Raw genomic sequence first — 288,358 nt, 5'->3', positions numbered from 1 at the left:
GCTTATAAACTTTGGTTTGGATATGGGCATATGACCCAATTCTAGCTAACAAAGGGAAAGTTTTAATAGGGACTTCAGAGGGAAAAGCCTCCTCCTTCTCTGAGAAAAATAATAGAACCACTCTCTTTTCTCAGTGTGGAAAAGACGCACGTAACCCTGCAAATTTTATACAGCTATCCTACAGCTATATAAAGGAGTCAGGCTTTAGAAGGAAGCCAACAGTACAGAAGGTAGTGCCAAGACATGAGAAGAAATTGAGGAGTTAATAGCATGATTAAACTGCTGAATCTAACCAACTCTGAGGCCCACATTACCACTGGGCTTTGTCATTTCATAACCGATTATTGTTCAAGACAGTCTGGATTGGCCTAATTATTTACAACCAAATTCACTGTTTCTGACTCGATGGACTTTAATTTGTGAATTTCCTCTAGGGTGTGATTGTTTTTCTCTTCCCCATTTTCATCCATCTCCATGACTCTAGTAACCATTTATATGTTGACAATCAAAATTATATCTCTAGACCAGACCTCTCTTCTAAAGTCTAGACAGATATACTCAACTGCTGACTAAATATCTCCCCCTGGGTAGCTCACAGGTAACTTAAACTCATCAAGTCCAAAACTAAACTGATCTCTGACCCCACAACTCCCCCACCCCACCCCTGCAGGCACTCATATATAGCCTGTGTCTCCTACAGGGTTCCCTGGCTTAATAAGTGCTCAAAGCCTGACACTTCAGAGTTATCTCTACCTGACTCCTCATACTCAATCAATGATCACTTCCCTCCAATTCTTCCTTCTAAGTGACTCTAATCCATCAATTCCCCTCTATGTTTACTGCCCCTACCTTAGTCCAAACCTCCAACATCTTCGCCTGAAATATGCAATAATCTCTTCTAAGTGATCTCCCTGCCTCTACACATTACCCACTTTGCAGGAGCTTTGAAAAATGGAAATTTGATCATGATGTTCACTGCATACGCTTTTAGAGAGTCCAAAATCGTTATAGTGAATATCATCACTCACATTAATTCTGCCCCCTCAAATAATAACAATAGCTTTCTATTTCATCTATTTTGTTCGTTTCTCAAACTCCTAAGTTCTTTGCAATATTTCATTTACTCTTCCCAATAACACCACAAAGAAGCTACTACATTGTCATTCATTTGCAAGAGGGGAAACTGAGGTATAGAGGGGAGACCAAGTAGCTCTCCCTAGGTTACCCAGTTGGAAATAGGAAAGTTAGGGTTTTGGGGCGCCTGGGTGGCTCAGTCGGTTGGGCGTCTGACTTCAGCTCAGGTCACGATCTCACGGTCCGTGAGTTCGAGCCTCGCGTCGGGCTCTGGGCTGATAGCTCAGAGCCTGGAGACTGCTTCCGATTCTGTGTCTCCCTCTCTCTGCCCCTCCCCCATTCATGCTCTGTCTCTCTCTGTCTCAAAAATAAATAAACGTTAAAAAAAAAAAAAAAAAGGAAAGTTAGGGTTTTAGCCCAGGTTTGCTCAGTTCCAGATACTGAGTTCTCAATTGACAGATCATATGACTACAAGTCCTATCTATGATTTGATCCCTCCTCACCTTTCTAGCTCCATCTCAGGAAACTCTTTCCAAGGCAAATAATCCAGCCATACCAGTCTTCTTCCTGTTCCTCAAATATGTGACCCTTCCTTACCAGTTCCTTCTGTCTGAAGCATTCTGTTTCTCCCTGCTTCTTTGAGACAGGTCAGATATCAGAACTTGCTGATGCAGTATCTCAAAGATATCATCAAAAACTCAGGTTTTTATGCCCTTTGCTGTATAGTCCACAGCCTCTATTTCATCCATCTGGGCCATGAAACAGCACATGCAGCACTTGGCCATGCTGTGGGAAAGGCCAGCTTGGTTGACTTATTGGATTTCCTAGGTCTGATTTTCCTTACAGTGATTTGGGCCATTTGTCCTTGAGACGTTTTGGCACTTTGTGGCCAATGAATACAATCTGAATTGCAAGAGTGTATGTTCCAAACAGTGGAACACTGGAGGCTGAAGCTGACAAAGGCTTGTGTATACATGACAGCCAGTTCAATGTTTTTGGCAGCAGCTGGAATTTGCAGATAGCCTCCATGGTCATCCCAAGTAGCTAGAATTGTTAACAACACACCCTTCTTAATGGAAATTGACCCAAAGACTCGATAGACACATACCTCAGGCTCTCAAAATTAGAGATATCTGTGATTTCCCATGACGTTCTGGATCAGACTCTCAATGACCATTCAAACTCAGCATGAAGCATTTTGTTGAAGAATCAGAGAAAGAAGACCTAAATATCAGTGTTAAGGAACAGAAAACGGATACACTTCCCATCCAAAAAACAGAAGCATATACCATTAGCATACATGGTTGAGAAAGGAACAGGTAGTTGAATTAAAATTTAGAATACACAGGATGTATGAAGAATGTAGCAATTCTTATCATTTTTGTGTTAGTTTTTTTAAAAAATGATATTTGAAATGAAAAGGATATTCGGAGTCAAATCATGTATATTATAGGTATTATCTAAAATATTCTACTAGGTAGTTATTTTTCATGAAACACTGATGTATTTTAAAATAACTTCAATGAGGAAATGTCACAGATAAATGTATATTATACATTTTTATAAACTCTCATAGTTATAAGATGGCTGCCAGTGACATATGGCAACATCCTTCCTCTTGCACATCTGGCTGAAAGGAGAGTAAATGCTTTTCGTTTTGTTTTGTTTTTAGTTTTGAAGTTTATTTTATTTGTTTTGAGAAAGAGAGCACACAGGATGGCAGAGATAGGGGGAGAGAGTAAATCCCAAGCAAGCTCTGCACTGTGAGCGCAGACCCCGACCTGGGGCTCAAACCCACGAACTGTGAGATCGTGACCTGAGCCAAAATCAAGAATCAGATGCTCAACCAACTGAGCCACCCAAGCGCCCAAGAAAGTAAATGTTTTTCCCCAACGATGGAACAACATTTCTGCCCCTCAATCTAACTGGGTCAATTTAGTCATGGGCTTTCTGCTGCTAAACAAATAATTGTCACCAGAGGTATGCCATATGTGACAGGGGATATGGGATAACTAATGTGGCTTAGACCAAATAGTATCTATCCTGGAAGCAGAGGCCAACTCCCCAAACTCTACTGTGGTGACACATGGCCAATGGGTGGAATAAAGGGTGCATTTGTTGGTCCCGTAATGTTCTCAACATCACCCCTTGCCATGCTAAGTCCTGTTAATATTTCAAGTCTATGTTTAAAATAACCCAATGAATTCATTCAGTAAACATTTTTTGGATGCCAGACAGTAAGCTAGTACTAGGTTTAAAACAGTAGGCAGCTCCCCAAGGGCCACAGCTGGGGAGCGGTATGGGAGCCAGAGGGTTGAACTTTTAGGGTGCAGCTTGCTCATGAGGTATTGGAGTTGGCATCTCACCCCTACACTTCTTCAGTCCAAGAGGTAGTCTGGGATCTGGCATTAGGCCCAGACTTTTGCGCAGGCACTTCTGCCTTGTTACTTACCACCTCTGCACCTGCTGTCTTGAGATTCAGCCCAGCCCCAGGCATTTCCACCTGCTCCCAAGCCCCCACCATCTCCCTGTGATGCCTGAACTTTGTGTACTGTGTCTCAGATCCAATATATGAATTGCGAGCAGGGTTCATGTATTTTAAACACAGATGTTTGCAGAATAAAGACTATTTCAAACCAGAAAAAATAAATAAAACAGTAAGCAGAATAGACAGGCTCCCTGCTCTATGAAGTTTATAGGTTAGTGGGAGAGACAGAGATAACAGAAGAAGAACACATGGAACAAACACGTAATGACAATGTATGTTGGGTGCTCTGAGAACAGGTTACTGTGACAGCAGGGGTCACAGTTAAGGTTTGGTGTTAGAAATGGCCATCCTGAAGAAATGCAGTTCAGCTCAGACCTGAAAGATGAATAGAAAAAAGGCAGGCAATGGGAGAAAGAAACAGCAAGTACAAAGAAGCAGAAGAAACAGCCCAAGGTTACTGACAAACTAGCCGGTCTCATCATGTGCCGCTCCATTTTTCCTTTCCAAACGATGTGAACATCTCAAACATCTGTGGAGATTTGTAATGTAATGTAAAACTTTTAAACCTAGATATTGTCAGAGTAAAGGCATCGCCTCCAGCAGGTGAAAGGGAGAAGCATGGAGGGAAGGTGCAGGACAGGAAAGGTAGCTGATGTCCATGAGGAGAAGGCTAGAAATACTTCCTACATTGATGGGACTAGAAATAAAAGTATAAATATGTTATTTAAATATCTTTAAGGGAGCAGGGCACCTGGGTGACTCAGTCGGTTGAGTGTCCGACTTCAGCCAGCTCATGATCTCACAGTTTGTGAGTTCGAGCCCCCCGTCGGGCCCTGTGCTGACAGCTCAGAGCCTGGAGCCTGCTTCGGATCCTGTGTCTCCCTCTCTCTCTGCCCCTACCCTGCTCACTCTCTGTCTCTCTGTCTCAAAAATAAATAAACATTAAAACAACTTTTTTTTTAATCTTTAAAGGAAAACTTGAGTTTTAAGAGACTAGGCACAGGCTTTGGCTTGCTGTCCCTTCCAAGTTCCAGTGAAGTAAAAACAGAAGTGCTAAGCTGAAAGGAACCACAAGATAGCAGGGAACAAAAGAGGGAGAGAAAGGCCTTGTCCCAGCACTTCAGGCTACTTGATACCATGGTTAACAATATAGAAAAAATTTTTAGTTGTTCCTAACAGAATGTCTTATAAGCTCTACTAACAGAAGTTTCTCTGGGCACCTGGGTGGCTCAGTCAGTTAAGCATCTGACTCTAGATTGTGGCTCAGTTCATGATCTCAAAGTTTGTGAGTTGGAGCCCCACATCAGGCTCTGCACTGACAGTGTGAAGCCTGTTTGGGTTTCTCTCTTTCTCTCTCTCTCTCTCTCTAACCCCTCCCCTTCTCTCTCTCTCTCTCTCTCTCTGTCTCTCTCTCTCAAAGCAAATAATTAAACATTTTAAAAAACAAACAAACAAACAAAAGAAAAAAACCCAGAAGTTTCTCTGCTTTCTGTCACATAAAAGTAATGAACAGAGCATTCTTTTCTTTTCAATTATTCCTTTTTCAATTTTTTAATTAAATTTTAAGGCTTTTTTTAAAGTTTTATTTATTTATTTTGCAAGAGAGAATGTGTGAGTAGGGGAGGGGGAGAGAGAGAGAGAGAGAGAGAGAGAGAGAGAGAGAGAGAGAGAATCCCAAGCAGGCTCCACACTGTCAGCACAGAGCCCCATGCAGGGCTCAAACTCACCAACTGTGAGATCATGACCCTGAGCTGAAACCAAGAGTCGGATGCTTAACCGACTGAGCCACCCAGGTGCCTCAATTATTCCTTGTTTTTAAGCAGTAAATGCCTAGACCCAAAGCCAGACAAGAAAGACCTCCCCGTGTGCTCCTTCCGATAGTTGGTGTTGCACCATCATGATAGTGTGTCACTGGTCTCTGAAGCAGAAGAAACCTGAGATGTTTCCTTTAAGACTTCAGAAGCATTTGAATATTTTATTAGCTTCATTTGAAATTTGAATATCTAAAATTATATGCTATAGTCTACAGTGTGCTGCAAAAAAAGTATGTTTAAAAAGAATATAATTTTAAGTAATAGTGGTAGAAATTCACTGAACTAGTGGAATCATCATTTAAAGACTAGTGTGGTTTTGGAGGAAACATGAGAAATTCTTCAAGCAGGGAATTGAGTTTGCCCCTCACCCACTTGGCAACAAAATTTAGGAAGTGAGGTGAACCACACATTTGGCAATAGCTATGAGAATTATCAAGTCCTTGGTGAAGAAATTTAGAAGTACCATCCGTGGAAAACCTGAGAAAAGCAAGGCCTTCCAGAAGGAAAGTTCCATGCCCTAAAGCTCTATGTTTTCCTGGGATAGTCTCAGTTTCAAGTCTCTGCCTTTCTCCATTTAAAGTGAGCAGGGTGCAGTTGCATTCAGAATTGTCAACAAACAGAGCCAAAGAGTATTAGATTTCTTTTTTTTTTAATTTTTTTAATGTTTATTTATTTTTGTAAGAGACAGAGCTTGAGCAGGGCAGGGGCAGAGAGAGAGGGAGAAATAACCTGAAGCCGGCTCCAGGCTCTGAGCTGTTAGCACAGAGCCTGATGCAGGGCTCAAACCCACAAACTGTGAAATCATGACCTAAGCCAAAGCTGGACCCCCAACCAGCTGAACCACCCAGGCAACCCAAAGAGTATTAGATTTCTAACTTAATGGTGGAAATGGGCAAAGTCTATTTTAAACAATTAACATTACCAGATATTTCACACATCAAAATATTCAGATGGCAATCCAGCAGGACAGGTCTAAGATTCACATACATGGAAATTACCCAAGTCAAGACTTGGAAAAAACTCAGATTTAGGCTCTGACAACCTGAGATCCACCCCCCCCCCCCCCCGCTGGAAATTTTCTAGCTTCCAACATAGCCATAAAGATAATGCATACCACACAGGGTTGATTTGAAGATCATTTGAGATAATGTGAACATTTCGTAAACCATGGAGCACAGTGCCAAGTATCCTCCTCTATCTCCATTTACCTGTTTCTGGATGATATCCTTTCCACCACCTCTAGGTTTTTGTTCTGTGAAGAATTCCTGACACACACGGAGAAGAGAACCATGTGAGGATGGAGGCAGAGATGGGAGTGATGTGTCCATGAGCCAAAGATTGCTGGCCACCACCAGAAGCTGGGAGAGAGACATGGAACGGATTTTATTTCAGAGCTTTCCTCCTGGAAATCCTTCTGGAATCCTAAGAGTCTCCTTAGGGGAGTCTCCTTAGGAGAAACCAGCACTGTGGATGCCATGATTTCAGGCTTCTGGCCTCCGAAACCATTAAAGAGCAAATTCAGTTGGTTCAAGCCACTGGATTTGTGGTTGCTTATCACAGCATCCCTAGAAAACGAATACAGCCTTTCATCTGAAAGCTGAACCTTCAAATCCCTGAACACTCAGCAACCCCAGCCCTCAGAAAATGCCCAAATAGGAAGTTTTTGCACGTGAACACCCTATTCATAAAATGATGCATTTTACTCACAAAATGGCACAACTTATTCCATCACTGATTGGATGATGTGATATGGTCACAAAGTGAAATATTTATACAGCAATGAAAATGAATGAACTACAGCTACATGAAACCACATGGAATAATCTTAGAAATCCCATGAGAGAAAAAGTCCATCCCAGAAGACTACCTACGGTACAATTTATTTTTATAGAACGAATACTAACAAGGTTAAACAAAATATTAAACGTACACATATCTGTGATTAAGCAGTTTCTTAAAAACTTAAATATGTGTGTACCATATGATCAGCAATTTCACTTTTAGGCAGTTATCCCAGAGAAATTAAAAGTTAGGTTCACACTAAACCTGTACCCAAAGGTTCATGGCAGCTTTATTCATAATACGCAAAACCCAGAAACAAACCAAATGTCTCCAACAGGTGACTAGTTCAACAAGCTGTGGCACATTTCTACCATGGAATACTACTTAGCAATTAAAAAAAAAACAAACAACTTGGATGGATCTCAGAGAATTATGTTGTGTGAAAAAAAGTCAGTCTCAAAAATTTTGCATATGGTATGATTCCATTAATTAGCATTCTCAAAATGTCAAAAACTGGAGGCAGAGAACAGGTTACTCATTACCCATGGTCAGAAGGAAGTAGAGGAAGAAAGGTAAAACTAGCTATGAAAGGCTGGCAGGAGAATCTTTGTGATGTTATTATTCCATTTCTTGACGGTGCTGGTAGCCACACAAATCTATACATGTGATGCAATTGCATAGAACTAAATATATATACAAATCCATGCATGTAAAACTAGTGAAATCTGAATAAAGTTGATGGATTGTATTAATGTTAAAAAAAAAAAAGTGAATTCTCTTTCTCCCCTGTAACTTCAGACTCTCTTCATTCGTTGATTCAGTGACTCATTGAACAAATATTTGCTGAGTGTACTGTGTATGAGCCACTATGACATCAAACTGATTCATCGAAGTTGTGAAATGTGCTACAATAGAAAAATGTCCAGTTCCTTCTGAATGTGAAACGGGGAGACCTCACCTTGTCATTTGGGACAGTGAAGGCTTTCCTGAGGAAGCATTGCTTAAGTTAAAACCTAATAGATGAGTAAGCAAAAGTTAGGTAAATAGCTAGGATTCTTGGCATTGTCTCAGGCAGAGAGAATGTATGCGTTCACCCAAGTGTTGTCTTGAGCTGGGAAGAAGCGTGGATTAATGGTTTAATTAATGGATTAATGAGCTGAAAGATGTTCAACAAGACTGGAGCAAAGAGACTGGGAGAGACAGATACAAGATGCCGATGAGTTATTCAGGAAGGGCAGACAGAGAGAGGAGAGGGAGAGAATCCTAAGCAGGCTCCTTGCTGTCAGCGTGGAGCCCTATGCAGGGCTTGAACCCGTGAACTGCAAGACTATGACCTGAGCCAAAGTTGGAAGCTTAACTCACTGAGCCACGCAGGCACCCCTTGTGATGAAATTCTGAGACTACAGCAGGATTTTTTCTGCCTAAAGGCTGTTGCATGTGGTGTTCCCACTACCTGTGTCATTACCTCGAATGTGAATTCATGAAACAGGGACCTTGTCTGTCTTGTTCTCCAAATGATCACTCATGCCTCCCACAGTGCCTAGGACAATGGGGACTCAAAAAGTACTTGTCAAGTGAATGTTGAATGAATGGTAGAAACAGAGTAGAAAGTACTAAGGCTTACCTCGACAGCAGAGGCTGTAGTTGGGAAGATATAATTACTGATGTCCAGTTTATTGCCTGAGCATATCTCTTCCTTTGTTTCCTACTGCTGGTGTTTTTCACCCCTATATATTATCAGTCAACAGTTTGTTCCCATTTCCAGCTTCCTCTAAATGTCTTCAACTGAACTCCTACAATGATGTCAGGCTGACACTTATCTCTCAAAATTTTACCTCCTCCCATATTCCTTCTTTCTTATGGCTTCCCCTTTAATGACTCACCAAAATCAGAAACCTGATATTTATCTTTGCTAGTTGCCTTTATTCACCCTTAAATCAATTCTCTTATAAACTTCTTTTTATTTTCCCTTTTCATGTATTTTTTAAAGTTCACTTATTTATTTTGAGACAGAGAGAGACACACAGAGAGAGAGAGAGAGAGAGAGAGAGAGAGAGAGTGAGCAGAGGAGGGGCAGAGAAAGAAAGAGAGAGAGAATCCCAAGCAGGCTCCACACTGCCAGCACAGAGCCTGATACACAAACCCACGAACCATGAGATCATGACTTGAGCCAAAACCAAGAGTTGGATGCTCAACCAACTGAGCCACCCAGGTGCCCCTTATTTTCCCTTTTTAAATAGATTTCAAATCCATTCTCTCCTCCCCAGCCTTATGACTGATCCCTGCCCACCCATCTTGCTCCATTTCCTACTCTCCTCTCCTCCCCTGGTACATTGTTCTCCAGTAATATTGAATGCCTACTCTTTTAAACGTCCTTATATTTATGTTCATTCTGTTTCCTCTACTTGGAATGCCCTTCCCACCATCCCCTTTTAACCTGAAATTCCCAGGAGAACAAGGCAACCTTCAAACACTAAATGGGCACTCTCTTAGAAAGAATGATGAAGGGAGTTGAAATGGGGGTGGGGGTGGGAATAAGGTTCCTATTGTGCCTGAAGTCTTTAGGAAAAAGTTTCAAATTTTTTAAATACGTGAAGCCCAAGTGCCTGTGCATTCCGCCCATAGGAGACTCCTAAAAGCAAGAGGGAAGAACTGTGAAAATACTAAGTACTATCCCCCCCAAAAAACTAGCAGATGAAATTAGAATGACTAGAATAGCAAGAAAAGCTGGCAACGACTAAGTTCCTGTGGAGCCCACATTAACTTTTGTCATAGGGATCAGAGGTACCCATGACAGGAGCCCTTAGGTCCTTAGGTCTGAAAGGTGTTACAGCCCCTCACCGTCACCAAGTCTCAGTAGCTAACCTGCTAAGCTCAACTCAAATCTGAAGTCAATAAATGAACTAGTTCTCAGCATCATTATGACAAAAATCAAAAAGCACGTTGTCTCGATGCCTAATCTTTTACAGCACAATCACTCAATAATTCTGAAATCATCTGTGCAAAGGATATGATTTATGATATCTATATAGTTGGAAAACATTTCAAAGAGGCAAACAACTTACTGTGGACTGTAAATCATTTTCTCCATGAGGTGGAAGGAAGAGACTGTCCCTAGACCAACTGCAATGTGTTGCGGGATGGGGTGGGGGCGGGGAGCATCCCCACACCACCACCAAGCAATGCTCTGGACACCAGCTGGGTGTTCTGCAATTCAACTCAATTCTGACACTATTTACCTTGGGATAGCATCGGGTTCCACAGATTAAGGGCTCAGCTTACAGGACTGCCCCCACCCCTCCACATCAGAGGCCAGTCACAAGTCAGGTTATGGGCTGTCCTTCTGGCCAACCAGCTATAATGAGATTCCCATGATCCCCCTTCTTCCCTGGGTTCGATTAATTTGTTAGAGTGGCTCACAGAACTCAGGAAATATTTTACTCACTGAATTAATGCTTTATTACAAAAGGATACAACTCAGGAACGGCTAAATAGAAGAGATGCATAGGGTGAGGTGTGAGGGAAGGGTGCGAATGTTCCACAGTCTCCCAGGGCAACGCTCTTCCAGCGCTTCCCTGTGTTCACCAACCTGGGAGCTCTCCAAACACTGTCCTTTTCGGTTTTTATGGAAGCTTCATTATATAGCCATGACTGAGTAAATCATTGGCCATTGGTGATTGATTCAGACTTTAGCCTCTCTCCCTTCCCTAGTGTCTGTAGGTGGGACTGGAAGTTCAAACCTCCTAATTACTTGGTTGGTTACCCAGACAGCCAGCCTCCATCCTTACAAGCTTCCCAAAAGTCATTTAATTAACATAACAAAAATGACTTTATGGTTCTCTTCACTTAGGAAATTCCAAGGGTTTGGGGAGCTCTGTGCTAGCAAGAGGACAAAGGTCAAATATATATTTCTTATTATAAATCACAGTATCACAGAGACCATCCATTTTTTTTAAAGAAGGACATGCTGTTAACAGGGGAAATCAGACCATTGTAGATCACATTAAAGAATGAGGCCAAGGATCTACCAGTGACATAGATGTCACCTCTTCTGTGAACCTTTTCACTACCTTCTACTTCAAGATAGAATTAAGCCTCCTGTGACCCTCTTCTGCATCTCATAAATTCTTATATTATTGTACATATATCACCCTATTATTCATTCATATATCGTCTCCCCTACTGGATTGGAAGCAATTTAAGGACAGAGACATTTTGCATGCATTTGTACTCCGTGTCCGCTCAGGCTTGACCTTATAGCTGCCTGATGAGCTAATTATACATAACTAGAGAAAGACTCTGTGTCCTCCCAGAAATTGTTCCTGGCACAGGAATACTGTAAGCAAAAGTAAAGAATATGCATGTATTATACTGACTAGAACTCTGATACCTAGGTAAAAGCAATTTCCAAAACAATGCCAAGTTTCCTGACAGAAGTTTAAATCAAATGTTCTTTGCTTTGAGACTCCATCTGAACCTCTTGCTTCCTTTGTCTAACTCTTGGTGATTGCTTAATGCTTTCCAGCTGTTTTTACTTCCAAGATTTTAAGTTTTTCTTTCACTGACCAAAAGGCACTGAGAAATTTATAAAGAAATAGTATTTTTTCTATTTTTTTAAAGTTCGTTTATTTATTTTGAGGGAGATAGATGGCATGAGTGGGGGAAGGGCAGAGAGAGAATCCCAAACAGGCTCCATGCTGCGAGCACAGAGGCTGATGTGGGGCTTAAACTCACAAACCATGAGATCATGATCTGCTCTGAAACCAAGAGTCAGATGCTCAACCGACTGAACCACCCAGGCACCCCAAGAAATAGTATTTTGAATAGAATTATTTCTTATGGGGCGCCTGGGGGGCTCAGTCGGTTAAGCGGCCGACTTCAGCTCAGGTCGCGATCTCACGGTCTGTGAGTTCGAGCCCCGCGTCAGGCTCTGGACTGATGGCCCAGAGCGTGGAGCCTGCTTCCGATTCTGTGTCTCCCTCTCTCTCTGCCCCTCCCCCGTTCATGCTCTGTCTCTCTCTGTCTCAAAAATAAATAAACGTTAAAAAAAATTAAAAAAAAAAAGAATTATTTTATATTACCTCCCAATTTTGTACCCCTATCACAATCCACCCCAAACAAAATCTGGCCTCTCTCCATTTATAGCTATGTGTGTATTCTATCACCTTAGATTCCAGTGTAATCCAGAATTCCTCTTATATAACAGCTTGGCACATCCATCCATCCCAAGGCTTGGATGTAGTTTCTACTCTGCTTTCCTTTTATACATGCTAACATCACTGCTCAATCTATGAACTTGAATGGTCTATGAAAATGACACCAAAAGGTGCAGTCCCTCCATTTTTTATTAAGTTTTTTTATTTTAATTCAAGTATAGTTAATATTCAGTATTATATTCATTTCAGGTCTACAACATAGTGATTCAACAATTCTAATGTTTATTTGTTTATTTTTGAGAGAGAGAGAGAGTGCATGAGCAGGGGAGGGACAGAAAGAGAGGGAGAGAGAGAACCCCAAGCAGGCTCCGAGCTGTCAGCACAGAACCTGACACAGAAGCTTGAATCCACGAACTGTGAGATCATGACCTGATTCGAAATCAAGAGTCAGATGCTTAACCAACTGAGCCACCCAGGTGCCCCATGGTTCAACAGTTTTGTTACTCACTGTTCATTATGATAAGTGCACTCTTAATCCCCTTCACCTATTTGACCCATTCCCCCTCCCCCCACCTTCCCTCTGGTAATCATCAGTTCTCTATAGTTAAGAGTCTGTTTTTTGGGTTGTCTCCTGCTATCTCTCTGTTTTTTCTTTTGTCCATTTGTTTCTTAAATTCCACATTTGAGTGAAATCATATAGTATTTGTCTTTCTCTGACTGGCTTATTTCACTTAGCATAATACTCTATAGATCCATTCCAGTTGTTGCAAATGGAAACATTTCATTCTCTTTATGGCTGAATAATATTCCTGTGTGTGTGTATGTGTGTGTGTGTATGTGTGTGTACCAATTCTTCTTTATCCATTTATCTGTTGATGGACACTTGGACTATTTCCATAATCTGAGTATTGTAAATAATGCTGCTATAAACGTAAGAGTTCATGTATCCCTTTGAATTAGTGATTTTGTATTTGTATCGTTTCTCAGCCTTTTGGCTAAGATCAAGTGTAGTGATATTGTATTTGTTTGGTAAATACCCAGAAGTGTGATTGGATCATAGGTAGCTGTATTTTTAACTTTTTAAGGAACCTCCATACTGTATTCCACAGTGGCTATATCTGTTTATATTCTCATTAACAGTGCACGAAAGTTCCTTTTTCTGTACATCCTCACCAACACTTATTGTTTCTTGTGTTTTTTTTTTTATTTTTAGCCATTCTGATAGGTATGAGGTGATAACCTCACTATGGTTCTGATTTGCATTTTCCTGATGATGAGTGTTGTTGAGCATCTTCCCATTGTAGGTTGTCTTTTTATTTTGTAGCTTGTTTCCTTTGCTGTGCAGAAGCTTTTTATTTTGATGTAGTCCCAATAGTTTATTTTTGCTTGTGTCTCCCTTATCTCAGGAGACATATCTAGAAAGGTGTTGCTATGGCCACCGTCAGAGGAATTACTGCCTGTTCTCTTTTCTAGCATTTTTATTGTTTCAGGTCTTAAAGTTAGGTCTTTAATCCATTTTGAGTTTGTTTTTGTGCATAGCATAAGAAAGTGGTCCAGTTTCGTTCTTGTGTGTGTGATGTAACAAAGCTGTCCAATTTTTCCAACACCATTTGTTGAAGAGACTGTCTTTTTTCCCATTGCATATTCTTGCCTCCTTTGTCAAAGATTAATTAACCATATTAATTGTGGGTTTATGTATGGGCTCCCTATTCTGTTCCATTGATCTATGTCTCTATTTTTATGTCAGTACCACACTGAAATTTTTTTATTACTACAGCTTTGTAATATAAATTGAAGCCTGGAATTGTGATACCTCTAGTTTTGTTTTTCTTTTTCAAGATGGTTTGGTTATTTGGGGTCTTTCGTGGCTCCATATAAATTTTAGGATTGTTTGTTCTAGTTCTGTGAAAAATGCTGTTGGTATTTTGATAGGGATTTCATTAAATGTGTAGATTTCTTTGGGTGGTATAAACATTTTAACAGTATTTGTTCTTCTAATCCATTATCACTATTAGCATAGATGTCTTTCCATTTCTTGTGTCATCCTCAATTTCTTTTGACTATGTTTTATATTTTTATAATATAAGTCTTTACCTCCTTGGTTAAGTTTATTTCTGGATATTTTTATTATTTTTGATGCAATTATAAATGGTATTCTTTTCTTAATTTTTCTTTCTACTGCTTCATTATTGGTATATAGAAATTTAACAGATTTCTGTATGTTGATTTTGTATCCTATGACTTTACTGAAATCATTTATCAGGTATAGCAGTTTTTTGGTGGAGTCTTTAGAGTTTTCTACAGATTATATCATGTCATCTGCAAAAAGTGAAAGATTTACTCCTTCCAGACCAATTTGGGTCCCTTTTATTTTTTTTTCTTGTCTGATTGCTATGGCTAGTACTTGCAGTACTATGTTGAATAAAAGTGGTGAGAGTGAAGATCCTAGTCTTCTTCCTGAGCTTATAGGAAATGCTGTCAGTTTTTCCACATTGACTATGATGTTAGCTGTGGGTTTTTTATATGTGGCCTTTGTTATGTTGAGGTATGTTCCCTCTAAACCTACTTTGGGGAAGGTTTTTATCATGAATGGATGTTGTTCTTTGTCAACTGTTTTTTCTGCATCTATTGAAATGATCATATGGTTTTTATCCTTTCTCTTATTGATGTGACATATCACACTGATTCATTTACAAATATTGAACTACCCCTGTATCCCAGGAATAAACCCTACTTGATCATAGTGAATAATTTTTTAATGTGTTGCTGGATTTGGTTTGCTAGTATTTTTTTGAGAATTTTTGCATCTATGTTCATCAGAGATAAAGGCCTGTGGTTCTTTTTGTGTGTGTTGTCTTTGTCTGGTTTTGGTATCAGGGTAATGCTAGCCTCATAGAATGAATTTGGAAGTTTTCCTTCTTCTTCTATTTTTTGGAGTAGTTTGAAAACAGTAGGTATTAACTTTTCTTTAAATGTTTGGTAGAATTTGCCTGTAAAGCTGTCTGGTCCTGGAGTTTTGTTTGTTGGGAGTTTTTGAAATTACATATTCAATTTCATTGCTAGTAATTGGTCTGTTCAAATTTTCTATTTCTTCCTGCTTCAGTTTTGGTAGGCTATATGTTCCTAGGAATTCATCCATTTCTTCTACATTGTCCAATTTGTTGGCATATAGTTTTTCATAATATTCTCTTACAATTTCTTTGTGTCAGGTGTTATTTCTCCTCTTTCATTTGTGATTTTGTTTAAGTCCTCTCTTCCCCCCCCACCTCATTCTCTGTCTCTCTCATGAGTTTAGCTAGAGATATATCGATTTTGTTGATCTTTTCAAAGAACCAGCTCCTGGTTCATTGATCTGCACTATTGTTTTTTAGTTTCTATTCTGTTTATTTATGCTCTAATCTTCATTATTTCCTTCCTTCAGCTGGTGTTGGGTGTTGTTTGTTCTTTTTCTAGCTCCTTTAAGTGTAAGGTTAGGTTGTTTATTTCAGATTTTTCTTGCTTCTGAAACTATTGCTGTAAACTTCCCTTTTAGAACCTTTTGCAGTCCATACATTTTTACATGGAAAAGCTTCTTGAAGAAATGGCCTAAGAATAACTCTGTTCATATCCCAATTGCCCAATAGAAAGCATTTCTTTTCCATGATAATATTTCTAGCTATCCTGATAAAATCGTGTTCTTTTTCTGTATTCTTTGCCTGAGATGTTTAGCCAGATATCCCTGCCTATAGAAAAAAAGCAGAGGACTAGAAGTCATGAGTCTAAGTTTCCAGACCCAGCTTGGAACTAGCTCTGTGATCTTGGTCAAGTCACCTACTTCCTTCTGTTGTCATTGTTTTGTTTTTGTTTTTTTTTTTAATTTTTTTAACATTTATTCATTTTTGAGAGGCAGAGTACAAGCGGGGGAGAGGCAGAGAGAGAGGGAGACACAGAATCCGAAGCAGGCTCCAGGCTGTCAGCACAGAGCCTGATGCAGGGCTCGAAGCCACAAACCATGAGATCATGACCTGAGACGAAGTTGGACACTCAACCAACTGAGCCACCCAGGTGCCCCTCTGTTGTCATTGTTGATTTCACCAGACAAGCACTTGGGCTATTAAAAAAAAAAAAGTAAAATGTACAAAACTTGTGGTAAAGGTGCTTTTAGTGTCAAGAGCTGTGAAGGGTCAGGGCACCTGGCTGGCTCAATGGTTAAGCATCCGACTCTTGATTTTGGCTCAGATCATGATTTCATGTTTCATGAAATTGAGCCTTGCATCAGGCTCCATGCTGGCAGTGCAGGGCCTGCTTGGTATTCTCTCTCTCCCTCTCTTTTTGCCCCTATCCCCCTCTCAAAATAAATAAATAAAGTTTAAAAATATATTTTTTAAGAGAATTGTGAAGTGTTGAGAGACATTACCATACTTGAAATCCAATGAGTTAGCCTGCCACAATTTCATGAATACTGGCAAAAAGACGCACACAAACGCACACACACACACACACATACACACACACGAGACTTCTGGATCAGACACAAAGGACTTTATTATTATGACCTAGCAAGCAGCTTGAGCATCAGCATATTTCTATCACTTGTTCTTGCCCCCAAGTTGCATGGGTAAGACACAGATGGACCCAAAAGGAAGCCTGCACACAGTTGGTTGCATTTCAGGACAGGAACTCTGAATATAGCGTACATGAATCTTTTATAATGAGCAATAAACATGCCTGACTTTGCTCCAGAATAGACACTCTATTTCCTAAAGCTGTTTGCTATATAAATATCCTTGTAAATATAGTACAGAACAAAAAGCAATCAATGCCTTCCTCCTAAGCCATGCAGAAATGGAAGAGACCCATGCAGAATTGTCCTCTAGAATTTGGCAACATTTGCATGAAGGAAGAATTATGCTTATCTATCATTTTATTGGGAAAACTATTTCAGAAGACATACTTAGTTATGATCTTTCATTAGATTTCAAATTTAATGCAAATGATAGCATGCCTTTTCTATAAGCATATAGTAAAGCTTCCCTTTCTAGGAGCCCTATTCTCTCAAACACCAAATATTAGTATTATATCTATTTAATGGGATTTCATGTTGAGATATTAGCATCTACCATTACCTGAGGCTCTAATATGGACCAGACACTGTGCTAGGTAGGTGCTTGACCTGTATTATCTCATTTCATCTTCAAAAAATACTGCAAGATATTTTACTTGAGTATTACTTTAATATTTAGAAACTGAGGCTAAGTAAGTAATCAAAATCTAGGTACTTCTGCTTCCTCAAGCCATGTTTTTCCACAAACCTGTGGTGGCTTGGTAGCCAACCATTACCACATGGCAGTTGAAGTGGTCCAATGCCTGAAGCACTGTCACTGACAATAAAAGTTTCAGTAAGTGCTGCCTGAGCATCAGTCCTTCTCACTAAGCCAGTTCTTCAGTTCTTAGTGTGTACGAGAAATATCTGGGGGAGCATGTGAAGTGGCAGTCTCTTGGGCTTCAACCCAAGATTCTCTGATTCAACTGATCTTTTTTGTGATCCAATAATCTCTATTTTAAAAGCACCTTTTTTTTGATGTTCATTTATTTTCAGAGAGAAAACGTGAGCAGGGGAGGAGCAGAGAGAGAGAGAGAGGGAGAGAATCCCAAGCAGGCCCTGCACCATCAAAGCAGAGCCCAATGTGTGACTCAATCTCACCGAACTATGAGGTCATAACCTGAGCCAAAATCAAGAGTTGGATGCTTAACCTGAGCCACCCAGCGCCCCCCCCCCCAATAATCTCTATTTTAAACAAACTCCTCAAAATGTTTTAACGCAGGTGGCCCTTGAACTTCATCTTAGAAACACTGTGACCCCAAGCTATAAAGAGAATGATATAAGACAAGGTTGCCACTCTAGAACGGATGACAGATTTCTTTTATGAATATGAGAGTGCTGATGAGTTTGGAGAGTCACTAAGAAGCTAATCAGAAAGGAAAACACAAATCAATCAATTAATTAATTAGAAACACATTATTATCAACTAGATACAGGATTTGGCTATAAAAAAATACAGGTAAAGATAATGTGCAAAATATGTAAATACAGAAGTGATCAGACTAGTTATTTCATGATCTAAATTAAGGATTCTAGATCCTGGGGCACCTGGGTGGCTCAGTTGGTAAAGTGTCCAACTCTTGGTTTCAGCTCAGGTCATGATCTCACAGTTTGTGGGTCCAAGCCTCACATCAAGCTCTGTGGTGACAGTGCAGAGTCTGCTTGGGATTCTCTCTCTCTCTCTCTCTCTCTGTCTCTCTCTCTCCTCCCTCAAAATAAATAAACAAATAAACTTTTTAAAAAAATGGATTATAGATCCTGAGTCTGTTCATAAGGAAAATTTATTTCTCACTTCCCAAAGGTTTTATGAGAAATAGTGAAGATTGCCAAACAGAAATATGGTGAAATTTGCAGCCTCTCTGAGACTCAGCAAAATGGAAAAAGTAAAATCAGCTTCTTAGAGTTGTTATAAAGAGTAAAATTATTTTTCCAATGCCTAGCATAATGTCTCTACTAAAGTTTCATATAGTTTTCGAGTTTGTCTCTAATACAGCTGAATAAAATCAGTGATATTTAATGATTTTGTGTATTTTATAAATATAATAGATCTAATTCTAGAGAAATGAGACATGTATTATATTTTAAATGAAGGGTATAGATAAGAAGAAAAAGTAAAGGTTGCAATGTATTTTAGGTTGGTATTTAAAGGTTACTTGTTCTGTGTCTGAAAGTTGCAATATATAGTCTATTTGCATTTGCTTTTTCATTTTTGCTGTTCAAATCCAGTCTTCAATACAGTGAGCTGAACGATTCCTTTCATGCCCTCTACTGGATATTTGAAGTTAAACGTCAATAACACAGCCGAGTAACCAAAATAATAATACACATGATCTTCAAAACCTTCTTTTATGGCTTTTGAATTTATTTATTTTAATTTTTTAAGTTCATTTTTTGGGGGGAGAGAGAGAGAGAGCGAGCAAGCACAAGCAGGGGAGGGGCAGAGCAAAGGAGAGATGGAATCCCAAGCAGGCTCTGCCCCATCAGCACGGATGCCCGATGCAGGGCTCAAACCCACAAACCTTGAGATCATGACCTCAGCTGAGATCAAGAGTCAGCTATGGCCCCCAGGCACTCTACAGCTTTTGAATTTAAAATTCAGCTCTGGTGGTTCACTGGTGTAAGAATTCCTTTTTCTGTGCCTGAGATGTAAATTTCAGAGTCAGCCCTTCCTATTGTGTGGAAATTATTGGGGAAGGGAGTGAGTAGATGTGGTTTGTATCACTGCCACCTTTGAGGAGTCTCTAAAGGGTACTGTGCTGCCGTGATATTTAAGAAGGCTCTATTTAATTACATCCTGGTTTAGTAGTAATATCTCCCAGCCCATGAAACTTGTATTAGAAGGGCAGCGTGGCAAAGCCAGCCTATTACTAAAGAACTTCTCCCTACCAGCTGTTCGTCGCACACATAAAATCTATCAGGAGGAAGGTAAAGGAGTACTTTACTCAGTCATCTGGCTGCCTTTGGCCATTCCTACAGAGTATGCCTGGGGTGTGTCTGGGAAGGTTTCCTTCCCACCCCAGTTCAGCTCATCCACCCTTTCCCAGGGCTGATTTTAACTCAGCAGAGCCACACCAGTTATTAAATATTGAAATGTTTTTATAGTGGTCGGTCTGCACCCACTGCCCTTGTCTGCTGCATGCTTCTCACCACATTTTGACCTCTGGGACCTTCTCCGGGACTCCCTGGACTTCCCCACAATCAAGCAATTAAAAGGTTACGGGCTGGTCTACTTGCTTCACGAAATTGCCTGACCAGTCCACCCAGCCCCTTAGACCCCTCTGGCCCTGTGAAGGTTATATGGATACAGTGCCGTCTGAAATTAACCATGACCTTCAAACTTCACTCCCATCGTGTCCCTGCATAGCTGCAATTCAGCAATGCCAAAGAAGAAAGGAGAGCCTCCAGTTCCCAGCTATGTTTTTCTCTCTGCATAGCAGTAATAGGTAAGATTTAGAAAGCGCTTCTGTGTCAGACACATATGCATTCTTTCAACCACTCTTTACCACAGCCTTACTTTACAGTTGAGTAAACCAGAAACAGCCAGTAACTTGCATGAGAGCCCACAGCTAGTGCATGGGAAAGCTAGAATTTGAAGCAGATCTGACCAATACCAAAACCAGGTGTCAGGTGAAATTCACCAATGTTGCAAACCCAAGACAGTCCAAAGAATATGCAGCAGGCTCTGAAGAAACTTCCAGCAAAGGAATTCCACAAATAATTTTACACGGAGGCAGGATCACTAGGATGATTATAGAGTCACCCAGCCAGGGGTAGGGAGCATCACCCTGGGAGATGGACAGTCTCCTGCATTTTGTCACCAGATGGTCTCGGCTAGTCTCAGCAGCACCCTCTGCTCCCAAGAGGGCAAGGGAACTGAATTTCAGAATACCTGTGATGCAGTTCCCATAGAAGCAAAATGGAAAGAGGTCCCAGACTTCTGTTTTAATGTCGAATATTAAAGAAACTTAAAAAACAAAGTACAGTCATAGCTCTAATATAACAAACAGGTAACAAACCTTCCATTTAACTCATTAACTAAATGAGGAAATTAGTAAAATGAGGACCTCAAATAACTCAACAGGAAACCCAGTTAAATGGACATAACACATTGCTTGGTGGTCAAGAGAATAAGGCTTTATTAACAAGTAGTTCAGAGGAGAAGCCAAAAAGCAGAGACATTGATAAATCAGGAACACTGAAATGAATTTGCAAATGGAAACAAAACTCGTGCTTCTGGGGAGGGAAGTGGGAAGAAAGTCAACCCTCCACTGGACAGAATTTATCTGTATGTCTCTTGACATATTTGCATTGCTCTCTGTTATCTACAAGCTGCCTTTCTCCCTCCAGAATTACAAGATAGCCTAGTCAAAGACAAAGGTGCATATTACTGTAGGCGGATAATTCCCCAGTCATTATAACATTCCCTTGAAAAGATACTGATCTTGTTTGCTATTTCAGTGTCTTCAGTGTTTCCTTACATGGATCAAGTGGAAGAAAAAGGAATCGGATTGGTCCGTGAGCACTGTTTGGCCTGGGGAATAGGTAAGAAAAATCAGGAAAATTCACAATCTACTCTTCAGCACCAGTCCCTCAGAGTATTTCAGAAATGGGTTATAAAAGCAAAGACATTTTCACATGCATTCATTCATGCAATCAATTCTTATTGACACATACTATATGCCCCAGCTCTAGGAAAACCACAAGTCCACATGAGTTTCCAGAAAACTACTCAGCAACTGTAAATGGAAACATTTAACTGCAAGTAAGATGAGCTACAAGTCTGAAAACACACTGCGGAAAATCCTGTTTACCTGTTCACCTCTTAGGCAGGCTGTCTGGCCAGCTTGCTCATCCATTTTTTTCCACGACTGATACAACTTGTCTGTGAATTTTTACCATACTCTTCCTGCATCCACTCTTTCATCCCCAACCCTAATTCCAGAACATTCTTGGTCATGGTAAATGTCTATTAGAATATCTCCAGTAAAGTAGTAGTTCTTAAAGCTAATATCCTAGTGGGCTTGGGGTAAGATTTTAATATCAAATCATAGCCCTCTCCAAAAAGAGAACAAGTAAAGGGAATTAGAGGCCTTTATCTTTAGCCATCTTAACTAAGATATTATTTAGATTTGATTTAAAGGCTGCAAAACTTCAAATCAGATCTGTATTGATCAACACACCAGGTATGGATGGGCAGGAGTGCCATTGAAGGGCTGGAAGAAAGGTGACATGTATCTACCAGAAGGTGGCAGTGTTGCTTCTCCAAATACCTCACAGATTAGACAGGCTCTTGAATCTAAGGCTAGAAACAAGGTTAGGCTATTTCTGGACTTTCCGCACTTGGTTCACGTGTATGCTTTACAGAAAGGAATGTGAATTAGCTGTACTTTAAAGTTCACCATCGTAGTAATCCTCAAAATACACAAAGAAGTAAAATATAATAAGAATTTTTTAAAGCACGATTATGAGTCTCAGTAGACATGTATTGAACCTTTGTGGAAGTTTCCTTGCTGGGAGTTCTATGTGGAAGACATAGAGAAGCCAAGGGCCTTAATTCTTAACAACTTTGGAATATACTTGGGAAGCAGAACTGTATCATAAAATCATCAGAATTTCTCTTAGAATTCTGGTCCCGATCTAGATGCTCCTAGATCTTTCCTCCTCTGAGACACGACACTGGTTGCTTCCTGTCTAATCCGTAGGGTCTTTCTCCATCCTTAGCCTATCATGGCCATATTTGCTTTATCACTTCATCTGTTTGGCTTGAAATATCTCCGCACTCTATGTTTGGGACTGGAAGGCAAAGAAAAGAAGTCTTGGAGCAGCCCCACTCCAGTGGAAATAAAGGACATTTTGCAGCGTGTCTTCCCAGACAGCCAAAGAGCTCTGAACCCCAAGATTCTGGATGATTCCTGACTTGAGCCTCACAATCCTCCCAAAGCCAGCATGATATTTCCCGCAAAAACCCCAGCAGCCTGACCGCCTCATCAAAAGTTTAGTAGCCGAGAACTTAAAAAGAAAAAGAAAAAAAAGGCTACTATTGCTTATGCTCCCAACATCCACCATTTTACAAACTGCATTTCAGAATATTTGCTAACATGTTCTGACAAAGAATAATAATTAATCAGAAGCTCCCCAGCTTGCGTGAACAACAACAACAATAATAGTCATTAAGAGCCTGTTCTGGGTCTTTCTCTCATGCTAAGGCTCGAGTTTGGTCGTGATGAAAAGAAAGTCACTGTAAGAACATTACGTCTACGTTACTCAGCTCTCACTCAGGAAGCTTATTAATCTCAGTGAGTAGATCTGGCACAACTTTGCAGAACTCTAGAAGTCACATAGCTGGAGTAGAGGGAGCGATTCTGTGTGTGTTATTTCACCACATTTACAGGCCATAGAAATAATGTAGCCAATCGACATGCCCTCGCTGACATCTAGTGCTCTGATTTCTCTCCACCAGCTCTGATTTGAGATGGTTTGACTAGTTAAAGCTCATTGCACAATGGCTGGTGCTACAGAGCCGGAAATGCCAGGTCAGCAACCAAACCACTAAAGTCATAAGCGCCTGCCGCATAAATGCCCATTTTTCATCTTTAGCGGGCCTCAAAGTTAAATAGCGAAGACAGACAATGCAAAGAAAAATATGACTGCGGTAAAACACGGCAACTACACGATGGCTAAAATTAAGTCTTCATATCAATCATGCATTTTTAATGTGAACATTTATGGAAATCTCTCTTAATGTTTAGGCAGTATTTTTCTTCATTGGTTATTTATGATGCTGTGAGCTGCAAGCACAAGCTAAATGGGAAAGCCAGAGAATGGGATTTGCTTAACAGTCGACAACCTTGTCCTACTGTAAATAAAAAAGAGAAAGCCCATCATCTCTTCAAGCGCATCTTCATAAATAAACTTAAAAAGAAAAGCCGTCAGAGTCCATCACATCTCTTTTCCTTCCTAACCTGGAAGTCCCTATTCCATAATGCCTGATTGGTTTCTTTTCTCTACTAGGGGCTCTCCACCATGCGATTTAGTTCACTGTTATTATTTGGCATGTGAATATCAGGGAAAACATTTTTTAATACAATTGAAGAGCTAATAATTGAATGCCTTCAGCCAAGTGAAAATAGCTCAGGGGGGGAGGGAGGGTAGTGCTGGAGTTTAACATAAAATCAGTTCTGAGGGTAGAAAAAAAGGAAGGGGCTTGAGAACCCCAGGAGTGAAACTGGCCCCCTCGTTTGTTCGGTTCTTCAGTGTTGATGTTGACCTCTCTTTGAATGTAGTCTTTAGTTTGGAATGTGAGTGTGAGATTCCCTGGGAGAATATTAAAGGTCTGCAGTGGACATTGCCCTGGGACTGAGCTTCGGCAAACAAATTCTCCCCTGTAAAAATGAGTAACCGAGCCCACGTGCTGAGGCTCAAGGCTGGACCGTTGTTTATTTATTTGCACATCCCCCAAATGAAGATATATGTCCTAAACAGCCATCTGTCCTAAACAGCTATTCTGCCACCTTTGGAGAAACTGAGACTTGATGCTGGCTCCAAGTCTTGAGAAAATGCATTAATGCCCACTTCATACTCAGAATAATCCCTAGAAATACCATAAACAGACTTAAGGTGCCTGGAGTAAACAGGAAAGCTGGAACCCACCAGAGGGAACTTGTGAGGCAGCTGACTTGTGTTTCAGGAGGTGATCCCGTGAGTCACTCGTGACCATTCCCATGTCTACAAGAGCCTTTCCAAGTTCTGTTTTTACAAAGCCAGGAGATTTTGCCCCCCAGGGGAAATAGAATACAGCAAACAAGATATAATAACTGCACTAAGGAGTTCCACCAGCCCGTTACCTGACAGGCGTGATGGCTTTCCTCTAACCAGACTGTCATGATTCCAAATCTTAAGAGCAGATCTGCTGATAAAGGTGAACTTCACTTAGCCCAAACCTGACAGACTGCGGGCCATGCTGATGTCTACCTTTTGTTGAGCTCATTTCTAAAATAGCACCTTCCCGCCGGGGCACCACCTGAGGTGATGCGTATTGCCAGAAGAGAGCAAGATAAGAGGGGGCAAAGCAAGTTAATGGAAACTACACGCACTGTCAGCCTCTCGGAAATGGCTCCAAATGGGAGCATTAGCTGGGCTGGCCCAACAGGCAGGCTGATTATCAACACAGAAGACGTTTGGATCAAGCAGATCTCCTTGCTGTGTAAACAGAGGGTAAAGACTTCGATTTCTAGAAGGATTTCCATTTCCATTTCTAGAAGTATTCTATAGATTCACACCTAGACTTGGTGCTAACCATCTGTGGGTCAACACATGTGACACCAAGAAGTGTTTTTAAAAATAAAATCGCAATTATTTCTCATTCTGAGTTGTGTTACATGAACGTGTTCACTTTGTGAAAAATTATCGAGCTCTCCACTGAAAGTTGTGTATGCTTCCCTATACTTCAAGAAAAAGTTTACTTTTTTTTTTTGTTTTAAGGCAGAGGATTGCTCTAGATATGGGGCCAGCAAATCATGGTCTGTGGATCAAATTCTGCCACCTACTTTTTTTTTATGACTGTGGGATACGAATGGTTTATATAGTTTTAAATGGTTGAAAAAGAACAACAAGAAAACATCGTGTGGCATGTGAAAATTATAGGAATCTCATAAGCTCATAAGTAAAGTTTTATTGAAACAGCCACATCCCTTCCTATCGCATATTATTTATGGTTCCTTTTATGCTGTAACAACAGAGGTTAGATAGTTGTGAAAGAAAAGTATGAGCTGCAAAACCCAAAATACTTATATTTATATTATTTCTATATTGTAGTATATTATTTATATTACATATAAATATTTGTATTTATATCTGGTCCAGACAGTGTTTGCTGAAGAGGGTCAGCAGATTTAAGGAGACCAAGAATATGAGACAACCAAATACATGATTTTTGACTGGACCTAGATCAGAAAAAAAAAAAAATACTATAAAGGACATTTTGGAAACAATTTGGGAAATATGAGTAAATTCAGTGTATAATTGCACAGTGTTTTTATAACCATGTTAATTTCCAGTGTGATGGTGGTACTGGGGTTATGTGGGAGAATGTCCTTGATCTTAGGAGATACTGCAACTTGCAAATGGATGGGAGAGATGTATACACAGAGCAAACAAATGTATCACAAATGTGACAAATGTTAACAATCAGTAAATCTAGGTTAGGGGTTTATCCTACTATTCTTTAAACACTTCTTTTTTTTTTTTTTAATGTTTATTGTTGAGAGAGAGACAGAGACAGAATGTGAGTGGGGGAAGGGCCGACAACAAGGGAGACACAGAATCTGAAGCAGGCTCCAGGCTCTGAGCCGTCAGAACAGAGCCTGACGCGGGGCTCGAACTCACAAACTGTGAGATCATGACCTGAACCCAAGCCAGACGCTCAACCGAGTGAGCCACCCAGGTGCCCCTAAACACTTCTATAGATTTAAGAGTTTTCAAAGCAGAAAGTTGGCGAAAATGAAAAATACAAACCTAAAAACTATAACAACTTAAAAAGAAGTCACCAGGCAGGATATAAATGATCGATCGGTAGTCCACGCTGAGGGTCAACCAGTTAACACGAGTGGCTTGAGGTTTACGCATAAACCTCTTCAGCAGTTATACTTCATCTATCAGCCCATGGCTCTCATCCTTGTGGCTTTTCTGAATTCTCCTTTCTGTTTTTGCTGAGCTAATTCCAGACTGCCAGGGGTTTACCAAAGATTTACTTGTTATTCGATCTCCACATTCAATGCAAAAAGGATAGTGTTTATGCTGCCTTTCGAGAAACTAAAAAAATTACCTCCCACGTAAATGTAGTTTCTAGTTTTTTCTGGCGGGACGTAGAAATCATCGTTAACTGTCACTTTGCCTTTTAAGAATTATTTAATTCCTTGAGGATTTATTATCTCTTTAATCAGAGCAAACTCAACACACCAGTAATGATCAGTAATGTACCAGTAATTATACACCATTTTCAACCTATATTTCATCTGAGTATTTTTATGGGAGTTTCTTTTCTAAATTATGCTTTTGTCTGTGGGCAGTAATTTTGAGGTTTAGGAACCAGCTGAGGTATAGATTATCTTGAAAGGTTGCATATGGATCTGCAAGGGCTTAGAAATTCCATCCAAAAGCCCTTGCGGGCAGGGGTCATGAAGGATTTGTGGCTCTGGAATGTAATGTCACTCTCGTGACATTATGTCATAGTCACTCTTCAGTACCAGTCCCTCGGCTCCCATGTTAACTTGTAATATAAAATTTCTCACAATTAATTTTGTCTCCGTTTGCCAAGCAGAGACTAGGCAGGTTGTAGCTTCTCAAGGAAACCAAATGTGTTTCAGCATTTGTTTTATTAATGGAGTCCATGGTCTCTTCAAAGCAAAAACGTACATCAGAAATTATTCTTTACCTACTGGCTGAGATTTAAAACAACTCTCCAACTGTCACAGAAAGGAACTCGGCTTAATTCAATGTAAGATGCATGAACCGGTTTCTAAAAATAAAGTTGGAAGTGCTTTAGTTGCTATAACCTTCATTCCAGGAAAGTGAGTTATAGGAGCGTCTTATATTGTTTTATGGGACTTGAAGATTAAAATGATTTTTGGTAGACATCATGTCGGCTTCCTATTTGAATCAGTCCAGAATGAAGCTGAATAGAATTATAGGGAAAAAGTGAATGACTATTACTGGCAGTGAAAGAACCAGGCATTGCCAATGACTTCTTAAGCGCATATACACACACTTTACACTCCCTTCAAATCTTTTATTGGCCATATCCACAGAGACTGAAGGGTCTATACCAGTGGCACCTCTCAGGGCTGATGTCTGATAGCTCAAGCTGCTTTATGGCACGATCCACTGCAAAGTTTGGAAGAAGATAATAGGAGTTAGCTCCTGGTGACCCCATTTCTCTAATTCCCGTTCAAGGGCAGCAACGGGTAACTTTATCTTCCACCTCCAAGGAGATGAAGCTCTGATGGAAATGAAATGTTTAGTGAGCCCTGTAAACGGCTTTCGCAAAGTAAAGTGCAACAGTTAAACCATCAGATGCATGTAATGAGTATAGTATTTTATATCTTTCCTTCTTGATAACTTATGTTTATTCTCCTTCTATCATTTATGCTGAATCTTTTTTTTTTTTTGAGAGACAGAGTGAGACAAAGTGAGAGCGGGGGAGGGGCAGAGAGAGAGGGAGACACAGGATCAGAAGCAGGCTCCAGGCTCTGAGCTGTCAGCACAGAGCCCAACGCGGGGCTCGAACCCACAGACCGTGAGATCATGACCTGAGCCAAAGTCGGACACTCAACGGACTGAGCCACCCAGGCGCCCCTCATTTATGCTGAATCTTAAAGCTGAGGCATATTGCCCCAGGGAAGAAAGGACACCAAAAATGCCAAGAAGAATGAAAGAATCAGATAGTAGTCTCAAAACCCTCTATTGAATTCCAAAACAGGTTTTTAAACCTCTGGCGGAGGCATGTTTGGGAGGGAAAAAAGAAAAGGTTTCTTGAGCTCTGGAAAGGAAAGAACATCAGGTGCTCAGGACATAGTATTTAGATGATAAAGCACAGTATCTGATTACGAGAGTAGTTTTCCTCAAGCACAGAGGGAAAGAGGGAACACTTCAGGGACAGAGCTGCAGAGACGGGAGGGTGGAAAGACTGAAAGGGAGTGAAGGACGTGTGTCTCTGTAGAAGGGCCCTCGAGCTGCCACCTCTGGGTCCAAATCCCCAGAGGGTGTTGACGGCAAGCCCCAGAAAGATGTGGGAAGACAAAGCTGGAGGGGACTGGTGCCCAGCACGCTGTCTGAGATGCTGGGAGGAAATGGCCTTCCAGCGAGCCCCAGGCCAACACCGAGTAGCCACAGTAAGACGGGAAAGATGGAGCAGGTGCAGAGAGAAAGGAAGTGAGATGGATCCACTGCGCACAGATGCTACCGTGAGTCTCCTACACCTGCAGCACCTGAAGGAAGCCCTGTGTGATCAAGGCCTTGACCACAGTGCCGGGTTACAGAGGAGGGAGAAGGCCTCCCCCAGTACAGGCTGCAGGCTGGGCAGCCAGCGCCAGAGAAGTGATGGGAAAAGCTGAGTTTCACAAGCTCAGCAGCCAGCAGCCAGAGTTGAATCAGAAAGAGTCAATAGGGGAGAAAGCTGAACCCAGCAGAGCAATTGCCCTGAGGCGAGCCTGTTGTGTGAATAGGCTTTGAGTTACTGTCAACACTGGATGCCAGCAGAGAAGCGATTGTAGCCCAAAGGTTTCTCTTTCAATGCCAAGAGTAAACACAAATCCCCCCACAGCCTCTGACCCCTCCTGGGGAGATGGGAAGGAGAACTGGGAAGAGGCGAAGTGAGGAAATGTGTATGTACCTCTAAAGAGACTGACTTTAAACTGGAAATGGCGATTCCCAACCAGGGCAATTCTGCCCCTCCAGGGACATTTGAAAATGTCTGGAGAAATTTTCTGGTTGGTACAATGGGGGTGGAGAAGTGACTGCTGCCATCTATCTAGTCAGCAGAGGCCAGGGATGCTGCTCAACATGGTACAAGGCACGGGACAGGCTTCCCAACAAAGAGTTCTCCTGCCCAAAATGCGAATAGTGTTGAGGTTGAGAAACCCCAAGTCAAAGTGATTGAGTTACCACCATCAGCAGAAATAAAAATATGAGAAATGTTGTTATATTTTTGCACACCCAAGTTCCTATAACTAAACACACGCCCACTATCATACAGACATGGAGATTAGAAGAAAATGGGGAGCGGAACTTCAAATGGTGAAGTGTAGTTCTGAGAACTGTCAGCATTTAAAGGTTAGGTGGGAAACCAGTAAGGAAGACTTGGGAGAGAGAGTACAAAAGGAACAAAGAGAGCGTACAGACTCATCAAGGCCAAGGGAAAAGAATGGCTCCGGGACGGAATGGCCAAATGTGTAAAATACTCTGAGAAGTCAAGATATTTAGTAAAAAGTATATTGGTTGAATTCCAACTCCTGACTCTGAGGGCAGGTGGAAAAGGATGAGATCCAGGGAACAAGGGAAAGGATTAGCCCTGGATAGAAGTTCCTCCTTCACTCAAAAGGGGGGAAGAGAAGGGTGCAGGTACAAGTAAGTTTTTTTTTTTTTTTAGTTTATTTATTTTGAGAGAGAGAGAAAATGTGTGGGAGCACGCGTGAGCATGAGTGGGGGAGGGGCAAAGAGAGAGGGAGACAGAATCCCAAGCAGGCTCCATGCTGTCAGTGCAGAACCTGACTCGGGGCTCAAACTCACAAACTGTGAGATCATGACCTGAGCTGAAATCAAGTCAGATGGACACTTAACCGACTGAGCCACCCAGGCGCCCCTATACAACAAAGTTTGTAAATTTCTTTGTGAATAGATTGTGCACTTCGCATATCAGAGGCACAATCAATCATCTACTGAAACTGCAAGGGGACGTGGAAAAGAGAAGACCACGGTTGTGGGCGATTTGAACCAGCAATTATGGAGAGTTGGTGAGTCACTCAAGTAAAAAAACGTGGTAGGGTGCATGAGCTGCGTTGAGTGCCCACTTGAGGCTGGTGATCATGAAACCGTAGTGATAACACTCAGTGTATTATGTGATAATTTCCTAGCTCTTCTTAACTTCCTGGTGCAATCACAGAGGAGAGACAGAGCTAGATGTGCCAGCATTGGGTTTTGGTAGGAGCAGTCGTTCTTAACCAGGGTTTGTCTCATTACAAGTTTTTGGACGCCCTCACACACGTGAGTAGACTACCTCCTGGGCTCCATAAACCTGATGGTTACTCTGGACATTTCTGTTTAGAGTAAGTTCTCCAGTGATGTGCAACTTCCGGTGAAGAACCACTCATCCATCTGGGTGCAAACAAAGACAGACTGGCAAGGGAGTTCACAGGGAGGATTAGAATGATGCGCAGTAAAATCTAAACTAGGTTGGGAAGAGAAGTAGAGACAGTCTCACAGAGAGGGATAATAGATCATTAAAGATGGAATAGAGATCTATGAAGATAGGAAGTCTTCATAAAGTCAAATACCGTGTCCCATAGAGAGAGAGTTGTGATAGCAAGTTTTAGATTAAGCAGATTCAGAGTTTGTTTTCATTCTCACAATAAATTTTAATCAAGGAGAAAAAAATAACCTGCAATTTCCCATAAAGCTGTATTTTCTTATAAAATCCCAGGAATGCTTGTCATTTCTTTGATACTAATTAAACACTGAAGTTTCCAAAGACCAGTTTTGTCATATGATGCTGCCCGCAGGGGCTACAAGCATTTCCCCTACTAGTCACACACATCTTCCCATGGTGGATGAAAGACAAAGAGACACACACACCATAAGCACTGAAAAAGGAAACCCATGATGAAAAGGGCCGTCCCCACACTGACAACTGGAGCTGTGTGGCCCTTCAATCATCCCACATAAGCCACAGTGTCTTGTTGTCCAAACCGTGAAAAAGTAACACTAAGGGAGAGGAAACTATGTGACTTTCTTATACAATTTGTCCTTCACTATTTCCCTATAAATTCACTTGCATAATCCTTTTAGAGTAAATAAAATGATTATTAAAAAGAACATTATTTAAGGATGGAGGCAGAAAGATTTGAATATCCAGGGCCCTAGGAAATGAATTTAGGAGAATTTTTATCTGTGGTCAGTAAATTATTTGGACAGATCATCTCTTTAAGACCAGTGAATCTTTAAAGTTGTCTGGTTCTAATTCAAGAATATTGGCGATGATCACTGACATTCTTATCCCTTCACAATCCTTCAGCCCAACTCTGCCAATGAGGGATTGTGGGGTAGGTCCAATGTCTAACTCAGCTCCAGTAGGGAGAGAACAGAGCTCTGTACCAGCCTGCATGGCTGAGCAAAGTCCATGAAGAGCAGAGGACACCCTCTGAAAATTGGCCTACTGGCCAGGTCCTGCTCTGACTTTGCTTGACTTCCCTTATTGGATTCTCCAACACTAAAGGGGTGGTTCCTTCTTGTGCCATTCTTTCAAGGACAAGTTGCTATACTAAAATTTAGTGGCACCTCAGAGTTTGGGGTTTTGTTTTTTGTGTTCCCAGGATTGGGTCCAAATTCACTGGAGTGGTAGAAATACTGCTGGAGGGCAGAGGGCTGGATCAGATGATCTCTGAAGACCCCTTCTAGTTGTGCTGTTTTGTGATTCTAATTTAAGTTCATTGAAAGGTTATGCCAGAACTGTGGATGCCTCACAATATCTTATAAATAAAAATTAGAAAAGAGGTGTCACTGGTCTTCATTGAGAAATCTCTCTCCAAAAATGGAAAAAAAGGAATCACTGAAGATATACACGTGTAGACACCAATTTCTAGACAGTAAAGAAGAGGCCAAAGTAATGCATGGCTGCAATATGCAGAGTGGCACCCAGAGATTTGAGAATTATGTTCAGGTGATGATCTATGGCTCTGGAGAGTCCAGGCCTGGGATGCCAGAATGATTTATGACTGCAGAGCTGTGTATAAGAAATTTATCTGGAAGTGGAGTAAAGAATGATGAGCTAGTATCTCAAGTGTAACCCTCTGAGAAATAGCTCAGTCCTTTTAAAGGTTATAACCAAATATATGAGCATTTCTAATCTTGATCAACCTTCTGGAAGTGAAAACATATTGAATGCAACCAGAATTATTGCAGATTTCAATTAATTTCATTCGTTAGGAAATCATCTTTTATTTCTGGAACTCATTTAGTTAGGTAGTGCCTAAACCAAAGCAAAGTACAGATGCCTAGAGATGCCAAAGCCTAGAGATATTGCCCGGGGTCACTTAGATAATAAAAAACTCCTGAGTCAAACTATGCCAGACTCCTGAATCTGGACTCTTACCCATTATGCAATATTAATGTTTTACTAAAGAATTCCATTCAGTCAAATGCTTCTATTGATCAGAGAATCAATGGAAGTTTTAGAATATAATCAGCTTTGTTTTTTAGAAAGCTCACCCTTGGAGTGGAGTGGGAGATGACCTATGTGGGGAAGAGACTGGTGGCGGGGAAACAGTTTAATGTGCTATTGCAGTAGTCCAAGCAAGACAGGAGAAGACCTCCGCTTACATAGTAGCAATGGAGATGGAGACAAGGAATCAAACTTAAATTTTGGTTTTATGATAGAATTAGTGTATGCAAAGCAGGATAATGAGAGTTGAGGGAGAAGGAATTATCGAGGATGACTCTGTCCTCTAGCTTGGAGCTTGAGTGATGACATTAATGGAAGTGGGGAAATAGGGAGACAAAAAGGCCAAGAACAAGTTGATGAGGAGACAGCAGGATAATGAATCCAGTTTGGGCGCCTGAGGTTATTCAACTAGGTAAGCAGAGCTGAAGACCGTCATAGGTAGGAGTCACGACCATATGCATAGAGGTCGAAGTCAAGGGAACGGGTGAAACCACCCAGAGACAGTGTAGAGAAAGGAGAAAAAGTTCACAAACTGGAACCCATGAAACACCAGTATTTACAGTATGGGCGAAAAAAGAGGAACCAGCAGAGGACATCAGAAGCAGAGCACTGAGCGGTAGGAGAACTGTGGAAAGGGTTCCAAGAAGGAAATGACGCAAGGAAGCCAAGCAGGAGAGTTCCAAATATAAATCTTTGGACTTATGGGGCACCTGGCTGGCTCAGTCAGCAGAGTCTGAGACTCTTATCTTGAGGTTGTGAGTTTGAGCCCCACGTTGGGCATACAGATTATTTAAAAATAAAACCTTTATGGGTGCTTGGATGGCTCAGTTGGTTGAGCGTCCGACTCTTGATCTCAGCTCAGGTCTCGATCGCAGGATGGCGAGTCCAAACCCCACATGGTGCTCCGCGCTGGGCGTGGAGCCAACTTCAAAAAATAATAAAATAAAAAATTTTAAAATAAATAAATAAACCTTTGGATTTAGCCCTTAAAAAGCTATTTAGCACCACACAAATCGAGCAGTGGAAGTCAATGTCATCAAAGCCTGTGTGGAATTAGGAATAAACTACTTTCCTGATAGAAGAAGGTTTGGGGAGTCTTACTCTGGCTTTAAAAAAGTATAAGCCAGACATTTGGTATTCCTATAAATTGGAAAGCATGTGTTTAACTAGATTCAGAACACCAGCATCACTTGACCTAATTTTCTATTTAAATTCCAAGTCATAATAAGAGTGTTTCAAGATAGTGAATGCTTAACATCCCATAGTGACTTTTATGTAAGGAACAGGAGCGTGTTGTATAAAGGATAGATGCCCACAGACTTTACTGAATTCAGTACTCCCATTTATTTCAAGACTAGTATTATTCAAGACTAGACCTGAATCGACAGAGCACATATTTTCATTTGCCTAAATGGCTAAAACGAAACTATCATGAGCCCAGCAACAGCGTCAATGATCCACTGAGCCCACCAGTTTTGAAATCAAAGCTATTTGTGATACATTTTTAATTTGTGGACTCTCATCTCAATTTCTGTACCTTAAGGAAAACCTTTTAATTTTTATATTGTACTATTTGAATTGAGAGAATTCAAAGTAACCACCCTGTCTATATTAAATGTTACCTTATATATTAAATACCTGGATAGGCTTTTTAGAACTTAACATTTGACAAATTCATTGGAGAATACACTTTTACTTTACCATATTACTTTGTAAGCAAGTTCTATGCAAGTTATACTCGTATTATTTTCATTCAAGTATTAAAGTAATTTAATAACATCTTACTATTTGATACGCTTCTTGAAGAAGCTGAGAGGACTTGTAAGGTGTTTGTGTCACTTTGAACTAATCTCCACTTGCAATGGGCTGCCTACCCCAACCCAGTGTTTTATGTGAAGGACATAAATTACTCTGTTTTACGGTTGAGACACTGGGTCTCTGAGAAAGTGAAAAAAAAAACTTGAATTATGGGCAAGTCAACGATTAAATCAAACAAAGAATGGACAGATTTCTGTGCTTCCCGGCCTGTTCTTTCCCTCTTTGTTACACCGTAAGTAGGCTGCCTTTAGACCCAGAACCTGCCCTACCAATGTGATGGAATTAATTGCATTATTTGGATTTAAAAAAAAAAGAAAAAAACTCCTTGTCATTTTCATGTGTGTAACTGGTAAGATAACAATCTTACAGTATCTTGAACTAGCAGTATCTGTTACCTTGATATAAAAAAAATGCCAATGATTAATATGTAACAGGTCAACACTAACATGTTAACAAAGTTAACGTTGACGTCGCCTGGGAAAGAATGGCTCCATGAAGTTCGTGGAGCTGTAAGTATCCCATCGTCACAGAAAATGGGAGGGGGCCCTTTGAAGTTTGAAAGTCATTTAGTCTGGAGGCCTCAGAGGAGAACACTTCAACAACAGCAGCTGAGACAAAAGGAAAAACAACAACAACAACTTTTCATTCAGGATCTAATTCTGCAAAGACTGAGTCCTGACTGATTAGAGGGCATGTGACAGCCGAACAAGCTTGAATAATGAAACAGAGTGTGTTTTAGGTTTGGAACTAGGGAACTGGAGCCTCGAACTTTCTTTAAGGTCTTGCCAATGACTTGCAGCCTGACTTTACCTTAATTATTTATGCCCCTTCTTTCCCTCCAGTGTTTAGTCTCTTTGTCTATAAGAACAGGGGAGGGGGATCATTTGTAGCATGTTTTGTATGACACACTGGAGTAACAAACTATGATAAAAAAAATTCTGCTCAGTCCTGGCTGGAGACTGGTAGATATGCTAAACCACCCAGAGCTGACTTAGAGCATGGGTGAATTCCTAAGAAGCCATTATTTTCTTTCCTTCATTTACATTTCAATTTGAAAAATATTGGTAAGTACAGAAAAACAAAAAGAATTGAAATTCACGTGAATCCAGAAATCATCACTGTTGACATTGGGTGTATTTCAGTTGTGTGTGTGTGTGTGCTTATCGCACACTCTTAAGACACACACCATTAAAGATGTTTTCAGTAAATGACAATCATACTACATATGGTGCTTTGTAGCCTGTAATGTTCACTGAATAGATAATATCTACATTTTAAAAAATAATTTTTAAAGATTTTTCATGGGTCCCATTTTATTCTATCAAATGCACCTAACATTATTTATTTAGTCAATCCCGTATTTTGAGATATTTAGGTTATTTTCAACTTTTTGTCATCAAAAAACATGCTGTATTAAATATCTTTGAACGTGAATCCATGTAGCCAAGTTGATTATATGATTAAGATAAATTTTGGGTATTGAAATCACTGACTAAGAGGATATTAACATTCTGGGCTCTTGATATATATATATATATATATATATATATATATATATATATATTTCCTAATGGCTTTCCAGGAAGGTTATACCAAATTGTGCTTACTTCAGTATTGTATGGGAGTGTACATTTCCCCGAATTTTCTTTTTGCTTTAATATTTAATAGCTTTTAAAAAGAGTGTTTTGCTTGTTTCAGTTTCTTTGATTATTAATGAGCAGTCTTATTGAAGTAGGATAAATATCTGTGCATTTTTAACTGAACCCCTTATTTTTCAAATTAGAAGACACAATCTACCATCTCATCACAAGAATGGCTGGCAGAGCAAACTTGTAGCTTACAGTTAAGAAGGTCTTAAGGGCTGAAATCCCCAGAGGATACTCAGATATCTGCCAGCGATCTAGAACAGGAAAAATTGCGCAAATATATGGTGCCCTTGTTCTCCTTCCTGTCCCTCCGCCTTAACTGGCAGACGTCATTAAATGATCTGGCACCATTTTCTCAAAGAGCATAGATATACTCTCAGCAGTCTCCTCAACACCAGCTACTGTCATTCTGAGGTATTATCCCTCTTAGCTGGTACTTGAAATGAAACCAGTCTGACCTAGAGTTTAGCCTTCAGTTCTGTGGGAAAACATGAAGGCAGGAAACCTACAATGTTACCTGGCTGCAGCCTCTCCCTCTGTCCCAGTCTCCTTCCAAATATGTCAGCTACACACGAATGTTCCTGTTGTATATACACCATTAATGTACACACTGCACCTGTGGGAGTTCTTGCCCCTTTCCATGTCCTCCTTAGTTTCTAGAACAGTACTCTATGAAGTTATTCAATAAATAGCTGTTGGCTATCTGACGATATGATTGTCAGGATTCTTGCTAGATTTCTTCCTGCTCAGTATAAATTCCTCCTCCAAAGTTTGCCTTCACTGTCCGACATCCAGTTATGTTTATTCTCCCTTACTATTCCTTTCATTTTGATGTCCATTTTTATTTACTTTTTAAAGCGTATTTATTTATTTTGAGAGGGAGAGTGCACACAAGCGGGGAAGGGGCAGAGAGAGAGGGAGAGAGAATCCCAAGCAGGCTCCACACGGCCAGCATGGACCCCAACACAGGCCTCGGACCCACAAACTGCGAGACCTGACCTGAGTTGAAAGCAAGAGTCAGGCGCTGTACCCACTGAGCCACCCAGGTGCCCCTAATGTCCCTTTTTAATGCAACTGTTACCATTCCCTACTAAAGAGACACCATTTCATGGGATCCCGAATAGCCATGTCCCAGAAGAGGATAAGCCCAGAAGAGGATGACTGCTGTGTGGCATCTTTAGAGATCAATAAAATCATTTTTATGTAGACCAGCCATCTTGGAGAAATGGCGCCCTTTCATTTTGCTGCAGAAGAAAGAAGCAGCTGGTGAAGAGTCAATAACGTGAGCTGCACGTTCGATGAGAAGCAGGACCGAGCCGGAGGAATTGATGCTGAATGACTAGTCAGCCTTTCTCAGAAAGGAGCTTAGCCTGGTCCCCAGTTTCTGCATCTCCCCTCTTCCAACAGCTTGGGCCACCCACAACCAATCCTGACCTTAGGCAGGAAGGCTGTTAAGATGTTCTAGTCCCATTTGAGATTCTGCGCATCTGGCTCTGACCTGGGCGCAAGAATTGATCATGGGACTTCCCATACATTCAATCAGTCATTCAGTTCTTCAACATTTTTGAGTATCTATGATGTTCCAGGCACACAGTGAGCAAGATAGGCATGATTCCTGCCAAAGACAATATAAGGAATAGTTTTGGGGAGCTTTCGATACCCCACAATCTCCATTAGCCTTCCTCACCCCAAATAAATCCCCACCCCAAATAAATTTCTAGCCCGTCTTATAACCAGATTTTCTACTCAAATCCACTCTTATGGAAATTCTGGAGCTACTATTTGTCTGATCCCTGCCTTCAAAGAACTTAACATTTTGTGGGTCAAACACCAACAAGTAAGCCGTCAGTGACAACCCAGTACAACAGGTGCTCTGATGTAGGCACTAGCTATGCTGTGGATACTCAGAAAGGACACTGAACCAAGGTTCATGGAAATGGCATTCAAGATAAGACCTAAAGCGTGACACGACTTAGGTAGCAAGAGAGGTAGGGGAAGGAGTCCTCATCAGAGGATTCGGTATCTACAAAGGCTAGAAGGAAATAGGATTTAGTCTGAGAACTCTGAGTTTGGGAAGGTAGAACATGAGTAGGTGAAGGGTAAGAGAAACAAGGTAAATCACAAGATATGAGGTTGGGGAAATGGGCAGGGCTAGGTGGAACAGGGCTATAGGTTGTGGGGTTTGGATTCTATCCTAAAAGAAATGGGAAGCCATCCTGTCTTTGGGTTTTTTTTTTTTTAAATGTTCATTTATTTATTTATTTATTTTGAGAGCGAGAGCACGCATGAAGGAGAGGCAGAGAGAGAGAGATAGAATCCCAAGCAGGCTCTTCACTGTCATCGCAGAGCCTGACAAGGGGCTCAAACTCACAACCGTAAGATTACGGCCTGAGCCGAAATCAGTAGTCGGACGCTAAACCAACGGAGCCACCCAGGGACCCCGGGAAGCCAATGTGTTTTTTTTTTTTTTTTTTCAACGTGTATTTATTTTTGGGACAGAGAGAGACAGAGGATGAACGGGGGAGGGGCAGAGAGAGAGGGAGACACAGAATCGGAAACAGGCTCCAGGCTCTGAGCAGTCAGCACAGAGCCCGACGCGGGGCTCGAACTCACGGACCGCGAGATCGTGACCTGGCTGAAGTCGGACGCTTAACCGACTGCGCCACCCAGGCGCCCCAGCCAATGTGTTTTAAGCAAGCAAACGAACTGATCGGTTTGTGTTTAGAAAGAGTCCTCTAGCCACAGGGTGGAGAATGAAGGAGAAAAAAACAAAGCTGTAGAGGAGGGTTTCGCCCAGGCTGCAGATGATCATGTGGCTGGAACCAGGGCAGTGGCAATAGAGATGGGAAGAAGTATGAGGCTTGTGTTAGTTTTCCAGGGGCTATCACAGAGTACCATACACTGGTTGGCTTAAAACAACAGAAATGTATTACCTCACAGTTATGGGGGCTAGCAGTTTGAAACCAAGGTGTTGGCAGGGCCATGCTTCCCCTGACGCCTCAAGCAGAGAACCTTCCTTGACTCTTACAGCTTCTGGCATTTGCCAACAATTCCTAGCCCGTAGATCCACTGCCCCAGTAACATAGCCACGCTTCCCCTGTCTCCATATCATCTTCCCTCCGTATGAGGCTGTCTCTGTGTTCAAATTTCCCCTTTATAAAAACACCAGTTGCATTGGATTAAAGCCCACCCTAATGACCTCATTTAACTTGATTACATCTATAACGACTTTATTTCCAAAAAAGGTCACACTCCAAAGTAGTGGGAATTAAGACTTCAACATATCTTTTCTAAGGGATAGAGTTTAACCCATAACAGGGATTCTTTTTTTACTCTAAGTCCCATGTTCCACCTGATGCCCAGGGTCAGACAGGTGCCTGGTTCCCCGGGCTTTGTCCACTGTCCTCCAGAACAGCAGTGGCTTGTTCTTAATAGTCCTCATTCCAAAGGCCAGAGACTTGTCTCAGCCAGGGAAACGGGGTCTTTGGGACTTTCCTCCTGCTACTGCTTGCCAGTTCAGCTCTCAGAATATTCTCTGTATCTGAATTCTTCAGCGGAGGCTCTGTCCATCTTCCACCACATCCCATTCCCAGGAGGCAACATTCCTGTTGCCAATTGCCATCCCTGACTATCATCTGTTACCTATTTTGCAATCCACTAGATTAGTGTTTCTCAGAGTGTGGTCCACAGACTACCTGCAGCAGAATCACTCAGGAGTACTGTTAAAAATGTCATTTATTTTGACCCACCCAACCCCATTGAATCAGAACCTCTAGGTGTGGGGTCCACGACTCCATGTTTCTAACTAGCTATCCTTGTGGTTTTTTTTTTTTTCCAACGTTTATTTATTTTTGGGACAGAGAGAGACAGAGCATGAACGGGGGAGGGGCAGAGAGAGAAGGAGACACAGAATCGGAAACAGGCTCCAGGCTCCGAGCCATCAGCCCAGAGCCTGACGCAGGGCTCGAACTCACGGACCGCGAGATCGTGACCTGGCTGAAGTCGAACGCTTAACCGACTGCGCCACCCAGGCGCCCCGCTCTCCTTGTGGTTTTTATGAGCACTCAAGTTTCAGGGTCACTACTCCTGTAGGCTCTGCCTCTCAGAGATGGCACTATATCTGAACGCAGATGTTCTTTCCAGTCAGATCCATACTGTCATGGTTAAATCAACCCTTCCGAGCCTCCAGTTTAAGTCTCACACAGAGAGGAAAGAGTAGTACTGAAATAAACCATCCCTCAGGAAGAAAAGACCCAAGTATCGGGATTTCACTGGGCCTTTTGGTAAAGATGTAGAATTCCATACAACTCATGAAAATGAGAATAAAACTATTTATTGAAGGACTCTTTAAGAATATCCCCCGAAATTAAAAACCTGAAACAGTATCCCCAATAGAATCACCTAAAGATTAAACATGGTATAGGGGCACCTGGGTGGCTCGGTTGAGCGTCCACCTTTGGCTCAGGTCATGATCTCACAGTTGTGACTTTGAGCCCTGCATTGGGCTTATTGCTGTCAGCACGGAGCCTGCTTTGGATCCTCTGGCTGTCCCTGGCTTGCGTGCTCTCTCTCTCTCTCTCTCTCCAAAATGCATAAACAGACAAAACATTAAACATGGTATATGTATTTATATGTATAAAATGTATATACGTATATATTTTCTGTATATGTATAAAACTGATAGCAGAGATAGATAATCCAGAGCCCTGACTGCTTCTCTCAAGCCCACTCATTCCCCACCCTACTCCAAAAAAAAAAAAAAACAAAAACAAAAAACAAAAAACAAAAAACATGTCATAGCCTGAAAGTTTTCTATCACCTGATATTTAGTTTCAAAGAGCAAGTCTGCCTTATTCTTGCTGTTTTTTAAATTTTAGGCTTCTGGAATTTGGCTGCAATATAAGGGAGTTATAGGATAGATGTCAGTATGCAAAAAATACTAATTTTTAGAGTTTGGTTCACAAATGATTTCTTACAATTTTCCTTGAGGGATAAAGGTTCAACTCTGTTTAAGCACCAGAAGAGAGCAGGCATGGGGCCCAGTGCAGAAACAGCAATCCTGCGGGTACTGAGTAAATATTTGATGATGCTGACCCTATTCTTGCCCAAGGCTAAGAGACTGTCACCAACAGAGGGATAGATGATCATCCCTCAAGCGGTTTGGTCTTCTTTGTACATAAAACTCGTATCAGACTTTTACTTATTAATGACATTTTGTGTTGTAATGATGGTGGGATTTTCTAAGCACAGATGCCTACCAGTTATCTCCGTCTATAGAATAGAGTTGAGAAACTCCAAAACGATGCGTGGGTCGGCAGGATGACTGATCTCACCTTTAAAGTAAAGGAAGAACTAAAGTAGTTCTTTAAATAGGTCGAGTCTAAATAAACTGACTTGAACTTCAGTGATACTTCCTGGATATATCAGCCAAGTTGGGATGTTATTCGCTTCATTTGCTCATTTTATAAAGATGAACCCACTACAATTACACTAACTTTAAAGGAAAGGATGTTCCCATTTATTTTTTTTTAATTCAACAAACTTGCATTTCTAATATCAACAACCAGCGTGTATGTAACCAACATCTGATATGTCTTATTAATCTGTTTTTAACCCTGCTTTCATAATCCAAAAGGTGAACTCCTGATTTTTTTTTTTCTGTGTTTTCACATGTGTGTTCTTTAAATAGTTGATGCTAGGGTGAAGGAGTTTTATAGTAACAGGCAAACCAGAGATTGTTGAACCTCTGACTCCACCAGAGACCTGGAAAATTTTACTGGAGTAAGAGGGAGCTTGTCTTTGCTGCGTTCTTGTCTCCTTTTTGACCTGGGACCTGCTATCTTCACAGCACTCTCTTCTGAGTCTCCCCAAGTTGTCTTCTGTTGTGCACAGCCTCTTTTAAAATATCATGTAGGTTTTACTCTCCATCACTCTCCCCAAGTACCCTGTAAAGTGAAAAATATAAAATGCCAGGGCACCTGGGTGGCTCAGTTGGTTAAGTGTCCGACTCTTGATTTTGGCTCAGGTCATGATCTCACAGTTTGTGAGTTCAAGCTCTACTTGCGATTTTCTCTCTCCTTCTCTCTGCCCCTTCCTGCTCTCTCATGCTCTTTCTCTCTCTCTAAAACAAATAAATAAAAACTTTAAAATATTACATTCTCACTTTCCCCATTCTATTTCAAAGTATTTTCCTTAGTTAGGAATTAAGAAAACTTTGCTGATTAATTAAAGTGGCTCATATTGGGTCACCTGGGTGGCTCAGTCTGTTAAGCATCTGACTCTTGGTTTCGGTTCAGGTCATGACCTGAGTGGTTCATGAGTTCGAGCCCCACATCAGGCTCTGCACTGATAGTGTGGAGCCTGCTTGGGATTCTCTCCCTCCCTCTCTCTGCTCCTCCCACATGCACATGTTCTCTCTCTCTCTCTCTCTCTCAAAATAAAGAAACTTTAAAAAAATTTAAAAAATAAAGTGGCTCATATTAATGTTATATTATAAAACAGGAATATGTTAGATTGAATGTAGAAAGAAAGACAATGAAATGGAATTCTCAGGAGCCCTCAGCATGGCTGGCTTCTTCATAGCCTTCCTTCTCCATGACAGAGAAACAGGGGGAACAATTGGGCAGCCCATCTTTGAAAGGATCCCTCCTCATCTTCCTATAATAGTGCATCCATTCCAATTCACTCTTCCCTGGTTAGGCTCAGCCTTTCACATATAAATATGACTATGCTTTGATGATCTTATATGGAAAGCTCAGAGAGAGTTACTTTTTCCCCCACTACCATAAAGCGTTCCTTCCGAAACCCAGAAAGAAGGTATGAAGAAAACTTTGGTTTTCCTTCATTTTGTCTTCTCTTGACACAGAGTCATTTTTCTGGTTTTAAGTACTGTTAGGCAATTTGGGAATTTCAAACTATGTAAATAAACACTCTCTTCTCTAAGTTTCAGTTATACATAAATTAAACTACTTCCTTAAAAGACTTTTTGGAAAGCAGTGGCCAGCTTGGAAACGTGTGTCAGTTTTTCATTGAACTCAATTCAGAAACAGCTCTGTAGCATGTTGTTAGTACTCATTTTTAAGGAGCAGCTCTAAAAGAATTCACTGGGACAAACATTAGGTTGAGTTTTAAAAGGCCAAGATGAGGGGGCTTTTAGTAGTTGCAGATTTTATGTTTAAAAATTGTGAACTAGTGTCCTTTACACTCCTTATTTCTTTTCTAATGAGGCACTTTGAGTTAAGTTCTATTTTTAAATGTATCTGAGCCTATTGAGAAGAAATTTAAACAAGGGCCTAGGATGGGGCACCTGGCTGGCTCAGTCCATCAAGTGTCCGACTTTACGGTTAAGCGTCCGACTTCAGCCAGGTCACGATCTCACGGTCCGTGAGTTCGAGCCCCGCGTCAGGCTCTGGGCTGATGGCTCAGAGCCTGGAGCCTGTTTCCGATTCTGTGTCTCCCTCTCTCTCTGCCCCTCCCCCGTTCATGCTCTGTCTCTCTCTGTCCCAAAAATAAATAAACGTTGGAAAAAAAAAAAGTGTCCGACTTTGGCTCAGGCCATGATCTTGCCATTTGTGAGTTCGAGCCCTGCGACCTGCGTCAGCTCCTCTGTCCCCTTCTCTCTCTGCCCCAACCCCGCAAGCACACGCATGCATGCGCACGCTCTCTCAAAAATAAACATTAAAAAAAAAAAAAGTCTTAAACAAAGACCAGGATATTGGTTCCAGTCAAACTTTAACCTCCAAGACCAAAATCCACCCAAGCTGGCTGAGTTTAGCATTAGAACAAACTCAGCTTAGGGACAGTGCCATAACACAGGACAGCAACTGCACAAATCACGTTTCGCCAAGCAGCATTTTGAGTGCAAGTCTAAAGTACGGCAGGAAGGAAAGTTTATGGCATTTCCCCCCTCCATTTTGAGATTTAGCAACCGTGCTTCACAATAGAAGGAAAAATATGACTGTCATTGAATAGCAGAATGCATGTTTACAGAAGAAATTGTGGGTTTCATCATGCAAACAACGAATTCAGCATATAAGCATCTCAAGCTGATAAAAAGGTAGATCAAGGGGAATCCACAACTAAAGCACTCAGGAGGGGAGAGAGCCTGATGTAATACCGCATACAAGTAACATTTGAAGGCATGCTCACTAGTGACACTCTTCCTGTTGTTATGCAATACTAGAAGTCTGCAGAAAAACCTTTATTTATTTCTTAGTTTTTAAAATTTCTTTTCAATGTTTATTTATTTTGGAGAGAGAGAGACACATGGAGCCCAAGCAGCAGAGGGCAGAGAGAGAGGGAGACACAGAATCCGAAGCAGGTTCCAGGCTCTGAGCTGTCCACACAGAGCCTGACGCAGGGATCGAACTCACAAACTATGACATCATAACCTGAGCCAAAGTTGGATGCTTAACTGACAGAGCAACCCAGGTGCCCCTGCCGAAGAACCTTTATACAGGTAGTGGTGATGGTTAGAATATAGATCAAGATACTATAACCCAACACTACAGTGGCTTAAGTAAGATCGTTTTATTTCTCTCACATGTTATCGGCCAGAGATAGTTGGCCATTCCAGGGCAAGTGGGGGGCTCTGTTTCAAGGTCACACAGGGAGCCAGGTTGCTTTGATTTTGCTGCCCTGCTTCCTGTTAAGATGTTGCTCTCATCTTCATGATTGACAGTGGCTCACTAGTACCAGACCATATGCCAACTATGAAGAGCAAGAAATGACAAAGTGGAGGGCAACCAACCTCTTTTTCAAAGACATGCCCCAGAAATGACATACATCATGTATCCCCGCCGCTGGATACAAAGGTGTGTGGGAAAATCTAAAACTCAATGGCTCTTCTTGCTCAAAGGGGAATGGATATTGGTGTTCAATTCAATTCAATTCAATTCAGTTGGCTTCTGAATGTGTGTGTGTGTGTGTGTGTGTGTGTGTGTGTATACACACTCTCATACACAAGCGTTTGTAAGAATAATTAGGGGCTTACATAGAAGGCAGTATTACCTAATGATTAAAATAGATCCGTGGTAGATTTTAAGGCCAGGAAGACCTGAGCTTGAATGTTGGCTCTATCCTTGACTAGATGTATAGCTCTTCTAAACATTAATTTTCTTACCTGTAAAACAGAGATAATTCTTACCTCATAGAAAGGTTATAAGGGGCAAATTAAATACTGTGTATTGTCGGATAATAAAGAATTTTTCTGTTCTTTGTCCTGGATTTCTGGCTGGGAGTTTCTAAAACCCTTGGAATTTCCCAAATGTCTTTGTTATTCATGAGCCTTTTGGGTCGCCCCCGAATTCGTGCTATCGAGACAGAGATGGTTCAGGATAGGGGCTGTTACCAAAAAGACCAAACGTGTGATTAGAGGGTTGGGGCTGTAGAGCATGGGATATCAGCCAAATCTCCTGGCTTTTTTGGAGACTCCACAAGGAGACTCTGCATTTGGGATCCTCTCATTCCTCATCCATGTCTCTTCACTTGACTGGTCCTGATTTATGTCCTTTGCAGTAAAACTTTAATAATTAAGTATAGTGTTTTCCTGAGTTCTGTGCATTGTTCTAGTGAATTATCAAACCTGCGGGCATTGTGGGAACGCCCAAATTTGTAGCGAGTCCGTCAGAAGCACAGGCCTAGACACCCCCCAAGGTGTGGCTGACCTCTGAAGTGAGGGCAGTCTTGTGGGGAACTGAGCCCTTAACTTGCAGGGTCTGGGCTAACTTTGGGTGGTTAGTGCCAGAATTGACTTCCAGTACACCAGTTGGGGTCAGAATGGGTATAAAATGCTTAGACCGTACCTGGAACATGTTAGAGCTTAATAAAGGCTAAGTACTTTTATTGCTTTCAATTATTGTCGTTAAGGTTGTCCCTACTCGACTGAGTTACTGGAATCCTAGCGATGTTGCAATGATATTTAACTATTATTCTGCAGTCCTCATCAGAGTTTCATGAGTGTTTTCCTCGACATGTGGCTGTCTCCAAGCCTCTTTCTCTGAATAGAAAGCTGAAATGAGGGACTTGGATCCTCATCAAGTTCGTGAAGAAAACCGAGTACATCACCAGCCCTTCTCTCAGACGACCACCATCAACAGCACCCAGTTGAAAGGCTCCCACACGAATGCCACTTACAAAGTACACAGGCTTCTGTGCCTTTCAGAATTTGGAGTCACCTGAAGGAGGTATAATTCTAGTCAAACTAGAGGTGACCTCATGTCTATATTCTGAGGGCAGCCACCATATGGAAGGGGAATCCCAACTCACAGCCCCCTGAATGGCTGAGGCCTGTGCTCAAAGCAGAATTACCAAAATTGGACGATGTGGGGAATGTGTTTTAAACACATAACGGTGGTAGAAAAAAAACATGGGATCTGCAGTTTGGTAGAAATGTGTTCAAATGTAGTCTTTGCAACTAGCCAACTATATGACTGGGGATAAATGTTTTAATCTCCCTGAGTCTCAGTTTCTCCCCTACATACAATGGAATAACAATGAGTCACTTACGAGGTGGTTGGGAAGAAACAGCGAGATGATGCACGTATTTACCACAGCACCCAGCTCGTAAGAAGACACTGGATGTATGTGACTCCCTCTCCCCTTTGCTTCATGGGGCATGGTGAGAGGGAAATCCTTCCATTTGCTTACTATTTAAAAAGCCCAGTGCGGACAGCTTTCTAGGATTGGGTTACCAGTTATTCTTTTCCTGAAAGGCAAGTCTTAGGTTACAGTTTTATTGTAAACATCTCCAAAACACTGCAGGCAGAAAGATCAAGGAGATTTGCAGTTCCTAGAAGGTTGCATGAAGGTTTGTATTTCAGGGTTGATCTGCTGGTGGATGGGATTCTGTTGTCAGGAGTTTTCTTTCTCCGTGTGGCTTCTCAGCAGATCATCTGACCTTCACAGTTTATTCCCCACAATTTGTACCTTTGTACGGGTAGTGTTTTTGATAACGTTGGCATTTAGAGAACATTCCTGTTCAGAATCCATGTATGGGATGGAACTGAACTCTTCCAGTAATGAAGAATCTTTTTATTTAGCCGGGGCTTTCAACTCTTCATCTCTCCTATCTCCCCGATGTGAAAATCCTGCCTGCCTTTATTGCCAAAACAGAAATGACTGCGAAGTTCGAGGTCACTTTCAACAGATAACTATTTATGTGGTGCCCTAGGGAGGGGGGATATGGATCCTTCAGAAGGAATGTGCTTTTATGGCACACAGGGTCTGTAAGTTGCTAGGCTTAAAAACATCATTAGACTGATACTAATCAATGAATAATTAAGTCTTTGTAATTAAGGATGTGTGCAAACATTAATTGCAAAAATAGTCACCCTGGTATTTCTCAGTGTTTCTACCTCATAAACTAATAATTCATTAAAAAGTAGTTAATAGTTATAGAATTCTGTATTAGCCATTAAAAGTGAAGTTGTACAAGTATATTTATTAACATATTTGTACATTAGCAATCTACATGTGCAAAATAATAAAATTAGGTACTATACAATCCCCATTTTGGTAAAAAACAAAATTGCGTATTGAAAATTAAAAACCGAATTAAAAACTACATTATCTGTAGACGAATACTACAAGGAAACTGTCTAAAAGGACATGCACTAAAATGCAAATGACAGAATGAGAGCTGAATTTCATATTCTTTTTTCTGGAATATAGTTTCAATCTTTTTATAGCGAACACACATCACTGACATACTTTTTTTTTTCTTAAGATTTTATTTTCGAACTAATCTCTACACCCAACATGGGGCTCAAACCTACAACCTGACATCAAGAGTCACGGCCCACCAACTGGGCCAGCCAGGAGCCCCAGAAGCTGGCATACCTTCTTAAAGCTATTGTTAAAATAATTATTTTCTGATCACCAGACTGGGCTCTGGGAGGTGTAAGGCAAGCGTAATAAGGTTTCACAGTGAAAAAAGAGTTTATGTGTAACTAAAGGGCAGTGTAACTAAAGAGCCAGCCTCAGCTGAGCACTAGGATGCTTGTGTCCATCACAGACTCGCCTCTGCACGAGACAACCTTGGGCAAGCCACTTCCGTTCTCTGTACATCACTTTTTCCACATGGAAAAAAGCACAATGACTTTCCACACCTTGATGTGATATCACAAGATTGGTTGCGGACCTCATGCTTGCACTGGGGTCGCAGGAAAACCCCGCACACTGTCAGCACCCTGGATTTCCATTCGTGATGTGAGCAATGAGTTTGTTGGAGTATTTATTTAGTATTTCTATTTATTTTTGCTATTATTAGATTATGTTCTGGAAACTTTTCCGTGCATCATGGAGAGAGGCTTCTCTGTGGGGAATCTTGAATTGGTAATCATTTCCATCAGGAGCAGTGAATCTTTGGCTTTTGCTTCTCTGTTAAGTTCGAGGTGCTCTTTTATAAGTCTCTGTACTGTTTGGTTTTGCAGGGCAGGCTTTACTAAAGTGAAATTTCACCAACAGCATGGCCTCTGACAATAGAACTGGGTAATTCAAGGGAAAGGAAGTTAAGAGTTTTTAGTGGCTGTTTAGACAATATGCAGGCCATGAAAGAGAAAATAGATCACAAAACACAGAAATACCATCAAGGCATACAAGTTGGTCTCCAGCTTTTATGAAGTCTTTATAATGTCTGTGTGAGACCCTATGGTTCAGAGGCTGGAGTTTTTGCAATGGCTAATGATATGGAAAAATGTTAATCTAATTATTTAAAAAGAGAGAGCAGGGGGATTGCTACCAATTGTTCCTTCAAATTAAACTTAGGGGCATGTTGAAACCGACTGGGTGGCTCGTCGGTTGAGTGGCTGACACTTGATTTTGATTTTGACTCGTGATCCCAGGGTCATGGGATCAAGCTTTGAGTCGGGCTCTGTGCTGAGCATGGAGTCTGCTTGGGATTCTCTCTCTCTCTCTCTCTCTCTCTCTGTCTTTCCCTCTGCCCCTCTCCCCCACTCACATACTCTCTCTAAAATTAAAAAAAAAATTAAATATTAAACTTAATAAGATAAATCTGACCTTGGGCATTTAAATCAGAATAAATAACAATGTTGGTAAGTCTTTTTTTTTTTTTTTTAACGTTTATTTACTTGAGAGACAGAGCATGAACGGGGGAGGGTCAGAGAGAGAGGGAGACACAGAATCGGAAGCAGGCTCCAGGCTCTGAGCCATCAGCCCAGAGCCCGACTCGGGGCTCGAACTTGCGGGGCTGGAACTCACGGACCGCAAGATCGTGACCTGAGCTGAAGTCGGACGCCCAACCGACTGAGCCACCCAGGCGCCCCCATGGTTGGTAAGTCTTAAAATAGGTTAAGATTGTCTTCCTGAATAGCTCTGTAACATGCACACTTCTACCTTTGGCAGAAAACTGGAATATTGAAATTCTAAGGTCACAGACGATCAATGTCAGGTGGCTGATCATGATTCATTTTTAATTCCAATCTAACCATTAGTTAAAGTAGGTGTCTTTGACTTAACATTCAGTGCAAGAAAAGCTCAAAAAGAAAATGTGACACACACACCCCCTAAAAAACCACCGCATGGTTCCACTATCACCTTTATATCTGCTGTTCATGGTAGCTATAGTAACTAGCATTTAAGATGCAAACACACAAAATCAAAGTCCTAGGCTGATGCAATAATTCTCAAATGGCTTTGTTCCACATCTAAGATTTCCCTGCCTGCTCTTGCATCATATTTCATGTCCAAATCCTCAAGTGACTAACTTACTGCTTTGGGATGGGCAGGCGAAGGGGGAAAGGGTGGACGGGAGTCAGGATGCATGAGGCCCACCTGCCCTTTCAGAGAAAAAAAAAATGTAGATGCCCAGGGCAGTTAGAGAGACTCAGCCCCCTCCCTGTTCTGCTGGGAAAGAAAGAGGCTGGGCTGTGACAGCTGTTGCATTGTTGGGAGCAGTGCTTGTCCAGCCCCCTCCAGGAGCGTGGATGGGGTCAGCCCTGCCTTGTCCAGCCACAAACTTACCTTGCTTGGTAAGACCTTGCTTGGGGGCAGGGGCTGGAAGGTGGGGTGGGGGCGGGGCTTCCAATTTTAGCCCGAAAAAGGACAGATGATTTTCCAAGGGTTGAATTCAAAGCAAAGAGAGAGCAGAGTGGGAGAGGGAAGTTAAGCTATAAGTAATAATCTAAGCTTTTCTGAAACACAAATGGGGCCAGTGGTTTTTAGTGGGATTTAAATGAACATTTTGGTTTATTTCATCTATTTTTGTAGCAGATACGGGCAACATGTTTAAACAGAAAAGTGGTGAATAGTCACCCTTCCATTCAGGTGTTTATATTTTCAGCATAAAGGCATCGCTGACAAATTGTATCCAAGACTGGCCTACTATGCTAAAAACACACTTTCCTGGTATTCCTGTAATTAAGAAAAATTAGGGCACTTCCCAAACAGGGGGAATTGCAGACCTCAAAATACCCCTCTTGGAAGACTATATATGACATTACATTACAGGGACATTAGCCTCGGTTGGAATAGTTTTACACACATAAACCCTTAACTGAATGATAAACTAGTAATTCCCAAGCATTTCCTTAAAGGGAGCTTAATATTTTGGTTGGCAAATGTGCCTGGGGAAGTATTACATTAATAATACTTGCTTTTTACACAGTTCCTTTCTTTACGTAGTCAGCATGCTTTATGGTGGATCGGATTCACAAATTGAAAAGAGAATGAACACACTTGAGCTTTTATGACTTACTCTGTCAAAAGAATGCTCTCAAAAAGCACAAAAGTAAAGCCCTGTCTCATGCCTGAGGGAAAGGCTAAACGATTAATGGCTTAAGAAACATAGATAAAATTGCAACAGATATAAGGTAATAATCCATTAATCAGATATGGAAAGATACATAATATTACTTTGTTAATGAAGATTATAACTGTAATCCAGCCTTGGACCAACCCAAATCAGGTTGGACCTAAATCCAAGGCCTGGGGATAAAAAATAGAAACCTATAACACAAATGTTCCATTTCCTCAGGCCCCTAGACTCAATCACATCTGTTGGGTGGGTTCTCTGACACTGCTAAGTGGAGAGATGACTTGGGGAAAAGAGTTCTAGAACTTTCCTGTATGCCTGAAGTGCCACATATGACATTTATGTCTGAAAAGCTCATTTATTCATTTAGTTCCATGGTCAGTGCCCATGTAAAGGGTGGGCAAGGGGAGGGAACTAGGAGTCCCATTCCCATTATCTTATCTGCCTTTTCAGGGCTAAGCCTAAAAGAAAAAGCAGCATTAGTGAAAGAGGTACAGCTGTTGGAAATGCTTTTTTATTTCGGTCAATTGGAAGACAAGTACAATGTGATTTCTTAATGCAAAGGGACAGATGCCATTTAATGCAGCCATTACCAAAAGAAGGGTATGTCTTACTGATTGCCGTAGCTAAGAGCCATGCTGATAAATACAAAATCGGCATTAACAAGGCATTATGCCCTGAGCAGTCCAGATATTCACTACAGGAGACACAGGCAACTAAATCTGGGTTTCAGTTACAAGTGACTTAGTAAGGCTGCTTACCCGGCTCTTTTGAAACCTCAGTCCAAAAACACAGCAACCTTCTAAATAAAAGTATAGTGAAGAAAGTAGTCCAGTATCATTCTTTTGCATGTTGCTGTCCAGTTTTCCCAACACCATTTCTTGAAGAGACTGTCTTTTTCCCATTGGATATTCTTTCCTGCTTTGTCGAAGATTAATTGATCATATAGTTGTAGGTTCATTTCTGGGTTTTCTCTTCTGTTCTTTTGATCTATGTGTCTGTATTTTTGTGCTGGTACCATACTGTTTTGATCACTACAGCTTTGTAATATAATTGGGCATCCAGAATTGTGATACTTCCAGCTTTGCTTTTCTTTTGCAAGGTTGTTTTGTCTATTCAGGGTCTTTTGTGGTTCCATACAAATTTTAGGATTGTTTGTTCTAGTTCTGTGAAAAATGGTGGTGGTATTTTAATAGGGGTTGCATTAAATGAGAGGATTGCTTTGGGTGGTATAGACATTTTAACAATATTTATTCTTCCAATCCATGAGCATGGAATATCATTCCATTTCTTTGTGTCATCTTCAATTTCTTTTAGCAATGTTTTATAGTTTTCAGAGTACAGGTCTTTCACCTATTTGGTTTGGTTTATTCCTAGGTATCTTGTTGGGTTTGGTACAATTGTAAATGGGATTGCTTTCCTCATTTCTCTTCCTGCCGCTTTATTATTGGTGGATAGAAATGCAATAAATTTTTTATTTTGAATCCTACAACTTTACTGAATTTATGTATCAGTTCTAACAATTTTTTGGTAGAGCCTTTCGGGTTTTCAATATAAAGTACCACATCATCTGCAAATAATGAAAGTTTGACTTCTTCCTCGCCAATTTGAATGCCTTTATTTCTTTCTGTTGTCTTTTTGTTGCTGTGGCTAAAACTTTCAGTTTACTACACCCTACACACAAAAAAAATAAATTTAAAATGGATTGAAGACCTAAATGTAAGACACGAAACCATAAAAATCCTAGAGGAGAATACAGGTAGTAACTTCTTTGACATCAGTCATAGCAACGTCTTTCTAGATATGTCTCCTGAGGCAAGGGAAACAAAAGCAAAAATAAACTATTGGGACTTCATCAAAATAAAAAGCTTCTGCACAGCAAAGGAAACAGTCATCAAAACTAAACAGCAACCGGGGTGCCTGGGTGGCTTGGTCGGTTAAGCGTCGGACTTCGGCTCAGGTCATGATCTCACGGTCCGTGAGTTCAAGCCCCGTGTCGGGCTCTGTGCTGACAGCTCAGAGCCTGGAGCCTGTTTCAGATTCTGTGTCTCCCTCTCTCTCTGCCCCTCCCCTGTTCATGCTCTGTCTCTCTCTGTCTCAAAAATAAATAAACGTTAAAAAAAAAAATTAAAAAAAAAAACTAAACAGCAACCTATGGAATGGGAGAAGATATTTGTAAATGACATATCTGATAAAGGGTTAGTATTCAAACTACATAAAGAAACTATAAAACTCAAAAACAAATAATATAATTAAAAACCAGCAGAAGACATGAATAGACATTTTTTCAAAGAGGACTTCCAGATGGCCAATAGACACATGAAAAAAAGCTCAACATCACTGATCATCAGGGAAATACAAATCAAAACCACAATGAGATATCACTTCACACCTTTCAGAATGGCTAAAGTCAACAACACAAGAAACAACAGGTGTTGGCAAGGATGTGGAGAAAGGGGAACCCTCTTTCACTGTTGGTGGGAATGCAACCTGGTGCAGCCACTCTGGAAAAGAGTTTCCTCAAAAAAGTTAAAATTAGGGGCACCTGGGTGGCTCAGTCAGTTAAGCATCTGACTTCAGCTCAGGTCATGATCTCATGGTTTGTGGGTTTGAGCCCTGTGTCGGGCTCTGTGCTGACAGCCAGAGTCTGGAGCCTGCTTCAGATTGTGTCTGTCTGTCTCTCTCTCTCTCAAAAATAATAAATAAACATTAAAAAAAGTTAAAATTAGAACTACCCTACAATCCAGCAATTGCACTACTAGATATTTACTGAAAGAATACAAAAATACTAATTTGAAGGGATGCATATATCCTGATGTTTATAGCAGCACTATCCACAATAGCCAAATTGTGGAAACAGCCCAAGTGTCCATTGCCTGATGAATGGATGAAGAAGATGTGGCATATATATATATATATACACACACACACACATATGTACACGATGGATTATTACTCAACCATAAAAAAGAATGAAATCGTGTCGTTTGCAACAATGTGGATGGAGCTAAGCAAAATAAGTCAGTCAGAGAAAGACAAATACCATATGATTTCACTCATACGTGGAATTTAAGAACCAAAACAAATGAGCAAAGAGGACAAAAAGGGAGAGGCAAGCCAAGACAAAGACTGTTAACTGTAGAGAACAAACTGATAGTTATCAGAGGGGAGATGGGTGGTGGAATGGGATTAAGGAGTGCACTTGTTGTGATGAGCACTGGTGTGATATGAAAGTGCTGAATCACTCAATCCTACACCTGAAACTAATACAACATTGTGTTAACTAACTGGAATTTAAATGAAAACTGTTTTGAAAAAGATCGTATAAATGCATCAAGGTCAGGTTTGAGAGAATCAAGTGCGCTGGGGAAGGGTTCATTCCATCAGGGTACCAAGAGTCCCATCAAAGCCAATACCCTACCTGTCTCGATCCCCCAGAGACACCCCAGACCGTAGGCTTAGAGGTGCCAGAGAGACTTGATTCCAAATCATACATGTGTGATCGAGGGCAAATCACCCAATCTCTCTGAATCTCAACTTCTCGTTGATTTACGGACAAGTAATAACTTAAAGTACACAAAGAGCTTACTTAGCACGGTGCCAGGAACATGTGAGGCTTTCCCTATCCCTCTTCAACTTCTCTCCCCTGCCATTGCTTTCTCTGCTTTAGACCCGCAGGGCTATTCGAAGGCTATTCTTCTGCTTATAGATACATTCACTTGCTCAGCATTTTGTCAGTTGTCGGTCTTCAGATTTTTCCACAATTGAGAAGCAACCATGAGAAAAAGCAGAATGGCATATATTCTTTATGAGGATAAAAGACGTAATGCAAATAAAGTACGTGTGGGAGGTGGGCTTTCCTATATTCATTCTTTTTTTTTTTTTAATTTTTTCAACGTTTATTTATTTTTGGGACAGAGAGAGACAGAGCATGAGCGGGGGAGGGGCAGAGAAGAGAGGGAGACACAGAATCGGAAGCAGGCTCCAGGCTTTGAGCTGTCAGCACAGAGCCCGACGCGGGGCTGGAACTCGCGGACCGCGAGATCGTGACCTGAGCTGAAGTCGGACGCTTAACCGACTGCGCCACCCAGGTGCCCCAGAAGAGGTTTACTTCTTTTTTTTTTAATTTTTTTTTCAACGTTTTTATTTATTTTTGGGACAGAGAGAGACAGAGCATGAACGGGGGAGGGGCAGAGAGAGAGGGAGACACAGAATCGGAAACAGGCTCCAGGCTCCGAGCCATCAGCCCAGAGCCCGACGCGGGGCTCGAACTCACGGACCTCGAGATCGTGACCTGGCTGAAGTCGGACGCTTAACCGACTGCGCCACCCAGGCGCCCCTCCTATATTCATTCTTTCTACATGTACTTGCTGTATGTGACTGTGCCAAGAATGGAGCCAGACTTGTCCCCAGCCTCTGTGGGGTGGAACAGGGGGATGGGACAGTGTTGAGGCAGCATGGGACACCTCGACTCAAGCACTGCCTCTTTTTTAGAGGCAGTAGTTGAGGGGCGCCTGGGTGGCTCAGTCGGTTAAGCGGCTGACTTCGGCTCAGGTCATGATCTCGCGGTCCGTGAGTTCGAGCCCCGCGTCGGGCTCTGTGCTGACAGCTCGGAGCCTGGAGGCTGCTTTGGATTCTGTGTCTCCCTCTCTCTCTGACCCTCCCCCGTTCATGCTCTGTCTCTCTCTGTCTCAAAAAATAAATAAACGTTAAAAAAAAAAATTTAGAGGCAGTGCTTGAGTTGAATCTTGTAGGCGAGAGTGGGGAGCGTGGGTTAGAACGCGGGGAGTGGAGAGGGAAGAAGTACCGGGTAAACACAACACACGTAGAGCTTCCAAGACACTTTTTAGTCTCCTACTCTCAAACATGAGCAGCCGGAGATTGCCACCCTCTGAGGAAACCTCCTCACATAAAACAACTAAAACTAAAAAAGTAAAAAAACAAAAACAAAACAACAACAAAAACCCCCACTACTTTGAGGGAGAAGAAATAACGTAAGAAGAACTCTTCCAAAGAAATCGTTATTAATAACTTCGTTGAAATTAGGGAAAATATCCTACCCATGAAACAACAGAATTCTGTAAACAATTAAAGAACAAACAAATAAAAAACTCTCAAATAAAATTCTTCAAAGCAAGATCAAGGTAGATGAGATGTAGAATAAAAACTAAGCAAATGAGAGAATCTGACTTTTAAGGTGGACAAAGATGAAGGCTGTTACCACATTATAGATTTTTTTTTCTTCATAAAAGGCTACACACTAGAATTATTTCGAATACCCCAAGGAGCTGACTGTGAGAGAGTAGAAGATACCCCAAGGATAAGGGGCTGCTGAGAAGTAAAATATTTAATTTCTATTTCTCAGTCTAGAGAGGGAAATTGTCTCCCATCCTGTGAGTTCTTGGTCACAAAACCATGTGGTAAAAGGTGGTGAGACTTTGTGCCTCATCTGTTAAAGAATAGTTTTTACAGGAGCACCTGGGTGGCTCAGTCGGTTGAGCAGCCGACTTCCGCTCAGGTCATGATCTCACAGTCCATGAGTTCGAGCCCCACGTCAGTCTCTGTGCTGACAGCTCAGAGCCTGGATTCTGCTTTACATTCTCTGTCTTCCTCTCTCTCTGTCCCTCCCCTGATCATGCTCTGTCTCTCTCTGTCTCAGAAATAAATAAAAACATTTAAAAGATTTTTTAAAAAGAATAATTTTTACACAACGATAAAATAATGCTCTCATATAAATATAAAATAAACACATGTGAAAGGTTTTTTTCTCACTAATAATGAGGGAACCAGCAAGATATTATAATGGGTTGAGAAGAAAACTCAAAGTAATACACATTTGTAGTGATAAAAGGAAAGCAGAGATAAATTTGAAGGAAGAAACTCGAAAATGAATTTTATTTGCCTTAGTTTTTAACACCTGAGTCTGAAAAGAAGCTACGAAGTGTGTTAAAAATGTCAGTAATATTTGCTCAGTTCTGAGCCTTTTTTATTTGTTTTTTTGTTTGTTTGCTGATTAATGCCTTTGCCTACAACATGAAAGGTTATTCTTTACTTTAAGAGTAATCTGCCTAGGTAGTAAAAATCCCGTGCCTTAGGAAAATGTTCGGTGCTCCATGTTCATTTTATTATATCCTTTATTACTTAAGTGCACCCCCAAAGAATCCTCACTTATGATAGAGCTATGGTTCCTTTTTTTAAGTTATTTATTTATTTTGAGAGAGAGAGAAATAGGTGGGGAGGAGCAGAGAGGGATGGAGAGAGAGAGAATCCTAAGCAGGCTCTACATTGTCAGTGCAGAACTCGATTTGGGGCTCAATCCCACAAACCATCAGATTATGAACTGGGCCAAAATCAAGAGCCGGACGCTCAACCAAAGGAGCCCCCCAGGCGCCCCTCTGTGTTTATTTTAAAATGTTTTATTCCCGCTTTGATTAAACAGGTAACCAAGTGCCGTACCACGTGCACCCATAAGCTCATCTTTACTGAATATCCAAATCTTCTCTGATAACTTTTTGGATTTTCGCCTTCTCGGAACATGGGCTGACCCATGACAAAATTGTTAATTAGGTGAATTCTTCTTCAGCTCCTTCTTATTACATTCTAATTTCTTTTTTTTTCTGGTTCCACACAGTTCCTTTCAAGGACCCAACACCAGGAAGTACACTTCCGGTAGCCCAAGGTATTCCTTTTGTCAAGCAAAACCAACGGTGAAGGTTTTCCCGTCCCCAACTCCTCCATCAAAACCCACGTGCCCTGTGTTTCCATCCCTATAATTCCTGTTATCGCTTCATCTGATGAACTATATTCCATGGTAAGGAGTTATCATTTGCACAGCAGAAGAAAACATTAAGATATATTTAAATAGTGGGGTACATATTGAGTACTGTTGTATGTTGGGCATTATGCTCTACCTACATCAACAGACATGGTCAATTCCTAGACTTGAGAAGCTTATGTTCTATGAAATTAAGTCAATGTGGGACGTGTTACAGTAAAGTTGTATATAAAAAGTCCCAGAAGCCCTCACCTTTATGTTCAAGTAAATTTTTTAAATGTTTATTTACTTTTGAGAGGGAGAGGGAGGGAGAGAGAGCATGAGTCGGGAAGGAGCATAGAGAGAGGGAGACGCAGAATCCGAAGCAGGCCCCAGGCTCTGAGCTGTCAGCACAGAGCCCGATGCAGGGCCTGAACTCACGAACCTCAAGATCATGACCTGAGCCGAAGTCAGGCCCTTAACCGACTGAGCCAACCAGGCGCCCCAATATTCAAATGATTTTTAAGAAGGGTGCCAAGATTATTGAATGGGAGAAAGAATAGTCTTTTCAACAAATGGTACTGGGACCACTGAATATTCACATGTTAAAAAAAAAAGTTGGGGGGCGCCTGGGTGGCGCAGTCGGTTAAGCGTCCGACTTCAGCCAGGTCACCATCTCGCGGTCCGTGAGTTCGAGCCCCGCGTCGGGCTCTGGGCTGATGGCTCAGAGCCTGGAGCCTGTTTCCGATTCTGTGTCTCCCTCTCTGTCTGCCCCTCCCCCGTTCATGCTCTGTCTCTCTCTGTCCTAAAAATAAAAATAAACGTTGAAAAAAAAATTAAAAAAAAAAAAAAAAAAGTTGGGTCTCTCTCACACACCACATGCAGAAATTAACTGAAAATGCATCAAAGATCTAAATGCAAGAGGAAAGTATAAAACTCAGGAAAAAAACATCAGAATAAGCCTTCATTACCTGGGTGAAGTGATGGTTTCCTAGATTCCCCCAGCAAAAGCAACCAAAGAAAAAATAAGTAAGTCGAATTTCATCAAAATTATTAAAAACTTCTGTGCTTCAAAGAACACTATCAAGAAAGTGAAAAGACGGCACACAGAATGATAGCAAATATTTGCAAATCAAATATATGGCAAGAGACTTGTACCCAGACTGTATAAAGGACTCCTGAATAGATATTTTTCCTAAGAAGACATAACAATGATGAATAGGCATATAGAGAGATTTCAGCTTGCTTTTTAAAAATGTTTATGTATTTATTTTGAGAGAGAGAGAGAGCGCACATGCAAGAGAGCATGAGTGGAGGGGCAGAGAGAGAGGGAGAGAGAGAATCCCAAGCAGCTTCTGTGCTGGCAGCACAGAACCTGACACGGGGTTTGATCTCACAAACCATGAGATTGTGACCTGAGCTGAAATCAACAGTAGGATGCTTAACTGATTGAGCTGCCCAGGCGCCCCAAGATTTCAACTTCCTTAATCATTAGAGAAATGCAAATCAAAATCACAAGGAGATACCTCATCACATAAGTTAGGACGGTATCATTAAAAGGACAGACTATAGCAACTGGCGAGAAGGATGTAGAAAAATTGGAACCTTTGTACACTGCTGGTGGGAATGCAAAATGGTACAGGCGCTTTGAAAAAACACCTTGGTAGCTCCTCAATCTGTTAAACATAGTGTTACCCAGACATTCCACTCCCAGGTATATACCCAAGAGAACTGAAAACATGACCACATGAAAACCTGTACATGAACGTTCCTGCCAGCATCGTTCATAACAGCCAAAAAGTGGACACAACCCACATGTCTATCAACTGATAAGTGGACTAACAAAATGGAGCATATCCCTGTGGTGGAATATTGTTTGTCCCTAAGAAGGAATGACATACTGTTGCATGCTGCAACGTGAATAAACCTTAAAAAGATTGCACTAGGGGCGCCTGGGTGGCTCAGTCGGTTGGGCGTCCGACTTCGGCTCAGGTCATGATCTCGCGGTCCATGGGTTCGAGCCCTGCGTTGGGCTCTGTGCTGACAGCTCAGAGCCTGGAGCCTGTTTCAGATTCTGTGTCTCCCTCTTTCTCTGACCTTCCCCTGTTCATGCTCTCTCTCTGTCTCAAAAATAAATAAATGTTAAAAAAAAAAAAAAAGATTGCACTAAGTGGAAGAACTCAGTCACCAAAGGATAGTGTATGATTCCGTTAATGTGAAATATCCAAAGTGGGCAAAACCATACAGAAAAAAAGTAGATGAGTGGCTGCTGAGGGGCCAAGAAGAGTGAGGGAATGACCACTAATGGATACAGGGTTCCTTTGAGGGGTGCTGAAATGTGTGGCAATCATTGTGGTGATGGTTGCAAAACTCAAAATGTTCTAGAATATTTAGAACTGTATGCTTTAAAGGAGGGAATTTTCTAGTTTGTGAAATATATCTCAATAGATGTGTGTATGAAAAAAAGTCTCAGAAACCTGAAGTTTGAAGAGAAGGAGAAGGCTTTATGAAGAAAATGACATTTGACCTATGGATGAAAGGCTGAGGAGTAGTTTTCTGCATAAAATTAAAGGTCTTTTCGGCCAAAGGGAAAAGCAAGGGATGGTGAACTACAGCTGACCCTTGAACAACGCTGGTTTGAAGTGCGTGGGTCCACTTATGCCCAGATTTTCCATGAAGGACAGTAAAGAATCATAAATGTAATTTCTTTTCCTTATGATTTTCTTAATAATATTTTCTTCTGTCTACCTTGCTTTATTGTAAGAATGCAGTATAGAATACATATAATTAATCGACTGTTGTCAGAAAGGTTTCAGTAAGTTATTAGCAGTTAAGTTTTCAGGGAGTCAAAAGTTATACGTGGATTTTTTTATGTTTATTTGAGAGACAGAGACAGAATGTGAGCAGGGGAGAGGCAGAGAGACAGGGAGACACAGAATCTGAAGCAGGCTCCAGGCTCCGAGCTGTCAGCACAGAGACCAACGCGGGGCTCGAACCCATGAACTGCAAAAACATGACCTGAGCTGAAGTCAGATGCTTAACCAACTGAGCCACCCAGGCACCTCTACACATGGATTTTTGACCGCTCAGGATCAGCACCCCTACCCCCAGCTGCATTGGTCAAAGGTCAACTGTATTTGGGAAATATGTGACCAAGTCTTGCCTAGGAAAAGGTTAGTGGGAAATAAGAATGGAAAGGAGGGCCTGGATCAGCCAATTTCAGCAGGAAAGAGAGGGAGTGATCAAAAAGGAGTAAAGAGAATGTGATAAAGAGATGGATGATGGAGGTATGGACAGAGTTAAAAGAACCCGAAAAGGATCATGAAGCTTTCTCAGACCAACAACAGTAGGGAGTTGTCACAGTCCCTAAGCCTAAGGGTCCAATGGTGGGGAAAATGACCAGAACTTAGAGCTATAGCTATAGGAAAGAACCAAGTCAATTTGGATGTTAGGTAGAGGAAGGTAGCCACTGCCAAACCTTGGAGGAAAGAAGCCCAAAGGTGGGGCAAGGGATGGGATACAGTGATTGCTGTCTTTCCCACCTTCCAGTCTCCCGACACCTGACCCGGAAGGCAAAGCACAGAACCTGTTGATACAGTCCCTACAGGGCTGCCTCCTGGGGTGGAGAGCTGGGCCAAGTGTGAAGAGTGAGTCTGGAGAGGAAGCAGCTCAGGGCCAGATCATAAAAGATTTGTGTGCCTTGCCAAGCAGTCTGGACTTTGTCCTGCAGACAGGAGGAAACTATAAAAAGGATTTAAGTAGGGAAGTGACTGCGATGTGATAGTTTGGACAGGGAGCACTTAAAACCGGTTCTCAAAGTGTGGTCCCCAGACCAGCAGCATCCACATCACGTGGGAACTTGTCAGAAATGCAAATTCTTGGGTCCCCTCACTAAATTACAGGAGGGAGATCCAGCAACCCATATTTTAACAAGCACCATCACGGAGAATATAATCAGATAATCATCCATAAGTATGTGTTTAGTTAATAAACATTGAAAGGACGCTTACCCTCACTACCCATCTGAGAAACTCGATGGAAAACAATAAGCTATATTTCATCCACGACACTGTCAAAGCTAAACATTTTTTTCCAGTGGCAAGCAATTGTCAAGGTTCTGAAAATACAGATATGTATTGTTGGTAGGAAGCTATCTAGATATATCCTTTTTGGACGACAAATCTGACACTCTTTAAAAAAACCCTATGCTTACCCTGACCCAATGACTCTATTTCTTTGGTGTCTAACCTAGAGAAAAAGATACACATCCACAAAGAGAGATACAGAAGTACATGCATGTCCCTTTATTATTTGTAATAGACCAAAACAAAAAACAAAACAAAACAAAAAAACCAAAATCAAAACCAAAACCAAAAACAAAAAAAACCCAGAGGAGGAATAGCCTAAATTTCCATGCATAAGGAACAGGTAAATAAGAGATAGTAAAGTTATAATATGAAGGATTTCTTTTTGGATTGGGTTCCTTTTTTTTCATTTTTTTTAATGCTTATTTATTTTTGAGACAGAGAGACAGAGTGCAAGTGAGGGAGAGGCAGAGGGAGAGGGAGACAAAGAATACAAAGCAGGCTCCAGGCTCCGAGCTATCAACACAGAGCCTGACATGAGGCTCCAACTCACAGACTGTGAGATCATGACCTGAGCTGAAGTCAGACACTTAATGGACTGAGCCACCCAGGTGTCCCTGGATTTCTACAGAACTACATAGGAAGAGATTATCAAAAACATCTCTGAATGAAAAAAAACATTCAGAATGATATACGCAGAACAATACTGTTTGTGTAAAAAAAACATAAGACTTTACTAAATGTTTTTGATAAATATATGTTATGTATAAAAATGGATTACAATAGGCATCAAACTCATCATAGTTATTTCCTCTGCAGAGAAAGGAGAGGACCAAATTAGAAGACAGTAGCCAAGGGGAGCTTTTATTTTACTTGGAACAGTCTCATCTCTTTTTTTTTTTTAAAGAAGAATATTTGTATACTTTAAAAATATTTATATACATGGAAAGGCTGAAAAATAATGTGTTGAAACATTAATAGTAATTCATTTTGGATAGTGGGAAATGGGTATTAGTTTCTGCTCTCTATGTTTTTCTTCATTAAAAATTCAAGCTCTTCCCCCAAAGAGATGTATATAAGAAATCTTTACACTTTGTTGAAGAAGAGGAAGGAGGAGAAGGAGGATGAGAAGAAAGAAGAAAGAAGGAAGGAAGGAAGGAAGGAAGGAAAGGAGGAAGGAAGGAGAGGAAAAAGGAAAGAAAAGAAAAATGGAAAAGCTACATAGTATGTGAGTCTGGCTGCTAGTTGAGGGAGGAGGGATGAATAGGAGGAACACAGAGGATTTTTAGGGCGGTGAAACTACTCTGCATGATATTATCGTAGTGAATACATATCAAGTGTGAGTACTAGTGTAAATTTGGGGCTTTGGGTGATAATGATGTGTCAGTGTAGGTTCATCAATTGTTACAAATGTACGGCTCTGGTGAGGGATGTGGATGGTGAGGGAGGCTCTGCATGTGTGGGGCAGAGGGGTATATGGGATATCTCTGTACCTTCCTCTCAGTTTTACTGTGAACCTAAAACTGCCCTAAAAAAAAATAAAGTCTATTAAAAACAAAAACCCAGCTTAAAAGTTCCAATATAGAAGGTTGATAAAATTATGGTATACTGTAGCAGACAGTATCATTAAAAACAATAATAATATGAAGACATTTTTAAGCTTACAAAATTATAAGGTTAAAGTTTAAAAAAAAAAAACAAAAACAGGTGCACAGGTGCCTGGGTGGCTCAGTTGATTGAGTGTTGACTCTTGATTTTGGCTCAGGTCATGATCCCAGGGTCGTGGGATCGAGCCCCATGTCAGGCTCCATGCTGAGTGTAAATTCTTAAGATTCTCTCTCCCTCTGCCCCTCTCCCAGGCTTGTGCTCTCTCTCTAAAATATAATAATCGTATATAAAAATAATTTAAAAGGCAAGTGCAACAGAATTTATGTTACAAACCCATTTTGTGAAAACAAAGTGAATGTTTCTGAAGGGTGGATCTCTGAAGAAGTTTCTTTTAGCTTGTTTGTATTTTCTCACTTAATCTGAAGAGAGCCTTATTAATTAAAAAATAAAGTTGACAGAAGAAAAAGAATCTAGCAAGGATAGAGAAGATAGATAAGTCAGTGGCACACCTAGTATTGCCCTAGGTGATACTTGATTTTTATTGGCTTCTATACATCTTTTGTTATTTTTTTTTTACGTTTATTTATTTTTGAGACAGAGAGAGACAGAGCATGAATGGGGGAGGGTCAGAGAGAGAGGGAGACACAGAATCCGAAACAGGCTCCAGGCTCTGAGCACAGAGCCCGATGCCGGGCTCGAACTCACGGACTGCGAGATCATGACCTGAGCCGAAGTCGGACGCCCAACCGACTGAGCCACCCAGGCACCCCTTTCTTTTGTTATTTTTTTAAAAAACACAACTTAGCAGCTCCTTTTCCCAAAAAGACACTGAGAATTTCACGCTGCCAAGGGAAACTTTCTGGTGGGCAAATAGGGTTCAAAACATAATTTCAAATGACAATGCGTGATTTATTACGGTAGCCCCTAATGTGGGACAGCTGAGGACACAGCAATGTGTTCTGTGTATAGGAACCTGTGTTCTAGTACCTTCCGTCATTTCTACACTGTAGAGAGCCAAGCCACCTGACTCAGAATTACCTGGAGAGCTTATTGAAAGGAAGCTCTGTACAAGGCCTGATGCTTGGGGCAAAAGTCTCTGTCGCCAGCAGAAGCAAACCCCGTGGAAGATGTCCTCTGCACTCCAAAATTCACAAAACTTTGCCAGAGACTAATCACCGAATCACTGGGATTTTTCAGAAACTTGGATTCGTCATCAAAGTGCCGGTCCTAACAGTTGCGGTGAGGATAACACACAGTAGTGTCTTTGAGCTTTTGCTTTGAAGAGTCCAAATACTGGGGAGGTAGAAGCTATTGTTATCAGTTTCCACTCCCGTGGAGGCGGAGCCTTGGCATTTTAGGGACGACCAGAGACAGAAGGAGATACCTCCAGAATGAATTATCTTTAGGTAGTCCCAGATAGGAAAGATAGTATGGGTCAGGGATTCCTCTCGATACAAAGCACAGAGGAACCATGCAGGAAGCTGGGGCCAGGCCTATCTCATAGGCGATGGTGTGCATGGACATATATCAAACTTCCTAGAATGTAGAGAATTCTTCTGATGCATCACAAAGAAAGTCTGCTTTTGACAAAGGGCCCTCTTCAGTCCCTAAGTACCTCAGGATGATAACAAGCTTTGCTAAATATTCCTGAGAAAACTTGAAAAATGATTTGCCCTATCCCTTTCCTGCCTCCAACCAATTTCTGGCTATAGGATATAGAGCTAGAACAAGAGAGTAAGATGTCTCCTTCTGGGTAAATATGAATTTTAGCACCCATAGAGCACCCTCTGGAGTGGAATGTTCTAGACCGACACTGTTCCCTAGGTAACCGCTGGCCATGTGTGACTACTGAGCACTTGCAGTATGGCTTGTATGAAATGAGATGTGGTGTAAGTGTAAAATGCAGATTTTGAAGACAGTGTAAAGAAAGAATGTAAACCACTTAAGATATTTAGGATATATTTGGTTAAATAAAATATATTATTACAATTGATTTCACCTGTTTCTTTGTACTTTAAAAAAATTTTTTTTAACGTTTATTTATTTTTGAGACAGAGAGAGACAGAGCATGAACGGGGAGGGTCAGAGAGAGGGAGACACAGAATCCGAAACAGGCTCCAGGCTCTGAGCCATCAGCACAGAGCCCGACGCGGGGCTTGAACTCACGAACCGCGAGATCATGACCTGAGCCGAAGTCGGACGCTCAACCGACTGAGCCACCCAGGCGCCCCTCTTTGTACTTTTTTTTTAATGTGGCTACTAGAACATTTTCAAGTATCTGTGTGTCTCGTATTTCCGTCAGACAGCAGTGCTCTAGGACAAAAAAAGTAAGCAGTTGCTGCCTAGCAAAAAAATGTAAGTGGCAAGTGGGTACTCTCTTGCCTTTCAGCCTAGCCCAAACAGAAGCGTGGCTTCCATTGCAAAAGTGTCTCTCTCTGATCTTCTCTCAAATTGCCGAGATTTCTCTCCTTTCCTTTGGTGAAGTTCCTTGTGGTGAAATGAGAGATGTACTCTTTCACTTTTTTTAATCTCTCAGTTCCTCAAGGTCAGGGGCCACGTGGCCTTCTGTGTTTTGCATGGCTCTGCACCCACTATGAATGCAAGATAAAGGATTTGACCCACAATGATCACCATCTGTGCGGGCTCCCTTCTATTATTTATACCTGATGGATGTTCATCAACGTTCGTGGTTGTTCATTAGTGTTCAGGTTTATAGATGAACAACTATAGCTAATTGATGAGACTTTATTGCTAATGAGTAAAGGCTGATTGAGAGATGACTGAGTTCTAGTTAACTCTGAATAGCTCAAAAGGCAATTCAAGCACCAGCAGACACCTGATTTGTGCAAGGCGTAGGTGAGTAAGTATAGGTTTAAATAGGGAAAAAAAAGAGGCAGTGAGATTAGAATCATACACAGAATACACACTCAGTAACCACAGCAGGAAGACCTTGGTCTGAGAAGGGAAGAGCTGGGTAGAAGGACTTTTAGACTTGAGTTTAGATTCTAGAGCTGATTGAGACATGTCCCCTAAACTGGGCAAAGCTAGAATCTGTTGCAGCTCTTTGTGTGTTTAATTACACATTGACCTCTTCTTACAAAGTGATAAATAGCTTGTGCACGTGTGCATACATCTACTCCAGTGTACGTGTGTGCACATGCACACACATGTGCTCACACACTTGGTCTCCCGCCATCCCCCTTCTGTGGCTAAAAGCTCCACAGTTCCCACAAAACCCCCTCATGGGAACTGTGGAGCTTTTCAAGTATGAATCTGAAAAATTTAGAGGATTGTAATGTTTAATCTTAAGACAGTTGTTATTCTGGGGCTGCTTGTACCAGTGGGCCATTACCAAAACAAGGATTAGCTAAAATCCGACTCTGGCCAGTTCAGGAAAATCTATGGGTCAAAGGGTGGGGTTTGTGAAAATCACAAACACATTTTAAAGGATTAAGCAACTCGCCTGCAGTGTTTTTGTGGGACCTGCCCCATTCCCTCCTATTCTAATACTCTCTCCCCAACTCTTGCTCTATCTTGGTTTTCATAGTTTGTTTGTTTTTAAATGTCACAACATAGTGTCAATTAGAGATAACCCATGTTGGCAAGATTCATTTCTAGAAATTAAGAAATGACTCTTGAAAACCAAGGGCTATCAGCCATTCTTACATTGTGTAAACCTGTTCAATGACACCTCAGACCAGCTGTGTTGGGAAAATAGATGGAGGGGCTCTGATGGAGGGGAGAAGAGGGCAAGCAATTAGTGGAACTTGGAGCACTTTTGGAATTCCGATAGAACTTCGAAGGTACCATGGTGGAGAACAGAGTGCCACGAGGCAGTGGAAGCCTGGAGGGAAGGGACACAAGCTACTGAGAGAGCCAGGTGCTAGGTGAGGTGAAGAAGTGGATGAGGACACATTTCACCCGGTTCAGATTTTCCTAGGGTCATCATCCATTGGCTCAGGGTAAGGAAAAGGAATGGTCTTTCTTCTCTTCTACCCTCTTTACTGTTGCAAAGGCTGTCCCCTTTCCTCACCATTCAGACTTCAAGCCTATAAGATTAATGCTATGACTAACTCTATTCTGTAATGTGTTTGCTTTTTTGGTCTAGCTTGGGAACCTAAGCACCATTTAAAACATTATTATTATTTTTTTTTTTTAAGAAAAAACACGTGGGGCACCTGAGTGGCTCAGTTGATTGACTTCAGCTCAAGGCATGAGCTCACAGTGTGTGGGTTCAAGCCCTGTGTCGGGCTTTATGCTGACAGCACAGAGCCTGCTTCAGATTCTCTGTCTCCCTCTGTCTCTGCCCCTGTCCCCTCCCCCGTTCTCTCTGTGTCTCTCAAAAATAAATAAACATCAAAAATCTTTAATAATAATAAAGAAAAAAACATGTATTCTCTATTGCAAGCAGGTGAAATGAGCACAAAATGGACTTTTGGAACAAAATAATTTTTAAAATATAAGCTATCCATATACAGTAAAACCTTAGTTTGTGAGTGTAATTTGTCCCAGAAACATGCTTGCAATCCAAAGCACGTGTATATCAAAACGAATTTCCCCATAAGAAATAATGGAAACTTAGATGATTCATTTCACAACCCAAAACAATATTCATTAAAAATGATTACAATACCGTAATATAATGCAAAATAATAAAGAAAATGCAAAATGTAAAGAAAAATAAACAAATTAACCTGCACTTACCCTTGAAAACCTTTGTGGCTGGTGTGAGGGAGACCAGAGAGAGGGGGGTTATTGTGTAGAATGACTTTCACTATCACTACTGGACTATCTATTGGCTCAATGGAATCTTTTTCTGCATGGGGGCACAGATGTTGACCACAGTCCAATATTAATAAACTCTTGTCATACTGTATTTAATGTAACTAACAATAAGGCAGCAGAGGAAAGGGTCTATATCTGCAGGCAGGCTGACCTAGAATGAAGCAAAGCATTCCTAAGCCTACTCTTGGGTGGAAAAAGCAAAGGACTGTCCATAGGTGCTTTGAAGTGACAAAAAATACACTAGTGCCGGTCGTGGGCTCCTTCCAACGTTCTGAAAATCACTGATTTCTGCCAAACACCATGGCCTGAGACGGAGCATTCAAGCATGGGAGATGATCACCCACAATCCCACAGCAAGAGAGAGAAAGAGAGAGAGAGAGAGAGAGAGGAATGATTGACTCAGTTGTGAGCAGGTGACATTCAGTGTCAGGTACTACTCATATGACAACATATTGCTTATTTATCAAGTTAAAATTTATTAGAAATGTTTGCTTGTCTTGCAGAACAGTTGCAGAACAAGTTACAATCCAAGATTTTACTGTATATAGTTTGGATAATAGCCTCTAATGAAGTTGTCTTTATACTCTTGAGATGACTAATCTACGATCCCTTAATAAAAAATGGTCTTTAATGAAAAAAATTGATTCCATAAAAACCTCACTACATCATCTTTTTAAGGTTATTTTACCATTATTCTGCGGACTCGTGAAGATAGTTTTAAGAACAGCATGTGGGGCCCTGTTCTAAGCTGCTGTGTAATCATGCACTAGTGCAGTTTTTCCAGAATTCTCTCTGGAAAATGATACCTACAACCCCACGCTGACTTCCTCTCTTCCTGGTTCAAAACCATTCCCCGCTGCTAAACCTATCACCATGTTTCTCTTTCCTGCTTGAGGGAAAAGTGCTCAGCTTCCTGCAACCAGTGCAGAATTGGTCTCTTCTGGGCTCAGGATCTGATGCCACACTTCTGCCCAAGCTGAGTAAAATGACGTATGCACTTCATTTCTGGAGCTCAGTAGCAGAATGAAGCCACAGGAGAAATATACAGAGCATTGCATAGCATTTTGAGGACCATTGTTCTCTTTTATTACAAATGCAGGGGGTGGAGTGTGCAGGTAAATGGCTGACAACTGGATCTGCGGGGGAAGCTCTAATTGGTAGCATTTGCAGATTTCCATGATGGAACTATTCCCACCATGACTGATTTCTAGCTACCAATGTGCTGTCGCTGACTGGATTGACTGGGAAGGGATGTGCAGCAGTATACCATGACTTAGTGTTTCCACCATTCAGATTCAGGTGGAATCTCAAGATCATAGATAACTGTAAAATGTAGTAACAATTAACATGCAATGAGTTTTGAGGGTTTATCACCTTTGTTTTTAATATAATTTAAGTGTAAGTTTGTATGATTAAGTTTTTAATATTAACTGTGTTTAACAACTGACTCACAAAACCCCTGAAATCTAACAATGGGTTTTTATGAGGCAGTTCCATAGGGCTTTGGCATCCCACTGATGTGCATCTGCCTTGAGCAGGGGACTCTTTAAGTCCCTTTTTTAAGTAGGGGATATGTATCAGTGAAAAGGCTTCCTGAGATGATGGCTGTAGGGATCTGCCCCTAAAATTTTAGGAATACAGTCAAACATATTTAAAATCATATATTCCTCTGAGAGACATCTGGGTTTTCTTTGTAGGTTCCCATCCTAGCGTTGACCTTACTCAAAGCTACTCAACTTGCAAATTCTAGCAGGCTCATAGCCAGAGGTGGTATAGCTTCCCGCACAGTTAACTTCCATGCGTAAGTCAAGAGGGGGACGACCCTGTTATTCAGAATCACTGTTACACGTGAGTGAAAAGTAATGGGGTTATATTTTACTTGCTTTAACTATGTTTAGATTTAAATGAGTATAATTTCCTAAAACAATAACATAAATCGCAGAGAAGAAAACCTGTCACTCGCAGGAAAGCAAAGCCAGAATAAAGCATTTCAATATCTCCTTTTCTACTTTAGCTGGGTGGCTAGTCTTCTGACAACCCAAAATATTATTTTAGGAGTTTGAGACACAGGGAGAGGGCACAGACAACCCGAGAGAAAAGGTTACAATCACAGTTTGGTGAAGAGAAAACACTCTCACAAAGATAATATGCCATGACATATTGTATTGAAGTGTGGCTTTTCATGAGAAATTCCACATCACAAGGTTCTCATGTAATACAGGACTAAAGTCGCCCCTAATCTCCAAATCCAGTGCCTAAGTGCTAGCATAACCTGCTGTGAAACAAGGCTCTTACATAAATCCTCCATGCTGTAATATTTCAGCTACAAAGGAGATTGTATCTGCCAGGATAATTCCCAATGAGGAAAGTTACAGAAAAAGTAAATAAAATTCTCTCTCTCCATAGAACACCCAGCCCATCTTTTACATGTAGATAAGGTCTTGCCACATGTAGACTGACCATTTTTGGGTTAAAGGGCCCACGCGGAGATTTGATGTTTAAAGAGAAAAAGAAAATGAAAATTACGTGACATACTCGGTAGGGGATATTTTGAAAGCTAACTTGGGATGGTTTATCTAAAATGCAGGGCCAGGGAATTTTTACCAATGGAAGGTCGGTAGAGTCTTCACATGAGAATTCCTGATCAAGAGTGACAGGACTGTGTACCTGGAGGCAAGACTTCAGCCTTTGAAACCAGAAACAGTCAGCCTTAAGACTGCCATGTTAAGCCAGAAGTACTTGGCTTTTTCTGTTTGTTATTCTTCATAAGTTTCAGGTTGCTATCTTCAGTTGTTAGTTCCTATCTTTAATTCCTAATCAGATGTTCAACTGCTTTAAATTTATGTGACTATAACATGCTGGTGTTGAGATCAACAAAGTCAGTTTTCTCTTGTTTGGGTTCACCTTGTGTTCTGGGTTGAATTTTGTCCCACCCCCTACTTCCACCTTACCCCCACCCCACCCCCAAATTCTTATGCTGAAATCCTAACCTCCAGTACCATAGTGTGCGACCTTACTTGGAAATAGGGTTTTTAAATGGACAATCAAACTACAGAGAGGTCATTAATGTGGGCCCTAATCCAGTGTGACTGGTGTCTTTATAAAAAGGGGCAATTTGGACACAGAGACAGCCACGCATGGAGGGAAGACTGTGGGAAGACACATAAGGAATGAAGGGCCATCTACAAGCCAAAGAGAAAGGTCTGGAGCAGATCTTTCCTCATAGCCCTTGGAAGAAACCAACCCTACCCACACTTTGATTTTGGATTTCTAGCTTCCAGAACCGTGACACTATAAATTTTTGTTCTTCAAGCCACCCGGTCTGTGGTACTTTGTTATGCTTCCCTAGCAAATGAATACACCTAGCATATCCTAGAGGGCCAGATAACTACGGAAAACAGAAGGTGCTTCCTTTTCCCTTGGACATTCTTTCTTATCTGATAGTTCCTGCAACCATCCCATTGGCATTATTAGAGTTCGTTTCTACCAGTTTAAATTCCTCTCAGGATATGCTTCAATTCTCTTAGGGAATACCAGACCTATGTGAGCTCATAAGAAACAGCAACTGTAACATCTACAAACAATAAAAACAAGTATGTGGGACATTTGGCAATAGGTATCAAAAGCATTAAAAGCCTTTCTGTCCTCCTGTGCTGTATTTCTGCTTCTAAATACATACTCATGTATGGGCACCAACATTGAACTAGGAAGTACCAAGGAGTTTTTTTTTTTTTATTGTTTTAAATTCTGAACTTCATAATGAAACAGGTGAAGGGGTTTTTTTCTTTTAATGTTTATTTATTTTTGAGAGAGAGAGAGCAGGGGAGGGGCAGAGAGAGGGAGACAGAGGATCTAAAGAGGGCTCTGGTGACAGTGGAGAGCAGGATGTGGGGCTTGAACCCACGAACCATGAGATCATGACCTGATCTGAAGTTAGACGCTTAAGCAACTGACTCACCCAGCCACCTTATTTTTAATACCAAAAAATTAAAAGTGACTTATTGTACAATCAAAAAATAGTTATCTTGACATAATAAAATACTGGTAGCCATTAAAATGTAGATGGAACACAACTTAGTTACATAGAAAATTCCCAAGATATATTTTTAACTAGTTAGTTATAAAATAAAGTGATCCCAGGTTTGAAAGAGAAGGAGGGCAGGGGAAGAAATGTTAATGCTTTTCTCTGGTTTGCAGACTTATGGATGATTTTATTGCCTTAAGTAGTAGCATTTTCCAAATTCTCTACAAAGAACAGGAATTCCTGTTATAATTATGCAAAAGAAACAAAACAACAACAACAAAACTTTGGGTATAAGAATTTATAAGATAATTCTTATGGGCATGATCTTGAGATGATTTGGCTTACTTTTAAATTTATATAACTATTTTATTTTCACATAATGTACAAACATAAAAGCATGCAAATCATAAATGAACAGCATGAAGAATTATTGAAGTGAAATACCCATGTAACTAGTGCCCAGATAAAAAATTTGAGCAACAGTACCACCCTAGAGACCTCCTTCGTCCCCTAAAGGTAACTACTCTTCTAACACCATTATTAGTTTTCCCTGTTTTTTAGTTTTATGTAAATGAAACCACACTATATATTCTTTTACTCAAAGTTATTTTTGTGGAGACTGATCCATATTTTTACAAGTAGACATGACTCATTCATTTTCATTGTTGGATAACAGGGGTTGCCAAACTATGGCTCACAGGTCAGCTGCTGATTTTGTAAATAAAGTTTTATTGGAACACAGCCATGCTCACTTCTTTACCTCTTGGCTGCTTTCATGCTACAATGGCAGAGTTGAGTAGTTATAACAGATCATATGGCCCACATGGCCTTACTACATAGCCCATTACAGAAAAAGTTTGCCAACTCCTGCTATATAGCATTAATTATGTGCCGATGCCACAATCTATTTATCCATTCTACTTTGCATAAACACCCGTGTTGTTTCTAGTCTGGGGCTATGATGGGGCTGCCGGATACAGTAAGTAAAAATACAGAATTCTCAGTTAAATTTGAATTTGAGACAAACCAACAATATTTTTAGTATAGCCCAAATATGGCATGGCCACCCTGGGCTATAGGAATAGCATAGCTATTCACATTCGAATATGTGTCTTTTGGTGAACACATACACTCAGTTCTGTTGGGTATGTTCCTGGGAGTGAATTGCTAAGCTGTGAGGTATGTGTATGTTCACATTTAACAGATACGAATAAAGACTTTTCCAAAGTAGTTATACAAATTGATAGTCTCACTGGCAGTGTATGATTTAGTTGGCAATCATTAATATAGTTAGTCCTTTTAATTTTAACCAGGCTGATGGGTGTGGAGTGGTATCCCACTGTGGTCTTTATTTGCGTTTCTCTGATGACCAGTTAGTGTCAGCCCTTTTCACACGCTTATTGACCATCTGGTTACGGGATTTGTATATGTGTATGTGTACTGCCTATTTAAAATTTTTGGTCTTTTTTTTTTTTTTTTTGATTGTTGGGCTAGCTGTCTTTCTCATGGCAACTAATGATTTCTGGCATGATCTGGCTTAAAACGGTGAACTGGAGCAATCAGATTTTTTTGTGTGTGCCTCTTTTTTCTCTTTCATTTTCTCTCTCTCTCTGGAATTTGACCTGGAAAAGATGTTAAAAAAAAAGATGGGCTTCAGCAGGACAGAATTTGAAAATTCACAAGGTGACAGAGCAGCACTGCCCAACAGAACTTTCTGAAATGACTTTCTCAAATCTCTGTATCTGAGATACTCAATATGGTAGCCGCTAGCCTCATGTGGCCTCATTGTTTGAAATATGGCAATTGTTACTGAGGAAGTGAACGTTGCATATTATTTCATTTTAATTAATTTAAGTTTAAATAGCCACATGGGGCCTGCGGCTACAGAATTGAACAATACAATTCTCATGGATTAGCCAAGCATAAGCCAGTTATGAATAAGCTAGTATAGGGATCCTAGTTAAGATAGTCAAAGAGATTCTTTTCTTCTTTTCTGTCCTTTCTTTTCTTTCTTAAGTTTTTAGTTAAAAAAAATTTTTTTAATGTTTATTTATTTTTGAGAGACAGAGAGACAGAGTGTGAGCAGGGGAGGGGCAGAAAGAGAGAGGGAGACACAGGATCTGAAGCAGGCTCCAGGCTCTGAGCTGTCAGCACAGAGCCCAACGCGGGGCTCAAACTTACTAACCATGAGATCATGACCTGAGCCCAAGTCGGATGATTAGTCAACTGAGCCACCCAGGAGCCCCTAAAGTTTTCATTTTTCTAAGTAATCTTTACACCCAACATGGGGCTTGAACTCACAACCCTGAGATCAAGAGTCACACGGTCTTCTGACTGGGCCAGCCAGGTGTCTACAAAGGAAAGTATCTGTTTCTGAATTCTCAGGAGCTGTTCTGAAAAGTTGAGTGGCTGGAGCTGTTTTCATGTCCCCTCTTAACTGTGGCCTGATCTTACTATAACTGTTCTTAGATTTTGGTAAGATTGCATCTCCCTTATACTGCCCCGATGCTGGTTTTTCAGCTTTTCTGAGTTCTCAGTTAAACACGATGAAATGAATCTTTTCCAAGTGACTTTGCTGTGACTAAATTGATTAGTTGGCTCCGAATATTATAACGTCCTCTCCCTAGGGAAGAACCAAATTTTATCGTTAAGACCCTTACAGATTTACCAGCTTTACTCAACACCTCTCGAGGTGGCTACCAAGTTCATAACACTTTCTCCTCTCGAGGAAGACTCCCAGACACATAGTGAGAGGTCCTGAGTGACCAGATCTAAGAAGGTCTTGTAATCTTCTTTACAGAGGAGTGGTTCGAAAACTCTCCTGTGTATCTGAATCAGCTGCAGGACTTGTAAAAACACACACTGGGGGGCCCATTCCTGCAGTTTCTTTTCAGTTAGGTCTGTGAGTTGGGCCCAAGCATTTGCATTTATAACAATTTCTCAGGTGATACTGATGCTGCAGATCTGGGGCCCACATTTTAGGAACCACTGCTATAGATAATCAGCTTAGGGGTAGATATCTCAGGGATATCCTTGAGATAGGGATATCAGCTTCTCTCAGGAATTTGTGACTTGGAACAAAGAGATGTGGAGACTGAGCCCTCTGGAGACAAGTTACAAAAACTACCCCTGTTGTGATTCCCTGAGCTGGTGTGTTCCTGCTTGTGAGTGGAGCCTGGGTTGCTTAATCCTTTCACTTAATCCTATTTCTTTATTTTCCATAAACTGGCCATAGACAAGTTTCTGTTGCCTGCCCCTAAAAGAACTTGAACTAAGACATGAGCGTATCAGTTACATGTTCCACCACAGAAACAAAAACCGTTCTAAGTATTTAAAACAGATATAATACAGCACAGGGAATTGGTCGTGGGGTGACAGAAGGCCCGAGAAGCCAAATATGAAACGAGAGATTAACAACATCAGGAAGCTACCTCCACCCCTAGGCTGGAGGGACAAGGGGAGAAGGTGGCATTAACGGAGGCTGGGGTGATTGAGAAGAAGCCGAGACCACAATGGACCAGCCCAACATGGGAAATGCTGCTGCCCTTGCCAGAAACCCAATGCCACTCTGCAGAAGTGGAAATAGAAAAATTCCCTGGCTTCATTCTTCCTCTTGCCTCCAACCTCTCATCAGTGCCTCTGTCTGCTCAGAAATCTGGAGAACATGGCCTGTGATAGGACAGCTTGGGGCACTGGTGGGATACAGATCTGAAAACAAGCCAAGGACCAACACTGTTCTATTTGGATTTTGTGTGTTTTTTCTTCAAAGCACACTTTGCCTCCTTGCAAAATAGTGACATAATATGTGCTCACATATAATTTCTAATAGTTGCTTGTTAAGAACAAATGTTTTATAGCTTTTTATTGTTTCATAATTAGGATTGACGTTTGAGACCATCTTCAGGGGAATATTGCAAACGGTAAGAAGAACTAGCATGTGAATTTTCAGCGTCAGAGGTGTTTTTATACGTCTCATCAGATTTAATGCTCGAAAACCTCGTGAAGTGGGTTTTACTGTTAGCTCAATTTTAAGAATAAGGAAATCAAGGCTCAGAAGGAGAAAGCAACACAGAATAAGCAAAGTCACATTGCTCAAAAGTGGTAAAATGGCTTGATCCCAAACCCGTGCTCAGCACATAACCTCAATTGTTGCAAAACACCAAGCTATTGTATGAAACCACATGCAAAGCTACAAACTTAAAATTCTTTCTCTGTTGATATCTCATGTCCTCTCTTATCAAAAAAACCCAATGTGTAGAGTAAAACTGTGTAACCAGAACTGGGAGAGGTTATTTTGAGAGATCAGCAAAATACCCCCAAAGCACCTTCCCTCCTCCACCACCTGTGGATGGTCAATTAAATCTATTCTCAGTGGTCCCACAGTTTCCTAATTAATAGGCAATGATTACGGGGCAAGGCAGGGTCTTTCATAAGCTCATTCTAGAACAACAGCAATCATTTTAAAAAGAAAAGGAAAAAAGCAAAGAACCCTTTGGCTGAGAATATAAATTAAGCTACACATAGTGCGTGTTTTTGATGGCTCCTGAGACTACTTAGTCACCTAGAATTAAATACAAACACACACAATGAGTGTATGTGAATGTATGTGCCTGTGTCTCACGGAGAGGAAGAGAGAGAGTTCCCTTCTGTATCATAGAAATTGTTAATCTTCCTCTAGTCCCAGGTCTACGGGCTGCATTTCTGATGCTGAAAAGCCATCTTTGTTTCCCCTGGTTACCAATGAAACTGTGCAGGGATCAGTTCAAATCCATCACCATGTACAGAAAAATGCTTCCAAATACAAATCTTACTCTCTGTATCTGTTATCTATATCTATTCAAAAGGAAGGACAGCTCACATGTGCACACGCACACATTTCTGTGCTTACAGTGTAGGTACATGATGTCCTATATATATGGAAATGAGCTATGTAACACGGCACATCTCTATAATATTAATTGCTATAGAGAATGGGATTTTTTTCCACAGGCAGGCTCCATCCTCTCCTTCACTGCTTGAAGACCTAAGAGAAATTGCTGTAAAGTGATTTGTCCTATAAAGTTACTGCTCAGAATGTACCTCAATAATATACTTTTATCTATAAGGATAAGCCCTGCCTTAGAGAGAGCCCTACACCCAATTTATTGACTCAATAAATTTCAGGCTCACTGATTATATTTCCATCTAAAAGCTTTACACCGTTATAAAACTGGAGAGCCTTTAGTATCATTTCAGGTCAAGTTTCTTTCTGAATATTTTTCCACAATGAGCTGCAATACATTAAGCCTACCCATTAACTAGAATATCACTGATTATACTCTTGATCTGATGGCCAAGGGACCATTTGCATTGTCTGGGTTCCACTTAACACAATATTTGAAATGGATAGAATAGCTTAGAACCGGAGAGCAACATTCAAGCCATCTTCCTTCAGTGGAGAAAAATGTGTCTGGTTTGTTAAAAGAAAATCAGAATTCGGAACTAAAACTTCTCTCTGCAAAACAAAGCATTTGTCTCTGCTGATATCCTCAACCAGTTCCATGAATATTTTTTCTTGAATCCAAGTTAGTGCTGCATAATGAGATGAGAAAATAAGAGTGATAAGATTTCCAGTAATTAGGTGCAGTTGTTTGAAATCTTAATTGTGAACTTCCCCCCTCCCCCAAGATGTACAGTCTTCTAGAGATTTTGCTAGCAGAAATAAGGGTGTGAACTGATCCTTATGCGTGATTGAGACACATCCAGTGCCATTATAATTTACCTTTACAACTGGAATAACTAGATACATTGATTCTTTTTTCAGTTAAAAAGACACCTGAAGAACTGCTCTCAGTGTTAATTTTTCGTAATACTTGAGATCCACTGAATAATGAAAAATGTCACAGAAAAATTTTACATATTGAAAATAAAATCCTCCTAAAGGGTCAGAATTCTGCCACACACTTTTTGCTTTAGTTAAAATTAAACATTCAGCTGTATTAAGATCACGGCATTCTTGAACAGCACGATGCTGTTTGGTTTAGGTCATTTAAAAAATATTTTAAGAGAAAGACATGGAAAAGGAGGGGAGAGTGTTGTGGATTTAAAAGTGCATGTATGCATATGTGTCATTTATCAAAACTTTAGACAAGGACGTCGTCTTCCTGGGAGTTGAGAGCCGTCAGAGCGGGAAGTCCGCTGCAGGGAAGAACAAAAGCATGGCTGCGCGATAGTACTATCTCTGCAGCAGCAGCAGGCTCCCCGAAGGAGGGTTGCAGTGACTGTCTATTATTACACCGCATTTTTATTAGTGACAGCCTCCGTTATCCTGTCAGCTCAGCCAACTAAGCTGTTCCCTGCGTTCTGGTTGGTCACCCGGACTCCGTTAAATGGGAAAAAGAAAGAGGACAGAAAGGTGAATTGTACTAAGTGGGGGCACACGGGGATTTCTCTTCTTCGCGGCCGGCATCGCCTCTTCCTCGGGGACGTGGGGGGAATTCCAGGACCGCTTTTAACCCAGAAACCAGTAAGTCCTATTAATTAGTTTCTAAGCGCAAGGAAGGCAGCGAAAAGCTTAATCTTCTCCCTCCAGCTGGGGCCAAGAGCCGGGATGGTCAGAGCTGCCTGGCCCGTGCGCACCAGCGCCCGACCCCTGGCGGCCCTCAGAGCCCTCACCGGGCAGAATGGAGGTCAAGTCAAAGGTCACGACCGCAGGGTGCCCTCCCCCCACCCCCCTCGCCGCGCTGTCCGCAACTCAGCTTCTTGAACGACCACCACTAACACTGCAAGGCTGGAGGGCGGGGAGGGGGCGGGTCCGGCGGGGGGCGGGATCAGGGGGCGGGGACGAAGCGGCCGAGGAATGCGACGGGAAGTGTAGTTCCGTGAACCCTGGTTAGCGTAGCTACTCGGGCTGTGCCTGTGAGATCGAGACTACAACTCCCAGGGGTGTGCGGGCCCGGCTGGGGAGTCCATGCGCAGTGGGCGCCACATTGTATCCTATCAGGCGAGGAGAGGGTGATGTCACCTGCGAGTTGGTAACCTACGAGCGGCTGTGAAGGAAACTGTTTAACCGGATCCCATTGTACCCGGAGCGCAGAGCCGCCTTTCCAGCATGCAGGGGCTGCTCAGGTAAGGGGGACGTGCCGCCTCGCCCGCCGCACTCATTCATTAAGTAGCACCGCGCGGTGGCGTGGGGGTGGGCGCGCTACTTCGGGCCGGGCGCTGGGTTCGCGGCGCGCCCTCCCGCTGCCTCCCCGGAGCCCCAGGGCCAGTAGGTAAATATTAAACCCGTCCTTCAGGTTGGGTCTGGGTGGGAACGGGACCTAGACAGCTCCCGGCTGCCAAGCTGGGTTTGGGAAAATGGCTGCAAGCGCGGCGAAAAGCAAGGCAAGCCCGGAGGAAGGCGCCCCCCAGGACGGGGGTCCCTCCCTCCTTTCTTTCTGAGGCGCTGGGATGCCAAAAGAGCAGGCAGGGTACCATTTGCCGCCTTGCTGTAGGCTCTCGAGGCTGGGGCTTCGGGGCGCCGGGGGTCGTGGCCTCGGCTGGGGGCCCTGCCCGCGGTCGGGAGCTGCTGGCCCGGGAGGCTCCGAGGCAGGCGTGGTGGACTCGGAGGTGGCAACTGGGAAGGAGGGACTCGTGTGCCCGCCCGCGTCCGAGCAGAACCCCAACCATCCCTGCAGCCCTCGCTTCGAGCTTTATTTGAAAAAGGGACGAGGTGACTGTAATTCCGCGAAAGTTGGAAGCTAAAGGTCTCGCAGGAGAGGAGGGAAACCCCGCGCTGCGGAAAGACCAAGGGGTGTTGGCGGACAGCGGGGAGCGGAGCCTGCGCCGCCTGCGGAGCGGGTTCGGGGCGCCGCAGGGCGCTCGCGCCTCTCGTCCCCCTGGGAAAGGTGCATCTTGTTTCCCCTGTCCGGATTGCTCCCTCCACAAAGAGCACCTGAGCTGGGGCGAAGCGTCTGCCCGGAGCCTTGGGCTGGGAGTTGGTTAGGCGGTGCGGGGTGTCGAACAATCTAATGATGAGGCTCGCTGTGGGGCAGGAGGGCTGGGCAATAGGAACCATCTGGTGTCGAAAATCCAACTGCTTGCAAATGGGCTTGCCCTCCGACTTGAGACGTGCTTGGGGCCCGAGAACTCTATAAAAGTCCTCTGGATTTCCTTTCCTAGCACCCTCATTCTTTCGCATACTCACTCACTCATTCATCAAACCCAGCTAATGGCTCTGTTCTCCAGTCGCTCACAGCCTGGTGATGGGATGTTCTGGTTTTTTGTTTGTTTTTTTGCCCCCATAAAATATTTTGGTGGGCCCAGGAATTGATACTTGCGCTTTATTTCCTCTAGCTTGGTCCCCTACCCCATCTCCACCCGCAGGAGAGCATCAAGAGCATATGCTACCCGTGACCGTTTTGCGCTTAATGAGTTGGTAGTTGCTGGAGACTGGAGAAGGACCTAGTGAATTGAAGCGGAGTTTGTCTCCGAGACGAATCCCGTTGCCATGGCGACTCCTGCCGTCGGAATCTTAACTGCTCCCACTGCTGTTTCAATTCGTTGTGGCTCTGCGGGCAGCTGGGAGGGCGTGGCCAGTGGGTGTGGTCAAATGCTCGTTCCGGGCCCAGCTGCTCTCTCTTCTTCACCCTTTCCACAGCCCAGGCCTCCATTCTCTTGGAAATAGCTTGGACACAGTTCTAGACCCCTTTCCCTCTCGTGTGCCCATACCTTGGACCCTCCTCTCTCCAGAAGTAATGCTGGAGCCTTTTTCCTGAGGCATGCTCTTTCCCTTTCAGGCTAGATGCATAATTTCCCTAATAATGTACCTGACCCGAGTTGGAGGCATATGTCTCAAGGAGGGCGTGTCCTCTGTTTTGCATGAAGAGAGAGCTCTCTGGCCACCAGTAAAGGGCCTCGATTTGCCCTAGGTGCAGCTCTCTGGAAGTTTATAGGAACAGTTAATAACTGAAATTGAATTCTGGAAGTCCATGCCATGCCTTGTGGTTCCCATAAAATCTAGAAGCCTGCCGCCTGCCTAAAGGATGCAGGTCCTTGAGAATGAAGCAGGCTGGGCAGGGATCTAGGAGGCCTGGGTCATTCTCTAGCTCTGTCATTGCTGGCTACCCCACTCTGGGGTAATTCTTTACTTCAGGGGACCTGGGTCCTTAGTAACGTGGGAGAGGGGCTATAGAGGGTTTCCCAAAGTTGATTCTAGGTATAAAATCTTGTGACTCTACAAAGGACTTGGTCATTGTCTTTTCTCAAAATAATCTGAAGATGAGTTAAATTCCACTTCTGACACTGTGGCATTGGGTTAATATCTCTGAGCCTTACTGGTATGACTCACTTGACAAACCAGCCTGGCTCTTCATGGCAATCCTTCAAGGTAGGCAAGGCAGCCATTTGACTAGTTGTGATGATATTTCTAATATTACTAGTGTTATCCCTGTATCTGGACTTCTATTTATCCTTTTGTAGAATTAATTGTTCAGGGTTTGTCTTTTTATAGATTCTTGATGAATGCAGTTATTTGTAATCTAATTGCATTCAGTGTAATTGAATTACACAAATATTTTGTTTACCTTCTGCTTTTGTTACATGCCAAAGTGGATTATCACAGACATTGCAGTTAAGGGGGAACAAGGCTGTATCTGTGAATGTGTATGCATGTGCATTCTTGTGCAGGTAGATGCTTGGGGACATTGACTGCCAAGTGGTTGACATTTCATCGTCTTGTTTTAAGTAGGCGGTTGCATCCTCATGAGGAAACAGAATCAGAAATTGTCACTGTTTTTGTCCTAGAACTTATCATTGACTGAACATCTCCTTCGATTGTCTGATTTTTCTTGTGTCCCTGTAATTCTGACAGCAATTCTAATGTGTTCCACCCCCCCCCCAACCCCCAAGGTCTTTGAGGGCAGGGTCTTTGTCTTGTCCTTCCCCGTCTCTCTAGCAATTAGTGTTTGACCATTGGTAGGTATTTAATAAATATTTGTTGAGTCAATAGTAGAGCCATGATTGGAGATTCAAGATTGCATTCTTTCCACTGGTAGTTCTGGCATCAATGGTAATACTCCTTTAGCTCTCTGTGAAGTAGTTTCATCTCAGCATAAATGAAAACGCCTATGTAGCACGTGACCTGAAGTATAGAAGGCCTTCCATGTGTCTGAAATCGATGTATTTTGTAATTATTTGCTGTTGGAATACATTCACTCACATAGACTTTCTTTTTTTTTTTTTTGTCTCTAAAATTCTTGTTACAGGTCTTAATGCAATTCTTATTACCCCACAGCCGGCATTTCTAGATGTCTCTTGTTCTCTCCCTGGCCCAGATAACTTTCCCAGGAGGTGTAGGAAAGGAGAGAGAGAGAGAGACTAAGGCAGAGATAACTAGAGGCTTTTGCCAGGCCACCCATGGCATCGGAGGCACCATTGGGGTAGAGGAGCTGGACAGTGGCTTTCTTATCTGTGGAGGAGTTTTCTCATAAACAGGATCGGTTGTCCCAGGCTGGCTCATGTGAGAGAAGAACGGAGTGGGAGAGATTTGTCCAATATTTGTAACGTTGTGTTATCATCCACTAGTCAGATTCTGTGGGTTTTCAGAAGTATAAATTAGCGAGGAGGCATGATATCAGCAGTGGGTCGTGTCCTTGGGTGGTGCTTACAGGAGCTTAGTAGGTGCCAAGGAATTTGAATCCTGGCTTTCTCGCTCTGTGGATAGGCTCTGGGTGTCACAAATGCCTGTGTGTCTGTGTGTGGTTTTATTTGAACTACTTTGTTTAAAAGCCTGCTTTTAGTGTTGGTATTATGGTCATCAGAACAAATAAGCTGTTTACAAACAAAACATGGTTAAGATTGAAAGTGTTTCATCGTGTAAATATTTTGGGGATGTCATAAAGAGTGGCTTTGGCTTGAGAATCTTGAGGTCTTCTGTGAAATCACTTAAAAAGTTACAGCTGTTGGATCAGGGAGAACCAGCTTTTCCAACAAAGCCTGGTACCACTGAGAGCCTTAGGTGTTTGGTTCAGGAAATAATCACAGAGTTGTAACTTCTGTGGGGCCCTCCCTGGCTTCATGTCATACTCCTGGTATTTCCAAGTTTTAAGCCTATCCTTATATTATTGTAGGAAATAATTGCAGGCACCTTTGCCACTTTAGGTTAGCAAACTTGCTTAAACTCCAGAGGGGGCACGGTCAAAATGAAAATTCTTATATTTCATTTTGTGATTTTTCTTCTTTGCATCAGGAACGTGGACTACTGTCACTTACATTGGCATTTCGAGTTCTAACTTGGTAATGGAGGAAATCTTCCAAGTGAAATGTATTCTAACACTCACAGCATCTGTTCTTAATGGTTTCCCTGAGAGCTCAGTTTAGAGGCAACTGATACCACAGTTACTATTTAAGAAATCGGTAAGCTCGGGTGATCTCAGTTCTTGAGTTCGAGCCCTACATCGGACTCTCTGCTCTCAGCACAGAGCTTGCTTTGGATCCTTTGTCCCTCTGTCTGTCTCTCTGCCCCTCCCCTGCATGTGCATGCGTGCTCTCTCTCTCTCTCTCTCACTCTCTCAAAAATAAATATTAGGGGCACCTGGGTGGCTCAGTCTAAGTGTCCGATTCTTAACAGACGCAGGTCATGATCTCACAGTTTGTGAGTTCAAGCCCTACATCGGGCTCTGCACTGACAGTGTGGAGCCTGTTTGAGATTCTCTGTCTCCCTCTCTTACTGCCCCCTCCCCAGCTTGTGCATGCTCGCTCACTCTCTCTGTGTGCCTAAATAAGTAAATAAACACTAAAAATTAAAAAAAAAATTAATGTTTATTTTTGAGAGAGAGAGAATGTGTGCATGAGTAGGGGAGGGGCAGAGAGAGAGGGAGACACAGAATCCGAAGCAAGCTCCAGGCTCCGAGCTGTCAGCACAGAGCCTGACGTGGGGCTTGAACTCACAAACCTTGAGATCATGACCTGAGCCAAAGTCAGCTGCTTAACCGACTGAGCCACCCAGGAGCCCTAACCCTAAAAAAAAAAAAAAAAAAAAAAAAAAAATTAAGTAAATAGACATAAAAAAGAAGAAATCTGTAAGGAGGGGAGTTTCTGTATGTGGCTTGAGAGTAACATCTGGTGGATGGGGCAGGCTCGGGTGGAGGATACCTCCTGTGAGGTCACATTCACTGGCTTCTTCAGTAGGTTGTGTTTAGAGTGGCTGATGGAGATTGGAAGTGAAGGATGGATCTGAATTGCCTCCCGTCCCTCTGATTCCTCCAAGCCACCACTTAGTAAGTACCACCACTGAGAGCGGGACAGATGCAAATGAGATGCAAGTTGATTTTGGTGACCTACATTCTACTCTAGCAGACTATTTTTGCAGGAAAAAAAAAAAAAAGAGTTTACCTTTTTATTGTCTGGCATCCTTTCCACTGTTCCGGGAGGAGAGAACTGAGCATTTCAGAATGAGTTTGCGTTCATAGTACACACATCCAAAAATTAGTTAAAACACGGAATCCAGGAGCACTGCAGCAAGTATACGGAGGCCTCCCCCCTTCCCCGCGGTTCATCTGAGGTCGCCAAATACATATGCAGCTTTGGTAAGCATTATTTTCCTTGTTGATGTTTCAGCACTCCTGGTTTTTACACCATCTGTGACTTTGTCCAGTAATGGCTCCACTCATTTGGAATGTGTGCTCCTCTGAGTTTCTAAATTCTCCTTGTGCTCTCAGATCCATCTTGAGTGCCACAGATGCCAGGAAGCCTTCCCTGCCTCAGCTTTTACCACCCCCCTCTGTCCTTCCTCCTCAGAGCCCTTAGCCTGACCACAGAACTTAACATAGCTGACACGATGCTGATAGTCAAGGTATGTGAGGTGCTTACCTTGAACCAGGACCTTCCTAATACTTTACATGGGCTTAACCATTGACTCCTCTCACCAATTGTATGAGAAGGTACCATCATCACCATTTTACAAAGGAAGAAACTGAGGCATGATGAAGTTAAGGAACTTGCCTAGCTCAGGTCCTGCAACTAGTAAGGGGCAGACTAGGTTAGGGACCTAGGCAGCCTAGTTCTCTGCACCCCTACACTGTTGCCTTGCCTCTGGTTTTCCTGTGTGTTCTTTTCTCTCCATCGAGTTAGGGGGAATCATAACTTCCTTTGTATCTCTTACTTCTGAAACAGTGCTGGGTCGGTAAGTGCTGGGTTCATTGAGAGTAAAAATGCTTCTGCATTTAATGGTTTCTTTTTTTTTAATTTTTTTTAAGTTTATTTATTTATTTTGGGAGGGAGAGTGAGCACAAGGTGGGACAGGGCAGGGGGGTGGTGGTCAGAGACAAGGAGAGACAGAATCCCAAGCAGGCTCTGCACCATCAATGCAGAGCCCAATATGGGGCTTGAACTCATAACTGTGAGAACATGACCAGAGCTGAGATCAAGAGTTGGATGCTTAACCACCAGAGCCACCCAGGTGCCCCTTCATTGAATAGTTTTTAAAGTCTGACTTTCTGGAGCAGAAAATGTTGCAGAGGATTAAAAATGTTGCATCTGTGTATTTGAATGATAAAACTTTTGAACTCCCTCCTTTTTGCTGTGTGGGTGATAGGCAAATTATTTGAAAAAAGAAATGCTCTTATATGCCATCTCTAAATCTATTTGGAGCCTGTCCAGCATTAGACTGTATTTGTTAACTGAGATAACTTTCCAATAGGTTGAATCTCTTATCTAAAAAAAAAAAACCTTCTCACCCAGAACAGAGCTCCAGAAGCTGACTCCCATAACTTCTTAGCTTTCTTCCTCCTTGTTGTCTTTTAACATAAATTGTAAAAGCTCTTTTGAAAAGAAAATAATGAAAACTTGAGTAGTAGTCAGACATGTAATCTAATATTGGTTTATCCTTAGATATTAAAATAAGCTTTTTTATTTCTCACCTCAGAAGAGAGACTTTTATTTATTTTTACAGTGGAGCAAATTTGGTGCCAAATATACGATTGCAGTTCTTTTAAACCTTAGCCCCTATTGTGAATTAAATGTGGAAACCCAGGGAAGCAGGTTCAATTTTTAATGCAGTTGGTACGATTTCCTAACTTACAATAGATCTTTTCCTTTTGGCTTAAAACTGGATATTTTGCCCCTTTGACAATATTTAATGAAGACAATTGAGTAAAACTCAAAACTGTGTCATTTAGGGAAATAATAGAAAAGTTATGCCCTAACAGTATATTGCCAGGAAAAGGAAATGAAAACAAGAGGCTTATTAGCTGATAAGTTGTTCAAACATAATATTCATTCATTCAACAGACATTGATTTCAGAAGCTTTTTTTTTTTTCATTCATCTTCTTACACTTCCTAAGTATGTCAGTCACCGTTAGTAATAACCTGAGTTCATTCTGTTCTATAAATTGCACCAGGATTGGAATTGAAGGTACCTTTTATTCTTCCAGGTACATAATTAGGGTCAACTATTAAACTGGTCTTTGTCCTTTTCATTTCTGAAAGAAAAAAAAAAAATCTGTGCAATTGGCAAATATTGCCCATCTGATGGGCTTTCTGAATTTAGGCTTCCAAGAGTAGATAGCCCAGATCTGAGCTTTGAGCATTGTCTGGGCAATAAGAGATGCCCATCTTTTGTTTTTTGAAATGGGTTCTATATTCTGGCTTTTTGGCTATGCTCAGCTTGTTAGTGACCTACAAACCAGGTCAAGGCCATGGGTTAGTTTTGTCTTGTTTTGAAGCCACAAACTGTACCTATAATCTTAGCTTTAAAAAAAAAAAAAATATTTACTCTTTTTTTTTTTTTTTTTTTTTTTTTTTTAAGTAGGCTCCATGCCCAATGTGGGGCTTGAACTCACAAACCTGAGATTGAGTCACATGCTTTACCAACTGAGCCAGCCAGGGCCCCTCCCTACTGCCCGGTTTTAGTTCATCATGCTCCTTCTTGGCAACAGAGGAGACTAGATAGTACACTGTGGATATATTAATGCATAGCCATCACTTCAAGGGGCAAAAGATGGGGGTCTTAGTTTTTTTAGACCCCATAGGTTAGAGGTAAAGCTTTGCCAACAATTTGCCAAGGAACTGTATGCTTCTGACAGGTGTCCTTCTATGAAGAGTGGGTCAGAACTAAGAGCAGCTTCCTAAATAAAACTTTGCCAAAGCCCCGTAGCCTTGGTCTTTTCAGTTTCTTGGGGATGTGACCCAAGTCATTAGTAGATGTTTTTGTGCCATTTCTTGGCTTCACTCTTCTTCCCTAAAACCCCTGCAGATTTGCATCCTAGGAGAAGAGTGAGGGATAGTGGTCAGCATCATTCACCAGGTTAGATTGTTCGTATGTATCTGAATGTATTTGTTTCATAGAGATCTGCAAAACCAAGCAGTGAAATGATTAGACACGAGTTAGTTAATTAGAGCCTGTAGTTCTGCAACAAGAGGATTACACCAAGGGCTCTTCTAAATATTGAGAATTTATTACAAAAAAATATTGTAAAAAGTTCAAGGAAATGATGTAGACAGTTTAAACCATTTGAAGGTCCCTTTTGCATTCTCTCCTCTCGAAAGTTGGTGAAATTGTGGATACAGAAAATGTCATACAGTTTCGCCCTTAGCATTTCTTTTTTTTAATGCAGCTACAGTTACCCCATATTAGTGGCTGTTTGACTTAGGATGATGATGGCAGAAGAAACAACAATAACATTTGGCTTCTTTCCCATTCTGTTTGTATGCAATCTTGTTTGCATTAGCTAGCAGTCCTCAACCCTGCTACTTGCACTCAGAGGTAATTTGAAGAAGTCTGAGACAGTGTGGAATGAATTGGGCTGGAATTGAAGGCGATGGCCGAGACTGCATCATGTTCTCAGAACGTTAAATGAAAGGCCTGTTATTATATTTTCATATTTTAAACATTAAGAATAGGGATTGGATTGGACTAGAAAACCTCTATGACCCATTTAGGGCTTAACAGTCTGTGTGTAGGTGACATTTCCAACTATAGAAGTTCCAAGAACTGTGGCAAGAAACTGCCGTGCCTCTGACATTTTCTGCTAAGGGACTGGTTTGAAATTTAAAAAAATAAAATACTATTTTTAGTTTGACCCAGTTTCTTTTCAGGCTGTGACTGAAGCCACCTTTCTTCCTCACTCCACCTTTGCCTACTACACTCCTTGGATTGTAATTTGAGTCTGGAAGAGCAGTGAATTGCCTCCTTGTCAGTCCTGTGCTCATAGCCTCCTTGTGGGAAAAGGACAAGGTTGTCTTCCATGGGCCAGGTTTCATGTGAGGGGAGCCACAATCACTGACCTCACCAAGGAGCACGTCTTACCCCTAACCCCCTAATTGAGAAAAGGGAGCTGTGTGGTAGCAGAGGGTGGGGGCTGCTTACATTTGAATCCTCCCGAGCTCACATTGTTTTTCTGATGGAATATGTTGGGGGAAGTAGGTGGAGGGGAGGACAGAGGGAGTTATTGGGTCTCACTTATCTTATCATTTGTTTCCCTCTGGATCGCGTTTGTTTATACTGTCTCCTCGGGCCAGGAATTCCTCCAGCAGAAAGCATGCATACACGTGGGGATATTCAGATCTGATCCGAGCTTCCTTCTTCTTGTGTTCCATTTGCTGACTTGGCTTTCCTCTCTACAGCCTGATCTGAAAGGAGGGCTGGAGATATTTAACCTGTTTTCAATTCTTCTGTTATGTGGAAACGAGATCTTAAAACGGTGACTTGGGGCAAACATGTTAATGTGTTTTTGATGAGAAAAGAGGATGGTGATGAGTAGGCTTAAATCTAACATTTATGTAGAACTTACTTATGTTGGTAGAGTTTAGTCATGAGTGTTTGACACCTTGAAATGAAATCTCGTCACCATTTGGTTGCTGTGTTGCAATTACACAGAGAAAAAAGACACACTAATTAATTTTAGGTTCAGATGTGGGTAATCTTTGCAATTCATTTGAAATTCCCGGGCCTCAGTTTCCTCATCATGAACTGTTGTGAAAATTCTAAAATTTCGTGTGAATGGTGTCATTGTTAAATAATGACCTTACTTGTATGGCATTGTGTAATATTGATGATTATAATAGCTAGTGGATTTCCCTAGAATGGAGATCAGTGAGGGGGGGGGTACCTCCATTTTCTCACCTTCAGAGTTTCCAATATTGGCCCCTGCTCTTAGCACTAAGAGACTCTGAAACTAAACCCTTAAAATCTGATCCCTCTTCTGTTCTTTTTTTTTCTTATGTTTATTCATTTTAGAGAGAGAGAGAGAGAGAGAGAGAGAGAGACCGAGCAAGAACATGGGAGGGGCAGAGAGAGAGGGAGACACAGAATCTGAAGCAGGCTCCAGGCTCTGAGCTGTCAGCACAGAGCCCAACGTGGGGCTCCATCCCACGAACTGTGAGATCATGACCTGAGCCCAAGTCAGATGCGCAACCGACTGAGCCACCCAGGAGCCCCAGATCCCTGATCTGTTCTTAATTGAACAGCTTCTCGTCCTGTTCCCCAGCTTGGGGGCTCAGGAAGTTCCATAGGGTATAAGGGACAAGGCTAGACAATGTCTTTGGGTGATCATCCAGTTCTGTTTAAATTGATAAACTCTTTAAACCAGAGTTTGACTACCAGTGGTATACAGGATGGATGTAGCCAGCTGTCATGTTTTGTTTGACTAACCCAGTGTTATTTTAAAAAATTGAATGATTGGGGCGCCTGGGTGGCGCAGTCGGTTAAGCGTCCGACTTCAGCCAGGTCACGATCTCACGGTCCGTGGGTTCGAGCCCCGCGTCGGGCTCTGGGCTGATGGCCCAGAGCCTGGAGCCTGTTTCCGATTCTGTGTCTCCCTCTCTCTCTGCCCCTCCCCCGTTCATGCTCTGTCTCGCTCTGTCCCCAAAATAAAAATAAAAAACGTTTAAAAAAATAAATAAATAAAAAAAAATAAAAAATTGAATGATTTTAGCGAGTGTTTACGTTCTCATTTGGCACAGGCCTCACCACACCCTAGTGCCTCATACACAGCCACTTTGTTTAATGTGATATTTCTTTATCTCCTTGGACCTTGAAGGCATTTGAGTTTGTGATCCCTATTTAATTTAATTTATTTATTATTTTTGAGAGCCCCCTAAGTGGGTTTTGTGCCGTCAGCAAACCTGATGTGGGACCCGAACTTGTGAACCATGAGTTCATGACCTGAGCCCCCAGTTTGTATTGTAAGCTACTGGTAACAAGAGTCTCTTCAAACCAGTGGTCTGGTAAACAACTCAATCCAGGGTATCTGAACCTCAGTGCTATTGGCATTTTGGACAGGATAATTCTTTGTTGTGGGGGCAATACTGTGTACTGTAGGATGTTTAGGAGCATCCTTGGCCTCTACCCACTAGATGCCAGTAACAACCTTTCCTCCAGTTGTAACAACCAAAAATGTCTCCAGACATTGCCAAAGGTCCCTGGGAGGGCAAAATTGGCCTTGGTTGGGAGCCAGTTGACAGATTTTGGATGGCCTGAGAACTTTTAAACATTGGACCAGGCTTAGATATTTAGGGATAAATTGGAATTCATCTGGGAAACTAAGCTACCCTGCTGTTTTTATTTATTTGGGCAGTTGGTGAGAGCAAAGTAAAGGTCAGTGGATTAGACCCTGTGGGGTCATTTCTCCATTCTTCCGTGACCACTGCCTGGGAGGCCAGCCACATTTTAAGGACATATTCTTGGTCACAACAGGGGACTCTGTGAGACACTGATGCTGGGTCAGGGCAAGCCTACCAGAGCTAGTGGGTAAACAACTTTGAAGCCCATGGCCTATGTTGGTACGTCAGTAATGTTATCTGTGGATAAGGAAGATGAGGCTTTGGGGAAAGAAAAGGTTTGCTCTGTCATTATTGTCAAAGGCCAGAATGCTTAGAAAAGGGGAGGGGGGCTTCAACCTTTAAAAATGACAGCTTATCTCACATTAGCAGTGTGGGAAGAACTCTGAAAAAGATTAACATAGTGATGGGTTTTTTTTGTTTTTTTTTTTGTTTTTTTTTTTTTTTGTTTTTTTCCCGCCTCTCCCTCAACCAAGAATGTCTTTAAAACTTGAGTCTAAAACTTGAGCTTTGGCAACACTCAAACTTGACTCTCAGAAAAGCATCGGTAAGAATTTCAGTGTACATGGGGGGAATGTTGTGAAGTTTTAATTAACCAACCCAAATTCAGTTCTTGAGCAACTAATGAGAAGATAACGCTTAGGGAAGCACACAGTTTCAGTTAAAAGAGAAGCCAAAGTCCTTTCTCAGAGGGTTGGGTAGGACTTCCGAAGGCTGTCTGTTGGTTCTCCACCCTGGATGTGAGTCAGAATATCCTCTGGTGGGTATAAAAAGATGCCTCAGGATTCTGATTTAGTAAATGTCCGGGTTTGGACCCAATCTCCAGGATTCTTGAAACTCCCCAGGTAATTCTGATATTTAGCCAGGACTGAAAATGAGTGGGAAGAGCAAAAGATCTGAAAAACTTGAGACCTTATCTTCTTTTCAAGATGATTCCCTAGGAGATTGAATTTGCACATTAACCGGTTGTTTCAAAGAAAAGGAAGCAGAAACCACCCTATTACAAATGGCCAACACCAGGGTGCCTTTGCCCGAAAGTGGGTGAAAGTAGTAGTCGGTGCTCTTACTAGCTTCTGTTCTAGAAAATCCAGATCGTAGAGAGGATCTAGATATTTCACAGCTAGATTTCACTCAGTGAGTTTCTCATCAGACTCTTTTGGCTTCATAAACATAGGGTAGATTTGTTTGTTGCAAGTTTCCTTCCTTAACCTATGTCATGTGCCACCACAGAGCCCAGACTACAGAGTTCCAGTGTTATAACTACCAAAGGTGGGAAATAGAATAAAATGCCTCCTTTTACTTGGATTCTGCTTAGAATTTCAGATCCAGATTTCTTTCAAGCATAGCAGAGGCAAGGGAGTAACTAAGTTTCAGGGGGGAGATATTATACTGGCCATTTTATGGACTATGTCATAAACCATGGAAGCAACACCTTAAAATATCATTCATTCATTCGTTCATTCATTCATTTGGCTTGTAAAATATGTTTTAATGTTGGGTGTGAACCCTTAAGAATGCTATTTTAAATTCCAGATTTTTTCCCTTGGAATACAAGAACTCTTGTTTTACTTAAATAAAGCTCAGATCATCCTCTGTCTTCTGCTCCTGAAATAAACAAATTACATTGTGCAATAGGTGAAGAGTGTCTCCAATGAAAGATTTTTTTTGCTTTCACTGGCAAGTAGTTTCATGTCTTGTGTATTCGGATCATGTCCGGGTTTTCAAAGGAATGTTCATAGCATCAGTTATAGGAAGCAGTACTCTACAATCCCAAATCCACAGTTTTTCCAGTATTTGTTATGCCTGTAGATCAAGTCTTCTGCCCCCCAGTTCTTTTCTTCCCCAAGTGCTGATTTTGGTGTTCTAGGTGACCAATGTTTCCTGTGCTAGAGAAGAATTTGTTAGCATTACATGGTTTTAAAGGGAGAATGACTAATACAAAGAAAGAATACAGTTTCTTTCTAAAAATTGTGGAAATGGTTACACAGTTTGTAAACATACTAAAAACCACTATACTATACATTTTAAATGGATGAATTTTATGGCATATGATTTTTATATCTCAATAAAGCTGTTAATTTTTTAAAAAGGCAAAAAAAAAATCCTAAGTGCAACCTTAGAAACAGAATTTTAGTCCTTAGGGATAATATCTATGATGTATTTTCCCATTTCTTGTATCCATGAACATCTCAAATTTTTCCCTCTAAATAAGTGGATATAAATGCTGACAAAGGATATTTGTGATCATTCCTTAATATTTATGGACCATCCAAGACATTGGAAACTTTGTTATAAAGAAATTGTTGTATGGATTCTGGCTCATATTTTTTTCACACCTCCTAATCATGAGCTAGGGCATTAAAGGGTAGAAAGCTTTGTACTGTTTTATACTTACTGTGATGATAGGCTAAAGGTTTTGGTCATACATTTGGCTTAGTCACAATTTACTTTAAACTTGTTCCATATGATTATTTTGCAGGATTTTTCTGCTATAGAAGTCTTCACACTGTAAAAAGCAGTCAAGTATGTAATCTTGCCTATAAAGCTAACTGTGTGTGTTGGAAAAGGAGTATTTCATTTATAAGGGATTATGTAGCTCAGCGTTTCTCAAATTTGGATTCATGATCCTTTGAGAAACACTGCATTAAAAGTTAAATTGCTGAATGTTTAGGTACTCACTTGGTGCCATGGGATCATAAACTCATGTGCAGAAGGTGGGCTCTGAGATCCTGTGATGTACTCTTTGGGTATAAGATGCTTATCCAGGCATATTAGTTTTATTGCTAGGTAACAAATTACCACAAATTTAGTGGTTTAAGACCCCACCAGGTCAAAAGTCTGGGCATGCTGTGGCTAGGTTCTCTGCTTAGGGTCTCAACAGGCTAAGAGTCACGTGTCAGCTAAGGCTGCAGTTCTCATTTGGGGCTCAGGGATTCTTCCATGCTCTGTAGTTGTTGGCAGAATTTATTTCCTTGTGACTATAGGACGGAGGACTGCTAGTTGTTGGCCAGGGACTGCTTTTAGCTCCTAGAGGCCACCCACATTCCATGTCATGTGCCCACATTGGCAGTTCACACATGGATGTTTCCTTTCTTCCAGGCTAGCTGGAGCACATCTCTCTGACTTCCTTTTCTGCCCTCTGTCAGAAAAGGCTAAGTTTAAGGTCTCACCTGATTAGGTCAGACCCACCCAGGATAATCTCCCTTTAACCATACAATGTAACATAACCATGAGAGTAACGTCTCACCATAATTCATAGGTTTCACTCAAAAGGTAATGGGGAGTGTCATTTAAAGTTCTGCCTATTGTGGCTCCTGGGTGGCTCAGTCATTTAAGCGGCCAATTCTTGATTTCAGCTCAGGTCACGATCTCACTGTGAGTACGAGCTCCTCTTAGGGCTCTGCACTGACAGTGCTGGAGCCTGCTTGGGATTCTCTCTCTCTGCCTCTCCCCTGCTCGTGCTCTGTCTCCTGCTCTCTCTCAAAATAAATAAAACAACAACAAAAAGTTAAAGTTCTGCCTATCATAACAGATAACAGAAATTATGCCAATATACTGTTGATGATTAAGGTGAAAATCCAAAAACCCAGAAAATAAAGACACGTCACAAATGTGCTTCTGGACTCCCTTTCCCCTTTGTCTTCCTAAAATATCTCCTCCTCAGATGTATTGATGTATTGCTTTCCTTTCCTACTTTTCTTGTTTCAAATTGAGTGGAAAATGAAGATTAAAAAAAAAAAGTTTTATTATTGAAAGTTTCCTACACACACATACCCGTGTAGAATGACTAATATTGCTATTAGGATAATTTTACATATACTCACAGCTTCATCAATTATCAATTCATGGTGAGTTTTTCATTTTGACCCCCAACAACTATATGTCAACTCTGGGTTTATTTTAAAGCAAATTCCAGGCATCTTATAATTTCATTTGTAAATATTTTTAGTACTTCTGTCCAAAAATACCAGGACTCTCTTTAAAAATGTAACTAAAATACTATTATCATACCTAAAATAACTTATGTTATTTCTTTGAAGTTATCAAACATCTCATCAGTTTTAAAATTTACACTTTTTAAAAGTTTGTTAACTCGAGATTCCAATAAGTTTCATACATTGCAGTTTTTAAAATATATATATTCATTAAGCCTCTATGCATCCTGTGCAGCATTTTTCTTGGCAACATGTGAAAAAAACTGTTGTTTGTCCTATAGAATTTCCCACAGTGTAGACCTCACAGTACAACATCTCTCTGTTTCCTCCATTTCCTGTAAATTAGTTAAGATGAAAAGAAGCAATGGACCTATCTGATCATTAGCGGTAGAAAAGCTTATTTGGTAAAAGGAATGTATAGTAAGTTACTCGATTCATGTTTGTATAATTAGAAAAATATTTGGGAGTAGAGCAAGTATGTTAGGTTTTTCAGACTCCTATTACTGAGAGCAGACTAAGTGTTATATACTTATAGCGCATGAATTAGTGCCATTTAAATTCTTGTAGGAAATATACAGCATATAGATTCATTAAGTGATACCTAGATTTGTTTAAATTTTGGCCTAAGTGTTTTTGTTAAATTGGGTTTTAGCTTCCATAAAAGGAGAAAAATTCTTAAGGAGAAAGGTATTTCATTTATGAGTTCTGGAAAATAACCAGATTTTAAAAATTGTGAAGATCATGAAACAACTGCTTTTTAATCATAGGGCATTGCTAGTTATTTCTTATCTGTTGGCTCTCCAAAGACATGTCCTTTATCCTCAGAGAACATGATATATATTTAAAATTCTTAACCTTGAAATATTCTATTTTAAAAAATGCAACGCTTAATATTATTTTAGGAGAACAATTTCATTTGACTGTCACTGAAAGAAAGAAGAGGTTATCTAATTTAAATTTTGTTTTGGAGGAAAAAATAGCTTTGGGTTGAGGTAAGTAACAGCTTACTTAGAGCATAATTACTTAGAAGAGGGGATACAGAACTTTTTCTATACAGGGACAGATAGGAAATCTTTTTGGCTTTGTAGGCCATGTTGTTCCTGTCAACTATTAAATTCTGCCATTATTGTAGGAAAAATAACCATAGAAAATATGTAAACAATGGGTGTGGCAAGTTGGGGAGAACTGATGTCTTGACAATATTGAGTCATCTTGTCCATGAACATGGAATATCTCTCCATTTATTTCATTCTTCCTTGATTCATTCAGAGTTTTGTATTTTCTTCATATAGATCTTGTGCACATTTTGTTAGACTTATACGTAAGTATCTCATTTTGAGGGGTGCCTACTGTCAATGGTATTGTTTTAATGTCATTTTTTACTCTTCCATTGTTGGCATGTTGGAAAGCAGTTGACTTAATAACCTTATATCCTGCAACCTGTTTTTTTTTTGTAGATAGTCTTTATCAAGTTGAGAAGGTTCCTTTGTATTCCTAGTTTATGGAGGGTTTTTATCATAAATGGGTGTTGGATTTTGTCAAATACTTTTCCTGCATCTATGAATATGATCATGTGATTTGCTTACCTGGGACAAATCCCACTTGACTGTAGTATATAATTCACCTTGTACGTTGTTGGATTCAATTTGCTAATTTTTTTGAGGATTCTTACATCTGTGTTCATGAGAGGTACTGCCCTATTTTTTCTTGTAATATATTTTTCTGGTTATGAGCATAATGCTGGTTTCATAGGATGAGGTAGGAAATATTTCCTCTGCTTATATTCTCTGAAAGAGATTGTAGAGAATTGGTATACTTTTTCCTTAAATGTTTGATAGAATTCACCAGTGTACCTATCTGGGCCTGGTGCTTTCTGTTTTGTAAGGTTATTAATTACCGAGTTCTCTGTTTTTATTAAGGCCTGTATGCAGAAACTGATCTGATAGTCTATGCTAAAGAATAATTTTCAAAGAGTTAAAAAAATAAGATTCTCAAAATTATAAAATAAACACATCAACAACTTTGTTTATTAGAAGGAACCAGAAGGATGTTAGGACCAGTTCAGAAGATAATTTAAAAAAAAAATTAATGTTTATTTATTTTTGAGAGAGAGACAGAATGCGAGTGGGTTGGGGCAGAGAGAGAGGGAGACACAGAATCCGAAGCAGGCTCCAGGCTCTGATCTGTCAGCACAGAGCCCGACGCAGGGCCGGAACTCAAGAGCTGCGAGATCATGATGAGCTGAAGTCGGACGCTCAACCGACTGAGCCACCTCAAAAGGCACCCCTCAAAAGATAATTTAAAATACAGATATATCTCTGTCTATCCATTGATCCATCCACCTGTCCATAATCAGAAATGCTGAAATAAATTTGTAATAGATACAAAACTAGTTAATATCCTAAAGGACTATAAATATTCATGTTTTCTTTTATGCATGTATGTAAATCAGTTGTATCTCTGCCAGGCAAAACCTCTTTGCTGTGTTATAGATAAGGGCCATTACATTGTTGTATGTTTTTTTAGGAGTTAATTCCTACTCCCACAAAGCTGTGAAATAGTCTGGCCCAGTGGGTTCTCAAACTTGTTTGTTTTAGGGTTTTTGATCTTTTTTTTTTTTACTCTTATAATTAATTTATTTTTTATAATTTACATCCAAGTTAGCACATGGTGCAACAATGATTTCAGGAGTAGATTCCTTAAGCCCCTTACCCATTAAGCCCATCCCCCCTCCCACAACCCCTCCAGCAACCTTCTGTTTGTTCTCTATATTTAAGAGTCTCTTATGTTTTATTTTCAGGGTTTTTGATCTTATGAAGTATTGAAGAACCCAGAGAAATTTGTGTAATGTATTAATTAGATTAGAATCAGAATTGAGAAACTTTAAAACTGTTCTTTCATTAAAAAAAATAATAATGAAACCTATTTTATGTTATCATCTGGTTTGATGACTTCATCATGAGTATTGAAAGTTTTGGAAAATTCCCCTGTGTACTTGTTGAGAGAATGAGAGAGAAATGGCAAATAACATCTTGATATTATTATGAAAACAGTTTTGAACTCATAAACACCCTGACAAGGCCTGAGGCTCTCCAGGCCTTCCCAAACCACACTTGAGAGAACCACTGGCCTAGTTAGAAGGAAAAAAAAAAAAAAAAAAAAGGTCAAAGATAATCCCTGTAGGACCTGCTAGACCACAAATAGCATTCTACTGAAAAGATACCCAGTCATCTGTTTTACCCCTTTCTAAATTTTAGGTTTTTTCTTAACAGTAGTCCCTCCTTTGACAAATGTTATCCTGCCCAGCATGGGCCATTATCAAGGCTATTTTGAAACTATTACGTCAGAAATTTATTTTATTTTTTGATTAGAAAAGTAATACAGGTTACTATATGAACCCATATGAAAGAAAAAAAATAGGAAGTATAAAGGAATAGAGAAGCATCTTACCAAGGAGTCAAATAATGTTAACATTATGGGCATACATCTTTATGAAGTTTTACAAAAATTTTTTGATTATTATCTATGCTTTTTTTGTTTCCTTCCCCCAACTAGATATTGACATAAGCATTTTTCATGTTATTAAACCTTTTTGAAAAAATTCAAGTATAGTTGACACTAAAACTCTTTTTTATTGTCGTAAAAAACACATGATGGAATTTACATCTTAACCCTTTTTAAGTATACAGTTCCATAGTGTTAAGTATATCTGCATTGTTGTGAAACATCTCTAGAACCTTTAAGCCTTGCAGAACTGAAACACTGTATCACTTCAGCAACTCCCCTTTTCTTCTCCCCCACCCCCACTGCCTCAGCCCCTGATAACCACCATTCTACTCTCTTTATTAATGTGACACCGTAGATGTGTTAGGGAAGTGGAAGCATGCAGTATTTGTTATTTTGTGGCTGGCTTCTTTGACTTAGCAAAAGTCTTCAAGATTCATCCATTTTGTAGTATGATAGGACTTCCTTTTTTTTTTTTTTTAAAGCTGCATAGTATTTCATTACATCACATTTTGTTTATCCATTACAGCTATATCCATTTTGGACATTCAGGTTGCTTCCACCTCTTGGCTATTGTGGATAATGCTCCTATGAACTCGAGTATGCAAATACCTCTTTGAGACCATGCTTTCAATTTTTTTGCGATATACCCAGAGCCTGGTTCATCTGGTAGTTTTCTTTTTAGTATTTTGAGATCCTGCCATACTGTTTTTAATAGCACCTGTGCCATTTTACATTCCCACCAACAAAAATGTTTTTTTTTTTTTTTATGGTAGTTATCCTAATGAGTGTGAACTTATTAAAATTCTTAATAAACTTCTTAGCTGGCTGCATGTATTTCTATTTTATGTGCTGTGTAGGGTAATCATTTTCCTAATGTTTTTCCATTAAAAACCACTTGAACATCTTTTTTATGTCTCAGATTTTTTTTTTAAGGATGCATTCTTAGATATGAAATAAATGGGTCAAAAGATACAGAATTTTAAAGTTTTTTATAAGTGCTGCCAAATTGTCCTCAAGAAAGGTTTTGCCAGTCGACACTGAATGAGGGTATTAAAGGATCTTTCATTTCACACATGTTATGCTGAGTGTTGTTATCTTACAATTATCTGTGACTGAACAACTGGCAAATGCTATCACATTGTATTTTAACTTGCGTTTTAGAAATTTGTTCAATAGAACTTTTTTTTCCCAAGGCCATTTGTATTATTTCTTTCTCAGACGGCCTGCTTGCCCATGTATCTATTTAAATCTCAGTGTTTTAAACAGATAAGAGATTAATTAGCAATGCAAATATGAAGCTCCCGGAACTTTTCATAAATGCGGTAAACCATCATGGAACCCGTTAGAAGGAAACTTATGAGAGCTTCAGGCACATTTAAAATGACCGAAAATATTTCTCTGTGATTAAGGGTCTCAGGGTGCAGATTTACATAATTACTTATCTCAACAAGCCCTTTCCTCATTATGTGAAGGAAAACCTTAGGTCAGCTCCTGTCATTTTATGGCCCATTTGCATTTCCTGGAGTTGGCCCCAGTTGTTTCTTACTATATGCGCTTTTTCTGCTGACTGTGAGGCTGTGCTACATAGAAGGCATTTCTGAAGGCAGAGGGGACAGGGAGATGATATGTAGTTTTTCCATTGGACTGCACATGTTTGGAAGAATAGGAGGTAGAACAATGAAATAATCCAAATATTATGAGGAGGGAGGCAGAAGTTTATATTAGACTGGTTTATGTGATAAAAGAAATGTTATACCCAGTGCTTTTTGTTTATAAATCGTATTGTAAAACAGATATTCACATGCTTAGCTAAAATATTTAAAGCATTTTGCCTATACAACACCTAATATTACCAAAAATGCTGTATTTATCACAGTCCAGTTGTCTTCATGTCAGTGTGTCATAAGTCCATATTGTGGGGGAAATTGATTTTCTCCTACCTCAAGTGCTCTAGGGTTGTTCTCATTTAAACAGAAAATAGTTCTCTTCCAAGCAAGGAGGGAGGTTCATGTTCTAAAACTAATTTTAGATGGTTATGGTAATTCAGTAATAGAATAGAATGCAGTGTTTACCAGTATACTTTAGAGAAGACAACTTAGTGTTATCATGGCTCTGCTCACATCCTTTTTTTCTGGGACTCTGTTCTGAGGCACCGTGGCTGTCCTCCTTCGCGAAGTAACAAAATGCGGAACATAACCCACGGAGCTTTCTGGTAAGGCCAGTGTTGACAGATTCTCCCTGTGTATTTGTTTGGGAGACATGGTCTGACCCCGTGGTGTAGACGCTTTTGAGAGGATTCTCCAGAGTAAGGGCCAAGATCCTGAGGAGGAGTCTCCTTTGGCACTCTCCTTTCTGAAATGTCAATTCATGTCTTCCTAGCCTGGAAGAGTAGATATTTCTCCCCAGCTGATTCGTTAGTTCCTAGGCATCATTCAGATCACAAGTGGCTTGACTCATTGTAAAATTGGCTGATGGAACAGAATTTCCAAGAGTACCAAATGCAGTTGTAAGTGGGAAACCAGACACTTTATTCACACATTCTGTGGACAAATGACATCTCCAATGCAAAATGGACTATGAAATATTTTATCTTAATTTTCCACAACGCTTTCTTGATTTGCAATGGCAAAATCCTATAGGAAATAGAATAGAGATTATAAAGTCTTTTATTCTGTGGCTGATAAAGATCTGCATTAAAAGAATTGAAACGTACTTTTCTTGTTAATGGCAAGGAGTTCCATATTGTTTTATGAATTTACAAAAAAAAGATTAAAAAAATGTAAAACACTGAGGCCCTGTCATTTTCTGATTTAGCCAATCCCAGGTAACTCTTATTATAAAAGTTTTAAGTGGAATATATGACTGATAGAGTCACAGTTTGTAGCTTTATGTAGGTTTCATTATTTAAAGGGACTCGTCCTAAGCATGCCAAGCTTTGACAGTTTGTAAGATAGACCATCATTAATTTCTACCAAGATTGGCAACTATTATTTGGTTTGTGTTTACTGAGATTCTCAAATGTGTAATTTATCTTCTATTGAAGAAACACTTTTATTTTACTTTATTGTTATTTTTTAAAAAGATTTTATTTATCTATTTATTTATTTAACATCCAAGATAGGTAGCATATAGTGCAATAATGATTTCAGGAGTAGATTCCAGTGATTCATCCCCTAGGTATAACACCCAGTGCTCATCCCAACAAGTGTCTTCCTTAGTGCCCCTTGCCGATTTAGCCCATCCCCCACCCACAATCCCTCCAGCAACCCTCTTTGTTCTCTGTATTTAAGTCTCTTATGTTTTGTCCCCTCCCTGTTTTTATATTCTTTTTGCTTCCCTTTCCTTATGTTCATGTGTTTGGTCTCTTAAATTCCACATATGAGTGAAGTCATATGATTTTTGTCTTTCTCTGACTAATTTCGCTTAGCATAATACCCTCTCGTTCCATTCACGTTGTTGCAGATGGCAAGGTTTCATTCTTTTTGATTACTGAGTAATACTCCATTGTATATATATACGCCACATCTTCTGTATCCATTCATCCGTCGATGGACATTTGGGCTCTTTCCATACTTTGGCTATTGTTGATAGTGCTGCTGTAAACACTGGGGTGCATGTGCCCTTTTGAAACAGCACACCTGTATCCTTTGGATAAATACCTAGTAGTGAATTGCTGGATCGCAGGGTAGTTCTATTTTTAATTTTTTGAGGAACCTCTATGCTGTTTTCCAGAGTGGCTGCACCAGTTTGCTTCCTCCCAGCAGTGCAAAAGATTTTAGTTTTTAAAGTAATCTCTGTATCCAACAAGGGGCTCGAATTTAACAACCCTGAGATCAAGAGTTGCGTGCTCTACTGACTGAGCTATCCAGGTGCCCTGTAAAGAAACATTTTTAATATCTAGGTCCATATTATGGCAACAACACTATGGTTTATTTAGTATAATCATCTAGTTGGGAGGGATGAACTTTTTTGAAGTGAGAATTTAAAAAGACAATTTTTTTTTAACGTTTATTCATTTTTGAGAGCCAACGTGAGTAGGGGAGGGGCAGAGAGAGAGGGAGACACAGAATCTGAAGCAGGCTCCAGGCCCCGAGCTGTCAGCACAGAGCCCGAGGCGGGGCTCGAACTCATGAACCGTGAGATCATGACCTGAGCCGAAGTCGGACACTCAACCGACTGAGCCACCCAGGTGCCCCGAGAATTTTTTTTTTATAGTATCAAACAGAAAGCCCTGATTATTATAGTAGGATAACTAATACAAGCAATTAAGTCAAAATTTCAAACCACATTATGATGGCTAATGTAGTAAAAAACTCTCCTGTGGGGGACTGCAAATTCTTTAGACTGCTATCTGCTTATGTGACTTTGGCCAAGTGTTTTGGGCTTCCATTTCCTCAGATGTAAAATGGTGAGGTTTGAATTAGCTCACCAGTTCTGTGACAGTTTTGTTGTCTCCAGTGGCTTTTAAAGGAGTATAGCAGTCACTGTCTGAGTTGGCCCTGAGTGTTCTGCATCAGAAGTCAAGATGACCCCTTTTTAGACCTAGCAAATTGAAACCTGGAGTAAGTGATTTGCCTACTAATAAATTTAGTATAATGATAGAGTTAGAGCTCAGGTCTCCAATAACCTCTTAGATACCTATCTGACACAGTCTGGATGTCACATGCACATGTCCTTTCCCCCACTTTCTCTTCCCCACACAGCCGTGGCAGACAGTGTTTATCTAATGCTTATCTAATGTGACATTTCTTTCCTACTCAGCCTGGACATGGCCTCAACCCTTCTCGAAGCAATATTCTAACAGCCACAGCTAACAGACAAGGGGATCTAACTGGTTCGACGTTGTAAGTAGTAGAATCTTTCAAATAAAAAAAAGTCACAGATGGTTTTTTATGGAGATTTACTTGTTTAATTCAAGTGGAATATTGTGGCCTTCTCTTTCGTACCGGTTCCCAGCGTGATGATTCCTTTTTAATTAAAGGAAATTCTAGATTCCCACATGACCTTGAATTCAGTAACATTTTAAATGAATTTGTGATGAATCCCAACATACAGATGCATTTGGAAGATGGCATACATATCTGTGTGAGACATTTTCGTGTTTATGAATTATTGCCTTTGTTCACCACCCCGCCAACCAAAAGACAGGCATTAGAAACCATTACTTTATACCAGTTTGTCTTTTTTTCTTGGTTTCAGTTTAAATTTTTATTTTATTTATTTTTTTAAATATTTTTTTTTTTAACGTTTATTTATTTCTGAGACAGAGAGAGACAGAGCATGAACGGGGGAGGGTCAGAGAGAGGGAGACACAGAATCTGAAGCAGGCTCCAGGCTCTGAGTTGTCAGCACAGACCCCGACGCGGGGCTCGAACTCACGGACCACGAGATCATGACCTGAGCTGAAGTCGGACGTTTAACTGACTGAGCCACCCAGGCAGCCTTCAGTTTAAATTTTTAAAGTAGGATTGAGTTTTCATTTTAAGGGATCTCATCAGTGGTTTTCATACTATGTGCTGTAGAGTCCCAATTCTAGGAGGTGGGGAGAGTCCCCCTTTCCCCACACCCCTTCCGGCTCTAACCAGCCTGTTTTCATTCAAACTCTTCTATATATTGAGGTTCTCCATGAGATTTCATTTGGATAAAGGGTTTCACAGCTTTAAAAAAATTGAAAAACACTGATAATCCCACCTTCCCATTTTACACAGAATGGTTTGGAGTTACCCTATTAACACTGGAGCCAGGGTGAGGACCCCGATGGTCCAATTTGCAGGTCACTCTTCAACCCCTTACCTGAGCTGCTGCTCAGAGGACCAGTGGATGATGTAAACTAACACCACTGCCAGCTGAGTGCAGCGGGCACTTATGTGGAAGGAGAAAATGTTTACTTTATATGGAAAGAAAAATTGTTTATGTTATAATGCCAGGGGAGGGACTCACATCTATTTTTATTCCACCCTTGAATAAAAGGTTATGTTGTGTACATATTTGTAAATGTTTGTCTTGTTTGGGTGTGGGCTTCTCTTACTTATTTGGGCTGGGTGGCGGGATGGTGAAGCTTTTTTTTTTTTTTTTTTAACCTTTATGTTAAACCAGTAGAGAGCGATGCCACCGGCAGAAGAATGCTTCCCTTCTCTTTTCTCCCAGTGCTGTTCTCCTTCCCATGCTGTGGCGTGCTTTCCCGTGTCCTGGGTTTAAGCACTGTAGAAGCAGAGTCTTTGGTGTCTTTCCTGGATTTTGCCTTTGATAAAGGACGGTCTCATTTCAGGACTCATTTCTCTGCAGTGCTCATCTATTGCCATTATTAAAATCAACATGCCCTTAAGATCCCAGCCAAATAGGATACTTACCATACCTGGCCTGGGCTACCCTTTTCTGCCTGTGGCATTAGCACAAAGCCAAATGTCCCTCTGAAGCCCGCTGTGATTTCTAGGACTTGCTTTCCTCGTTGACCTTGGCCGTTTGGGGCTGTAGGTGATCCAGGATACCTGGAGTGAATGTCTGGTGACTGATTGCAGAGGGTGGGCCCCATACCTGGCTGTGGGATGTTAAGTGCTTCTGGTTCCTCCTCTTCCTGGTTGGCAGGAAGTGCTGACTGCTCCCACAGACCCCCTGACAGGCCACTTGCTTTCTCGCCCTCTTGGGAAGGTTCTTACCTCTCTTGTGGAGACGTTTTCTTTAAACTGCAGCAAAGCCAAAATGGTTTGCTTTGGCCAGTAGTCTCAACCTCTTCCTTTCCCATATGTTTTAACAGATATGATGAGAAAGGGAAAGCACTTTTCTCTGGCCCAGGTCACTTTTTACCAAAACAGTGGAGGGAAAAGTTAGGAGGTAAAAGGAGAAAGAAGAAAAGCACATAGAAGGATGTTACATCAGAATACTGATTCTTAGATAATTGAGTGGTAATTTTTGTGCCTGAGTCGTGAAGCTGAACTGTAAAGGAAGTTTGGGGAGCCTAGTGGAAGACCTCATTCGAGAAGGAGTCTCTTCGTGCCATTTTCCACCCGGAAATTAAAATAGCTATCTGCTGTCTTATTCTTTCCACTGTCAGCTCTCCAACAGACCGTTTTCTCTCAGGAAGAATTAGGATGGCGAATTACAAGTTCTTGGTCCGCTAAGGACAGGCTCTCTGAGAGCTTTAGTTACCTGAGCACTTCACCAGCATCACTCTAGAGAGAGACTCACAGAGCAGCTTTCTGGGGCAAAAGTTTGGTGAGCAACAGGACTTTGAAGGGCCTGTCAAGTATATATGGACTTAATGTGCTTTGGTGGAAATATTTTTTACTAGTGGTAATTTAGTCTTCTTAACCAGGGTGTGTTAAAATGTCCACCACTCATCTCTTTGTCACTGGAATTACTGATTAGTTGGCTATAATCTGACCAGAATGACTGGTGAAAAGAGTAGGAGTATAACCTCATGGATTATTACCCAGAAGCTGTTTTTAAAAGGCATCCCTGGGGGGCGGGGGAGGGGGGAGACATCCCTAGAAATCTGAGTAAGATCTATAGTCTAGTTAACTGTGATGTTCCCGGTTTTGATAATATATCATGGTTATGGTTATGTAAGTTATTTCCAATGGGGGAAGCAGGGAACTTTTCTGTACCTTTTATTTATTTATTTATTTTTGTAACTTCTTGTGAGTCTGTGGTTATGGCAAGATAAAAAGTTAAAAATACCCTGAGAAGAATAATTATCACTCCAGGTAAGACATTTCAGGTCTGACTTTGTTTGCTTTTTGCTTCCTGTCCCTGCTACCTCCCTTCCTTCTTTCTTTTAATGCTTTATTGAGAGATATTTCACATACAAAAATCATGTATTTTAGAGTAAATTTAATGGTTATTGTCCCAGTTCATTGGCTTATTCAGAGTTGTTACAACCATCACCACTATCTAATTCTTAAACATGTTCTTTCTTTTAAAAAATTTTTAAAAGGTTTTTTTATTTAAGTAATCTCTATACCCAACATGGGGCCGGAACTCACGACCCTGAGATCAAGAGTAGCACGCTCTTTGGACTGAGCCAGCCAGGCTCCCTTGATCCTAGCACATTTTCAACTTTCCAGAAAGGAACATCATAGGCATAAGCAGTCATCTGTGACTGTGGACATCCTTCTCGTCCTCCCATCCCCAAATCCATCCCAGGCAACCATTAATCCTCTTTCTGCCCAAATAGATAGATTGGCTTGTTCCGGAGATTTCATATAAATGGAGTCATACGACATGCGGCCTTTTTTGACTGGTTTCTTTGATTTAGTATAGTGTTTTCAAAAGTTCATCCATTCACCACATGTACCAGCATTTAATTCTTTTTTGTTGCCAGATAATATTTCATTTTATGGATATACCACATTTTGTTTATTCGTGGACATTTAGGTTGCTCCCATTCTTAGGTTATTACAAACAGTGCTGCTGTCAATATTTGTGTACAAGTTTTTGCATGAACACATGTTTTCAGTGTTCTTGGGTAAATACCTAAGTATAGAATTGCTGGGTTATATGGAGACTCTATGTTTAACGTTTTGAGGAACTGTCAAATTGTATTCCAGAGTGGCCATACCATTTTCTATTTCCACCAGCAGTGAATGAGGATTCCAATGCCTTTACATCCCAGGTGTTTCTTAGATACTATATTTGTCTATTTTAGTTGTGTTTATGGAAGGCCTCCTGTTGTCTTGGTGGGTATGGGAACCGGGACCTGAATGATGATTTTGGAGGAAATGAAACAAATGAAAATCAAGTAAATTATTTTCAGACTGGCTCAGTGTAGCGCTGGAAACCTTTCAGCCCTGAGCGTACAAACCTTCCTGTTTGACTGGATATGACATTACCAGGAATTTTACTTTCCTGCTTTCATTCTCCCTGAGGAGAAAAAAGAAATATGTCTTTTCCTCAGCTAGACGTGGAGGGTTCAAACACACATTAAAAGACCCCTGAGTTATTAACAATTCCACAGGAACATGTACTTGGTTTATGCCCAGAATAGTTTCTCTCCAGTCATTCTCTCGGTGCTTCCTCTGTGCTGTTCTCCGCCGGAGCGTAACCTAAGAGCTGAATCAAGGTTTGTTCAGTCGGTGTTTGGAAAAGAAACGGTGACTGGATGCTGGTCAGCTGGCTCGGGACTGCTGGCAAGACTGGCCTAGACCATGCTTTCTGCAGGCCGCAACCTCTCAGGCTTGTTAAAGGCCTGTAGCGGGCGGTGGCTGTGTTTGCCATGTCTGAGGTCAGGATGACGGGACCTTTCATAATCCCCCATGGCAGTGAACAGGCAGGTTCAGAGATCCTGGAAATGGCCAGTGCACCGTCCAGAGACAAGATCCCAGATCCTTTGCTCTGTGTGGGACCTGCGGAGCAGGCAGGGAAGGGAATAACAAGCAATGTTGTTTCTTAGTTCTGGTACATAGATCTAACTCCCGCTGTCTTCTGGCCACTGATGGTTACTTTTGGTTATACGCTGGCAGTAAGCAATCGGATTATTTTGCTGCTGAAACCACACTGTGGCAGAGAAGGCCTGCCTCTTATGATTGCCTTTCTTACGTTCCCTATTTCTATGCTTGTGGAAAAGAACTTTATGAATGTTTGCAATCTGGTGGATTGCCTCCAGATTTTCATTCACACACCAGTGTGAGTCTCTGTGACACAGGGCAGGTTTAGAAGGTGAGTGTTGTTCCCTGGGGCCTCTCTAGCCCTGTTTTAGCTGGTCTGCTCTTCTGAGAGCTGTATAGTCATACCTCCTCTGACTTGCCAGAGTCCCTCCCTGAAATGACTTAAATCAGGACAAGACTTCATGATCCTATCTCTTTTCCCTTAAAAACTGTCCATCTCAGACACATGCATTCAGTGTCCTGTATTATCTCTGTCGAGTCAATATCTTTCATTAAAATGAGGTTGGGGGATGGCACCTGGGTGGCTCAGTTGGTTAAGCCTCTGACTCTTGATAGTGGCTCAGGTCATGATCTCAGTTTGTGGGATCGAGTCCTGTGTCGGGCTCTGTGCTGATAATGTGGAGCCTGCTTGGGATTGTCTCTCTCCCTCTCTCTGCCCCTACCCCCCTCTAAGTAAGTAAACATTAAAGAAAAGTTAAAAAATAAAATGATGTTGGGCGTGTATATATATATATATATATGTATATGTGCGTGTGCGTGTGGGAGGGTGTGATTTTTTGGATAGCTGCCTATTTATTACACCCATTGCAAATTGCCTATGCATTTTATTATGCCTCTATTTCATAGATTTGCACCCCCCCCCAACAAAAGATTTTAGGTTTAGCCATTTCAAGGGTCAATTTCATATCACCGTGAAGTATTGATATACTTTAAGATTAGAGTAACAGTTGATGTGTTGTCTGTTGGCTACCCTATTATGTAATTTCTACAGTAATTAATGTATTTGGCTTAATTACTTCAATTGGAACTTAAAGAATTGAATTCTAAATCTATACATAATGTATTTCTTTTGACTTACTGTGGTCCAGCCATGACTGGGTTGAGAGTTCATAATACCTTCCCATATTCCCCCAAATAGGAGTTTCCTGCAGTTTAAAAATGTTCTAAGCAGATATTTGTCCATCTGGCATTGTGTTTGACCTGGTCTTGGGAGAAAGAAAACTGTCTGAAAAAGGCTGGTTGTCATGTGGTGGGGGGCAGAAAACTGGTTCCTCCTAATCTGTATATGTGCCTTTTTTGTTACTGGCCCCAGTGAACTCAGAGAGGCAGACTGTGTGATCTGCCCGGTCTCAGGATTAGCTCCCTGTGAGTGTCTGTGACTGATTTCGAAGGCATCAGTCACCACAGCATTTCATACAGCTACATCAACCTGAGTACTGTAAGTGGGTTTATCTGTGTTACATTTTATCCAGTGTAAATCCAGTGTTATTCGATAAACGAAAATCATCCTTTTGTCTCTATGTGACATTTTCACCTTTGAGGTCTTCTGATTACGTCATTGTTATGAGAGGTCTGAGGTTTGATATTCTTCTAAATAAAATATGTTCTATGCTGTCCAGTATGGCAGCGAGTAGCCAAATGTGACTATTTAAATTCTAATTAGTTACAATTAATTACAAATTGCATTTGTCCGTCACACTAGTCACATTTCAGACCTCCACTAGCCATACATGGCTAGTGGCTACTCTTTGGGAAAGTGCAGAGATAGAACACGTCCATCACCACGGAAAGTTGGCTGACTGTAGACTTTTCTCTATCCTGTAAAATCCAGGCAAGACATTAATCACAGCAAAGAAGTAAATTCAGGTGCTGGTAAACTGTTGCTGCTTACTCCTAGCCTAAAATGAGAGAAGTAACAGGATGTGTCATTCATGCTTTACTTGTTTCTGGGCAGTGTTTCCTTACTATGGTTTGGTTTCCAAAGGGCTGTGTATGTCCAATAATCAGACTTGCTCATATTCCAGTGCAAGTTAGATGTTCTGAAACAATATATAAATACATTACTGTTTACCATCCCTTACATTAGAAATGAGATCTCTAACTCCATTTCCAGGAGTGAGTTGTGGGTAAATTAAAATTTTACCAAGATAGGGTTGTCACTATTGGCCTGTTTCCTAAATGGCACAGGTATACAGGCTTTGTCTCGGGCGGGGGAGAGTGGTTAGGTTTCATTTTGGTTTAAATTTACGTCTATTGGCTTTTAGTTGTTAGGAGATATTTTTAAGACTGGATATTTGTTAACCGTATTTATCCACCTTGAAATTCGAATTCACAAGCTATAAATTTATGAACAGAAGAATTGGGTGTAAGTCCTCCCCTCCTTTACCCTTCCACATATGACTATTAAGTTCTTGCTGCTTTTGTGTAACTGATATCCAAGGGTTGAGACTGCATACAAGCCATAGAACATGGACATACAACATGTTAGTTCTCCAGGAAGGTTCTGGTAAATGGACAGAGAAGTGGCAATTAACTGAAAGACCTTTCCTAGCTAATGTGAACCATTCTTTCTTTAATTTTCATTATCTTGAATAATTCCCAATTGCTTGAGAATATATACCTGTGTTCTTTCTAATGTGTGCATTTGGTGGTGATGGTGTATACACCAAAATTATATCTAAATTCCTCTTAGGGCAAGGGTGTGATACTGAAGAGGAATTTAACACGTTCTACCACCAGCTCCCCCACCCCCATCACCAGCCTATTTTCAGAAACATTGTAGGTGAGGTTATGTGAATTTTTATTTTATTTTTTTATAAATAATATTTTCCCAAGGGCTGGAAAAACTCCATAGCAAGTAGCTAGCTCTTGGCATAACCCCTTGGGGAAACCATTGCTGTGCCATGGTGTGAGGATCCTGGTTCTTGTTCTCTGCTATCTTCTGGGACAAGCAAGAGCACTTTTTATTCAGGTTCAGCACTTCAAGATGTAGCTTTTATATTCTCTCTTTCATGAAGAATCACTTATTTTCTTTATTCTTTTGTTTCATGCCTGCTTGTCTATCATTGGAAGTACTTTCTTTTTCTTAAGCCCATGGTAAATTTGTATATATCATCTATACATATATCATAATAGAATACTTTTTCTTCCAAGAATAGAACCTGGGCTAACATGTAGAAAACTGGAATTGCTACTCTTTAGAACTGGATCTTAGATCTGGTTAGAAATAAATGAAATGAAATGAAATAAATAATAAAATAATAAATTAGTGTCAATGTCTTTCATATATTCATGAATATGTAAACACATAACGTTTGGTTTGAACATGAACTTGGCTGTCATGTGTTGTGATTCATTGAGTGCTTCCTCTAGCGTCTTGTTCTCAGGGCCTTGCTTTTCTAGTATTCTTTTGGTGCCTGCTCCTTTGCCTCAGGGACCTTAGCACTGCATCTAGCCATGCTGTTATTCATTCTTAACTGTGGGCCAATATCTTGCTCCAAATGCATACATTTACCTTGGCTGGGTGTTAGCCATAGATTATGTTTGGACCCAAGAGTGATTCCTGCTATGGATGTAACTTTTAAAAACACAGAATGTCATCTATATTGCCCATTACTGAGCCACGTTGAAAAGTATTGTCTTGCATTTAGTTCTGGATTTGAAGCATTTGATCCACATTTCAAGCCTCTCCTTCTGTGATTTTGTTTTACCAGAAGGTTCTGGCAGGAGATAGAATGATTTGGAGAAGAGATTCATGGAAGTCAGAGAATCGATGGCTCTATTCTCTGGAAGTCATGGAACTGGACTAATTTTAAGCTTCTGAAAGGGAAGGGCAACATGTTTATTACCTATATTAACCTGTATTTAATCTATAGCACTTAGCCTATAATTGACTGATTGATTAACTCTAGAGCAAACATGCTCAGTGTGTTGTTGTTTTTTGTTTTTGTTTTTTCATTTTTAAAGTTTATTTATTTTGAGAGAGGAGGGGGAAGGACAGAGAGAGAGGAGAGAGAAAATCCCAAGCAGGCTCCGCGCTGTCAGTGCAGAGCCCCATGTGGGACTCCATTTCATGAACTGTGAGATCTTGACCCGAACCGAAACCGAGAGCCGGTCACTTAACCGAGTGAGCCACCCAGGCTTAACCGACTGAGCCCCTGTGTTTTGTTTTTGTTAATATTTAAGTGCTAAAATTGAATATTGTGTATCAGAGATGTTTGCCTAGTTTTGAACGATGATCTGGCTTATTCCATGGTTTCTTTATTAACCACACTCATTATTGTTTCCAACGATACTTACAGTGAGTACATTAATGATAATTAATAGCTTTCATGATGAAGCCAAAAAATGAATGTGGTTAGTGAAGCAACACTGCTGAAACTGTTTTTTTCCCCCACTAACACAGGGTAGGGCGTGGGCTCTTTCTTTCCCAGTGCTTCCCTTCTCTAGCTTACTCCACAGATTTATTAGCTCCATTTCTTCCGTTACCAGTGAGGACCCCTGGGAGTAAATACAGTGTGGTTCTAAATTCTGGATTTGTCAGGGTGTGCAGTTGAGTACTGGGTTTGTTGGGCAGAGATCTTGATTTGAGCCTCCTTGGGCCAGCTTTGCCACCTCTAGCTCTATGATTCTGGGCAAGGTTTGATCTAATTACCTCTTTTGGAGAATGTGTATTAATGATACCTGGCTTCCCTGCCTGCTTAGAGAGGGCTTGTGAAGATCAAAGGAGAACCAGTACATGGAGTCATTTGCACAGTACTATAAAACGTACGATCTCAGTATTAAAAAGGGTAATTAGAGTCCCTGGGTGGCTCAGTCCGTTGACTGTGTGATCTCAACTCAGGTCATGATCTCACAACTCGTGAATTCGAGCTCCGCGTCGGGCTCACTGCTGTCAGCACGGTGCCTGTGAAGCACCTGATAGAGCAGGATCCTCTATCCCCCTGTCTTTCTGCTCCTTCCCCACTCACGCTCTGTCTCTCACAAATGAATGAACATTTATTTTTAAAAAATAGTAAATTGCCTGTGTATTGATATTTCTAAACTCATTGAACCCTCTTCTTCATGTGTTAAGAAACACAAGCCTGGGCGTTGGGGCAGCTAAAAACAACTGCAAGGAATCCAATGGAATATATGCTCAAAATGTATTTTAGTTGCCTGATGATATTTTTGCATTTGAATTATCAATGTGATACTTGTTATTTTTTTCCAGTAGTTTGAGAATGGAGCTTGGAACATTTTTCACTGGAGTCCGTTTGGTAGACTGTCCCCTGGGACATTCATCTTAGTGGAACAGTATTGAACTAATGCCTACTTTCTTGGTTTGCTGTTCTCTGGGCTGACTTGGTTTGTACCTCTGGAAGATCATAGGGAAGCCACCAAGTAGCACCAAAGTCTCTACTTTATTCTTTTTCTTTTAGTTGTTGCATTGGAATTATTTTGAATGTAAGCAAGAGAAACTAAACTTAGGCAAAAAGAAAAAGAAAAAAAAAAAGAAAAGAAAAAAAAAGAATTTTCCTGAAGAGTATGAGGTAGCCCTTATACCTACAGGAAAGCTGGAAAGCACAGGTACCTGTGGAGATTTAGAATTCTGGGGAGAGGGGCACCTGGGTGGCTCAGTTGTTTAAGTGTCTGACTTCGGCTCAGGTCATGATCTCACGGATCATGGGTTCAAGCCCTGTGTTAGTCTCTGTGCTGACAAGTGAGACCCCAGAGCCTGCTTCAGATTCTGTTTCTCCCTCTCTCTCTGTCCCTCCCCTGCTCGTTCTCTCTCTCCCCGCCCCCCCCCAAAATAAACATTAAAAAATATATAAAGGGGCTCCTGGGTGGCTCAGTTGGTTAAGCGTCCAATTCTTCATTTCAACTCATGATCTCACGGTTTGTAGGATAGAGCCCCATATGGGGCTCTGTGCTGACAGCACGGAGCCTGTGCTCTCTCTCCTTCTCTCCCAAAATAAACATTAAACAAACAAACAAAAAAGAAATAAAATAAAATTCCAGAGAGAAAGCCTGCTTTGCCTATCCTAGGTCTTTGCTCAGCATTGACACATTTTTCATGGGGTTGGAGGGGTAGGGGCTGTGATCCCAAGAGTGCAAGGAATAGGGATAGGTGATTCCCTATAAAATCTGTGTGCTAGATAGGCAAAAATGACACTAGCTTTCAGCAAGATTCTCAGTTCTCTGAAATTGGGTGGGAGGGGGGGAACTTAACATCCTTTGTCCATGTATCTGCCAGCATGGGTTAAACCCCCCTTTTACTAATAAGAGAAATTGAAGTTGAGAAACAGCAAAGGAGGAAGGTATCTTCATTAGAAAGGGAGGCACTTGTCCTGCAAATACAATACAAGGGCCCTTGCCCTAGAATCTAGGGATGGGCCATGGCACTCAGTAGCAATAGCATTCCTGTATCATTTTCAGGGCCACCATGTGTCTACTTAGGGTGGCCCTGGCCAACTCCACCAACAGAAAGTAGTGTGAATGGTTCCCCTGGAGTTCTACAAAGCCATGGTCTCTGGTCTTGTTTCTATCAGATTCTTTTTTCACTTCTATATTTTAATTAAAAAATGTTCAGCCTAGGTCTGTAGAATTTTCAGTGAAACAACGAAGTACTTGAGTCAAAATATTTATTTCCCCATAGTCTAATTAATATAGGAAATACTTTTAACATATGTTCTAATTTTAGCTTCTAATTCTTTATATGGACTCCATTATAAATACATTGGGTACTTTATGAACCACCATACAGAAATGGGTTTATATATGAGCAGGAAAGGTGTGGTGTGCCTTTCATTTCCTTCCTTCTGTCCCTCACTCCTGAAAATGTGCTTTTAGTGAAAGAGAGGGAAGTCTCTCCTTTTCCATTATAGACTACCTATGTAGGTCACTTTCTTGTTTTTTAAATTGTTTAACCGAAACAACTGGCCATGAGATTGAGATCTAGGTTTGTGTGAAGGTCTTGATGGACTTGTTTGGGATGGCTAGGTATCAGAGGTGTGATTTGCAAGTTTAATGTGTTCCAACTCTGAACATCCCTGTAAGTGTCCATCCTATGCTGCATAAAGTATGCAAAAAAAATTATGTATGTATACATGTATGTATGTATGTATATGTATGTATATCCGTATATACAGATATGTATGTATGTATGTATGTATATCCGTATATACGGATATGTATGTGTGTGTGTGTGTATGTATATATCCTTCCAAGGATCTAATGTTTCCCCTGACATAAGTTAGGTATTAAGATGTTTTACCTAGAGACAGCATCAGCTTATCATATATATATATGATATGATATATATGATATGATATATGATAGGATATTTTATATATACACACACACACACACACACGCACGCACGCAACAGGAAGGTTTGCACATGGGCCTGGATTCTTGGGAGGTTATCTATAACCACATGCTTGTGCAGATTTCCCCAGTGTCCCAGACCAAATTTGGTGCTCCTGAGCACAATTAGGAGAAATTGTTCGCACTAAAGTTCTTCCACTAAAATTTGACTGTCCTTAAGGGCAGGGATGGGGTCTTATTTTCGGTGATGCCGCCACTGCTGGGCACCCATGTGCACACCCAGGACTATCAGGTGGTACTTGTTGCTCCTGAGGCAGGCTTTCGCAGTGGGACTTCGTGACTTCTTATGCCCAGTCACTACCACCAAGCTCTATCTTTACTTTGTACTGAAATAGCGTAGGACCGTTATTCCTGTGTGACCAAAGGACAGACTCCTATGCCTTCTGTATTATGCTCTTTATATAGTGAAATAGGATCCTTTGGTACTCCATTTCTTTCTTTTTTGCACCACCATTGTAGTTATCTAATTTTAAAGTGTGGGGGAACAAAAGTACGGCTGTCTTTTTCTAACTGCCATTGGGGAAAAGATTGATTTCAAACAGGGGCAGCACAGAGCATAGGATGTGATTACTAGTAGTTACCCCTTAAATATTTTTTTGAAGTGCTAGAGTTACATATGTCAACCCACAGTTGTTTTGTATTTTTTAGCACTTTTTTTTTTTTTTTTTAGTTTTAAGGGGGAAAAAACCCACCCTAGGCAGTGATACTGAAATCTTTTAAATTTGTGGCGTGATAGGAAAATGTAATCACAGTGTCAACATTCTGTCATCTTCTATTCATCTTTCTTTATGGAAAAAAATAATTATAGTGGTTCTCACACAATTCCAAGGATCTAGTGTTTCCTGTGACATAAGTTAGGTATTAAGATGTTTTATCTGACAATATCAGCTTATCATGGAATTTAGAAATGACATTCTTGCCCATTACTGGCCTTTGTGTCCCCCTTGCCGCCCCCCCGCCCCCGCCAGAGAAAACTAAGGGAAGGAGAAATTGCATTTTTACTATTGGTCAAGTATGGTTTAGAGCATCACTTTACTTGATAATATCTGGAAATTCACTTAACTCAAACGGTTTTGTCTTCCCACACATTTCAAATAAATGCTAACAGGAAAATACCTCTGTAGAAGCAGAAGGGTTATTTTTAGATCGTGCTCCTATATTTGGGCTTCATTACTCAGATTTTTTTTCCCCAGGGCCAGGGTCATATTTATGTAGGCTGTGCTTGATGGCTTTTCCTTATTCTTGTCTTTACTCAAGAACCACCTGGAAGCCAGCACACTCAGTACACATGTTCTTTTGTAATCTGAATAAATCCTGTCTTCCTTGCCTACCTTTTCCCTCTGTCCTTCCCCTAAGTGTTGTAGATCAAACGGTTACTTTGTTTTAGACTTACCTCTAGTTTTAAGTAACTTATTTTTTCCTAGTTGCAAGTAGCAGTCCATTGGTAGAATGAATACCCTCCCCTTTTCTCCTCTGAATTCTAAAACACCTTAATTTTTTTTATTGATTTTTTTATGTTATATTACATTTAGAAAATGTTAGAGAATTCGTGTGATAAGATTTTTTCTAATGAGGATTATATTATGAGGATTGTAGCTGTGATGAGCCAACAAGTATTGAAACTAAGAAACATTTAGTGGACTGGTTTAAAAGATTCCTCACAGTGTGTTTCTTTCTTTTCCTTTCCTTTCCGTTTTTTGTTTTTTGTTTTTGTTTTTTTTTAACGTTTTATTTTTTGAGAGAGAGTGTGAGCCGGGGAAGGGCAGAGAGAGAGAGAGGGAGATACAAAATCTGAAGCAGGCTCCAGGCTGAGGCAGCACAGAGCCCAACATGGGCCTATGCATTGGGGCATAGGTAGCCATGGTGATTTTCCTGCCTATAAATAGTTCACTAGGTTGAAATGAATACCAAACAAGTTTCTCCCCCACCACCCATTTTAATAGCAGAATGTGTGAGACAATGGAACAGCATTGGAGTAAATTTAGTGCTGTCAGCTTATTGGTATAAACTGTAGTGGATTTTGACATTTAAGGCCCATTAACTCTCTTTCCCTTGCAAATGGAATTTCAGCTGAGATGTAGATAGGGCAACCCACATGACAAATCCATTATTTCTCTGTGAAACAGCAGGTATCAGGGTGGGCCTCCTACCATTTCCTTACAAATAAGTCCCCAACAGAGCCACAGTGGAATTAGACTTAGGTAGTAGTCAACTTGGGAGTCTGACTGGGGTAGTATACTGACTAGCGTAGCTGGAAGCTAACATTGCAGCTAAGCAAGCAGGGTGGTGGTGGTGGTGACAGGGGGGTTGAGAGTACTTATTTTCAAAGAAGGGTCCCCTTGCCCAAGGAGGTAGTAGTGTTCCATGGGGTAACATGGAGCCTCTTCCTGGGGCTGAGTTTCTTTCTATCCAAGCAATATACACTTAAAAAAACAAAACAGATATTCAATTGACTAGAGACTTCTAAGTCATATTTAAGAAGCATTGTTCTGTGGCAGGTGGGACTCCTTCCATCATCCTGTTGACAGAATTAAAAGTTTTCTCTCTTGCACAGCTGTATACTTGCTGTCAACATGTCTTTTGCTGCTTATAATGATGTAGAGGTTAAGACAGATCAAATTCAAATGTTTCTAGCAGGTAGGTAATGCAACTGAGCATGGGAAGGAAAGCAGTCATTCATTTTGCATATTAAACACAGAAGAATCTTCATGTCCACTTGTCTCCCATTTTTCTTTGGACATGTGGCTTACTGTCTTCTATTTACCACTTTTGATAGAAATGCAAGCCTGAGAATTATTTTACCTTCCTCCTAATTCTTTTATGAGAAAACAAAATGCAAGCAGTAATGATGAAAAATGGCAGCTGGCCCCTCGTCTTGGTGTTGGAGAAAGAGTAGGGAGTCCTGGGACCATGGCAAACTGTGTGTCAAATTGTCGTTGCTTGGGAACGAAAGTTCTGTGTTAATAGGATATCCAACTATTTGGCAATTAATAAAACTGTATTTTAAAGCGTTATTACTTTTTAAGGAGACTGTTTGGTCTAGTGGTTAAGAGTTTGGCTTTGGAACCAGACAGCCAGAGTTCAAATCTCAGTTCCACCATTTATCAGCTATGCGACTTTGGGCATTAGACCTAATCTTTAGTTCTCAGAGCCTCACTGTAAAACAGTGCCAATAATAAAAGCCACATCATAAACTTGCAGTTAGAACTTGATGAAAAGAACTCAGTGTCTGGCATACAGTAAATGCTTAACAAACATTAGCTGCTACCATGGGATTAGTCAACACTGAGTAGGTCTAAGAAAGTGTGTCTGTGGACCACCAACAGGCAACTTCTGTTGCATGTAGACTTTGGAGCCATCTGGCTTTGGATCTAGGTGCTGCCATTTGCCAGCCGAGTATTTTGGGGCAATTATATAACCCCTCTGAGCATCTGTCTCTGGTCAGTTGTAAGCATGGCACAATGGGACCTATTTCGGGGTTTAGTGAGGATTCAGTGAGGTAAAACGTGAAATGATTGGTGCATTTGATGAGCGTACTGCTTATTGAGCACCTAGTAAAGTGTCCACCACCCTGAAGGTGACTACTATTTTATGCCTGCTTTATGGTGAGGAAACTGATTGCAAGTTAATTCTCTGGGGAAGTTGTCTGCTGGTTCTTCTCTGGCTTTGCTGCTGCTTTTGAAGGTTCACGCTTCAGCATACTTTTCAACAGCGCTCTTCTATGGCCTGTTCAAGTCTGCTTATGAACGTCCATGCCATACCCGTCATCACACAGTGTTCACCAATGAGGGGACCTTGTTCTGCAGATCTGTGCCTCATTACATCTTAGTGAAGGCCAGTTGGTTGTCATCCCTCCAGAATATCCCATAACTACTCGTGCTTCGTAAATTTGGCTGTTCGCTGAGAGTCATGGTTTTATCAGAGCACCTCTGTCTTGGCCTTTCTTCCAAATGCTCTTGACTTCTTATATTTTGGGATCTAAAAATGGAACGTTGTTTTTTCAGATTCATAAATCCCTTAAAAAATTTGAAAGGGAAAGGGCATTAAGAGAGGAGATTGAGGGACCCTTGGGTGGCTCAGTTGGTTAAGCATCCGACTCTTGATTTCGGCTCAGGTTATGATCTCATGGTTTGTGGGTTTGAGCCCTGAGTCAGGCTCTGCACTGGCAGTGTGGAGCCTGCTTGGGATTCTCTCTCCTCCCTCTCTCTGCCTCTCCCCTGCTCTCAAGTGTTGTTCTCTTTCTGTCTCTCAAAGTAAATAAACAAATATTTAAAAAAAAAAAAAAGATTGATTTTTGTGGCTATTCAGCAATACGTTGAAATTCTCTACAGTGAAACAGTCCTCCATTTACTTTGACGATGGCAAACCAAGCCATATGGTATATCTTTCCAGACTTTCAAGGAATATTACGTTTTGTCCAAACCAGCCAACTGCTTTGAAAGATTTCTGGTGGAACATGCACACAGCTGCTACTCAGAGATGGTGAGGAGACAGACCTCACTTCATTGAATGAATAGCCTAGTAGACTTGGGAAAATAGGCTTAATTATGCTTAATAACGGGAAATTCTCTTTCTTTAAAAAAAAAATCCCATTTGAAATGGTCACTTTATGTCTTTGCAATGAGAACAGTCAGTCTTTTTTTTGGGGGGGGGGGTTGCGGTATATGCAGGGAGAGGGAGTAATTACTTCCTTAGCAGAAACTGTCTCTAACAAAGTGTTCTTTCTTAGGCTGCTAGACATTTGAGCTTCAGGTAATTTTCAACAGATCAAAAGGAAGAAGTTGTGGCAAAATGAAGTAGCCAAAGCAATCCTTATACTCTGATTAGTTTTTTTTTTTTTAATCTAGTAGTGTTTATTAATACCTAAGCAGCTGAAGATGGAAATTTACTAGTATCATGATTTTGCTCATTACTCATCATACATGGTCCTTGCTGACCCCTTGATTTTACCTTGTGCCTCTTCAGGTGCATTAGTCACCTTTTTGTTTTTTTGAGCAGGCCTAGCATTTCTTGCCCTGGAGCCTTTGTTATTCCCTCTGCCTGGGTCAGTCTTCAGATTTTTGCATGTTTGGCCTCTCGCCATTGAAATGTCAGTCCCAGTGGCATCTTCTGAGCTGTCATCCTCATGATTTTGCATCTCCTAAAGAATCACCACCCTTCAGAATCCTTGACTGCTGTCTCTATATATCCTGTTTTATCTACCTGGAATTAAAGTAGTTATGTTTGTCTGTCTCCTCTCACTAGAATATGACCTCCAAAAACACAGGGGCCTCATCTTTCCAGTTGATTAATGGGTTTCCAGCCCCTAGAACAGCTTCCAAAGATGGTTAATATATACTTGCTAAATGAATGAATAAATTCTTTTTCTTTCTTCCTTTCTTTAAAATGCTTATATATTTACTTATTTTGAGAGAGAGTGAGAGTGTGTCCGTGCGTGCAGGGGACGGGCAGAGAGACAGAGAGATCTCAAGCAGGCTCTGCATTGTCAGCACAGAGCCCTCTGCGGGGCTTGAACTCATGAACCATGAGATCATGGCCTGAACCGAAATCAAGAGTAAGATGCTTACCTGGCTGAGTCACCCAGGAGCCCCATGAATGAATTTATTTTTTATATAAGTGTTTTGGAAAACATCCCCAAACTTCTTTTGTTTGGTGTACTTAATATAGACCAGGGGTCAGCAGACTTTTTCTACAAGGTACTACATAGTAAATGTTTTAGGTTTGAGGGACCCAAATATCTGTGACAACTACTCAGAAAGCAGCTACAGACAGTCTATAAACCTAGGTGTGGCTGTGATCCAATGAAACTTTATTTCCAAAAACTATTGGTGAGTGGTGCTTGGGTGGCTCAGTCAGTTAGACATCCGACTATTGGTTGCAGCTCAGGTTGTCATCTTGTGGTTCATGAGTTCAAGCCCTGCGTCTGGCTCTGTGCTGACAGTGTGGAGCTTGCTTGGGATTCTCTTTCTCTGCTCCTCCCCCATTCTCTCTCTCTCTCTCAAAATAAATAAACTTTAAAAAGAACAACAACCATCGGTGAGGAGTGGGGTGCTGTATTTGGCCTATAGGCTGTAGTTTGCTCATGTTTTGTGTAGCGTCCTTCAGTTGTAACCTACATATTTTGGAATATATATGAAAAAGTGGGATTTGAAGAGTAGCTGCCTTAATTGGAGGTTCAGTTCATTTGGTTTACAACTAGGAGAATATGATGAACATCTGTTCTTGTTTCTCTAGGAGAGAACATATAGTGAAACTTATTTGTAGCATGATAGCAACATTCCAAAAGAGACCTCTCACAGGGGATGGAATACATATTCAACACTGTCGTAACAGAAAAAATGAGTACTGATCAACATGTCGGTGAAAATACCAGGAGAAATATTTATTTAGGAGAACTGAAAGTTGAAAAAGTTTATTTTGACCACCCCAGGCCAACGTAGGCTAATACAGATAGGGTTTAGTTTAGTCTAATGCAGCATCCTATTTAGGAAATCGAATGATCTGAAATTATGAAGTACTTTATGTACTTTTCTTCTGAAGGAAGAATACACTCCAGGATACCTATAGGCCACTGGGCATACTTTTGAAAACTGGAATTTATAAAATGTTTTGTAACAGGATTGACATAGGCCCCATTGTCTAGTGAGACACTACCACATGTCTGAACTTTCCTAATAGTCAAGAAAACTGTTAATCCTGGACCTTCTCCCTTCTTTCCACCCTACTCCCCAGAGCAGGAACCAGCTGGTCAGTGGGAAGTCTCTGTAGCTCTTTCTGTTATTTGAAGGATTACAGATTCTTAGAGAATAGCGGCATAGTTTGCTTCTGGAATTGGGTTTCTACTTTTGTGACGGAAAGAGTTAAAGAAAATGCAATCAAAGTTGACTCGTTCTACTGAGTAGGAGAATTAGATTGTAAAAATCTTGTCAAAAGCTCAGTGTTTAAAATAGCATCATTAACCAAAAACATTTGTATAGGTTTTTGTTTATTCACCTACCAATTGTTTTAAATTGTGGCAAAAAAACCCCCCCACATTTGTGTGGTATTTTGAGATTAATTTGCTAGGTCAGACTTCCCAGTTATTAAGAATCTATTTAGAATCACTCCTTGAGTCTTACTTAACTGCTTTGTCTTTAAATTAGTGTGTGAGCTTGAGGAAGTCAGTTATTTATTTATTTATTTATTTATTTATTTATTTAAAGTTTATTTTGCGAGAGCGCCAGTAGGGTGGGGGCAGAGAGAGGGTCAATTCCAAGCCGACTCTATGCAGTTAGCACAGAGCCCAATGCAGGGCTTGGACTCCTAAAACTGTGAGATCATGACCTGAGCCGAAATCAAGAGTCAGACGCTTAACTGACTGAAGCGCCCAGGAGCCCCTTGAAGAAGTCATTTAATCTCTCATAGTCTTGGTATCTGTAAAATGGTCTCTCAGGTCTCTTTTCTAATTTTTAATGATTTTTAGTTGAGCACGTATGCTAGTGCCAGTTTTGCTGGAAATGGGAAAATGAGTGAAACCCATATATCCTTCTGATGGTATTAGCATGCTTTTAGGGTGATGCATTCATAACTTGTTTCTCCTTCAAAACCAAATGGACTGGTTAGAATGATTTGTGAGAATGTAATTGACAGTCTTGAAGAGTAAGATATTCTTCACGTGGCGATCTTCCCATTATTGGGTATGAAGGCAATTTAGAGAGAAATATTGGAGGCACAAATGATTCACGTTTTTAACGTAATGGCTCAGATCCTACAAAGATGAGTGTCGTGGATGTCTTTCACCAAGTTTGTTTGTTTGTTTGTTTGTATATCTTGATGGCCTTGTGAATGAGAGAGAGTTCACGGGAGTTCAGCAGCATCATTGTCCTCAGCTCAGTGGTTGTCATAGGCCAATATGGAATCTGGAGCCTCTCAGGATGTCTCTACAGGGAGCAGGCAGCTGGCTTTTGTAGTCTTTGCCTTATGCTCCACTAAGATATAACAGTTCTCTAAAGGCCTATTCGTATTTAATCTTTTCAAAAAATTTCTGAGGTCGTCCTAATTAGAAGTGCCCTTTATGTCCTCTGAACACTTACATTACTTAATACCTCTTTTGTGGCATTTATATCTATTACTCTGTATTTTGCTGTGTTCATGAGTCTCTTCTCTGTTAGCTCCTTAATGACTGGAACCAAGTGTGATGTTTCTGGTTTCCCACTCTGGAGATATCATCTTGGATACAGGTCTCTTTCCTCTGTGTTCTTATAGCATATCTACAAGTCAGCCTCTCCCTCTTATCTATTTGATTTCTGACAGGGACAGAGTATGGTGTGTTCAATTTTGTATTCCTTTTTTTTTTTTTTTTTATGTTTATTTTTGAGAGGGGAGGGGCAGAGAGAGAGGGAGATAGAGAATCCTAAGCATACCCTGAGCTGTCAGTGCAGAGCCCGATTTGGGGCTTGAACTCACAAATCGTGAGATTGTAACCTGACCTGAAACCAAGAGTCAGATACTTAACTGACTGAGCCACCCAGGTGCCCCCAATTTTGTATTCCTTAATCCTTTGTATATAATCCCTGACAAATAGCTGGTTAATTAATGTAGAGATGAGACGAGTGAGTAAAGCTGTAGCTGACCCAATAAAACACTGGAGTATCTTCATTTGTATGATTTTTGCCACTATAAACACCTCCTAGAAGTATAATGGACTGCCCTCTAAAACATCGCATATGTTGATGACAGATAATAATAACTATTTGAAACGTAATTTAAATGCTGTTTCTTCCGTCAGAGCCTTTCAACAAAAGAGCCTGAGACTATTCTTTGTTGGATAATTCTAGGATGGTCAGGCTGGCAATTCAGAATATTGGAAGAAGGGTGGCCTGAATTCAAGTCCCTGCTCTGCTACTTAGGAGTGGTTTGGCCTTGTGGAGGTCATTTTAGTGCTCAAAGATAGTTTCGCATCTGTAAAGTGGAAGTGAAAACAGTATCTGATTGCCTGTGACTCTCTTCCTCTCAGGGTTGTTGGGAAAATCAAATGGCACAGTGTATACACAAGTACTTAGAAAACTAAATTACGTTATGAAGGGAATATACTATTACATGTTATGAAATAGGGTGACACCCTATGGTTTTAACATTTACCTTTTTCTTGTGGTTATGTAAAATAAATAACCCAACCTATAATAAGGGTAGTTGGCCATTACCCAAATAGGGGCCTCAACTCCACCTGTTAAACCCAAGTCCTACAAAAAAGGATAGTAATGACTAGTTAGTTAAGCATAGTTTCCTTATTGCCATGCTAGTTCTTTTCCTAAATGTTAAAAGAGATGTAGCTAATGAATTTTATGCCTACAGCAGAACACTGAATTCTATTGACCACACCTTTGCCTGTTCCAGTTTCTCCACCCCTTCTTTCTCACCTCCTTCAATTGGTTTGACACCTTCACCTGTGATATGTTCTTTTGCAGGCCTACTGGTGGAATTTTCAGACCCTTGATACTTTTCTTAAGTTTGCCTAGTTGTGTGCTACCCCCCCTTGTTAAATTCCTTTCTTGCTACAGTCTGTCTCTTGCAAACTCTACTGCTGGGGGCAAAGTTAGAGATGAATGACTAAAATTTTGGATTGTGGCCTGTCTTTGAGAAAGGGGGGTGGTGGTGGTTATTTCTGAATGCTTCCTGCTTAGCTGTGACGATGACTTCTATGTTCTAACTATGTCTTTTTCAACACCATACACCCCAAAACTTGTGTTACTTCCAAGCTTCAAAGAATAAGTCCCTCCAGGCTTGTTTAAGATTCCTGGAAAGTCAGCCTGGCAAAATTTGTTTCCAAAAATAGGATTCATTTGAGAAAAGAGGTGTTACATTATTCATATTGACTTGTGAGCAGCAAAGTCTTAAGAGCCTTCCCTAAAATGAGACACTTGTGTTTGGATTTATGGCTTGATTGTCAGCTTGATTATTAGGTTGAGTCTTAGAAAATGATGAAGTATCTTGAAAGACACAGGTTTGTGGTTCGAGGAGGTGTAGTTGGTAAGAAGTGAATGGGCTTTGGAATGAGACAGGCAGGGTTTAAATCCCTGAGGACACTTCTTAGTTCTCTGGATATCCTTGGTAGCTTTCTTTATTATAAAATTGTGACATTTGCTTCCCAGAATGATGATAAAAATTAGCTAAAATGATACATAATTTTATTTATTTTTGAAAGAGACAGAACATGAGTGGGGGAGGGGCAGAGAGAGAGAGGGAGACACAGAATCTGAAGCAGGTTCCAGGCTCTGAGCGGTCAGCACAGAGCCCGACGAGGGGCTCAAACACATGAACCGTGAAATCATGACATGAGCCGAAGCTGGATGCTTAATCGACTGAACGACCCAGGTGCCCTGCTAAAATGATGCATATTGATGTTCCACGTGGTCTCTGACACTTGGGAGGCACTCAATAAGTGATAGTTTTCACCCCAGTTAGTCAAGTGGAGCGTGAATCAGGTTTTTGTTTTTGTTTCTGTTTTTGTTTTTGTTTTTGCATCAAGGGACAGAACCCACTTAACTTGGCTGGTGGGGGCAGTAGTTCATTGAAACATGCAGTGGGGAGTTCTGGGGATATTTGACTTGAGGCTTAGCTGGATCCAGTAGTTAAATGATGTCATTTAAAACCTCCTCATCTCCCCATCCCCCTTGTCCCATCTCTCAGTTCTGCTTTTATCTTTGCTGGCTTCATTCTTGGGTTGTTTCCAACACATGGTGGAAAAGTCAATTATTGTAAATTGCAGGTGTTTATGGTCCTATCTCATGATTCTAGGATGTGTCTACAGCATTGACACACATAAAGATGTCTGGTTTTCTTTGTGTTGGGTGCCCATCTCAAGATCAGTTACTCTGTCCAGGGGGTAGAGTGCCTTGATTGGCCAAGCCAATGCCATGTGCCCACCTCTGTTGATGAAGGCATATGATCACTTGGTTGATTACCCCCTTTAGAATCACAGGGAGAAGGAGATGAGGTAGTTCCCATAGGTGTTCAAGTAGACATATAGGTTAGAAACGTGTCCATCTGAGGTAGCAATGGCAGGTCCCAAGACAGATACAGCATGCTCTCAAATTTTACTCTGTGTGTGTGTATGTGCACATGATGCGAGTGTGCTTTAAGGGCTCCTTCGATGCGTTTTAGTTGTGTGTTTAAAGTTTTGGGGCTAAGGCTGATGGTAAACTGCAGGGGGTCTGGGAACTGCCTGAAATGATACATAGCATATTATATATATGTACAGAAAAATATTTTTTCCCTGGAGTTAATGTTATGCAACATGTTCTCTCCAATGAAGTTAATAGAAGCTCTTCATAAAATTCTGCAAAATCTTTGGCTCATCCTCTGCAACATGTTAGGAAAACTTTAGGAAAGTTCCTTTCACAACTGTTTTTGGAAGATCAGACAGAGATTCATTCTCTTAGGGTTCCACCACTTACTATTTCTTCCAGTGGAAACTTTACCTTGAATGATGCTTATCAAAAAGGAAAATATTGGTTTTTGAGACTTGGCTAAAATTAGCTACATTTTGTAAGATCGGAACCAGTTAATTTTATGGGAGCTTTTGTGTTTGTAATTGATAGCTTACCAATTGTGGTACATGCTGGTATAAACAACCAGTAGAAGAAACTAGCTGTTGACATATTTCTTCTTTTTTCTCTGGCGTAAGGAACTTCCACAGCGTACTACCATTTTTCTTCTCAATTCTAGAATTGTAGACAGGAGAGAGAATTCTGCTTGTTTGGAGCCAATTCAAACTCTGGAACCAAAAGGAAGAGCTTCCCTGCTTCCTCTAATTATATTAGCTTCTCAAAATCAAAATGGTGGTTTACCCAGCAGTAGGTGGGAGTGACAGGCTATTGTACTCCTTCGCATTTTTATGGAGATGAATCAGGTGGCCTTGGTTCTAGGTTTGGGACTTATGTGCAGGCGTTTATATTAATCCTAGATTTCGAGTTTATTTCTTATAGCTTTCTTAAATCACAAACTTCCCTTCCTCAAAATTAATTGTTTCCTATATGGGGATTTGATGCTATGAGAATTAAATTGCTCAAATACAGGCAGGAGCAACATGCTTCTAAAATGGATCCTCTTGGGGCGCCTGGGTGGCGCAGTCGGTTAAGCGTCCGACTTCAGCCAGGTCACGATCTCGCGGTCCGCGAGTTCGAGCCCCGCGTCAGGCTCTGGGCTGATGGCTCGGAGCCTGGAGCCTGTTTCCGATTCTGTGTCTCCCTCTCTCTCTGCCCCTCCCCCGTTCATGCTCTGTCTCTCTCTGTCCCAAAAATAAATAAACGTTGAAAAAAAAAATTTTAAAATGGATCCTCTGGTTCATATCATCAGATGTTGGGACTGGAAGGGATCCTTGAAGATTCTCACCTACCTCTGTAAGGATAAACTGAGTCTCCGACAAGAGCAATGATGTAACCGGGGTCCCAGGGCTACTTGAGGAGAAGAGCTGGAAGTGAGGTCTAGGGATCCCTTCACACTAGTATTTTTCCCCCAGCTATCCCACATTTTTCTCTGGCAAAATTTTAAAAAACTATCCCCAAAGCATTGTTTTCATTGTCACATAGCTCAAATATGGAATCTGAGGGCAAGAACCAAATTGGTCTTTTTAATGATCATATGCCCAGTAGTAACATTAATTACCAACAGCAGCAGTAGTAGAAATAGTCATAATAATCTCATCTGTAAGAACTTACTCTGGCCAGACATTATTCTTTATACTTTACATATATTTACCTACTGAATGGGGCCAACAACCCCTTGAACTGGGTACTATTATTATTTTCATTTTACAGATGAATAAACTGAGGTCCAGACATATAAAGCCTAGAAATGTGCATAGAAGGCACTTGGTAAATCTTTGCTCAGTACTCAGAATTTCCAAAGCACATTCATGGTCATTATATAGTGTGATGACATTTCAAGGGAGGGCATTTTTCTGAGGAAATAATGGCCCAGAGGGCTCTAAGAGACTGAGGTTAGGGGGACAGTTAGTAGCAGAGCTAGGACTCACTTTGATCCTGACCTTCTGACCCCGTTAGTGTCATCTGTGGATTTCTGCAAAAGCGCATCCTAAAGGTCAGTGGCTGGGAAACTCTGAGGCAGTGTCTGGTTTTCTATTTACCCAGAGGTTGGCCATTTCCAGCATTCTTCTTTGCTTTGTGTAGATCCAAATTTCTATCTGGTATCAATTTCTTTCTGCCTGAAGGACTCCCTTTAAAGAGTGTTGGCCTTTGTTCTGGCACATGGTTAAATTACTTGGGATCAGCGAGACCCTTTTGAGGCGGCTTTTAAGCCCTTTCCAGAGCAGGCTGTGTCTAGGACCCTTTTGGAGGCTCTTCCTGATATTTTATGTAAACCAGCTCTTTCTACTCAGGCTGGTGGGAATGCCGCTTATTCCCAGCCCCATGTGAACCCTAGGTCCTCGTGCAGAGTAGTACTCAGCCGAGGATTGGAGGGGACCCCCTTTGCAGATTTCCAGAGTTGCTCACTGCCTCATTCTCCCTGAACTTTTATCTCTGGCTCCTCAGCTTAGCACGACCCCTGAGCTTGGCTTGGGTTTCCCCTTCCTGCCCTACTGCCTAGAGTAAGTTGGGGTGATAGTAGGGCTTATCTCACTTGGAATTTCCTTGTCTCAAAGATCATGGTCCTGCATTGTCTTTGTCCAGTAACTAGTACAGTTGTTTCATGTGTTTTGTCCACTTTTCTAGTTGTTTGTAGTGGGAGGGCAGTTCCTGTAGCAGTTAATCCTTCGAGGATGGAAGTGGATGCCAGTGTCTTGTTTGAGGTCCCAAACCTTAGCAGGGTACTCTGTGCCCCCTATTTGTTAAGAACAGATATCACCCTCTGCTTCCTTGTACTTCCTCTCCCGAGCTATATTCAAGGGAACATGGAAGTTACTGGGAGACTGTGTTATTTGAAGCAAGTAGAATCTGCTCTTGCCTGTTGAAGATGAGGTGAAGAATTGACCACTCCTTCTACTTACTTCCTGTGTGTCTGCTCACAGAGCCAGAGTCTAGACTCTTGAGTTGGCTTAAGGAGCCAAGGGCTCATGTGCCTGTGAACTAGCTGTGCAAGGGCAAGGTCTACATCTGTTTCGGTCATCTTTGTATCCCAAAACCAAACAGAGTGGGCACATGCTGGGTCCCTGAATGAATGAAAGAATGAATGAATGAATAAAAATGTATAAATGATCACACAGAATTGTGAACTTGAGATTTGTGTGTAGATATGTGGGGTGAGGGGTGATTCCTGACTGTCTATGAATTGTCCCTATGAGGAAAAACCAGTTTGACAGCCGTATGCGTGTGCGTGTGTGTGTGTGTGTGTGTGTGTGTGTGTGTGTGTGTCTGAGGTTGATTACCTGTGGGCATCTCTGTCCTGGTTGCCTTTCCAGTCTGAGCAAGTACAGTTGTTAACCAGCGTGTTTTCCCACAAAGAGGCTGGCTTTTACCTTTTACGTGCTACTACCCAATGAGGTGGGTGGTGTTTATAAGAGGAGTAACCACGAAGGGGCCAGTTGCCAGGTTAGCTAGAACATCTGTCATAGCTCTGTTTTCTGCTGATGAATAGAAGGGAGACATACCGAAAACAGATTGTCCTGGTTGATTATTTTCATGGAATGGAAAGTGGTGCTTGTAAGGTAAATGATGATTTTAGGTGGGGGGGGGGGGGAGAAATGTGGGACAGAAGGGAAAGGTGGTGGGTGGTATATATTTAGAAATCATGAATAAATAATAATTAAGCAGCTTTTTAATCATGTCTTCATGTAGATTGCATGTTCCCTTGAAATGCATAGCCTATCGTTTTTGTCTTTATTTTGAGGTCTCTTTTAGTGTTAGTACCATCTCTTATTTTGACGTTAAGTTTCTTGTCCTTCTTTAAAAAATAGTTACCAGTGTTTGCCTTCCTCTTTTGTGATCAGCTGTTAGGCTTCCATCTGTGCCCTTTTGTAATTCAGACTTCCCATTATGGTATTTGCTTGCTTATTTAAGATTGGGTCAGGAGCCATGAATGTAAGAGGATACACTGTGCTGCTACTTCAGTAGCTTTAGAACTGGGCTTTAGAAAGCAGGACTTTAAAATTACTAAGCAAATTCATTCCTTCTGGGTCAAGCTTCCTAATAAACACCTAACAAAAAATTCCGTATGTGGTGTTCCTGGGGCTGCCACCTGGAGAGTGGATTTTCTGAAGATAAAGGTAGCAATAGTTACTTCTATAGCAAAGAGCACGGTGGATTTCAGCGGATTCTGAATTGTGCTATTTTGGTGGAAGCAGTTATGCGTTCTGTTGCTATGGTGATGAGATGGAACTGTATTGATATATACAGTATTGTCTTCAGTAAATGGTTTGGTAGCTGCCTCTCCTTTTCTTCCCCCCATTCTAAATTCATTATAAGTTTAAAGGAAACAAAGTCACTGTTCGTATTGGTGTTTTACAGTTGAACAGATCGTTTTCATTTTGAGAACTAACAATCGCAGAGGTGGGTGTGGTAAAGTGGAAAAGTGCAGAAATTAAAGCAACTAAGGTCAGAGCATAGAGATTTGTTGACAGTGGACTGTGTTCTCAGGAGGAGACACGTAAGGATTCACAGTTTATCTCTTTTATTCATTGAGGTAACAAATGGATGTAAAGCACAATAAAAGTGGCTGGCATGTTGAAGAGGGTTGATAAATGAAAGTCATTTATTTTATTTTATTTATTTATTTATTTTAAGTAAACTCTATCCCTAACATGGGGCTTGAACTCATGACCCCGAGATCAAAAGTCTCATGCTCTACTGACTGAGCCAGCCAGGAGCCCCAAAAAGCCACTTAATTTTTATAAGATCTAATTACTTTCTAAACATTTGGAAACAGCTTGATAATCAAGGGGAAAAAAAAGTAGTCTAAGCCTATGTTTAAAAAAAAAAATGAGAAGGAACCGAGATGCAAACAAGTTTCCTTCCTTTTCCAATGTCCATTTTATTCTCTAGAATAGGAGCTACTTGATGGGTTTTTGTAGCTATTATTTTATCACAGGCTAGATACTTTGTTTCCATGCTTAAGTATATTCCTTTTACATTTATGATATATCATGTTTATACTGTAACTTGGAAACTTAATATACTTTAGACCTCTTAACAATAGAAAAGGTGTCCCTTTCTTTTTAATGGCTGTGTGGTATTTCACCATACAGAGGTACCCTAAATCATTTAACCAGTCTTATATTGATAGCTTCCCATATTTAGCCACTTGATGACTTTTGACTGTTTAACAATATTTGCAGAATATGAAATCCAAATATTAACCTCAGTCCAGCTACTGTAGGCTTCGTAAATGAGTCAAAGTAGTAATTTACAACAGAGCTTTTCTTGTTACCGCATTTAGAATAAATTTTGCAAGAGAAGCAAATGTCTAGTCTTCTTGAGTTATGCAATTAAGCAATTACTGTTCTCACCTAATTATATAGAAAATTACAGAGTTGGGTGGAGTGGGCACTGGCTAGTATCAGCTTCCTTCACACTTCCCCCTTGATGACTGTGGAATGGCTCTGTTTTTTGGCCTGAGTTTAAGTCACGAGTGTGGTAATCCATGTATAGTAATTAAAATTCAGTAAAGATCTTTCTTCACTATTTGTCTGGCTCATGCAGTTTCAGAATCATTTGTTAAGCTATGTGAATAACTTCCCAAGGATGTTTGTCACATGGAGAGAAATCACCAATGAGGAAACACTTTTTATTGTAGCTGCTGGTAGTTTCTATTTTGGTTGATTGTTAGCTTTATGAAAAGAGATGATATACATTCACCAGTTCACTTATTCAACGCACGTGTTCTCCTGTCCTTGGCAAAGCCTGCTAGCTCTCACAACTTATCCTATCTGTCTCCTCAATTGCTTTTATTATGCATAGGTTAGGCAGTTTTGAAGCCCATATTAAAAAAAAGGAAAACACTTTTTCTGACAGCACATGCCTCGACTTTGTGCTTCCTTAAGACTCTACCTTTGTATGACTTCTTAACTTTCAGGAATGGCATCATTATCCGGTTCTTCCAAGGTCATCTGGGATTTCTGGAAGTGACTTGGAACTCACTTGCCAAAGAGCCTATTAACTCAATAGGTATCAGATGGAGTTCCTTTAATCTTTGATATTTTCCCAAAGCTCGATAGGCATACCGCATTGACTGATGGTGGACCATTTGTTCAGACTTGGTCATCATTGTCCTATGGGCGCTGTGTACTCATTTTTTATTAACTTGCGAAGAGCTCAAAAAAATACATTTTACTTCCTCTTTGACAATGTATGCTTTCCAGTGTATGCTTCCAGTGCATTGCTTCCAAAGTAATGGTAACTGTGTTTCACTGGGACTGATACTAGTATACTGGAAATCATTTTGCAGTTCTGAGAATCATAGATTTCCTTTCCAGCTGTTTGCAATGAATATTTAGTGATATTTGAAGGAATTGGGTTTCAACTACATAAACTTTGGGAGATGTAGCAAGGAAATAATTAGTCTTAATCTCATAGGAATATTGTCAGCATTCAGACCTCAAGTTCATAAAATTCCTTGATAAAATCTTGGTCCAGGAAAGACCATCTCTTGCCTCTTATGAGTTCATACGATCACCATGTTTTCATTTGCTTCTGTAAGCAGTGTGGTGACTTAATGATTGATAAAGAGGACCCCACCTTTATTTTTATTTACTTATTTATTTTTGAATATAATTTATTATTAAGCTGGTTTCCATACAACCCCCAGTGCTCATCCCAACAAGTGCCCTCCTCAATGCCCATCACCCACTTTCCCTTCTCCCCCACCCCCCATCAACCCTCAGTTTGTTCTCAGTATCCAAGAGTCTCTAATGGTTTGCCTCCCTCCCTCTCTGTAACTTTTTTTTCCCCTTCCCCTCCCCCATAGTCTTCTGTTAAGTTTTTCAAGATCCACATATGAGTGAAAACATATGGTGTCTGTCTTTCTCTGACTGACTTATTTCACTTAGCATAATACCCTCCAGTTCCATCCACATTGCTGCAAATGGCCAGATTTCATTCTTTCTCATTGCCAGGTAGTATTCCATTGTATATATAAACCACATCTTCTTTATCCATTCGTCAGTTGATGGACATTTAGGCTCTTTCCATAATTTGGCTGTTGTTGAAAATGCTGCTATAAACATTGGGGTACATGTGCCCCTGTGCATCAGCACTCCTGTATTCCTTGGGTAAATTCCTCGCAGTGCCATTGCTGGGTCATAGGGTAGATCTATTTTTAATTTTTTGAGGAACCTCCACACCGTTTTCCAGAACGGCTGCACCAGTTTGCATTTCCACCAACAGTGCAAGAGGGTTCCCTTTCTTCCCATCCTCGCCAACATATATAGTCTCCTGATTTGTTCATTTTAGAGAGAACCCCACCTTTAAAGATGGAAACTTAGGAGCATGTACTTGGGAGAAAATTGCTGGAATCCAGCTTTAAGTTGTTGTAGTCAAACATTCAGTGCCCAAGTAAATGTGGATGATGCATACCTTTTTAAAATTACCTAAAATAGAGAAGAATTTTGAAAATTGTACTAAATTCATTTTTATAAAAATATAGTTTTTAAATATGTTTGATTGCATCTTAAGACTGTACCACAAGCTGGGGCGCTTGGGTGGCTCAGTCGGTTAAGTGACCAACTTAGGCTCAGGTCGTGATCTTGCCGTTCATGAGTTCGAGCCTTGCATTGGTCTCTGTGCTGGCAGTACAGAGCCTGGAGTCTGCTTCAGATTCTGTGTCTCTCTCTCAAAAATAAGCAAATGTTAGGGTGTCCGACTTTGACTCAGGTCATGATCTCATGGTTTGTGGGTTCGAGCCCTGTGTCAGGCTCTGTGCTGACAGCCTGGAGCCTGCTTTGGATTCTGTGTCTCCCTCTCTCTCTCTGCCCCTCCCCCGGCTCACACTCTGTCTCTCAAAAATAAATAAACATTAAAAAATATATAAAAATTAAAAATAATCATTAAAAATGTTTTAAAAAGAGTGTACCACATACTAAGTTTTATTCCATGTATGGGCATCCTTAAGCCTCTTTTCCTGGGCTGTATTTGTGATGCCCTTTGATTTCTGATCCACAATAGAAGTGTAATTGAAACAGAGCCAAATAAAAAGAAAAAAATAATAGAATCTCCCAACTTTTCTTCTAACTGGCCCTGTGACTATTTGAAGGCTTCAGGGAACCAGAAATTCTCCACTAATTGCCTCTTGGGATATGAAGAATTTAAGACCAAACAAAACATTTTTCTAAAGTTTGTCACATTGTCATCCCTGGGGCTTTAACACGTAGCCCTGGGAATATTCTTCCTCTTTGTTCATCAAGGTGGCATCTAGCATTACGTTGTAGTTTTTAGATTTGTTGGCTGACATAGAACGACTTGTAAATGGGCCATTTTGGTGGACCTACAAATCAATATGATATTGACAATGAATCTGCCTGCATTTTTGGGCATGGGTTTCGTGTATACACAGAGCAAGCTGTAATTTTAAAGGCTAATGAGTTATTCAGGTGTATACTTAGAGTTTTAATGGGGTTATTGAGAAGCTTGCAAACTTCCTAGTTTCAGTAGAATACTGTCTGGTGCACTTATAAGAAGAGTTCACTATCCAAGTATGAAACCATAGGTTCCAAAAACTTAGATGCACGTGGAAGTAATAGCCTCTATTTATCGAGCGTCTTCCATGTGCCAAGCATTTGGCTAAGTTTTGACCAACTTTACAGTTTATACCACCAATTCTGGAAGGATTTCTATGCATTCACATATATAGGTGTGTGTGTATTGTTACAAACACAGGGTTGTTTTTAGTTTTAACATAAATGGTGATACATATGTTTTGCTATGCAACTTGATTTCTTTTTTCTTCTTTTCCTCCTCTGAATATGTTAGATCTTTTTCATGTCAGTATTCATGGACCTAGGACATTCTTTGAACCTGGGCATAGGATTCTGTAGCACTGGTTCTCAAACTGACCTGCACATTGGAATTACCCTTGGAGTTTGGAAAAATACTCATGCCTGGGCCCCCAATACCAGAGATTCTGATATAATTGGTATGGAGTAAATAAAGCTTGGGCATCAGAGTATGAAAACCAGTGTCTTACGGCGCAGGGGCACAAACATTTATTAAAACATTCACCTATTGAAGGTCACTTAGACTGATTCTCTATTACCAATAGTGAATGGGTTTTCTATTACAGTGCTGTAGTGAACATCCTCGTTAATATATCTCTGTGCTCATGTGTAAGTATATCTATAGGTTAATCCCTATATATGGAATCTAGGAATCCTTAGATGTGGATCAAAGGGCCAGTACATTAAAAACAACAATAGATATTGCCATTTTGCACTCCACTGAGGCAATACAATTGACTTTCCCATCCATAGATTATTAGATTGCCCACTGTGGGGCTGAAGTTCTCCCCAACCTCACCCCCCGTTAAGAAAAAAATTTGTTCTGATTTTGGATGGTTGTATATCTAAGTGCTTATGGAGTTTCCTAACACGAAGGGAGACTGGGGAAATCCCACGTCAAAGTTTTATTTCTCTTGGTCCTTTTAGCGCTTTTTCTTTTGGAAATTAGTTTCAGAGGCTGACGTGACAAGGTAATGCCTTCACTTCTCATTTATTAGAGGGTATGTGTGTCTCTCATGAAGGGCTGGGGAAGTTCTGATTGAAGAGCAACACCTACCAGAGCCACACAACATCCCATACTGGTGGGGGCCAGAAGGCCTCTTTACTGCCTTATTTCTACACCTGAATTCGCATTCAATTGAAACTTTACCGGCATCTTTTCATAAGCCTCTCTTGAAGGTTTATTATGTAAAATTTGTAGTTAGAATTTTATGAAGGGCAGGGTCCTTCTTTCCAAGGGAGTTCCAGTTTTCATAATGTGACTCCATCATCTGTCCTTACAGTTTCTGGGTGGCTTCTCCCTGCCTTGTCATGCGCAGGACTCATTAGTAACAGCCTGAGCATAGGTGTGGTGCTGGCCTTGCCCAAAATGAACCCCTCTGAGCAGCAGGTGTTGTAGAGAGGCTCAGGATCTAGTCAACAACTCACCACACTGTAATTTTAAACCCAGGAATCACCATGGACTTAGCTTTCTATAAACATTTTTTACATTTGTAATGGCAAATGGTGGCTGTGTCCACACAGGTTCAGAATGACCTCTCTGAGGCAAAAGCGTGAAAGCCTGTGGCCGTGGCTGCTGACAGTCACGTTGTCCAGTTTGGTGACCAATTCAGTGATTTCCCTGGATAGACGAGATGCCTTCAGAGGTACAAAGTAGAATAATAAGTAGGTGAGGTCAGTGCCTGAGTGAAATGTGAAGGGGAATCAGGTCAGTATTGCCCATGTCAGCGTCCTTGCAGTGACTCAGTTGGGTGTGCTATGTGGTCGTTCTTGTATAAGTGGTTGGGTTGAAATACCAAATCTGTTGAATGCTTCAAAATATACAAGAAAGCTAAGACTTTTCAAAGTGCCTTTTCCCACACGGCCCCTAAAACTCTCAGAGAATTTCCCACAATTTGCAGATAAGCTGACTAACCTGCAGAGCCCTTGATTTAGTGATGACAACTGCCCTGTAGAGATTAAACCAGCCTCGTTCCAGGAATTTGTTCTGCTGATACACAGGAATGTCAGAGAAAGGAATCTGGTTAACACATTTCTACCAAACAGTAGTTAACAAATACAAATCCCCCTTCCAACTCTCTAAGGTAGTTCTCCGTTCCCTTTGTAATGTCCACTTAAAAGCCATCACACTTTTAGAGAGGACATAGGGTCTTGAAGCCTTTCCTCCGGTTCCTCCAGGAAAGAAGTGGGTGAGCTGCTCTTTGAACCTGGGTCAAGTCTCCACGGCTGCCTATGTCATGTTGTGTCTGTTCATTAGTTTTTCCCTCACTGAAAAGCACAGACATTTTCCATGAGAAGGATGGGGTTTCTTAATAGTTCCCAGAGAATGAGGCTAAGCTTAACCAAGAAAGTTTGTTCTACATGGTGTTTCATTTTCTCTTGCTGCAATTGTATGAATCTTGGCATGAAAGTAGTCAGAAGAACATGAACAGAAGAAGGTAATTAGTGAGGTTTAAATTTTCTTTCAGTAAACACGAACATATAAAGCCCTCCAGGCAAGGTTTTATTTCTTTATTTTCAGTCCAGGGAACTGTAGTTTCCCTAGGATGCCAGTGGACATTATTCTCCATAAAGGCCTGCACACAAGTGGAAGTTGTACCTACTTGGCAATAAAACGCCTTGATGAGAAAATGTTGTAGTATTTGGGAGGAGTAAGGTCGAGCAGCATCTGGTTTGGGGGCTGGGAGGGTTAGTAGCAGTACTCACTTTTCAAGGGACCATGTCTTATGGCCTCACTGGGAAGAGGGACTAGATACTACTTTGAGGATGGCATTGCGCGTCCTTGGCCCAGAGTACCTCTGGTTTATCTTCTCTAAGTCGTATTAGACTTTACTCCTAGATCTGGAAAGCACAGTTTTTCAAACTAAGTGTATATCTATTCAACCTCTTCTCTCTCAGGATTTGCCAGAATTATTTCAGTTGTGAGAAGGTTCCAAAAAATGAGTAGTAATCTACTTATTTTTAGGCAGTGTCTTTTAATGTCACTTAAATATTCTGTGTGGATCGCCCCAACGTGTTGGCTACTTGTTTGGAAAGGTCTGAAACCTAACACCCCTGAAGTGTGATCATCGTGGTGGGGAGGCATTTCAAGAGGCACCACATCTGCCTGCAGGGGTGAAGACTCTGACTTCAGGGGTTACTCAAGTAGGGTCAGCAGAGGACTGGAGCCACAGGGTACAGGCAGGTGTTGGTGCCCTGTAGGGTACTCGCGTTCTCCTCTGGTGACTGTGATGTCCTATTCTCCTATTCTTCCTGAAAGAGCTGCTAGGTGATTCAGGAAAGTTGCTTGTTTTACATGTTTGTTAAAGAACAAAACTTGGCCTCTTGGAAGAGTGAGAGCTTTGATGTGACAGAACTGGCCATTGAGTTGTAACTTCCTATGTTTGTGTAACCTCTCATTGAAATTTGTCCTTGCACATCTAAGTGGATCCCTTAGAGGCAGTGAAGATGGAAACCTAAAGGGAGAAAACGATTTGCATTTCTTTCGGCTTCAGCTTAAATCTGTTTATTGACTTAACTCACAGACTAGCAACAGGTCGGCAGGCCCAAGGGCACAGGCTGTCTGGCAAGGCTGTGCTTTCTTTGGTGGGGACTCCAATGACACTTTTGGTTTGGCTCTTCTCCCAGATGATCGAGACGAGATGTCCTGGCTTCCAGACTGGTTTCTGTCACGTGAACAACACAAACTCCTAACTCGAGAACCGTGTTGTATTGGCTTTAGGGATTTATGTCCCAAACCTGTGGTTAAAGTACTGAGTCATGACAGAAGAGTCATTGCCAGCTTTTTAGGGTGAGACCTGGAGGTCCCCCTCCTTTGCTCTTTACATGAAGAGCAGGTGTTTTCTGGCAGGAGTCTATGACTTGGGCTTGGAAGAAAGAATTATGTGCTGGTTGAGGCTTGGTCTGGCTTGAGGGTGTGCATGGACTTCGCTTGGGTTCCTTCCTTATTATCTAGGGAGGAAGAGGGGAAGGAATGGGACAGGTTCTGGCTTCCACTTTGCACCCCCCTCCCCCCACTGATGCAGAGAGGGCACACAGGAAGGAGTGTGTTTTGTGTGTACTGCCCTGTTTTAGGGTGCCTGGTGCCTATATTGTTTTCCTCTTGCATCAGGAAAGTCAGTGAGCTGAAGGGACTGACTACAGGGTGAATTTCCAAGACCCACTTCCAGAAGCGCCCCGTTCGAACATCCTTTTGGGACTTGAGTGTGTGGGAAGGGCTGGCCCTCCGCTGGACACACTGAGAAACGCCCTTTCCGTTTCCTGGTGGAGAGGATGTTGAAACTTGCGGGGAAAACACATCGCCTTTCAAACGTTTCTTCTGCAACCTTTAGACTGTATCCCATGATTTTTTTAAAGCTCCAAATAGTACTTGGCATCTGGTGTGTTTGGGAAATGAAACCAGACATGAGGAATGCGAGAGGGGAGAGAGATGGCCAAGGAAAGAAGCGAAGCAGTTTTTTCTTTTCACATTCTTCTTGATAAGAGAATTTGGGTTAACATTATCGTGCTGTTGAAACCAAAACTGCATGTCAGGGCCCATTGGAAAATTGCAAAATGTGGGGTAAACTGCATCTCTGAAAATAAGAGGTATGGCACTAAAATGGAGGGTTCCCCGGCCATTCTCTTTAAAGTTGCTCTTACGGTATAATTTTTTTTTTTTTTTTTTTTTTTGCTTGTCCCTCTTTTTAAGTCTGTGACATTGTTTCAGAAATTCCGGAGACCATTTACAATGAAGGAACAATGCCAGTATTTTAGTACTGAAATTATAATTGGAGAATTAAACGCAAAATACTGTCTTGATTAAAAAAATAGACGTGGGTTACGATATCGATATGAGTACATGCAGGAGCTCTCAACTGTCTGATCACGTTGGTGGCTGGCAGGAAATCATGGTCTCTCCTTGTCTCTCTTCCTCCAGCATCTAAGTTGCTTCCCCCGTGACCACTTTGGTTAGAGGACAACCGTGGTTACTTAGCCAGTGAGCGTATCCTTCGGTCTGGACAGCCATCTTACCAACGTGTGGCAAAAGTCCCTGATGAAGCAATTTGAAAGATGTATGCATGGGTGCAAATCTGTTTTGTCAACACTGCTTTCAAGTTTCCCCTATTTATTCGGTACAGATATTGACCTGCTTTGTGGAAAACAATGCTTACGTATCACATATGTGTTGTGACCTGGCATTATCAAAGGAGAGTGTTAGGGAGGGTCTTCTTGTGGACTGTAAGTTCTCCAATGTTTTAGATCATCCTGATCATCATCATCTATATTCCCCAAAATTTGGCCCTCATTTGTTGACTGTTACCATGTTGAGAGTCTTGTTTGTTTTGTTAAAGAGCAGTACAAATGACTTTGACTTCGAGCTAGGCCACAGATGGATTAAATTTCTTATTCTTTGCTAAGCAGAATGCACCTGCTCCAGAATCTTAAGTAGCTTTTTAATTGCTTCCTTGTGCGTGGCATAGCAATAGTCATCTGTAATGTTATAGATGGATTGCATTTTGGATGTCGCAGAAGTGACTTCTTCCCCTCTGCAACGATGCCAGAAGCTGAGATTAGAAGATGTGTTCTGGTTGAGGGCCCAGCTGTCATGGTGGAATTAGTCCTTTCCCTCAGGCTGATCTGATTAAAAAGGGGCCAAGATGTGGAAACACAGGTCCCAGGTTTCAGTAACTCTGTATTCCCTCTTCACTGGACAGAGTTAGCAGCTTCGCCGCTCCCTAAATGTCCCCACTAGTCTGTGGTCTCCCTGAGTCTGTGGACTTTCTTCATCTGTGTCTATAGCACCTAATGCTGTGTCTGGCTTCTTGAGGTTCAGCTATGACAGGTGAAGAAGTGAATACTTTCTCGGGCGAGGTGTTCATTGAATGTAAGGAATGGGGAAAAGTCTAAAAGATTCTCAGTGGGTCTGTTTCCCATGGATCTTACTTTTGAGGCTGGGTGGAAAAAACAAGCATGAGCTAATTCAGCCAGAAAGAAGCTCCTTGCTTGAGGGAAGCTGCAAATACCCAGAGGATGAAGTCTGTTTGTGAGGCTACTGCCAGCATCAGAAAGCTTGACAAGTGGCTAAGGAGCACTTGGTGATCTGGTTGACTTTAAATGTCTTGGCATTTGTGAAAAAGAGATCTGCAGGCAACTGTGGGAAGAACACCCAGTCACACAATCCTGAAGTTCAGAAACAAGCCATCTGTTCACTTAGGCATTTATGCTTTTGCATTCAACAAACATGTATTGAGAATATACCATGTGCCAGAGACTGAATGAAGCATAGTCCCTGTCTTCAAGATCTCATAGTCTGGTGGGGGAAACAGACGTGAATTAAAAAAAAAAAAAATCCAGACAACCAAAAAACACTCAACTATACACACACACACACACACACACACACTCACACACACACATACTGCTTGGGATGTGGAAAGAAACGTGCGACCATCTCTGGAAAACTTAAGGCCCATTAAAACATTGAGTGGGTTTTGAATGGTCAGTGGAACACACTTAGGTTCATAAGGAAAAGAGCACCTTAGGCTGAGAGAACTGTGGATGTGTGGGCTCAGAAGTGACTCCTGTGAAGGTCTGATTACTTCGTGCACGTGGGGGGGGGGGCACATGGATGGACAGTGCTCATGGTACTGGGAGACAAGGATAGACAATAAGTAGCCAAGGACTAGACCACGGAGGGTCTTATGGTCCCGGCCGGAAGCTGTACTGTATCCAGGAGACACGACAGAAGTCGTGATTGAGTGACACAATCACATTTATGATGTTCCCAGAATAAACCCCAGACTCCTCACTCTGGTGTACGAGTCCCTGGAGTCTGGGCCTCTCCCCTCTCCAGCTTCTTCTCTCTTAACACTGTCATTACTCACTATGCCCCAGCCATACTTGTCTTCTTCCCTGATCCAGATGTGCCAAGTTGCCCACCTGCTCTGGGCTTCTGCACACACTCCTCCCACCTGGAATCATCTGCCTCCAACACTTTGCAGGACTGGTCCCATTCATCCATTAGGTCTTAGCTTAAATGCCCTCTCTCTGGAGAGGTTGTCCCGATCACACTATTGAAAGTTGCTGTCTCCACCACCACCATCACCACCATTTTCTTTCACTTGCTTCTTGCATCCCCTGTAACCCTAACCAAAATTAATATAGTTTACTTGATTTTTTTTTCATGCCTTTCCCAAAACATCTTTTCTAAAACTCCCTGAAGGGCACATCATCTCATTTTCATCTCTGTTTCCTCAGTGCCTAGAACAGTGCTTGGCACGTAATTAGCATGCAATTAATTCCACCCCCCCCCACAGGTGTTTTTTTTTTTTAAGTAAACACCCAACGTGGGGCTTGAATTTATGACCGCGAGATCAAGAGTCATGTGCTCTTCCAAATGAGCCAGCCAGACACCTCAGTACTCAACAAAATTTTGACTTAATGAATTAAATGATGAATACGATGAACTAGGGCAGCTGTTGGTGACCTTCAACCCCTGGGCCTCCATGCACACACCACCTATTTTTATATGGCCCATGAGCTCAGAATAGTTTTCACATTTTTAAATAATAAAACAAATTTTGAAAGAGAATATTCTGCGACATGAGAAAGTTCTGTGAAGTTCAGATTTCAGTGTCCATGGTGAAGTTGTATTGGCATATAGGCATGCCCATTTTTTACAGATGTCTGTGGCTGCTTTCAGAATAAAATGGCAGGGTTGACTAGTTGTGATAGAGGCTTAAGAGCCCACAAAGCTAAAAATATTTACTATCTGGTCCTTTACAGAAAAGGTTTGTCAGCCCCTAAACTGGAGAACCACAGGTTAAGGAGAAGAGTTACGAACTGTTGTAATTATACAGATGAGAGATAAGGGGAGGCTGAACTAAGGTCATGGCCTTGAGGTTGGAGAGGGTGGGGATTGGATTCCCATTGGATTAAGCACTCAGGTTCCCTGACCATTGCCAAGCTTCCCTGCCCCACTCTGAACCAGTTAGGCTTCTTCCAGTCAACATCCCTTTACGTTCTACAGCAAAGCAAGTCCCTCCCCAACTTCTCTCTTCCTAACTTCCCCACTCCCTCCCAAGTCTCCCTTTCAGTCTGATATGTGAAATGAGGATGATAAAATGAAGTGTTGGGTGGGGATGTGCTTCGTAAAATTACATACACAGCTGTTGGGATTGCTCATTAGCGAAGTGCCAGGGCGGTTAAGGAGGGCTGACCAGAAGTGTCTACTGCCACTGAGGGATCATAGGATGATTACTTATGCTTCCACTTTGGTCTATATCTAGGAATCTAGTCTCTTAACAGTGAGTTCCAAGTATGTGTATTAAAAATGGCAGCCTGGGGGCGCCTGGTGGCTCAGTTGATTAAGCCGCTGACTTCGGCTTAGGTCATGATCTCACGGTTTCAGAGTTTGAGCCCCGCTGTGCTGACAGCTCAGGGCCTGGAGCCTGCTTCGGATTCTATGTCTCCCTCTCTCTCTGCCCCTCTCCTGCTCACACTCTGTCTTTCTCTCTCTCTCAAAAATAAACATAGAAAAAAATGGCAGCCTGTTGGAAGTCTCAAAGCTTTGCCATCATCTACAGTTTAAGGATGGGTTTAATGGAAGACCTTGTATTTGGTGTCACACACAGGAGCCAGCATAAAAACTTGGCTTTTGGGCGTTCGTGAGGCTTTTAAACACAAATCACCTGTCAAAGGCAATATTTTGGTCCTTATTAAAATGATTTCAATTAGGTTCTTAAACGTAATAGACTCTGTATCTTATCACCCATCTTAGAATCTAGCCAAGACCCTCATTTTGTGTTTGTTTATAGAACTGCTGGCTTAAAGAAAAAAAGACTTAAATGCTTTGGGCTGATTTTTAGATCTCTGTGTTTCTTGTGCACACCCTCCCCCCCCTCAATACAGCCAGAATGTAATAAAACTTGGGTTTAAGTGAAACAACCTATAAAGTACAAAAGTAAAGTTGCTCTCTATTCATTTCCCAAATACTTGGGTCGTGCTCCTATGTGTGTGAGGCACTAAGTGACACAAGCTGTGGGCACTTTTTCTCATGGAGTTGACTCTTCAATAGGGGAAGTAAGACCCAGACCACAAATTACCATAAGTGTTGGCTCTGCCTCATAAGGGTCACAACATGCTAAGAGGGCCCAGACCACATTCAATGGGATAGGTTAGCAAGACTGCCTGGAAATAAACTTGAAAGCTAAGCATGGACCATATGACCTTCCATGAGCTGGGTCTTGCCCGTTTTTTGTTTTTTTGTTTTTGTTTTCTCCCGTCTTAGAGTAGCGTGAATGCTGCCTCCTTACCCCCATACGGAGGTGCTTAGTCATGCAGACCTTGACACTAATTCCTGAACGGTCTCTTCAGTATACTTACTGACAGTTGAGTGACAGGGTGTGCAGGACTCTGGCCTGGCTGCTGAGGGGGACACGGCTGGGTCCTGAGGACATACATCGGAGACAGACATTCACAGTTGTCTTTTAGTGAACTAAGTCTGAACTCCCATCTCCTCGTGTACATCAGTGGTATTTCTCCTTCCCCATGCTGGTTAACAAAGAATACAAGAATTGCACTCTTAGAGAAATTCTTCTAGCATTTTGCCATTGCTGAAATAGTTGTACTCTATTTTACAAAAATACATTGCTAACAGATTGGAGGGAAGCAACTCATCCTTCGCCTCAGATAGTTTCGACACTGGTGTATAGATCACCATAACTTGGATATTTTTGATAAGAACATTTTTGCATACACATTCCCCTCCTTCCATCTGTCATATAAACAAATGATCATACAGTTGTTTTTTTTTTTTTAAATCTCATTTTCATTTGATTGTGAAAGTAGTATGTCTTCATTGTGACAACAACTTGGGAAAGTACAAAGAAATTTTTTGGTGTTTTTGACACAAGCTTACTGTTGGCTCACATTGTGCTGTTTCTCTTATCCTTTTTTCCTTTTATCTTTGTCAACACGCTCCCATCCTGACAGCTCATATATGTACACTTGTTCGTACATAAATGGGACACTGGATACCTATTCTTTATTTTACATATAAAATGCGCATGTCATTAAATATTCTTTTAGAGAGGACTGCTTGGTCATCTGTCATCTAGTTATACCATGATTAACCTTTTCATATAGTCTCCTATAACTAGAACTTATTTTATGCCTTTGTTTATTGGTTATTAGGTAACGCTTTGAAAATTGTTGTGACCACATTTTTGATAGTATCTCAGAATATTCCATTGGGATATATTTCTAGGAGTAGAAATACTTCAAGTCAAAAGTATGAGTGAAAGGCATCAGTAAACTGCCCTTCAGGAACGTTGAAACAAATTTCAGTTTTCACCAGCCGTGGATGGGCTCACCATGCTAAGTACTGTCAGTGTGGGTGCTGGCAGGATGGGAGCGTGTTGACAAAGATAAAGGCAGAAGGAATGAGCAGACCACTGGGATGGAAGAAGAGAGGAGCGTGGGATGTGAATGGGGCGTGGAAAATGGTCTGTTGGCTAAAGTGAAAGATACTTTCAAGGAAATAGGAAAGACAGAGAAGTTGAGTTGGATCTGATTTGATGGAGCACTGAAAGCCAGTTTAGGTTGGTATCGGAGAGACGTCAGTGGGTTTTGATCAGGAAGATGAGAGCCCCAGGGTTTTGCTGTGGGAAGGCTGTGTTATATAACATAAGCTGTGCCACACCACTGCTCATTCCCTATGTACTCCATGCCCCTTCCCACCCCATGCCTTTGCTTGCGCTGTTCCTTCTGCCAAAATGCCCTGCTTTCCATAATCTATTGAAGCTCCACTCATCCATCAGGGACCATACCCACATTCTCCCCTATGTACTTCCTGCTCGATTACGTAGCATCCACTGGTATAATATACCATATTGCCTTTTTATAACTGTTTGGTGTACTATTCTCTCCCACCAGATTATAATCTCCTAGTGACCCATTTCCTTTATGTATCCTTCAGTGCTTATAGTGCCTGGTATATAAGAAGTATTAACACACATCTGCCAAAGGAATCCCAGGCACTGCACATGTCTCCTATGACATTGAACAAGTACACTTTAGGCCAGGAGATATATGCTTCAACAGTTTGGGATATTGGATGTCTCGGCCAAGTTGTTATTCCAGAGCCAGTTGGAGTATCACATAGGGCTACATGAGGGACAACCTGCTCTTAACATTTACCTTCCCTTCCCTCTAAAGACTTCTAGTCACTGGCTTTTAGAGACCACCATCCCTTAAGTGAGCGAGATCTTGACTCCAGAAGTGTTTGTAAATCATAGTTATTTATGAAAACTTCTACTGGAGCTTGTAATGTTGTATGAGATTGGTTTTGTAAAAGCCAGTATGGCATCGTGTTGTACGTATCATTCTTTGATTTGCTTTTTCCAATTGACAGTGTAACTTTGGAATTTTCCCAAGGCAATACATATAATTACAAAAAACGATATAATAATTAAAAATGTGTTTTTTAAAAATTTCTTTTAATGTTTATTTATTTTGAGAGAGAAAGAGAGCACGAGCAGGGGAGGGGCAGAGAGAGAGGGAGATGCAGAATCCAAAGCAGGCTCCAGGCTGTGAGCTGTCAACATGGAGCCTAACGTGGGGCTCGAACTCAGGAATCGCAACGTGAGGTTATGACCTGAGCCACAGTTGGACACTTAACTGACTGAGCCACCCAGGTGCCCCTAAAAATGTATTTTTATGGTAAAAATTCAAATTCAAGGGACACCTGGGTGGCTCAGTCGATTAAGCGTCTGACTTCAGCTCAGGTCATGATCTCACAGTTCATGGGTTCAAGCCCCGTGTCAGGCTGTGTGCTGACAGTTCAGAGCCTGAAGCTTGCTTTGGATTCTGTGTCTCCCTCTCTCTCTCTGCCCCTCCCCTGCTTGCACTGTCTCAAAAATAAATAAACATTAAAAAAAATTCAAATTCAAAAGGGTACCAAATGAAAAAGAATAGTTCTCCAATCCCCTGTTTTTATTTTAGAGGTTAGTGCTATTTGCCCTTTCTTACTTATATTCATAAAAACATATATGCATTCTTTAAAACATGTAATCCTGTAATACGTACAGTATATCATAAAGTATCTTGAACATGTTTTCATATCTACATATACAGATGCCATGTTGTTTTTAAATGAGTGCATAGTATTCTGTTATGTGAATATACTATGACTATCTCTGTATTGGTGAACTCCTTTGATCTTTTCTGTTTGGAAAGCTCATGTGAAATCACTCTTCGTTTGTTATGAATTTAAATTATTCAACATGATAAACATGAACTGAGTGCCTCCTTCCTTCCTGGCACTGTGCAGGGCACTAGGGCCAACAAGGTGTTTGATGGTCAGTCCCTTCCCCTGACTTGAAGTTATTGGCTGTCTAACAGGACAATACTCTCTTAACGAACTTAGAATATGATATGAGCTGGAATGGGTAGATATGCCTTAGCATACATATTAATTCTCCTTTGGGAAGGTGAAAAAGAGGACGTTGGCATCAAACTTTAAAGGATAAGAGATCCTGGATTCCTAAGGGGTGAGGAAGAGAAGGTCATTCTTTCAGGGGATGTTAAAGAACAAGATGGGTTGGCAAGAAAGAGCATGTGATAGGCAAAGAATGGCCAGTAGCCCAGTGCGACTGGGGCATGTGCCGTGGTGTGGAGGGGGAGAATTGCACTGTTGGTTCAGCAGTTGGTCACAGGAAACATTCAACAAGTGAATAGAAGGATGTGCTCTTTGTCTAACTGAACTCCAAACCATCTTGGGATTGTCCTCTTTATGCCCTGCAGGCTATCAACTGCCTCCAGGGCAGAGGGTCTTTCTTGAATTGGTCTGGCTTTTAAAAAAAAAAAAAATCTTTTATCCATTTTTGCACCTTTAACCATGTCATGTCTTGTTTTTGCAGAGTTTAGTCACTTCAAGAAATAGAACAGAAATCCGCCATGGCCCCAAGGAAGAGAGGTGGACGGGGGATTTCATTCATCTTTTGCTGTTTCCGAAATAATGATCACCCGGAAATCACCTATCGGCTGCGAAACGATAGCAACTTTGCGCTTCAGACCATGGAGCCAGCATTACCCATGCCCCCTGTGGAGGAGCTGGATGTCATGTTCACTGAACTTGTGGTGAGTCTCCAACTTGCTTCCTGCCGGTGGTTGGGAGCCAGGAGGAAGAGGAGAGGGTGTGCCTGGTTTCGTTTGGTTAGCCATGGGCTCGCCCTTCTTCAGTGCAATGACCCCTTTGTATTGGCACCCCAGCTGTGGGCACTGAGCCTCTGGAGGAAGAGAAAGAAGAAGGTAGCTTTACTACATCAGAGGGCTTTGCTTTAAGTGAAGGGATTTAGGCCCTTAGATCTTCGAATATGTGGCCGAATCACATCCCAAGTTGCTTCTCCTGTTCCCCTCCATCCCAGCGTGAGTGTATACCTGTGTCCTCTGCCTCACAGCCCCCCAATTCTCTAATGCTTTCTCCACCCCTACTCTCAGTGTGCTGTATGAATGTCTTCTTAACAGTTAGTCCTACTCCTCTTCCTGTCCCAGATCCTTTGATGAAAGCCATTATTACTTAAGGCAGTTAATTATTTAGCCTAATGATCAGACTGTAGTAATAAGTGTTGTGGGAAGCTTTTCATGGATCCTGTCATATTTTAGAATCCACTGTACTGAAGTGAGAGAGATATCTGGTGTAGGACCTCTTCTCAAAAGATGTAAATGATCTCTTCAGCTTAGCTTTTTAGGTACCTCTGAAGTAGTGTTTCTTTCCATTCCATGTTACAGAGGTATATTATGGCATAGTTCAAAGAGTCCTGGCATGTGGATTAGGAAGACGTTGGTTCAAGTTACTATTCTGAATTTATTATCTGTGTAAGTATGGAAGAAGCATATGAGCCTGTTTTCTGGAAAGTGAGAAAAAAAATAAGTCCTCCTTCTAGTGTGATGTAGTGTCGAAGTGAGAGTAACACATAGTGGGAATGGCCCAGTGCCTGGCCCTCATTGGGTGCTCAATAAATGTTACATGAGTACTCTATCCTCCCTCGATCATTGCCGGCATTTTGTAATGGAGTTAGTTCTAATCGGACGAATCAGACCATTTGTATCATTCAACAGATACTCGAGAGTGCTATCATTTTGCATGGCTCTTAGGTCAGAAAGTAATGTAGGCTGTGTTACTGCCCTCCAGGGGTAATATCTGAAGCGATCAGTCCACTCCAGCGCTTCCAGAACAGAATTTACCTATAGACTTACCCTATAAGATAAGGCAATATGAGAGTATTACCAAGCCTGTTACCAACCAGAATTGGTTGGGAAAAAGAAGAGATGGCTGTTGGCAGCATGTTTGTATTTTACGATGTTGATGAATATTTTTGGTGTTTAAGGAATCTCTCCCCTCTCCCACCTCTGCATGCAGAGATTATGTTCTAGGTGTTAATGGGGAGGTTCGAAGTGGGAAACTGGAACCTTCTCTGAAACAGCTGACAGTTTCAGTAGCAAAAGGGGATTGATAAAAAAGTACAATGCCACTAGAGGAAGAAGCACAACCCACCTCTGCATGGTGTGTAGATGTGTTGTGAGGTATAGGACGGTGATGAGGAGGGTGGTCAAGGAAGACGTTCTGGAGGATGTGAGCTGTGAGTGATTGAAGGTAATAAGGGAAGTGGAGGGGATCGGTGTCAATGGCTGTCTCAGTCATCTCAGCTAGTTCATCCTGTGACGGTTACAAACTGCAACGGCTTATCCCTTGCTAATGCTGCATGTCCCTTGTGGGTCACGTGTGGTTTTGTTCCTCACCATCTTTCATCCAAGACCCAGGCCTGATGGAAGAGTAAGGAGGGACATGGCAAACTGCTAGTAGGCTCTAAGCTTATGCTTGGAAATGGCATGTGGCACTTCTGCCCACATTTCTTTGGCAGGTGAAAATCACGTGGCCACTCCTGAGATCACAGGGGAAGGATGAATCATCCTTCTGTAGAGACTGGCACCACAAGTTGCATGGACAATCCTGAGGTCACTCGGGCAGTGGAGGACATACAGTCCTCTTCCAGGGAGAGGCAGTGAATCATCTACCACGATGGCTATCAGGAAGGGCAATAATGTATTCACGGGCTTGGTTTTATTTCCCACGTAAAGTATTTTATGACCCAGTATGTGATCTATCTTGGGGAATGTTCCACGTGCACTCGAGAAGAATGTGTATTTTGCTGCTCTTGGATGAGAAGTTCTGAATGTATCTGTCAAGTCCATCTGGTCCAGTGTATCCCATTTAAAGTATTTGAAAACACAAAGCCCACCTAAGGAGATAGATGTTGCTGATAGATGAGGGCCCACTTGGTGGTAGTTGGAGCTGGTGGGCAGAGTTAGTACCCTCACAGCCTCTACATCCACTGTCTTTTCAATTGTGCTCTATCAGACTCCCCAGATGAGACCTAAGCCAGAGCCTGTGGGGTGGCAGCTCCATGTACATCTTGAAGGCAGCTCATTGTTCTGTATTCATAAGGGAGAAAATTCCACTCCTCTGCCTTATTGATGTCTTTATTCTGTGTGGAAATTGCCTACAGCTGTTAGTTGTTAAAAAGCCAATGCCAAACCAGAACTTTAAGCCGAAACCATTGGAAAACAAATTATATTGAGGTTTGTATCTGTCCCGGTGAGTGACGGATGGATTTCTGTCCACTCCTTACTTCAGGGACTTAGACCACAAACCCATCCAATGGCCAGGGGTGTGCTGGGGCAAGAGAGGTGGGCTCAGAGCCATGGGAAACCTCTGTGGGTTCTCTTGAGTGTTTGCAGAAGCGCTTCTGCCTCTGCCCGTGCACAGGATAGGGAGGCCAGGTGGGGAACGGGAGCGTGCTTGGCCTGTGGAGTCAGACTGCTCTGCAACCCGGGGTGACTGCCTTTAAGACGGTTTCTATTGGAGTTTAAGTTTATTGCCTTGCCTATACAATGGGGACAATACCGTCTCTCTGATAGGATTGGTATAAAGAAGATAACTTCTTTAAAAAGGGGGGCACCTCTTAGGTGCTTTATAACCCACATCTTAGTGCAATGAGAAGGATGGGAGATAAGTATTTCCTGGGCACAACACCCTAAGCACATATCCCAGGTTTTTCCTTTTCTTGAAAGCTAATCTGCCCGCTGTGAGTGAGCCAGTGTGGGTCCTAACTTGCAGGGCATTTTACCTCTGTATCTGTTGGAAAGCATCTCATCACAGCCGGTTGGTGTCAGCTAGTTTCCTTGGCCTCTTCTGATGACACACTCATTTAATGTTTTTAAATGAGCGGTACCAAATAGGTTGCCTTCAGAATTGCTTGCTGCAACCTTATCATCTCATAAATAAAGCAAGCCTGAGCGGGAGGTCAGCCACGGGAATCTGTAAGGACGGTGGGCCGTGAGGAGTGCCTGCCATACCATAGGCAATGGAACCAGACTCGTTCCAATTTCAGGATGTAGTGGTTCCTGGGGGTCCCAGTCCAAAACCCTGCCGGTTTTTTTTCCCTAACAGCTTTATTGAGATATAACTCACAGACTATAATCCACCTATTTACCGTGTACAGCTCAATGGCTTTTAGTTGTGCAAGCATCACCACAATGAATTTTAGCATGTTTTCATGACCTCCAAAAGTAACTCCCTTACCCATTAACTGTCACTTCTCATTTCTCCCCAGCTCGCCATCCCCTGGCTACCTCTAATCTACTCCTGTTTCTGTGAATTTGTCTATTCTGGGTATTTCATAAAAATGGAATCGTGTAATATGTGGTCCTTTGTGACCGGCTTCTTTCACTTACCGTAATCTTTTCAGTGTATCCATGTTGCAGCATGTATCAATACTTCTTTTCCTTCTATGGTTGAATAATACTCCACTGTATGGACATACCACATTTTGTTTCTCCATTCATCATTGACAGACATTTGGATTGTTGCCAGTCTTCAGCTATTATGAATAATGCCACTGTAAACTTTATTCATACCCAAGTTTTTGCGTGGAAATAGATTTTCAGTTCGCACGGGTGCAGACCTAGGAGTGGAATTTCTGGGCCATATGCTAACACAATGCTTAAATTTTTAGGAATTGCCAGACTGTTTTCCAAAGTGTCTGCACCATTTTACATCCCCACCTGCAGTGTATGAGGGTTCCAGTTTGACCCTATCTCTGCCGACACTTGTTATTACTTCCTACCGATTGACCTGCTGCTTCTAAAGCTGTTCGATGGCTCCTGGAGAACTGAGAACATGTAACTTGGGAATTTTTTAACTATCTAATTAATTTATTTTTGTGAGTTGTCACACAGAAATAGTCTCTATGCTAACAATGTTAACTGATTTGGTATATTTTAAAAAAACATTCAGTTGAGAGTTTGTGTAATCTCTGCCAACTCTGTATTTTATGCCTTTCGAGCATCAATCCTTTTTTTCCTGTATTACCTCCCCCACCTCCTCTCCCCACTTTTTCTGCTTTGTCCTTTGCTTCAGCCACACATCGTGAGCATAACCAACCCAAGAGTCAATACTGTTCCCATAAAATAAGATTCAGCTATAGTCTTGCCTTTTCTACAGGCTTCTAAAGGTCTTAGATTGTTTTTGGTGACCTATTTGAAGACCCCTAGGCATCATGAATCTGTAAGTTGTCCTTATTCAAATAACTTTTTCATCTCAATGTTAGCAAACAGAAGATTTCCTTTGGGATGAATAGAAGGATGTGTCACTAATTGAACGGTCAGTTCTTTCAGGGTGTGTGCGTGTGATGAGTGGCTGCTGTGTGTCCTGAGATAACTGGTGAGCAAAGCAGCCATGGTTGTTAATGAATTTATGGGACCAAGGGTCTAGCGGGGAAATAGGCAAATACACACACAATCTTATCCAGTGTGCCCCCAGGATTATGAGGGGCTCTTCTAGCAGTATATATTGTTGGGGAAGAATGTTCATTCGCCTTTTTTCACAAGGAGGGAGTTGCACTCACAGGTTCCATATCTATAAACCTAGCTCTCTTGCCCAGTAATTCCTAGCTTCTCTTCCAAGTCCTCATGGGAATATGCATCCCTCAGTCCCTTTCTCTGTCGATTTCTCTGTCAATCAACCAGCTTTCAGGAAACACGTTTTGTGGCCCGTGGTACTATAAATTTCCTAGCAGCGAGCTCCCCTTGGGGAGTTCTACAGTTGTCCAGCTGACCCTACCACTGGTAGGTGAGTGTCTAATTCAGCCTTGAAATCTCAGCAAGGCCACTTGTCCTCAGATGAAAATTGAGTTCTCCAACTCAGCTTACGTGAGTGAGAAAGAAGGTACATATTTTGATTTCCATTTGCTTGACTCCTTAGCTTAGCTGTCAAGTTAATAACAAACTTGCTAGATTCTAAACCCCACAGTTTCCTAACTTAGTGTGGAAGGGTCTTGGAAGGCTTTGTGGGAGAGGTTTCATTTAATGTTAAGACATGAAAATCTAGTAGGAATATCAGGGCAAAGAGGAGAGATTGTTACAGACCTTGAGAACAGCACAGTAGGGGGCCGGGAGGTGAGAGAAAGTGTGGAAGGCTCAAAGAACAGAAAGCTCAGTGTAGATGGAACATGAAATAGGAAGCTGGGAGGACTGGGGCTTCTGAGAAGCGGTTCTGGAAAAGGGGATGGGGACGGTTGTGTTATTGATTTAATTCTATATCTCAGATTCTTATTTGAATGAGAGGAAGGTGCCTCTGCTTTTTTACAGGTTTTCTCAGCAAACCAAATATAATAAAACCTTGGTTTGCCAGCATAATTCGTTCCAGAAGCATGCTTGCAATCCAGAGCAGTTGTGTATCAAAGCGAATTTCCCCATAAGGAATAATGGAAACTCAATGCTATAATATAGTAACAAAATAATAAAATACAAAATATAAAGAAAAATAAACAAATTAACCTGCACTTTCCTTTGAAAACCTTCATGGTTGTGTGAGGGAGACCAGAGAGAGGAGGGTACTGTGTAGGACGACTTTCACTATCACTGATGGAATCACTGCTATCTTTTGGCTCCATGGAGTCTTTTTCTGCATGGGGGCCATTGTATATGCTCGTACGGATGTTGACTACAGTATTAATAAACTCTGTCATATACTGTATTTAATGTAACTGGCAATAAGGCAGCAGAGGAAACGGTCTATATCTGCAGGCAGCCTGACCTAGAATGAAGCAAAGCATTCCTAAGCTTACTCTTGGATGGAAAAGCAGGGGACTGCCCCTCGGTGCTTTGAAGTATCAAAAAATAGTGCCAGTTGTGGGCACCTTCCAATGTTCTGAAAAATCATTGATTTCTGCCAAACACCTCAACCTGAGACCAAGCATCTGAGAAGGGGAGACGATCACCCACAATCCTGCAGACAGAGAGAGAGAGAGAGAGAGAATAACCATTGGCTCAGTTGTGATCATGTGATATTCGGTGTCACCTACTACTCCTGTTGCAAGACATCGCTCGTTTATCAAGTTAAAATTTATTAGAAACATTTGCTTGTCTTGCGGAACACTTGTAGAGCAAGTTACTTGCAATCCGGGGTTTTACTGTGTATGAAAGTATGGCAAAATATATTGCTCTTTGATTACATTTACAAAAATGACCGTTGTTCTTTGCAGTCTCTGTGAAGTGTTGGTAAGTTAAGCAAAAGGTTTCATGTCTTCTTGAATAGATTCTGAGTATGTTTTCATTTGAATCCACTTGTTGAGATGAGATGCTATCTTGCTGTAACACATACCTCCTCAGGACACTTTAATTTTGAAATAAAAAGGAAATAGAGAATTACTAGGAGCCCCCCTTCCCCCTTTCTGCCCTTCTACCCAGTGCATAGACTCCTGCATCCACCTGGATTTGATGGGCTAAGCGTTCCCTGCAGAATATTCCACAGCAGCAGTGAAACTGGAATTGGTATCTCCTAACGAGTTCCCTCAGCCCTCTTGCCTTGTAAAATGTGCAAAATAGCCCTGGGTGAGATTTTAGGTGAGAAACCAGGTTTAAGACAAGGCTGGCTATTATTTTTGAAGTGTTTTGCACTAAATCTCCACTCTTCTAGTACACACACTGTTTTGTGTATTTGGAATCAGTTTCATAGATTGATTAGAGGAAAACTTTCATTTCTAACACAGTGCATCACTATGAATTTATGGCTGGTTGGGAATATGCAGTATGGACCCAAGTTTTCCTAAATCTGAAATATGACCAATTACATTTTACACTGTTTTCTGGTTAATCTGTTTTCTTTTGAATCCATTGCTTAGTGTCCCATTTATTTGGCCAATGGGTCTAATATTTTAGGATAATAAACTATAAAGTGCTGTGCCTTCCAGGAAATGTAGCATATTTTAAAGAAACTTATTAAGAAAATCATTACTGATCATAGAACAACCATTTATACCATTGAGGATTACCAGTGAAAGTTAAATCTCAATGGGGAATGTGGTGATCATGGATACCATAGGTTGATGGGATTTGTATCCTCATAAATGTAATTATAATGTCAATTACTTACTATAGGTCAGTTTTATTACTGCTAATTACTGAGGACATTAGTAGCCAACGTAGGATATGAGAAATAAAGATAGCAGGAATGGGAGAATTTAGTTGGTGTATCAGAGTCAGATGAATTCACGGTCAAGTTAAGCTGTGCCAAGTGAATTCACCTGGGAATTTACATCAGTAATCTCTTCATTTTTCAATATATTCTGAAGTCATTTTGGTATGAAAGGAGCTACAGGAATCCAAAGTTGTCTTACAGACTTAGCAGTATACAAATTTTGTTCTTCCCCTAGCTACGTGAATTGTTACTCATCTCCCACAGGCTGCCAACATAATTTCTTTTATTACTAGGACTGTCTTAAGCTCTTTTTAATAAAAATTCTTCCACTATCACTACAATTGATGAAAAGTTTCAACACTTTTTATCTCTTTGTTTTTTAAACTCACCATTTACACTGAAGGCCATGACTAAGAATAGAAAGTTTCTTACAGAGGGAACCTGGGTGGCTCATTTGGTTAAGTGTCCGACTTCGGTTCAGGTCATGATCTCATGGTTCGTGGGTGCGAGCCCCACATCAGGCTCCATGCTGACAGCTCAGAGCCTGGAGTGTGCTTCAGATTCTGTCTGTCTCTGTCTCTGCCCCTCCCTGGCTCGCTCGCTCTCTCTCTCTCTCTCTCTCTGTCTCTGTCCCAGAACTTTATAAACAAATTATTTTGGCCCTGAGAACAACTGACAGTTTGTGACATAGGTGATGTTAATATAGGTGGTTTTGCTTGCTTACATGTGTTGTACTTCTGAACAGAACATTGTATTCTAAGAACCAAAGAAGGATTGGTAGTAGATCTTTAACCCAGTTGACAGTGTACATTTCTTTGTGCTGCTTGGAGGCCCTGTCTGCTTAGAGATAGTAAGGTGGTCAACATGGCTTCTTAAATTTCCTTCTTGTCTTCTAATTTACTAAACAAACCCAGTGAAGCTTAAGGTAAAACTACAAAACAGTTTGCTCCTTCTGGTGCTAAATTTATGTTTTGTCTCGCCAGATTCATTCCAAATGTCCTTTCCTATAGGCTGTTAGGTTTCGTTTTTTGACTCCATGTTAGATGCTCTGCTATAAATCAATACACTTATTTATGGGTGCTTCTAAATGTATTCATTTATTTTTAACGTTTATTTATTTGAGAGAGAGCAGGGGAGGGGCAGAGAGAGGGAGAGGGATGATCCCAAGCAGGCTCCGTGCTTTCAACGCAGAGCCCAACATAGGGCTTGATCCCATGAACCGTGAAATCATGACTTGAGTGGAAATCAAGAGTCGGATGCTTAACTGACTGAGCCACCCAGGCGCCCTTCTGGGTGCTTCTAAATTTAGATTCCAGGGATTGAAATGGGAGAGTGCAGAGAGGTGGAGGAAAGAAACATGAAAACTTTTTTTTTTTTTTTTTTTAAATACAAATAATGCGGGGCGCCTGGGTGGCGCAGTCGGTTAAGCGTCCGACTTCAGCCAGGTCACGATCTCGCGGTCTGTGAGTTCGAGCCCCGCGTCAGGCTCTGGGCTGATGGCTCGGAGCCTGGAGCCTGTTTCCGATGCTGTGTCTCCCTCTCTCTCTGCCCCTACCCCGTTCATGCTCTGTTTCTCTCTGTCCCAAAAAAAAATAAATAAAAAACGTTGAAAAAAAAAATTTTTTTAAATACAAATAATGCAAAACCATGTCTGAACTAATGATGTTAGTGAAAAAATGGTTATGAGTCCCCTTGGCCTTGATGATTTTCATTACTATGAATTGTAAAGAGACTCTGAGCAGTATATACCTACTTAGCTTTTGACTACAATTTAAAATATGATTATTTAACTTAATCCTCAGGCTACCATGTGCGAATTACACAAAGTCAACACACTGTACTGACTTGCCAACTCTCTGTATGTCCCCAAATAAATCAATATGGGTTTTAAAGGACTGGGGGAAATAATTTCATCTCCATAAGTCATGTGGTTTAGGTAAGCTTTCAAGTGTAATTTTGAAAATGTGTTTCAGTAATGGCTAGAACAGTTTGGTAGTTTGTATAAATAACTGCACATGAGAATATATATTGTTGCATTGGGAATCATCTAAACATCATTTGCTCACATAGAACATATGTCACATGGCCTCTGAGAGGTAAATGCACAATAGGCGGATGGTGTATTTCAGTTCTAATGGTCCTCGGTCATTTATCCGTTGTACTTGGAATCCTCCCTTCCCCCACCTTCAATTCCCAAAATTACTCAGGAATTTCAGGCTGTTTCTTGATGCGTGTTATAGGAGCTCAGGACCAGTTACATCTTTTAGTTACGATTTTTTTGGCTTATGGATGAAGAACCATATCTATATGTATTTTTTTTTTAAATAAGATCCCTGAAAATGCAGCATTTTTTTTTTCCTCTCCTGCCCAATTTTAAATGAATCCACTGGAAACATCCTACAGCTGCTATTTATTTGATTACACAATGGGATATTTAAAAACTAAACTAAACCAAATGAAAGCTCACTTAGAATGTATATACAGGTTGTTTTCGGGAAAGATGGGCATTTTTTGCATATGGAAGAAAAAGTCATCAAGTCTCTTGCCATCTTTGAAATAATCAGATGCTTTGAGTTTATTCCCATATGGACACTCGTTATGTTAAATCCTCTATGGATAGACGCCTTTGCACTTTCAGAGAGCAGAATGACATACAAGCGTTGTATCTGGCTTTTTTTTATCCTCAGGACCCCCAGAGCCTAGAGCAGGGTGTGGCCCAGAGTGGGTGCTCAGTAAATGCTTGTGGTCCAGACGAGTAATTACTGAAGGTTAATGCTTGAGATGCTCAGTAACTATTTGCATGCATGCAATCCTCCAGCAATTGGGTATGTATTCTGAATTATTCTCAAAGTAGAAGTATGGATTCAGGCTGATCCCTGCACCCTTCCTGTCCCCCATCCACCTCTTTGTCATTCTCTTTACTCATCTTCTTCATTTGGATGTCAATTACTCTGGGAGCATGAAAGTGGCTGGCATCAACAGCAGATTGAAAGGATAAGTTGATAGGGTTTAAGAATTATTTTTTGTCCTTAACAGTCGCTATCATATATGACATGGTAAAATACATAGCTGCAATATGGGAGAAGCGACCTATTGTGCTAAATATCTTTTGACCCAAATAAAACTTAAAAGTGTCATCTGAGCTGCCTAAAAGTCTCTGAAGGGCATGCTGAGCAGGTGTGAGAGGGGCCCGGGCTGGCAAGAGTCATTGAGGGAGGGGGCTCATGTGGAACTTGGTTTCACGGTTGCCCACAGGGCCTTAGGGTGCCTTTCTAGGAGACAAAGCCCCTCCATTGGGTGAGGGAGATACTGCTAAGCAATTCTCCCAATTAATCCTTGTCAACAGAAGTTGTACCAGGTTATAGGTATAAAAGCTGGGTATTTGGCTGGGGTGCCTGGATGGCTCGGTCTGACTTCAGCTCAGGTCATGATCTCACAGTTGGTGATTTCAAGCCCTGCGTCAGGCCTTGGGCTGACAGCTCAGAGCCTGGAGCCTGCTTCAGATTCTGTCTACCTCTCTCTCTGCCCCTCCCTCATTCACACTGTGTCTCTCTCTCTCTCTCAAAAATAAACAAACATTAAAAATATTTGTTAAAAAAACTGGATATTTGGGTGGCTGGGTGGATACTGGGAGATGATTATGACATATATTTAGAACAGATTTATTTATTGTAGATTCCTGGAAAACTGCTGGTGATGTATACTAATAAAAGTTAACATTGCTCCGAGTTTCTGGTTGAAATAACACAAAGAAGCTAAATAAGCCCCAGGTTTAGCGGCAGATTTTTTCTAGCGAACTGGATATAGTTTTCATTGTCTACTCTTAAAGGAAATAGTGTAAAACACTTAACCATTGGTAGTAAGAAACTAAAAATTATTTCTATTAGTCAGCCTTTGCTTGTAGGATCTCACTTCTTATTTTTATATATCGAGTGAAAACATGTCTGTCAGACACAGAGAACATTACTGTGTAGGTGGTGGTGAGTCATATTGTGGTATTTCATGTAATGACTAATAGGGTTTGCAGAAATCTTACCGGCCGAAAACCTTCAAGGTTCATTCTCTGTGTGTACACATCCATTTTGGGATTTAAAGCATGCAGTTGTTTCCATTTATTTTTTTTTCCTGACCAATTAGGAGCAGGTAATAAGTCACCGAATATGCTTTTCTTTCTTTCTTTCTTTCTTTCTTTCTTTCTTTCTTTCTATCTATCTATCTATCTATCTATCTATCTATCTATCTATCTATTTTTGAGGAGAAATCTACCAAATCCTTTTTAAAATTTTTTTAAATATAATTTATTGTCTAGTTGGCTAACAGTGTATACAGTGTGCTCTTGGTTTTCAGGGCAGATTCCCGTGGTTCATCGCTTCCATACAACACCCAGTGCTCATCCCAACAAGTGCCCTCCTCACTGTCCATCACCCATTTCCCCTCTTCCCCACCCCACATCAGCCCTCAGTTTGTTCTCTGTATTGAAGAGTCTCTTATGTTTGCCTCCCTCCCTCTCTGTTTGCAACTATTTTTGTCCCTTTCCCTCCCCCCATGGTCTTCTGTTAAGTTTCTCAAGTTCCACATATGAATGAAAACCTATATCTGTCTTTCTCTGACTGACTTATTTCACTCAGCATAATACCTTCCAGTTCCATCCACATTGCTGCAAATGGCAGGATTTCATTCTTTCTCATTGCCAAGTAGTATTCCAATGTATATACAAACCACATCTTCTGTATCCATTCGTCAGTTGATGGACATTTGGGCTCTTTCCATAATTTGGCTATTGTTGAAAGCGCTGCTGTAAACATTGAGGTACATGTGCCCCTATGAATTAGCACTCCTGTATCCTTTGGATAAATTCCTAGTAGTGCTATTGCTGGGTCATAGGGTAGTTCTATTTTTAATTTTTTGAGGAACCTCCACACTGTTTTCCAGAACGGCTGCACCAGTTTCCATTCCCACCAACAGTACTTATATTTAAACTGACAAATATGGTATCTAACTTTCAGATTTCAAACCACCACAGTGAAAGTACAATATTGTTTCTCATGGTCATTATGGTTAAATTTTAAGAGTTGAATTGGCAATCTGTGACCTATGGATGTGACGGTCACTTTCTGTGCTGGTAAAGGACATTCATAAATTTGATGAAATAGCTCAGCCTAATAGAACATTTTTTTCTATACATGTGTAAAATTGTAATTTGGCCTTTTCCCCAAGGTGCACTTATCACCATGTCATATGACTTAAGGCCTAGTCACTTGTCCCTCTGAGTGTTTGACTTATTTCTGGTTATATTGAGTTATGGGATGGAAGGCGAAGGTTAAAAATCCAGAAAAGACACCACTAACATAGCGTGTATGTGAGGTGAACTTGAGGATTGCTGCCTGCAGGGCATGTGGGGAAACCTTTTGTGGGTGGGGCTAGGGTGGGCGAATTGGGTCTACGTGCTGTGGGCAAATACCTGAAGTGTGTAATCTGAAGGAGAAAACTTAGCTTTGTCTGAGTTATGGTTAGAAATTCTGTGAGGTCGGTACATTGAGTCAGAGGGTGGGTCACCTTGTCAAGGACTATTAAAGAGCAAAACCAAACACAAACACAAAAGAGTGAGTTGATTGGCAGGGTGACCCCAGGGACCTATCTTTTCGTCTCCTCACTTTTTTAATTCTCCCTTCTCCACCGCATCAATTGCATGTCCTTCTACCTCTGCGGGAATATGTATTAGTATGTATGTAAAGAGTTAGCTTAACTCATTAGAAATAGAAACCCAGAATTCCTTTATTAGAGATTTCTCTGGTTAGCTGGAAACTTACTTGTTGGCTCACTGAAATCTATTGATTTGGTGGATTTTCAAAGAATAAATGCTTTCAATACTGTTTTGGAGGTTTTATAAATAACTCCATATTTCAGTTTAGCTAAATATCTGGAAAAGCTCTTTCAACCCATTCAAGACCCTTATTGTATATTATTTCAAAATTCCTTCCTTTGCTTTATCTAGCAAATCAATCCATTTCCTTAGATTTATTTATACTGTGCCAATTGTTTTGTGATTTATGTAGATTTCTGTATAGCGTTGCCCGCTTATGCAGAGTGTAAGACTGGTGAGATTTCTTTGTACAGAACGTTTTAGAAGTGGGTCTTAATTACATGCTTTGTTAGGGAACTTTAGTTCCCACAGCTGGGCTTCCCTCAGAGGTCTTTTCCTCTTAAAATATATATAATATTTTTCATATATATAAAAATATATAATTTATACCTTTTCCCCAAGATACTATATGAAATACATATAAAGATATTAAAAACATAATTAAAATGTTCTCTAAGAAGAAAAGCCTAGAGGGTTTTGTTTGCTGGTTTTAGTTTTCAAGAAGCTTGAGCACTGTGGGGAGAGGACTGATGCTTGGTGGAAATGTTTCCTCTTTTAGCACTGGCCAAATTATTTTCCTTCAGTTAACTGAAAACTCTGTCCAACAAAGAATAATGCGAAAGAATATTCTGTGGCCAGTGAAAGGAGCTGGGCCATCCGGAGTAGGAAAGAAGTTCGTTCTATTTGTCTTGGCATGAATTGCAAAACAGTTGTTTTGGGGAAAAGAGTATGTGACTTAGCATGATTGCAACAAAACAAAAGCAGTAAGGTGATCTAGAAGCATCTGGGATGTTCCCTGGAACTGGGCTAATTACATTTATTAATCTTAGTGGAAAACTTGCTTATTAATTCACAGAGGCCCAGAGGAGCAAGTACTCTATAGCACCACCAGTAGGGAAAATTGGGGGGAAAAAACCCAAAACTGAAAAAGTTCTTGAAACTTTATCGTTACATTTAACACATCATTTAATTTGATATTAAGGGACTTTAAGGGTTCCTGGGTGGCTCAGTCGGTTGAGCATCCAACTTGGGCTCAGGTCATGATCTCGCGGTCTGTGAGTTCGAGCCCCGCGTTGGGCTCTGTGCCGACAGCTCAGAGCCTGGAGCCTGCTTTGGATTCTGTGTCTCCTTCTCTCTCTCTGTCCCTCCCCCACTCATGCTCTGTCTCTCTCTGTCAAAAATAAACATTAAAAAAAATAATAAAAAAAAATATTAAGGGACCTTAGGGGAAATACTATCTCTTGGTCTAAATGGAATGCATATTAATAGAATCTATATAATTCTGATAAAGATATTTCATAGAAGTGATCTTTGGTTTCAAACAGAAGTTGTGTGTGAAATTTTAACAGTTCCCAGAGTGAGCTGCTTATCCTAAAGGAGAACACACTTTCCTTCTCTTCACATTTCTTTGCAATCCGTTTCTCTTCTAAACCAACTCCTTAGTTTATCTAATATTCAATCAGAAATTTCTTTCTTTCCAGCGTACACAGACTATATTTTCTCTACTCTGAACTTTTTGTTTTCCTCGGGGCTCCAACAAGCAAGCTTGACTTTGTTGTTGTTGTTTAGCAGCTTAGATGTAATTTACATGCTATGGAATTCACCTTTTGTAAGCGAACAGTCCAGTGAGTTTTAGCAAATATATACAGCTGTGCCGCTATGACCACACTCCTGCTTCAGAACATTTCTAGCACCCTGCCCATCTGCCTTCAGCCACTGCTCCTCCTTCTAGCCCCGCACAGCCACCAGTCTGCCCTCTGCCCCATAAATGTACATTTTCTAAAAATCTCCTGTAAAGAGATACTGTCTGAGATAAAGTGATCCTAACTGTTTTGTTTTCCATGATTGCCTCTTTCAGTCTTTGAATTAAGTATAAAAATGAAAAATCTCTGTAATCTGTAATATTGCTTTGAAGTAATGACAGAGCTTGAAGGGCCTAATATGTCAAGATGATTTGCCAATTAGTTTGCATTCCATTCTTTTTCCTTCTTCCATCAACTGTGGCTTAATTCCCTTCCTTGTCCAGCAGTATATCTAAATGAGTACAAGTAGCTGGAAAAAAGAGAAGGCAAAAGCCATCCAGCTTTTTTGTATCTAAAGAAGGACCCCAGGAGTCCGGTCTAGGAGATGTAGAGTAAGATTCAAACATAGAAGCTTAAACTACAACTGGGCAGTTTCCATGTGGAACCACAGAATACTTTTTTGACCTGAAAGTTGCAAAGATTTCTCAGAGAAGACAAAAAGCACTAACTCTGAAAGAAAAGAATATTAATCACTTAGACATCATTAAAATTAAAAACACCTAGTGATCAAAATAGATTGTTAACAAAGTAAAAAGGCAAGCTACAGGCTAGGAGAAATAGTCTCTCTTCTGTTGCCAGACTGAAAATTGTATTCTTAAGATCTGTACATTTCACCGTATGTACATTTTACCCACCAGAAAAGGTGAAGGGGGCATTAATCTTTGAAATACATTGAGCATTACTATATATACTATAGTTTATTATATATAAACTTATACTATATATTATATATTATATAATATATGCATACTATATATTACTATACATACTATACTATACTGTTCTTACAATAGTCCCTTCTCTTCCTCCTAGCTTCCTCAACTTCCCTCACCTTACGTTTTTGGGGGGCAGGGGGTGGGGAATCCAGCTATGTCAGGTATTGTTTCAGGCACCATAATTACTTAATAGCGACAACGAATAGAACAAATTCAGTTCCTGCCCTCTGGGAATGAGTCCAGAATGGGAGTCAGACGTGCCAATAATATAACAGTAGCAATGTGATGAATGCTGTAAGGATAGGTGAAAATAGATGAGCTGCCCTCTCTAGGAAAGTGAGGATAGGCTATCTGGAGGGGAAAAGTTGACACCTTGTAAAAGGTTAGATGAATAGGACTGATCCTTAGAAATGGTGGGAAGGGCTCTCTGAAAAAAGGGAACAGCATGTGGAAAACTTTCAGAAGTGGGCAGCTTGTGATCAGACCTGCTAAAAGGTGGCTGCTGGTAGTGGTGGAGGGGGAGGGGAAGGAGAGGAGACAAGTCAGCCTATCACAAAGGGCCTCTACCTACCTCCTGAGGAATTTTGGACTTGATCCTGAAAGGAAAGGGAACCATTGAAGCTTTCTATCATCTTTGTCTTCCTAACTAGATTCTTAAATTCCATGAAATCGGGGTCTGTTATTCATCTTTGTATTCTTTATAATGTCTGGCCCTGGTCCTGGAATGGGTAGGACAGCGAGTGTTGATTGATCTCTAAGGCTGTAATAGTCTTGTAAGAGTTTCACATGCTTGATTCAGCCATGTTATGAAAATGGAATGAGTCAGAGGAGAGATACTTTTGGAATGGAGGGATGGGGGTCTTATTACACTCTGGACATTGTGCTTAGGCACTCCCAGTCATTATCTAATTTAATCTATGTCATTCTTACTCAGAATCTGCCAGTGACCTCTGGTTGCTCCTAAGAGAAAGACCAGAGTTCGTATTGTCCTTCAAGGCTACTGTTCAGTGTCCCCTCTGCTTGTTACCTATTTGGTTCTTAGTCATCTGAACTTTGACCTCACTCCCTTGGGACAGCCCTTCACTGCTCTGCCTTTCTGCACAAGTGGGCTGTCAGATCTCAGCATCTTGTGTGATCATACCTCAGTTCATGTGATTATTTGATTTCCCTTCTTACTCAAGAATTTGAGCTCTGTGATACTTTTTTGTCTCTTGGATGTAGCGTAATGCCTAGCATTGAATGAAGCCTGAAAACAAGTTGTTGGCTGCATGAATGAATCCTTGAGAGGACTCTCTCAGATAGATGCTGTCATTCTCATTTTCCAGGTGAAGAAACTGAAGTTTGGAGGTTAAGTCACTTGTCCAAGTTTGCATGACCCATAAGAGCCAGGCCTGGAACTCAGGGGTGTCTGACGACAACATCTTCCTCTCTCTGCTAACGGAAGTTTAGTAGGCTGTGAGTGCAGCAGATGGATACATTTTCATATTTGCGTCAGTGCCATGATTTTACCTACTTGTCGAATGATCAACAGAATGAACGGTCTAGTGGTTAGGAACTGGACTCTGTAAACAGACAGTCTAGACTTCAGTTCCTTCTCCACCATTCGCTAACTTTGTTACCTTGAGCAAGCTATTTAATCTTTCTACGATTCAGTTTCCTTAAAAATGCGGTAACAGTGCCCACTTTATAGCATTGTTGTGAAAATGAACTAAATTAATTCCTATAAAACAGTACTAAGCATACAGAATGTGCTCAGTAATTGTTAGCTATTACTATTACCAGTATTCATTTATTTCTTTCCCATTTTTTTTACTGTAATCCAAAGTTATATCCAGAGACCCTATAGCAGTTTTTTATTTTATGCAAAGTGCCTTCTTGCATAAAACCATCTGCTTCTAAGTCCTATTCGACTGTGTTCTCTCAATTCAAAATTGGTCATTTGTGTGTCTCAAAACTGAGGGAGCATTTTTCTACCTCTAACAGCAAAATGTAGTAATATTAATACTCTTTGCTGTGAATCTGTAGGTTTTAGGACTCACATGTTTGTTCACACCTCCGCCCAGTTAGCAAAAACAGTGCTGTAGTATAGTAAAGGATGCAACACAAGGAGTGCTTTTCTCTCCTACAAATCACAAACCTTCTCCCCAAACTAGGCACCATATTATCGAGCTGTTTGGATAACCAACCTGGCCATCCCCTGCATCTGCCCCCCAACCCCAAGTAATTTATGTCACCATTATTTTCCCCATTCATCAATAGGTGAGAGCAGGTGTGGCTTCTAGGAAATTAAAAAAGGAAGTAAGAAAAATTCTCACTTCACATATATAATAGTTGCATGCCAAAATTTTAACATTTTAGCATGTTTCCTCATAATGCAATTTTCGGTAAATATCTTTTGTCCCTTCTCTGGTTGTTCATTGCCAAAATTCGTAACTAGTTTCTTGTGGTTAGGGTGTAATATGTGTGGGTGTGCATTTAAGTGACTGAACTGTTTACCTTGCTCTTAAAAGAAAATAGCACCTGATTTATGTTTAAATTTTTTTCTTTTTCAATGTTTATTTATTTTTGGGACAGAGAGAGAGCATGAACGGGGGAGGGGACACCTGATTTATGTTTAAATGACGAAGGAAATAACAACACTGCAGCTCCTCAGCTACCCGCCCTGTGCTGAGCTTTATTCCATACCTAGCTGATGTTGCTAATTTCACAACAGCCCCGCAAGAGAAATGATAGGCCCATCCTGGAGACGAGGCAGTAGGTCTTAACGAGATTGAGAACTTCCCCAGGAAGCTAGTAGCACATATCTGGGTATGCAGCCCAGAGTGGCCAGGCCCTGGAGGTGCGGGGTTAACAGAACAGGGCAGAAGGGATAACCAGAAGCAAGCCTGGCAAAGTGACTTGGGGCTTATAAATGGAAGACCTGAAAGGCGAGCTGAGGAATATGTAATTACTTTTGTAGGCATGTGGAACTAATGAAGTTGTTTGAACTGGGAGCTCAGGACAGCACAGGAGCTCTATTTTTAAGGCAGTCGTTTTAAAATGTGGTCCCCGGACCGGCAGCATCAGCACCACTTGGAAACTTTTTAGATACTCACATTTTCACACATCCTCCTACTGACTCAATTCTTAACACGGGGTGATCAATGATTTCAGGAGTCCTCCAGGTGATTCTGATGTTCTCTCAGGCTTAAGTACCACTGCTTTAATGAATTCTGGATGTGCCATTGGAAGGATTGGAAAGGCAAGGAGGAGAAGTGGGCAGGCTATTGCCAGGAGTCGAGGGAGCAGCTATTAGAGTGTAAGTTTGGGTGGCTTCATTGGAAATTTTAGAAAGGAAAAAGGCACCTGGGGGGCTCAGTCTGTTAAGCATCCAACTCTTGGTTTCATCTCAGGCCGTGATCTCTCAGTTCGTGAGATCGAGCCCCGTATTGTCAATTCTCTCTCTGGGTTCTCCTTCTCCCTCTCTCTCTCTGCCCCTCCCCCACTTGTGCGTGCGCATTCTCTGTTTCTCTCTCAAAATAAATAATAAACTTTAAAAAATCCTGACACTTCTCAAGAAAGAAATAACAGGGCTTGATGATAAACGGAGGTACAAGTATGAGATATGAAGCTAGAGTCTACAAGTGGCAGGATTGCAGATAAATACCAAAGGCATTCAGGCAGGGGATGAGTTCCTACTCCTCAGGGATCTAAACCTTATCGTGCCTTAACTTACAGCATCTTTTTATGTGTCCTACACCCACCAGCCTCTCAACTAGATAACTTTCCCTATGTAATAAAAATGTACCAGACGCTCAATGCCAGTAATAAGGACCAGGGATGATTGAGTTATTAAATGCCAAGAACTTATGTCTAAGCACTTTATATTTGTTATCCTACTGTTGTTATTCAGTAGTTACGGATGTTTGTAAATTGCTCTCCCTTAGTGTCCAGTCTAAGCTTCGCTCCACTGTAAAATTCATGTTTCCAGGCACTGACCTGAGAGGCTGAGTCTGGGTCCTGGAGTCTGACAGCTATAGGCTGAAAACCAGCCCCATCATTTACCAGGTGCGTGGTCTGGAGCACGCTCCTTGCCCAGTCTTCCACCCAAATTTCCCCCAGTTGTATTACAACAGGCATTGTTATTACGAGGAGGTAATAATGAATGGAACTCCGAGTTGTCGTGGGAACTGAGAAAATGCCTGCACGGTGCTTGGCTCCAGAAGCACTGAATAAACGTTAGTGGGGCCTGTGGCAGTGAAGACGCCACGCCCTTGTTCACAGCCATCATTGGCTCTCCTTGGTCAAGAGAATAAACTCCTTATTCTTTTTCCTAAGACTTTTCACAGGGTGCTTCAGCGGCTCAGTTGGTTAAGCATCTGACTCTTGGTTTCTGCTCAGGTCATGATCTCACGTTTCATGCGTTTGAACCCCACATCGGGCTCTGTGCTGACTGTGGAGCCTGCTTTGGATATTCTCTCTCTCTCTCTCTCTCTCTTTCTCTCTCTCTCTCTCTGTCTGTCTCTCTCTCTGTCTCTCCCCATCCTCTGGTCTCTCTCTCTCTTTCTCTCTCAAAATAAATAGACATTACAAAAAAAAAAAAAAAAGACTCTTCACAAACTGATCACTCCCAATCTCCCAAACCTTTTATGTGATGATTCTTTGCATAATTCTGCTGTTTCGGCTAAGCTGATCTCTGTCCCCCAAACACACCTAGTCTGGTCTCGCACCCTGCCTTTGGTGCTGTTGCTCTCCTCTCCTTGTCATGTGCAAGTTCTTCAGGTCCAGCCTGATACTCAGTGTTGGTGGAGCCACCCCCAGGAAATCCTCATCTATAATATGAGTAATCTTCCAAACTCTGGAGCTTTGATGGCCTTTACTGCTCAACAGACCCCCCCCCCCCAAGCTGTACACACTGGCTCAGGATGATTCTGTGTGTGCTCAGCTCACTTTCCCACACCCTGCAGTAAGTGTAGGCTGAGCCTTGTCCTTCTTGCCATGCTTGATACTCAGCCCCATGCCAGGGACGTGCCTTCTTAATGGTGACAACATACACCTTACAGTCTCAGTCTTTTCCAAGTTCATTGAATTCTGTGTTGGTTTCTTTTTTTTTTCCCCCCTCTGTAATGACGCTTGATAAACTCTCCTATAGGAATAACATTTAATCTCTGAAATACTAATTATTATTTTTCTTCTCAGGATGAACTTGACCTGACAGACAAACACAGGGAAGCCATGTTTGCACTTCCAGCTGAGAAGAAATGGCAAATATACTGTAGCAAGAAAAAGGTAAGAAATTCATTGTGTTTATGGTTAACTGGAAAATTATCATTGTTGATTCCCTTTGCTCTCTCGTTTCGCCACCAGAATTCAGACAGTTCTTTATAATGTACAGACCAGATCGTGGCCTTGTTGCTACATGGGGCAATGTGGTGATGCCTCAGATGTCGTTTTTATCAACACTTCATTGGACACCTTCCCATATCTCCTATACCTGTACCTGCTATTCACAGTCTTGTTATGACTGAGACCCAAAATAATATTGGCTTACACCAAGATCAAATTTTCTCTCTGTTTTTTACATAAAAGTTGGTATCTCGGTAGGTTAGGACTAGTATTCTGGGGTCTCACTCCTCTGTTCTTACCTTCTAGCAGCTTTCCGTTTCAGCATCTCTAAGGTGTGGCCTCATCCTCATGGTCCAAAGTGGCTGTCTGACCATTTCATATTCCAAACTGAGGATGTGGGAAAGGGAAAGAAGGCACAAACTTCCCCACCTCCCCTCTTAGGGACATGTCCTAGGAGTCATCCACCTGAATTCCCTCACAGCCCACTGTTATATGGCCCCAGCTTCAAGGAAATCGATCTTTATTCTGGGTTCTGTTACCTTTGGAGAAGGGGAGAATGTCCTGTCCCGTGGTGCTAAGCATCACCGCATGGACGTATCTCCTGCAATAAAGTTCACTCTGCTATCTTTTACCCTGTGGCAAATTCTGAGACCATGCATGCCCACCCCATTTTTGGAATTAATCAAGTTCATGACCATCTTTTGCCACTTTTTTCTTGTGTCCAGTAGAAACTTGAATCACGATGGGGTAAGCAGGAAGGGCAGGCTAGCACCTAGGAGAAATGGTACCTCTCTCTCTAACAGGCAGTGGACACTCGAGTTCCTCACTCTTGCCACAAGGAAATAAGAATAAACTATAGCAATCCAATTTCTTTTCAAGACACAGTATCAGTCAGAGAAACCTTTTCCTATGTGACTAGCGTGCATTGTGAGACCTCCATTTACCCATGTGAGTGTCTCTGGGCACCACTGCCCCTTTGCTGCCTTGTCTGATTGCTGTGCTGTCCTTCCAGAAACATGTCTGCAGTAGTGAGGCTGCGTGTGCCCCTCTCCAGCCAGACTTTGTGCCTCTGGGGGCGAGGCACCATGTCCTAGCTCATCTTTGTAACTCCAGCTTTGGACACGCTGAAATGAGTGCATGACGAGTGAACCACTAAGTTGTCATGAGTGTTATGCTGAACTGTCAAAAAAAAAAAATTTAAAGCACAATTAGTTTTCCACCTGAGCAGTTACAATTGCTAAAACTATGTGTGGGGTTTGGTTCCGGGGGCCTTTGCCGAGAGACGTATCCAGCTCTAACCTCTCCGTATGATTTTCTGAGCTGTTACCAGATCAGACCAAGTTGTAGACCTAAGGATTCCGAATCTAGTAGTAACCAGGAAGATATGTTTGTGAATGATTGTGTCTTCTTCTTTTTTCTCTTTGTACTGTCTCTCTCTTATTGAACTGATTGTCATAGCTCAGGGACCAGGTATAATACACTGGGAAAGCATTTTGAAATTAAAATATGTTCAGTTCTGAAAGTGATGGTATTGTATGGTCTTTGAAAGCAAGGGAACTTTCACACAGCCATCTCAGGACCTGGCCCCTGGAACCAAGAAGGAAAAATCTTCAAGTTCCTTATGTGCACAGAGGACATGTCTGTCTATTTTGGCTCATCTGAGTGCGGAGTTTTTTTCTCAAAATTAGGAAACAATATGAAGTGGGGACTGAGAAGATACACTGGAGGGAAGGAAAGGGCAGGAAAATGGGAGCAGCTTACTGAGGGGAAAGTTTTCTTCTTTCCCAGATTTTATTACACCCTTGACAGCAATTGTAAGTTAATCATGGAAACTGCTGCCCCTTAGACTAGAAAAGGCAAATCCTGGAGGATAGTAATGACCTTGGACTTGGCAGCTGTTGCTCATTTTTCAATTTCCAGGCCTATCAAATCCCCTTGCAAACCCTGCCTCATGTGCACATGGTGAGGTTGCCTTTTTGTAGGAGGATAGATAGGGATGTGGCCCCTGGCCTCTGAGTCCCATTTCTTGATGGATGGGCCCTTCCTACTAGTACCTGGCCAGACTGCACAGACCTTTGGAAATGCGGTTCTCCTGCAGGCTTCAGCCCTGCAGCCTGGATTCCTTACGTGACAGCCAAGTTGTGGCTGAGTGGGAAAGCCATTTGAAGTCTTTGGGGATTCCCGTGGGGTTATAGATCTGCCTCACTTTAAAATGTATGATGGGAGCCTGGGTGGCTCAATGGGTTAAGTGTCTGACTTGACGTCATGTCGTGATCTCCTGGTTTGTAAGTTCGAGCCCCACATCAGGCTCCACGCTGACAGTGAGGAGCCTGCTTGGGATTCTCTCCCTCCCTCCCTCCCCCCCACCCCGCCCCTCCCCAACTCGTGCATTCACACGTGCTCTCTCTCTGTCTCTGTCTTTCTCTCTCTCAAAATAAATAAATAAATAAACTTTTAAAAATGGTTTTAAAAAACTGGATGGGAGTGTTGCTAAATGTAGGTTTTTCTTGATTAGAGCTTCTCAAACTGTTAAGCGTGCTATGTGATGGATCTGAAACTGACCTTTCTGGGGCACTGTAATAAATAGGGAAATAATACAATGAGTAAGAGAACACAGAAATTTAAGTGTGAAAAGGGCATAACGTTTACCTCCCATCATATAATGCGATCCCCTAACGGACAGTTTGCTCATTCTCAAAGTGGAGCCCATGGTGGCCATCCATATTACTACGAGCAGATTGTTTTCCTTGGATGGTATCTTTGGTCGCCTTTTCAAATCAGGCTTGTCACCAGCAAGTCAAACCACATCTATTTCTTGGGCCAAGGGAAAGCTACATACTCACGGCTTTTTAGATTTTGCATCTCTCAAGATTAGAACCCAGCACATTACAGACATTCTCACACATAGTGAAACCGTAGAGTAAGGGCCCACGAAAGCCAACAGAAACAGACACATGAGTTGGTGAAAAGCAGGCTTTCTGTGTAAAAGTGTACAGCAGTTGTGGAGGCAAACGAGACTGGGAACTGAGGATGGGGCCAGGCCTCACTCAGCCAAGTGGCTCTTTTCCACCCAATAGTGACTTGCGTCCCAACAGCGGCTGTCTCCTTATCAGGCTCCATGCTCATTTCTCACACTCGTCTCTGTCTAAGTCTCCGGTTGAAAACCCGTTTCCAGAGCCAAAATGAAAGCAGCAAAAGTATTTCTGGGGCTGAAAGAATTGGAGAGAAATTAATTGGAGGCTTGCCTAATTGAGTAATCCGGGGGAGAGTAAGAGATGGATGTTGTGGCCTTGTTGAAAGTCCAAACAAATCTGTAAAAATGATGGGGCTGGTTGGGCAGCCGTGGTTTGTCATATGCAGCAGTCCACTGTCAAATTATTTTCACTTCTGTGAAAGGGCCAAAAAAAGGTCCTGTTGGTGGGGCTGGAGGTATTTTCGAATAGGAAATGTTTGTGGTTCTTATCTTTAAAGGTAATTCCCTTTTTAGTTCCAATCACAACATACTCTTTTGTTTAAGTGAGGTTTTTCCCAGTCTCTAGCCAGAAACTGCATCTGTTAACAATCTTTTGGATTTTAAACTGAAACTTTTTAAACAATGAACCATCTGACCACGAAAGGCATCTGGCCATGCTGTATTTGCTTATTGTTAACATGATTTTTAAACCCTGGGAAAAGCAAGGAGAGGGCTGCGGAGAGGAGAGAATAAAAGGGCGTGTGCCCCGTGTCACGGTGGCAGCGATCTTATCGGCACCGGCAGGAATCTTTAATTGCAGTTTTCCACGGGAGCGACTGCGCCAGTTGCCTCACTTAGCCAGTCCTTGTAAGTCTCCAAAAAATACCTGCTTCCCCTCCTGGAGCTTCAGAGTTTGCCAAGTAGAGGAGCGGCGCTGGACACTGTTAGCGGTAGTGTCATCAGGTATTTGAGGCGAAGATCAAGATTTGAGGAGTGTACGAATTGCCCTCCTTCTGTCTCCAATCTCTAAAGCCACGGCTTAAGTAAATGGCTTTGGATTCTCCATATTGCACTTCTGCATCTTTTCGGGTCTTCTGTGGAGGAGGTGGATTTTTACTGCGCCGCTGAGTGTGTGTTTGACTGTAGTTCAATTAAATCCTCTAAGAATCGTGCCCGACCCGGCTGCAGCGGAGTTGTTGTGATTTGTGCAAAGTGCTGATCTGGTGCCAGGTACATTTTGGAGACCTCTAGGAAAAGTGGCAGAAAATTCAGCTGGTACTTTTCATTCACTCCCGCCTTTTGGTTCGCATATCCTAATTGGATCGCTTCCCCACTCCTCCCCACAAAAAGCAATTCTCCGTTTGCCACACACCAAAAAAAGATTGAAGTTGTGTTGTGTACAGTCGCCAGGGTGCAGTTTCAGTTCCTTGAGAGCGGAGGCCCTCTTGCGTTCAAAGGAACGTAGGCTGAAGCGCTGGAATTAAGACCAAAGGAACCACCAGTTTTCCGCACAGCTGTCAAACAAGCCAGGTATACAACGAGGGGGCGAGATGATAGTTCGCCCTGTAGTCATTTCCAGTATCCTACTGAGAGGCTCCTGTGGGGAGGCTGGGACGAGAAGCAGTGGTCGGGCACTGGACCTGGAAGACGTGAGAAGGAAGAGAAGCTAGATATCCCTCCTTGATGGTAGTTTAAATGTACAGTAGAGTGAGCTTTGGGTTTTCAGGCACTCACTGTGTTAGCTGTCAAGATTGGGGAGAGGGAGTCCAGAAAAGGGAGAAAACCAGATTTCAGTAAGTATGTTTCTAGACTTTTAAAGAAGTACTTGCGTTGGTTTCCTGCCATTGAGTTTTCACCTGATAATGGATTCCAGTTGGGATTTGTACTCCTAAGGGCTCAGGGGTTGAGGAAAGTAGCAGAAGTAGAAGTGAACAGAAATAAGATCGGGCTGTCTTTCCCCCTCTGCTTCTCTAAAGAAAATGAGGGAAGCACATAAGCTGGAGGACAGTGGGCATCCTCAGGCTCTGTAGGCTCTGAAACTCTCTGCCTTGTCTACATATTCCATGGCTCTGAAAGGGAACATAATTGCATATAATGCCAGACTGAACCACTAAGGAACAACGAGCTTTGAGTTTCTTCACTCCATGCAGCAATACAGTTGGCGGAGGGCAAGCTGGTTTGTGACTCACCTGATGTGTATGGAGTACTTTCTGTAGGTCAGAAAGTACTGACTAAACTCTTGGCTAAACTCTGAGGATGATTAAACAAATAAGTCAAATTTCCTGCAGTGGGTGATCCTGGTAGGAGAAGTAGATAAAATCAAATAGTTACCAAGTCTTGTCATAAGCTCCGTAACGGGGTAAGCAAACAGGCTCTGGGGCACAGGGGAAGGAGCCACCAGGCTTTGGGGGTGGGTGTGTGTGACTCAGACAACAGCTCCCTTACCACTCTGACCCCTCTAGCACTTGCACCGGGGAGAGACCTGACACTGTCATGCTTTTGTCCCGTCTTCTAGAAACTGGCCCCTTTTTCAGTAGTTGAGCGATGTTCACATCCACTGTCTATTTTCTCTCTTGATTAGTACTTTGTTCTCTGTCCCTTTTCCAATACTGAAAAGGTCAGCTTTAGACTGTTGGCCTAATCCGATTGATCTTCGCTAAACACAGTTTGTAGGGCTTGTTAGGAAATCTGTAAAGAGGCTTAAACTTTTGAAAAAAAGACACTGGGGGGAAGACTGAAATAACTGAGGTTTGTTCAGCGTGGAGAAGAGAAAGTCAGGTAGAAATTCTAACATGAGCTGATGTCCACTGGGTATACCCCAGTGAAACTATGGCATCTTGTCAAAATATTGCCAACTTAGAGTTGGTAAAGAGCGGCTGCCTCAAGCCCTCCCAGTAAAAATCTCCATGCCAAGCTGACTTTTTTATTTTTTATTTTTTTTAATGTTTATTTTCGAGAGAGAGAGAGAGAGCACGCGTGTGCGAGCAGGGGAAGCACAGAGAAAGAGGGAAACACAGAATCCAAAGCAGGCTCCAAGCTCTGAGCTGTCAGCACAGAGCCTGATGCGGGGCTCAAACTCACGAGCTGCGAGATCATGACGTGAGCCGAAGTCAGACGCTTAACCAACTGAGCCACCCAGGCGCCCCTGACAGTCTGACTCTTCTCCCAAGGGTCCAACAGTTTTCTCCCATGATTCAAGGACTGAAGGGTTAAGTCCTGGCATGGCAAAAGAGGGGACTCCAGGACCCTGTTCCCACATTGCATCATTGGTTCTGATGCACTGACACCCTTCACTGACTCCCATGCTATACGGGTTGATAAATATTTTGCCCATTGGCCTGAGTATGAGATGCCGATTGACCTGAAGATGGTGACCAAAACCTTTTGATAATATGTATTTGGAGCCTGAAACGTTCCTCTTCTAGGAATTGACTCCACAAAAGTGATGAGAAATGAAAGCGAAGACCTATACGTGAGGCAGTTCTTTGCAGTGTTCTTGAAAGCCCAGGATTATAACCAACTTAAAGGGGATGGTTATATTATAGCACACAATCCTGACAGTATCTTGTAGCCATTGAAAAGTCATGTTATCAAAAGAAAAAAAAAATGTCATGTTATCAAAGAAATTTTAATGACCTGGGAAACTAATGATACAGTGTTAAAAAAAGGTGTAAAGCTATAATTGGTACGATCAAAAGTTTGCAAAAAGGTATATAGATAGAGGTAAGCAGACAGAAACAGTTGTTTGTTGGGACTGTGGGTGATTTACTTTTTTTTTTTTTTTAATGTTGATTTTTGACAGAGAGAGATACAGAGTGAGAGTAGGGGAGGAGCAGAGAGAGAGGGAGACACAGGCTCCAGGCTCTGAGCTGTCAGCACAGAGCCCGACACGGGACTCGAACCCACGAACTGTGAGATCATGACCTGAGCCAAAGTCGGATGCTTAACTGACTGAGCCACCCAGGCGCCCCGCTTTTTTGTTTATAAAGATATTTCCCAGATTTTCTACAGTGCGTTATTCTCCCTCTTACCTAGGAGTATTTTTTTTCCCCTGATGATAAAAATAAAATTGCTCTTTTTAAAATGTGCGTTCAATATATTTTGTATCAGTCGGGTTTCAGTCAGAGAAGCAGGATTACTGGGGGAGACACAGAGCTAAGAGATTCACCCTGAGGCCGGCTAAGCACTCTTTGTCAGGCTGCTGTCTTTATTTCTGTTGCGGAAGCTTCACATTCTGGAGCAGGCAGTTCGGAAGAAAGGTGGGTGTAACTGGGGGGGAGCAAGGATAGGCTGGAGCCCCCAAGGACACACAAGCCAGTGTCCATTCTCTCGACCTCTGGCTCTTGTGTGGGTGTCATGCAGAAGCCTGAACCATTAGTCATGGACCTCAGCACACACACACCTGGGCCAGGAGAAGCTGAGGGAGGATCCAGGGGAAGGTGGGGCAGTTGCAGACCCGCCTGCTGTTCCACACCAACCAGGTGAGCCAGCCGATAAAAGACAAGTATGAAGAACAAAATGGCTGCTGCTTTGCCTCTGGCCTCTATACCTCCTGTGAGAGCCTCTCTTTGTGGCTCCCCGTACCCAGAAGCCTCCAAGAAACGATATCGTTCAGCCTAGCCAAGTCGAGCATTATAAAGCCACCACATACTTGTATTGAAATGAGGAGGAAAAATAAATATTATTTAAAATGCAGCCGGTGCTTGTGTTGTCAAGGCAACCCTGGCTTTTTTTTTTTTTTTTTCCTTCCTTCTTCTTCCTTCCTTTGTCTAGCTCAGGGACCTGTTTTGTTTTTTGTTTTGTTTTGTTTTTCTCCCCTCCATCTCCTCTTTTTTTTTTTTTTTTTAACTCTTCCTTTGTGACATTAAAACAAAGGTGAATCTATAAACCACCCAAAGGTTTTCAGTACCATTTATCTATTTAGGCAGTGACTGTGAAAACATGGTGATCTTGGCCCTGGTGAGATTTCCTGAGTTTTCTGCCCAGAAACGCACTGAAGCCATGTTTCTCATTGCCCTTTCTCCCGTAAGGAGTGTAATCTCAAAGCTAATGACCCATTTCCTTTCTTTAGTTTCATTTTTTTTTTTAAATGTTTGTTTCTTTATTTTTGAGAGAGAGCAGAGGAGGGACAGAGAGAGAAAGAGAGAAAGAATCTCAAGTAGGCTCTGCACCGGCAGGGCAGAGCCCCATGCAGGGCTCAAACTCACGAACTGTGAGATCATGACTTGAGCCAAAATCAAGAGTCAGACGCTCTCGACTGACTCAGACTGAGCCACCCAGGCGCCCCTTTCTTTGTTTTCTTTTAATTGCAAAAGCCAGTGCCGTCAAAATGAACACCAAATTGTAGATTTGGAGTAGAAAATTCAAGGACTCTCTGCCTCTGGCAGCCCTTGAACCAGTGTTGAAATAAAGGGTGGTTGGTTCATGAGTATTTATGTGACTCCTATTCCCGTAATCCCTCGGTTCAATAATGTCAGTTTGGGGCTTTTTTTTTCCTCCTTGTATTAACCAGTTCTGCCATTCTAGCTGTGCCTACTACCACCCTTGTCTTGAAGTCTGCAGAATGGTCCTGAGCTCATAGTTCTGTATTGCCACCTGGTAGGTGGCCAGCTTCATGAATGAAGAAAGCAGTAAGCAAACTTGCCCACAGGGTGAACCAAAACATATCTATCTTCCCCGGTGCTTGGAGAAGTGAACAAATCTAAAATATGGTGGGCAAGTTCTGTAGTCTTTCAATGGGGTTCTATATTCTGGGTCAGGTACAGGCCTCTGTTTTTCAGGCTTCACCAGTAAAAGGACTTCCCTTGGGGTAGATTATCTCCAAGAGCCTTTCAGTCAAGAGATCTGTCTACAAGCTCCCTACATTATGTTTGCCCCTCATAATTGTTCTAAACTGTATTGTAATGTGATTGCCACTATTTTTTCTAAGATAAGCAGAAGGCAAGTAACAGCTATGAGAAAATATTTTGCATAGTTACAGGCCATCTGAAGGGTGACCAGAGAAGGGAGGATACCATTCACTAGGAGATATTTCTGAACCCTTCTGATTTCTCTCTCCTCTGTATAATGAGATCAACTTCATAGGGTGGTTGTGGATATTAAGATAATATGATGTCAGAGTTAACGGAGAGCTTGGGGCATGGTGATGACAGCTGTTGACACTGTCAATGTCAGTGATGGTGACTATGATCAAAATAGTAGTATGGACTCACTTTCTGTTTGTCCACACTCATGCTAGTCTGGGGTTCACGTCCATATTCTTAAACAATGATACCTGGTTTTCACAGAACAGTAGTGAAGATTTTAAAAGCCCTCTCTCCCAGTTGGACCACAGAAACTTTTGGAGGCAGAAATAGTGAGGTAGGAGGATAAATTATAGATCAGGGAAGAAACCAAGACGGTCTTCACTTGTTAGCACCAGAAATGGGCAGGAGGCCCCTTTTGTGTCAGAAGTTCTAGGGCAGTGGCAATCAATGTGTAGTTCCTAAGCTCCTGGGCGGAGCTCTGAATCTGGTATCAGGAGCGCCCTTAATTGGTACTTGGGAAGGTTGGGACCCTGAGAACGTCAGAATCTATCCCACTTCATCTCACCCACCTGCCCACTGCAGTGCTTCAGTCCCTGCTGACCAGCTGCAGCCCTTGGAGATGCTCCCATCATTGGGCTTGCTTGGCAAGCAGTTGTGAACACCACCTGATCTCTGGGAAATGGGTATGTGTGTGGATCAAGCCAGTTTTTAACTAAAATTCCTCTTTGGCTGCCTAGGAAAGGCAAGTGGTTGAAAGATCTTCAGTTTTTGAAATAAGAGCACTAAAAATAGTTTTAAACGAAAACATTACTGCTATTTTTTTTTGCAGTGGGGAAAAATCCCGTGATAGGACACAGCACCAAGAGGTTCCACGAAACAAGTCAGCTTTACAAATAAGTGATTTATTGGGTTGAAATGAGCTAGAATTACCCCCTGTTCAACAATAAAATTTGTTCAGAGTTGCAGCATTATAATTCAATAGTGCATTCTAGCTGTGTGATTTCCAAAATCCATCTAACAAAACAAAACTTCGGCATTGAGGAGATCATAAAAGAATGTTTTAGGGACACTGGGTGGCTTTTGGCTCAGGTCACAATCTCATGGTTCTTGACTTCGAGCCCCTCATCAGTCTGTGTGCTGACAGCTCAGAGCCTAGAGCCTGCTTCGGATTCTGTGTCTCCCTCTCTCTCTGCCCACCCCGCCCCCCCCCCCCCACCTTGTGCTCCGTCTCTCTCTCTCTTTCTCAAAAATGAACAAACATTAAAAAAAAAAAATTAAAATGCTAAAAATAAAAAAGAATGTTTTAGCACAGATACCATTATTGGTAGAAATTGTAAACCTAATTACCAGAGCAGACGTTCTGGGTACCGATAAATTGGCATTCTCTAAAATTTCTGAAAAGAAAACAAATTTCTGATAACTTTCCCCTCCACTCATGGGATAAACTACTATATCCTGGTTGGTGATATGATTTTTCTTGTGAAATTTTAAATATACAAAAAAGTACAGAATATAATGAACACCCGTGTTTAACAACTGCTGACATTTTATAATCACCATGGATTTTTTTTTTAAACATTTATTTATTTTTGAGACAGAGTGAGACAGAGCATGAACAGGGGAGGGTCAGAGAGAGAGGGAGACACAGAATCTGAAACAGGCTCCAGGCTCTGAGCTGTTAGCACAGAGCCCGACGCGGGGCTCGAACTCACAGACCGCGAGATCATGACCTGAGCTGAAGTTGGCCGCTTAACCGACTGAGCCACCCAGGTGCCCCTCACCATGGATCTTTTATTTTATTTATTTTTTTAATATAATTTATTGTCAAGTTGGCTAACATACAGTGGATACAGTGAGCTCTTGGTTTTGGGGGTAGATTCCTGTGATTCATCGCTTACATACAACAGCCAGTGCTCATCCCAACAAGTGCCCTCCGCAGTGCCCACCATGGATTTTTTAAAAAGAAAGGAAACATAAATATAGCTGAAGCCCAAAGGTGACCTATTCTGGAGGTGGTACATGTTTTCTTTTCCTTGCCCAGGTATTTATGACTTTATTCTGCATGTATATATTCATAGACAATATATGGTAGTTCATTTTAACTGCAATATGATGTTCCATTACATGAACACACCACAGTTTAATTATTTCACACCCCTTTGGATAATGCTTACTTGCAGTTTTTCATTATTTTTTAAAAAGTATGGCAATGAACAGCCTTGTGCATGTGTTCAAGAATTTTTCTGGGATAAACACCAAAACATGTAATTCCTGGGTTGTTGGCTGTGAACATTTCCACCTTTAATTGCTCTCTGAAGTTGTCGTAATAATTTAGACCTGCAGCATATTAATTGCCAGCCATCTGAGGGATCTGTACCCTCCGAGGGGAGAGAACTGATACTTTGTTGCCCCGATGAATCGCTTTACTTAAGTTTGAATGTTTCAGATACGAGAAGCTGTCATTCAGTTTTCAAATCGAATCAAACTTAAGTAGCAAATCAAACTTGAAGTAAAAATTACTGAAGTAGAAAGTGCTCATTTAAAGAAGAAGAATCCAAGGTTTGGAAAATGAAAAGCTTTCCATTCAAATACCCATAAAGCCATAGAAAAGTACAAAGTGTTAGAAGTATATAAAAATGGACAGTTCACTCAGCATTATGTTTATTTGATTTGACTACAAAGGAAACTGCTCTGTGTGTGGTTCACCCTTACTCTCCTCCAGACCTCTTTACACCCTTAGTCCCAGACACAAGCAAATTGTGTTTCCATCTTTAGCAGGCTCTTGACTGATATATGTATGCAATCACCCAACACAGGAAGTCCCTCTGAGGCATCGGCCACTTCCCTGATGGACGACAGCCCGGGTACAGGTGCAGGACCAGCACATCTGCACAAGCAGGCAGGCAGGATGTGGCTGGAAATGCCATAATTGGTTTCTTTCTTCCTCTCACCAAAGTACCTTTATCTCGAGCATCGGTAAAAATTGTGAAAGCCTCTCTCCTTTCCTTTCTTAGACTCTTTGATTCCTTTGAATGTTAAGAAATTGAGACGTGTACTTGCTGTGTGTCTACCCCCCATGCCTGAATTCTGAACCAGTTTCTGGGTACAAGTCAATTCCTGGATTTGGGGGTTGTTGATTTTTTTTTTTTTTTAATGTTTATTTATCTTAGAGACAGAATGTGAGCGGGGGAGGTGCAGAGAAAGAGGGAGACATAGACGCTGAAGCAGGCTCCAGGCTCTGAGCTGTCAGCACAGAGCCCAATGCAGGGCTTGAACCCATGAGCTGTGAGGTCGTTACCTGAGCTGAAGTCGTGTGCTTAATCAGCTGAGCCCCCCAGGTGCCAGGGGATTGTTGATTCTTAAGTCTGTAAATACTTTACTCTGCTTGGTTCTTCTTGACAGCCTTGTAAAAAAAAGTGCTTGTGTATCTACTTTGTGGATACCATCTTCCCTTTGTGCTTCCTCATACTTGCATTGCTCCAGTGAGTAACTCTGTTATCCAAGGCCTTGCTTTCACTGTAAATAAGAAATACCAAGTTGGAAGAGGGGGGAGAGAATGACCCTGCATTTGCGTTCACTTACAATCATTCGAACAATAAAAATAAGCCATATAGAGCTGGGGAAAAGTAGGCCATCTTGGTTGGACAGATCAATGAATGTGGAGTCAGGGAGAGAGTGGGTGTCGCTTGTCCTGTGGAGCTCTATCTTTCCCTCTCGAATGGGGGCTAGAGAAGCAACTCTCCCCTCTTTCATTCTGTGCTTGTCACTCATGCCTGTGTCGGTGCTGCACTATGGAGAGAACACTCCAACTTCATCTCTGGTCACTGGAAAAGATGTGTAGCTTTGGGTTTGCATGGAATCTCTGGGAGGGCAGTGGTTCTCAGCTCCCTTTGACAGCTCTCGTACATAACAGATTCCATCATGTGTTGATTGCAGAGTTAGGAGTACATGACTCTCTTGGAGCTCTCAGTCTTTGCCATAGAGTACTCGTCAACAGTGCTGTTGTGGAACCAAGGTGCCAAATGTGTCTGTGTGCGGCCCTTTGAACCCCATGCCTGTGTGTGTTGAAGCACACAAGCACAGGCCCATTTCACTTCCAAAATTCTGCAATCTGCAGGTGTAGAATTACACATTGAGTGTCTCAGTGATAGCTGTATCTCTGTTGGAAAGGACATCACTATATTTCAGATCTGAGAGTCCAGAGCTAGCTGCCCTTTCTGATTATTGCCAGCTCATTGGGTCCCTTAGGGACAAACGGCACAAGAGACACTCCAGACTGATGCACATCCTTTGATTCAGGATTCCTTAGGACTGTGGCCCCCTTCCCTGGTTGACAGAGTGTGCACTGTGAGTAACCTCAAGCAGAGATGGCAAAAAGGTTTATCTTGATTACCAACTCGGAACAGTTGGGGGTTGAAGCCTGGAGCACTTAAAGAACCTTTCAGAGGTTATGAATGGATTCAGTAAGAATAGTGTGGTAATTAATTAGCAATGTCTGCTATGAGACATGATGGGAAAAGGTGGCACATGTAGCAAATTCTCCCATCCTTGCCCTTGAGGGCTTCTCTTGCTCCTAAATTGGAGTTGGACGTTAAGTATCATATTCCATGCTTTTTTCTCCCCGGGTCTCTCCCTGGTCTTCTGCAGACTCTCTAAGTGCCGTGGCACCTACTTTCATAGAACGAATACCCCAAGCCTGCCTGATTTCACCATCTCCTGGAGATAGGTCTATGAAAGACATCAGCAGAAGGAAGTATCCACTTTAGAAGAGGGAGCGAAGAACAAGAACCACTTTTCCTGAGATTCTCCTGTATGTGTATTTATTTTTTTCACCTCACTAATAGCGCTGGTGCATCTAATGCCTTGAATCCATATTATGCTTGGTGCATCTCAGAGCTTCATCCCCTCGTGAAGTAGGAAGAAACTTTGAGCTTCCAGCCTAACTTAGAACATACTGCTAATACTTCTAATTTGGGGTTCTCCAAATTCCTTATACTCCAGGAACCTAGTAATTTGTGGAACTAGAAATGGGTTACAGTAGAAAGTGTACTAAAGAATACCAACTTTAAATTACAGTGTCTTAAATCCTCTTGGCGGTATGGGAACAACACTTGCCTTAAGCATTCTCCAGATAGTATCCTTTTATCTGTCTTCCTATGTAAGGAAAAACATGTGATGCTTCCTCAGTTTCTAAGATGTACTTCCCCATGTCCTCACATTTGGGCATTTCTTAGATGGTGACATCTTCCAACTGATGCTTTTCTTTTTTTATTTCTTCTGCCAACAATTCTGTCGTTAATTCAATAGTATCCCTTAAAGTAAATGATCACTTAAAATGAGAAATACGGTTATGACTCCCCTTCTAGGGGACAATTAATCCTGTCCTAGCATTTTTCACAGTCGTCCTGAGAATGCTTCTCTGAATGGAATATGCCTTTATGGGCTTACTGTTTCCCCTGATTCTCTTCTTAGTTTAATTACTGTTTTCCAAAGCCCTCGCTTTATAGCCTCGTGTTAAGCATTATATTGCAAATCATAAACACACTTTGATTGTTTTCCCAAGAGCAGGTTACAGAACATCAAAACCTGCTTTACGACATTCTGAAAGGCTGGTCTGGTAGCAGCAAATCTGGTAGCAAGATGTGAGGCAACAAAGGCCATTGACACCACTGATTGGATTTCCACACTGCAAACGGGTTTAGTGATGTGTGTCTGAACATGTTAATTTACCAACCAGCTGGACTGAATTGTACCTGGATCTGTAGCACTCCATGGTGGCATGTGGGTCAAAGACTTGACTCTTAACACACTACATAGAAGTAATTTGTTTTATGTCATTGTATACCTTTGTGTCCTAAGCAACAGGGGAATGTGGGCTTGTATCACTTCTGAAAATCACAATTGGAGAATGTTTCTTTCTCTTTGCCATGAAAATGAGGGGGAATTGTCATCTAAAATTGGCTTCAGATGTTGAAGTTATACTGATTGAGATTTTTAGGCTCCACTCATGTTCCATGCTGTGAAGTGCTTTGCCAGAGCAATGACTTGTTAAAATAAATAAAATAAATGTCTTGTAGGATAGGAAGTGGACTGTAAAGTCTCTGCTTTTAGTTCTAGGTAAGGATTGTGGCTATTTTCTTAGATGTATCAGCACATTAAGTGTGTTTCCCCCCAGGATCCTGTAGCATATATATAACTTTTAAGATTTGGGTTCTGTAAAGTCAGCCAAGGCTTTTTCAGGAAAGAACAGGGTGTTAGAACAGACTGAGCCCCTTAGCTCTTTCAGAAATGCCGTTGGTCTCTTTATTCTTGGAGTCATGTTGTTAGTCTTCTGTCTGTTCTATTGCTGCCGTCCTTGGACAGGGACTAGATCTCTTTAAAGTGGCATGCTGCTCTTGCTTTTCTGGGGTTTGTGATTTGGGGGAGAACAAAATGGTAGATGGCTGAGAAGTAGCACAAGCCCAATTTCTAATGGGCAGTGTTTCATTTTAGCTCATTCAGAAATATTTGATCATTTTTACCAGTATAAGTAAAGTTTGTGACATAAAAATATTAATGTGGGGCACCTGGGTGGCTCAGTCAATTTAGCGCCCGACCTTGGCTCAGGTCATGATCTCACAGATCGTGAGTTTGAGCCCTGCGTCGGGATCTATGCTGACAGCTCAGAGCCTGGAGCCTGTTTCAGATTCTGTGTCTTCCTCTCTCTCTGCCCCTCCCCCTCTCGTGCTCGTGTGCTCACTCTCTCAAAAATAAATTTACAAAACATTTAAAAAATATTAATGCAACATTTTGTGCAATGAAGAAAGGTTTCAAAGCATTTTTCCCAGTTGAGCTTAGGAATGCTTACATTTGATTTATATTTTGAAGTTAGAAGACACATTGATGAAGACTGGAGATTAGTGAAAATACAAGAGAGTTAATAGTACTGGACTGTTTCTATCATGATGAGAAAAGGGAGTGAAGTATACAAATGGGTACAGTTCTTTGTAGCTATCCTTGTCATAACTGAGAACCCGTAGTCAGAAGTTTGTGATGCTGTAAGAAACTCTCAGTGCCAAGGTTTGAAAGCATATTGTCACCAGTCTCCTATATCCTGTATTTATGGATCCCTAAAAGGAAAGCAGTAGCTTTGTTCTTTTATTCATGTGTTCTAACACCTAGAATAGTGCCTCGGCCATTATAAAACTCAACAGATATTTACTGGGTGAGTAAATGAATGAGAAGAGAAGCCAGTGATGGAGTTCAGTACTGTGAATTTTGGGGCATGATGAGCAGAGGGATTCTGCTCCTGTCCTGCCCTTGAGAAGTCCTGTGTTCTACAGTATAGTGTCAGCACTGCTCTCAAGTTAGGTTATGTGTTACTCTGAAATGGCGTTGGGGTCCAGCGGTTGAGTGAGGCTTTCTTTCATCCAACAGATTTCTGGGGAGGATAGAAGACTAGGCGTAACTCTGGGTCTAAGGGGGACAGGGTAGAGAGGTCTCAGTGGTTTCAAGTCAGAAACTCAGTGACACACAAATAGAATCCATGCCACACAGCCAAGGCAAGGGAAACTGGCAGAATTGAGATGAGGCGAGTGGTCAGGATAGGTTAGGTGTTCTTGAGCAAGAGCTTTGGGCAAGCCCAAGCATCTGGGTAATTTAGGTGTGAGGAGCCTAGAGCGGTGTTAGTCATACAGCTTGGCTTCTACATTACACCTCTGTAGTTGTGTCCTCTTCAACCAGGAAGTGCTAGTCATGTATCTGTTATTCTGGTAAATTGTAGTTATTATATTAAGGTGGGGGGTGGGGGGAATGTACCGACTGTTCTGTCCATAGCACTCTTCGGAGTGATCTTCACTTTTTACTACCTTTGAGCTGTTTAAGAAATCCGAAAATTGTTTTTGTTAAAAACTAGTAGCAGTGCAATCGATTATGTCCTGTTGATCATTTTTGTATCTATTTACACATATATAATCATATACGCCTTTGCTCTTTGGATTCTCTTTTGAACCTGTTGTCACATCCTATTAGTTCCTGCATTTATTAATGAGTTCAGCAAAATCTTTGACATGAGTTCATGCCATGATTTTAAAATTATCCTCTATCAATATAAAATTTTCTCTTATTTTTTATTTAACTCCCAGTTAGTTGACATATAGTGTAATAATGATTTCAAGAATAGAATTTAGTGATTCATCACTTACATGTGACATCCAGTGCTTATCCCAATAAGTTTCTTTTTAATGTCCATCACCAAGAATTGTTTGAGAAGGGGTAGCTTATTCTAAACGAGCTGAGATCTTTAATAATATTTTACACTGGAGTACAGGATATGATAGCAGGAAGCTCTCTGGGAAAATGTGCGTTGTTTATCGATTCTAGTAAGCTTGATATATATATATATATATATATCTGCAGATATATATATATCTGCATAAAGCAGAGAAGGGGAAAGAGCAGAGCTTGGGGGTCAAAAGAGGTGTTAAACTTCACATACATTCAAGGAAGAAATTCCTGTGATGTTTGAAAGGGTGATGTACAGGAGAGAAGCAGGGGCAATGTAAGTGTAATCCAGAGACTTGAAAAACACTGCTCTAAATGGGTCTTAAACTTCCCACAAAGTTTCTTGGCTAATGAGCCTAGGTTCTATTCACCCAGTTTTAATTCTGTTAACTTGTATTGATGTTTAAGAGATAAAGCATCCTCAATCTTATAATAATACGACCTATTTTATTATTGAGTTTATGGCCAATGTTGTTACAATATGTGTACTTAATAAGACAGGAGCTATGCATGTTTATGCTTCATGAGACATGGATCTTTTATTCTAAATCATAAATGTTATTTGTTGTGAACATTCAAGAAAGCAAGAACTTGTTCTGTTTCATCTTGGGGAGATATTTTGGTCAGAAATCTTCCAGATGCCCTCCTAGTAGAAACTGTCTTAAGTTATGCATCACTGGCATGTGAGAAGATCCCTTTCATAGGGATCTAGATATATTTGTTGGAGTTATTTTTGCAAAAAGTGGACATGAGGGTGTGATAAACTTACGGAAAATTTCAGATTTATTTATGGATTGAAGATAAACTTATGCTATACAGCCAGTGGAGAATTTTTTGCTTGGTATAGAGAAGACTTTGGGTGGACATAATAATTTTATTCAACTTGTTTTGAATATTTGCAGAGTTATTGCTCAGAGGAGAAATTAGACTCTTCCATGCAGTTCCTGAGGGCAAAACTAAGGCCAACAAGTGCTTGAAGTTTTGGGGAGACACCTGTCAATTCAGTCTAAGGTGGATTTTCTAACAGTCAATGAGGGTTATGGTTCTTGGACTCCTTGAAGCCTTCTCTCAGAGAACATACGGACACCTGCTGGCGGCCTTATACGAGGGACCCCTGTGAGGGGAAACTTGGACTGGGGTGTCTCTAGGGTCAAAGGCCTCACTGTATAATTATGATGGCTTTCCTTAGAAAACATACAGATGTTCTGCAGCACCAGGAAAAAATGGGGAAGAGGATTTGCTGCTCAGACATGGCTGTAAGTGCTAAATATGAAAGCCATTGTTATTGCAAGTCACCCTCCAGTCTTTCCAGAAAATGACTGACATTCTGAGGCTTAGGAGGAGGTGTTGGGTTTCCTGCCAGACGCAGAAGCCGCTGTTCTGTAATCATTCTTCGTGTGGGCCCAACCGGATTTGGGCAGCAGATGCACTTGATGTGTAATTGTGGCAGTGGCCAAAAATGTAACCAGGATTGGCAGCCCCAGGGACCACATGACTATCCTGAAATGTGACAACATAAGAATTATTTTTTGAAACCAACTGCCTCCCTTTGGCAAGTTTCAAATGTGGGGTGTAGTTTTAGCCCCACTGATAGGGGTTACAGGGAAGGGCTGTTGGAGGGACTGAGGAAAGCAATAGTCTCGGGAACCCAGGTTTGTGGACCTGCTGGTTCTTCTCTTCCCAGTGAACAGTAAGACAGAAAGATTTGGAGGCAAAAAAATCAGGATTTAAAAGACCGAATGATGCCATGCAGTTTTAAAAATGAGGATTAAACCACTTTCAAGGTATAGTGAGCTTGGTAAGAAGGTGGACTTTTCAGGCAGGGCAGGTCCTGCCTCTTCGCTAGACAACAGTGCCAGTTCCTGGGCGAATTCCCCATACTTGAGGAGCTGATCCTAACTTAGAGCCGGGGTTCACTGCAGATGGAGTGCCTTGAAGGAGAGGAGAAAACCTGGAAAATAATTGATGACCAACTTGGAACGGTGATGCACCCCTGCCCTTTTGAGAGCCAGGCTTATTCTAGCACAGGGGGTGACAAACTATGGCCCGTGGGCCAAATCTAGCCACTTAACTGTTTTTGTAAATAAAGCGTTACTGACACAGGGCAGTGCTCCTTCACCCGAACATAGTTGGAGCTGCTCTCACACCGTACAGTGGCAGAACCGAGTGGTCGCAACAGACTCCGTGGTCCCCGAAGCCTGAAATCTTTGTTATGGGGGCCTTTACGGAAGAAGCTGGCCAGCGCCTGGTCTGTCAGGTTATTCCACCGTGACCGTCTTAGGAGAGGATGCTGATTACACTGTTACTGAGTCAGGAGGGAAAGTTGGCAGAAGTTATTAGCAAGGTCTTCCACACAGTACTTTCCACCTTCCATCCCACCTGCTCTTCCTTCCCTGTTCCTTGGACCTGTTTCCTGTCGTTCACTTGAGCTTATTAGAGGACATACACATTGGGGAGTCATACCTAATAGGATAAAATATCTTGGCCTGTCTGCCCCTTTCTCGTTAGTATTCTGTAAAAATTCTAGGTGTAAATTTATTTAACACCTGTTTCATTCATCAGTATATGGGGCTGGGTCCATGACATCCAAAATAGTAATGACAATTTAATGCAACAGGTAACTAGTTTGATCATTAACAAGGGATAGGATTTCTTGATCCTATATATAATCACAGTTAACATGTTTTCTAGTAGTGTCTTCTTTATAAGTGGAACAAGCTTTGATTAGTATTTAGTTACCTTTACCTATGATAAAAATGACCAGAATGAACTCTACTCTGTATCATACCGAAACAATGCCTTTCTGCTGTTGAAGTTCATTTAGTTAAATCTTAATACGTCTCTCCTATCGTTGAGTCAATGGTACTCGTATATGTTGTTAGAGGATTTTTAGCCAATATAGTCAGTGAAAGAATGTGTCTTTCACAAGTATTCTCTAAGAATCTCAGGGGTTTGTAACAGTGAACGTGGAGATTTATGGCTTTAGTTGGCCAAGTGCATATTCTTCAGCCTGTGATTTGTGGTCTCGTGAACAACCACAAAACACGTCCTTTGCAATTAATTGCCCTTTGTACAGCCTATTTTGGGTCTTACTAACAGCATGCGAAACTGAAGAAAAACTCTACCAGTTCTTACATATTATTACTTGGAAAATGATCCTATTAAAAATTTGCCCTGTGGTAATTTCAAAAGAAGTCATTCTTAAAGACTTAATTTTCAAACTGTGCTTTGAGTCTCACTGAAAGACTTTAGGTGCTACTAAGAAATTGTTTCACACCCAAAAATGAAAGTGTGGAAATTTCAAAAATTTTAATATCCTTCGAGTACATAAGTCTTAGTCCAAATCATAAAATTTCTTTGCATAAACATTTGATATTAGGGTTGTAGTGTGTTTTAGAAGTAGAAAATCCTGTGAGAAGACAGTAGCAAAATGTTTTTATTTTTTTATTTTATTTCTTTGTCTGATAAAGGAAATTTTATTTATTTTATTTTTTATTTTTAATTTTGCTCTTTGATTTCTTTTTTTTTTTAATTTTATTAATTTACATCCAAATTAGTTCGCATAGAGTGCAACAATGATTTATTTGCTGTGGGGAGCAGGGTGGTGCCCCAGGTGTAGAGAACAGAGACATCCCAAATGTCACGGGATCTTGTTGACTTGATGATGCATTTCATGTTACATAGAACATCTTAAAAAGCACTTGTCTTAACAGAACATACAGAGCTTTAGTGCTTCTATTTTAACTGTGAAAGATAGTGCATATACTCGGCAAAATAGAAGTTTAAATTATACAACAGTTTATAAGTGAAAGACCTTTCTTATTGCTACCCAAAGATAGCCATTGTTCAATTTTCCTGTATATATTTCCAGAAATGTTTGTATGTTAAGTGTACATGTTTTTTCTACAGATGAGAAATCATATTCTGAGGCATCCTCCCCCCTTCCCATACTATATTTGGCCACTTTGAATGTCATTACATAATTCTACTTCATTCTGTGTTACTGCCACAAAGTAATTTATTCACCCATCTCCCTTTCCATATATTTGTTCGCTTTGTTATTTGGCTGATTCAAACAGCACTGCAGTGAAAAAGATCTTTGTAGTATACATCTATGCAGTGTAAATATACAATTGTGGGCTGACTTCCTGAAAGTAGACTTAAAGGAGGGTCAAAGGCTGTGTGTGTGGTTTTCAGTTTGAACAATTACTGCCAAATGTCCCTCCGAACCGGTTGGTCTGATTTTTACAGTCCTAGCATAACAAGGACTTAGAATGGCCATAGCTGCAGCACATTCACAGCGTGGAGCCTGCCTGGGATTCTCTCCCCCTCTCTCTGCTCCTCCCCCTCTCGTGTTCCCCTGCTCCTCCCCCTTGCTCACACATGTGCTTGTATGCACTTTCTTTCTCCAAATGAATAAAACATTAAAAAAAAAAAAAAAAAAGAATGGTCATAGCTGGCGATTTTGGAACAGTATCCTTACCATCCTAGCTAACATTTATTAAGCATGTTCTGTGTGTACTGTTCTCGGTGCTTCCTTTACTTGTAATAACCTATTGAATCTTCACAATGACCCTGCGGAGTAGGCACCCATTTTACAGATAAGGAAACTAAAACTGAGTCATACAGGAAGGTTACTTAACTAAAACGGAGTCATATAGGAAGGTTACTTAACTTGCCTGCCTATACATCACCATAAGTAGTGAGTGGCTGAAGATTCGAGTATATTTCTGTTGGTGATGGAAGACGAACATAGCCAGCTTGGATTGGTAGAGATGATTCACAAAATGAGAGACAGAAGTCTGGGACATAGCTGTGAATGTTTACCTCAGGAAGAGTACAAAGAAATAATGCAAAATTTATTCTTGTGGGCAAAGTGATGTGGAGAAAAATAAATGTACTCTTAGGCCTTTTAAGAGAATCGGGGAGGCCCTCTTAGAATTTTTTTCACTAGCCACTGACCAGAGATTTGGAATAAAAAATTGTACCAGTTGAAAATGAGGCCAAGTTAGAAAACCGATGTGTGTGTATTTTTTTTTTTTTATCTTCTAAATGAGTTGGTTAATTAAAGCCTGGTTTTTTAAAAACGTCAATTTCTTGGTTGTCCCTTGTGCCATACCAGTTTCGTTTTCTAGCCAAAGGGTTTTTGTTTTGTTTTGACAATGGAAGAAAAGTAGATAACAAGAAAAGAGTTTAATGCTAGTCAGGCAGAAAGCAAAGCTCGGGGTGTCCCTCCGGCAGGTCTTGTCTGTCAATGTCCTCTAATTCATGGTGTCAACCTACCAAGGAAACAGAGTGAGTTGGATTAAAGAAATAGTAAAACTAGTGTTGGGCACCCCCCCCCCCCGGCCAATTACCTTATACAAGAAGTAGCTGTTGAAAGTTAAGTGTTTTAAATAATTGGGTCACTGAACAACATAAATTTTAAAAAATGATTTGTTTTAAGAAATTGGGCCCTCAACCTGAGTACAGTACACTCTGGTTTTCTGTGACCACTATTAGAATTCCATAGAATCTTACAGCTTATGGGGACTTTAGAAACAGTCTTGTCTTACCCTCTTGATTTGGAGAGAGAAAAATGAGGCCCAGAGATAATTAAACTTGCCAAGAAATACTGATTAAGTACACCAAAAAGTAGGTTTTGGGATCTCATCTTCAGATAGCCAATCTGGGCATTTTCCCACCATACCATCGCTCTGAAAATAAGTGATGTTTGCAAGTATTATCTAAATGTTAAATTTTCTGATGATTACTAACGTAAAATGTTGATATCAATTTAGTGCTAATTATTTAATAGACCTAAAGATAGGCATATAAGCATAAATGTTTGTAACACTTTGAAAAGGAATCAAAACTAGATTTTAATATAAATTATCCATTCTATGGGTAGAATAAAAAAGGATTTAATGTGATTGCTAGAATTTGTATTCTCATGGGGCAAACCTTCTCTAGGTGTCATTAAGTGCTACCCACAATATTTTAATTTTTTTAATTAAAAATTTTTTTTAATGTTTATTCATTTCTTGAGAGAGAGAGAGAGAGCGAGCGAGTGTGAGTGGGGGAGGGACAAAGAGAGAGGGAGACAGAAAATATGAAGCAGGCCCCAGGCTGTAAGCTGTCAGCACAGAGCCTGACACAGAGCTCGAACCCACGAACCATGAGATCATGACCTGAAGTCTGACACTTAAACAAATGAGTCACCCAGGCGCATCATACCCACAATCTGTTTTAAAAGGGGAAAATAGAACTTTTTAAAAGAATATAGAATGAAACCAATAATCTCGCTTATTAGAGAAAATTTCTAATGGGATCAGTCAAGGCAATAATCAAAAGCAGGGTTAGATGTATATGGTTTAAGAAGGGATTTGTTTGCAATTCCAGTGTCCAGAACTGCTCTGTGCTATCACAGCTCATCTTCACGCAGTCTTGAGAAATCCCCATGAAGGCGGCTGTTAGACTGGTGGATAATGGAACAGGAGAACAAGTTAGGGAAAAGCTTCGTAAGTGCTGTCTGTATGCATGCATCTAAATAGATAAGGCATTGATAAAGGGGCCAAAGAGTTCCCGCAGAAAAAGTCTAGAGAGAGGGATCAGAGCTAATCCAAGCAGGACATCAGACCTTAGAATAATGTTCACAATGAGGGTGATATTCAGAAATGTTGAATATAGCAAAAATAGCAATAAAGATTTGGGGAAAAGCAGTCATTTCTGGCCACTAACCATGTTTGAGTTTCTCATACAATAAGGTGGTTAAGAGTGAAAGGCCAGTTTCTCACTCAGTATGTATTGCTTGTGATTAATCTGAGGTCTATTCTTAGGAAAGAGGTTGCCCTGGTTCTTTCTCACTGGCCCTGAATTTCTAGTGGGGGGACCTTTGGCAACTCACCCGTCTTCTCTTTGCCCCTGTTTCCTTCTCACTAAAATGAGTGCGGTGACTTCCTGCCCCACCCAGTAGATCACATGAAGAGCACAGTGTGTAGAACGGTTTTTGACACAATAGGCTGTGCATGTGTCATTACTGCTGCTGCTTCCCTTACAGCTGAGACAATTTATGCAATCTTGTTTATTTTTCCACTTGTTTCTCCATAACAAATAAAAAAGAAGGGAGGCAGATCCTTCAAAGAAGAACACATGTCAGAGGCTGGTAACACCTAGGACCCAGTTGCTTCCCAGGAACATCAGACATGTACTTTCATCAGCAGTTTCTTTCACGGACTTCTTAGGAGACAGTCTTCCCCTCGGCGTGTCTCAGTGTCCCGTGCTCTTTTGGGGGGGGGGGGGGAACTCCCGAGAACAATTGCATGTATCTCTTCCTGGCCTGTGTCTCTGCATAACAGCAGCCGCACGACATAGGAAGAGAGAGTTGATTCGCAGATGTGTTTCACTTGGCTCCTGGAGCACACATCTGTGTAGAAGAACCAGGATCGCACAGAGGAAACTGGAGACACGTTGCCAAAATGAAGAACTCTGAGGATCACCCCCAGGAATATAGTGATAACAGTACTTTTACGAGAAGCTTTTATATACGTTAGCTCATTTGATTTTCTCAGCACTGAGGCATGTGAAATAAAAATGAAGCTGTCTTCCCCCTATTTTGACTACAGTATCTAGGTCTACTCTTAATATGTTTACATTATTAAAGCATTTCCAAAGTGTAAAGATTTCTCTCCCTATGCTAATCTTCAGCTTCTAAAATGGTCTCCTGCTCTGTTAGCTGCGACTATTAAGCTTACAACAGATGGGCTCTCGTGGGACCCCAGACAGGGGACAGAATTTTGTTGTAGTTTTGGACATTTGCCCTAGTTTGAGGGACTAGAAAGACCTGGCACCTTCTATTTCATTTTATAGGTTCAAATACCGTTGGCTATCACTGTGGGTTTTGGCTTGCTGAATGCACTGGTAACTGGGGTTTTGCTAACTTTAATTCTCCATTTTAGGAGGAGAGAAGGGTTCAGCATTTACACTGCCATTGTAACTATTTTGTTAACATGTTAAATAATAGTCAAGGACTGTTCTAAAAACTCATCAGATTTCTTAAGCTTTTTAAAACCGTGCAAGTGTAATACAGTCTAACTTCAAAGCTGCTGCTATAGCCTTTGTCCCCATCATCTGGCTTGTTCAGTCTCCAGATGAGTTCCGATATTCTTTACTGCCAGCCTTTAAGGCACCGTAAGCACTGATTACTTTGCCTTCTTTTTGTGACTACTTAAAGAATAGTTTTGAGAGGCACCTGGGTGACTCAGTTGTTAAGCCTCTGACTTAGGCTCAGCTCATGATCTCACAGTTCTCGAGTTCAAGCCCCACATTGGGCTCTCTTCTGTCAGCCCAGAGCCTGCTTCGGATCTTCTGTCCCCCTCTCTCTCTGTCCCTTCCCCTTCTCAAAAACAAATAAACATTTTTTAAAAGCACGGGTGGGGGGTGGGGCGGTGCCTGGGTGGCTCATTTGGGTAAGCATCCAACTCTTGATTTCGGCTCAGGTCATAATCTCACGGTTTTGCCGGTTTGAGCCTCACGGGGCCCTCTTGCACTAACCTCGCAGAGCCTACTTGAGATTTCTCTCTCTCTCTCTCTCTCTCTCTCTCTCTCTCAAATAAATACACTTAAAAAAAAGAATAGTTTTGAAATGACATTTCTTTTATCTCACCCCATAGACCTGCCTCAAAAGATTTGCTTAGAAAAAGTGTTTTTGAGATAAAGTATAGGACTGAAATGAAAAGTCCCACCTTGAAACTGCTATCTCAAGGACTGAGATTCTTGACATCAGTTAATGGGTAGTGACTACTTCATTGTCTTGTAGCAATGTACCTGGCCCAGCACCTTCCCCAAGGGGACAGGGAATAGCAGTTGTACCAAGGTGTTCTCTGAATGTGAAGCTAAAGACTGAAATTGCCCTCTGAGTCTGTTTGATCACACAAATGACTTACAGCCACATAGGTTTGCAAACATGCCTGGAAAGCCCCAACTCCAATGCCGTCTTCTGATGAACTCAGTGTTGCCGTGGAGCCGAAGCCACAGCCCCCTAATTTTGGGGGGAGGTGAGGGTTCAGGCTGGCAGGGAGCTGCCATCCACAGAAGCCCTGAGGGCCCTGGTGCTGGCTTCATGTCACCCTGTTTTGTAAGATGAGTAATGTGTGTTCATTTTACTACTTTCCATCCACTGTCCGGCTTTGTTCTACCTTCTCATCTGAAGCAGTACCTAGTTTTGGTTACATCAAATGAAACCCTTCAAAATTTTTACTGTCTTCTGGAGTCTGAATAAACTAACTAAAAAAGTTTAATTAACAGCTGGCCAAATCCTGTGGTCATTTTTTAAGACAACTTTCCTTCTTTTGTGGATTTCATCCAGACATATAATTGAGCAATACTGTCCTCAGTGTGACACAGAGATCCTTTGTGAGATCCTTTGTCCTCACAAAACACACTGTACCCTTCCCAGTACTATTGTGTCCCCGAAGGAAAGCAGTATCATAACATGGTGTGGCTGAGTTCCCACTTCAATCCTCCTACAGTCAATAACACCGTAACAACTTTTGTGGTGACAGATGGTAACTAGACTTACTGTGGTTGCCATTCCGTATTGTTTATAAATGTCGCATCACTACGTTGTACACCTGAAACTAATACAGTGTTTTATGCCCTTTGTTCTACAGTTTTTAAAACATATACGCTACAAAAGTGATAAAATAGTAAATTTCTCTTGATGCATGGTTCAGAAAATGTCCCCTTGTCACCCCTAACTCTGACTTTCGCACTGTCTTGTGTCTAGCCAAGTGGACAGTCAGCTGATGAAAGCCAACATTTGAAGACAGATATCTTCGATCTCGTTGTCTTCTAATGTCTTCTATGTAGGCCACTGCCTAGATGCTGTGAAAGTCAGATGTGCTTATGGCCATTGTGTGTACATATCTGGCTGTGTGTTACTTTTTTTTCTTTCTATCTAGGACCAGGAAGAAAACAAGGGAGCAACAAGTTGGCCTGAATTCTACATTGATCAGCTCAATTCCATGGCTGCTGTAGGTATACTTTCTGTTCAGTAGCATAATTTAAAATGCAAATTTGTCACACAATTGCGCCGGAAATTCTCTTGAGTAAGAACTACCAAATGTCATCATCTTTCCAGACTCCGTTCCAAACACTCAGTGTTGGTGGCGGCTGCAGGGGGCGGGGGAAAGGAGGGCAGAAGTGGTACTTGGCAAAATGATTTTTTTCCAATATGTTTTACATAAAATCAGCACACACTAAAATACAAGTCAGTTTAATGTTATAAGAGGAAATGTAATCTTAACTCTGGCTTATGTTCAACTTTAACTTGCAATTGCTCTTACTGATCATCTGGAGCTTTGTTGTAGCAGCACTATTCTACAAGTTAATACCATTGGAAGGTAATGCAATGAAACTATTCCTTCTCTCTTCTCCTCCCATTCTCTTTTCGCTGAGGACTTGCCTACTAAGTTCCTGGATTCTTGATTTCACAGGGCAGCCAGGTACTCTTTTACTCTGTTAAATTAACAAAAGGAGTCTATGGAATAGGTGGCTGAATGAAGAAGCACAATAATTATGCCGAGATGTCCGTGGGAAATCTTTGGTTAAATAATTGCTTGAAATCCATTCTCAGTATCTGAAATACGCATCTTTATCACACGGACGTCTCTGTGATACCAGCGTTCTGAGCAGCTTGAAGGGCACCTATCGATCCCAGCTAAGATACGCAGCAGAAAACAAGTCGTCAACTTCTGAGTGTTAGCAGCTCAAATCCTACTCATGTTGATAAAAACCGGAGATTGCCCACAGTGGAACAGTCTCATGATTTTAAGAGTCTCTCTGTTAGATTCAACTTTGAGTTTATAATATCCAAGCAAAATGATAGCTTCCATGACAAATACTTTCCTCTACCTCTTCCTTTCCTCCTCCCGCTGAGCCTTTTTGGAGAGTTAGCTTCTTAAGACTTAGGGCAGACATTTTTAAAAACATTGTCTAATATTTTGCTGCTGCTTCTGCTGCAAACGTTAAAAACTGGCTAGAATATATGAATCACTCCCACTTTTACTAAACTTTCAGAGGGCTTCACTTTTAGTAACTTCCTCTTTTCTAGTTTTTCCTTTGAAGATACTTCTGCTGTTGCACAATGAATAATAAACAGCCTGGTAAATGTGAACGGGGCTGTATAAATTATAGAAGAAACTGCTAAGCTTTTGCCCTGAGGATTTCTAGTCTAAAAGCAGAAAATAATCTCCACAGCCATCCAGGATAAGGCATCTTGCACAGTGGCAGAAATGAGTAAAGGGTGATCTCAGCATTTGTATGAATATGTTAGCAGAATGCGAGGCTTGTGGTGACCATCAGGGATTTTCTGTGTATCACCTAAGCAGTAATAATTTAGAGCCACTTACATTTCCTTAGTGTGAAGATTGTATTCTCAATTCTTGTTCCTGGCTGTTAGAGTGGGGGAAAAAAAAGAGCTGTGGGCAGGCTGTCTTTCTTTCTAATTAAGTCAGCATTGTTTGATGTAACAAGGGAAGTTGCTTCTTCGTTAATGAATTCACTTCTATCAATGGAGAAGTACTAAATACCATGGCATTTTCTTTCCTTCAAATTTTGGGGGCAGTTAGGTTAATTTGTCCTTTAGTGACTTAATCCATGCCTTGTATGGAGTCAGCCTGGCTCATTTCCTGCACTAGAAGGTCTGTGATGTGCCAATATGAGGCACTTCTTTAAGAGCCTCCTTTCTCCCTTGGCCAGCTCCTTGGACAACCTTTTGCTACATTCATGAGTCATCTACATTTTAATTATATTTGTTTCCTAATCCGAAGTCCTCTCCAAGAGTGTCTCAAGGCAATTAAATCGTCAGTCACTTGGCTATTCTTTGTGTTTAACAACTAACAAAGCTTTCTAATGCTCCTTTAAGAACAGAGCTGGCATCTGTCTAGGGTTAAAGGCAAAAAGCAGTAACAGCTCATGAGTCAACGAGACCTTAGAACTCCTGCATATGTAAAGAACAAGGAGTTCTGATGAGACCAAAAACCCTATGCTGAATTTTCTGTCTTTCTCACCAAATGTGTTGCCACCACCTCCTCCTATAGTTCTGGCTGATCTCTCTGATAACTGTATTGGAGAAGTCCCAATGACACCCAGCAGAAATCCCGAGACATTGTCCCTGGGGACTGGAAACACATACAGCTCTTCCATATCCTTTCATGGCCTGGCAGCTGGACTCGAGCTCTCTAGCTTAGAGATTTGTTGGAGGGGCATTATCCACATTGTTATCATCCATTGTCTTCGGCATCAACAGCACCTACTGCCATTGAGTGTGAAGCTTGTGACAGGCAGTATAACAGGCACTTTATATGTTGTTTTAAATCCTTATAAGCACCCGGTGCTATAAGTGCTGTTGATAGATAAGGAGTCAGGACTTGGAGAAAGGTTACCTTGCCCAAGGTCATCTAATTAGGAAACAGTAGAGCTGGAATTTAAACCTATCAGTCTGAGCTCACAGATTCCTTTCCAATTTGCCTCTCACTAATTCAGTTTTTAAAACCCTTTGGCAAGTACCAGAGGCCTGGTGATCCCACCCTCCCCCACCCCCACCCCGCCTCCAACTTTTCTGAGGTGGGGCAGGCATCTGTTTCCGTTAAGGCCTCCAGAGTCTGATGAACTGTCCAGGTCGAGAATTGCAGCACTTACTGGTCTGTGAAGCCGTTTGTGGAACAAGTTCAGTTACTTTACGTAAGCCTCTTCACAAGAATGCTTTGTTCTTGAAAGGACCCCTGAGTGATCGGTTGGCTTTTAAAGAGTGAAAAACAGTGTAATAAAAGTACAGCCCAACAGGTTCGAGAAGGACCTGGCCCTCCTTTGTATGTGGCTTCTTCTCTGCGCTCTCAAGGAGGAAGATGTGAGGTGAAGTGCAGCGTGCTTAGCCGACTGGCTTATTGACTTCACACCAGTGAAATGTCTCAAACAGGAGCTTGGTTCCAGACTCCTAGCCAAGAATGATTTCTGTGCTTGGTTTGTCCTTCTTTCTCAGACTTGCATGTTCCAATGTAAGCTTAGTAGCCTTCATTAGAACATCCTCTGTCAGCACACTTTGTCTTTTGCCCACCTCTCAAGTGAGCAGGGATTTGGTAAGTGCATAGAGCACCCCAGGAGGCTACCACAACCTAGGCTGTGTAGACCAAGGTGCACGCTAGATGTTTAGCCTAGCAGCCATCTTTAGAAAGGTGGGCATAGCTTCTTTTTCTACAAAAAGCTGCAAACCAAGCCTTCTTCCTACATGTGAAACTTGAAAACTTTTGACTTTATATAAATCATGTTGAAAAGTCACATTACAGCGACACGTCCATATACATATCCTCAGTTTTCTCAGTACAACAAACACAGTCTTAGAATCAAGTCTAATTGCATCACATGCAGAAAAGAGTATGTCACCTCTGTTTGGAGAGGAAGGTAATGGTCCTTATACTGGGAAAGGAAATTCCAATTTAATTTTCTTGACTTTTCATAAATCTCCCAGCTCTACTAGGGAGAGACTTAATGTAGTCCGTCTTGATTCAGATGTTTCACCCTCTCCAAGATTGTTAAAAGAGTAAATACATACATCTTTCTTTAGAATTAGTGAACCATAATAAGAAATGTATGTCTCTGTGTGATTAAGTTTAGGAACGAGCGGTGATGTTCATGAACGGCTTTATTCTGAGCTGCAGATTCAAAAAGTGATTGCTTAAGAGTCTAAACAAGTTCAGCTTTGCCTTAGGGGATTAAACATACTTGGCTGGATTCATGCTGAATTTTCCAGGGAATACGTCTCCTAGAGCTCTGAAGAAATTTATTGGCTATTTCTGCACATAGCCTCTTCCCCTACCATCCATTGGTCACAGCTGTCTAGGCGCATCACCAAGCAAGAGGACAGTGTCAGCAGAAACAATAACCAGTTTGAAAAACAAGATTTTACGGATTTTTATTTCAGTTGCCTTAAATGATACTGATACATTTGTTTGTTTGGAGGTTTACCCCCTCCTAGTCATGAAGTCAAATTTAGGCTTCAGTTAACATTTAGTTACTCAGTGCTGATACTATTAACTTAAAAGAAGTAAGTAAAGCCACCCTTGGATGATTTGTGGTCCTGAAAGAAAGGGAGAGACTGGATCATTGAGACACATGATTAAGAGCCAACCCCCCGCGCCCCCACCCCCCCCCCCCCAGCAATACTCCAGACTGTTTCCCAGCCATGCACTTAATCAGAATTAGAAACAGGTAGGGAGACTGAATTAGAAAAGCACATGTTCAGAATAGGATGAAGACAAGGAACCAGTGGTTCTGTGGGTGGAGTATACCTGAGGCCATTAAGATTTGGGGATACTTTTAGTACAACTAAGTGATCATGGACTCAAAGGACTAGAAAGGACTGTTTAACAAGTATAAACTTGACTGGCATCCATGGCCGTGATGTCAGCCGAGGCCTGCTTCCTTGTGCCTCATTCTTCAAAGTGAGGTCCATATATACCTGCAGCATCAGCACCACATGGAAACTAGTCAGCAATGCAGCACCACGGGCTTCACTCCAGACATACCATGTCAGAACCCTCATTTTAACAAGGTCCTCGGATAATTCGTGTCCACGTTAAAGTTTGGGAAGCACTGCTCAAAAGATCCCTGTGTAGGGAAAGCGTAAACACACTCCTCCTCCTCCTCCTCCTCCTCTTCCTCCACCACCACCCCCCCCCCACCACCCACCCCCCCCACCTACCCACCCACACACACTCTGTAGCCAAATTTCCAAATGGCGTTGAATCATTTCTAAAGCTTAAATCTTAGTCTGAAGGAATTGTCCAACTTAGTATTGTATCAGAGTTCATTGCCCTTCTTAAATAATTTAATGTAACAAAAAGTGTAAAAGATTACACTTTTTGGCTTGAGGATTACACAGATTGCCTTGGTTTGATAGTGTGATAATGTTACTAACTTTAGTTGCCAGAATACTGTATTTAACTGCAGGCCCAATCCTCTTTCTATAAAATATAAATAGTTATATCTTCATTAGAGTGTAGTTGCAGAGTCATTTACAACTATAGTCAGACAAACTGCAATCTGTACCGAAGATTTCTAAATGTTTCTTAAAGCTTTATAATTTGAAAGAACCTCTGGCAGAGATAATAAATCTGAAATTCTTAGTACTTTTACTCCATATTTTGGTTTTGTAATTATCTTGATTATAGATTTATTACTTATTTATTTGTCTTAAAAGTGATAATAGCATGTAATCTGTAGGCTTGTCTTGCTTGTACCCTAATTAAATCATAGAATTTGAAGAGGTAACTTCGATTTTCTTTGCATAGAGAAAATCTCTCCTGGCTTTAGAGAAGGAAGAGGAAGAAGAGAGAAGTAAAACTATAGAGAGTTTGAAAACAGCACTGAGGACAAAACCAATGAGGTAATTCTTTTCTGGGTAGCATGTGCTACTTACCACTCTTCTTTTCTCCCTTCTTTTCTACCCTTCTTCTTTTTTCCTGAAATAGCCAAACTTTCAAGGATGTCTTAAATGCATGCAATTGAACATAAGTGAAATACTTTAATCGTTGAACATTGAATGAATTGATTTTCTTCAATTAGAAGATATGCAGACAGGGGCGCCTGGGTGGCGCAGTCGGTTGGGCGTCCGACTTCAGCTAGGTCACGATCTCGCGGTCCATGAGTTCGAGCCCCGCGTCAGGCTCTGGGCTGATGGCTCAGAGCCTGGAGCCTGTTTCCGATTCCGATTCTGTGTCTCCCTCTCTCTCTGCCCCCTCCCCCCCCCATTCATGCTCTGTCTCTCTCTGTCCCAAAAATAAATAAACATTGAAAAAAAAATTAAAAAAAAAAAAAAGAAGATATGCAGACAGCTGTTAAGATGGTAAAATAAAAAAAGAGACTAGCAAGTATTCGTTGCAGGTACACTGCTGGTGGGAATGTAAAATGGTTCAGCCACTTTGGAAAACAGTTGGGCAGTCGCTCATACTGTTAAACGTAGTATCGCCGTATCACCTGACAATTCTATTCCTCAGTATATAGCTAAGGGAAATGAAAACCTGTCTCACAAACACCCATGCAGGAGTGTTCATGTTAGTAGTATTCCTCGTGGCCAAAAAGTAGAAACAACCCAAATTCTATCAGCTCATAAATGGATAAATAGAATGTGATATATCCGTACAATGGAATATTATTTGGCCCTGAATACAATAGAATATTGAAATAGAATAGAATATTGATACATGCTACAACATGGTTGAGCCTTGAAAATATTTATGCAAAGCGAAAGAAGCCAGATATACAGAAGGCAACATAGTGTATGATTCCATTTATACGGAAGATCCAGAAAAGGCCAATCCATACAGACAGAAAGATTAGTGGTTGCTTAGGATTGGGGTGAGGGGGAAATGGTCTTTTGGGGATGACTAGAGTGTTCTAAAATCAGATGATGTCAGGGCGCCTGGGTGGCTCAGTCGGTTAAGTGTCCGACTTCAGCTCAGGTCATGACCTCGCAGTCTGTGAGTTTGAGCCCTGCATTGGGCTCTGTGCTGACAGCTCAGAGCCTGGAGCCTGCTTCAGATTCTGTGTCTCCTTCTCTATCTGCCCCTCCCTTGCTCATGCTCTGTCTCTCTCTCTCTCTCACTCTCAAAAATAAACAAACATTGTGGTGCCTGGGTGGCTTAGTTGGTTAAGTGTCTGACTTCAGCTCAGGTCATGATCTCACAGTTTGTGGGTTCCAGCCCCACATCAGGCTCTGTACTGACAGCTCAGAGCCTGGAGCCTGCTTCTCAGATTCTGGGTCTCCCTCTCACTCTCTGCCCCTCCCTGCTCGTGCTCTCTTTCTCTCTCTCAAAAATAAGTAAACTTAAAGAAAAATTTTAAATAAATAAACATTAAAAAAAATTGGGGGGGATGCCTGGGTGGCTCAATTGGTTAAGCATCTGACTTCAACTCAGGTCATGATCTCACGGTTCGTGAATTCAAGCCCTGCATCGGGTTCTATGCTGACAGCTCAGAGCCTAGAGCCTGCTTCGAATTCTGTGTGTGTGTCTCTCTCTCTGTTCCTCCTCTACTTGCGCTCTGTCTCTCTCTCTCTCTCAAAAATAAATAAAGATTAAAAAAATTTTTTTTAATTTTTTAATCAGATGATGTCAATGGTTGTACATCTCTGCATATCACTGAATTGTACATTTGAAAGTATGAATTTTATGGCTTGTGAGTTATATCTCAATAAAACTGTTACTAAAAAATGATGGGGGCACCTGGGTGGCTCAGTCAGTTAAGCATCTGACTTCAGCTCAGGTCATGATCTCACAGGTTTGTAAGTTCCAGCCCTGTGTCAGGCTCTGTGCTGACAACTCAGAGCCTGGAGCCTGCTTCAGATTCTGTGTCTCCCTCTCTCTGTGCCCCTCCCCTATTCTCGCTCTGTCTCTCTCTCTCTCAAAAATAAATAAAAATTAAAAAAAAAAAAAAACAAAACCATGATAGGTAGTCAGCCTTCTCTGTGTGTCTCCCACGCCTTCATTTTCCATTAATTAGGTTTGGTGAGATGTTGGGGTGCTTCTAGTTACATTTCATTAACATAGGTGCTATGAAAGAAGCCAATTGATTCAACCAATTGGGCTCCATCTGGGTTGTGTGATTGCATGAAATGGCTGGAAAAATAAAGATTTCATTTTCTTTGTTTAACTATAAAATATTAAGAAAAACCTATTGACTTATCAAAAATTCTGTGTAGTTGTGTGACACAGGTTTTCTAGCCAATCCTAACTACATCAATGTTTCCCTATTTGTGTGTGTTTTGCATTCTCAGATGTTAATGGGTATCCAAGGCAAAATAAATTTGGAAATTTCTGCTGCAGTCGTATAAGCAAGTTGTGTTACTTCTGAAATTTTCAGAGACTTCAAATGCATATGCATATTGTGAATTACTCTCACTGACTTTACAGTAAATAAGCACTATAGATGCCAATTAAATTAATGAGCAGTGACAAAGAATTGCTATTATTTTATATATTGGGATTCCAGCAGCATGTCCTACAAAAGAAGAGTTTTGCTGCAGAATGTTAATAATATAGGTTGTCATCTGTTTGACAAGCAAAAATTCTAGAATTTAAGGATGCTCTTTGACATTCATTGATATGGGTCAGGGGTTAACGTAAAGGTATCTAGGGGCTGAATGCTATAACAACGCGGGATCAGCAGATGACTTTAACTTAAGACATATTCTGAATGTCTTCCTGTTCCTGAGTTTCTATGGTTGTATGATCTGTTGATTGGTTCTTTGTATCAGCTGAGATCTTTGTATCTCAAATAGAGATTATTTTACCTTTCTGAGAGACCTGACCATTGGGTTTGTGCAGAGGAAGAGGCCAGGAATTAAGAAGACTTCATCAGTGTAGATCTTTGGTGCTCAGGACTTATGTCTTCCTTCCTCCTCCTGTCCCTGCAAAACTTTTCCATTAAGGGCTATTAGAAAATTCCAAATAAACTTAAGTCTGATGCATTTTAACCTTCTTCTCCTGACAGGTTTGTAACCAGATTCATTGACTTGGATGGCCTGTCATGTATTCTCAACTTTCTAAAGACCATGGACTACGAGACCTCAGAGTCTCGAATACATACCTCTCTCATTGGGTGTATAAAGGCGCTAATGAACAACTCTCAAGGCCGGGCTCATGTCCTGGCTCACTCTGAGAGTATAAACGTGATTGCTCAGAGTCTGAGCACAGAGAACATTAAAACAAAGGTGGCCGTGCTGGAAATCTTGGGCGCCGTGTGCCTGGTTCCCGGGGGTCACAAGAAGGTTCTGCAGGCCATGCTGCACTACCAGAAGTATGCCAGTGAAAGAACCCGCTTTCAGGTGGGCATGCTCCCTTGCCACTTGGTCACTCACCCCTTTTGACAGCTGCCTTCCTGGCCCTGAAGGGGGAACATGACTTATTTCCCCCTGTGATGATTACTCACACTATGTCTTCCAGTCTTTCTGTCCTTTTGGGTTTTAGTACCAGAGTAGAAGATGCTTTCTATAGTTAATCAACCTGGGATTTTAGATTTACTGAACTTGAAAATGTGGCCCTGCTTTCTACACATCATGTAGCATATATCTTTTGATTCCATGAAATGCAGTGTTCCCTGAAATTTTTATAGGTTACCATTCTTGATTTAGTATTAATATATACAGTGGGATTATGTCACCATATTTATGCTCAAATATAAAGAGCTGAGTTGACAAAGCAGACAAAATATGTATTTTGTGTGTGTGTGTGTGTGTGTGTGTGTATACACACACACACACATACATACATAATACATATATGGATGTATGTGATGTAGGAATTTTGAAAGTTTTTTGAACTAATTTTAAGAAAAATAAAAGATGGCTTTCTATAGATCCATGTAATTCTGACTAAACACAAGATTTTTAAAAATTGACTTCTGAGTATAAGGATTAATAAAATGAATGTACAATTAGTGATTCAGTCCTTTGTTTCTATATTTGTGTCCTTGGTAGACATTAATCAATGACTTGGATAAAAGCACAGGGCGGTATCGAGATGAAGTGAGTCTCAAGACTGCCATCATGTCCTTCATCAACGCAGTGCTGAGCCAAGGCGCTGGGGTGGTAAGAACCTTCCATACTGCTATTGAAAACATGTATTATTGAAGAATAATGTTAAAAAAAAGAGATTACTATGTAGTCCAAAAAGCATAAATATGTATTTTATCATCCTTCACTTTCAGGAAAGTTTGGACTTTAGACTTCATCTTCGCTATGAATTTCTGATGTTAGGAATTCAACCTGTAATAGATAAATTAAGGGAACATGAAAATTCAACATTAGATAGGTAAGTCAGACTGTTCTCATCTGAGATCATTCTCAAGCTTTTTCCGTATGTGTAGTGCTAGCCTGTGAACTACATGTGACCTTTGTGTAGCATAAGAAGCTGGCCCCAGACTGTTAGTTCAACTATGATGCTTTTATATTAAGACTTTCTCCGTGAAGGAAGCAGCACATTGTGTGGAGAACCTCATGTGGGTTCTGGCATCAGGCTGAATTCACATTCTTGTCTTACCTCTTTCACTTGCTATATATTCTGGTCAAGTTACTCAATCTTTCTGAATCTTCCTGTTGTGTTTTTTTTTTTTTTTCCCTAAGATATATGATGATGATGACAACTATGTTTTATGGGCTATTATGAAAATTGACTATAAAACTTGGAGGCACCTTGATAGGCATTAGTTAATTTTCACTTTCTTGTTCATTGGCTCTTGTTTGCAATCATTTTACCATTTCTAAGATCTCCCACCAGCTCTCAGATCTCTCCTACTGCTCTCCTACCTCGTTCATGCACTCTTTGATATTCTGTGAACATGTCAAAATATTCTTGCCTCAGGGCCTTTGTACTTGGTATTTGCTCAGCATTAAAAGATCTTCCTACAGATGTCCAAATTGCTTATTGCTCCCTGCCAAGAGACCTGTTCCAGCCAGTGTGTGTCCACCACTCACCTTACCTCCCATTATTCTTTATTCCCTTTACTCTGATACGTTTGTCTTCATAAAACTTATTATCCCCAGTTGCTAAAATACATAGTAGGGACTCCATAAATATTTGAATGAGTAGGTGAATGGCATGAATATTTCTTTGGTGATCTTAATTCATCAGTCAGGCAAGTGGATTTGCTTTTTCCATAAAAGAAGTCTGTGAGCAGAAGCTGGACTTGGTTGTGTTGGAATTTGATAAACATTTATTAATTATCTAAAGTGTACTAGGCATCCTAGGCTTTGAAGCCTGTCTCTTACTGTGATCTCACTCAGAGTATCTTTTTTCCTTAGAACATAGTTAAGCAAAGGCATTCACAATTTTGTCTTATTTCTTTTAGAGCTATCTCTGACAATTTTGGAAAGGCCTTAGTATTAATGTCCTAATTCCTATGTGCTTGTGTTTGTAGGACATTCTACTTTTAATAGCTTCTCTTTTATTGGATTTCAGGCATTTAGATTTTTTCGAAATGCTCAGAAATGAAGATGAACTAGAATTTGCCAAAAGATTTGAACTGGTACGTATGGTCACAATTATTCAGATTTAACTCATGAACTCATGGACTTCCCTTGCCGTAACGTGTGTTGAGTTGACGTGGACCGGTACAACCGAAAAGCAAAATCCGGGTTTTGTTTTGCTACCTAAGTGGCAGGATTAGCCGTGCGTGCCTTGGATTTGCTTACCTTGCATTGCAGCTATTGAGAATGCCGGGCGTTGACTTAGATCTCTTTTTCATACGGAATAGGTTCACATAGACACAAAAAGTGCGACTCAGATGTTTGAGCTGACCAGGAAGAGGCTGACCCATAGTGAAGCTTACCCTCACTTCATGTCCATCCTGCACCACTGCCTCCAAATGCCTTGTGAGTGTGTTTGTGACTTACATGTGTGTTTTTGAATGTTTGGACATCATCCAAAGGGCTCTGTCTTCTGAGCAGCGCTGATTAGCTTGGGTGCACACCAGGGATTCCAAACCTTGCTTTTGTGACAGTCCAACGTGTCTCCACACAGCTTAAGGGGTATTATGACATTCTAAAAATGAAATGAATTATAACTTACTTTGATTTTAAAAATAAATATATGCCTTGCAACACATTTAGAAAGGGGTAGAAAGTACCTCTCAATCATGTAAATGATCATCGCATGTCAGAATTCCAGAAACTTTGGGAAGTGCTGGTGCAGATGTTATAAACATCTCTGGTTCTGTGGCTCTGGCGGGTGACCGCTGTTGAAACATATTCATCCTAGTTTAGAAACAACATGAAGTATTTTTCCACCCTTCTTTTCTTTTTTAGACAAGAGAAGCGGCAACACCGTTCAGTACTGGCTGCTACTAGATAGGATTATACAGCAGATAGTTATTCAGAATGACAAAGGACAGGACCCTGACACCACGCCTTTGGAAAACTTTAACATTAAGAATGTCGTACGAATGTAAGTTTCTGATTTTGCTGTCTGTGAGATGATAGTCACAATGTAAGGCGTTTACTTTATCCTACTTTAAAATAGCAGCTGGGAGAACCGAAATGTTCTAGAGGTCAAATATGAGCGCCTATATATACATATGTAATGTATCTGAGTAACATCTGGGTTTAAATGGGTTTCAAGCATGCTGAGGATTTTTCTGCAGAGGACTATTTTTGTACCTAGAAGAGCATGCATTTTGGCAACGGTCCTTTTATGTTTTTGTAATGAATGCTCTTTTGACTATCATACAGGTTGGTCAATGAAAATGAAGTTAAGCAGTGGAAAGAACAAGCGGAAAAAATGAGAAAAGGTAAATAGTGAGGACCCGATGAGAGAAACGGCCGTGTATTTGGTTATTGGGCAACTCTGCTTTCTGTATATTTTAGAAACTTGCACTGATATTTCTTACTGACTTGAATGCATCCAACAGCCTTTCTTTTTCTGTGTCTTAAGGGCATTTTGCCCTGTTTTCTCTCGAATTCAGCTATTTTGTCATGCTGATTGCCAAATATTTTATCCTTTTATTATAATTATGTAAATTTTTTTTGAAAAGCTTGTAGCATTTGCTATTTGGCATTCATTAACTCAAATTTTCTTAACTACCACTCATGCCAGCCCTCCCCCCACTCTGTAACTGCTCTTTAAAGCACACTAGGTTTTAAGGGGGACTACCCAGAATTTTAACAGAAACCCAGACCACCTGGTTTCAGCAGCCCAATTCTCCACATGACCTTAGTTTGGCACCCGTTATAAAAAGAGAAATCATATAGAAAATCACCCATCATTGTAGATACAGGCATTATGAGACGTAACTAGGCCAGCTCTTGGTGAGTACTTGAGCATGTCTTTGGTCTTAACACTCAGCATCAAGTGATAGGAAAGTCATTTGTACCCATCACTGTGCCAGCCACTCACAGAATGGATAGAAGTCACCCTCTCCCTTCCAAATGCTTGCAACTTGAAGTCGGCCGTCTTATGAAAACAGTCCTGTTCCCGGCCTCTGCTCTTTCACTCTACTGGCCGACTGACTTCCTTTTCCTTGTCCAACTTACTTAGTCACAGCCAGTGACACACAATAGCACTCACCCCCGATATTTAGTGCGTTGAAAAGAGGGTCTAAGAGATGCCAAAGCATTTCCTTTTCCCTCATCACATTTGTCCTTTTCCGTGGAGCAGAAAAGCAGGGCCACCACTGGTAGCAGAAAATACCAGACACGCAGTGCACCTATATTAGAAGTCCCATATATGAATTCAGATTGCTCTCACACAGGTGAGGTTGCTGTATACCGTTTTATAAATAGATTCCAGAAGCTGCTGTAGAAAGAATAGAAACACTGACCAAAAGTTGGGGTGAAGAGAGGTGATACCGAAGAGAAAATGGTCAGGTGATACTTTAGGGGCAAACGTAGAGCACAGGGATGTGGGTGTGCAAGCTAAGGAGCACACCCAGGACAGAAGCTTTGGAGTCATTCAGGCGGTCACTCAGTGCAGGCTTGTTGAACTCCTCTATGTGTCAGGCCCTGCACTGGGCTCTGGGTCTGAGTCTCAATTCCATTCCTCACTGACTGCATGCGTAGGCATGCAGACTCCTCTTCTCCACCCTCCCCCTCTATAAGCTGAAGATTATATCTAACTTGCAGGGCTGTTGCAAAGATTAAAGGACAAAACAAATATAAGGACTTTAACCTAGTGCCCTATTGATTGCACTATAAATGATAGGGACTATGGTAGATTTAGGCGGCTGAGGTGGGATGAGAAATAATGGCCAAGGTCAGTGGGCAGAACAGGATGGTTTAACGTGAGGTCACAGGTGGAGTGTAAAAGAGGAGATACTGTAGATACAATTAATTCTTTTCTGAAGTCTTCAAGTAGCAAGGCTGTATCAAAAAGGGCACCCGATGATGAATCGGAGGGTGGAGGCTGTGAAGAGATGGGAGTTCTCTGGCCCTGAAAGGTGGAGAATTTCTCTACTATGGCATAGTCAGTAGTAAGTGTTCAAGAAGATCTTAGCAAATGGATGGTAAATGAACGCCTTTGTAGGGAGAATCCTTTAGGCTGCAGCTTCCCAAACCTGGCATTACATCAGAATCATCTAAGGAGCGTTTGAAAACAAATCCCTAAGCCCTGTCCCTGACCTGTAGAAGACATTCCCAGAAATGGGGTCTGGGGCTCCTGAAATGTTAAAATCTCTGAGGTGGTTCTGAGGCACAGCAGGATTTGTCAAGGCTTAATGACCGGTCGTAAGAGTCTCAAGTCTTAGAATTGTGAAAGAAGAATGACGTGGAGACAGAAGAAGGAAAATGGGATACAGTGAGGTGGGTTTCAGGCGCGTCGCCGAAGAAGTCAGGGATGCATTCATTCACAGAATGAATAGTGGTCACCTTAACTTCAAGACTGGTAGAATTCAAGGCTTTCAATGGCGTGAACTCTTCTCTGCAAACTCAGGAAAGAAAAAGTAAGAGATGGAGAAAGCGAGAATTTAAATGTGTTATCAGATTCAGAAATAGAGACCAATTCTGTGTAGCTCAGCCCCAGTGGGTTATATCTCTCGTGGGTTTACTTTATGAAAAGAGTAGGAATTGGGGCCAAGTATTTGAAATAAAAACCTGCAGCCTCAACTTCATTAGTCCTCTTTCCCAAAGCTCCTCACTCCCGCAAGGGCTGGAGTCAGCAGGCATATTGGCAATGTAAGTAAACATTGGGCTCCATTGGATGCCTCGTTCCATTATAGCAGGATTGGGAAGTTAGTAAAACTACAGCTGAGAGCTAATATTTTTCTCCCCATATTGTGGCGATTGTCATGCTCTGCCCTTAAAGTCTTTAATGCTGAGAATCTGATAGCATTTGCTTTCACAAGTTTTAAGGACTATTTGCCAGAAGCATAAAATACTTCAAGTCCAGGTAGCCTTCCGAGAGGAGAATGGGAGAGAGGACTCGGTGTCGGGACAGACGCGGTCTGGCATCAGCATATCCCCAGGGAGCAAGATCCTCCCTCTCAGCCCTCTGCTGGTTGGACACAAGCCAGCAACCTGGCTAACAAACAATGGCTTCTCTGGTTCTCATTTCTAATTTGTCAAAAGAAGCCTTTTTAATATTCATTTTCCCTAGTGTGGCTAAAGGGCCATTTTTATGACAGGATCCTGAATTAAATACCAAACGGGCACCATTATCCTCCACAAATAGGTGCTCACCCTTGTGTTCCATTTTCAGGACTGTGACTTCAGGGTCTCTTCTTCAGTATTTTACAAGATGTAGTTAACCATAACGTTGTTCACCTAAAGACCCCTCCAAGCACGAACACCACTGAGTCCACAAGTCGCTCCCTCTGACGGAGGAGAGGAATAATATTTACCTAATGAAGAGCCTCACATCATCCTCAGCCAGTTTTCTGTTTAGAGAAAAACACTTCAGCTTTGAAGAGTCCCCTGTTTTCACGTCCCGTTGTTTTCTTGTGTAGAGCACAATGAGTTGCAACAGAAATTGGAGAAGAAAGAGCGCGAATGTGATGCCAAGACCCAAGAGAAGGAGGAGATGATGCAGACCTTAAATAAAATGAAAGAGAAGCTCGAAAAGGAGACTAGCGAGCATAAGCAAGTCAAGCAGCAGGTGGCGGATCTCACAGCACAGCTCCACGAGCTGAACAGGGTGAGGGCCGGGGCCACGGGCCGGGTCTTCGTTTCTGAGCAGCTGCTGGGCCTCGCTTACCCTGGAGCCCCTCTACCTTAGGCAGACAGCTTCTGCCTGGGTATCCCAAGGTGATCTATCCCAATGGTTTTAAGACTTCCTCCCTCTGCCATCGTGTAAGTCAGGCAGCAGAGGGGGGTTGGGGGTGTGTGTATTTAAATAAATGCAGATTCTCTAATAAGATCAAAGGAGATTACATTAACTTTTTTTTTTAAGTTTTATTTATTTACTTTGAGAGAGAGAGAATCCCAAGCAGGCTCCGTGCTGTCAGCATAGATCCTGATGTAGGACTCGAACTCACCAACTGTGAGATCATGACCGGAGCCGAAATCAAAAGTCAGACGCTTGACCGACTGAGCCACCCAGGCACCCCACGTTAACTTCTTAAAATGAAAACTGATTTCATGAAAACCAAACTCGGATGCTATAAGAAGTGAGGGATACGTGAGTGCTATACAGACAAGCACTAACGTGCCACATATAAAGGGCTGACTCAGTAGTCCATGAAGACCCTAAAGCCCATTTGATTTATTGCTCCTTTTAAACCCGTCTTCTGAGAAATGTGAATTTCTCTGTAACATACGTTTTAGGCAAAGTTTCAGACTCCGAATCATCCAGTGAATTTACTTCTTCCACTGACCTTCTCTTTTCCTATTTTTACCTTTTCAGAGAGCTGTCTGTGCTTCGATCCCAGGTGGACCCTCCCCTGGAGCCCCAGGGGGGCCCTTTCCTTCCTCTGTCCCAGGGTCCCTCCTCCCCCCCCCCACCACCTCCACCCCTGCCAGGTGGAATGCTTCCTCCTCCACCCCCTCCCCTTCCTCCAGGCGGCCCTCCTCCTCCCCCAGGGCCTCCTCCCTTAGGGGGGATCATGCCACCTCCTGGTGCTCCACTGGGTCTGGCACTCAAGAAGAAAAACATTCCTCAGCCCACAAATGCCCTGAAATCCTTCAACTGGTCTAAGCTGCCTGAGGTAAGCCATTTGTTCTGATTTTCCCCCTAATGGATAACATTAGCAGCTCACTGTGCTGTCACTGAAAAGGGAAACAGCCCTGACTGTTAAGTGATTTCATTTTCTTAGTATGGACTCTGGTTCTCACTAGCTCTGATACTTCAAGTGTTAAAGCTGAAATAAATGACATGTTGTTTGAAGCCAGACCACTTTGAGCATCTGGTAGAATGAAAAATTGGGGGTGGCAGCACTTTTTAAAAAAATAACCACGTCTGTTCTTTTTGTATATAACCATAAACTCTAGTATTTATTAACTTGATGTTTGCAGAATAAACTGGAAGGAACAGTATGGACCGAAATTGATGATACAAAAGTCTTCAAAATTCTAGACCTCGAAGACCTGGAGAGAACATTCTCTGCCTACCAAAGACAGCAGGTAACACTGTGTGCTCTCCAGATGAGACAAAAATAAGAAGTCCTGTCCTCACGCATGGTCCCCGTGCTACCTGCCATGCCATGAGGTGATGGGCGTCTTGGTCTGAGGCTGTCTGGTCTACCCTGCTCTGTTCCTGCAAAGCAGCATGGTGTGCGTGTGTTCACATGTGTGTCTAAGTGCCTGTCCGTGTATGTGTGTGAACGTGTTGAAGCTGCTTGTTAACTTCATACCCTGGTGTGTGTCCAAGACCTTATCTGCATTGGTGGAAGGAGTTTCGTATGTTAATATCTCTTGTGCTTGGTCCAAATGGGTCACCAGGAGCAAATATTAGTAGGAGAGCTGCCTAACTTCTAATTGTCGCAGGGTTCGTTTCTTTTTTTTTTTTTTTTTTTTAATTTTTTTTTCAACGTTTATTTATTTTTGGGACAGAGAGAGACAGAGCATGAACGGGGGAGGGGCAGAGAGAGAGGGAGACACAGAATCGGAAACAGGCCCCAGGCTCCGAGCCATCAGCCCAGAGCCTGACGCGGGGCTCGAACTCACGGACCGCGAGATCGTGACCTGGCTGAAGTCGGACGCTTAACCGACTGCGCCACCCAGGCGCCCCTCAGGGTTCGTTTCTTAAGCCATTTTAGTTTATCTGACTTGTAAAAATCTATATATCTGTTGGTTAATATCAGAAATGAACTGCTTTTTGAAATAGATGGAACCTTTAGACATACAAGGGTTTGTAAATAACTATGATTTGACGGTTAACCAGAACCTTAGAAGTTTTTACTATATGTCACGAACACGGTCAACTCAGAAGTGGGGCTGGGAAGGCTGAGCAATTTGGAGGATGGCACTGACAGAAAAAGGACCAGAGAAGCTTCTGAAACAGGAGCCAAACTTCTGTGACGCTAGTGGGAAACGTGTGATTTGGTGCTCGTTGGCTATCCATGTTGATATAGCCAGCAAATCAACTTTATGCCATACACTCCAGTTACATCTGATGGTACCTCTCACTTCTTGAGAGGACATCTTAGGAGATCCTCCTAAGGGTGGACCAGAAGAGATCACAACAAAGATCCCAAGCAGACAGTCAGAGACGTAGCAAGGGAAACGTGGTGTCCTGGAGTGAGAGAAGAAAGATTCTTCAGGATGACTGAGAGAGATGATGGAGAGAGCAGAGTGCATCTTACTAGGAACACAAGCATGCCAGGCATCTGCATGGGGGCTTTTCTTGGGCTTTGCTGGGAGCCCTTTATCTGCTACGTGAATCATGTGCCGGCTGGAGCATCCTCAGAGCAGCTGCAGACTGGTTCCCAAGAAAGGGTGTCTCAGAACAGAACTACCAGCCATCAAGGGAGGAGATGGACTGAGGCTGGGGAGAAACCGAAACTGTGACAGGTTTTTATTTTAAAACCTTTGATACATCTGAAACTGAAAAAGTAGTATGTCTTTTAGCCAGAATATTTTCACTCAGAGGGAAAGCTTCTCTGCATTGTATTCTGTGCTGTTTTAGTAAAGTACAAAAATGCTGGTCGTTGTCTGCCATGGTAGCATGAACCTAAAACAGGAGCCCTCAGCTGGGGCCCCTCCATAAGTATGAAGGAAAACTTGTGCAGTGTTGTACCCACAAAATAAAGGAAAATGAAGGGGAAAAAAGATAATGTCCAGTAGAAAGCAAGACACTTTATCTTTCAAGGGACAAACAAAGGGTATGTTTAGGGCCCTCGTATGGCAGGTGCTTGGACCAGACTCATTCCTGATTGGCTGCAATGGACCTCCTCTCTCGGTCTCTTTGCTGCTGACCTAGGAAGGTGTTCTCTGGGCCTTGACGTGAAGTCGTAGGACATTTTAGCAAATTTCCTGGTAGATTCAGTAATCTTCTGACCTCATTACACATCCAATTGATTTCCCACTTCAGTTTCAGTCACTAATTCTGGTCCATTCTGGTTGCCTAAGGTGAAGTTTGGGAGCTTAGAAAAGTAAAGTAAGTAGAAAAGTAAATTAAAGGGGTGCCTGGGTGGCTCAGTTGGTTAAGCATCCGACTTCAGCTCAGGTCATGATCTCACAGTCCGTGAGTTCAAGCCCTGTGTCGGGCTCTGTGCTGACAGCTCAGAGCCTGGAGCCTGCTTTAGATTCTTTGTCTCCCTCTCTCTCTATGCCCCTCCCCTGCCTGCACTCTGTCTCTGTCAAAAATAAAATAAAAACATAACAAAAATTTTTTTTTAAAAAAGTAAATTAAAGAAAGGGAAAACAGCAGTCAATTCCAAATGATGTTATTCAAGTCTGAGCATGTGGGTTGCGTTGATCATGAAGGCAGGTGGTTAAAAGACCCGACTTTCCAAGACTCATAATTAACTGGCTTTCAGCAGAAGGTGCAGAAGGATGCTGCCAAAATGCTCTGGGACAAATATGTGGACAGTTCTCAAGAGCTCTGGGAGACAGGGTTGCAGAAAGCCTTGCAACTGGGTAATTGTCTCCTAGCAACCGATCCCTGTTTAAGTAATCAGTAGTCATTCCAGTCAGTGTAGACCAGAACATACCAGTTGTACTTAACGCTAAGGAGACTGGTAGATTCATTTGTGACATTTTCAATGGCACTTTCTGGAAAAAGATTTCAACACACTTGGCTCAGCTTGATTGAAGTAGGTTTCCCCTCTTGGCGCACAAATTTGAGATGAGATTTTTAAACCATAGATATATTTCCCAAATGAAGGTAATTTTATCTATTTTATTGAGTTTATTGAATGTTGAGAGACCAAAAAAAAAAAAAATCTAAAGATACAGACATTCTAGTAGGAATTTGTAGGACAGAGTATAGGAAACGGGGTGCCTGTCATTGAATGTTCCCTATCTCCTTATCTAATGACAATGTCAAAGACCTGTGTATTTTCATTTTAGTCTTGGCAATACGCTGTATAATTATCATCACACTTGAACTGCTCTCCTTTCCACTCCCCAGTGAATAGTGGGAACCTATTTTTTTTTTTTTTTTTCTGTAGTATCTCCTCTATCCCTCCAATTATAAAACCCTGGTCAAACTCTCTGAACTTCAGCCAGCTGTTTGAACAAGTCAGTTTCTCAGAGAGGCAAAGGAACACATGAATACCATTACCTGTGTGCATGTAACAAGAACACTATACAGAGTAGGATTTTGAACACAACCTCAGGTATAAGATTAGTAACTTTAGATGAACACTGATTAATGATATTTAGGAGAGATTTTATATAAATGCGCACACATATGAAAGGTACGCCCAATTGATTTGAGAAATATTTTTATCATAAAAATCAAAACAGATATTTATACTATCTGCTTTGTATGTGAAATGCTTCAAAGGATGCAAATGTATTGAATGGTTGCACAGGCTTTTGATGCAACTTACAGTGTAAAAGCAAAGACAAAGACAATCTGTATAGACTAAAAAAATGATAATCAATATTAAGTATCCATTACCTTTTTGGTGCTGAGAACAATATACCCAGTCTCAATCTCATCAATTGTAAAATTTAGTTCTCAAGGCACTCTTATACTTATTTTTTTTTTATTTCATCCTCACACCAGCTCTATGAGGTATTATTCCTATCTCATAGGTAGAAATATGGCTTAGCATATATTCAGTGTCTGAACAGGTGGCACAGCCAGGTCACAAGTGGCATAAATTCTCAGTTTCACTTTGTTCTTACACCACAGTTTCATTCACTATGAAGGTCAGGCTTTGTAAAGGATTTTCTGTAACTCCAGTTTTAAGAACAAGACCATTTCTATTCAGGATTTTTCTTTTCCAGTGTGGATATCAAAGGTGTGCGGACCTGATTATGTAAGCTTATGTGCCACGTGAAGTGGAATTTAATAGCGTGCAGTTACTCCCCTGCTTACATTCCAAAAGTTCATTTGAAAGTCAATTTCTTGAATCTCAGAACCTCTTTTCCTCATTGAAACTACATTATGCATGATTTCCAGGCCAACCACAAAGGACTGTTTTAATACATCACATGCATTGCATAGTAGTATTACTTGAGATACACTTAAACAATATTCATTTTGGTTTTGTGGTAAATTTTCACCTTGAGATGTTATAAATTCATTCTCCCTATCCATGCAGTTGGATATAGGAAGATGAATTTTACATTTACCTAAAGGGAGTCATATCTTTGTAGCAGTAAATTTACAGCTCGTATCTCCATTCCTTCTCCCAGTTCTTTGCCTGAGGGCACCCCTTCTTTACAGGTCCTTTTATCAGCATACGGTAGAACATTTGAAAGCCTCTCTGCTCTGACGTAGGGAACAAAGGCTAACTGCAACGCCAAACTCCAGAATCTGGCCTCTTCCTGTTAATAACGTAATATAGAAGTCATTCTTGGGCTCCCATTTGGAACATTCTGTGTTATCTTCTGATTTTTTTTTTCTTAAATAAATGGTCAAAGAATTTTTTATTATTCTTTTCACATTTTCAGTATTCTGGAGATCTAGTTTTTACACTGAAAAATTATAATTTAGGGTATTTATTTCAATAATCTTGGCCCTTCACCATGGCATGTGAAGGCCGAAGAGAAAATTATGAATGATGGTTTTTCTTAGACCAAAGTATAAGGTAGAAGTTCTATTAATTGACTCCATGGTAAGAGTTAATTAAAGGCAGGGTTTTATATAAATATTATGCATTTAGGGGCGCCTGGGTGGCTCAGTCGGTTGAGCATTTGACTTTAGCTCAGGTCATGATCTCACCATTTGTGGGTTTGAGCCCTGCATCGGCCTCTGTGCTGACAGCTCAGAGCCTGGAGCCTGCTTCAGATTCTGTGTCTCCCCCCCCCCCTCTCTGCTTCTCCCCCTGTTCATGCTCTCTCTCTGTCTCAAAAATAAATAAAATTTTAAAAATATATTTTAGTATTATGCATTTATATGAATAGAATGAATTTTTCTGGAGAGAGATCCCTACCTTTTGTCAGATTTGCAAAGGGATTGTAACCTCGAAAAAATTAAGAAATATCCAGGTAAGGATTATTATTACCTATAAACTGTTGAATCATTATGTCATTGAGGAGCCTTATCCCTAGGAAGCTGTCAGCATTGGTTCCTGAAAATTCGAGTCCCAACTTTTATTTTCCAAAGCCCTACACCAAAAATCATCTGGAAAAATCAGACGTCCTGTTAGGTGATCCTATGGTGTTTGGCCCAAGCCAATTAGTGAATCATTTAAAGTTTCAAAAAGAATGTTAACTTATTTGAAAGAGGCCTGGAAGCATCATTATTTTTAACATGCCCATCTAATAAGCTTTGTGATTTTATTTTAAATGTGGTTAAAGGACTGTTAAAGAAGGGAAACCTTAAGGCTAACAGTAAACCACACTCTCCCATGGCATTCCTCATCATCACCTCTGCAAAGATAAGATGCATTACTTGGCTATTAACGGTCGCTTACTTCTGCTGCTGGCAACAAACGGGAGATCTTGACCAGCTGTTCTTCAACTCAATTAAAAAGAGAGCAATAGGAGAAAAAAAATGGACTTGACCATCAGCTTGAAAGATAGTTGTATGATACCTTCCAAGTATTGAGCTCATAAATATGTACGAGGTACTGTGCACATTGCTTTTTTACATGAATTACCATGTTTAGTCGTCACAGTAATAATCCAGTTGTTAATTCCATTTTGCAGATAGTAAGGCTGAGCTACAAGCCTCACACCTAATTATTGATAGTTGCCTGATTCCATAGCCCACTATAGTCAAGGTCAGAAGTCTTAATTTTCTGACAGTGCAAACATACGGAGAATAAGTTGCCAGAGAGCTTTGTAGAAGTTTCTTCTTTGAAGGCCAGACAGTAATAGCTGGATCTAAATTCAACTAGCAACTTGCCTCAGTAAGAGAGAAAAGTGGGATAAGATGACCTCACGGAGTTCACTTTGCCATAGTTCTTTCTGCCCTTGAAAGGAGAGGCTACTTTTACAGGGAAAGTGTCCTAAGGAGTTTGAGAGTAGAAAACCTGGCTGTTGCAACTGGGACAAAAGAAAACTGTGACGTCAGAGTAGAAGAAAAGTTTCTTGTGGTTATCAACTTATTTTTAAGTGCCGTTCTAGAAAAGCAATCCCTCCTTGTGTGGGAGGAGCAAAAGGAGGACACATTTTGTTTCCCACTGGAAGAATGATGTGAAACAGCTCATCTGTGTAAAATTGGCCTTGGCAGTGCTGCCAGGGCCAATGAGGCCTTAAGGAATCTGCTGAGCAACTGCTGGTCATGAAGCGGTTGGCCTGAGAGCTGGGGTGTGTTTTGCACCCTGAAGCTTTCTTCATTCCAGCATGGCAAAACCATGTAAAGAAGGCTGTAACTTTCTCTTAACATGTCAGTTACTTCTTCCTCTTTCTCTTCTTCACTCCAGATCTTGTCTGGAGTATTTCAGGAGGAGGCCGCAGGCCTTGTATCCTTGAACTTCCCTGAGGCAGTTGGGACAGGGCCACCAATGGCGGCACACAAACATGAATCACTTATTGTCTCTTAATTGCATGTTCGGTCTTTTTTCTCATACCTATCCATAGCACTGCCAGGCATTGTTTGGACTCTTGAGGGATACTGAGAGTTAATATTACTGACCTATGTTGCTGAACTTGTCTTTTGTCTTTTCTTAATCCTTCCTTATGACATAAGAAGACAGATTATTCCTGCCCCCATCCCCCCAAAACAGCATATTTTGCTGGTAGGACATGACCATAGGAGTAGTTTCCTCAATTTGATGGAATTGATGGATATTTTTCTGCTTCAAGTGAAAATTGTCATGTTGAATAAATGGAGCCCATTCCTCTTTCAAAGAGAGTGTGTTCCTTTCCCAACTTGGGTCTTTCTGGGGTGTTCTCAGTCCTTTCTTTTCCAAGTTTGATTTGCCGCCATTGGAAATGGTGCACAACACGTGTCCTCTACCCAGGATGCTTCGTACCGTGCCCTCATTGTATCTTCAGCCAGGCTCTCCCGTCTTCATCAACTCTCATTGCTCATCCTTGGGGCATAAATCCTCTCTTACCCTGTGTCACTGAGTTCCTTGACTGCTTTGACTTTCTCCCATTTGTTGCTGTGATTTCTGAACTGCATGTATCTGATTTGCCTTTTCCATGCCTCTGCCATGGCTGTAGGATTTCTTTGTGAACAGTAACTCCAAGCAGGTAAGTGAGCAACTACCCAAACCTTGCTTAGTATAACTTCTTGGCTCACTGTAAGCTCAGAATGTCTTGGCCATCCTTTTTTTTTTTTTTTTTTTTTTTTTTTTCCAGATAGTGTAATGCAATGCTTAGGTAATTCCACACTGGGTTTCAACTCTTAACTGATAATTAGCGGTGTGCTTGAAATCTCAGTATGACAGGAGACCATTGAAGTTTGATCACCCAGTGCCTCTTACTATAAGCTCCATATTGTCTTTGTTTTTTCCCAAACTGTTAGTTCCAGAGCTCTTTGCTTTCCTTACATATTTAAAATGCCATGATCCATGTTTAAAATTGATCCTGACCTCTAATAAAATCAAACTTGCTATTTATGAAGTTAGTCTGTATTTTCACCTTGATGCCCAGTTTACTCAAACAGTATTTTATATAGAATTTTTTTGTGCCTCTTCCACCATAAATTATGACTGGCCATCATTGCTTACAGCTTTTTGTACAGCGGCAGAGTATGGAAGTAGTGTTTTGTTGTTAATTCAAGTAATTGAACTAATGCCTTGAATTGCCCCCTCTCTGTTATCCATCAGGCTCCAGGGTAATGAAAGGTACCATCTGGGCTTGGGACCTTTCTGTTGCACATGAGGATGTTTGGGAGGATTTATTGTTTGGCTTTTTGAGTGCTCACGATGCAAATGGCTCCGGAGTGAATGGGCCCTGCAAATGGCCAGACTAGCAATGGCAAGCCTCAGCCGAGCTTGATTCATAGTGACAGTTCTTCTGTCTGCTATCCATAGGGATTTGGGGGACAAAAGGAGGGCACCACTCACTGATAATTTATGCACGCTTAGCATCTTCAACTTAGATGCACTTTGTTCTTCCAAAAATGCTTTTTCAAATGTGGGTGGTCAGCGTTTCTTATTATTTCCCTTTGTCAACTAGATTTTAGCCCTTCGTTTCAATTCTGCCACCTCCTTACACTCCCTCCCTCACCATCTCAGCTTTGCCTCTGTGTGTGTGTGTGTGTGTGTGTGTGTGTGTGTGTGTGTGTGTGTAAACAGAAAATATAAAGGAAAAGTGTGTGTCTGAAGTCAGAATGTCCCTGTTTGACTTTGATGGATTTCTTCCATGCTCTTTATAGAAAGAAGCAGATGCCATCGATGACACTCTGAGTTCCAAACTTAAAGTCAAAGAACTTTCGGTGATTGATGGTCGGAGAGCTCAGAATTGCAACATCCTTCTATCGAGGTATTGTTGAAGTTGAATAAACATTTTTGGTAGGACCAACTTTTCTCTCTGGTGGCTCCAAACCATGTGTTTGTGCTTGTTCTTATAATCGGACTCTGCCGAGATTCAGTTCTTTGGATTCTCTTCCGTCTGAGGTGAGGAGAATTCGTGGTGCTTACTTTCCCTGAGCAGAATGTATCAGAGCTGGTTGCCTACTTTCTTAGTTTAATTTCCACAGACTTCTAAAGTTAAAGAGTGGAACGTCCCAAATCAATGTTTTCTTTTGTTTTGTTTTCCCAGAGAGCCTGTAAAATGGATTTTACCTTTATGTATATTTCCTGGCTTTAGAGGTATTTTGTGGGTTTTTTTTTTGTTGTTGTTATTTATTTATTTATTATTGTTTTTTTATTATATGAAATTTATTGTCAAATTAGTTTCCATACAACACCCAGTGCTCACCCCAAAAGATGCCCTCTTCAATGCCCATCACCTACCCTCCCCTCCCTCCCACCCCCCATCAACCCTCAGTTTGTTTTCAGTTTTTAAGAGGTATTTTGATTAAGTAACATTGCCACAGAATCAGCAGCAACCATGAAAGCTCTTTGTTTTATTTTGCTTTTCGAAGTCACCTTTTTATACTTAGAGTTTATGTGATTTCATGCTCTTTTTGAGACATTTTTATGACTAAACAGATATGTAAATCTCAAGCCCCAGTGAAATGCTAATTTACCCATTTCAGCCCTGTTCAGAAATCTTTCTCATAATTAGTGAACCATCACGGCCTTGGAACTTGAAAAGAAGAAAGGAAATTTGGGAGGCTGAAATCTGCTTATAGCTTCAGGCACTGTGTCTGTCATCCCGGGCATTTCAAGTAGCTTTTCTGTATCTAATTTCTTCTTTTCTCTAAAAGGAACTTTTATGTCACGCAAAGATACCTAATGCTTTTGAGGTGAACGAAGATCTAAAGAATCCTGGGTTGGGGGGCATTAAGTATAAGTCCCATTGGTCACGTTCTGGAAAGAATGTCGTGTATGTGTTAAAGCTGGCGCGAGGTGGCTGCTCTTTCAGGGAGCGCAGGGAGGGAGAGTAGCAGTCTTTATTTTTCAGATGATCTTACAGTGAGTTTCTTTTAACACAAAGTGCTGCTGCTTGGTTTACAGCACGGAGCTTGATTATTAGCCAGATATATATTACTTTAGGGAGCAAATGTTTCTTTTGGTAAAAGAGAAACTGAAGCTTAGTGAGATCCCTGAATTTTAATACAACTAGGAAGGTAACATGAACCCTCCTGTTAGCATTTCATTTCTGCCTCTGGCTGGAAGCTATGTAAATGTCCAGGCCCTGTACTTAGCCCCCCTTTTTCTCCCTGAACACATGCTGATGAAGATACCAACGAAATAATCTGAAGGTCTACTTATTTCTCTTCTACAGTATCTATAATCTGTTTTGTTACAACTTCTTTTTATAAATAACATTCTTAATAGTGAAGTTAAATGAAAATTTGGGGAAAGGTTTTTTTTGTTTGTTTTTTTCCTAAAGCCTGGAATTTCTGCCTATATCTTGTGCTTTTGCAGCCTGGAGGAACACTTTTTAAACAACTTGACAAAGGGAGCTATCACTGAATTCCTATAGTATTTAAGTGCTCGTAGGAGCAAAATCTGTGACCTAGTTCCTCACAGATTATTCTCAGTATGAGATGTCAGTGAGGGTCATAACACTAACACTAGCTATAGATTAGGTTCCAGTTCTTTCTGGCAAACTTCCCATCCCATTATTGAAGGAATTATTTCGTATTTGTGGTATATAATTCCCTTGTTACCTTAAAAGTGTCAGAGCCTAAGGTGACTTAGAACTTGAGCATATCTAAACTCTCTCTGGAAGATAATTTTAAGAAATTGCCTTGTATCTGTTAAATTATCTATTAAAATCCAATTTAATGAATAAGTGTCATTATAACGAGCATAATTAAAAAGCATATTATACGTAACAAGGTAATTTTGAGTCCCAGTTGGCCTTATGGTAATTAGACGTTATGGATCAGGTTCTAAAACGTTCTTTCCCACAGAGGATTCAGCCCCACATGCTTTTCTTTTCCGTGATCAATAGTTTTACTCTTGCCAGGAAAGCAGAGGACTGACCTGTAATGTGCTGTGTGGCAAAGGTAACAGAAATAAAGCAGATTGAGTTCTAATTTGGGTTGTATCTAGCTGTTTAACCAGTCAGTAGTTCACCTTGTTTTCATTCTCCCGTTTTCGCTGGCAACGCCTTACCACACGTGAAAGGAGCTAGGGGCGGAAAGGAAGGAAGAGATCTTAGAGTTACCACTTTGGAGCACTGACTTGCCTGGCACTATGTGGGGTGCCATAGAACGCACCACGACTTTAGGTAGCACTGCTACCTTTGAAAGCTTGTGGCTATTTGGAGAAGAAAAACAACACCAGCAAGATGACTTGTGAACAGTTCAGGCCCGGACTGATCCAACCAGAAGGAGCCAGGAGCTGAGCCGAGTGAGGACACCGATGGGGCTCAGAAGAGAAAGTGGGTCTCAAAGGGTGATAGCAATTACATGGCATGGGGTCGAGAGGCAGTTCCAAGGAGGCGCACAGCAGAAGCCAAGGCACCGGGGGTGGAGGGGTGGGGGAGGTGCAGGGGGTCGATGCACAACTAATACAGAGAGCCCTGCAATTGTAGCAGTCATCAGTCATAACAAATGGGACTGGGCAAGAGAGCCTGTGATCCATGCCGCGTGCCTTCGTTAAGGGTACCAGCCAGCCCAAGCTCCAGCCGCACCCTCCTCGTCTATAAAATGGAGATTGTGAAAGTAGTAGCCTTGCAGTAGGCCCTCTCGATGTGAGAGAGCTAGACCCAGCGCATGTGCAGTAGCAGCAGAGAACCTGCATGGAGTAGTTGCTGGTTTAGTGGCCTGTTAACGTGCCTGTGGGATCGGGAATTGGTGCAAATTGTTCAGGACGACACTTTGTTTTAAGAAGGTTTGAAGTTTGCCCTCTGCGGTTTGCAGGACAGGTTGGAAAGGGTGGCGACCTGGAGGCCACAGCGGCCGGCCACTAGATGGGTTCTCCCTTATGGCCAGGTGCGACCCCGCGAGAGAATTGAGAGACTGCCCTCAGCAGTACTTGGAGACGGTTTTGTGCACGTGGATGATGAACAGGAATGTTTCCAAGTTGATGTCAAGATTTCCTGCCTTTCCACACTTACTTTCTCCTTTTCTGCTGATTTCGTTCCCCAAGACTGGTGACCCTCTCCATTTCTTACCTTGCTGACAAGAAGTTTAATCCCCAGCAACACAGTCATCACACCAGATTCCACCATGAGATAAGCCTGTGACGGATTCCGTGGGGGATGTTTCATAAGCACATATGTCCGCAGCGCTTGGTTATCCTTAAACGCTCTTCCTTACTCCCACACCGCAGAAGTTAGCGGACCCTTTGGTCAGGCACCTGCCACAGCCCTGCCTGGAGTGGAGAAGTCAGTCGGGAGGAGGGCCCTCCCTGCCCCACAGGCTGAACAGGGAAGGGAAGTGAGGGCCCTTCACACCGGGCTTGCAGCCTCAGTGGCCAGGGTCACTTGCAGCTCCCGGAGGGGAGGCTGCCTGGAAGGTGTGAGTTTGAAGCAGAAGCTCCAGGCCACGAGGGACCCTGCCTTCCCAGACTGGAGACGAGAGTGGCGGAATGGACAGGACATTCCTTAAACTAAGAACGCTCACTTCAGGCCTGGGCAGGGTGAGCAACAACCTACTGGGTATCTATAGGTGACATGTGGCAATTTAAAATTCGCCCTGCTTTATTCCCTGAAACAGACTTCTCCCTTCCGAAATAAAGAAAGAAACTTGGAAGCTGGTTTATATTGCCAAATGAACCCACCTAAAATACACTTTTATGAAGTGTTCTGCTGTTCTTTTTTTTCCAGATGCTCACTTAACATGGCAGCCCGGGGTGCAGTAAAGCACAAAAAGCTACTTTAAAGTAGGGGGATTTGGCTTAAATCCACTGAAGCAGAGCTAAGGCTGATCTCGCCATCCATCCCTAACTTATTTTAATTACGCCTGGATGTTCCAATTCTCTTGGCAAATTTTTGAAATACTTGAGTGCAGCAAGGTAGACTTCAATACTGTTTTAAAATGGCCGATTTGTTTCCTGCCTTGTAAAGAAAGTTGAAGTGGATGTCTCAAACGTTGCCACCCTCCAGCACACCAGAACACTGCCAAGCTTTAAAAGCAATTAAAACGTTAGGATTGGTAGGGTCCTTAAATTACAGAGATTAGCGACTCGTTCTGTGGATGACAGATGATACTAAGAACTCCGGCAACCTACAGAACCATCCCAGAGGGCGGAGTACCCTTCTCCCCTTTCCCCAAGGGTACAGTTTCTTTGTCTGCTCCAACAGGCCACGTGCAAGGCAGTATGTTGACAGGTAGATTTTCTTAAGTACTATCCATTAAAGTCTCAAGTCTCTTTGTGGGACACATAAAGAGAAACCAAAATTGTTATGAATTAGAGCTAGTGTTTAGTCCAGACAGCCTCTGGGGGTTGAGAAGCATAAATATATACAATTTCAAAAGCAAGGAGTTCTGCACTCCATATGGGGAGCTAATGAAATGCAAATCTGATACTTCAAGTATTGTTCTCACTCTGATTTTCAACTCCTTTTCTTTTAAATGTAAAACAGAAGGACTCAGCAGAACCACACCATAAAGTAGTTTCTTCAGCTCAGTGTGAAAAGGACACAGAACTAATTTATTTTTTTCTTATAAATGGAGCTTTTCTCATGATGCCTATAGATGTTTCCACGGCCGGTTGGTTTTCATTAGTGGCAGTTTCAACCTTCCTTAGCATTCCTCTCCCTTGGCCTTGCATGGCTGGACTGTGGTGTTCGCTCTTAACTGACTCATGAGCCTTTAGTGTTCTGGAACTGAGGGCTACCCAGAGCCTGTACGGTGATGCCAGCATTATGGTTTTTACCCTATCATATGTTTTACCCATGCCAACTTAGCTAGATTGTTCCAGTTAAAGTTTGAGGGTTTTCCATCACGATGTCCTGGTGAAAATGTTTGTGGGGCAATGATTGTCCCAGGAATGACTAACACAATCTAAAGAAGTCTGCCCAGGTCTAGGGAATTATGATGGCACCCTACCTCAGAGTAGGCGATAGAGTGGATCTCATTTTAGAACATGGGCAATTTTCTCTTGTTGCCTACATGCTATATTTGGATTTGAAAACATGAGATGAAAGAGAATGGTACTACTGGGGTACCTGAGTGGCTCAGTCGTTTAAGCTTCTGACTTCAGCTCAGGTCATTATCTCATAGTTTGTGAGTTTGAGCCCCACATTGGGTGCTACCAGCAGAGAGCCTTCTTCGATCCTCTATCCCTCTTTCTCTGCCCCTCCCCCCCCCAAAAAAAAACACAGTACTAGTACAATAGGATTGACAAATTTGTTCCTTCCCTTTCCTACTTATCAGCACACGAAACAATATTCAGCATAAATAGCAGGATAGATGGTTTTAATGAGATCATGTCAAAATCTAGAGAAAAGGACAAGCCAAGTTGTCCAAAGTGGGGTGTGTGTTGTCCAGCTCTACCCCCAGGGTTCTTTCCTCCTTCTGTGGCCTTTGTGTCCCGCCCCCTTCCCCACACTCATGCTGCCCCCTCGTTTATCTGTGAGAGCGGCAGTAGTCATGTGTGCTTTCATACCCATGTGTCTTGAGTGTTTCACTTACCATTTGATTCTCCCAAATGTTACAGCCACCTTTAAAACAAGAACCCTATCTTCTAATTCTTGTTTAACATTTCTGGGCCTAATGGATGTTGTGTACAGAGAGGAAACTCCAGTGAAATAATGGCTGTGGGAATGCTTGGGGAAGTGTTCGTAATAACCCTACTAAGCGCTGTGTGAGAATGTTTAGGTTACAGAAGTACTGCTGCTTTTTTGTCCCCAGTGTAGAAAAGTCTGTTGGAAAGTGAGACACCTAGTTTATGAGCTTTATCTATGGACAGGCAGTGCTTAGTGCTTTACATGCATTATTTCACTCCATAGATGAGAAAACTTAAGGCTTTTTTTTTTTTTTTCTGAGTTATTTATTTATTTATTTTGAGAGAGAGAGAGAGAAAGGGCATGAGTAGTGGAGGGGCAAAGAGAGAGAATCCCAAGCAGGCTCTGCACTGTCAGTGCAGAGCCCGATGCAGGACTCGAACCCACGAACCGTGAGATCATGACCTGAGCCAAAACCAAGAGTAGGACACTTAACCAACTGAGCCACCCAGGCACCCTGAGAAAACTAAGGCTTAAGGAGAACTTGACCCGAGGTCACACTGGCCAGGAAGCGTCACACAGGACTGAGGCCCAGTCTGTTGCCAAAGCTCCCGCCTTCAAATATTCCATGTGAAGGCTTCATGTCTTGCTCTGTATTTGTGTGTTTATGTCTTCATCTCCAGGCCAAAATGTGATTTTTCTTGAAGATCATAGACTAGAGGAACAGACAAATAACGTTAATATGCCACTTTAATAGTAGCTTAATAAAGAAGTAAGATATTTTTAAGTAAGTCTGGATCTAATGCTTACAAATAGAACAAAAGAATGACTCTATTTTTCTAGCTAATAATCTGGTTAAGATTCCCCCCCCCCAGTTTAGACTATTGGTTGTGTCTAATAAAAACACATTTTTACAAGTACATTTTAACTTCATGACTTTCTTCATAGTCAACACTTGTTGTCCTGACATAATCAAGCCATAAGTCCTTAAATTAGTTAATCATGTAAATTTATGGTGAACAGAAAACATATTTGTGGTTTTGCTTAAATTCTTCCCTATTAGATATTAACTAGATAAACAGATTTGTAAAAGGAATTGGGGATTGGGAATCAGGAGTTTCAAGTTTGTGTTAGGTACTGCCACTTTCCATATGTTTGACCTTGGGCAAATCAGCCATTCCGAGACTCAGTTTGTCCCTCCGTTAAAAAAAAAAAGAAAAAAATCATAGTTATTTTAAACCTCCAATGAAATATTATATGTGAAAACTCCTCAACCATGAAGTGCCTTACACATTCTATTCCATGTATTAACTATTCAACTTTTTGACAGTAACAGATTCCAACCTTTTTTAAATCCATTTTTAATCTGAAAGCAGACTTTGAACATTCCTGATGAATAGTCAAGAATTCAGTTTTCCTCTTCTGTCTAGAATTCATGGATGCTGTATATTAAAGAGATAAGTTGGATCTAGGTGTTTTCCCTATTTCTCATCCTCCGATCCCTTACATAAGGAAACTAAACAATAGAACATAACAGCTTTGTTCTCTTTGTCAGCAGAGCATTACAAAGTCCTGAAAGAATGTTAAAGCAGTTTCAAAATACTATTTTTAGGTGCAATATTGTCAGGAAATAAGCTTTCACTAAGAGATTTTGAGAAGAACGGTTCTTGAAAGTCAGCAGCTGGAGTAGCAAACTGAATGATCTTGCATTAAATTTTAATACCCGTGCCAATATTGTTAACAACAAGATAAAATACTCTTCTTTCTCCAGGTTGAAATTGTCCAATGATGAAATCAAACGGGCAATTCTAACAATGGACGAGCAGGAAGATCTGCCCAAGGACATGTTGGAACAGGTGAGCTGCCAGACATATTTCAGAGCGTAAGCGACGACTGGCTTTCAGCAGGGAGTGGGATACTGAGAAAATCTGGTTGCCGCTGGTGGACAGTTTCCTCATCTCTGAACCAACGTTGAATGCGGCTCTCTTAGGAGATTTTATTCTCCCATTGCCCCTCAAAATGATGGGTGAGAAGGAAGGTCACGAGTTTGTCAAATGCCTGAGACCCACAATGCCAGATTCGGTCCCTCATGCTGCAAGTAAGGTATTATGCCTTCAGAGGTCATGCAAATCTACTAGCTTTTGGGAAGTGTTTGACAGGAGTATGGAGAATCTCACTCACATTATGAGGTCACAGACTGCTACGTAAACTGATTCATTATGGAGTCCTTAATACAGTTTGTGTCTTGGCCTTGACTCGCCATTCCTACACCACAGGAGCTACCGTTACACCCCCAGCTCTGTCACCTGCATCGAAATCAGTAGTGCTAGCCGTGGCCGGGCAAGCTGAATGTGGTGACTTCACGCTTTCCGTGCAGCCTTTCTATAACATGCTCTGTTATATGCAGCCATTCCAACTCGGTTACGTGTTTCTCTGCAGCTTTCTTCAGTTGTTACCCAAATGACAATGTTGTGGAACTAGCACATGCTTCCGGGGTTATTACCTGCTTCTTGGTCTAGACCTAAATTTTTCTGTGCTTTGTGGAGATAGCCTCCATGCTCTGAGAATGTTCTGTCTGCTTGTCTCATTGTCCATAGGACATAATCCTATTTTGAGTGATTTCAGTCAAGAGGTCCACGTCCCTTAGTGCCAGGTCCTCCAAAGGTTAACTGTGGATGCCGGTGATGGTGATGCCAGGTTGGACTGGGTGTCTCATCCGTAGGCAGACTCGGCTCCCAGAAGCAGAGGAAAAGTCTGTTTGCCGTTACTAACAGTGATCCTGGGTGGCATGGCCGCTCCGGGTGGAGTGCCTGTCTGCTTGTGCATTTTGTGTCATGTTCTCACTGGTGTCCTAAAAGGCCTCAGACGCAGAGCAGGGAGTGATTGCTGAAGGGTCGCCACACCTCCGTGCACCAGCCCCACCTGAAACCTGCAACTGGAATTGTCCTGGGGAAGGCCTCACACTTGGCAGTGGAATAACTTTTCGTGCTGTCCTTTGTAATTTTTTTTTTTTTTACATTTATTTCTTTTTGAGAGACAGAGCGTGAGCGGGGGAGGGGCAGAGAGAGAGGGATACACAGAATCTGAAGCAGGCTCTAGGCTGTCAGCACAGAGCTTGATGCGGAGCTTGAACCCACGGACCATGAGATCATGACCTGAGCTAAAGTCGGACACTTAACTGACTGAGCCACCCAGGTGCCCCCATGCTGTCCTTTTTGAGGTTTGACTTAGTTATCAATACTTAGTAACCATATACCGAGCCTATTGGGATACTTTGTGTACAAATAGTTTAAAGGTGATTCCTAAACCAAAAATTAATTTTTAGAGCATTTAATAGCTTCTCTGCACATACTTTCTCTTCTTCTCTTTCTCCACCTAGCAAGAGTCTCTACCCAGAGGTGCAGCCCAGCTCCCCTCTGCCCCTCTCTGGCCCCCAGGTGACCCTGCATGCTAGTTGCCTGCATCAGAAGCTGCTCACACAGAGGGAAGAACCGTGCAGAAAACTGCTTTGGTCCTTAGGCCTTTAGCCCCTATTGACAAGGTCGTATGTTTAAAATTCCACAAGATCTGTTTACTGTGAAATTGCATCCAGCGAAATTCCTCCTTGAGGGAAGGGATTTCAAAATCTTGCCAAAAGGGCTTGCAGTGCAAATAGAATGTACTTCAAATAAATACAAGTAAGAAAATCAATGTACTGATGCAGAATCTGGCCAAGTGGGATACTTTTGACCTGGTCTCCCCCGATAATTCTGTGTGTGTCTTACTCTCTGGTCTTCTACCACGCTCTTTCTTCTCCTTCTCATTCTACTGTTCTTCCTCTGCTTCCTCGTCCTTCACACAGCACTTCTCCCAGACAAGCTCTGAAGCTAACATCGCTTTACTCTTAATTGTGACTTGCATTAGAACCACATTCATTCCTTCCTTTCCTTTTTTAGCTGCTGAGCTCAGAACTCAGACGAGATTAATACAGTCTTTCTTGGAATACGTACCTTTCTCCTTATTCCCGGGTGTTCGTCTAACTCTTCATTCCTCTCTTAAAACTATCCACACACAGTCTGTCACTCGACTCTTCTTTGGGAAGGACTGAACCTTTAGCAGGTGCCTCTTAACAGTGTTCTGTACAAAAGAGAGCTAGTGGTTGTGTTATCGTGAACAGGGCTGTGGACTTTGCACAACCAATGCGTGTGTCACGGGGGGAGGGGGAATCCTGACACTAGACCTGAGTTTCCTTGCCCAGTAGATAAAAATCCAAACGGAAGGGAAAAAACAAGTCTTTGTCTCTCTCTTCCTTCTCCCTTCTCCTTGTCTTACTACCTTCCTTCTGCACTGAGGAAAAGCTAGAAGATACTTGTCCTGTCCACTGGCACCATTTGAACACAGGAACACAAATGCCTAGAAGCTATCAGGCCACCAGACCCATGAACGCACTGGCATCCGCATCCACTACATCCCACTAGGAAAGAGGGGGTGTCCCTGGGCTCTGCTCTGGCCCAGCCCTTTCTTCTGCTCAGGGACCCAGCCAGATCAGAGAACTGCCCTTCTCCTAGATCGTACGCCTTTCCCTCTTGACTCTTAACTTGTTCGTGTCTCAGCCTTCCACAAAACAGCTTTTAATACCACATTCCACGTAGCCACCATCCTCTCTCTTTCTCAATATAAGCAAAGTTCTTGAAAGCTTGTCCACACTCGCCTCCTGTTCACTCTTCCTCACCTCCCTAAAGCTGTTTCCACTAAGGACTCACCACCTCCTTATTGCCAAAGCCAGGAGGCACTTTGCAGTCCTTATCTTCCTTGATTTGTTGGTGGTGTGCAACACCAATGGCCACTTGCTCCATGATGAAATGCTTTTCTTTGGCATTTCATTGTCTCCTCTGAAGGTTCCTCCTCTTGTCCTCATTCCTCAAAAGCTGGCTTCTCTCCAGCCCTGCTTTGTTTCTCTTGGCGGTTCCCCTGGTTACCTCACTCCCATCCGTGCGTGTTACAACCAATATCAATGCTTTGTCTTTCAAATAGATCTCTTTAGGATGTCACACCCATTTGTCCACCTGCCTAGGAATCACTCTTGGTTCTCTTGCCAGTATTGCAAGGACTAAACTCACTTTCTCAAAACCTACCCTCTCTCCTCCAGCCATCTCTTCCTCGGTTTCCTGTTGCACTCCATGTACTTTGTTGCCTAAGCCAAAAGTCTGGACCTCATCCTTTTGACCCTCTACCATAAACCATCCATCAGCAAGTCAGGCCAGTTGTATGCTATACACATATACCTGTATGCTATACAGGCCAGTCAACCCCCACCTAAATAGCTCTAGAATCTACTCACTATCCAATCCAGGCCTCTGCCCTCTCTCACCTGGAACTACTACAGCAACAGTCTAATGCCAACCCCCTAATACTTTTGATCCTTTCTAGCTCTTTCTCCATTCTATGAGCATGGTGGTCTTTTTACAATGCAAATTCACTCTCCTACCTAAGATTTTAAGCTACACCCCAGTGCCCACATAAAGACTGAACTTCTTACAAGGTCCTTGCTGCTACCTGGCCTTGACCCCTGATGCCATTGCAGCTGTCCTTCTACTTGCATAAATGCTGTGCCACCCATGCCAGACCCTGCCACTTGATACGCACCCTGCCTGGAATATATTCACAACCGCATACCACTCACCTGGAGTTCTAGTTCTTTCTCTGCTGGTGGCATCCAGGCTGACTGCCTTTTCTGAGGTCCCTTATTTAAATCCAACAAACTTTGGAAACCTACTAAATGAACCATCCAAATGCCAGCTTCAAGTTATGGGGAGGATCTTGGGGTTCAGAGGGTCAATGTCATTAAAAAAAATGTATATATCCAAGGGCATTTGATCCAGAAAATAGCACACATGGTCAGGGCTGTGGGTGTATATACATCTATTTGTAACTTTAAAGGAAATCAGACACAGAGTACTTTTTCAACTTTAAATATTATTGTTATTTCTTCCACATTCCATGCTCATTTATTCCTCCAAAATAAAATAATGGAATCAACAACTTCAAATCCTGATGTTTTTCTCATCCATCTTTTTTACATGGAACAAAAAATGAGATGGAATTAGATAAGCCAGAGAAAGAAACAAAATTGAATGGAAAATACACATAGAATTACTCATTCTAGCATGATGTAATAGAAAAAAGCATTGAGCTGGCAGTCAAGAGACCTAAGTTCTATTTCTGACGAATACGTGAATTTTCTTTGTAATCCTGGGTAAGTGGTTTAATCTCTCTGGACCTCCAGTTTTATCATCCACTTGATGAGAGCATTGAATCTCCGAAGTCCCTCTAATGGTCTATGCAAAGCAGATACTGCTACAGGGCTTACACGATCTGATTTGAGAGACAGTATAGAACAGAAAGGTGCCATAAACGAATCTTATACCAATAAGTAAAAAAAGGAAAGTGTTTTGAATATTTGAATAATATTTCATTGAAATATTATTGACATACATCACTATAAATTTAAAGTGTATAGCATAATAGTTTGACACTTACAAATGTGAAATGATTATCATAATACGTTTAGCATCTGTCATGTCCTATAGATACAATAAAAAAGGAAAAAAAGAAAAACATTTCTTCCTTGTAATGAGAATGCTTAGAATTGACCTTCCTAACAACTTCCCTATATGTTATACAGCAGCGTTAGCTATCATCATGCTTTACATTCTATCCCTAGAACTTAATGTATCTGGTAACTGGAAGTTGGTACCTTTGAACCACCTAACTGGAAAGATTTAATCACGTAGCATATCTTAACAATGACCCGGAAGTAGCACTTCTAAATGAAACCAAAGTTACAGTCTTGTCTTAGGGCCAATTAACGGAAAGAGTGAAAAATTACTGCAATAATTCCGTTATAAACTTCAGTTCTAATACTTGTGTGTACTTTTTAGCTCTTGAAATTTGTTCCCGAAAAAAGTGACATTGACCTATTGGAGGAACATAAACATGAACTGGATCGCATGGCCAAGGCTGACAGGTTCCTTTTTGAGATGAGCCGGTGAGTTTGGAAATGCATAAAATGTGAACATGTCCTCTACCTTTCTAAGGAAGTTAAACTTTCAATCCTGGTTGAATTATTTGGGCCAATAACCTGGCTTAACTTGAAGCCTTTTTAAATTGCAAAATCTTCTGAAGCCTGAGTTGTGTGGAATTTGTTTTGTTCATGTGAGTTCTTGCCCATGGGCGAACCAGGGTTAGGGCTTCTTCACAATTACCTCTATTTCTGGACCTAAACAGGTCATAACTTTTCCTGGTTCCTGTCGGGGTCATTCTCTTTACCACTTTGACTTCTTGGAATCGTATCTCACTCTTCTCTGTACCTCAGCATCTCAAAAAATAGACTCAGCAATGTCGACCTAGAGCCCACATTACTGAACAGCTAGGGTCTGCATGTCAAATCCTGACCCATGCAGACATCTCTAATCAATCATGGCATACTTCCCGTGAAGCCTTGGCAAGCATTTTCAACCCCTCTCCAGAAAGCCCAGAGGCAGCCACTGCTTCATAATTTTGTTTGGCATGTGAGCTGAATCTCTTTGCCATCCCCGGCCTGGAAATTTGATTCTGCATTAGACAAGGACCAGTGGTCCTGAGACTCTCAGTCACCCCCAGGGCAGCACTCTTCCCCTGAATATCAAAGGCCTACGAGTGTAGCTCAGGTGAACATATCTCTCGCTGTACGTTTCTACCATATCCAGAATTATTTTGTTGTTTGTCCATCCCAACTTGTCATTTTGTATATATACTACTGTAGGACAAAGGATGGTTTTAGAATTTTGACAAGTGGGCCCAGCAACCCTGTGTATCATCAATAAGTAGATGGTCACTTGCGTAGCTGCCATTTTGTCATTGTCTAGCTCTGTGCATGCATCGTCCCACTTGATCCTCTCATCTGCCCTGCCAAGAGGGCTGGTAAGTAGGGAGGTATTCTCTTCCATCTAATGGAGGAGTTAAGTTACCTGCCAAAGGTCACCTAATAAGAGGAGAACCTGGACTGCAAACCCAGGTCTGCCTGATTATATGGTATCATTTTGGAGGAGGGGCTACTGAACTGAAGTTTCCACTAGAGAGCAGGTAAGGCAGTGGTTTGGTTTCAGAAGACCTTGGCAAGAATGCTCTGCCCTCGCCCCTCAGCAGCAGCAACCTATCTTACTGATGACCAGGCCGCTTTGCACCCTCTTATCTTTGGTCACCAGTTGCCATCTTGAAGGCACAGCCTGCCAGCCCTGAGGGGAGCAGATAGGGAGCTAACTGTAAAGAAAGAGGAAGGTTTGGGGACATGAGTGGGGAGAAGATGAGGAGAGAATGCCGGAGACAAGTTTTACTCCACAGCTTTGCCAAAGGCAAACTTTGTGGAAAGTTAAGTATAGGAGAGACACAGGAAACAGCCCCTTAACGTGCAGCAGAATGGGGAGGTTTTGCATTCTCGTTCCTTTTTATCTCTTCTGTCTTCACAAGAGCTGCTGGGCCTCTGAGGAAAGGGAGGTGGCAACTCTCCTTTTCTTTTAGCAGTTGCCTGACCTGGTTAGAGCTAAGGACCCTGCTGCCATTGCCCAAATACCTCCTGTTGGTCAGAGGGAAATGGGCTTTTCAGGCGAAGTGACCTCATTTCCTGTCCAGCAGGGGAATTGTGCAGGCTTGTGTGTGTGTGTGTGTGTGTGTGTGTGTGTGTGTGTGTGTGAGTGTTGGGGGGGGTGGTGCTTGAAGGCACCTCCACCTCCGTATCCATTAAGTGAACATAGATATATTAAGTAGATGTTCATTAGTCCATGCTTGCTCTTACAGCATCAATCATTACCAGCAAAGACTGCAATCGCTGTACTTCAAAAAGAAGTTTGCAGAGCGTGTGGCAGAAGTGAAACCTAAAGTAGAAGGTAAAGTCAGGCCTCCAGATTGAAAGTGATGTTCATCTTAAGTGCCCATTTGCAACTGCAACCCAAGTGCAGGTAGTAAACAGGATCCCTTGGGTGATTTTTTTTTTTTTTCTTAAAATCTTTTGAAATCGTGATAAGTAATTAATGTCTGCCCTTGGCCCTGTGGCCCAGCCTGGGTTCTGGAGCCCACAGCACATCTCCTGAGCTCCTCTGTAGAATCAGGCTTTTAACATCCTGGATGTTGGTGAGAACGTATCTGACCGCTACTAGCATTAAACCTGTAGCCAGCTTTATTGCAATGGTGCCTTACTAGATATTCTAAGGGAAGATTTGAGGCTATTAAGTTTTTAAGTGTTTGAAAAAATGGGCATCTGAAGAACACAGCCACAGAATGCAGGCTGGACTCAGGACCCTGCTCAAGCCCCAGTCCCTGAGGACACCTGCAAGCTATAACATGAAACACATTTGGCCAGTTTTTCTGTCAATAGAATTGATCAGTTATCCTCTCAGTCTTACTCATACCAGGCAAGAAAGTGTTTGCAGAGGAATGTGGGAAATGCAATCACTGTCTCATATATCCCTGCTTACAGTTGATGAGCCAGTCAAGAAAAGGACTAAGAAAGGATAGGCTTGTGCGGCTGTGGGTCTCTTGAGCAACCTGAGCTGGCTCTCCCTGTCCCCTTGCTCTTTGCTTCTAGGTTAGGTGTTTTGTAAGTGCTCCCTGGTAGTCTAGTGACCCAGGCTTACATTGTCCGTGTCTGCTCCCAGGTGTGTGGATTTAGGCTGGGTGTCCCTGGAAAGTCCTGGTGGTAGTAGTTGTGTTTATGTGTGCTTTGTTTTGAAGCAATTCGTTCTGGCTCAGAAGAGGTGTTTAGGAGCAACGCCCTGAAGCAGTTGCTAGAAGTGGTTTTGGCATTTGGAAATTACATGAATAAAGGCCAAAGAGGCAATGCGTATGGATTCAAGATATCCAGCCTAAACAAGATTGCTGACACAAAATCTAGTATTGACAAGTAAGTATGGTATCTTCCAACACTTGGAGGATCCAGGAGCTTAGGTCAGGACCCCTCTGGGCCTCCTGGGCCTCCCTGATCCTGCAGCCTCTGGTTTGCTGGTCTCCTGCTCATGCTCTTTCCTTCTCTCCAAGAGAGAAGTGACCTCTCTCCTCTCACAGTTACAAATATCCCTAAATTCCCATTGGGCCAATGATCCTTCATCCATTTTCAGGCCCCAGGGATATCAGCTAGTCTAAGTTTTGGGGTTTTCTTGGGTAAACTTTTTGTTATAGTATAATACACTAAGGACAAGTCCACCGGTCTTAAATTTCACAAATTGGACACCTCTGTATAACTAGTCCCCAGAACAAGAAACAGAATGTGACCCACATGCTGCTGGTCTCCTCGTGACCTCTCCCAGTCACAACCCCTCCGCAGAGAACTGTGTTCTAGGGGAAAAGAGAAAACTGACAGCCGATGATGGGAAGCTTGTTGGGCTTTTAGGGTATGTCTTCCTTTATACATTGACGCTAGCGGCTATAAAAACTGATGGGGTCTAAGTGCGTTTTGGCTGTTGGTATTAAGCCTCTGCTCCCAAGACTCCTCAGAATGCTTCCTAGAAAGTGTAAAAGTGAACAGATTCTTGTTAGAAACACTGAGAGGTGGAAATGCTCTGGTGTCATTAACAGGATCGTTAGGCATAGTAACACCAGTTTCCCTGAGAGCCCTGTTTCTCTAAGGCTCTTACTGACTTCAAAGCAACTTGCCCAATTGTCTCTAAGGGAAACTTCTCTGCATCCAAATTCGTTTTAAAAATAGGCTGTTCATCCTAATTATTCCTAACTAGCAAGGGCTTTTTACTCTATATTTTCTATAAGGTTAGTGATGCATAGCATTATGGCAACCCTGAATCCATCCTATAAAGAAATAAGCAAGGTGGGGAAGCCTGGGTGGCTCAGTCGGTTAAACATCTGTCTCTTGGTTTTGGCTCAGGTCATGATCTCATGGTTCTTGAGTTTGGCCCCGCTTCAGGCTCTGTGATGGCAGCACGAAGCCTGCTTTGGGGATTCTTTTTCTTCCTCTCTCTGAGCCCCCCACCCTCACCCCCTCCACTCACACTTGCTCTCTTTCAAATAAATAAACTTTAAAAAAAGAAATAAGCAGTGAGTGTGTTAAGTTGTAGGGCTAAACCTTATTTTTTGCATCATGTAGAGATAGATTAACAAAGGGCAGCTGTTCTATCACCACCTTATTTTTAATGTGAGCACTTGATCCTTCCAGAGCACTTTCATATTTGATTGTGTGAAGTGCACGGGCCAAGTGCTACATTGCCTACTGTCAGATAAAGAAACTGAGGCAATGTCAAGTGGCTCATTTAGTCTGCCTAAGATCACAAGCAAGGTATTTGGTCTCACAGGTATTTGACACCTGTCCTATTGTCCCCACCTCTACTCTAACAACAGATGGATCTTATTTGTAGGTTGTAGTAGGTAACTGCAACATCTCACCTGCATATAAGCAGCAGTCACCTTTTTTCTTTTTTTCTTTTCATTTTTTTTTTTATTTATTTTTTTATTTTAGAGAGTCCATGCAAGCAGTGGGGTGGTGAGGGGAAGAGAGGGAGAGGGAGGAAGGGAAGGAGCAAATCGTAAGCAGGCTCAGTGCAAAGCCCAACATGGGGCTCGATCCCACAACCCTTGGGATCATGACCTGAACCAAACTGTAGAATCGGATGCTTCACTGACTGAGCCACCCAGGCACCCAAGAGCAGTCACCTTTTTTGAGGAAGGGTGTTCTCTTCAACTGGGCTTGTAAGTTGGAGAGGAAAGAGACCTTTACTACCATTTAGGTCTTCTCTCTCTCTCTCCCCCCCACCCTCCCCTAATACCTTCTGCCATTACCTATCAGGCATTACTGATAACCTGGCACTTACTATGTGAGTATCTGCTTATCGAAGTTACTACAGAATTTATCTAATACACAAGCCTTTTCAAAACAATAAATTAAAAATATTTCTGTTCTTTTTTTCCCTCTTCTTCCTGTGAATATTTGGTCCCTGGAAATAGTACCAGTGTCTTCTAAACCCTTAGTGCCTAAGCACAGTGCCTTGTTTATAAGCAGTCACTCATTAAATGTCAGTTGAATCTTATCAAACTGCACAAGGGTGGGACAGTGCGCATGAGGGACACATTGACTCTGCATTAAAGGCTTGTTTCCAGTTATACCAGCGAAAAATCAAATGTGTGGCTGTTGAGTTGTTTTCATTCTTTAAGACCTTACATTCAGTCGAATTAGGTGTTACTTGGATAGCACACAAATGTGAGTGCTCTGATCTAGGTTGAAGTCTTTCTACATGAATAAAAGTATATATGGTTAATTAAGTTCCCTCCGAATCACAAAGCATCTCTGTGAAACAGTGAAGAGAAATGGCTCCGCTCTGTCTCGTGACAGTCGCTGGGATTTGACTTCCTCACGCAGCAGGCACATGGGCTGATGCTCAGCTTCTGGGAGCAGCAGAATTGAAGTGGAAGGATACCAGCTCAGTGTCTGCAAAGGAAATGGCCAGAATATTAGCCACCAGTTTACTTGGCTGAGCTATTGTTTTCTAATTATTTCTTGAGAGCAAGAAAAATAGAAAAAAAAATTTTTTCACGTGTGGGTCAGTTGACTCGGAGGAATGGGATTGCCTTGGCGTCTATGAAGATGCAAGGGTAACCATAAGTGGAAAGCATTTCGTTGTTGTTGGAAAGGAGATGGTTTGACAACTCTGCTTCATGGTAGTTGGGGGTGGATGGGACTGTTGGGATGTAGCATCGTGAGTTAACAAATTGCCTACAAATTACGGACATGTTTTTAAAGAATTACATTTGTGTCCTCCTGATTATGGTAACTTTCAGTAGACTAGTGGTTCTTGATCCTGGCTCTTAGAATTACCAGGGAGTTTTTAAAAATACCCATGCCTGGCCCCACCTCATTCCAGTGAAATGAATCTCAGGTTGGCCCAGGCATCCAGGGCCCAGGTGACTGTAATGTGCATTGGAGTCAGGGACAACAGGACCAGACTGCTACAGCTTTGCCTAACAGACAGTGTTATCAGACATCCACTTTTTCAACCCAGGTCAGTCAGGGTTCAGTGCTGTCACCACCAAAGAGGGAGCTGGGCCGTACAGTTAGGAGCTCAAGTGTTGCTAAAATTAGGAAATGGATTTTTGGCTGCAAAGATGTCATAGCCATGATGGCACAGTCCTGGTCCATTTCCAGGACCAGCCCTAAAGCAGGAGGCCTTCTAACTTCCTGAACGTCCTTTGCTGCAACAGCAAAACAATCGAGTCAGAAGGGAAAAAAGCTAATAAAGTGAGTCAGAGGATTGGGGGGTGGGGGGGCAGAGGGAGGGAGTTATCAAAGAGTTGAAAAAGCTTAAATGAAAATTATCAATAAATTCTTATCAGTGAGTTGCTGCTCTGTACTTTGAGATTTGAAAAATAGCTATCCTTTTCAGTGAATTAAACATCCCTCCGTCCCCACCCCGGCTGGCCCCATCCCGTTGTCATGAACCTCAGGCACACCTTGTCTTTGGGAGGATGCGCTGTGAAGCTATGTCCCCACTGGCAGTGGTTCCAATTCATTTCTGTCATCCAGATTTTGAAGGATGTTTCTTATGAGCCAAAGTAGTAATTCTTATCCCCTTCCCTTTTAGAAGAGATATGCTTCCTTTCATCGTAAGTTATGTAAATCCCATGTAGGCCCTCCCCTTATCCCCTTCTCTTGAGAATCCCTGCCTTAAAGGAATCTCCAAATTTTAAAATGAATGCAGGAGTATAGCATTCTTGCAGGTTCAGCCACTTGGATATGCAAATCATATGCAGATATTAACCATGTTTAATACTTTTTCCTCCTTTATTGTAGGAATATTACACTTCTGCACTATCTCATAACCATTGTGGAAAATAAATACCCCAAGGTCCTCAATCTAAATGAAGAACTGCGGGACATTCCTCAAGCAGCAAAAGTAAAGTAAGTATTTCCTGTGAATTGTTTCAGTCTTTTAAATCACTTGGACTGTGCTTTAGCCATTGAGGTGGTCAGCTGGCATCGCGTGAAGAGGGTCCTTCTGTTTGCTTTCCCCTGAGTAGCATATGAAGTAAAGTTTGAATCCTATCCAAGTCACTGAAATAAGTTACATACTTTTGAATATATATGTATATATATGAATACACACACACACACACACACACATATACATGTTTTGTATTTCCTTTGGATTACTCCTGCATGCAATTTTTAACCGCCAGGAAACCCAATTTTCTGGGTTATTAAGAGTATAAGAAAGGAATACAGTTTCACTAGTACTTTTAAAAGGTAGTTCTGTTACATACAGGTAGGAGCACTCTTAGTTAATGAGGAAACATGGCTAAGCAAATAGAATGTAAATGTCAGGGCGTTGCTAGTAATTTTCACATGTGCACACACTCTCAGAAACCAAGGCAGCCTTTTAATGGAAAGCAGTCTTTATGCAAATGAAGAAACTAAAAATAAAATGGAAAGTTGCCAAACTTTCACCACAGACTTCACACCACTTTTCAGAGACTGAAGAGCAGGCAGTTTTCCTTGTTGTTCTTCCCTCCTGCTTTTGGCCCTTTAAAAAAAAATAAATGCACAGGGGCGCCTGGGTGGCTCAGGCAGTTAAGCATCCAACTCTTGACTCCGGCTCAGGTCATGATCTCGCAGTTCATGGGTTTGAGCCCCACGTCAGGCTCTATGCTGAGAGCACAGAGCCTGCTTTGGATTCTTTCTCTCCCTCTCTCTCTCTGCCCCTCCCCTGCTTGTGCTCTCTCTCTCTGTCTCTCTCTCTCTCTCTCAAAATAAATGTACTTAAAAGAATTAAAAAAATAGGGGTGCCTGGTGGCTCAGTCGGTTAAGTGTGCGACTTCAGCTCAGGTCATGATCTCGCGGTTTATGGGTTTGATCCCTGCATGGTGCTCTGTGCTGACAACTCAGAGCCTGGAGCTGCTTTGGATTTTGTGCCTCCCTCTCTCTCTGCCCCCTCCTGCTTGTGCTCGCGCTCTCTCTCTCTCTCAAAAATAAACATAAAAAATTTTAATAAATAAAAAGAATTAAAAAATAAATGTGTGTGTGTATTTAAAACTATCTTTTGCAGTGAATTTGAAAAGTATGATGAAGAGTAGGTTAATTTTTTTCCCTCTTTTTGTAGACTTTGGTAGAAATGTGAGACATGAAATTAAAATGTTAAAGTAAATGACATTTTGGTGAATTTGCTTACATCTGAATTATCCACAAGATTTATGTTATAATCTCTGAGGTTTAAAAGCCTTCAGATAGAAAGTTTTATGGGAGAAATCCAGGAAACTTTTTCTATAAAAAGAGACAATGAGATCTAGTTAGTACAACTTGAAGAAATACCATTGTTGATTGAAATTTAAGCCATCACCTTGTAATACTCACATTACCAGAGCTTCAGTGAAAAGCAGTGCCCTAATTATGAAGAATACAATGTGAGCATGATTGTGGATAAGGCGGTTTCTTTTACTTGTTCGAAAGGAGCTACGTATGGCAAAATATTTATTTCTACATGTGATAATTGGCCTAAGTGAGATTTTTGTGAAATTGAAACATGAATTATTTTTGTAGAGATGACAGGCATTTCTGCTCTTTTTAATCTATAAAATGTACCTACTGGCTGTGGAAAACAAAAACCATAAGTCCATGTTTAAATTGCTTAAGTTTAAAATTTTATCTTCCTGTGAGATCTGAGCATGGAAGGGAATTTTGAACATTGAAACTACACTAGGGTGGACTTCCAAGCATGAGATATGTGACCCCATTATTTATTTAGTACATACAAGTCGCATGTTGGTTACTAAAATGTTGCTATTTACAACAGCATGACTGAGCTGGACAAAGAAATAAGTACCTTGAGAAGTGGCTTGAAAGCAGTAGAGATGGTAAGTACGTGTTTCTTCTGATTCCCAGTCTCGCCGCTGCTGCGAGTGCTGATGATATCTGGCATGGTGGTCTGCCCAGCATAAACATTTACTGATTAAAAAAAAAAAAAAAAAAGGAAAAGGAAAACAGCAGCAACGAGGAAGCAAAGGCTGGCTGTGTTACCCTGGCGACTCAGCTGCAGGATGTCCTGGGGTGTCACCGGAGCAGGAACTGGGAAGCTAGGGTCACACTGATTTCCTACCTGTAAAGCAGGACTCATTAAAGTGGGTTTGGCCAGATAAGGATACCCTCAGTGTCCATGTTCTGTTAACAAGTGATGTTCAGAAAATGGGTGATGGGCATTGAGGAGGGCTCTTGTTGGGATGAGCACTGGGTGTTTGTATGTAAGCAATGAATCATGGGAATCTACCCCCAAAACCAAGAGCACACTGTATACACTATATGTTAGCCAACTTGACAATAAATTGTATTTAAAAAAAAAAAAAAAGAATAAGGAAAGGAGGCATCAAAGGGAGGGAAGAAGTTAATGGTCATTTTTGCAGACTACCACACTATAACAAAAGCCTTGAAAATGTGTGTCACTATAAAACCAGTGGATTGTATTTGTAAGGATTGTTCTGAGCATGTGATTAAAGACATGCCAAAGGAAAACAAAACAAAAACAAGTGAGTGATGTTCACTCTCAGTAGAGCAGTGGAACACCTCTCTTGTGTTGAAGTTGGTCCTTTGGGGAGTATTTATTGAGTAGACACTTGGGCGAACGGTCCGTTTTCTAGACGAGGGGTCATGATGATTCCGACTCCTTCCCTCCGGGTGTTGAAATGGCCAAGAGCAGTGAGTCCAGCTAACGTTCACAGTTACTCAGCCTGGCCACGTCCAGATAAGCACAGTGGTTACAAAAATGCCTTGAGGAAGAAGGGTGGACTTGGCTAGTCCAAAACTTGTGGAATGACTGGCATTGATTAGAGGAAGGTTCTCTTCTGGAAGAGATGAACTTCGAGCTGTGGCTTAGAAGGAGGGTGGCGTAGGAGCACCTGAGTGGCTCATTCGGTTATGCTGCCAGCTCTTGATTTCTGCTCAGGTCATGATATCACACCTCATGAGTTCAAGCCCCGCACTGGGCTTTGTGCTGACGGCACAGAGACTGCTTGGGATTCTGTCTGTCTGTCTCTCTCTCTCTCTCTCTCTCTCTCTTTCTCTATTTCTCCCTCAAAATAAATTTAAAAAATTTTTTTTAATTCTGAAAAAAAGAAGGAGGGTGGGGTAAACTTAGTTACATAGGAGTGAGGTTGTCCCTGGTGTGCAAAACTACCTGGGCCGGGCCTCCGTGGAAGGAAAGCAGGCCACCCTGCTGGAGGCAGAGGAGTGGGTGCACTTAAACATGACTGTGTGGGCAGAGTGCCACATGGATACCACACAGCTCTGCCACCAGTGAGGAGGGGCCGGTCAGGACAAGAAACCTGCTTAGGAGAGTGATCCTCCCTCCGGTCTGGTACTTGACAAAGGAGACTGTTCTTCAGGCAGCTTAGCAAGGTGGCCCCTCTCTTAAGTATCTTTCAGGTCGTGTATCAGTAATGCCATGAAGAACCTCCTTCCTTTCTCCTGCCATAGAAAGCAGTTGACTTCATGGAAGACATAGCTCTAATAAAAGTTAAAGTCACAATATCTAATCTTTTCCTGTTTTTTATAAATCGGAAGCTTGTAAGGCTCCCCCCCCCCGCCCCCTTTGTGGCCGGGCATGGGGAGGATGCTCTTTCAAAAGGAAAGGGAGATGAACTGAATGAAATATTTCTGCCAACCCCAATGGGTCAAGACACTGAGTGAGCGAGTAGGATGGTCCTCCTCAGATTTCAGAGGCCCAATGGGCTCAGGGCAGTTTGAGATAAGGCTTTTTTTTTTTTTTTTTTTTTACAGCCTTCTCTTCATTCCCATTTCCTCCCAGTGGAAGTCTTTCTTGAGACTAGTGTGGCAGTGATGACACAGCCCTAAAGCCTGATAATGGATCCTCTGACCTTTGCATCTAAACTAGTTCAGCGCAAGACATGGAGGGGGGAGGAGGGTCCAAGGAGGTTTTGTGTTTGGGGTTTCTTAAAGGTGGTTTTGCTTGAATCTGTCCAGCACCTGGGTCATGTACACTAACATACTTCTCGTAGGAAAGGGGCTACAGGAGCCTTCCCCTCCCCCTGGCAGCATGCATGTCAAGATGTAGCCCTGGAAGGAAATATTGGGAGGCAGACCTTGGCCTATCTAAATATTCATGTATCCCGGTTGTGCTTTACACAATTCAGTTATACTGCTTGAAGATAGCAAAGTTGGAATTCATCTTCTGCCTTTGAATGAAAGAGAATAATACATTTATGAAATACTTTCAAATTACTCTATCTCTGTACCTCACATACATACATGTTCACTTGCAAGGCCAAAGTCCTAGAATCATGGCAGTTTATTCCAATCGAAGCAAGTTCCATGCTTTCTAAATTTCTACTTGTTATTTCCTTGATTCTCACGATGATATGGATATTGCTTGCCTTTTGTCAAAGAAGGAACTGAGGCCGAGGCCACTTGTCATGGACAAGAACCAAATCCGTGGTGGAGCTGAATCAGAACCATAGCCTATGACTTCTACACTCCTGCTTGGTAGTACCTCCACCAAAGCACGTATAGAAATAGAACCAGATTAAGTCATTGGTAGGCAAGATGGTTGTTACTGAGACTGTGCAGAGTCAGACAGATCTGACCTCAAATTCTGGCTCTATCGTGTTTCAGCTACTAGACTATGAGCCAAGAATTTAATCCCTCCACACCTGAATTTATGTGTCTGTACAATTAGAATAATAATCCCTCACTCATAGAGGGTGAGATAAAGAAAGTGCATCTGGCAATGGTTGAAATTAATTACGAAAATTAGATTTGAATAATCTGTATGTTCATCACCCTGGTAATGGAGAATATGGATAACTAACAAGGCACTAATACTCCTGCCTGCCTGTTCACAAAAAAAAAAAAAAAAATGGTGTAGACAAGAATAAAAATGGGAGACAATTATGGTGCCAAACATGACAGTTGAAATCCCACTGACCCAGATATCATCATGTAGCCTCAATATAGCCAGAGGGAAAGAAGGAAAAACCAAGCAACCAGAATTCTGAGCACAGAGTATCAACAGATTAAATTCTCTTGCTTTCAGTCACACACCCTTTGAATCTAATTTGCTGTTTATTTAACTTCTATTAATTGTATCCCAGTGCTAATCTGCTTATATCCTAAAGCTGGGATACGAAATCTCAGGGGCACCTGGGTGGCTCAGTCAATTGAGCATCTAACTCTTGGTGTCTCAGCTCAGGTCATGATCCCAGGGTCATGGGATTGAGTGTTGCATCGGGCTTCACACTAAGTGTGGAGCCTGCTTAAGATTCTCCCTCCCTCCCCCCACCCTTTCTCCCCCCTCTGCTCCCCCTCCGCTTGTGCTCTCTCTCTAAAATAAAAAAAAAAAAAATCACACCAATAAAGGGCTCCAACGATTGGTACATTGCAGTTTGCAAATATGTGCGCGCACAGGGGCACAGCTTGGGCATGGCTCAGGCATTGTGGGCAGAGGGGCAGAGGGAGCTAGGGCATCACAAAATGGTTTGGAGTAGGTTCTGATGTGTTCACCATTCAGACTTGCTACATTTGAGGCATATGGAAAATTAGACAAGGTGTGTGTGCATCTGCATTTGAAGCCCACCTTGACATTATCCATTTCCTGTGTCGAAGGAGCTGGAATATCAAAAGTCTCAGCCCCCACAACCCGGAGATAAGTTTGTGTCTGTGGTCAGCCAGTTCATCACAGTAGCCAGCTTCAGCTTCTCTGATGTCGAAGACCTTCTAGCAGAAGCTAAAGACCTGGTAAGTTTCCCGTTGCATACCGAGTGTTGTTTGACAGGGCTGACACTTCAGGTATTCTGTATTTTCATATCTAGGACTGTGATCAATTGGAACACACCCCTATTTGTCTAACCTATGTTGCCCTTAGGTTAGCAAGACCTCGAAGTATCTGGATGGTATAAAACCAGAAAATATTCTGCAGTTTTCTCTTGGTTGATATTGGTTGTCTTGTTGTTGATATTGACTTGTCTCTGGAAACCAGAAAAGAGTCGATTATGAAAACCAGAGGCCAGATAAAATGTGAGATCAGGTGTGACCAAGGCCAAGTGTCTTAGTAGCTGTAAGTTATATGCTCTCCTGAGATAGAGACTTCAGGCAGGATATTCCCTCTTGAACTCTCCAGCAGACCTTATTAAAGGAGATACACTTTAATTCACAGCCTCATTACAAGAGGCATATGTTTTAATAATACGGTGCTTTTTATGAGTTTTGCTATTTAAAGTGCTGTTTGCCTCTAAAAGAAAAGTTTTCGTTGGCTAATAACCAAGACCTTAACTCCTCGTTATTTCCTCTTCCAAAATACATACCCATTTATATACATGTACACATTGTCTCATTTTTCTCTCACCCCCCCCCTTTCTCATAGTTAAATAAATCATATCAGGCCCCTATGCCACCCTGTTGAGTTCTTCCTCACTGCTCATCTCTCAGTTGCCATAATACTCTTTTGCTTTAACTTGATCTTTCCTTTGAAACTTGAGTAATGGATGTCATTCCCTGTAGCCACCTGTTTAGTAATAGATATAGATGATTGTTTATGTAAAGTGCACACACAACTGCTTAAAGTTCGGAAGAAGATCGTATTAGGATACGTTAGCTAGTCTCAACAGTAAACCTGACCTCCAACATTATTAAATAAATGGAAGGAGAATGTATGTTCAGATGACTGCTGTTAAAAGTCCCATGACTGATGCCAGCAACCTCCACTGTGATAGTCCCCACCCATGTCTTATGTGTGCCTCCTGTACAGGAGGGAAGGGACCCTTCCCCGTCCCCCACTCCAAACCAGGCAGTACAGAATCTACTTCATTAAGGACTCAAGAATTTTTATAAGAATCAACTCTACAGTTAATTTTTGAGGTAAAAACACATGCTTGTGCACAACCTACTTTTAAAAAAATTTTAGTGTGGGAACTTTAGTCTGGGAACATTAGTCTGGGACTAGTTTTCTTCAGATTTTTAAGACTAAAATACACATGACTTCATCATCACTAGAATTCCTAGATAAAAAGATCATTCAGGATGGCTTGAAGTGCATGAACTTGAGTGTTTTAGAAACTCAGTTGTAGGCTGTCTAATGCCATTTTGCTCATACCAGAACTTTTAGAAATTAGCTTATAAAGCCATGAAGGCAGGCTAGAGCTCTGTGCGTGTCATGTGAACAATGTATTTTTCCCTAAAGAACTCTGATGTCTAGTAGATTATTTCCAAATAAGTAAAGCATTGAGAACAACTCAGTGAAGAGAAAAATGGTAAAAGCACATTTTTATTATACATTTAAAGATGTGAAATAACAATTATAAAATGTCATGTGCACACACATCTATTACTTCATAGTTTTATCTCAGAATAAACGTTGAGGGGGAATTGGAGGAAGGTGATCAAAAAGTACAAGCTTCCAGTGATAAGATCGATGAATATAGGGGTTGTAATGTACAAGGTGATGACTCTAGGGAACAGTGCTGCATGCCCTTCGTGAAAGTTGTTAAGAGAGTAGACACTTCCGTGTGTGTGTATGAGGTGATGGATGTTAACTTATTGTGGTAATCATTTCACGATATATGTAAGTCATGTCGTCATGCCATACACCTTAATTTTATACAGTGCTGCATGTCAATTATATTTCATAAAAACTAGGGGAAAAGAAAATACTGAAAAGGTTTCCTTTAGGGAGATAGTACTAGCAAAATATCAGAAGAAAAATATAATAAAGGCAAGTAATGCAAGAAAAATAAAAGCAATTAGAAATTCATGGGTTGGAGGCAGTGCATAAACACTTCATATGCTAAATGAAGAAAATTAAAGATCTGGAAAATGTTAAGTAGTTGATGAGGCATAGGGATTAGGAATTCATTTGACTCTGAAGCTGTAAACACCATCCTTAGTAGCTCAGGAGTAACGGCATCGGATCCTTACAGGGGGAAGAAAAATTCCAGCAAACAGTATGACTGGCATTGAGCATTATTTAGATAGTCATGATACCACTAAGACTCCTGAAAGCATGCGATCTTGAGTTCCGAAGATAACTGCCAGAAGAAGTAAAACCAGAAGAGTACAACACAGGGAACAATAACGTTTGGTGACAGATGGGGACTGCACTTTTCCTCATGAGCACTGACTACCGTATGCAATTGTTGAATCCTTACATTGTATACCTGAAACTAATATAACACTGTATGTTAAGTGTACTTCACTTTGAAGAACTAAAATAAAATGTTAAATAAACTGACACATTCACCAGTCCAAAAAGAAAATTAAAGAAAAGAAAACTTGAGGTGTTGAGGTGCTTGGATGGCTCAGTCGGTTAGGCATCCAACTCTTGGTTTCAGCTCAGGCCATGATCTCACGGTTTGAGTTCGAGACCAACTATCAGTGCAGAGCCCAGTTGGGATTCACTCTCTCTCAAAATCAATAAATAAACATGAAAAAAAAAATAAAAGAAAGAACTGAAGAGACTGGTGATACTATTTTGTTACTATATCCATATGTTTGTATTAACTTTTTTAAATTCTCCCTTAATATTTTGCTCTTACGGTGTTTTAAGAGGATTTGTATTGAAAGGGGTTGCAAAACAAAGGATTTGGAATAAAATTGTATTCTCGGTCCTAAAGTAGGGGTTTCATTAATGATCCCATAGTCAGTTGTTTTCTAATTGAGACCCAGGAAATATCACAACACGAGCAGCTACACAACATGATCAGGGAAAGCAGCTAAGAAGGCCTGGATCCCATTTGTTTTTGATATTAACCATATGGCACCAATAAATGATATTAAACTACTTCAAAGAAAAGTTGAAAGTACAAGTTTCCCTACCCCTGCTGAGTTTGCTATTAGTTTTATGTCTTGAGTGCTCTGCCCTACGATATTTTGCTTTCTTGTTTTTACTACTGTTTAGTTAATAAAAAGTCATAGTAGGTAATCATTGGTGTTAGGCTGAAATGAGGTGGAAACGAATAAATGGTTTCAAAAGTTGAGGAGTATTAATTTTTTTTTACTTTAGACATGAGTGATAGGCTTGTTCAGCAGCCAAAGATAAATACAGGCTCACTAAAATCCAGCAAGTTATATTTGACTCTTCCTGCGCTTCACTCCTTCTAGAGAGATAGATTTCTATTTGATCACAGAATTCTCTCACAACACTGAACTTCTTAAAACCTCCTTTCTTCCAGTTTACTAAAGCAGTGAAACACTTTGGAGAAGAGGCTGGCAAAATCCAGCCGGATGAGTTCTTTGGCATTTTTGATCAGTTTCTCCAAGCTGTGTCGGAAGCCAAACAAGAGAATGAAAACATGAGAAAGAAGAAGGAGGAAGAGGAACGCCGTGCTCGCATGGAGGCTCAGGTAAGAAAATGTTGAAACTGGCCGTTTCCAACTCCTGGAAGTTCAGTGCTGCGGCTCTTTGGTTTGTAGACCGTGCTGCGATGTGCCAGCAGGAGGGAGGGCATTTTATGCTTCTGGGAGCGTAAATCGGTGTAAGTTGCTCTTGGGCAATCTGGCAGTGTATATCCGAAGCCTGAGAAAATATATCCACATCCTCTGATCTGGAGTTCCATTTCTTACAAATTATTCTAAAGAAATAATCATAAATTTGCACAAAGAGAATAGTAGTCTTTACAGTAGTTTGACCTGGAAACAACCTAAATGTTTACCAACGAGGCAGCAGTTTTAAATGCAATAATAGCTACATAATGGAATATTTATGCAGTCCTTAAAAATCATATTTTTAAAAAATATTTAATAGGGGCGCCCGGGTGGCTCAGTTGATTAAGCGGCCAACTCTTGGTTTCTGCTCAAGTCATGAACTCACAGTTTGTGTGTTCGAGTCCTGCATCGGGCTCTGTGCTGCCAGTGCAGAGCCTGCTTGGGATTCTCTGCCTCCCTGTCTCTCTGTCCTTACCCGGCTCATGCTGTCTCTGTCTTTCTCAAAATAAATAAACTTAAAAAAAAAATACTTAATGATACAAAAAAGCTTATAAGTGTATTTCTATATGAAATCTTTTTCTTTTTTAATAAGGTAAGTTTTAATAAGGATAAATGCTAGTGGTGGGCTGTACCCCCAAAAGGTTCACAATGCTTTATCTCTTAACAGTAGGATTAAGAATGATTTTCCCTCATTTGTTTATATGAATTATCTAAGTTTTCTAAAATGCACATGTATAATTTGGCTTTTAATAGTAGTAAATTGTATGGAGCAGGCTCCAGGCACCCACAGGAAATTCAAGCTAAGCCTTTGATGTAAGGAGAGTGGCCTAATGAGCATTTGCTTTGGTGTCTCATAGAAAGCAATATCTGGGGTCTGTTTAATAGCGATAACTTTCTGGTTCCGTTATAGAAATATGAATTGCCTCGACTGCTCTTGTTTTAACTAGAATATCATGAAGTTTACCTAGATTCTAGACGATGAGTGTCTAATCACAGAGTAGTGGTCATTTTTCATCATTATTCATTGCTTCTCAAATGAGACCTCATGTCCCAATTACCCCTGTCTTGTGACGTCCAGGGGGCTTAGCAGCCATAGATGCACATGGGTTGATGTGGCTGAAGCAACGCTATTATTTCAGACTTCCTCTCCACCGAAAACAAAGCTTCTCTAAGAGGTTGCTTTCTATTTGCAGCTCAAAGAACAGCGTGAAAGGGAACGTAAAATGAGGAAAGCAAAAGAGAATAGTGAAGAAGGTGGAGAGTTCGATGACCTGGTTTCAGCTTTACGCTCAGGAGAAGTGTTTGACAAAGACCTTTCTAAACTGAAACGGAACCGCAAGCGTATTACCAACCAGATGACGGACAGCAGCCGAGAGAGACCCGTCACAAAACTTAATTTCTAATTTTCCTTGGATACTTTTTTAGGAAGCTCATTAGCAGCCCTTTGAAGTGACTAGAACTTTTCATTACACTGCCTTGCAATCCAAACAGTGGCAATTTCTTCCTTCATCTGTGAGTGAATGCGTGAATGTGTGTGTATGTAAATGTATGTGTACATATATATTAAAAAATGTATATAGAAGTCTGAGTGTTGTCTGGAGACCTATATGTATGGTTAAAAACAAAACTCTGTGTTAATGTATGTGCTCAGAAACCCTTTGTGTATGCATTCATATTGAGTATGGCTCATTTTCTTCCCCTGAACACCATGGCTGTTCAGAAGCACAATGCTGTCTCCTGAAAGAGATGACAGAGACATTCCCTAGAGTAAAAAAAGAAAAACAAAAGCAAAAAAAGAAAAAAAGAAAAAAAGAAAAAAAGGCTTGAGAAATATTTTATGGTTTCCAAGCTTGGTATACTTAGAAATTATTTTCACTGGGGAAACTGGTGTTGGAAAAATATAGATTTAAAATGGTTTTTGATAGTTGACGATGTGATGCTGGTGTAGAGCATCAGTAATTAAGAGGAACCAGCTTAGAATTTCTGACATTGGTGTGGGGGTGCAGGCTGTAAATGTTTATTAAGAATATCTCGCACACAATCTGAATTATGTAGAATATCAATCAGACTCTTTTTTAGGAATTTACAACTCGGGCATCAATTTTGTTTCCTAATTTCATCGCGTTCTCTGCCAAGCGCTCTTGAAGATTTCTTTACATGGCTTTTGAAAAGAACACTATTTATCTACATGCAATTCACGCTCTTGTTAAAAAACAAGATCGCCAGAATGTGCTTGTTGTTCTAACAATGTAGATATATAAACTTTAAAAATAAAGTTTCCCACCCAAGACCTAAAAGGAGGAATTCTCTGAAGGGATAAAAAATTATTTAAATTTTTTTATGGGGTGCCTTTTTTTTTTTCTTTTGTATCTTCTATTTTGTAGGACAAGGGTGCATCTTCTGTCAATATGAGTCTGGACTAAAGGACACTTAGCGAATGCACAAAATGCCAACAACACCAACAGAGATGCCAAGATCTATTTATCTCTATGTTTGAAATGGTTTGTTGTTTATATGTTGTCATTTTAAATTGTGTGTCAGTAAAGCTACCTGTAAAATTTCAGTCCAAAAGATAAAGCTCTCAGGGAGAAATGAATAAAAACAATGAACATTAGAAAATAAAATATAGATGCTTACCATTAACCTACCAACTCTTAATATCCTTAAATTATATATAAAGAGGACTGTTACTTTTTTGGTTTTTTTGGGTTTTTTTTTTTTTTTTTGGCTTTGCTTTATTTATTTGTAGTGGGGGAGGGAGGGGCTAAGATTCTCTCTTTTCTTTCTATCAATCCTGTTGTGGTTGGGTTTCCTGTGGAGAGAGTAGTTTGTCCTGTTGCACTAGAACATTATTTACTCACGAAATTGAGTTTTTCAGTCAGTTAACAAATTATTTATTAAACACCTACTATGTGCCAGGCTTAGTAGGGCTACAGTGATAAGCAAGACAAAGTCCCTGCCCCCAAGGAGCTCATATTCTAACGGGGATAAAGGGGTGAATAGAATACCAATAGGCGCTGTACAGGAATCATGCTATTTAAAAATACTTTGTATAAACTTTAATGCTTGGTGCAGACGGCGAGGCCCTGCACTGCGTGAAAGCTGTGAAGTAGTGCTCAACGAGTTGTCAAGAGCAGTGGTTTTACGTTTTGTCCCCCTTCATTGCGAACTTAGAGACTTTCTACATGTTTTATGGAAGTAAATGACTCTAGCACATGAAACAGTCATAAAAACACAGCAGAGGTTGTGTTCCCCAGCCCCTAGTTACCAAGGTCTGCAGATACACCCAGTTAGAGGTGCAGACAGAGATTTGCTCCAAAAGGCTTGGAGAGGAGGAGTGGGATATGATGAGGGATGTGTCTCTTCCTTAACTAAAGTGCCTCTATCTTCTTTTCTATTCATAGCAGGAGAAATTTGGTCTGGCTCAATTTTGGAACTGTATTTTGAAAATGGCTTTGTTTTACAGTTTAAGGAATGGACAAGTGGATGAAGTGTCACCTAAAGGAGCAAGTTCGCGTAGCCTGTCCCTCTTGCCCTTGGTAATCATCCTCATTTTGATACGGCCATCCTGGTAGGCCTCCTTTGCCATTTCCATTCTTGGTTTCTTTTCCCAAAAGCTTTGTGCAGGTAATTCCATGTGCCATTGTTGGAAAAAAAAAAAAAATCTACTTTTTAGATTGGTGCTGGTGTAAGTAGCCACTTTTCTCTCTTGGGTGTGTATTTTAAAGGTTTTTGTTTGTTTTTTTAAATTAATGCCAAAAAGAAAGCATTATAATTTGTAAACTTAATTATATGTCTTGTATCTTATTAGCTTAGTAGTTGGAACCACTTAGTCTTTAGGTGCAAGACTGTTGTTACAGTACCAAGAAAAAAAATGTTGTATGTGTCATGAGATTGTACATTTTTTTTTAAAAAAGCAATATGCAATAAAGAGATGAATTCATTGGGTGTATGTATATGCTTTCAATGAGTCATTAGAACATTGCCAAACGTCTTTTTACTTTGCACTATTAAATATTGCAAATTGTTTAGTAAGTCAAAAATACATATTTTTAAATTTGTACATCCTGGCTGGACCTAGAAGGGTATAGTTTTCTGCTATGGTAGCATCTGATATGTCCACAGACCTATGCTACCTCTTTCTGTCACTTTTCTGTAACCTCTCTGTATGACTCCATAGAGTTATACGGTTGCCCAGTAGGGCTACTAGTGAATAATTCAACTTGGGGTATAAAAAAGAATGTCTAGTCTCTAGAATCAAAGCCTTTTTTATTTTGAAGCGTTTCCTTTTTTAAAATTAATTTATTAGGGGCACCTGGGTGGCTCCCATCATGATCTCACAGTTCTTGAGTTCAAACCCCATGTGGGGCTTGCTGCTGTCCGCATAGAGCCTGCTTCACATCCTGTCCCCCTCTCTCTCTGCCCCTCCACTGCTCACGCTCTCTCTCAAAAAATAAATAAAACACTAAAATATATATAGGATACACATCAGTATCAGAAGTGTCACCTGTATAGAACAAGGGATGTGTATCGTATCTTCTGAAAATTGGGCTTTTTCTTGGCCACATCACTTGGGCTGCCTGGCCATCCTCAGCCCAATTTGAAGTCAAGCTGAAAACAAATTGTCCTGGTGGTTGATAGAGGACCTAAGCCCTTCTGATCTTTGGAATGGACTCATGATGGTCTAAACATTGCCATCCATCTTGCATTTCTTCTAGTCAATGCATACTGCATGGTATCCAAAGACTACTACTTTTCTCTTATGCTGGCCTTCAGGTGGGAGAGAGCCTTCTTTCTGCATGTTAGATATTTTATTGCAAACTACAAACTAATGTACAATTACCAATTTATACATTTGAGGGTGGAGCTACATACAAAACCATCTAAACCTCAGTTGCTTATGGAGTATTGCATATGGAAAAAAATAGGAAACTTTTAGATCACTGTGTTTCCTTTTATGTCTTCAATTTATCCTTAAAAAATAACTTCGGGGTACAATATGTTTCTGTTAAAAGGATGAAGCTATCTGACCCCTCCAAGATTTTGCCCATTTTCTGTAATCTACTGTAGGTTTATGTGAGGCAAAATGATAATCTTTATTAAACCAGTTTAGACAATTATTCAAAGAGTTCTGAAAGAATTTTCTATGATTTTTTTTTTTAATAACATCAACTGTTGCTTACCAAGTAGTAAACCTAAAATAAGAACTACTAAGGCTTAACAGCTACTTGATAACATTCAGTTCCAAAAACACTAGCTATCTTCAAGAACCTTTGGACTATGTGTAGGTCTAAGTCAGGATTCTGGGGCTTTTCACACTGGAGTCATTTATAGATCATCACTATGTTGGTCTAGGTGCCCATTTTCTCAAAGTGTCGTGTACGTTGGTTTGTTTCTATAGCACTGTGCCCCTATTAATATGAACTCTACTGAAGTTTAAAAGCCTGGTGAGTCTATAATTAAGAGATGGCTTAAAATCTCTCATTCTTTACCTTGGAGAGAGTTTGGAACCCCCGGAGGAATGAGTTTCCTGTTTATAAGGATTTTCATGTTTTCCATAGCAAAGACCAGTCACAATTATTTTTCACTAGTCTTGGGGGCGGGTGGGGGAAACCTCAGATCTAACCTTTGGTCTTTTCCCTGACACGCTTTTGTCTACTCTGCTCAACTATGTTTCCATGGTGCCAAACAAACAACACAGACATAGGATTGCACACTAGGAGTTTTTGACAAAGGAGATCCTTATTTTTAATCAAACCTTGATATGTCATCAACCCCCCCCCCCCGCCACCATGGGAAAAGGAGAGGTTCCCAAGTATGAATTTCTCATTTACATAAAGTGTTTTTTATGCTTCTATGCCTACAGTTTCATTTACTGGAAGGTGGAAGAAACCATTCTGTACTGATCTTCGATGCCATCTCCCATTTCATTTACACCCATTACACTGCTGTGGCAAAGGAATTGCAGCCCCCCCCCCCCACCCCGCCCGACCATGGGATGGTGAGCATCTCTTGTTAGTGTCCTTGCCCCATTCCCCTACCCCCACCTCCAGTGTGGAGAAACTTTCCTGAGTCTAATCAGATTTGGGAAGCACCCTGACTGTCCTGGGATGAGAAGGGGTGCCCAGAAAGGAAGTGATTGTAGTGCTGAGCAATGACGACTCAGGAAGACAGACACAGGGGAGAGGAGGTGTCTCCACCAGCTGCATAAAAAGAGAAAAGCCCGTGTATGGATGGCCAAGACACTTCCCTACCAAGTCAGGTCAAGTTGCCCTACTCCCTTTTACATACCCCCTTTGCTAAACTCCCTTTGATGACTTATCGTGCCCTTTGACTTCCCCCGGTTCATTCACATCTGTGTGTATCACCACAAAAAGCCCAGCAGAGTAGTTTCTCATACTTTCTTGGACTTCCATTCAGACCACTACCCTTTGAGACTTCAGCCCTTTCTCTAAAACCTCCTGAGTAACTCTTAGACCAATAGGATCTTTGTGCCCATTCCTTAACTCTACTTGAGAAGCAGAGGGGTGGAGGGGAGAGTCAGAAAATAAAAGGAAGGGCTGATCACTAGTGAGCTAATCAAGCTTAGGCAGTTCTGATTATAAGCCTTTAGGATTTCCAGTTTAAGATGGTTACTACAAGCTGACTGTCATTAGAAGGCTCACAAGAAGAGCCTGTCCTTTTTCCCCTCCCTGTCTTTCTTCCCTCGAACCTCCACCATAATAAAGGCTTCATTATTAAGAATTCTCGTAAAATGCCTTTTGCAGAAAACAGTCCTCTCCTACTGCCTTGAATGTGAGCTATTTGACCCTGAAAAGCAACAGCTGTTTAGTGACCTGACATTTTTATGGCTGGTGAGTTCACACTAAAAGCTTGGTCTTCTAACGGCTGTTAGAGGCGCTGCTAGAAATGGGGTCTCTGGAAAGGATTAATGCAATTAAGAAAGGAGATTCTCTTACGTGATCTGGGGAAATGATGCTCCGAGGACAATTAGCATTGACTTTGTCTCAAAAGAAAATAGCAAAGGTGACCCTCATCACTGACTTTCCCTCACAAGAATGTGGCAAAGGTGAGCCTGATCCATCAGCCTGATCAGTCCTGAAATTATATGTAGTCATTAAAGTCTTTCTCAGAGAGGATTACCCCCAACTTCCCTTACATGGATTTCTAAGCAACACTAGAATCTAGGAACTGAGTTCCAGAGTTTGTCTATTGCCATCAGATGGGAGCTGTAACCCTAGGCGAGTGCCCTAAACCTTTTTGGGAAGTTCCAAAATGTCCCACCATAGGGGGTTGTAGTCCTGCCTCTGAGGCTCCAAGTCCCCCGATGCTAGGGATTCACTGCAGCCGAGTCACTAAAATTAAACATATTCTCCCAGTTGCACTGTTTAATGACCTCTGCCCTGGCTGTTTGGGAAGGGGAGGTGGAAAGGCAACTGCTTAGAGCAGATTCTATTTCAGCAGCAAAGAAACTCACTTGAGGGCTTCCTTTTGTTTCACCAGGTAACGGCAGTAACGCTGATCTCAGAGCCCCACTGGGGCTGCACCAAAACCACTTAATGTGTTGATTTAGTCACAAAATCAATGTCTGTCATTAACATGGCTTTCCCCTGTAGAGGTTGTGGTAACCTAGGATGAGTGTGGTTGGAAGAGGAGGAAAGGACAAATCAAACGAAGTGAAGGGGCCCAGCTGAATGCTGTGTTCTCACAGACACTGCATGTTAAGAGCAACTCTGACAAAAGAAAATGCATCCTGGTGAGGAGGTTTAAAAACTGACTCAGAATCATCCACTGACAAGAAGCTTTAAGCCTGCAGAACAAATTACTAAGGAGATATGACAGCTGGCCTCGTCTTTGAAGAAGTAGAAGACTTATTCTGTATTTTACCAGACAAAAGGGCTGTAACCAATGGGGTGAAAGTCACCCAGACTGAGTTCATTTCTCTTAGCTTGTAGAGAACTTTCAGACTCTGTTAGCTGACCAGCCATTGGACAGGCTACCTCCTAAGATACTGAGTTCACTCATCCTTAGAGGCATTCAAACCTATAAACTCAGAAGTTTGGGACTAAGGGACCGATTGGATAGATGATTTTTTTTTAAGTTTTTTTTACTTGGAAATAATTTCAAACTTAACAAAAGGTTGCAAAAGTAGATATAGTGCAAGGAACACCTTATTGCCTTTTCTCAGATTCACCTATTAACATTTTGCCCCATTTGCTTCATCATTTCTCTTGTTCTGTCTCTGTGTGTTTATGCACACATCATGTTTTTTCTGAACCATTTGCTTACGCCATGGCCCTTAATTCCTGAATAGTCCAGTGTGCCTTTCCTAAGAATAGGGATATACTCTTCAATAACCTCAGTACATTGATCAACCTCATAAATATATTGACACTTTTATCTAAGTAACCACACAAGTTCCAATTTTGTCAGTTGATATAATAATGTCCTTTGTAGTATTTCTCCCCTCCAGAAAAGGATCTAGTCCAAGGCCAGACAGTGCTTTAGTTGTCCCCTCTTTCCAGCCTCTTAGACTTGCTAGTCTTTGTTGGTTATGATGTTGACGTTTTTGAGCATTAGTCCTATGGGAGGCAGAATAATACACCCCCCAAAGGTGTCCATGTCCTAATCCCCAGAACCTGTGAGTATGTTACCTCACCTGGCAAAGAGGACTTTGCAGGTGTAAATAAGATAAGGATTTTGAGATAGGGGTATCCTGGATCATCCAGGTGGGTCCAATGTAATCACCAGTATCCTTATAAGAGGGAGGCAGGAGAGCCAGAGCCAGAGAAGGAGATGTGAGGACAGAAGCAGAGGTTGGAGTAATGTGATTGCTGGCTTTGGAGATTGAAGGGCACCACAAAACAAGTAAACAAGTCCCCCGCCACCCCCACCCCCACCCCCGCTTTTTTAACTATAATTTTCCTCATGTTAGTCTGATTTTTTCTTTCTTTCTTTTTTTTTTTTTTTAATTCAAATTAGTAACCTAACAGTGTAGTCTTGGCTTCAGGAGTAGAACCCAGTGATCATCCCAAAAAGTCCCCTCTTTAATGCCTATCATCCATTTAACCAATCCCCCCACCACCTCCCCTTTAGTTTGTTCTTTGTATTTAAAAGTCTCTTATGGTTTCCCTCCTTCTGTGTTTTTATCTTATTTTTCCTTCCCTTCCCCTGTGTTCATCTGTTGAGTTTCTCAAATTTCACATGAGTGAAATTATATGGTATCTTTCTCTGACTGACTTATTTCACTTAGCATAATACACATTGTTGCAAATGGCAAGATTTCATTTTTTCATTGCCAAGTAGTATTCCATTATGTATGTATATCACATTTTCTTTATCCATTCATCAGACAATGGACATTTGGGCTCTTTCCATACTTTGACCATATTGATAGTGCTGCTATAAACATTGGGGTGCATGTGCCCCTTTGAATCAGCATTTTTGTATCCTTTGGACAAATTCCTGGTAGTGCAGTTGCTGGGTTGTATGTAAGATAGTTCTATTCTTAATTTTTTGAAGAAACTCCATGCTCAGAGTGGCTGCACCAGTTTGCATTCCCACCAACAATGTAAAGAGGGTTCCCCTTTCTCCACGTCCTTGCCAACATCTGTTGTTTCCTGAGTTGTTAATGTTAGCCATTCTGACAGGTGTCAGGTGGTATCTATCTCATTGTAGTTTTGATTTGTATTTCCCTGGTGATGAGTCATGTTGAGCCCCTTTTCATGTGTCTGTTAGTCATCTGGATGTCTTCTTTGGAAAAGTGCCTGTTCATGTTTTCTGCCCATTTCTTCACTAGATTATTGGGTTTTTGGGTATTGAGTTTGGTAAGTTCTGTATAGATTGTGGATACTAACCCTTTATCTCATATGTCATTTGCAAATATCTTCTTCAATTCTGTCAGTTGCCTTTTAGTTTTGTTGATTGTTTTCTTTGCTGTGCAGAAGCTTTTTATCTTGATGAGGTCCCAAGGGTTCATTTTTGCTTTTATTTCCCTTGCCTCCAGAGACATGTCTAGTAAGAAATTGCTGTTTTCTCCTGTAGGATTTTGATGGTTTCCTGTCTCACATGATGTTTCTTTTTGTTATTTTAAGGTTATACATTTTTGGCTGGAATGCAGCATAGGTGACACCAGGGAATCACATCCCGAGCATACAATCTTTGTTTCAAAATCACTTCTTGCACAACAATGTAAAAAACTAACCTACGAGAGAGTGCAGAATTAGTACTTCCTTCCTCTTCTGCTTCCCCTTCCCACATCCTACTCTATTCCATGTTGAGGATGTGTTACCAAAAACTGTTCATAAATTACATGGGTTGGTTTTTTCTTTCTCTCCCTTCAGGATGGTTATAGTAATCATTTGAAATGCATTTTGATCCATTTGTTTCCATTTTCTTTTGGTGTTACTTAGGTTTTTCCTCCTTCTCAATGATTTAATTTTTATTTTTGAACATGTAGGCTGCTAACATAATTTTGAAGCCAAAACTATATGAAAAGGTGTAGTCAGAGAAGTGTCACTCTCTCCTGTATCCCTTTTCCTCCCTTCCCACCCCACCCTTCCTTGTAACTATCCAACTTTAGTGTTTTCTGGTTTACCTTTCCTTTGTTCCTTTTGTAATGATAAACAGATACATGTGTGTTTACTTATTTTTCCCTTTTTTGCACAAAAGGTAGCATGCTACATGTGCTCTTCTTCAGTGAGTCCTTTACGCTTAATACCTGCTGGAAATCACCCTGTGTCAATTCATATAGATCTTCAACCTCACTCTTTACAGCTGCATGCTACTCCATCGTGTACAGGTAACATCGTTTGTTCAACCAACCTCCAGTATTTTCCAATTACATATGACGTTGTAGTGCATAACCTTTTGCATCTTTATTTGCTACTGTTGAAGGTATATTTCCAATCTAAAATCTTAGAAGTAGGATTGCTGGGTCAAAGAGTAGACACATAGTTATTTTGCTCAAGATTGATAAATTCCCCTTATAGGGATTGCACCATTTTGTATTCCCACCAGCAATGTGTACAGGTGCCTGATAAATTCAATCAGCTCTCACAATCTCCACTGTTCTCACAATCTCCACTGTTAACATCCCGGACACAGCACCATCCTCTCTCTTCTGAATTATGGCAATGGTCTCCTAACTGGTCTCTTGGCTTCATCCTTCCCCCAACTCTCATCACCACCACCCACCCCCCCCAACCCCAGTCTATTCCCAACACAACAGCCAAAGTGATGCTTTCAAACCGTATGTAACATCATATCACTCTACTTAAGCTCTCCAAAGGCATTCTATCTCACTTAGAAGTCAATGTGATAGTTCTCACAGTAGCCTCCTACACCCGGAATGATCTGGACACTTGCCAGCACCGTTACCCCTCTGACCTCATCCTCACTACTTTCCCTCTTCCTCCCTTTGCTACAGCTGCACTGGCTTCCTCTTCTTTGATTGTACCAAGCAGCGAGCTACATCTGAGCTTTTGTGTTGCCTGAACGACTCTTCCCTTAGATATCACATCACTTTCTCTGTCATCTCCTCCCCGCCTTCCTTCCAACTTAACCTTCTCAGTAAGGACTTTCTTGCCACTCATTTTACGATCATCATCTACACCCATCCCAGCACCTATCCCTATTCTCTGCTCTATTTTTCTTCATAATACTTACATGTTTTGTGTATCATTGATTATGTCACCTGATCCTACCCTATCCCTTAGAATAAAAGCTCCATAAAGTCAGAGATGTGTATTGTGTTCGCTGAAGATTTGCAGCTCCAGGAACAAGATCTAACATACTAGAGAGGATCTCAATAAATACTTGTTAAATTGAATGAATCGCTTTAATATATCACTCTCTTTCTTTGTTAAATCAAATATACCAACAAACACATGATATTAATGCAATTGACAAGGTTGATCAATAGATACATTTTAAACAAAGATACAGTTTAAAAGATAAACCTGCCTTTTCAAATGTTAATGGTAGCGTTTCTCAACAGTGTTATATTTTGTGCTAAATAAAATTCTTTATCGCGAGGGCTGTCGTGTGCATCCCAGTCCTCTACCCATTTACACACCTCCCCAACTTGTGACAACCAAAAATGTCTCCAGACCTTGTCAAACATAGCCCTGGGGAGTAAAATTGTCCCCATTTGGGACCCACTCACCTATGGTTACATTCCCGAAAATGAAACACACATACACAAAAAGAATAGAATTTAACAATAAAAGTTTAAGCAAAAAAGATTAGGTCAAAGTTAACCAAAACTACCATCTAAGATCTATTTATAACAGGGTTTTCCAGATAAAATACAGGACACACAGTTACCTTATAAATTCAGGTAATCTTTTTTTTTTTAGTGGTAAGCATGTTCTTTGCAGTATTTAGAACATACATGAAAAGTTTGATGTTTGTCTGAAATTAAAATTTAGCTGGGGATCTTGTATTTTTATGTGCTAAATCTGACAAGTCTTATTTATAAAATAATGAATATAACATCATTACATATAAAAATATAGCCACTACATACAGAATACAGCAAAAACTGTACTCCAGGCAAAGGCATGTTTGCGGATGCCTTCATTTCTTAAAAAGAAATGACTAAAACTGAACTGAAAGTTTAACTTAAAAATGAGAAAACAACCAAAATAAAACAGGAAAAAAAATGAGTGCAGGAATATCACAGCTCAGTTAATTACAGGAATATCTCACAGCTCAGTTAATGTGAAGGAGGAATCTTGCCCATTCCTGCCTTGCCAATGTGACAATAACACTCCAAGACTGGTGACTCTTGACAGTGCTGGGTACATTCCAATGATGCTTTATATCTGCTCATCCTTCTTCTAGGTGCTTTATCAATATCTTCTGTTGATGTCCTTTAAATATACTTCATATCTCCATCATCTTGTGTAATGTCCATCAGATTTTGTTTACCGCCCCCTAGAGGAAGCTCTGTAGTCACAAGTACAGATATTATTACTTAAGCTCGTGGCTTCAAGAAAAGGCCTACTTCATGCCTACTTAGTCGATTAAGTTAGATTAACTGAGACCTAGAGAATCTTACTGTCACGTTTATACATGATCCCTCGGCATCTTTACGGAGGAGTCAAGTATTTTCCAGGCATTTCCCCTCATATATCCTTTTAGACATTTACAGGGAGATGGTAATGCCTCCCTAAAGGCAACAGCACTCAAGAGACATGAACCTGTGAGTGACTGGACTCCCCGAAGGAAGTGATTCTATCAGCCAACTTTGAGAACCAGGATGGAAACAAAGAAGTAAGCCCCATTGTGTTCAGTCGGGTATCACCATATTGTCATTTCCTGAGCAACGTTCTTCTTATCAGCCGTTTCTCTGTTGCTAAATTTCAATTGGAAAGAGCATTACAAGGGGGGAGAGGGAGGGGGAATCCAAATCTTTATGTAGTATTTCCTAGGTAGTAAACACAGGATTTCCTGTATCCGAACTGACTTCAACAAATTGCCTGTTCCTTCAAACATGACCTGGTGACAAATTTGGACACTGTTTCATTAAGCAGAGATAAGCTTGCTGATTGAAATCTCCAGCTGAGCAAGGGGTTTTGCCAAGTGTACAGGAGAGTTCACAGAGCTGCCCGGACCCACCAGGACTGTGAGCCACAAAAATGAGCCTACATTGCACACTGCTCTCTACTTGGTCCTAGTATTTCATGTGTTTACATGTCTCCCCAGGTAGAGTCTAGAAGTACCAAGTCACCCTTCTCTTCTGAGAGCACCAGTGGGCAACGTGGTGATGAACAAAAAGGTAGGTAGTTGGTAAACAAGTGCTTTTGGCTCATCGCTTTTAGAAATAATAAGATGGAATTCTGGAGAACTGACATTGAAATTTTGAGCACTGGCATTCGCAGCTCTCAACCTCCAAAGGAAGGAAGGGTGCTCTGTCAATGGAGGGACAGGAATCTTTCCCTCTCCAAACCAGATCTGGTCACACGAGGATGATTTATAAATCTGCATTAGAAACAGTTCCTTTCCTCATTTCCCATCCCTAATAAGGTGCTTATGATGAACTGAGTGGCATTCTCTCCCCAGACTTCAGTCCCTCTGTTTTAAAAATCCTTTAGGGAGTTGCTTCTGGAAGCATGTGGTCATAACTCCCAGTACACACTGCTGGCCTGAAACTCAGTTGTACTTTAGTCACCACAGTGATGTGCCAAAGAGTCCTAGCAACTGCTCCAGTTTGCCAAGTGACGGAGGCCGTACAGATTTTGATTGCATGAAACTCCTACAGAAATGGGGAATCCATGCCATTATGAGGAAGTTACCAGGCAGGAAACTGTTTCAGGACAAGTCAGGGTAACTCTTTGGCATGAGCATTTGTAATATTCATTCTACAGTGTTGACCCAGTTGAAACGCTAGCTGTGTCCCTGGACACAGTCTCTGTGATAGGTCCCTGTGTTCCTGGAATACAAATCTGCATCTTCAGCGTTCACTTTGTTAGTCTCCTGGGCTCGGTTGCTGAGAATCTGAGAATATCTATCTGTTCCTCCTGTCTCCAAGCTCTAATGAATTTATGAAAATGAACTCATTAAAATGTGACTATAAATATTCATGATTAGCATTTGAGATAAAATTCCCTTTCGGGATAATGACAATAACTATCGTTTATTAAGGCAAGGCATGGTAAAAAGCATTTCCCATAAAACAGCCCAATAAAAACCCAATGACTCACATTTTACAGATGAGGAAACTGAGGCCTGGGAAGATTAAGAGATTTACCCAGTGTCACACAAATTCAAGCATGATCTGACCAAAAATCTGAGCCCTTAATACATATTCAGTAAAAAAGCAATTGCAAAAGACATTGCTATTATCCCCATAATTTTATTTTACTTCTGTGTTGGTGCTGCTATTTTCTGAGATTAAAATTTGAAATTAGAGGCTCAGCTAGCTCTCTAGGGCCACCTTGATTTGCTGTTACTAGTGAAAATTTAATTTTCTTTTCTTTTCTTCTTTCTTTCTCTCTTTCTTTCTTTCTCTCTTTCTTTCTTTCTCTCTTTCTTTCTTTCTTTCTTTTGGCAGGGGAAAGATTGGTCAAATATTTCTCCATCTTAATCAGTGTCTTAGTACAGATTTTTAATTTTATAAAACATTTTCTCTTTTTTTGTTATTTATTGAGATATATTTGGCATACAGCATTATATTAGTTTCAGGTATACAGCATAAATGATCCAATGTGTTTACGTATTGCAAAATGATCACAAGTCTAGTTAACATCCTTCACTATACATAGTTACAGAACTTTTTTTCTTGTGAGAGCAAGTAGGAACAGCAATGGAACAGTAGTCATAGAATCCAGGGGTTGGAGGAAACCTCAAAGGACAGTAGTGGACATATTTTAGTTTCCTACAATCAACCCCCACTTCTGCTAGCCATCCTCTTGCACCTGAAAATGTTCCCATCCCTCTGCATCAAGGGATGGACATGGGACCCAAACAAGGCAATCAGAACCAAGGAACACCAAGTGTGGTTCCAGTGACAATCCCTGAAGAGACTGTCCTTTAGTTCTTGCTATCCAGAACTCCAGAGCATGCCTGATTCCAGTCCTTTCTGAAGTTTGTTTCTTTAGCTTCCCCAGCAATCTGAAAACTGGCCCAAATCAGGTTCTGTTGCTTGGAATTGAAGAATCCTAACTGATGTAAGTGTCCCAATCTGATGTCATCAAGGGTCGCCAATCTGATGCACCAGGCTTCCACTTCTGTAACAGCAAAGGACTGTTTGAACCAAGGGTTTTATTATTAAAATCTGAAACATCACAAATCTAGTCCAAACACCCTCAGTCCTCAGTAGCTCAAACTGACCATTTAGCTCAGTTCTTGGAGCCTTTAATTGGGGCTTTTATATTTATTTTGCACATGAATTAAACATGAGGACAGGGTGGTATTTTAGGAGTTTATTTATTTATTGGAGCTTTTTTAATCTCACCACTGTTTGCACTCGATCCAGACAGACGTGGAAACAACTACCATCCCAACTCACCTCTTGTTGACAACTTTCTCAAACACGGTTCCAACTCACAGCTGAACTTTCTTTTAAACAGCTTATTATTACCATCAAATTGTAAATGTGCAACAGTACTTTTGCCTGTGTACATATCCAGCATTGGCAGTTTTCATTATTTCCTACTCCATGCCTGTCAAAAGAGATTTGTTCAATAATTTATTCTTTAGAGTTAGTGAATTTGGAATTTGTAGAATTTTAAGGGACCATTCCAAATTCAGAACTAAGAAAGCTGAATGGAACTTCTAAGCTATATCCTTATTCCTCATATTATCCTTCTCCAAAAAAGGCAAGAATCCAAAATTCTTTGTAAAAAGAACATAGAGGCTCAAATCTGATTTGTAGTGTTTTGTTTTTAACTTGAGATTGGATGTAATCAATTTTTTTTTTTTTTTTTTTTTTTTTTTTAGAAAGGGAGAGAGAGTAACAGAGCATGGTGGGTTGGGGTCAGAGAAAGGAGACACAGAATCTGAAGAAGGCTCCAGGATCTGAGCTGTCAGCACAGAACCCGGTGCGGGGCTTGAACCCAGGAACCATGAGATCATGACCTGAGCCAAAGTCGGACACTCAACTGACTGAGCCACCCAGGCATCCCTTAATCTTACATTTAATAGTGGCTATCTGTCCTTTTTTCTCAAAAATACGTTTATCTTTTTTCTATTTTGATAAATGGGCCAAAGTCAATGTGAAAAATTGAAGGGCCTCTAAATTATTACATCAAAGTTGGGGTGGTTTTCCAAGTTCTGGTTGGGAACCTGGTGGTATGGAATTTATAACAGATTGTTGCCTATATGGGAACAAAGTGAATCCCAAACGTTCAGATGGGAATTAGTTGTTCAAACTTGAAACATGAAATCAAGTTGTTCAACACTTGAAACATGGGACACTTGGGTGGCTCAGTTGGTTAAGCATCTGACTCCTAATTTCGACTCAGGTCATGATCTCATGGTTGTGATATCAAACGTTGGTCAGGCTCTGCACTGGGCATGGAGCCTGCTTCAGATTCTCTCTCTCCTTCTCTCTCTTGTGCACTCTCTCTCTCTCTCTCTCTCTCAAAATTTAAAAAAAAAAATGTTTAAAACTTGAAACATATTTTCCACTAGATATCATGTTTAAAATGATAGCCATGTTCTCAAGTTTAGCTTACAAAGTGCTGTCAGACTATTCAGTAGTCCTATTGTAGTAAACAGTCTTTTATTTATATGGAAAATAAAAGAACGGTGTTCAAGTTTGACACCTCCTTTGCCCTTCCTCTAGCTTCCCAGTACCCTTTGCTTCCCCAGGTCTCCCCTAGGGATCTCTCTCAAGCTACTCCCCCCAGACGCTAATACCCTCAGCTTCCCTGCAGCAAAACTATATCAGGGGATCATTAAAAGATGAAGATATCAAATCTCATCTCTTACATAGAAATTTCTAGAAGTAGGGCCAACGAATCTGCGTTTTAGCTAGCTTTTTTACACACTGATCCTTTTACACACTGAGGCTTGAGAGTCCCCGCCATAAAGTGTTTCGGTTTCTAATTGCCTACTTCCATCTCTGCACAAAGCCAAATTTCTCTTCTTCGCTCAGGCTGGCTGATCTCAGCTGGAGTGAAAATGAAGCAATAAGTTAATGTGAGTTTGCTGAAGACTTAGCTTACGTTGTCCTCAGGGTTCCTGTTCTTTTCTCTCTTTATGGAAGCTCCTGGTCAAAAGATAATCATTTTTAACTACTAGGTATATTTCTCTTCAGATAGAGAAATTTGGGGGAGGGGGATTTGGAATTATTATATATAGAGATTTTCATCTTTTAAAAAAATCCATAAAAGTACTTTTTAACTTTTAGGTATTTTATGACAGCAGAATTTTTAATGACTACCCAATTTTGTAATCTTATGAATTTGACAAGTTCCCTATCTGTTAACCGTTTATCGCTATTATAAAGCAAGGCTCTGATGAATATTCTTCAATATAAGTTTTTGCCAGAATCTCTCATTTTCCCTTGGCGTTCATTTCTGGAAATAGAATTCATAGTTTCTCACTACAGATTGCCAAAATGCCCTCCGGAAAGGATTGTACCCGTTTACACTCCCAGCATCTGAGTGTGAGTATCCCCTTCTACTAACCACACCATCATCAACATTGAGTCATCTCAGGATTAGAAAACTTTTAGGCGCTTTTTTTTTTTTAATTTGGGGTGATCCAAGCTGTGACTTCAAAGAACAAAGGGACAGGGAAGAGAGATAAGTGAGAGTTGCGGGCAGAGCCCTGGAGGGGGTGAATCGGGAGCTGGCTGTATGGTACAGGGACTTGGTGACTGTCAGTCTGTCTGAGTCTCAGTGAACCACACCCATGGGGAGGCTGAGTGGATCATGAAGCCACAGTCCAGGCAGAACCACGCACCTGGAGGTGCCTCTCCTACATTTCCAGGCGGTTACTAAACAGTGATTTGGACATATCAATTTGGATAAAAATTACACAAGGCAAGATTAAAACTCAGATTCCTAGGTCCGCCCAAGGATCCTGACTCAGCATGAGGTAGTACATAGGAACTTATATTTTTATTAAGAACCCTGCATGGGTTCAATATAGGTGGCTGGGGACCTCACCTGAAGACATATTAAGCTGAAGGAGAGGAAGAACATCTCTGGCGTGTCAACCCTGTAAACCCAAGTTTATTTTGTCTCCAGAAACGACTCCAGTATTGCTCTTTCCAAGAGGAATCTACTCTGAACAGCTCCACAATAGTCTAATGATTCTGTTGTATATTTTTGAAAAGGACATCTGTCCTCGAAGGCAGAGCTCCTTGAATGATATTCTTCAACTGGCCTACCTTGCAGTCTGGCACTGGGGCTGGATTTCTTCAGCTGTATGCAGTTCTGGTTTGTAAGCCTTCACTGGTCTTCTTTCTCTCTCCAGCCTCATGCACAAGCCCTAACCTTGTTTGGTGCTAGGTTGGCGCTAACTAGAGAGCGGTTACAGCAAATGCTGGCATAGACTTCCAAGGGCACACTCATTTGTGGTATAAAAGCAGTCTGTGAAAGTAGGCTGCAGCATGTAGAGCCAGGGACCAAGGACCTTTTGACATCCTGCGGAAAGGGTCCCCAGGCCTGGTCCAGCCCATGCAATACTGCGAAGAGGGAGAAGAGAATCTGCATTAGCATCCAGGCTCCACACTGCCAGCTTCAATTACCGTCTAAATGCGTGCTTAAAGGCGCTCTGTCAACATTGCTCAGATCTGAAGATGAGTTCAAAGAAGATAAAAAGAGTTTGCAGCACTGACTTATAAAACAAGCCTTAACCCCAGGCAATGTAGGTAGTTACCCACTGTGATGGGCTGAACTGCATCTCATCAAAATTCATATGTTAAAGACCTGACCCCCAGTACCTCAGGAAGTGACTGTATTTGGAGATAAGGTCTTTAAAGACCTTAAATTAAGGTTAAATGAGGTCACTAGGGTGGGTCCTAATCCAAAAGGATCGGTGTCCTTATAAGAGATCAGGACACAGAAGCACATGGGAAAGACCATGGGAAGATGGCGGGAGAAGGCAGCCATCTACAAGGAGCCAAGAAGTGGAGCCTCAGAAGAAACAACCCTGCTGACACCTGGATCGCGGACATCTAGCCTCCAGAATCATGAGAAAATTCTGTTTAAGCCACTCAGTAAGCACTTTGTTATGACAGCAGAGCAAACTAATACACTATAGTATGATTTCAATAAATCATTCTCCCGTTGGTCCCTGGAATACTTCCATTCAAAACCCGTGGTCCTTTGGCTTTGGCTGGTCCATTTAATCATTTCTTACTTCGTTTTAAATGTTTATTTATTTATTTTGAGAGAGGGAGAGAAGGTGAGAGAGAGTGGGTGAGGGGCAGAGAAAGGGAGAGAGAGAATCCCAACTAGGCTCTGCACTGCAGGATGAAGGGCTCATTCCCATGAACCGTGAGATCATTACTTGAGCTGAAATCAAGAGTCACTTAACCAACTAAGCCACCCAGGCGCCCTTAGTTTCTTACTTGATATTAATCATACACACGCACTCACACACAGTATTTGTTGTTCCTTCCGGACCAGGCAGCAGCTGGCTTACTCATCTCTGTTGTCTTAGGCAACATATCAGGACCTCAATGTAATGGAATTCAACAAACATTTATTAAGTCCTTACTATATTCCAGACATGCTAAGTGATAGTGACTGTAAAATAGAAGATGTAATCCTTGTATCTGAGATACTCACTGTCTGGGGAGGGAGAACCATGCACAGTTTCCAGGCTGTGATGGAGATAGCTTTAGGAGGATAGACCTGGAAATGACTGACTATGCCTGGGGCAGCTGGGGAGGCTTCGCGGAAAAGGTAAGATTGAAAGGATGAGTAGAAGGTTTCCAGAGAAGGAAGAGGGAAATTCTGACTAAAAGGAACGATAGGTACCCAACCACAAGAGTATCAAACAAAATATGTTTGGGAATGATGAGAACTTCAGTGGGGCTCAAGGGTAGGGTTGTTTGGAGAAAGTCAAGTGGTAACACATACCGTCCTCAGGATGGTGGGACAGGAGAAAAAAACACTCTGCTTAGCACATGTCGGTCAGGAGGGTTCTCCAGTCTCCTCAGACTTTTTCAGCATCTGTGGAGCAAGTGGACAATTGCCAACCAGAAGCAGCCAACGCCACTCCCGTGCGTTTGGCTTCACAGACACAGGGAGCCCAGCAGAAAGGCAAAGTCCTACGTCTCACTTTCAAGCAATCTGTTCTCAGACCCCAGTCTCCCCTTCAAGAGAGCTGGAAAGTAACCAAAATCAGAGAGAAAGCTTAAGCTAGCCCCTAACATCTGCTCAGGAGAACATGCTGTCTTTTTTGCTGTCCTTGGGTCCAAGGATCAGTCAGCTTGTCAGAAATCCTAATGGCGTCCCTACTCCTTTCTGTGTGGTCACACCAGAATCTGTGTGTTTTGGCAAATAACTGATATTCTTCCTATTTATAGACTATTTCCCATGTTATTCACTTACGGGGTTTCTGTGGTCCAGCATTCTGTCCAGTCCCAGCTGGCTGGGAGCGTGTAACAGTCATTAACACTACAGCTGCTCATTTTATGGTCTCCGTGGACAGCCTGTTGTTAAATGTTCCTAGATAAGTTTAAAACTGCTGGTGTTAAGACACATATATCCAGCTGGGTAAAAATGCTTATTTATGTTAAGTGCCTTTCACAATTAATATGAAAGCCAAAATCAAAAGTCCCCCTTTATCCAAATGATAAACTATCCATTTTTACCTTTGCAAGATATAGAACAGTAAAAAAAAAAAAAACTTCTTGAAAAAGTGTTTCCTGACTGAGCTAAGCCAAAGCAAAATCTTTTATTAACGTAAATGTACCAGGGGACTGCGCCAAGAACCGAATATCTTTTTCTTTTGTATCTCGTCTTTCTCCTTATAATCCGTTTTTGAGAAAGAGAAAGCTTGGTAGATGTCTATTCAAATGTTGAATTTCCCCTTTCAAACAGAATTTTTAGCAGCTTATGGAATGATTAACTAGCATCTCCTCATCCCATAATAATCCTAGATACCATTTTGAGTGCTTCCTAAAATAACAGCTTTTTAAAAGTCTTTTTTTCCCCTTCAATGTTTATTTTGAGAGAGGGAGAAAGAGAGAGGGAGAGAGAGAGAGAATCCCAAGCAGATTCCACTGTCAGCACAGAGCCTGACATGGGGCGCAAACCCACGAAACATGAGATCATGACCTGAGCCAAGATCAAGAGTTGCACGCTTAATCAACTGAGCCACCCAGGTGCCCCAATAACAGCTTTATTGAGATACAATTCACATACCATACAATTCACATGATTGAAGTGTACCATTCAATGGCTTTGAGTATATTTGCGAAATTGTGCAATCAGTACCACAATGCATTTTAAAACATTGTCATCACTCCAAAGGGAAACTCCATACCCATTGGCAGTTACTTCTCATTTCTCCCCACTTCCTTCCCCTCCAACCCTAGGCAACCACTACTTTCTATGTCTATAGATTTGCCTATTCTGGATATTTATTGCCTATTCATATGCATGGACTTCTACAATAGATGGTCTTTTGTGTCTGGCTTCTTAGCATTTTTTCATGGTTCATCCACGTTGTAGAATGTGTCAGTGTTTAATTCCTTTTTATTGCTAAGCTTATTGCCTAATATTCAATTACATGGACATACCACTTTTGTTTACCCTCTCATAAGCTGATGAACATTGGGTTGTTGCCACTTTTTGACTGTTATGAATAATGCAAAAGTTTTTGTGTGGACATGTGTTTTCATATATTTCACATGAAGTGGGACTGTGGGATCATATCAATTTGCTTGTCAGTGTTAAAGGAGGACACCTTTAGATTTCATAACTAATGAACATAGGGGAAGGTGTTTGTTAATGTTGCTCTCATGGACATAGAAAGGAGTCCATTTTGTTGCCAACGTCGCTACATAAATCTCTGACCAAAACAAGAACTGGGTAATTACTCCACTCTGACTTACTGAAGACAAGTCAGCTGGTCAGTAACCATGTCTACTGATTATCTAAGAAGGCATATATGTTATTCAGATGTACAAACCACACAAACCAGATGTTCAATGTCAAAAGTGAAGCTTTCAATAAGACGTATTCCTCCTTTGTGTCATATTCAATTGCTTAGTTGCTAGGTAGAACACTGTGATTTCCAGAAAAGACACAGGGACTGTAACGTAGGGACGTTTTGCCTTGATTTTTCCAACACTAGTGTCGCATCTTTTCTGTTTATCTGTGGGACAACGCATTTCAACACTGAGCATGTAGAATGTGCCGAGACTTGTGTCCAGTGCAGGGGGGTAAAATATGACTTAAGACGTGGCCACTGCCCTCACAACGCCCACCAATGATGAGCTTGCCAATCATTACTGCCAGGTACATATTACTGCATGACTGTTCAAATGATGGACAAACTGCCACCGGTTGGGACATCAGGAGAGACCTCAAGGAAGAGGTGGCATTTGACATCTGTCTTGGAGGATAAGATTTTGATATGCAAATGTTATGTGTAGAAGATACTGCAGAAATTCACATGAAGGAAACTACATGAATAGAGGCATATACAGTGTAGGGTGTATTTGTGGAGTTTAGATTTAAATTTTCTCAGTGCTCCCTACTAACCATAATACTTTGGACAATTTACCTAAATTTCTGAAGACGCAGTTTCTTCCTATGCAAATGGGCAAAATAATACCATTATATGGGTTAAGGATTAAATGGCATAATATGTTTTAAATGTCCATCACGGTGTCTAAAAAAAGTGTTCATTCAAATGTTGGCTTTGGGTGCCTTGGTTGGAATATAGGTAGGGACAAAGGAGCAGAAAGTAGGTTGGATCCATAACGCAGTGAGCCTTGATGTGGGATGAGAACGTAGAACTTAAATCCCTAAGCAAAAAGAAATTGTAAAGATTTTGGAGCAGGCAAGCACCATCATTGGACTTGGCCTTGGGCAGGAACATGTAAGATGGGATGCAACTGGCTACTCTTTAGAAGGCTGTTGCCATAGTCCTAAGGAAAGGTAATGAGGACCTGAGATGAGGCGGGAGGTATAGAAATTTAAATGAAAGGCGCCTAGGTGGCCCAGTTGGTTAAGTATCTGACTCTTAGTTTCAGCTCAGGTCATGATCTCACGGTTTTGTGGGTTCAAGCCCTGCATCAGGCTCTGTGCTGGCAGCACGGAGCCTGCTTGGGATTCTCTCTCTCCCTCTCTCTCTCTGCTCCTCCCCACTCACGCTATCACTGTCTCTGTCTCTCTCCAAAAAAGAAAAGAAGAAAAAGAAAAACAATAACAACAACAACACACTTAAATAAAAAATTAAAAATAAAGAAATTTAAATGAGTTCATTAGAAAGGCTTTATAAAGGCAGACTATACAGAATACAGCAATTGCTTACATTTTGGAGGCAAAAGAGAAGCCAATGTTCTTGAGCCTGTGTCTCTGAGTAGACAGTAATGTCATTAACCAAGATGAATGAGTTCAGAGGAAAGCCAATGAGTTCCACTTTGGCTCTGAGGAGTTGGAGGTATCTGTGAGAGACTAGTGTGACAGACTGTCTGACAGACTGGTGGAATGGGGGCCACAGCATGGGAAGAGAAGTCCATTCGAGAGTTTCTGGAGCTCCCTGCCAAGAACTGCTGATGGAAGTGAGGGGGAGCGTGACATAGATCTTCACAGGAGAGTGAAGATTGCCATAAAGAAGAAGAGAAATCAGAGCCGAGGAGAGTGGGATGAAACCAGTCCTGCATACCTCAAGAAGTTACCAACAGGAAAATCCTTCCCAAGCTGTCAAGCACCACAAAGACTCAGATGAGAAGCAGAGGAATGAACAGCTGCCATGGAGAAGGTCCCAGGGAGCCCCTTCCTGAACCAATGGTACAACGGTGATTTTTTTGATAGTTCTGATAAACAGTCATATGAAATAATCACACTGCTAGTCCTTGGATAGGATATAATAGCAAAGGATTCCTTAAACCAAGCTTTTTTTTTTTTTCTTTTTTAACAAAAGAATTGCTCCCGTATGCTTCAGATAAGTGTGCTGGTAATTCTAACTGCTTTTTGGAATCTGCACTTTCAGCCATGTTTCCAAATTAGGTAATGATGCTTGGTGGCTTTTATGACAAGGCATTGGTATAGGATTCAGTAGTTCCCCCCACTGTCCCTGTCTTTGGTGGAGACAATTTCCAGAATAAACTTATTTTCTCTGTCACACGTTTTGCATCAGGTCTTCAAAGTATAAACAGCTCCACAGTTTAAAGTTAGTAATCAGTCAAGGGATGATGGCTTGTTGATGACATCTGCCTTTTAAGTTCTAGTGAAATCTTGATGTCTCCCCAGATGTTCATTTGGCAGGTCAGACCCCGAGGCTGGAGGAAGTCAAGGGACCATAATGACAGGAGGTCAAACACTCAACACCTGTAATCACAATGGTTTCTCACAAGGACCTTGAGAGGTAATTACTCTATCTCAAATTTTCAGGCAAGGAAACGGTGACTAAGAAAAGTTAAAGTTGACCAAGGTCAAAATCTAGTAAGGGGCCAACCTAGAAGTTTAATCTACGTTTGTCTAACTCAAGTGTTTTTCCCACTAAATAACTTCTGCCTGGCGTGTTGAACTTCTGCCTACAATGTTCACTACGGTCCCTGATGCAACAATTCTCAGACTCTTCAGGTGATGGAGTAGCTGCGACTCATGACATTGGATTTTTTCCCCCTTAAGTCATTTAGCATTTTACCATTTTATGCTATATTCACCATCCCATAGATTTTCTGGATACCTTTTATTTTCAAATGCCTCTATAATTGAATTAAAGAAAACTACACCTATTTCAGCTTAATTTTATTTCCTTTGCCCTTCTTAGACAAATCTGTAATGAGAGGAGGGTTAAAATAAACCTCACCAATGAAAAAGTGAGTCTCAGATAGCATTTATTATATAAACGCCATTTCATAACCAGGATTGCAGAAGTGAAAAGATAAATTTGAAAATATTTAGCAACAACAAAGCTCTATCCTAAACATGTGAGAATTACTAATAGTTGTATATTTTAGTGTCTCAAGGATAATGCAAATATAACAGCCATTTTGTACAAAATAAATGGCATCTCAGAGTAAGCTAAGAATTCATGTGTAAATTAACTTAGGAATTTAATAGCTTTTATCCTTCTCCCAAACAATATGCTAAAAAAAAACTCACTTGCCCTAGGGAAGTACATACACAGTAAAGCATGCCTAGTGAGGTCTGCAATTTTACTAAAATAAATCACTACTTGCCAACATTAGGGGGAAACAGTAATTTATAGGTCTGTAGTAAATACAAGTTTTTAAACTTATGGTATGTCCTAGGGGAAAACTACCCCCATACAAATGCATTTACAAGAAAAAAAAAAACTGGAAAGATTCAGAAGCCTGGGCACTTAGTATATTTTGCAGTGGCATAATATTTTATTGCCATCATTATTTGCCTAAGTTAAAGTGCTTATCAGACTTGATCTCAACCCTAAGAAAAGTTAAAGTAGTAAAAAAAAAAAAAAAAAAAGTGGCATTCAAAGCAGACCCATCTCATTAAAACAATAGTCCTTCTAAAGTTTTCTACATTCTTTATCACACATCTCAGAAACAGTTTCTTGCCTAAAATAAATAAGAAATTAAAATATACAGATTTATAAGCCATTTGACAAGGGTAATTTGTAAATTAACTTGGGCCTAAGGATGAGCCTTCATGTTTTGTTTAGATTGTGCGCTCACATAGAGCTGTGCGTTTCTGTACATCACCCCTGCCTGAGTTCCACTTCATTGTCTTGCCAGCCTAGGCCCAAGGTCCTCCATGTTAAACCCCCTCTTGCTGATATCCACATCTCCCTTGAGCTCCTGGCAAACTTCTTCCTTGGATTAATTCCATTGTCTGACTTTTTAATGCCTCACAAAGGGCTGCTATGCCCTAATAGTATAAAACAAACAAAGAACACACCCAGTCATGTGGATTAGCGCCACCTCAAATTCCTGTTGCCTGCGTGGCCCCCTTCCCTGGGCCTCAGCTCTGTCCCACAAGATGCCTTCTGTCCCCACAAGGCAACCTTCTCTACCATCCTCTTCAGAAGCTTTTGCAAACCTCCTCTTCCTCCCTCAGACCCCATCACCTCCCACATCCTGTGTTCTCGGTACCTCCTGACTCAAACGTTTATCATTCCTTTCATTTCAAGGAACAACTTCTTTCTCAGGAAACTTGCTCCGTTACTATCACTCTGGTCTGAATACTGTCTCTCTCTTTCTTGGCCGAGTCTTTTCCTTAGCAGACACAGACTCTTCTGTCCAAAAGAGTCTATCCCCAGCACCTCTCTGGTCCACTCTTTGAGCTGACAGCCCTTTAAATGTAGGTAGTTTCAGATTCTTTCCAAGGCTCTCCTCTTCGTGACTCTTTATACTTTCCTTGGGGACCTATATTCACCCTACAACATCCAGGGTCCAGTCAGGAAACGGAACCACACCAGTTATTTTAACCAAGAGAAATTAATATAAAGAATTGTTAACTGGGCATAAAGTTGTTAATGAGGTAACTGAAAGGGTGAAAAGAGAACTCTTAAGATATGGCAGAGATATGGCACCAGCAGGAAGCAACTCCACCTCTAGGGCTGAAGGAACAAAGGAAAAGGCTGAGTTTATTAAAACCAGAACTTAGAGAAAGTTCCTGTGGGGTGGGACCCAGACCTCAGGGAGGGGGTGTAGCTGCGTGTTGAAGTGTCTCTAAGTGGGGAGAAGGAGAAGAAGGTTCTGCAAGTGTTGGACAAACAACACACTGGATCCTGAAATGAACAGTTGCTGGAGTGAAGAAGTGAGGTCAAGGGTGCTCATACCCCTCCCTTCTCCAGTTCCGAGGCTCCCTCTGTTGGCAGAGATTAAGAAGGAGGCAACTGGCAAGGCAGAAATGTGATTTTCCAAGTCCCAGCTCCAGTATCTGAACATGAGCACAGAGAGTGAATTTGGATTGAGAGATAGAAATTGGCACAACCCATCAGGGCGCCTGGGTGGCTCTGTCTGCTAACCATCCAACTCTTAATTTCGGCTCAGGTCATGGTCTCACAGTTGAAAGATGGGGCCCTGCATTGGGCTCTGCACTGAGCATGGAGCCTGCTTAAGATTCTCTTTGTCCCTCTCTCTCTGCCCCTCCTTCATTCATGTGCTCGCTCGCTCTCTCTCTGAAATTATTAAAGGAAGGGAGGGAGGCAGGTAAGGAGAGAGGGAGGGAGGAAGGAAGAAATTGGCACAACTCCATAGCCTCAAAAACTATCAGAGGATTCAAAAACCTATTTCCCTTGCCCAAGCCTCTCTCTTGTGCCCCAGACTCATTCAGCGAACCCCCTGTTGGAGTATTTACACGGATGCCCCATAATTACTTCAAACTCAACATATTCTAAATTGCTCTCATCCTCCTACTCCTTCCTGAGCCTGTCCCCTCTTCCACCCTGCCTTCCCCAGCTGAATAAATACCACCATAGTGTATGTGTGGAATATATAAGGGTTATTTCACCGTTGACACCCCTGTCCTTTACCATCCACACTGAATCAGTCCTCAGAGTCCTTCCACTTCCCTTACGGTCTCTCAGGTCTATTCCCTCCTCCCCATCGCCACTTTTAGTCTACACCCTCGTCATTTCTTACTGGATTAAGGCATTGTCTCCTAACTAGTCTCACTATCAAAATTAAATTCTTTTTTTGGCTTGACTTAGAAAGCTCTCCAGTCTTTTTTGGTTTTTTTTGAAAGAATGCATATGAGCAGGGGAGGGGCAGAGAGAGGGCAAGAAAATCCCAAGCTGACTCTGCACTGTCAGCATAGAGCCCAGTGCAGGGCACAACCACACCAACAATGAGATCATGACCTAAGCTGAGATCCAGAGTCAGACGCTTAATGGACCGAGCCACCCGTGCCCCGAAAGCTCTTCAGTCCTAATTCCTATTTCTGCTTCAACTCCCCACCCCTCTTGCTCAGTGCAACCAAAATTCAAGTACACTGCCCCCTCTTACTTTTGTTCCGCCTTGCACCATTCTCCCTCGCCTCTGCATGCTCGCACATCCCATTTCCCATTCTGGGCTAATCTTTCTATTTCCTACTTCTGGCTCTTTGCCATTCCAACTCCTTCCCATCCTCCATGACTGAACACAAGCTTTGACTCCTGGGAGATTTCTCTCCATCTCAGCCCCCACACCTAGCCCATCTGTTAGTGTCTCTCCTGTGAGCCCCCATAACCCATTTGGGTTTCTTCTTGGTGGTATTGCTGAATGGTTTAGCATGACGGCTCTGGAGCCAATGTTCAATTCCCAGCATTTCATCTTGCTACCTGTGTGACTTTGGGAAAATTATTTAACCTTCCCACCCTTCGGTTCCCAAGTATGTAAACTGGGGCTTATAATAGTACCTTCCTGACAGGCGGTTATGAAGATTAAGTGAGATGATATTTGTAAATGCCCAACCCAAGTTTTTAATCATTCTTTTCAAGGTGTCTCCCTCACTTCTCTGGTTGTTGGTAGATGTAGATTATTTTGAAACCTGGACACAAATTGAGAGTGTGCTGCTTCAGAACAACGCTGCTCTTCTGCTAAAACTCATAGCCACATTTATTTTGGAACAGCCAGGACCAGATGGATACTATAATTGCCTTGATTCCATAATTATTTGGGGATGGGCTCAAATCTCACATTTTCTCAGGCACTGGGGCCTTCTACTTCCTCTAAGAAAAAGAGTGGATGCTTTGCCAGCCCTGGATCCTATGGCTGGTGTTAAAGTGAGTTTTGGTGGGAATGACATTAACTTTTTCATGGGAATGATGGAATTGGCCGGCACCCTCTTTCTGCCTTCCAGTTTTGCTGGGGTCCTTACTGGGCCTGGGAAGGGGAATCCAATGAAGCATGAGTTAAGGCAGCATGAGAGCTTCCCCGGGGCCCAGTCAGCCAGCAGGCCTCTGTTCTACCTTGATGCAAACACTCCTCCTAAACATTTACTTGTGCTTTCAAACCCAAGTTCCAATGGGAACATAAAATATATCATTCCAAAAGAGATTACCCCCCCCCCAACTAATTCTTTCTACCACACACAGAGAGAAAGAAAACCACACGCAAGCCAATAGCATGGAACTTCTCCAGAGAGCCTCTGACCACCATGTTTGAAGCCCTCAAATATAGCCGTGGGGATCACAGTATTTGGGGAGGAACATGTGCAGAGTGAAGACACATGAATATGTTTTGTTTTGATTCTCTTTTCACCAGACCTATCCTTGACTTTTCACAGATTTCCCAGCAGAAGAATCGGGATGGATGATAACATGGGAGAAAAAGGTTCCACTGTGGCCAGTTTGTGTTCTGCCGAAGAGCTGTTTGCATACACGTGGATAGGCAGCAGTGAGCCCCAGCTGGCTCACACAGTGGGTGGGGAGGTCATGCTGTTCCCTGGGAGCTGGGATTGAGTGACCTCTGTCTTTCGATCCCCTGGGAGGATGCGGCTCACGTTGGCTCATGTCCTGCCGCAGGCTGTCACCTCAGATGGCCTCACTGAGGCAAACTTGAGTTACTGGCTGGTTTGCATAGCCTGGCTGCATAATGCCCCCTCGTGTCTCCCCTCCAGGGAGGGGACTCTGTTGACTCTGGCACTGTCACCACTAGGCTATGAAAATTACTAGGAAAAGTGTAATAGAGATTTCTTCCTTCCTTCCTTCCTTCCTTCCTTCCTCCCTTCTTTTCTTTCTTTCTTTCTTTCTTTCTTTCAACATGATAACTTTTTACCCTTGCTCAAAAAGTCCTTAATGAAAAGGCAAGAGGGCCCGAGTATGGGAAGAAAAAGCTAAAATACTAGTGTCTCCAGGGGAATTTTCAATTTTCTTCCAGAGGAATACAAGATGACAGTGTGACTCATGCTCCCTGGGAATGGTTTATTCTCTAATAATTAATCTACAAGCACAAAATCAGACTGTGTGTAAGCATTTTGCGTGTATTCGTGATCACTGTTAGACATTACAAGTATATTACATTTACATCTAAGATATCACAGCCACATTACAAGAGCCTTTACTTCGTTTTACTCCTTCTTCCACACTACAGCCCTCCTGCCTGACACGTAGAAGGACAGCTGACGCACTGGTCCTACGTGAAAGGAAACTGTGTTCCAGACTATAGGTGAGAAATGTTTTAACCATTTCTAAATTAGTAAGAGATACAATTTTCACTTTTAAAAGGGAGAGCTTGCAGTCGTTCACTGTGAAGAAACAATACAGTTAAAAAAGAACACACGCTGGCTTTTGAATGTCTTTGTATATAAATATAGGTATTTGTGGGGCGCCTGGGTGGCGCAGTCGGTTAAGCGTCCGACTTCAGCCAGGTCACGATCTCGCGGTCCGTGAGTTCGAGCCCCGTGTCAGGCTCTGAGCTGATGGCTCGGAGCCTGGAGCCTGTTTCCGATTCTGTGTCTCCTTCTCTCGCTGCCCCTCCCCCGTTCATGCTCTGTCTCTCTCTGTCCCAAAAATAAACGTTGAAAAAAAAAAATTTTAAATATAGGTATTTGTTTCTAATTCTGAATTTAGTGTTTGTCTAGGACTTGGGGAAGTCATTTCCTGTCAAATAACCTGTAAAACGGATGAGGTTGATTTCACATTTCTTTTAAGCAAAGAAAACCTTTTTAAAATGAAATTTTGCTTAAAAGCCTGATACGTAAAATAGGCTTAAAAACAATGGAAGGGCTTTGGCAGAAGCAGAGGTTAGAGCTGCTGAGCCTAGCTCTCTCGGCTGTCCTGTCCACCTCAGAGTGACTCCAAGGACACTCAGGAGAGAGTAGTTGAAATAAACAAAAGGAGCACATGGGAAGATGCTCACCATCATTAAGACGTTAGGGAAACGCATATTAAAAGCACAACGAAGAGTCAGTGCATACCTATCAGAATCACTAAAATAAAAAAAAAGAATGACAATACCAAATACTGGCAAAGGTAAAACAAAACCAGATCACTCATGCATTCCTGCTGGGAATAGAAAAGGGTACAGCTACTCTGGGAAGTAACTTGGCAATTTTCTTAAAAAAACTAAACATACGACTACTATACAACCCCAAAATTGCACTCCTGGGCATTCATCCCAGAGAAATGGCAACTTATGTTCACACAAAAGCCTGCGCACAGATGTCCATGTGAGCTCTATTTGTAATGGCGCCCAAATAGAAACAACCTAGACGCCTTTCAACAGATGAACGGTTAACCCAACTGTGGTACATCCATGCTACAGAATACGACTCATCAGTAAAAAGGGACCAATTATTAATATATGCAACAACCTGGATCAATCTCCAGAAAATTATGCCATGTGGAGAAAGCCGATCCCAAAATGTCATACACTCTATGATTCGATTGATGTCACATTCTTCAAATGACAGAATTATAGAAATGGAGAACAGGTTAGTAGTTTCCAGAGGTTAAGAATGTGGGGGGTGGGGGGGAACAGATGTAGCTATAGAAGGACAACATGAAGGAATCTGATGGTGATGAATATGTCCTGTATCTTGTCTGTAGCAGCATCAATATCCTGGTTGTAATATCGTACTATCATTTTACAAGATGTTGCTATTGGAAAAAACTGGGTTAAAGGTACATGGGATCTATTATTTCTTACAACTGCATGGGAATCTACAGTTTCCTTAGAATAAAACGTTTAAGAGTAATTTTTTTAAACTACCGAAAAGGTTGATCTGAGTATTGTGTCTATGATTCTGAATAACCCCATACAGCGATGACTTGGATGTCCCTTGCTGTGGTTTACCCTGTTCAGAACTGATGCAGATATCACTCTGGAGGGGGTCATGATGCCCTCTCAGGCAAATGTCAGGCTCCAGGTTAAGTTCAACTTTCCTCCTTTCCAACTGAGTCAAAAACACTTGAGTAGGTATCATGAATCAACACAGGATTCGGTGTTAAAAATGAACGATTTGTGCTTCAAGTCCGTATCTTCTCTTAACTGCATAAATATTTGCAGTGAAAGTAAATGAGATAAATACTATGAATGAGAGATGGTTGGTTGCTTGGTTGGTGGGGTATATGCTGTGGTAGGCTGAATTATGGTCTACCCTGATAGGTTCCTGTCCTCCTCTCCAGAACCTATGAGTATGTTATCTTACATGGCAAAGGGACTTTGCAGATATGATTAACATAAGGCTTTTGAGGTGAGCAGGCAATCCTGGATTATCCAGGTAGGCCCAATGTAATCACAAGTCTTTACAAAAGGGAGGAAAGAGGTCAGAGAGAAGGCAATGTGATGATGGAGGCAGAGATTGGAATGATGTGGCCCTGAACCAAAGAATGCTAGAAGCCCGTAAAAAAAAAAAAAAGCTAGAAGAGGCAAAGGATAGATTCTTTTCTGGAGCCTCCATAAGGAATCATCTTGCTGAAACCTTGATTTTAGCCTTCTAAGACTCATTTTAGACTTCTGACCTCCAAACGATGAGAAAAGAATAAATGTGTGTTGTATTAAGGCACCAAATTTGTGGTAATTTGTTACAACAGGAACAGGAATTTAGTACATATACCATAAATCCATTAAATTAAGAGAGGAGAAAATAGGGGCGCCTGGCTGGCTCATTCAGTGAAGTATGCAACTCTTGATCTCAGAGTTGTGAGTTTGAGCCCCATGTTGGGTGTAGAGATCACTTAAAAATTAAAATGTTAAAAAAAAAAAAGAGGAGAAAACAAAGAGAAATAAGGTAAAGCAAGAACTTATTCTCTATTTCATTTTATTGAAATATTTGTAGGCAAGATTTACTTTTTATAAATTGCATATAGACTGTATATTTGAAAACTTAAAAAAGGACCTCAGTCAACTCCCATAGCAAGTAGTTGGACCATCTCTAATAATAAACTTTTTTGAACTCTGCTAGTGAACAAGCCCATAGTAGGAATTCTTTAATTATTTTAAGAATTTTATTCAGCATTTCTATCATTTGTCTTGACCTCAGTAAGAGTTGAACTCAATATTCTCCCTTTTTTTTTCTTTTTTTTTTTTTTTTTTTTGTATTTCCATTTTGGAAAACCAGGAATCAAGTAAGTCACAGTAAAATTATTTAGAACTGTCCATGCAATTCTCTATTCTTCCCCTGTTTCATATTTTGGAGGCAGCTTTACATTCTCTAGCATCACTCCCATTGTGATTAAATCATCACCATTCATTTATTCTTTCAATGGGCTAATTACTGACATATATATGTCATTTTGTGTGTATGAATGTATATATATGTATATATGTGTGTATGTGCATGTGTATACATACACATAACCACACATATATACATATATATACACATGCACACACTGACATATATATATATATAAGCATACACATATATACAAGTGTATATGTGTTCCATATATACATGGAATATTCCCTTTATTTATAGTAGATATTTTAGGATAGTGAAGATTCTGTTTTTCAAAAAAGTGAATCTCAGAACGTGATATCATGTCCTAGGGAGATCTTTTAGGACATTACTGCACAGTGGTTTGAGAGCATTTAGAAAAGACTATAATCCTCAGGAGTCAGCAAAATATTTTTCTGGTGGTTCCAGGCATGACTAATCCAGACGGAGTAGGCATTCATGTAATATAGGAGCTTCTGAAAAGTGCTGATGTCCCAATATACTCCATATTCCACAGGCTCCACCTGGTATGAGACTCTTGTTTTCCAGACACCTATTGATACGTGAATGACCTGATTAGAAATAACGTTCTTGCCAAGCTTCTATATGTGTGGCTTGAAAGTTAATCACAAAATACTCTATGAATCTGCCACACTGGTTTAGAAACCACAGCGTACCAAGAGTAACCTTAAAGGATCCTTCTATAGCATCTACTTAAATACTCCTAGAGAATGGGACCCTACTCCCTCCCTCTTCAACCTATTCATCAGACATTTCGTTTACCTAGAGCTAAATGCTGCCTCTATTTAAAATCAACTCTTTGCTCATCTGTAAATAACAAAGAAAACTCTGTCCCTCTATTCTAAGACTTAAAGATAGCTATCAGGCCCTCCTGCCTAAATCTTCATTTTCCACAAATATCCTTTTTTTTTTATTCACTATTCTTCACGGGAGAGTTACTAGGGAAATGCAAATCAAAACTACCATAAGATACAACTTTATGCCTTTTAGAGAGGCTAATATTAAAAACAAACCAATAATCCATAACAAGTGTTAATGAGAATGTGAAGAGCCCTCATACATTGCTGGTAGAAACATAAAATGGTGCAGCCCACCCTGGAAAAGTTTGGCAGTTCTTCCAACTGGTAAACATAGACTTACACTGAACCTGACATTTCACTACAAGATATATACCCATGAGAAATGAAAACATACGTCCACACAAAACTTATACATAACGTCCATAGCAGCAATCATTATAGCTAAAAAAAAAAACCCACAATATTCATTAGCTGATGAATAAACAAAATATAGTATATGGAATACGATGGAATTCCATCTACGATGGGATACTATTCAGCAATACAAAGACTAAAACAATAAAAAGAACGAAATGCAGATCCCTCTTACCATATGGATGAACTTTGAAAACAAGGTTCATTAATATGCTAAGGGAAAGGAGACAGTCACAAAAAAAAAAAAAAACATATATTGTATGATTCCATTTATACAGAATGTCCACAGCAGGCCAATCCATAGAGACAGAGAGTAGGTTAGAGGTTGCCGGGGGATGGGAGGAGAGGGGACTGGGAAACCTGACGAATATGGGGATTCTCTTCCAGGTGATGAACCAGTTCTAAAGTCATATGTGGTAATGGTTGTGCAAGTCTGTGAATATACGAGATCCGGCTGAATTGCATACTTTAAAGGGTGAATCAGATGAATGTGAATGATATCTCAACTAAGCTGTTATGAAAAACAAAGATTCTGAACAGCATTTTCAGTTCTACCTGATCATTCACTATCTCTGAGGCTTCACTGACATCCATAGAGTTTTGAAGTGAACGTCTCAAGATGTCTAACGTAGAATCTCCCATTTAGAAAAATAAAATTTCAACACAGTAATTTTTAGTAAATCCTGAAGTTTGTCATGTTAGACAAATGAAACCAAACTATTGACAGCATGAAGTTCAAAAGTAATAAACTGTAGGCTTAAAAATGTGTGTCATGACTGGAAAGCTTAATTGAAAATTTTTTTGATAAATTAAAAACATGACAAAGTAAAAGCATATCATCATTGGTGTTTATTTAATGAACCTCCGATGTTATGAAAAGAACTAAAGCTGTTTGATTTGGCTGAACATATATTAATTACTTAAAAATATAGCATAGTCTGTAAAATAAGCATGTTTAGAATGCCTGTCCAGTGATTTAGAATTACCAAATAATATTCTGTTGCTCAATCTTTATATTTGTTTTACTGAAGTCTGCTAAATTAGTTAACATAAACTCAAACATACCATATTTCTAGCATACTTTTTTTAAAAGTTAATTTATTTATTTTGGGGGGGGCGTTTGGAGAGAGAGCATGCGTGCACATATGGGGGAGGAGCAGAGAGAGAAGAGAGAGAGAATCCTAAACAGGCTGTGCGCTGCCAGCACAGAGCCCAAGGCGGGGCTCGATCTTATGAATTGTGAGATCATGACCAGAGCGGAAGTCAAGAGCCAGTTAACTGACTAAGCCACCCAAGTGCTGTTCTAGCATACTTTTGATAAAATATGTCACAAACACGTTCTTTTCTTTTCTCTTTTCTTTTTTTAATGTTTATTTATGTTTGAGAGAGCGTGAGCGGAGAGGAGCAGAGAGGGAGACACAGAGTTGGAAGCAGGCTCCAGGCTCTGAGCTGTCAGCACAGAGCCTGATGTGGGGCTTGAACTCACTGGCCCTGAGGTCATGACCTGAGCTGAAGTTGGACGCTTAACCCACTGAGCCACCCAGGCTCAGTCCCACAAACATATACTTTTCTACCTATGTTTAAAATAGTTAATAGGAAGTTCTCTTGCATTGTTTTTTCCCAGGAAAAAGATACAGTAACAGGAAGTTGCACACAGGAAGTTTATTGTAGCGTGGTCTGGGGAATAAAAATTGTAGGGAGTTAAGGGAGCAGAATTGGACAGGAGAAGTTGAACTGTGATGAAATTGCAGGAAAGGCTTCAGTAGATCCCACAGAAGCTCGGGAGCTGGGATGGTCCTCAGAGTTGTCCCAAGTTAGGGTAAGAGGACTGGATGTTTGCACACCCACATCAACCAGTCATTGGGTCTGGGCTGCCTCCGGGGGTAGGTATAACCTTAGGTGAAGCAGTTCCTTTCCTCCGAGGGCAGGCCTTGGGGGAGGGATTAGCGATGAGCCATCAACAGGTAACACTTGTGCAAGCTGGGGAGATGAGAGCCTTACTCCAGAAGGGAGTATCCCGACAAAATACCCCTTCATTGCTTGGATTCTCTTGTTTTATATAAACCATTCATTCCACCCGAGTACAGCTTCTTCAGCGTTCTGCTTGGTTTCTTTCCCTCGGGAAACTTAGAAAAGTTAGCAGGATGCAGTATGATCCTCGCTACTGCAGTTGATCTCGGGCCTGCAGCTTCCTTCCTCAGCATCTCCCTTCGCTGTTACCCAGCCTAAATCCTCCTCATCCTTGGCTAGAACCTCCGCTAGTCTAGTTGGCTTACCTGCTCAGGTGACCCAGGCCCTCATTACTCTGCGATCCAAACCCCTGCTCACCATGCCCTTACCAAGTTCTGCACTTGTTCTCTGTCACATTAGGCAGGAGAGTACTAAAAAATGCCCAGTTGGGGCACCTGGGTGGCTCAGTCGGTTAGGCGTCCGACTTCAGCTCAGGTCACGATCTTGCGGTCTGCGAGTTCGAGCCCCACGTCGGGCTCTGGGCTGATGGCTCGGAGCCTGGAGCCTGCTTCCGATTCTGTGTCTCCCTCTCTCTCTGCCCCTCCCCCATTCATGCTGTGTCTCTCTCTGTCTCAAAAATAAATAAACGTTAAAAAAAAATTTTTTTTAAATGCCCAGTAG

General features: G+C 41.4%; 1 protein-coding gene and 1 non-coding gene across 2 annotated transcripts; one reads left to right on the top strand and one right to left on the bottom strand.

Moving 5' to 3' along the window:
- The first annotated feature begins 79,375 nt into the window (after positions 1–79,375).
- Positions 79,376–254,724, top strand: DAAM1 (dishevelled associated activator of morphogenesis 1). The gene is given in 26 exon segments (XM_047079568.1): positions 79,376–79,424; positions 147,575–147,794; positions 168,756–168,845; positions 196,085–196,156; positions 201,473–201,567; positions 204,672–205,005; positions 205,657–205,767; positions 205,887–205,990; positions 207,137–207,203; positions 207,432–207,549; positions 207,982–208,120; positions 208,405–208,463; positions 211,611–211,798; positions 212,507–212,593; positions 212,595–212,807; positions 213,115–213,222; positions 221,492–221,598; positions 229,118–229,202; positions 234,267–234,373; positions 236,161–236,249; positions 237,094–237,262; positions 241,151–241,258; positions 243,147–243,207; positions 246,965–247,096; positions 250,525–250,695; positions 251,970–254,724. Coding segments are annotated over 25 exon segments (3,207 nt in total). The 5' UTR covers positions 79,376–79,424; positions 147,575–147,611; the 3' UTR covers positions 252,180–254,724.
- Positions 130,759–130,831, bottom strand: TRNAK-UUU (transfer RNA lysine (anticodon UUU)). Its single transcript has one exon. It is a non-coding gene; the product is annotated as a tRNA-Lys (tRNA).
- Positions 254,725–288,358: the final 33,634 nt, after the last annotated feature.

This window comes from Lynx rufus, unplaced genomic scaffold (assembly GCF_022079265.1).
Source record: "Lynx rufus isolate CCGP_SWC_20201006 ecotype Redwood Valley unplaced genomic scaffold, mLynRuf1.p SCAF_17, whole genome shotgun sequence".
Lineage (NCBI taxonomy): Eukaryota > Metazoa > Chordata > Mammalia > Carnivora > Felidae > Lynx > Lynx rufus.
This window is presented reverse-complemented; position numbering and strand designations above follow the sequence as displayed.